Source organism: Sorex araneus, chromosome X (assembly GCF_027595985.1).
Source record: "Sorex araneus isolate mSorAra2 chromosome X, mSorAra2.pri, whole genome shotgun sequence".
NCBI classification, from domain to species: Eukaryota; Metazoa; Chordata; class Mammalia; order Eulipotyphla; family Soricidae; genus Sorex; species Sorex araneus.
This window is the reverse complement of record NC_073313.1, coordinates 322,857,729-323,146,086: the sequence shown is the minus strand read 5'-3', so window position 1 is coordinate 323,146,086 and position 288,358 is coordinate 322,857,729. Positions and strand designations below refer to the sequence as shown.

General features: G+C 38.3%; 1 protein-coding gene and 1 non-coding gene across 2 annotated transcripts; one reads left to right on the top strand and one right to left on the bottom strand.

The window, feature by feature from the left end:
• Positions 1 to 85,764: 85,764 nt before the first annotated feature.
• LOC129399615 (uncharacterized) lies at positions 85,765 to 212,752 on the bottom strand. The gene is given in 3 exon segments (XM_055119944.1): positions 85,765 to 86,262; positions 149,527 to 149,536; positions 211,377 to 212,752. Coding segments are annotated over 3 exon segments (1,884 nt in total).
• On the top strand, positions 184,398 to 184,528 carry LOC129400726 (U11 spliceosomal RNA). The gene has a single exon (XR_008627905.1). It is a non-coding gene; the product is annotated as a U11 spliceosomal RNA (small nuclear RNA).
• Positions 212,753 to 288,358: the final 75,606 nt, after the last annotated feature.

The window sequence follows — 288,358 nt, the reverse complement described above, 5'->3', positions numbered from 1 at the left end:
AGCTGCCTTATAAGCCTCACTGTATCTCTTACTGTGTCCATACAAAAATAACTAGAATTAAGATGTTAATCAAGATGTTAATTAAGTTATTAGGACTAAGGAGAAGTACCTCTAGGTGGTGTTTCTGCCCTTGAGCCTGAGGGGCAGTCAGGAAGGGTTTTCTTATATTTATTTTGCTACCAGACTGGGTGTAGAGTTAGCCAAGAGTGTGAGGAGAAGGCGTGGAGAGAGTTGGAGTTGTTGGGAGACAGAGCAGGGAGCAAGATGGAGAGCGAAGAGATGAGTGGAAGAGACAGAAGGAGACAGGAATGGGGGGCAGTGTGAGGCTAGAATGGGGAGCTCAGAGAGATTGAAACAGACGTATGGCGAGAATGGAATAAATGGCACCTGATCAACCTACTGGTTTGGCCCTCATTTCCTCCTCTTTCTGTCCCCTGGCACGGGCCACCCTGGCTGGGCAAGCAGCCTGAGGACCCCCAAACCTGGGTGGCGAGGGGCAAAGCCATTGGGGCCTTCCCTGGTCACCTCAGATTTTACACTTCTGTATTTCCCTTGTGAGTTTTTCTGGGCTTGGTGGTGGTGGTGGTGGTATATTCTTTTTGAGTGTGCACGATTGTCTCAAATTTTTGAAGGGATGATTTTGAAAATGTAAAATAAACCAAGATTGGGAATATTAATACAGAGCAGTACTGTATAGTATAAATCTTGGTTGAGATCTACTTCTCATCCTGAAACAGTTATTCAAAGTGACAGTAAGGCATATCTGAACTTCAGGCTGAAAATACAGGTATGCAACATTATTTTACTTAAATCAAATTATATCTGATTTAGCTCAGGTTGACTAGAAATTCAATCTCACTATTTTGGTAGAAAGTGAGGGATGAAGACATTTCCAGGCTTCTCTGGTATCAATATACCTTGGGTAATTTCCAGACTCTAACCTGAAGTGGCTTTTTAAAATCGAGTGAAAGTAGTGCCTTCCATGTACCTTTTTTCTTTTTTTCCCCCAAGATTGGGAGTCTTTCTGCCTAAGGTCAGCCTTTATGGCTACATGATACCTGTTCCTCACTGGAAATCCTGTCTCTTCCCCAGGGCATTACCTCAGAGGCTTGAAATCTCACTTCTCTTCAATCCCTTAACTTTGAAAATATCCCAATTTATAAACATTTACTTCTTTTCTCATATCTCAAGAAGCACATTTTCATTGGGAAACAGGTAAGGACTTTTCTGCAGGCTATTTCTACTTTCAGCCTTTTTAATCCTCTGCTAAGGAGAGCCCTAAGAGTCTACCCACTCTCTGAGAACCTAAAAAAGGGAAATGCAGTAAGAACAAAGCACACTTTGGTCAAAACAAACAAACAAACAAACAAACAAACCAAAAACAACCCCCAAACACATAATACTTCAGTAACTCAGCACATTAGACCACCATGATGGTAATAGCCATGATGATGATGATGATGATGATGATGATGATGATGATGATGATGATGATGATGATTTTATTGGCATTTTGCCTTAGAATTTCAAAACACCTCCTAATATGATACTGATAGTGGGTTAGGTAGGTAGGGTAGAAAATGAAAGGAAATAGATGCTGAGTATTTGTTAAGCCAGGGCACTCTGCAAGTTAGCAGCTATAAGTCCTCATGTATTTATTCTTTGAAAGAAGTCACAGCCATCTTCTTGGAGAATATCAGACCCAGCTTTAAAGGATTAAGTGACTGGAGGCAGTCAGGGTCCTGAGTAACAGGGCTGGTCACAGAAGCATCCTGAGCTTGTCAAGCCCTGCAAAGTCACCTAGTCTCTGAGCAGTAGGGGTATATCATCTTAGGTCATACAACATTTTAACCCATGCCACAAGCAACTATTCCTGCTGGAAAGGGAAGAAAGTTTTTTTAAATGTTATAAATAGTTTTTTTTCTTTGTATCAAATGCCCTAAATGTTTGTAGTTTCTTTCTTTGTATTAGAACAATTATTTAATTTACTTAATTATTCTGCCACTTAAAATGGTTAAGGGTTGGACAGAGGAGGCAGAAAAAGATAAATTGTGCTAGAAGAAAAGAGAAATGTTCTATTTTTTCCAGTGGGACAAAGATTTATTTCAGTTTTAGTAGTTTTTATTCAAATTCATCTGAAGTAATTAATGAAAGCTAGAAGGCCTAAACATGCTTGCACATGCAAACACACACACACACATACACACACACACACACACACACACACACACACCTTCCTAGGATTTGTTCACTCTTGAATTATGTTGAGCTGTTTGGTCTATTGGTTCAGTACCCCAAGCCTAGTGCAGTATTGTCATCCCTTGCTTTACAACACAGTCATTATATCCCTAAACCACATTGTGATACACAGTGCCTTCTGTTTACGACTCCCGAAACTCCCACTCCATATATCACCTGCCATAAAACCCATCAAACTGCTGCTACTAAAATGGTGCACAGTGGTCTAAGCAGGAGCCAGGCAAATTGTGTGATACCCTACTGTGGTTAATGAGAGTGAAAATGTGGTTAGGATTTTATTCAGGCAATGTTCATTTGCAGGGCCATTGTAGTGAGATGGCAGAGAAAGATTCTTTTGTTAACTTGAATGACAATATATTTTCTATTGTATGGAGAGACTCAGTACGGAGTTTGCCAAGTTATTTGTCAATTGTAAATAAGTCAAACTGTGACCTTGAATGACTAGATTTTTATTGCTTGGGGGTCTTGAAAACTAATTAATATAGTGAGATTGTTACATTGAGTATTGGAAACCTGTTGCTGGATTTTAGAGTACAGTAGTGCAATTTGAGTTTAATAAAGAACCAAAAAAAGTCAAAGTAAAATGTTCCTTTCTGTAGAATAGATAAAATTTATTGTGTCTTCTACCTGGGGAATTTTAAAATAAAATAGGAGAAAGGGCATTGTACCTTTTGAAAGTTTTTATCCATTCTCTTGAAACCTGCACTTATTCAGAAAATTCTTAGTATCTATAATCATCACAGAGTCACTGAAAGATAGGTGAGGACTTTCACTCAAAAATAATTAGAACAATTAAACATAGCTTTGTTCCATAAAAAATTTTAATTCAAAGGAATTCTCACTTTTCCCCACACTCTCTCCACCTTTCTGACTCAAGAACCAATACATTTTTATCTTACAAAAAGGATTTCTTAAAGTGACTTAATAAGTGCAAGCATTTTTCTAAGGGAAAAACCATATAAACTTCTCTCGTTAATCTATGATCCGTCTTACTGTCTCACGGTTCTTCCTAAACAGCTAAATGTGTGGCATTGAAACATATATTCAAATTGTATGTAAAAAAATATCTTTTGCAAGCATTGGTTCATTACAAAAACTTAAAAGAAAAACCTAGCAAAATGTATGGCTAGCATGTCTGATCTCATTAGCTTGTTAATTCATCATGAAGATATGGGCGTCCCCTGAGCCCTCTCTGGGCAATGTCATGAAGCAGAGCATGTCCTAGGCATACTCTTGCCTCTCTGTTTGATCTTCTCCACTGCTCTCTCCAGAATGGCTAAGGGCTGGAGCTGTCCTGCAACAAACAGCATTGATACTATTGTCAGAGCTGCCATACACCCCCCCCCTCAGAAATCCCCTCCCCCGTTCTTTTTTCATTTGATAAAAAAAAATCATGTATTTTCCATTTTATAGTAAAAAGAAAAATTAACAACAAAAAACCCCAAAACCCTTGAAAATGAAGTATACACCCTTGCCCCCCCAGGTCAAGTGAGTAGAAATGTTTTTATTTTCTTCTAATCCCCTTCTTCTGGGGTTCTCTCCACCCCCAGAATCCTTCTCCCTATTGCTCCCTTACCATTTCTTTAAGATCTTGTTCTCTCCAGGGGAAACGAGTGACAAGGGATAACATCTCTTTATTTTATTTTATTTTTATGGGACAGGAAGGTGGTTGGGCCACACCTGATAGTACTCAGGCTATGGAAGTAATGCCTGGTGGTCTTCAGGGGACGGTGTATGGTGCTAAGGATCTAAAATGAATTTTAAAAAAGGATTCAGATTGAGATTCTAACTGGGATTCGCTATGTGCGTGGCAAGTTCTTTACCTCCTATACTATCTTACGGACTCCAATATTTAAATTCTCTTTATTCCTATATAACTTCATACCTCAAAGTCAGTGCAGGCTTCTTATTTCCTGTGGTTCCTATAATAGTTCTCTTCCTAGGAATATTGTATGTAGTAAACTTAAGGAGAAGTATTAGAAAGGGACAGGAGAAATGCAGACCATAACATAAGTATGCAGGCTTGCCATGTATGCAGAGTAGATTTTATTAGATCCCTATCTCTGTGTTCATATATTGGCTGTCTTAATCATGGGAAGAAGTAGAGTTAATATTAATAGGAAAAAATAAACAGGGCCTGGAAAAAGTATCTCAACCACAAAGATTTTATTGGTAGTACTATTAAATTCTATGTATTCAGGGACTTTGTTCATGAGCCCCAGTACTATATCACTGTAAGGCTGAAACAAACAAGCCATTCATACGGAAACAAAATGTAACAAAGAATATGTTTCTCAGTAGAATGACCTCAAGTTATGGGGCAGAGTTTTCAGATTGGTCCTTTTGTGATCTGTTTGACTTATTTAGGGGAAATCTTATTTCAGTTGAGTCATAAAATAAAAGGGTGTGTGTGTGTATGGGTGTGTGTGTGTATGTGTGTGTGTGTGTATTTGTGTGTAATTCCAAATCCACACAGCATCACAAAGAGGAAATTAAACTATAAAAAGTGCATTAAGGTAAGGGTAGGAATCCATGTTACAGGCTCAAGAACAAGCCAAAATTAAAGTTTAAAACAGAACCTGTAAGTTACTTTAGTTAGATGTTACAGATGCCACCGACATTTATAATTGCTTGATATAAAACAGTTTACTTTGCACTAGATGCTGACATCATTCAAATAGTACTCAAGATTTCAAGATCTCTATATACTTTACAACTTTCCTTTTTACTTACATCGTTCTTATAGAAAATTAGATAAATAGAAAGTACCGTTATCTGAGTCATGTGGATAGAAGCACCCCACTTAAAAGTGCGTTCGCAACCTGGGGACTTGGTGATGATTTGGAGGCTAGCAAGTGATATTATGGACACTCAGTGAGCCTGGTAATAATCTTTTTTTGAACTCAGATCTCCCATACTTTGTAGTTCATTCCTGGCCATAGAGATCTGCATTAAGATAGGCAGCTGAATAAAAGTGTGTTTATCATCCAGTACCACTAATCACTAATATGACGTTGGGAAAGTAATTTTTATTCTGTCTTTCATATTTTACTTCAAATTTGCATATCAAGCAAAACAAAAAAGTATCAAATTTAGTAAAGTTTAGCCCATAAGGCAATTCTTTCATCATTATAGAGGAGCACAATATAGTCAAGGAAAAGATAATAATTTGAAAAATTAAATTGAAGATTGAGCACAGTAGTTTGGAGACATGTCAATGTAATATCAAATTTAATTCAACTTCAGTTTCTAATTATTTCTTACACCTGGATACGGCCCTTGGGAAAACCTTCCCAGGCCAGGCATTAAGGGTCTTGTTTATTTTCAGGTTTCCTTATTAAGTGAAAGCCAGAAGTCCTTTTATGTCTCCATGGGGACGCTTTCATAGTTTGTATCAGCAAAACTGAAACTATAACCTGAAGTGTTGGGGTTAGGGTGGAAAGTCTGAAGGGGTTCAAAGCTCAGAGAGACAGGAGAACAGTTTCTAGCTGGCTTTGTGAGCCATAGTAGGCCTAGGGGCTTCTCTTGGCCACAGAATAGTCACTGTGTTTAAAAAGAACATTGCCCTTGAAAGGTCAAGGTTCTAAGGAGAGACTGTGTGCCTTAGTGACTGTGTTCACATGTAGGCGGATGCATTGCACAAGCCTTGACCAAATCTTTTGAGTATCTCCATCAGCAGTTCAAAGCTGAAAGGAAGGAGAAGGAAGGAGAGACTATTTTTTCATTTTGTTAAATAAAAGTTGCCAACAGATATTGACGGAATATCTGAGATTGTTTTTGTACAGTATGTTATGTGTAATATTTTCTTTTAAAAAGGTTGGACACAACCACATTTCTAACTCTTGTTAATTCTTTTCATACTCACCAAATCACTTTTCTTTTTCTGATGGATAATTAACCAATTTTGAACTGGGGTTTCTGAGGTTTAGAAGAAATCTGAGTCATCATATCTGATGATGGAGAATATATTGATTAAAAGAGAGAGAGAGAGAGAGAGAGAGAGAGAGAGAGATTCCAAAGAAGAGGATTTTCAGTCAAGTGTCAAAGACAAGCTGGGCATTGAGAGCTTAGAAGAAGAGAAATTCCATTCCTGATTGTATTGGAATTGAATTGAATTGCAATAGGTATGGGAATTGTAGGTAAAAGCGTGGAACCCCCTTGGTATGCAGAAGTCTTATCGGGCAGAGAGGGGTATGTAGGATTTGGAGACTCACCTCTGTAAACACCTTGGTTCTGTGGGTCTGACACCAGCAGGGGGAGCACAAGGAAATGAACAGTATCCATTTGAAAAGTTGACTGTTTTCTTTGGCGCTCAAGGAAACAAAGCCCTCAGCAAGTGAGATAATCCATTCTTGTCCTCTCCCCTTCTGTATACCTGTTGCTTTTTAAATTAAACCATGTCTCAGTTCCTTTCTTGCTCACACAACATGTTCCACCGTAAATGCAGAAACAAGCCCACAACCCAACTAAGCAAAAGAGCTAGCAGGGAAATAACAAATAAAATCTAGACAAGGAAAAAAAATAGAATAACATTCAGTTAATTGTTCTTAAAATAGTTTTATCCTTTTGCTCCCAATTCTTTGAATAAACAAGTAATATAAGGATCTCATAGAATATAACAGCTCGGAGAGCTGTCACTTTAATATTTTATCTTCCCAGAGGAAATGTGCAACATTTTTTTTGGGTAGGGGGCTTTTTGAGTGGGGTCACACCTGGCTATGCTCAGGAATTACTCTTGGCTCTATACTCAGGAATTACTCCTGGTGGTGCTTAGGGGACCATATGGGATGCCGGGGTTGGGACCCAGGTGGGCTATACTATCACTCCAGTACTGAAATGAACTATTTGACAAAATTCATCAAATCTGTGGGTGTTATTAGAAAAGAAAATCTTTAAGAATGAATACAATTTATAGGAGACTTCAGTGAATGAAATGAAACATACATTTTTAAAAAATGGTTGCAGCCTTGTATTTAGAATTTTTTCTATGTTTCTGGATTCTTGAACAAATATGCCCATAGTGATTGGAGTGGGGTGCCTACTTGACAAAGCTGTTACCACCTGGCTCTCGGCAGTTCATCCCATGGGTCTCCTCTCTGGTCATCAGTAAACCATGTGCTTGTGTCTGCTTCAGGGCTTTTGCACATGCTATTTAAAAAAAAATATTAGTGAATCACCGTGAGGTACAGTTTACAGACTTACAAACTTTCATGCTTGCATTTCAGTTATACAGTGGTCAATCCCATTCCCCAACCAGTGCCCATTTTCCACCAACAAAGGTCCCAGCATGCCTCCCACTTCCCCTACCCCATCCTTTCCACACTCCACCCCGCCTCTGTGGCATGGCATTCTTTTTTGCTCTCTCTCTCTCTCTCTCTCTCTCTCTCTCTCTCTCTCTCTCCTTTTGGCTGTTGTGGTTTGTAGTAGAGGTATTCCACTCTACTTCTATTTCCTTTCCAAACTTTTCATTTGGTTTTGGCCTCAGAATCCAAGTCTTAGCATAGGCACCCTTGTAGCATAGGCATCATCTACAGACTAGGCCTGTTTGCTACACTTACTGGAAACTTTACTCTTTTTATTCATTGCACTTAGAAAAGCTTGAAATTACCTATGCATTTTTGTGACTATTCTGCTCACTTGTCTTTATCCCACTAAAGTGAAAATTCAGGGTGTTGTTGATTCTGTCCTTTTGATTCTCCATCGCATCCTCAACCTGAGATGTGGTGCCTGCCACACACCGTATATTCCACTAGTTATTAATTTATTGGATATATAAAATAAAATCTCATTCTGATTAACTAAGTGATGGCAGGCAATATATTTTTAAAAAGAAATATGGACTTAGAAATAATTGAGACTTAGGGAGGACAGTAAGGTCAGGAGAGTCTTGACAAAGAGGGAATTGAACTATGAGGTTGTTGGGAGCGAGGCTGGACAGAGGAGTGATAGTGCTCACTGAGGGGCATATGAAGACATAGGGGTGAATATACGGGACATATGATAGCTTGTGCCTCACATAGGTGGAAGCATCAATCTTGGTTCAGTGCTCTAAGATCTAAAGAATGAATCATGCAATCTACTCACTAACTACTTCTTATCCCCCAAGCATACTTTATGCTCTGTGTCTCAGGAGGCTACCCTTGAGTCCTGGATGGACATGACCAGTGGCAGGCACTGGCATGAATGGGGAGAGGGGAGGGAAGAGATCAAAGGTGAACATAACACTCCTTACCTTTATGGAGTGCCCCGCCTCTCCATTTGTTCTGCTTTCCTTGTTTGTTCCTGTAATTTTGCTTTCTCCATGGGCTGTAGCCCCTTTATTTAAAATTTCTTCTTTCGAGGGTTCTTGAGGCTAATCTGTTGCCCGTTGAGATCCTGTTGAGAAAGATACGATTGCTTTCTCCAAGTGATAGAACTTGCCCACATGTTGTATTGGATACAGTGCTATAGGTATGAGATCATCCACTAACAGGCACCGTTCCTTTACCTGGCCATGTCCAGACTCACATTAGAAATCACCTCTATAGCAGCACATTAGACTATTAGATTTTTGGTCCTGCCAATGGAGTGAAAGACCTCCCTTTTCAGCTTCATCTACTGGGCATGCTAGGACTGTACTGTTAACAACCTGATCCCGAACTTAAAATCTCTGTCTTGGACAAAAACCCAAGCTGATAGGGGCCTGGCGAATGAACTGTTATTAAAATCAGTACTTATTTGACATTTTATCTACAAAATTCAGGTCACCAATTTTTTTGAAGTAGTTTATTGCACTAGATGCTTCAACTCCCTAATTTATCTTGCTGGTGCAGTGCCTGGGATTAGACCCTTTTTCCCTTTGCACCCCACATCCCCAAATGGAACAGTAAAGCAGAACAGGAAGATTATGGGTATGAGATTCTCTCCTGGTTCCAGGCCTATTTTGATATTATTGGCTAGATTTTTCTCCCCAGAAATGTTGAACATGTACCCTCTGATCTATAAAATGTCCAATTAAGAAACCAAATGAAAGTGTTCAGGAACAAATTCAGTTGGAAAGCCATAAAAATAGAAAAGAATAATTTAAATACGTTTTTAAACTTATGGCATAATATTTCTTCTGACACCCCCTCACACAACTCCTTGCTAGAACAGACAAATACTAAAAGTGAAATTTCTAAATTAAGAATTGGGAAATGACCCATTTACAGAAAATCAAATGCAGTCATGCTCATATTCTGCAAGTACCTGAAGAACACAGATAGAGGGCTCATTCTAGACTCTGTATCCAGAAAGTCTAACACTTATCTGTTGGTTCCTGTCAACCAAAAAACTTTTCTCTCCTAAGTGCAGAAGAAACACAGCCTACAGCCTGTCTTCACTTGGGTTTCTTGGACTTTGCTGAGGTGGCATTAAGCACTCAATAACCTAAAGGAATGGAGATATCAGGCAAAGATTTATGATGACCTGATTGCTCATTCAAATTTTAACTTCCATAAGATTATTTTAATGAATGATTATACAGCATATAATTTTCAGTAAGGGGCCTCACTGTTTTAATGCTTTGATTCATTTTTCTTGAATTCTCGAGTAGGTAATCCCACTCTGATGCCATTGCCCATAATAGCCAGTCTTCAGAGGAGAGCGGATAAAATCTCTTTACCAGTCCTTTAAGTGTGGAGCTGCCTTTATGCTGTCTCTGTCATGGGGATTCATAGAAGCAACATAAAAATATCTGGACTATACCCAACTCAAGCTTCTGTACAAGTTCTTTAGCCATTTTCTCCACTGTTTCATTTTCAAGATATGTAGGGCTAAAGGAAAACCAGGCATTGCTAGTTGGTCTTGAGATATTTGCCATATGTAAGGCACTGTTTATAGGGACTGTTTATAGGGATGGTTTATTAGCATATTCACTGTAGTTCACAGCAGAAATTCACTTCAGCATTAACTCCAAGCTATTGCTAGTTGGTACTCTAGGGTGGTTGGTGTTAATTTCAAGGAGAGTCAAAAAATGCTGGAACTAAATTATTTTTTAATGAAGTTTCATTTTAAACCTATAAGCCAAGCAGTTGCTGTGGACTCGGCATCAGAACAGCTCTGTTTCTGAGATAAGCTTACTGTGCAATTTGTGACGACTTCTTTCACTCTTTGGAGCCTCATGTTCCTCTCTGTGAAGCGATGTGTATGGAGGCAGGACCTCTGTGTTGTTTAACTGCAAGAGGCATTTATTCACACTCGGCAATCTATGGTGCTTCTGATAGACTCTATTTTCACCACGTAGTGAGAATGTTGCCTCCTGGACTGGTGCATTGCTGGGGCAGAGTCTTGACCTCTAAATCAATAAATAGCTATTGAGAACCCATTATGTGCCCAACAATAGAGAGAAATGTCCGAGACAAAAGACACAGGGCATGTATTCAGAGGGAATGCATCTCTTGAAGGATCAAAATTATTCCAGGTATGTGTTCATGTCCTTGCTTTGCAGATATGCATTAAGAATCTATAGAGTGCCAGAAATTGTGCCAGGCTAATGCCTATTTTTCTTTTAACTTCACCTTAACCTTAACTCCATCCAGAAAGATGTGATTCTTCTAGAATCTCATAAGCATGTAGGAAACAAACAAGAAACTCGTGATATTGCTGAAGTGTCAGTATGAGATGGAGATGTCAAATTTAGACATCAATATATTTATATTATTTAGTGCTTTATATTATTCCTATTTCTTTTCTCATTTGATGCATAACTGAGATGTCAACATACTTCTGTCACACTGTAGCACTGTCTTCCTGTTGTTCATCGACTTGCTCGAGCAGGCACCAGAAACATCTCCATTGTGAGACTTATTGTTACTGTTTTTGGCATATCAAATACACCACAGGTAGCTTTCCAGGCTCTTCCATGCAGGCAGAATACTCTCAGTAGCTTGCCAGGCTCTCTGAGAGGAACGGAGGAATTAACCTAGGTCGGCTGCATGCAATGCAAACGCCCTACCCACTGTGCTATCGCTCCAGCCCACACACAATCATATTGCCCCTTTTAAAAAAGGACCATGCCCAACAGTACTCGGGGCTACTCAGTGTTAGGGACTGTTGCTGGAGGTGCTCAGGGAACCTTGCAGTGCCGGGGATCAAGCCCAGGCATCCCACATATAAAGCATGTGCTTCAGCCCTTTGAGCCACACCCTGATGTTTCCATCTGAAGAGCTGAAGAAACTGAGGCTCTGGTTAGAAATATCCAGACAACTGGGGCTGGAGAGACAGGACACTGGGGAGAGCGCTTGTCATGCACACAGATGACTCAGGTTTGATCCCTGGCACCCCAGGAAGTCCCCTGTGCACCACCAGGGGTGATCCCTGAGAACAGAGCCGGGAGTAAGCCCTGAGAATGACCAGGTATGACTCCAACACAAAACCAGAAAAAAATCTCCAGGCTGCCTCTTGTTCCCAAAGCCCACATCCTCTCACTAATATTTATTGAGGGGGTGATACACTCATACGAATGCAAAGGTAAGTGACCTATTATGTGTGACTTTGAACATTAGAAAGACCAAATTTGTAAATGAGACATATTAATTTGGTTAAGGGCTTAGCAATGTGTTATAGGATATCAAAAACATTGGGGGAGGGGAGAGAGTTCCTGGAACACCTCATGTAGAGAGCTAGAAGGGTCTCCTTGAAGGAGAAGCCAGCGTATGCTTCACCCTTATCTTCAGGGTTGGCCTGTTCTCCATTTCAATTTCTGTCAGCATTTACCTGAAGGCACATCTCCCACTTACCATTACACACTGGCTTATTATTTGAGTACTTTATGCCACCAGATTGCTAGCCCTTTGAGAGGCTGTGTCCCTTTTGCTCTTTGTGGGTTCCCCATGATCTTCAATTGTGCCAGCTTAGAATGTTGTCAAAAGTATGCATGAAATAGCTAAAGGTGTGGTGATTGAAAAAGAGATGGAACTAAAGAAGGAGTCTTTCAGGTGGAGAAAAGAGTTTGAACCATAGCCCTGAATAAGGCCCTGTATTAATCCTTGAGCATTTATAAACTTTCAAAATAGTCAATTGCATCAGATCTTCTTACTGAATGCCAAGAGGGCTTATTGCGGCAGCTACCCTGGCCCAATGACTCCTTAATTAACTCCAGAATGATTTATCAGTAATGATTTTATTTAAGCTGTTCTTGAACCTAGTAGGTGCTCATTAAATATTTGAGCATAGAAATAGAGCATGAAAAGATTAACTGATGTTTTCTGTCCTACAACCTTTTGGAATAACAAGTTATCATTGCCTACCCCCTACCTCCTCCTGCTTCTCGCTTAAGCTATGTCTTTATGCTGTGAGAAAAATGGTACAATATGGAAAGGGAAAAAAGCAGGGCATCTGGTTCACCAGATATGCATATGGCCACAACATATGGCAAACCCAGGGCATTTGACCATCATGCTCATTAGGATGTGCCGGCAAACCGGATGCCGCACGTTCACTGTGTCTGTGTCGTTTTTCTCTCAGCATGTCGACCTGGTGTTAATCATCAGGACGCACTTGCCTTTCTCAAGCAAATAACTTCCTTCACTCTTCCCCCTGTGATTTCTTCTGAAATTCTCCCTAACTTTTCAGTTTACTTTTGATTGGTAGGTGGCATCCCCCCAACTTACAAGATGGCCTATATTCTAAGAGTCTGTTCATAAGTATCCACAAACCATGGTAAGGACAGAATTCAGTATCATCAGTGTGCCAATCAGGTAGTGCAGAGAGAATGCAAAGTTTGTCTTTTGTAAGACATTAAGCAAAATATTCCCACTTTTCTCTAAGATTCTTTGATAATTAATTTGTATAGAAAAAAACAAAATCCAGTTCACCCTTGATCCCCTGATGTTCACTTAGGAACTTTACAACTTTGTAAAGAGGCAGTCCAGGAGAGGGCAACACTTCTCCTGGCAAACAAAGCACAACAACAGACTACTCAGACATTGGGAGGGAACCGATGTTTAAAAATCAGTGAACTGCTCATTCATTTTGTAAATTGAATTTCTCCCAACAGTGTCCTGGTTGCATCACTTACAGGTATATACCTTCTGCTTCTTTTCTCTTCTATTTACAGATGTCCATCTCCCACCTCTCTCAGGAAATTTCGTTTCTCAGTTTTCATCAACAAATGCAACACCATTTATTTAGCACATTTGCATATTCCATTTTTGCCCAGGTTGCTTCTCTCCTGTTGCATTTCTAACAGTGAGAAATGAGATCAAAACTCACATTAACCCAGTGTCTTCCCCTTTGCTTTTCATTCATTGCTATTCTTTGTTTATCGTCTTTCAGCAAATTTTCAGTCTGTATGACAATACTACCATCGAAATCAATTAGAAACCAGTTTCAGAAAATAGATTTCCTAATGTCTTCTGTCAATCTTTTCTTGAATTCCAGCTGTATACCTTCAATACACATTCACTTATTGCTAGATATACATTATTCCTTTCATCTGGTGGTGCCTATCAAGAAACAGTAACAAATTTGTCCAGAAGGATTTATTCTCCACTTAGATCCCTTCTTCTCTTCCAAGTATTGCTGATGATTTGATTGAACTCAAAATAGCTACAGATTTTTCTCATTTAATACCCACTGCATTATTTCAAGGCAGGAGAAGTGCAGGGTTTTGTTTTTTTTCAAATAGTTTTATAGACAAAGTGAAAGATTTTTCATTCTTGCTTCAAATTCATTGTGAAAACAGAAGGCAGTTTTCCCAGATGGAAATCTGTCATATCATTATGGAAATGTCAGATTTCCACCCGGGGCATATTGACAAAAAGCCATGGTTTTTGCCCAGGGGGTGGAATTTCACAAATTTTCCCAAGATGAGCTGCACTCTCTGGTAGAAGACAGAGGCAATTTCTCTCCCCATTTCAGATTTGGAAGCCTGAGCTCTTAGAGATTGTTTTCAGGCAAATACCCAAAGAAGGAAAAAGACTTTAGCATCCCCATTACTGGCCATGGGGCCTTGGTGCTTCCTTCTGAGTCAATCCATACTGTATTTGCTTTAGTGCTTTAGCTGTAACTCTGATGGGTGACATCATGAAAATGGGCATCTCGAACTGCCAGACAGAAGAGAGTTTTCCATCTTCAGACTATTTGATTCTATCTTCTAGTCTCTTCTCTTTCGTGAACAGATGCACTCTTCTTAAAGTCTCTCTTAATTTTGATAATAATATGCCCTTCTCCTTTCCAGAATGAAGCATTTTAAACCTCTGTTAGTGTGGCATTCATGCGTGTATTAGAAATATTAACAAATAATGCCTGTATTAATAAATGATAAGATACTTAGAGGAAAACAAAAAATTCTCAAACATTTTAATATATTTTTAGTTATCAGAGCATCACACTGTAAATAGATGAAAGAGATTTGTGTGTAGCATAAGTCATGGCAGAAATAGCCTTGGGACATGGGTTACTCTATTCTATTACGTAAAGCCTTGCTGTCTTGTAGAATAATGCTGCAGATTAGCAAGTACAATGCAAAGGAAGGATATAAGTATTTTTCTTAAATAAAGATTTGCTGTTCTCAACAGAAAAATTGCTTCCAAAGATTAGGCTGGTATAGGTACTCTGCTCCATTAATATAAATAATTCCAATGTATATTTTCCCCTAGAAGAAATACCTGCATTTTTAAAAAAATGCAGCAATAACTTCAAACTTCAAAGGTCTAAACTTCAAAAGATTTCTTGCATTTGGGTTGATGGGACAGCATCTTATGCACACATGCTTTTTTTCCCCTTGCTAAATGCCTTAATAATGAGCTTGGGTTCAGATTTTGTGAATCGGAGCCAAGTAACTCTATTTTATTATATTTGCTGGGAAATGAACTAGCTCAGGGTAATTAGGAAAGCAATTTTATTAGCTTCTATTTCATAAAGATTGTTTTTTAATCAGAGTCAGAACTTACTAGAAATGATTCTGTGCTCATTGCTTGGGTCTCAGGAAATGAAGTGGGGCACTGAAGGTCCTAACCCACACTAAAACCAATGTGATGAAGACAGAAGCTTTGCTCTTAATCTCTAACAATGCTATAAAAATAAACCCAATCTGATGGTGTTGTAAATAAAATGGTCACAGCTAACGATTACCTATGTCTACTTTGTTATAGACTATAGCCTTGATAACTGAAGGCATTACAGTTTTTCTTTTAATTGACCAAGGAGTCTTAGATTCAAGTTGTGAACCATACTAATTTGGGGATGGAAGTAAGGGGGACTGGAGTGCTTACAAAGAAAGGTAAAACCCCAGATCAGGTCTTCAAGAGACTAATGTCTTCAAGATACAAATGGGGTGGGGGCTGGAGGATAGTGGGTAGGATGCTTGCCTTGCATGTGGTTTACCCAGGTTTAATCCTCAGCACCCCGTAAGGTTCTCTGAGCATCACCAGAAGTAATTCCTAAGTGCAGAGCCAGGCGTAACCTCCAAGACTCTCTAGGTATGCCCCAAAGACCTAAAAAATAAAGAAATGGGAAAAGAAACTAGGATTGATAGTGTCTTTAGGCAATATAGTGCAGCTATGGAAAAGACAAGTGATCTGCTAAGGCACACAGCACATTGGGGGTGTTGCTTATAGGAAAATGGCGTTCCTATAATCATATATCTCTTGGCAGCCACTTATGGAGCATGGCATACTGTTTGGGGCACCTCATTATAAAGAGAACATCAATACTGTAAATTAGAGGGAACTCAGAGAAGGGTGACAAAAAAGATAAAAGGATTATAAGAGGTGACCTATAAAGAAAGGTTAAAGGAACATAACATTTAAAGCTTTCAGGAAAAGGAGCTAGAGAGTTGGAAGTCTATACTAACTGTCTACAAATATTTGAGCAATAATAATTTTGAGAATAGACAGGGATTGCTTTCTGTGGTTGAGAATGATCTAATAAGAGGTAACGGCTTGAAACTAAGAAAAGGGGAAAATGTCGGCTAGAAGACATTAGGAAAAATTTCTTCCCAGTAAGGGCAATTAGGCACTGAAGTGAAGTGTCTGGGGAGGCAGTGGAGGTCCCATGGCTGTGAGTGTGGCAGTCACTTAAAGGGAGCTGGAAACTAAGGGAGCTCCTCTGGAAGAAGAGTAGGCCTACCCCGTTTGAAGTAATTTGCATGGAGGATAAGGGGACTAGAATTACTCAGAACTTTCCCGACCCCCCAAATATGATGGAAAGCTGGCCTGTGAGTCTGTGGCAGGTAGGAGGTGGAGGTATTAACTAGTGTCCAGCAAAAAAGCTCAGCCTGTGAGCATGGGGAATATCTTTCTGAAAAGCTGCTATTTTTTCTAGTTGGTCATTAATGTTGGTGTTCTTCATTTCTTTTACAGTACTCAAGACATTTACATAAATCATGGCTCAACTCCTCCAGAAGTCAGAGCTAAAGTAGGAAGAGGAGAGATGCCTCTGACAAGGAAGCACATTTGAAAATGAATGGTGTAAGGTGGTGTGCATCCATTTCTGTTGTGCAAGCAAAGGGAAATAGAGAAAATTGCCATGTTTTATCATGTCGGACGTGCTGAAACAGGTGACACCGTGATCAGGTGTGCATGCATAATCACTCCCCCAAATAATCGCCATGTGGAATAATTTCCCCCCAAATCTTGCAGCTTCAACTTATTCTCAGAGAGTAACTCATAAATCTTGGCCTTAAATGTGAATCAAGAATCCAAGCTGCAGGCTCAGGGGTTTGTTGGATTTATTCAACTTTAGTCTTTATTTATAGACATAAAAGTGTATTATTGGTTGTAACATCCAAACAAAAGAAAACAGATTGTAAACATCCATTAATGCTTTCCCAAAAGGGAAATGGCACGTTTCCTTGGGTCTTTCATTCTCTCCCTTGTAATATTAAGATGATGTCATAAACTCATAATTACTTTGTGGTATTCTTGTATACTTTATATCTGTTGGTTTGGAGACACAAATTCCCTCTCTGATGAGAATGTAGCAAACAATAGGAGCAGGTGGAAGATGTCTTTGGTGGCTTGCAATTTAGAAACCTCTGACGTTTTGAATCCATGACGTTTAAACTCTGTTCTCTGGGAAGAGAGCGATGCATTTTAAATATCTTGAGTCTTGTATTATACACATGAGATGAGGTATTCAATTTCGAGTGCAATTACTCTACTGGCAGGAAAGAATGTATTTTGACTAGCAGGTAAATGGAGAAGCTATATGAACAAAAAAGTGAGAGAAAAAAAATGATCACAGGATGGTGACTTCTATTATATTGGCCAAATCTTGATTCTTTTACTCCAGCTCATCTTTTCACTTCTGCAAGAAAGAAGCCATAAAGTATCTATTTCCAAGTCTGTTTTAAAGCCTTACTCAGATGTCTTATTGCTCATTGCTGACCATTTTAATTTCTGACCTCTTCTGCTCCACTAGTTATAGACCCATTCACTAACCCTTTAGGATTTCCAGCTCAGTGATTTATGTTTTTGCCATATTCATTTGAAACACCAGTATCAGCTTGAGAGCAGAGAGTACAGGAGAGCTAGAGAAAGGAAGAGGGATAGATGGTGCCCTGCCATTCTCCAGCCAGTGGCCAAATATCTTTTCCTCATGTTTCTCTTCCCTTAATAATTGTCTTTGTTTGGTGGTCACACCTGACATTGCTCAAGAGCCACCCCTGATTTGGTGTTGAGAGGGACTGTGTGATGCCCAGGATTGAAACCTGAGTTCCTACCTGCAGAACATGTGCTCCAGCACTTTGATCTACCTCTTCAGTTCCTCTCTGGGATATTGATTGTTGTTTCTACTTATAGTGTGAGACAATGTGTCTTTTTTTGAAGGATAAAGTTTGGGTCAAGATGACATGAGAGGAAGTAATCTGATAGTCTCTAATCTGATCCATAAAATTATGACTTTTGTTAAAGAGGAAAGAATAGGGTCCAGGGAAGCCAACTTGCTTCTAGGCCTTAGTACCATATCTCTCCTGTGGAGAAATAGCTCATCTTCCTAAATTGGCCGGGTATTGAGGACTACAGAACCCTCTAATAGTAAGGAGTCATTTGCCATCTTCTCTGAATTACTTGCATTCAAGGGTGAGACTAAGGTAATTATTTATTTTTAGATATTAGTTTTGCCTGATATATATGTATAAAGAAAGAAAGAATCATTATCATTTTCTCACACATATGTTTAATTTCAACATATGTTTAATTTCTCCCTTTTTTGCTTTGTTGCATTTGTTATGAGTCCTAGATCTCTAGATGAGCTACTATGCCTCTTACATGAGCTGCCCGAGGATCACCAAATCTCTCTGTGAGCCAGACATGTGTGGTAACACTATTCAAAATAAAATATGAATGCAGACTAGCTAGCCTTCGTGTCAGGATGTGGATATGTCCCACACGTTGATCCTGTTTAGTTATTAGAATCTGAAAACTTAATCATATACTCTAAGAAAAGGCTTTGATAAAGGATTTTACTCCTGTATGTTCATTTAAGATTTAGACTTGACGTATTAACGCCAAATTTAAAATTGTGTCCTCTTCATTGCAACACTCTGTAGTTACAAGGTTCTAATAAATATTATGTCCTCCCATCATGCAATTAAAATTTTCCACCTCATTTCACAATGCAAAACATTCACATGTTGTCAATCATTTTGATACATGATTTTTTGACATCATATAATTTCACTTCATTTTTTCAGACAGACATCCCACCAGGAAATTATTTTAGAAAGAATCCTATTATATCTTTATATTTCCACCAAATTTCACCTTCAAATGCAGTCATTTGTGTACATTTCAGTAATTTCAACAATAAACTTGCCAGGAAAGGCAATGGCAGTTCTCAGACAGACGTTTCCTCTGGGTTTTGCACTCTTGTGAGGCTGCGACTCCATTGTGGGCATGCGGTTAGAAAACACGATTTTAGCCACAGGAAGTTTACAAGTCTTGCTGCACAAAGTGAAAAGGTTGTTGCTTGAAACAGCTACCACCTGGGAAGCAGGGAGAAAAACATGCGTGTGCTTTTGAACTTTCCTCTGTTTAATAACTAGCAGACACTAATGATTTGCCAAGCATCCTGAATTAAAATGGCGGTAGTCTAAAGCAAGACCGCCTGCTGGTTGTCAGGTAGCCCACCTGTTCTCCAAACCAAAGTTCTCCTGACCTGTGCCCAATGCAAAGCTGTTATCCTTTAAACTACTGCTAGATGTGCATGTACACCTTGTTGGATCTTGCTAGCATTCTGGTCTGCTACCGAAGAGAAACTTCAGACAAGAAGCTTCACGTTGCCTTTTTTATGAAGAAGATCCTAGGGGAACAATCTCATGCAGGATCTTTGGAGAGGGTGAAGAGGGAGGTGGGGTGGAAGAGACAAAATGAGGACCCATCTTTTTCTAAATGCAAGAGAGAATTAGCAGGAAAATGTAAGTTCGTGTTCAATTCCAACAGGATGAGTATCTTTTCTAGGGTTTGTTTGTTTTCAGTTTTGTTTTTGTTTGGTTTTGGGGGAGGCCACATCGTGTGATACTCAGGGCATACTGATGACTTTGAACTCAGGAATCACTCCTGGTGGTTCTCCTGTGACCACATGGAATTCCAGGGATCGAACTCAGGCTAGCTGCATGCAAGGCAAGAACCATACATGCTGTACTCTCTCTCTCCAGCCCCATTAATGGGGTGGGTTTTTTAGGAAGTCAATCATATTATTTGTGCCTGGTTGTAGGGTATAGCTTTTATGAGAGGAAAAGTGGAAAATGACTGGTAGTTGAGGCTGGGATAGTGTGAAATGGTGGGAAATATGGAAACGGCGGCTGTTATGTCTAATAAGTTGAGAAAAGATGATTTTTGATTTAAAGCAATGGGGTCAGTGAAAACTGGAGAACATTATTTTGGTACGACTAAAATAATGGTGCCTAGAAGAATTTATTATAAATGCCAATTTGTTGATTGTCATTTATTGATACAAGAGAGTTGATTTAATTTTCTGTTGAAATTCAGAATCATCTACAGATTTTTCAATAGGCCAAATTATTGTTTTCAACCATTCACATAATGAAAAGAACATTTAAAGCATTTTTATTCACTAGGTCTAGGCTCCTTCTCAATATTCTACTAGTTGTTTCAGACAATATATGTAGAACGTGTAATTTAATACTAACAAATATAAGTGAAGCATGTCTCAGAAAAGATTTATTTTAAGATCATTCTAATTTAGTACATTATATTAAAATGGTTGTATTATGCATTCTATTAATGTTTAATCTGTGAAAATACTCGTTATGGAATGAGATTATATGGGAAATTTTAAAATACCCACTATATACTATGATTTAAAAAGATTTTATTATTTTAATATGACACCAACCCAACAATTTATAGTTAGTAATTTTTTGATCATGTGAAATCTCAAAATGACCTAAGCCAAATGACTAATAAAGTAGCCGAGCTCAAAAATCAAATCTCCCATGCTTTAAATGTTTAATCAATGAATGTTGACAATTAAATCCATACCATATTCACTTATGGATATTCATACATGCTTATTGATAGCACAGCAGATGGGGCATTTGTCTTGCATGTGGCCGACCTGGGTTCGATACTTTGGTCCTTCTCGGAGAGCCCGGCAAACTACCAAGAGTGTTCCACCCATAACGTATTCAATATGCCAAAAACAGTAACAACAAGTCTCACAATGGAGACATTACTGGTGCCCGCTCAAGCAAATCAATGAACAACGGGATGACTGTGCTACAGTGCTACATATGTTAGATTATCCATCTGCTTTTTGATGCGATGATTAGTAAATTAGAAGGAGATCCTTAATGAAAGTTATAAACATACTTTCCTCATCTTTCTTCTGAGTAAAGGTCTTTGTAATGTATTATAAACCCGAGTCTAGGTTTACTCCAGGGACCAGGAGATGTTTAACTTTGTTCTCCAAAGACAATTGTGCTACAAATGAAGATTGCAATTAGCATTTATCATCCTTGGTGATTTTTATCTCCCTCTCTGGGTTGACATAGTGCTTATTACCGCAGTACTTAAGAGCATTGACATGCTTGCTAACGTCTCATGAAACAATACGGGAAGGAGAATATCCCCTTCCTCCTACCTATTCCTTGCTCTACAGATAAGTATTTGATTTTCTCAATATTGCAAGTCCTTAATCTTCTGAACTTCTATATTGTTTACACTTGTCCAACTTACCCAATTACTGCAACAAAATTCTTATGTAATAGTAAGCATGTTGTCTTTGAACTGAAACAGTTTGTAGAAGGCTTCACGCTCTCTGTATCTACAAAAAGATAACAACTTGAATAAACTGAAATTTTTTAAAGTAGTTGCTTTTTTTGAGAGGTTTTGTGGGCTTATTGTAAAACCCATAGGTACTAGTAAAGCTTTGACTCACACAAACAGAAGTAGAAATAGTCACCTAGATGCTATTTTCTCTCACCCCGTTATCTCTCTCTTTTCTGCTTCTTTGTTTCAGTGATTTTTTTCAACTCTTTCTAAAGGCTAACTTCTATTTCCAAATCTGCTTATACATGGTCCATCATTGTTTTATTCAAATAGTGGCTTTAGTTCAGAAATATGACCATTCAGCACATATGCTCATATTCCTCACATCAAAGTAATACCAATTCTAGTTTCTCTTTTTCACATTCCTGAGAGAAAAATCTACTGCAGCTTGGGTCACAAGTCCACTATTCTTTGCAATAATTCCAATGGGAGAGTAGTTGGAGAACAAAGGGCATGCTGGATGATTCTTTCAGGACATTAGACAGATCTAAATACTGGTTATTAGGGTGGAGAAATTTGCATCCCTTGAATTAAGAATAGAAAGGACTGTCTGGGGGCGGGGAAATGACTTGTTATATGTATATATTTTTTGTCATTATACATACTAGCGAGAAAGAAGTTTTCAAGCAAAAACCTTGTCAATCAAACACAGTCAAATATTCTCCCTTACCCCATTTCAGTTCTCAAGGAAAGTTCTACTGAGTGGCCATCCTGTCTCTGTGCCTGGGAGTTCTCTTTCTCTCAGAGTAATGATTTTTGTCATGGGCTGTGGGATATAATTACTTCACCTCAGTTCAATTGTTGTTTCCACAGACTGAAGTTGTACAGTTGTAACCAGTTCATTCTGTTGAAATGAAAGCATCTGTCTTTGAGCAGGCTGAGAAATCAGATTTCATTCTTTCATTCTAAGATTTCACGCTGGAATGTTGCATCATCACAGGCTGACCAATACGGTATGTTGGGTAAGAAAGATGATCGCCCCACCTCTTACTCTTTTTGCATAGTTTTCCTTATCTAAAAACAGTACTTTTACATAGGTCACTGTGAGAGTTTGTGAAAAACTGATTTCTTTCCAAAAGTGCTTCACTCTCCAGTTGGAGACAGAAATGCCTACAGGAGCTTGAAATACTGTGTCCTACTGAAAGGAGAGTTCTAACACAAAACACATTTATGTTTCCCCCATCTTCTGAAAAATGTTTAAGAGCATTAAATTTTGTCCATACTGCTTCAGTCCTTAGCCTCTCTAATGAACTTAACCTTGGGGCAATGCCGAAAGATTTCCATGCATACTATAAATTGCTCCACTAGGTAAAATATAAAAATGTAATGAACCCAAGATTGAATGTAGCCATACAACAGAATCACTTGAAAGAGTCGCTGAGTTCTATTTTCTAGTTCTTTGAAGGCTTATTATGCATAGACAAAAGAGACCAATGGCCCTAAGTCTGTGCCCCTTTTCAGAACCAAGTAAACAACAATTAAAACAACATTTTAAAGTAGATTGTTTACTATACACTCTTCTAAGAGCTTTACGAGAATCATCTCCATTAATTCTAAAAACCACTTTTCAAGATGATTGTTAAATAATTTATTTTATAGATGAATAAACTAAATTTCTGAGAGATTAAATAAAGTTGTCTATAGAGTAACAGGGCATGAAAGTAATAGAATATAGATTGGAATTTGAACCTGGTGTGAGTCCAGATTCTGTTCTTTCCTCTACATTTTAGTACTTTCATAATGAATGAACCCAGTTTACTGTGTGTGGGGGGGTTTGGGGGGAGGAGTAAGAAATCTGAGGATTGAAGTCAGAGTGCCATGGGTAGAAGCATGAAACTTACCTCTGTGCTGAACGTCATGTAGTTATTTTTTAACATGATAATATAAAGGGCTTGATGGAAATGCCACCCTGGTGACTTGTCATTCCTAAGTTTCCCACCTCAAACCTCAAACTGATGATGCTTCCTAAATTAGCTACTATTGAAATGTATTGTTGAAAAGAAGAAAAAGATGGACGAGTAATATCAAAGAAGAGGAAACATCTAGGAAAGTTTGGGGAGGGATGCATTAGTGATGCACATGGGACACCCCCCGCACCCCGTGCTTTTTCTGTTGTTGTGATGACTGGGAATTGCACACAAGCTTGGTTGTAGTTCTCCACATTGGTTGTAGTTCTCCACGTGAGTTGCTATGGTATTCACACTCACACAAATACTTGCTTCGGGTTGCACTTCTTATACATTTTGTGATTGCTGTGGCATTCACTGGGGGTTACGCACCTCAGTTGTGGTATTCTTACACCTGGCTGCAGTGATCCAAAGATCATGCAATATGTTGAGAATCAGGATTTCAGACAGAGGAGCAGCCTAATCATGTTCAGTGAATGTGGGCAGCATTGGAGAACAAGCCCTTTAGTTCATACTTGCAAGGCAAGTGTCTTTTCCATGAACCGTCTCTGGGCCCTTACTGAGGAATTTAGGGCCATGAAGATACTATGTCTGATACCAGGCCAAGAGAAAACCCTAATGTACATTATGAGCTCTGGATGATTATGGGTTGGTTGATTATAGAATGAATAATGTAGGTTCTCATTTGTAAAAAAATGTACCCCTGTGACAGAGGAAGTTGATAATGAAATAATCTATGCATATGTAGGAGAAGAAACATATGATACTTTGAAGGAGAGTGGAAGAGAAAGAGCACACTATTTGCTTGTTTGGATATGCTGATCTGTTCGTAATGACTTCTTCCTGTCAAAGGGGCCTCACAAAATACAGTAAGTGGGCCATCAGAGAATAGACCCTATGAGGCCCAGGGGAAAGACTTCTTGATGGGGGAAGATAAACTTTACATCAGAGTTTCCCATGATGCTCTGTTCAAGATGTTGAGAAACTGAATGTTGTCCCTCAGGGAGGAATCAAGAATCAGAACACTCTGAGTCCAGTCTTTCCCACTTCAAATGAGAATATAGGGTTTATGGCAGGAAGATGTCAGGGAAATAGTCCTTGATAGGGAAAATCTTTTTTTTTTTAAATAATCTTTTAAATTGACTCACCATGTGACAGAGAGTTACAGAGTTACAAAACTGTTCATGATTTGGTTTCAGTTATACAATGTTCCAACATCCATTCCTCCACCAGTGTACATTTCCCACCAGCAACATACCTAGTTTTCCTCCTCCCTCCAACCTGCCTCTGTGGCAGGCACTTCTCTCTCTCTCTCTCTCTCTCTCTCTCTCTCTCTCTCTCTCTCTCCTTCTTTTTCTCTCCCCTCTCTCTTTCTCTTTCTCTCCTTCTCTCCTTTTTCTCTCCCTTCTCTCCCTCCCTTTCTCTTCTTCTCTCTCTCTGTCTCTCTCTACCCTTTTGGTCATTATAGTTTGCAATACAGATACTGGGAGGTTATCATGTTTGTCCCTTTACCTAGTCTCAGCAGATAGTTCTTATCCAAAGTGATCATTTACAATTTTCCTTGCCATAATGGTTTCTTCTCTATTGATAGGGAAAATCTTAGTGGATGTATTGAGTAAAACCTAGTAGTATATAAGAAAGTGATAAAGTGAAAAATCTAAGCATAAACCTCTTTCCTATGAACTGGGTAGTACTAATCTATGAAGATAAGTGCCCAATATGAACTTCTAATCTACATCCACTTATTTCTTTTTTTTTACCTGTTTTTCTTCTTTGTCCTTGTTATTATTAAACAAATCATTATAATTTTGATTACCACTACATTTACTTATAATGTCCCACTTATTATATTATACAATTATAAATGCTGCTTAGACAATTTATTATTATTATTATTATTATTATTATTATTATTATTATTATTTTGCTTTTTGGGTCACATCCAGTGATGTTCAGTGTTATTCTTGGCTCTGCACTCAGAAATTACTCCTAGCAGTTCTTCGGGGATCATTTGGGATGCCAAGAATCAAATCCGGGTCAGCTTCATGTAAGGCAAATGCCCTCCTTACTGTACTATCGCCCTGACCCCTAGATTAGTTAATACCTGTGTTATTCTTGTAGAAAATACAATTTATATATAACAGAGGATATATTTTTTAATATTTTTATCACATATTATAGGTGCATAATAAATATCATTAAAAGAGTGAACGTTATTGAATGTCCATTAAGAAAGTATAGCCAGGAAGCCATGCTTTTCCTTTCTTGATCACAATATTTACTTGTCTCCTCCCTTTTGGTTCAATTTTTACTTATTATATGCTTGGTGGATGATAAATAAGTTTTGAAGGGGTCTGGGAGTTATGACTCCCCTCTCTCTTTTTCTTTCTGTGTACCTCATATGTGACTCTGTGTGCTTTTCACTCCATATTATTTTCTATAAATTTATTAATACCATTTAGAGAGGAACTGGAGCGATATGGGGTAGGGTGCTTGCCTTGCACAAAACCGACCTGGGTTTGATTCCTCTGTCCCTATCAGAAATCCTGGGAAGCTACCGAGAGTATCCTGCCTGCATGGCAGAACCTGGCAAGCTCAGCTTGGCATATTTGATATGCCAAAAACAGTAACATTTTATATGCATAACATCACAATGGAATTGTTACTGGTGCCCGCTCAAGCAAATTGATGAACAACAGCACAACAGTGCTCTAAAGTTCTACCATTTGGAGTAGTTCTCTCTATTATTTCCTCCACTCTCTCACTTCTTGACATCCCTCTGCCCCAAATAATGGTTTTATGTTAAGCCACAAAGTTAAGTACTATGAGAATGAACAAGATGAGGATGACAACTTAAAGTAGACTATGACTAGTGATATAGTCCAAGAGACAATTAGTTGGAGATAAGATGCTGCTGGGAAAGCAGATCCAAAGAGGTGTGGCATTCATGCTGCTCTGGGTTCATGGGGCTAACTATCAAAATTAAATTTTTCCTTTTTTTAAGAGATTCAAAATCTCTCTTAATAGCGTTTTCTGTACACCTTTATATCACTGTATCACTGTCATCCCGTTGTTCATTGATTTACTCGAGCGGGCACTAGTAACATCTCTATTACACTCAGTCCTTAGATTAGCAGCCTCTCCTAACTTGTCTTTCCTAACGATTGGAGGCTCTTACAGGGCCAGGGGAATGAGACCTATTGTTACTGTTTTTGGCATATTGAGTATGCCACAGGTAGCTTGCCAGGCTCTTCCATGCAGGTGGGATACTCTTGGTAGCTTACCAGGCTCTCCGAGAGGTATGTATATATCTGTTACTGTATTTTGGATATGAATATGCCATGGGGGGTTTGCCAGGCTCTCCCAAGAGGGCAATAGACTCTCGGTAGCTTGTCAGGTTCTCTAAGAGGGAGAACTAGGCTATTAGATGTCTCGCAGCTGCATGCTTCTGGGAGCTCTGTTTTATAATCTCTGGATGTTGGCCATTGATGTGATTATACAGCACCGGGGGCAGTCTCTGGATATGACTGCCTAGCTACTGGAAAATGGGGGATCTGGGTTGAAGAGGCCCAGTCTCGATCTGAGCAGCCTTGGAGATCTTGGCCCTGGGTCCCACACACCTGTGTTCCTCTGCTGGGTCCCCCATGCATGAGGCTTGTCTGCACTGTGGACAGTGGCCTGATCATGGCCGTGGCTGGGTTCTGGAGATTCTGTGTGTGTGTGTGTGTGTGTCTGTGTGTGTGTGTGCGCGCGCGCGTGTGTGTGTGTAGGTCTTTATGTATACACATATATGCATACATATATGTATACATAATTTTTAATTTAGAAAACACTTCTATAGTACTTACATGCCAGGCACTGTTTTTCATTGTTGAAAAATAAATTTTAACATATATAATAATAACTACTATGATATTACGTCCCCTGGCCCCATAATATAGATGAAGGAACAGAGGCCAAAGAATTAAAAGTGCTTAACTTGAAACTGAGATAAAAGTGAAAGAGTTTAAATGCTTATCTTTTTACTTAGCTCTGGCTGCAAAGTCAATATTTATCCAGTACCCAGGCTACTTATAAAAAAACTTACTTATATTTTGAAACATTGGCATAGTTTCATTCAATCATTTCATAATTCTCTGTATCTTTTTAAAAAAGTTGACCAAAGCATAGTGCATGTAAGCAACTACTTAAAGTTCAAAGAAAAGAAGTTTTCAGATTTGATCTGTTAAGTTTTGTTTTGATACATTGATCATCTAGTCTATGTATGTATTCATATATTAAATATATATAAACATACATAGATCAGAGTATGTGCATGTACATATATATTCAAATGCTACATGAATATATTTTGCCTAATCCATACAGAGCTTCACCAGTATTTCTTCTTTATTCTCTTTTATGCCAGCAGCATTCTTTATGCATTTCCATTTTCCACATTTTTCAGAGTGATTGGATTAGGTTGCATACGCTTCCTCTGAAATATTAAGTGCATACAATCCGTATCCACATGGATTGGTTCTATAGTTATGATCTATCATTTCAAAATTCACATGTTTAAAAAGAGCAGAACAAGCCTTGAATGCTATGAAGTATTAGGTCCAAAGAACCCCCTGCCATTCATCTTCTCACTAGTGCTGGCACTAACAAGACCCCAGAGTTTCTATCTCATTGGCAGATCCTTTGTCCTAAAACCATTGTAACCACACACGTACACTTGCACACACACTCACACACACATATTCGTGTGAAAATTATACTCACTTGCTCACATTGCTTTATGTATCTAAGATAATTAGTGTATTTTGTAATTAATACATTGCTACATATTCATGAATGCATGCAGTTAGTTATGTTGGGGAAGGATATGATCAAGTGTGCCTTTTTGAAATTTTTTAAGGGCATATGTTATCAGCACAAGTTGCAATCCAGATTATTGACTTTGTCCCAGAATTATTTAAGGGGAAGTATAGAAATACATGGGCAAAGAACAATTGAAAACTTTTAGTTGCCTCTGCCTGATGTTGTTTTTGCATGTATGTTGTTTCTTCCTCGTCATACTTAACATTAAATAGACCCAGCTTTACAGGTAATTTTCTGCTACATAATACTTCTTTAACTTTCCCTCTTAGAAATTGCAATAAGGCAGTTTTTCTTATTTGACATATGCAAAATTGGTCTTACTGGTCTGAATTCAAACCATGCTTGATGCAGTATAATTTTTTGTACTAACTTCCTGAACACCCCCAGGGACTATATTTGGGCCACAAATTCATTTTCCCCCTTTATCCCAGGAATTTCTGCTATGCATATGCTCACATCTGAGCACATGCTTGCTTTATGTTTTTATTTTGTTGCTTTACTTCCTATACATTTTTGAAGTTTTTTGCTCAGAACTTCTGAGTTCCTGCTTCTCACGTTTTGAGATTTCCGTATTGGTCTAAGGTTGAATCCACAAGTAGTATGGATCTCTTGACCTCTTCAATATGTTTTAAATAAAATCATGAGAAGAAATTATTAACTTCATTTATTCAAAATGGAAAAACTTTTCTTTGTGTGTGTATATATATATATATAGAGAGAGAGAGAGAGAAAATGTTGTTTACCGAACACTTAATCACTAGTCATTTATGCATATAGAGTCTACAAAATACGAACACCCAGATTGGTTACTTATCCTTGGCTATATAATTCCTCTAGTAAGAATAATATCACACACATGTGCACATGTACCAATGATTAGCTAACAGCATGGACCAAACATTCTTATGATTTTCTGAATCTTTAACAATTTAGTGGATATTTTGACTCTGTGTAGACCCAGTTACAGAGTGCTTCCTAATAGGTATTCCTCTTAATCTGCCTTATCAATCTAGAAAAAGTTTAATTTGCTAACAGATTTTAATGAAAAAAAAACACCTAATGAATGTTAGATTGAATTCTCCAATGAAGATGATATGTCATATGTTTTTATAAAAAGCTATCACCTTCTGATTGTCAAAGTTTACTTCTTTCTTTTCAGATTCTTCTTTGTATTGTTTTACAATCTAGGTATATCTGTTTAACATGAAATGCAGAAAATGACAGGGCTCAGACAGCTACTGCATCCAGTGACAAAGATTACTGTCATCCTGGCTCATCAGTTAATTCATCATTGGCAATGGTCCATTCCATTTCCTGGTAACCTAGCAACAGCCAATGAAGGGGAGGGCTGTTTGCCATGTGACAATGGTATGTGGTACTTTCCAGAATGCTTTTACATAAAAATAGGATGATAATTTATAAATTTACATTTTTATTTTAATAAATGGGAATATTTGGTTTTAGGAGTTGACATTCAAAAGGGAGACAATTTTATTTTGCAGACCATGACTTTAAAGTGCTGGACTAGTGACTTGATAACAGAAATGGAGCTATCAATTTCACACATAAACAGGGTTTAAAGTTGAGCCGGTGAATGCCTTACTTTACCTTAGAATATGAATGATATTCCCCAACAGAAAAACTATAAAAAATGTAATTAAATGATCTGTTCTTATATTAATTGTGTATGCACACAGACACATACAAACAGACAGACAGACACACACACACACAAACATGCATACAACACACATCCCCCACATAGAATTTTGAGTCTGAACTTTGGTTCCAAATTTTCTTTATCTCCAGATAGAAAAAAATCAAAGAGATTTATGAACAACAACAATTATTGGTGTTTTCAGTGTTAAAAAATACCAGTTTCTCACAATCCTAACTCTATTGATGATTCATGCTTCGGCACTCATTTGAAAATCTGCTCATTTGTTTTCACTGATTGAATTTCTTGATTGTTAGTGTGTGTAAATGTGTTAGCTACTTTTGAAGCGATCTTCTGTTAAAGAATTGATAGAAAACCCTATTTAAATGTCATAATGCTTTTCCTCTTGTTATGACAGTATCATTGAGTAAATAGTTTTATTTTAGTGCTATAGTTTAGAAAATCTATAATCACCTCCTCATAAATCTTTTTAAAAAATCTATATTTAGTCCCAACTGCGGAGACAGCAGTAGAAAATAGGAGACTACCTAAGACATGAATTCCGTTAAATATTAAAGAGATCTCATCAATGATTTTATTAGTCTCTAAGCTCAGTAAAGGCCTCGCTGACATCTAAAACCTAATGATTTTTTAAAATATATTTAAAGCCTTGCACTGCACCTTTAAATATTGAACAATATTGAAAAATATTGAAGCCCTTTTTTTGTATATTAGCTTTAGGCAGAACTGTTGTATGATTTCCACTCCTTTCATGACATTGTAATGATGTTACCACATACAACTTTATCTTGCATGAAAAGGTGAAGTCATGAGTGATTTCTCCAATTTAAAAGCACTCAACCCTCACAGTGCTAGAAATGAATATTTTGCATATATTCATGCAACAATGATTCAATTTAAGATTTCTATTTTCAAACATTGCTTGAAACCTTCACTGTGTTAGTAGTAAAATTGCCAAAATGTGTAATAAGATTTATTATAGATGAGTAGCATTTTATTTAGTATTTCATGTTAACACGCTTTTAGGGTTACCTGGTTTAGCAGGAGAATTCATCTTTCTTTTCTAATCGGAGGTAACATTTTATTGTATTAAAAAAAATACTCTTCCTGTACACACACACAGAAGGACACACACACAGATACACATAGAGACACACACATACTAGCACAAATGGAATTTTCTTTTGCTGACAACACAAACCCAAACATTACTCATGTCAAAGCTTAGTGTACCTTCACACAAAGCCACGTATTTAAAAAGTTCTGTTTCTCCTTTGTAATACCTTTCCCTATTTTTTTCCAGAATTGCTGTAAAACTCTTTTGCTTTACATCTTTAAAATGGGTTCAGAATTTTGCTAAAGACTTTATCCTTTAACAATGTCCTTTTACACTCTTATGTGTAGATGATTTCATGCAGCCAATGGCACACTTTCCTAGAAGCTGTATCAGGGCATCTGTTACAGACACAAAAAGTAGGGGTGAGTGAATACTCAATATTGAGACCTTTTGTTGCTGAAGAGTCATGCACAGGTGAGGTAAGATATGTAGCTGAAAGTGGATACCTAGGGTTTATATATGGAAAGGGGAAGTATCTGAGCATCGAATGGCCATATGGGTGTATCATATATTGTTACTATGTCTGTATATAGTGGGCAACTTTATCACCTCAAATTTCCTTTTTAGTTCAGATTTTCAGCCTTTTCATCAAGAGGGAGCCTTCCATATACTGCTATACAGGAATGCAATTGTATTAATGAAGCATGCACAATACACACAGATACACTTACATAAATGGCCAGCTTGCACACATGTGTGAGCGTGCACACATACACACACACACACACAGACAAATCTACCAAAAGCATATACTTCACATTCCAGAAATATTACCTTGATTTGCATTTAGAAGAGACTTAGAGGCCACTTACTTCTGACACTTTGATACATAGGATTTTTGTGTGTGTGTGTGTGTGTGTGTGTGTGTAACCTTAGATTTATAGTTAAGAAAAAAGTTATTGGAAACTGGAAACTCAACATGCTAGTTAGGAGCTTATTCTGGGTTTTAGGGGAGGGAACGATTGTTATTAGGTCTTATTAGGCTTCAGGGTGGGCCAAATTTTCCTAATTACATGGAAATCAGAGAGAGCCCCTAGACTAGTATCTTACCTGCATGGAATAAACACTCCCCCGCTGTCACTAATGTCCTGTAAATCATGTTAAAGAGAAGCATAATTAACATTTTGATCAAATCAAGCTTCAAAGTCATAAGATGCTTAAATGAATAAAGCCACATTTCAGTATGAGCAGTGAATGGATCCTTGGGAAAAGCAGCTCAGGATGGCTCTGTACTCCCTCATATACCAGACCCTGTATACTTTTATATACCTAAGCAATTAAGGGGAGTTTGGGTTAAGAATTCCTCAGCAGCATACCACATTTAGTTTTATTTATCAAGGTTTATCAGGAGGCGAAGGATATGGGGTATATAGAGACAAAATAGCCTTATGTTGGAGCAGAATGAATAGTTTATTTCTGTAGTGTGATAAAAGTAAGTGACCCAGTGATTCTGCTTTCTTTCAAATCGAAGATATCCCTGGATAAAGGACAGCTGTGTATATATAAACCATTTTTATTTTCACTATTTTCTGTATCTTGAGAAAATCTCCATCCAATCGACAAAGCCCAATTAGAACCCTAGTATATCTGCAGGTTGGTGAATACCTGAGTGAAATAGTTTAACTATATTTCAAAGGTCCCAGGACCATAATCCTGGAACTCTTATCAAGGAATACACTGCTTTCCTTTCAATGATAGAAATTACTTTAGCTGTAAATTCTCTCTCTACAAGGTACTGGCTAACTGCGCCAGGCTGTTTTCACTCAGGGTACCCAGAAGGGGGTGGGTGATAACCCTCCCTGCCACAAGGGACCCAGTCCCAGCAGCCAGCCTCCACTACCCAACCACTGACAGGCTCCAGGCCGCTTTCCGGACACATTATAAGACACTTTCTACCCATTTTCCATAATTACCACACCGTATTTGGTGGAGTTCAGACAGTAGGCAACAAATCATAGAGAGTAATATGTATGTATATATGTATATACACACACATATCTCTCGGAGAGCCCAGCAAGCTATTGAGAGTATCCAGCCTGCATGGCCAGAGCCTGACAAGCTACCCCATGGCATATTCAATATGCCAAAAACAGTAACAATAGGTTTCATTCCCCTGACCCTGAAAGAGCCTCCAATCGTTGGTAAAGACGAGTAAGGAGAGGCTGCTAAAATCTCAGGGCTGGGAGGAATAGAGACATACTGGTGCCCGAACAATGGGTTGACAATGACAGTGACAGTGACAAGGTACTGGCAAACTTGTATTCTCCTCATTGTGTAATTGACTAATGACAAAGCCTTCGTGAAGAGAATAGACAAAGGGTGAAGAGAAAGAGTGAACTCTGGAATGCTAAAACAAACAACTGAAAGAGGAATAATAATGAGCATAATAAAGGTCAGGTATAACATGTAATACTCTTTCTAAACATTGTGATTATAATCTACCTTTGGCTCTGTCTCTGAGATGATCTCAGGAAGCATCAAAGACAACCAAAACACAGGTAGTAATAGAGAGCCTCCTTCCATTCCACACTGCCACCTTTCCCTCCATTGTTCCTGGAGAAAGAATTCAGTCCTCATTCTCATCTGTGGCATTGGTCCTTGGAAGGAAGAATAGGTCTTGGTGGGATCGGATGCCAATGCCAAAAGTCTGGGGTTGTTTCTTCAGCCCTTTCTATATTTCTTTGGCTTCTCCAATCAACCAAGAATATTAGTTTCCTTCCTCCTGATTCCTGTCAATCAGTGCTAACTCTCTCAGGCCTGCATGGGTGGGGTAAAGCCTCTGGGAAGGAAATATCCTTACCCCTTCCTGCTCCATCTGCTGGACATGAGAGGCTTGGGGACAATTGGATTAAGGAGGAAGAATGCGTCTATCACTAGGTTGCACTTTGTTTTAATTAAATAAATGAATGCAATGTTAGGACTTTAGGGGTTGTGTGTACCATTGAAAAGAAGTACAACCTTTGACCAGTCCTCCTAACCCTTTTATCCTGGTTTTGGATATTCTGGTCAAAGGTTGGACTAAGCATAAGTTATGTGTATGGGGCTGAGGGTAGGTAAGATAGAGAAGAGACCACTATGACAATAGCTGGGAGTGATCATGGTGAACACAATCTGAGGGTTAAAAGTAGTATTAAAAGAGGGGTATTCTTTGCCCTCTGCCCAGATGAGATCCGGAGCAGCCGCACACGACACGGCCGGCCCCTCTGCTCCTTAAAGACTATGATCTAGGAAGTCTACTAACCCATTTTGGCACCCAGAGACTTATAGAAATGCATCTAGACTGTGAGCTGAGCTACGACCAGAAGCCACCCGGGGAGGGGGAAGGATTCTTTCTCCCAATGATTTCTTTCTATGGGGATGATAGTGGCAACTGGAGCAGCAGCGCCCATGTGGCGTCCGTCATCTTCTAGGACTCACAACCCAGAGGTACTTTCTTGTTGTGATGCGGTGCGCAAGAGATCATGGGATGTGTTACCGGCACACCCTCTGCCCAGATGAGATCCAGAGCAGCCGCGCATGACACGGCCGGCCCCTCTGCTCCTTAAACACTATGATCCAGGAAGTCTACTAACCCATTTTGGCACCCAGAGACTTATAGAAAGGCATCTAGACTGTGAGCTGAGCTAAAACAACAGAAATCCGTGTGAGCTCCTATAATCTTCATTTTCAGCAATGGAAAACAAACTATCAAATGAAGCCTTTTCAGCAGGTTTGATTGTTGGTGGACAATTCCAAACAATAATAATCAGTCTCTGTTGAAAATATTGAATGTATCCAAAATTTAGAGAGAATAAAGTGAAGATCATTGGCCACTCATGTGTGGGGGGGGCGGTGGGCGGGGTGTATGTTGGGGTTCTTGGTGGGAGAACAGGTGCACTGGTGAAGGGATGGGGGTTTGATCATTATATGACTGAGACTTAAACCTGAAAGCTTTGTAACTTTTGTCACGGTGATTCAATTAAAAAATAAATAAATAAAAGAGGGGTATTCTTGATAACCTTTCAGTATCAGTATTGCAAACCACAATGCCCAAAATGGGGGGAGGGAGAGAGAGATAAGAAAGAGAGTGGGAGGAAAGGAGAGGAGAGAGAGAAAAAAAGAGAAAGGGAGAGAGAGAGAGAGAGAAAGAGAGAGAGTGCCTGCCAAAGAGGCAGACAGGGGATGGGGAGTGGGGGGGTGATGGAAGGGAACCTGGGGACACTGGTACTGGGAAATGTATACTGGTGAAAGGATGGGTGTTGGAATACTGTATGACTAAAATCCAATCATGAACGGCTTTTTATTGCTCTATTTTTTAAAGTTAATTAAGAGAAAAAGGATGGAAGGAATAAAAAAAGAAAAGAAGTACATTTAGGTAATAATACTGACTTTGAGGTGTACTTCTGAGAACTGCAGGCTCTAGATTTCGGGAGTCTATTCTAGTGTTAAAGCTCAAAATATTTTGTTAAGGGATATAAGTGTGTGTTGGGTGAAATGTATATTTTTAATTGCATAACCATATTCTTTTTAAGAAAGCCACTTTTAAAATAGCAAGAACTAAGAATGGCTTACATTTTAAAATAGATTTTCCAAATTCTTTAATCTGAAAAGAGAATTCCTGATTAGATCCTAAGTTCTAAACTATGGCACAAGAAATATGACCCTTGGAAAATTACACACTCCAATCATGCTTTATGTGTCTAAAAACTTAGAAAGTACAAGAGTTGGGTTAAAAATTCTGGGCATATTGGTCAACTGATGACTTAGAAATATTGCCCCTGCTTCTCTCTCCCTGCACCCAATTCAGCCCCTACCTTGGATTTTAGCTTTTATTTTTCATTTGCTTTGTATTGCTTCATTTTGCTGACTTCAGATTATTCCAAAACAAATGAGAAAAATGTAGTTTGATAATTCTGAGAAAAAAGTGTGTTTTATCTTCCTAAAACGTTCTGTTCATTTGAACTTATGCCAGTTCATGGATGCCACAGGCTGCACAAATTATTTTTGGAACCCCTTCGAACTACTTTCCAAGGTTATACTATTAGGAGGTTGCCGAATCAGTTGATCATCTGTCCAAAAGGAGGAAGTTATGGGCTTGGTGAGGAGACATATTTAAATTGATGATTTGACTTAAGATGTTATCTAAATGGGCCCATGGTCTATGCTCAGATATTCCCCTCTTAGGGCAGTCTTTGCTGATTCTTCCACTTCAAGTTGCATAGCAATTTTGCACACACTTTCTGCTCTCTTTTCAGTACTTTTTGGACTAAAAAAATCTAGCCTGCCATATCTGACCTACTATGTATTTTAATGGTTTTTTCACTATATCCTATCCCTCTTTCTCTCTGCTACCTTCTTCACACCTAACGTAAACTGTAAGAGAACAGGAATTTTTGTCTATTTGGTTCACTGAATCCCCAGACCTAGAATAGTTTTTGATATATTGGAACTCTTTAAGAAATACACTTTGAATGGGAAAATAAAAAAATATGTTTGACTTAAAAAGTTGACAGCTTATTATTTTCTAACATATTCTCTAAATGTAATTAGCCATTTATTATTTTTTTAAATTTTCTTTTGCTTTCTGCCTCTTTCTGCCTCTGTCTCCCATTTTGGTCATGTTCTTTTCTATGTCTTATCCCTTTGACAATTTATGTGACACCAAAATGTGGAGGAAAGAAACAGAAAATTCATCATTTAAGTTATTTTACCTCATGTAGGCCAAGAAAACTGGCTATGTCAGCAAATTTTTCACCTTCCAACTGGTTGTTTTGACACTTTGAGGACACTGCTTCTGTTTTATGCACTGTCATTTAGTTTTCATGGCTTCATAGCACAAGAATTTGATCATAGGACACTTGACACATCCCCTGCTGAAAGAACTGTAGTGAGTAGCTTGAGGCAACCATACTAAAGTGAGTGTTGAAGTCTGAAGTTTGAAAGTGCTGGATTCTACACAGCATTCCACCTCTTGACCCTCAGTAGTACAAATACAGTTTATGTAGTATGTTGGCCAGCAGTGGCCATTAAAATCTGACCACTATATCTTGTTTTACCTTTCTATAGAGATAAACAAATGATGTAATATGATATAAATATAAACATATCCAGAAATTATATATGCATGTGGATTTATAGGTATATTGTATATGTGTTTAATGTCCAATATATGCTAGAATTCAAGAAGGTTTTTGAATAGATAAGTGGGATTTATATGTGATATCTATCCAGAAGAGAATATAAAAACCGAATATGTTGAATCATTCTTCAATTAGTGTCATGCATAGCTCTTTTTTTTTACTCTATGCTGCATTTATACTGCACGAGGAATCTATTCTTCACTTACTGCCTCTCTTTATTTTCTTCTGTGGAAAGACATGCCCTACACCTGCAGGTTTTTTTTTCTATGAGATTCTTTGGAATATGGAGAGTCCTTCCCCACAGGTGACTGAGTTTTAGTGGTGAGTGAATAATGCAAAACAGTGAACATGCTTCAAGCATTGAGTAATCACTGGGAATTCTTAAAAACAATCTCAGGTTAGTAAAAATTTCTACAGAAAATAATAATAACAGTAACAATAGTAACAATTGCAACAATAAACAAGATATGCCCTGTATGCTTCCACCCAATTATTAGCTAATAATGCATAATTATGATTAATTCCACTCTTTAAATGCAGATTCTAAATAGCAATAACCATTTATTTTATGTTTTCACATTATTTTCCTTCACGTCCTTTATGTCAATTATGTGTTTTCAGGCACATCTGATTGTGCTCTACTGTGGTTTTGACGGTTTGGTAATTGTACATTAAAAAAAAATAACAACACGTGTTTAGTATAAAAATTAATTACGTTAAGCATTCCTGCTAATTTTGCCAGGCAAAAAATGGCATCCCACAAATTTTCAGCATAAAGCGGGTGGCCAGCCCATTTAGGAGCTTTATGATCTGTGGCTGGGTTTTGTGAGGGAGCTCTGACAGGCAGTTTTCCCAAAGCAGAAGATGGAATGCAGTGGACAACAGCACATCCCTGCTCTGGTCCCTGTGCTCCCTTAATATTTGTCTCTGGCCTTCATCTAATCAACCACTTCCCAATTACAATTATAATAACAGCACTGAAAATATCATTTAAAAACGTCGCTGCAATCCAAATGGGCAGAGCCGCTGCCAGCAACTTGTATGGTCCGGATCATAATTTCCTTTTGCTTCAGTCTTATTTATAAGAGGTTGAACTCTAGTGATAGTGAATAAAATCGTGGATATGCTATAAAAATCTACTCAAAATTCAAAGGAACAGAGTAAGCAGGGGTATATGAGGGAGTAAAGAAAAAGATGGAGCATATCCAGAAGGAATTGAATGAGAAAAAGTCTACTCAATATTGCAATCTTTTGGGAATAGTTTCTTGTATGCATTAAAAATATCGGATTCTGCAAACAATCTTTTGCCTCTATTGCTCAAAATAGCGCTCAGTAAGGAGGAAGGGAATACAGCAATTAGTTGGCTTTATTTCTGAGATTTTATTGCTTTGATTCTTTTTTTATTTAATCATCCACAAATACAGCATCGGCAGACAGTGACTTTTCCCTGAAATGTGCTTCCTGACCAGAACAGTGGCTTGTGATTGTAGGTTCATGTTAATGAAACATGAAAAGGCAGATCCTTTCGAAGAAAATTTGTTATTAAAAAATAAAATCCTGGTAACATTTCAAATCACACCAGAAATCCCATCATTGGAAATATGGCCGGAGCAGCTTCTGGAGCCAGCTCGCCATGCTCAAGTGATAAATTTGTTTACATCCTTTAAAAGTTCTAACTCGGTACAGACGAGGTGACGTCCTACTTTTCACATTCATGTTCAATTCACAAACATAAAGAGACTCTGAGCCATTAGGGAAGCTTTCATTTTGGCTGGGGAAGGATGAAATGATAGTGATAGTGGCTTTCATAGCAGAAAATAATTGTATACTTTTCTTATTATTATTTTTGGCAAGGCGCGCACATTTCGGCTTTCCGGTGTATTACATCATTACATTGTATAATGCATCATAATGATAGAGTGAATAGAGATGAAGAAATGCCAGCGTCTGCTGCAAGTTAAAAGAGAGACACTGCATGCTTTTTCAGCTGGGGAGGCTGCTGTTCAGCGAAGTGTTCTCTGAGATGAAACAAAGCTGCCTTCTCACTTGGCATTCACATTAATTGTGGACTTGCCAACCGGCCAGTTTCATTGGTATATAAATTAGCGGAGAATAATTCCACGTGTCTCAAAAACCAGAATATCTGAGGAATGCTTACCGAGATGGTGACTTATTTGTTTTTCTTGGGTTTGTACCCAGCTCCCAGAAAATCTTCAGGATCTGCTAGTCACACAAAAAGCTCTGTGTTTTCTTACCCTGGCTTACCTGTATGAGAAGTAATGGCTACCTTTAACAGAAATAGAAGTTTTGTTATTTTCAGAAGCATACTTTTCAGATGTATTCAAATAAATCATTTCAAATCCTCATTATTGAAAAATGAAAATTTATTGACATTTCCTGAGAGGAAACTTAAACGTGCTGATTGTTATTGATAATAATACTAATGAATGTTAATTGAGAGTCAATGATAGCCTTGGAACTGCCAGTTGGGATCTGTCAGTAGGATATAAGATAACCAGTGGCAAAGAAAAATGAAAATATAGGCCGTTAATTTATTTGTTATAATTATTTGTCATGTGTTGCCACATAGGTTTTTTTCAGTGACTAAATAATTTTGAATAATCCAAATGTAGACAAACCTATTGATGCTTCCTCTTAAAGTGTCTTAGTTTCACAACAAATAATTATAGCGGCAATAAATATATATGGCCTACAGCTTTCAATGTCTCTTTGACCTTTTACAATTAAATCATAAAAATTGCTATTTCATTTCATAGTTGTGAGCCTGTTACATGCTTTGTATTGTGCTGGCACCAGAGACGAGAGGTGAGCAAAACAGACTAGAACTTTCTCTTCATAAACCTTGCAGTCCAGACTTCTTTGTACCAAAGCAATTTGGTAATTCTGGCACATCAAGGTTTGTACACCTGTATTAGAGCTAGTGTAAGTTGTGCCATTTGTTTTAAATTTATTGAGAAAAAAACACTTTAGTCTTAATATTTATTCCATTGCCTTAAGTTGTAGCAATAAATGAAATAATAATAACCCAGCTAGTTTGAAACAAAGTACCTGGGCAGTTTTACATCACCATCCATTTATTTGCTCATCAAGGAGACCCAGTTTGTTTCTTTAAGATAGTTGAATATTTTTGCTTTTTTAACCAGCCATTTTATTATGGAGAAAACTGAAATCCCTTAGTTGATTATCCAATGTTTTGATTATGTTTACTTGTACTCACTAATATTACAACTATCAAGTGCCTCATATTATTTTCAAAATGTTTTTGAATACAGTATTTTGTTTAACGGTACAAATTATGGGCATATGTGTCATCCAGATGAATAGAACAGAGTTAAAACAATGGTTCTGCCATATACTTACCACATAAGCTCAATTTCTGCAAACTTCATTTGTTTCTTGCATATCTATATGTACACAATATATAGATAGATAATAGCTATTCCACACGGTTGTTATGAGCTAACAAAATCTATTAAACCCATTTATAGGAAACACTCAATAGCTGGTAACTCATAATATTTAAAAATAATCTCGAGGGGGCTGGAGCAATAGCACAGCGGGTAGAGAGTTTGCCTTGCATGCAGCCGACGCGATTTCGATTCCCAGTGTCCCATATGGTTCCCTGAGCACTTCCAGGAGTAATTCCTGAGTGCATGAGCCAGGAGTAACGCCTGTGCAATGCCAAGTGTGACCCAAAAAGCAAAAAATAAAAATCTCGAGTTCTTATTAAAACTTTCTGAAGCAGCCTACAAATGATCACATGAAATCCTATTTATTTTCCTTTATGGGACTACACAGGCATATTTTCCTGGAATTCTGGAAAACCACCCTTTTCATATTTCTTAGTCTTTAGGGCTAGATTAATGGTCTTTATTTTCTGACCTTAGTGGTTCAATTCCACATGTTGCTTCAAAATATTTATTTATTCTCTCTGTATGCAAGTTACTGCTGCAAATACAATAATAAAAAGACGAGAGTCTGTTATCCTGCCTTCAGGAAGCTTACATGACAAGGAGCTTATCAGAGGAAGCTACATTGGAAAAGTATTCCAAAAGTAGAAGTATTCACTTTGGAGTGGAAAACATGCTTACTAGATATGACAAAATTTTAAGAATATATACCCCTGTGGACTGTATAGTGTAGAGATGGCAAACACTCTCTGAGGAGACGGTATTGCATTAAAATCTTAAGGGATTAGTTCAAGGGATGGGATGTCAGGCAAGGTATGGAAAGAATCTGCCACTATCTTACTTTTGCAAAGCCTTGAAAACCAGCCAAGCTGCCTTCTAGAAGCTTCTGCTCTAGAGAATACCTTCCCTGTCTGCTCTAGTTAAACACAAGCTGCTTTATCTTGACAGCACAGGCATGCTTACTGTTGAAACTTTTATTAGACATCTTTCCAGATATACCCTGTTCATCAATTCATTTAATGTATTCAATAAATAGTTTTAGAAATTCTAGGTAATCCCAACTATAGAATTGTCTGTTTTATATAATTTATTAACCAACCATTTCTAAGTTATAGTTTTGCAACTGTATCTGGTTTTGTTTAGTGAATTACAACCTTGAATTCCAGAAACATCTTTTATCACTTGCTGTCCTACTCAGTGACTAACATACAGTTGATACTTGATTGATATTGACCCCAGATGACTTCTATGTTGAACTCTTACATGATTATTGTCTGAAGTACTTTAGATATCCCTGGCAGCATCCTGTGATGTTGAATATTTCTAGCTCAACCAAAAACATAATTAGGAAGGTAAATCTGCTGAAGCTGAAACAAATCATTTAATTCATTCCACAAGCCAAATGGAAAATGATTTTGAGATTATCTACCGTATTGGGTTATCTGCTCTACTGCTCCGTACCATTAGCTCAGGCAGTTGGGAATTACTTTCAATTCACAAAGAAGCAGATTGTGTTTGGTTTGCGTTGGCTGTATACCCTTCTCTGAAGCGGCTGCAAGTCCTCTCCATTCAGCTAAGGCAGCCAGGCAGAGTGGCCAATAAACCAACCAAGTTTCTCTCCTGTTTGGCTTTTGTGCTTCAGAGTACGTGTATCTTTCTTTACGCTCGTTTTACTATCAGCTGAAAGCTGTGCCTGGTAGATACTTAATCATTGATATATCCAGATGAGAGTTTCCTGTTAACCTCTTAATTTTCCTTAGGATAAAAGTGACTTGACACTTGTCCAAGGTTGATTTCCTCCATAGGACATGGATGCTGCTTCTGTTTCCAAGAGATTCAGCCCATACAGATGATGTCTTGCCTCCAATACAAGTAGGGAGTTCTAACCTTTTGTTGCACTTGAACTCTTGTCTGCTTTAATATTCTCATACTATTCTGAGATCTCTTCTTATTTCCCAACTTTGGAAAACTTTTCTATCTGCATGGCAGAAATAGGAAGAACCATCATGAGCTATTGACCGCAAGCTGGAAAAGAACCTACTTGGCCAACTAGTTTTATTTAAGGAATAAATCAAGGCACCACTGAAAGAGGACCACTGACATAAGCTGTTGCTTATAAAAAAATGCAGTTTTTAGATGTGAAGTTCTAAGGTAACTGGAACTCAATTCTAGAGTTTTGAAGAGGGTTGGTTTTTATTTTTATTTTATTTTTTTCGCTTTTTGTGTCACACCTGGTGATGCACAGGGGTTACTCCTGGTTCATGCATTCAAGAATTACTCCTGGTAGTGCTCGGGGGACCATATGGGAAGCTGGGAATCGAACCCAGATCAGCTGCATGCAAGGCAAACCTGCTGTGCTATCGCTCCAGCCCCCAAGTTTTGAAGAGGGTTGAGATCTGTTTCCTAACCCACATTTTAGTAGTTGACAGCAAAGAAGATGGGTGACATAGAGAAGAAAGAGTAGAAATATAGATATATGGATAGCTATGAGATACATAAACCTCTGTTTTCTTTATGAACTCTATTCCATGGTGGTTATAGAGTTTTCAGAGTTTTCTTTAGTAGCCAAAGAAGAGCTTGAGGTACATCATATTTAGGTTCCAGAGAAGAACTCAAGGTCCATCATATGTACAAAGTTGGGCTTTAAACTCAGCCACTACCTGATCCCCAAGCACTTTTGGTTGTGACTATGATAGACTCTTGCACTGCTGGACCTTACCATGTAACCTGATTGGTCTAGTATCATCAGGAGTGCTCACCGCCTGTCCCCCACACCATTAAGTAGGGAGTTTTATTTTTTAAAATATGCAAAGAATTGTTTTTACTTATTATTTTTGCTCAATGAAACTTGGATTCCCTTCCATCCTTTGGAGCTATTAAGAGTGACAGTGGCACTGGTGCTTAGCTGGCCTGTGAACCACGATAGGGCCAAAGTAGACCATTCTGGCAAGACTCCTGTCAGGCCAAGAGCAGAAACCCAGACATTGGCAGCTGTCACGCTTTATTAAGAAGACTGCTTATGACTTTGGCTGCATGTTCTCAGAATGTAGGAAGGCAGAAGTCTTGGGGGAAATAAGTTAATAAAAAGAAAACACCTGACTCAAAGCAGGTTACTTAAATAGATTAGGCAATTTGCTAATATCACAGTAGAAATGATGCTTTTCTCACACTAACCCAGATAGAATAAAGGACAACTGACAGTAACTCTTAAAAAAATACTTCTCCATAGCAAAAATTCAAAGTCTCTGTCCCCAAAACATTATTATAACTTTTCTATCAAGCATCTTGTGATTTAAATGCAGGATGATTCACCTACATTTGGAGAATAGCAAGCTTGGACCTATAATGGTATGGAATAACTCCTTAATGAGTCGATTTTCTGGTTGGTTTTATTTTTTATTTATTTTTAATATTTAAAATTTATTTGATTTTTGGGCCACATATGTTGGTGCTCACGGTTACTTCTGGTTCTAGACTCAGAAATTACTTCTAGAGGTGCTCAAGAGACCATATGAGATGCTGGGAATCAAACCCTGGTCGGCTGTATGCAAGGCAAATGCCTTACCCACTGCTCTATCTCAGTGGCCCCTGTTTGGTTTTGGTTTTAGTATATGGGCCATACCTGGTAGTGGTATGGGCTTACTTTGGTTCTGTATTCAGGAGTCACTCCTGGCAGAAATTGGAAAAACATATGTGGTGGTGGTGGGGTTCAAACCTGGTTGATTGAGTGTAAGGGAAGGGCCTTCCAACTATGCTCTCTGGTTCTATAAAAAGACATTTGCCTACGCCCTATTACACTCTTTATTTTTCACTCTGTGTGCCCTCTTGCCTCCTACCATGCTCACTCGTCCTAAAATAAAATATCTCTACAAGCTCTTAAGAATGCTTGTTACATGAACTGGAAAGGCACTCATGATTTTCATGAAAATGAATTTCATTTAAATATAAATATATATACATCCATACATTTATACATAGATATATGTGTATATATATATCACTTGTATCACTTGTAGTCCCATTGATCTTCTATTTGCTCAAGCGGGAACCAGTAACATCTCCATTTGTCCCTGTTTCGAGCTAGTGTAGCCCAATGATACCTGCTCACTCCAAGAACAGAAAGAGACTCAAATTGTTCACTCAGATATTTGACGAAGAAATCTGACCATCTAGTTGGTGGGCGGCTACAAGGTCTTCTGACATCTCGTGGAACACAGTCAGTAACAGCTCTAGTCCAATGGTCATCTCTGAGTCACATTACATGACCAGCCCATCTGATTTGTGATGTCTTGGGAAACGAGACAGCATCCCTGATTTTTGGCCGTCGATGAAGGTCAGAACTCTGGATTCCTTCTCTCACTTGAGTGAGACATGATATTCCCAGCATAGCTCTTTCGATTCCTCTTTGGGATACCCTAGTAGCATTCTCATCCTGCTTGCATACGGCCCAGGTCTCTGAGGCATATGTTAGTGCAGGAAGAACGATGGAATTGAAAAGATGTGCCCAGAGTCAGAGGTTCTTCATTCTCTTAACCACCTCTTCAATGCTCTTGAAGGCATTCCACGCTGCTCTCTTCCTCCTGTGCAGTTCTGGCACCAAGTCATTCCTCATGTTGATTTCTCGACCCAGGTACACATAGCTGCTGCATTCGGAGATGTTCATTTCATTGAGAGCAAATAGAGCTTCAGGGACCAGTTCGTTTTTCATGAACATCCTCTTGTTGAGATTCAGCTGCAATCCAACCTTTCCACACTCATGGTAGAAGTCGGCCAGCATTTGTGCTGCTTGGCTAATGTTTGCTGTTATGAGAACAATATCATCAGCTAAGCAGAGGTGGTGTAATTGCCGACCATCTATCTTCATTCTCATTCCTTCCCATTCCAGTTGTCACATGATGTTCTCAAGGGCAGCACTGAAGAGTTTCGATGAAATGGTATCACCCTGCCGCACCCCTCTCTTTACATCAATGATCACTTCTTTGTAGAATGGTGAGATCCTCCAATGAAGAAGAAATTGAGAGGTTCTACATAGAACTGGAGAAATTCTATAAAGAAGACCAAACCTTCTACAAGATCATTGCTGGTGATTTTAATGCCAACATAGGTCTGAGAAGGTCGCCCGAAGAACTCCACATTGGGACACATGGCCTAGAATGGAACAATCAGGGTGAGAGACTATCTGAATTCATCATGTCGACCAAGACCATCCATGGTAACTCACAGTTCCAGAAGGCCAAATCTAAACGCTGGGCATGGGAGTCTCCCAGTGGACGGTTCCACAATGAAATTGACCACATCATGTTCAATCGAAGATTTTGCCTGACTGATGTCGCTTTTGTCCCAAAATTCCAAACGAGATCGGTTCACCGTCTCCATCATGCGAAATTCTACTTCACAGAGCAGGGAGAAAAGTCTGCAAAATTTAAGTCTAAGAAGACAACTCCCAGAATGACCACCAACTGGGAGCTCTTTGGCACTATTGCAGCAACGTGGGAAGATGCCATCCTTGATAACATCAACGAGGAATACCATCAAATGGTTCAGCACCTCCATGTCTGTGCGAAGAATGACGAGAGTGAGAAAGCCACAAACAAACGCCTGTCTTCGGAAGCTCTCGAGCTCATTTGTCAACGTGGTTTGGCGCGAGCCTCAGGCAACCACAAGCTAATATCCAAGCTCACAAAGCTGTGCAGAGATGCGATAAAGGAAGACCTCAAAGAGAGAAGAGCAGCAGTGTTGGCCAGTGCAACAGAAGCCGGGAAAAGTATTCACAATGCTCACCTGTCCTTCGCCAACTACAAGACCAAGATGACTGCTCTCTGATGTTCCTATGGATCTATCACATCCTCCAGAAAGGCAATGGAGAAAATTATTCACGACTTCTACTCGGATCTCTTTGACATCCATGTCCACTTGCCCACATACCAAATTCATCAAAGCCATAGTCATACAGGGCGTTCAAACTCAGTATATCAAAATCCTCCCTGAGCTGTATCGTGGATTCACCAGCAGGATCTCACCATTCTATAAGGAAGTGTATATATCTATATCTATATCTATATATGGATATATATAGATATAGATATGTGGACTGGAGCTATAACACTGTGGGTAGGGCGTTTGCCTTGCATGTGTCAAACCTGGGTTCAATTCCTCTGTCCTTCTCAGAGAGCCCAGCAAGCTACCGAGAATATCCCGCTCGCATGGCAGAGCCTGGCAATCTTCCTGTGGCGTATTCATTATGCCCAAAACAGTAACAACAAGTCTCACAATGGAGACATTACTCGTGCCCGCTTGAGCAAATTGATAAATAATGGGATGACAGTTCTACAGTGCAGTGTTACATATATATGTAATGTCTCAATTACTTGTATCTTGAGTTGGAAGTTGGCAAAAAATATAAACCAGAGTATCCTTCTTATGACAAGGGCCAGGAAGCAGCCAGGACTCTCAGTCAATATAACCACAAGGATTTGAAGTCTGCCAACAGCCACTTGAGTTTTGAAGAGGTCCCTGAGTCTCTAACTTACAGAAACAGATAATTAATGTCCGTTCTTTTAAGTCACTAAATTTGTGGTTCTTTGTTTCTCAGCAATAGAAAACTTGTATGTGTATTCCTTTTATATTAGAGAACTTTTAAACAACAAAGTTACTGGGTGTTTAGAAAGTATCAATGTATAAAATTGCAGATGTCATTCAATTTCTGGCTCTTAAGAACTGCACTTTGCAGCAAGATGTATCTGGGGCTGGAGCGATAGCACAGCGAGTAGGGCGTTTGCCTTGCACATGGCCGACCTGGGTTTGATTCCCAGCATCCCATATGGTTCCTGAGTGCAGAGCAAGGAGTAATGCCTGTGTATTGCTGGATGCGACCCAAAAAGCAATAAATAAATAAATAAATAAATAAATAAATAAATAAATAAATAAATAAATAAATAAAGCAGGTGTATCTGTCTTCCAACTTCCATTCCTAGGCTTCTGGGGGTCAAGCCTTATCATAGTACCCATGAAACATTTGCTCTGTCCCATGGTACCCCTGCTGTTGCAGACCCTCTTTTTTGTTCAGTTGTCTTAGCAAAGACACATTTGGTCAAAGTAGGGATTATTAGTCCTGTGAGACTAGGTAGGAAGGTTTTGATGGTGAGAAGTCTCCTTTTTCTGCTAACAGCCCTAACCCTCCTGGAATTTCAGCTGAAACTGTATATTGAGACTCTGCAAGGCTATCCAGGTTCCCTTTCATGCTGGTCCTTTTTCTATTTGGCCCTAGGGAGAATCTGGCCAACTATATATTCATTGCCATTTTCCCCATTATTTATTACCTAGACAGAATAGCATGATTAATTATTGATCATAGACCAGTAACTGATTAAAGTGTGGTTCTGATCAGCAGTCAAAAGTCATTTGTTTCCAGGCATTCAGCGTTGCTGCATAGAGTGGCAGAACAATACTCTCTTTTTGCAGTGCATAAAATATGACACCTGTAGGCAGACTGTAGTTATAAGTCAGCCACAGACCTTCCAACTGTACTTTGTCTTAATAAATGGGAAATAATGATTTGCCAAAAGAGAGAAACTGTTTGGAAGATTTACATGTAGAGAATTTGATGTGAAATAGAATAGGAGGATTCTAATTAGAATTGTTTTTCATGGACTAAATAAATGCTTTGCTGAAGAGACCCTTAACAGGAATAGCTCTCTACCATCTGGGATGCTTATCAAATTTTGTCTCATTCTTGCTTGATTTCTGGGTTTATTATCCCTCTCCACCTCTTCCTCAAGATTTTTCTCTTCCCTTTGCTTGTTCCCTCCCTCCTTCCCCCTTTCACTGTCTTCTCTACGGTTCTCATATCTTGTCTCCTGGGTTTATGTCAGGAGTCTGAATCTGTGATCCAAGGGTCAAATCTAGCCTGCTTCCTGTTTTTGTAAACAAGGTTTTAAGTTTTTATTTTCCATACTATCTATACATGCTTTTGCAGGATGGTGCCAGCTAACAGTTACATACTGCTGAGACCATATTGCCCAGAAAGCCTGAAATATTTGCTATCTGGCTCTTTATAGAATTAAAAATGCAGACTTCTATTCTGTGTTCAAGACACAGGGATCATGGTCACAAATGAGGCATAGTTCCTGGTTTTAGGGGCTTCAGATTTAGATGAGTGTTTACTAATTCTTTGTTTTGTAGAGGTTCTTATAGATGTTCCCAAACATGAAAATCTGCAGTTTTATTTGGCCAATAGTGCCTTAAAAAAAAAGGACTCTCCCCGCCCCCACCCTTGGAAATCTATCCTCTTGTGCAAATAAATAGAAAGTGGTACTCAATTGCACAGAAGTCTGTTACCCCCCACACACACACCACCACCACCACCACTTTCATTCCTTCCTCTCCCCAGTTGATAACCCTCACTTGAGGAAACACTGTGTTATGGCTTTAGTTGGTGGATATATGGAAAAAGTACAATAAATAGAAATAAAAACTGGGAAACAGATTTTTATATACTAAAGACATGGGATTCATATGCCAAAACCAGTAACATGATGGGTATCATTCCCCTGACCCTGAAAGAGCCTCCAATATGGCACTGTTGGGAAGAATGAGTAAAGAGAGGCTTCTAAAATCTCAGGGCTAGGACGAATGGTGATGTTACTGAGACCGCTCGAGAAAATCGACGATCAATGGGATGATGATGATGATAATGATGATGATGATGATGAAATACATGGGATTAGAGGAAAATGTCTAAGTAGCTTTTGAACTCAGACATCCCTGGCAGGATTTGAATCCTTGAGCTCAAATATCTTATTTCAATTCCCACAAAAAACCAGCCCAAAGTTATAATTCTTTTTTTTTTCATAAGACATACCATTTTTCCTTCTTGGTCAGTATCAAAGTTTTGGCTAACTTTTTGGATTAAAAACATTTCCATTCATACCAACTTTATGGAATCACTTTTGTTTGTTTGTTTTTAATTTGGAGCCACCCCCAACAATGCTTAGGGATCTGCACAAGAGTCACTCATCTGGAGGCATAGAGGACTATCTAGGGTGCTGAGGATCAAATCCAGGTTGGTTCTGTGCAAGACAAGTTCCCTACCCTCTGGCCCCATTTGCATTCATTTCTTTTTCTCTTTGATATTAAAATCCATTAAAATGGTCAAAGAATGAAATATCCTATGGTAGGAAGTATCAGGAAATCTTGATTGACCAAACACTCTCAGACTCTTCATGTGTCAGAAATCTTCAAAAATACAAATGCTGGTTTTCATTGTTGTGATCAGTGCAAAAATAGATTCAATCCACACCAGCTGAAAAGGAAGCACCCATAAACTCACAGTCAGCATAGCTGGGGTTCCCAGAAGCAAGAACCATTTACTATAAGAGGGAGATGTCTCTGAAGTTTGGGCAGTGAATCCCTCCCACTGACTTTCTTCCACCTTTGACACTGATTGAAAGTTTATTCCAGAGCAAGCAAACATTAGCGTTTTATTTTATATTTTATCAAATTGGATTATTTATTTCAAAATCTAACTTCATTTCACAAAGGCAAGTGAAGACAAAACCCAATATTGAAAACCAAGTAAAGAGTAGAAGTCAATAGTGCCAGATATAGGAACTTGCTTCCCATCACAGAAAATAGAACTGCTATCCTTTTGTTCACCAGAAAAAGAAAAATACTAGAATACTATAAATCACTTGAAAATGCATTTCAAGAAAAATTTGGCAGCAAGTCTTTGTTAATATCAAAATAAATGGGGAAAATGAAATATACCACCAGAATAGGTGAAAACATAGCACTTCTTCCAGTGATCAGAATGTTAGTCCATGAGGATTTTTTTTAATGTAGGAGAACTACTATTTATTTAGCTATTGATTAGGTTGACTGAAGCAGGCATAAACTTCGCATTACTTTTTAAAAAAATGATTTTTTATAAAGTTGTTCACAATAATTATTTACATTTAGTATTTTAACAGGAGTGATAGCACAGTGGGTAGGACATTTGCCTTGCACCCAGTCAACCCGGGTTCAATTCCTCCATTCCTCTCAGAGAGTTCAGCAAGCTACTGAGAGTATCTTGCCTGCATGGCAGAGCTTGGCAAGTTCCCCGTGGCGTATTTGATATACCAAAAACAGTAACAAGTCTTGCAATGGAGACATTACTGGTGCCTGCTCGAGCAAATCAATGAACAGTGGGATGACAGTTCTTTCAATATTTCAACACCAATCCCACCAACATTGCACCTTCCTACCATCACTACTTTGAATTTACCACCACCACCCCAGCCTGCCCCTTAGATAGATGCTATTTAGTTTTTATTGCTTTCCATAAATAGTATGAGGTGTCATACAGCCACAAAAGTGGCCGCACACTCCTGGAATTCTAAATTTTTTAATATTTGAGGTCTGGAGGCATCTCTGTAGTATGCTTCTCTCTTCTGAGATTCATTTGTGAGTCTCTGAATCCTGGCCATTAATGTACTTAAATGGTCTGCTTTTGATCTCTTTCAAGGTTTATTTATGGGTCTCTGAAGCAAGGCAGATAAATGAGCTTATATATCTGAGTTGGAGGTGGTTTGTGAGCTTGACTCCCACATATCTAACTTTTGACCATTTAATTTCTCGAGAAACCTGGTCCCAAGCTGTTGGGGTCTGGCCAGAGGTACAATGGCAATTTGGGGGTATTAGGAAGCCTAAAGTCACCATCAGACTGCTGATGCACTCACCCCTCAGGTGCAGGCTGACCTGCTGGGCATCACTGTATTCCCCATAATGAGGATTTTAATTCAAACTTTCTAAGATAAGAAGCTTTCCTTTTTATTGAACTTAGAGTCAAAGCCAGTTGCGTGAGTTGGCTCAGTTTTACTCTAAAACTTACACCTTACCTTAAAACCTGAAATCTCTTCTCTGGGCTTGTTAGATACTTGAAACCAGAATGGAAAAGTTTCTGTCATATCTAGGAAAGGTAACTATGCCAGGTTATGAATCTATAATTTGAGTCAGCCAAACTTTTGCTTGATTCCTTGATTTCCATTCCTTAGTATGTGACCTTGAGATGTATCTAACATCTCAAACCCTGTAAACTAAAGATAATTACAATGGCATGGTGTAATGATTATGAGATTTTTATCAAGTAATATATACTGCACGGTAGCACTGTCGTCCAGTTGTTCATGGATTTGCTCGATTAGGCACCAGTAACACCTCCATTGTGAGACTTGTTACTGTTTTTGGCTTATCAAATGTTTCAGAACCAGTTCAATTTTTGTTTTAAGTTCAATTTCTTGCCCATACACATTTAGAATGTATTCGTGGAGTCAGTTAAAATTAGAATGGTGTTTAGCCAGTAATTTGTGAGCACAAATTTCTGAATATATGCTTAAAGAATGGACAACAGAAAGGACAATGGGATTTTTAGGTAATAAGTCTATTTCCTCAACATCCAGTGAATAAGCATTATGTGTTAGACACTGGTCAATGGCTATGGAGACAAAGATAAATAAAATATTGTTCTTGGCTCAAGATTTTATAGTCTAGTGACTCTATGGGCATGTTAACAGAAGATTATAATTCTGTGTGAAAAGTGCCATCGTGGAGTCAATGGGATTTAGATGGCAGCAAAGGGACTAGCTGGCTTCATGGAAGAAGCTTTTGATCTGAAATTCAATGAATAGTCAGGTGTTTTTCAGGCAGACAGGCAAGAAGAGGACTTGCCAAGGGAAGAATCCGTGCAGAAAGACACAAGGTATGAAATACTGCTGGGGCTCAGTACTGCTTGGTCATGAAGCACATGTAGGACATAGTGGAGAGAAATGCAGCGAGACGTGTTGACTAAGCCCTTTATGTGCCACAAAGCATTCAATTTTAATCCTGAAGGTGAGAGACAGCCAATAAGAAATTCTGAACAAATAAGTCACATGCACTTATGCACTCTGGTTGGTAATGTGTAGGACTAATTAGAATAAAGGAGTTAGATTAGTTAAGAGGTAATTGCAAGTACCTTCATTAATGCATGTTGCATTTCAGACCTAGGACTGTGATTATGAATAGAAGAGAAAAAAGATATGTGCATAAGGCTGTAGAGGTAAGAACTGATAAGAAATTGACTGGAATGAATTATTACTTCAGTTCAGGTTAGGTGAACAGTTCACTTATAGCACTGACCGAAATTTGATGTTTGCATCTAAAATTTCCTGGAACCTGAGGTGAAATCCAGATCCTGGTTTTGTCTTGAAGTCTGGTGTTGCTCAGTTTATATTACTTCCCTAAATATGATCAGAGATTCAGCTCTTAAAGTTAGTTTTTGTTAATTAATAGGTTGTAGTATTTCTTAGCTCAGCCTAGTGAAATTTATGGTACACTAACACTGTGGATTTTAGCTAATCATTTAAAAAAATCTGTCAACAGATATGATAATTCATTCTTTACATACAAATTCTGGTTTCTTGGTAATTTTTTTGTTTTAGGGCCACATCTAGTGGTACTCCTCCTAGCTCAATGCTCTAGGATTCTGACGGGCTCAGAGTACCAGGTATTGAACCCGGAGTTGGTCCACATGCAAGAAAATGTTCTATCTGCTGTACTATCACTCTGGCCCTTGTGGTTTATTGGTAAATTTTTTTAAAGACTATAATCTCATAAAATTCCGATTTCAGTATAATCTCCCATTCCCACTCTTCTATTTCTGTGAGTTTTAACTAGTAATATCAATCAATTTGCCAACCATTACTATATTTGAAGCATCTCACATCAAGTCAGTTCCTAGCTCTTTATTCTCTCTCTCTCTCTCTCTCTCTCTCTCTCTCTCTCTCTTTCTCTTTCTACTTCTCTCTCTCACACTTCTCTTCAACTCCCACCACACAATCATCTTCCCTCCTCTTTTTCTTTACTGCCAAAAACCTGGTTCTGGACTTCATCATGTCTTGCTTGAGGAAAATTCAAGAAGTAGATGCTGAAACACCATTTGTTAAATCTAAAATCCACAAAATCTGTTTGTTTGCTTGCTCTCATAATGCAAATCTTATGTTTGTAATATCCTGTATGCAATTTTATAAATGTGACATAAGCATTTTGCACATATAATACTGTGCATGTGAATAGTGTTTCTTTAAGGAGTACTTGCTAATGAAGTCATTAACAGAGACATATTTTGGCATATATGTATATGCATGTATAAATGTACATATCTATGTGTATAGTTGTTTCTATATATATTCAAACTGATCCTTAATGCATGTTAGTCTCCATAGTACATGTAATATTGAAAGAAAATTTGGTAATACTTTAAATGTCCTATCATTGTGAATTCATTTTATATTCATTGTAATAGCATTGATCAAAATGAATTCATTTGGTATTCATGTAGATGTCACATGTACTTCCATAGGTGTTTCATTGTAAATTAGCATTTCTCAGAGGACACTTAAAATAAGTGTTACTGAAAGTCCTCATTACACATATTGCTGAGATTAGTACATTAAGGATCATGTACTTACATAGTACTAATGCATTTCTGCCACTTAAAATACTACTTTACCCATTTCTGATATCTAGCAAATATCTAAAGCAATTTTGAGAATTACTGACATCCTAAAGGAAGTGGTACTTTTATGATTAAGCAGGTTTTTTATATTTTAGCCTGTTTTTTTTAACTAAAACTCTCTTAGATATAAAAGAAGCTGATTATAAATGAAATTTATATGACAACAAGAGCTCTAAAAATGACTTCCATATAGGCTGTCACACTAAGAATATAGAACCTTGTCTAATTATGTTTTTGACCAATCACCCAATTAAAAATATCAAGCAAAATGAAGGGTTTGTTGTTCAGACTAAGGATTTATCAGAAAAAAATAAACTCCTGGATTTTTGAGTTTGACTTAACCTCAGAAGCAACAGCAAACACACAGTGAATTAAAGTAATTAGTCTTTGTAATTTATGCTGCCCTTACAATTTTCCCACTACTCTTTGAGGCAAGATTTTTGTTGTGTTCAACATGGATGTTTGGAGGAAATGGTAATGGTTCATTTGGGTGACAGTTTTCATCAGAGAAACTCATGAATAAGTAAGAAGTGTTAGCTTTTCTCAACTGCCTGAGAATTTTGACAGAGAAAGGAAAAAGGTTTGAGCAAGGGCATGATTTTGGTAACAGGTTTGCAGATCAGTTCTAGCTTTGGATATCTCTGGAGAATCTGTGTTGGTTGAGATATATGCTTTATTTTATTTATTTAAAATTTTGCTTAGTCACCAGGATAAAACTTATTCATGATTGGATTTTAAGCATACACTATTTCAACACCAGTCCATTTATCAGTGCCATGTACCTTCACCAGTGTCCACTTCTCTCCACCAATGACTTCCTCCCCCTCGCCACCTCTTCTACACACATAGCACACACACATAAACTAACACACACATAGACACACACAGACACACACACACACATGCACACATTAGCGCATGCACATACTCCCATTTACCTCCAACCCACAAAAGAGATATCTGTCTCAAAGAGATATCTGCCTTAAACCTGTACTTCCAAAAAGTATGATGTAGGTGACAGTACAGTGGTTTGGGTACATTCCTTGAGTCTGATGTGGGTTTAGTTCCCAACAATATGTGGTTCCCTGAGCATTAGTGGGTGCAGCCTGGAAGCCTTGAGAACACTGTGAGTCATCCCTGATATCCCCAGCACCACAGAGAAACATCATATTCTTAAACCATTTCTTCGAACCACAAGATCAGTTGATTGGAAATCACTTGTGGGGTCCCAATGCCAGCACTATTTTGGAGGCATCCCCGCCAATAAAAGAAGCTTTGAAGGAAAAAGATTTTTCCATTACATATATAGTCACAAAATGGTGCCTCTGCTACGGAAAATTATAGAGAATTCTTTAAAATATTGAAAACAAAACTATTGTATGTATACCATTTCTACTTCTGGGCATTTATCGAAAAAAAATGAAATCAATATCTTGAAGAAGGAATAGCATCCTTAGGTTCATTGAGGCTCTAATCACAATAGTAAAGGTGTGGAAACACCACTTTTTAAAATTGTTAAAGAAAATGTGCTCATATGCATAACTGAGTATTTTCAGCCTTGAAAAAGAGAAAGCTTTCAATATTTGACAATATTACTGAAACTTGAGAGCATACTAAGCGGAAAAAAGCCAGTCACAGATGGATAATAACTGTTAGTTACACAGATACTCAATGCCTAAAGTTCAGTTCATAAAATCAGAATGAAATCAGAAGCTGGGGCAAGAAAAGTGGAGGATTGTTAATCAAGAATCAGTTGCTACTCACATTTCAGTAGAGGTTTTTGTATACAAGTTTACCTATAGTTAACAATAGTGTTGTTAAAAATACTTTAAAACTTGTTAAGAACGTAAATTTCATGTTGAAATTCTAACCACATATATAAAAAAAAGAAATAATTGGGTTTTCCAACAAAGGAGAACTCTGTTTCTAGGACAGACCTGATCTTCAACTGTAGGTCAACTTTTAGGTTTTTTCACTCATGTGGTTTTACTTTCTTCTCTTCTCTGCATGGACCTTCTGTTTGCTGTCCACACCTGGTACCAAACTGAAGGGTTGTCCCTGGGATGGACTTTCTTTCAGCCTTACTGTCAGGAGACAGCAGCACCTTATTTGGTGCTGACTCAGTGGGAGCCAAGTTTCCAGCAGGCTACCAACTCACACCTGCAGAATTTGCAGGCACATCCGTTTTGCAAACACACAAAATGGGTAATTGGGCACACAAATGCCTATTTGCATTGCAATTTGGCATTTGTATACACAGTGATGGATTTTTTTTCATGTGCAAATGTGGGGGATGCAAGTGCAAAATGGATGTCCTCAAGAAGGAGGAGTGTCTTTAAAAACATATATCTTTTTTAGAATCCTGCTAAAATAGAGTGGTGTTTGAAGTAAAGAGGTACACAGATATCTTATCTTTGTCATTCAGAAGTTCCAGTAACATACAATTCATTTGCTACTTTTGAAAGAAGGGTTGCATTGTCCTAAGCAGGCAGAAAGAATTTAGACTGATTCCCCCATAATAAAGGACTTAGCTGAAATATCATGGAATTGACTAATAAATATTAATACTTTGTCTCTAGTGAAATGTGAGGAATTTCTACATTCTTAGTATGCTTGGTTGTACACTGGTTTTAAGGTACATTTTTAATTTAATGTTGAAGTTATGAACACACAAACATTTAAAAGCATAAATTTACTTTTGCAACTAATCGGAATGGTGTATAAAATAATATAATGACGGCACTTCTGCAGGAAATGGATGCCGAGTATTCAGATGCTCCACTTGTCTCAACTCATTTTCTGATTTCTTTGTCTGCTCTGTATGCCCTTAGCTCAATGTGGCTTACTCAAATTTCATCAGGCACAGTGAGGCTCAAGAAAGGTAGTTTTAAGCACCCACTGAGGGACCCTAGGTAATGGCTCATAACAGTGATCCTATTTGCTGGTTATTGATCTGTGTCTGCCCACTCTTCCCGGCACTGCCCTTCTGGTCTCTTTTCCTATATCAGACTGCAAGTTCTTCTGATCCTTTGCGCTACTGAAAACTTGCAGGACCTCCTCTTGGCTTTTCTTTGTATTGGTTGACTTCCATCTCAGTTGTGATTTCTTTTTTCCTTTGTTTTGGCAGCAACAATGAAGCTGTGTAGAATTTTCTTCTTGACCAAGAGATGGTTCAGACAAGGTCAACTCTCAATACATTGATCAAGACTTTTTCCCTGACTCTCTCCTCCTTTCTCTGAACACTCTTACTTGCTTGACCTCAGAGACATTCCTAACTCACAGCATCTCTTGTAATCTGGTCTATACTATCCAGTTTTCCTTGTCCCTTTTCATTGTGCGGTCATTATCTCTAATGTAACATATCTAAAACAAGATTTAATATCCTCCTCTAAGTTTTTTTCCTTCTTGCACTTGACTTGCTGACCTTATCTTTTTCTGTTCTCCCATCCTCACTAATGCCTTTTTTTGTTTCTTCCATTTTCATCACAAGGGATATGATGTCTTGTCTTTTGAAATGTCTTTCAGATTCTAAGACTGATTTTTGATTTGTATGACAGCCACCACCAACTAGAACCCTTTTGACTTGACTCATTCTCTGAGATATCTCTTTGGTTGAATATTGCTTCAGTAAATGTATCTGAAATTTGTATTTTTGCATAAGAGATCCTATACTATCAGATCAAGTTTTAGCTCCCTATCATAGTCTTGAAGGCACATATTCAAAAAAACTGTGGGAAGTTCTTAGCTAGATTATTCTGGAGTTCTCTCATTTACCACCACGGTCTCCTACTTGACTGCTACTTCATATATCTTCTCCTTCACATATTTATTGCACTGCACTGTATCACAGTTGTCCTATTGTTCATTGATTTGCTTGAGTGGGCACCAGTAATGTCTCCATTGTGAAACTTGTTGTTACTGTTTTTGGCATATTAAATACACCATGGGTAGCTTGCCAGGTTCTGCTGTGCCAGTGGGATACTCTTGGTAGCTGGGATCTCCTAGAGGGAGTCATAGAGTAAATGCATTTAATACTTCTTGGCGGTATTTGCCTTCACATCTTAGAGGGCTAGAGGTTAGAAGAGAAAAGTGAAAAGTTAGTAGTGGTGATAAGTGATGAAGCTCCATTAAATATTCTCTATTTACAATACTGCAAGAACACCAGGCTATTATTATTGTTTTATATTTGATCTCTGGTTCTTCCCCTTTCCTCCCCCTCCAGAGTAACAAGGGCCTAATAGGCTTCATGTATAAGTGCCTATTTTTATTAAAGACAAGTGTAATCTTTTGTAGACCAAATGTCCCTATCATAAATGCTAACAGAGAAAAATATTAGGACTCATTTATTTATGAACCTGTTAATAATGAGGTGCAGTTATGAAAAAAAGCCTTCTCAGCAAAAGCTCCTGAACAAACAATGCACACTGGGGAAAAAGAAGCTAGTTAGCCTTCTTGACTTAGATAAAGCTATGTAGAAATGACAAGTGCCAGTAATTAGCGAAGCCTCTTCAACAAGATAACCCTATACATCTTTGTCTATTTCAATCACCAAAGACTCCGATTCAGTGTAAAATTAAGCCTTGGATGCCATCAATTTCTGTTAACCTCTTTATATTGTTCTGTGTTCATGCCTATGTGATAGATAGATTTTGTCATTTTATTAAATGGTGACATCTCCAAAGACACGTGACCTAAAAATCTGTTTGCTCCTTTGCAAAGTATTTTTAATCATCTTGTGATATGTTTCACAACTGGGGAACTCCATTTATTCCCACATCCCAGCAAAAACTTTCAGTCTTTAAGAAGTTGCTTGAGATGTTTTGCATTTATGTTAGAGCTGCTTTCCCTAAATCTGCATTCCTCAAACATTCTCGTCAGGATGTTGGTCAAGGTCTATATTCTAGACCCGGCTGCTTATTTTACTCACATATCTATTTTTAAAAACTGTGATTTGAGACATCTTCTCCTTCCATATTTATTTCCTTCCTCCCACTCAGTAACTATATTTACTATGTTCAGCTGTGTAAACATAGTAACTATGTTGAACTATATTAAAGTCTCCTGATCACCTACAATTTCAAATTAGCTTTAATCTGGGCCATTTAATCTGGAAATTTGCTGCTTAACATTCTTTCCTGCCAACAGTCCTTTTATTAATTTATTCATTCATTATTGCAAGGAATGGAAATAGAAGTTATCATACAAATTGGGATATAATTGGAAATTATAAGAAAGCAGTTTAACTTCAGGGTCCAGGTTTATCTAGAGCAGTCTGGGTAAGACTTGTGATGAAGCCAGTAGATGAAGCTGTCCAGCCAGCTAGCAGCCCAGTCAGTGTGCATTCATGTATGAGGCGGCCCTACACCCAAGGGGATGGAGGAACATGTCTCAGAACAAAATATGCAGACTTGTCTTATACCCTCTGCTCTAAATTCCCCACTTCCTTCACTAACTTCCTTCCAAATTTTATTTTATTAAAATGTTTCCTACCATTTTTTTCTTGTGTGCATTTACTCTTATTCTCTTCCTATGAGCCTCTATTTCTACAAATGAATAACATTTATACTTTACTAATCTTCTCTCATTCCTCACCCCAGACCATCTCCCCCTTCCCCCACGACCTCCCCCACACCCTGCCTAGGGTTGCCAAAGTTTAGCTTCCATAAACTCCCTTTCAGCTGAATTACTGATTGCAGAAAGTCCCTGGGAAACACTACAAGCTATCATTTAAATAGGTATTTGCACAATATTTTAAGGCACACATTACTAGGCCAACAGAGTAAGCTCAGAACAAGTAAGTGACATAAAAAGCATTTAGATGGTGTTTAAAGTGTGGAGCTGCCTTGTAGTAAATGGGGAAGGAGGCTGTGAGACAGGAGCTGTTTATCCAGAGACCTGTTAAGCATCTTTATTTTCTTGCTATGATTGTTTCCCATAACAGGTCTCTGGTCAATGGGTTAGATAGAGAGAAAATACGTTTAAGTAAAACTTACTGTGATCTTTAAGTGTGTGTGTGTGTGTGTGTGTGTGTGTGTGTGTGTGTGTGTGTGTGTACGTGTGCGTGCGCGTGTTGGTAGTTGAAGAAAGAGATAGAGATGGAGAAAGAAGAAAGGCAGAAAGGGAAATTAAAAACAGGTAAGGGGGGTGGACTTGAATGGCTTAGAGTCAAAGAATACCCACCCCACAGCTATGTGGGACAAAAGGAGAATAGATTTCCGAAAGAAAAGCAGGAGAATGTACTCTGCTTCCAAGAAGCCCGGACTCTGATATTTGAACTATGAATCAGCCACTAAAAATGATTTCAACCAAAATAAAAATTGACTTAAATTTTATTTGAGGTCTCTATTAAACAAAGAACAGTAAAATATGTGCAATATGTATATTGTTTAGAGGAGATAATATCTAATAGCTGACCACTGTCCCCAGATAGTAAAATTTCAAACTGCAATCCTCCAAGTTATTCCATTTTATTCAGGTCTGACATCCCCACTCACAGATTTTTCCTTGAAGACTTCTTCTAAGGCTGGTGTCACTGCCCTCCCAGTCTGCCTCCATTGTCTTTTCCTCCACAAATTCTCTTTTCTCTGATTTGAACTTTCACTTCCTTCTCCTGACCCTCCCAAATTTTTGATGTGTTCCTTTCCAGGTAAAAAAAAAAGAAAGGAAGGGGTGGGGGGAAAGAATCATGTGGTTTAATTTTCATTATTTTTAGATGTTAAGTTTTAGATTAGCACACTATGTCTTAAACCACTGTATTAGAATGCTGCTTGACTCACTTCCAAATTGAAGACCTTTTAAAAAAATTGAAGCAGTCCAATAATTTTAAATCACTCTACACTGTGCATTGCAATTTAAAATTATTGGAGTGCTTCAAATTTTTATAAGCCCTTGAATTTGGAAGTGATCAAGGTTCTAGGCATACTCAGTGTAGAGCAATTTAAAATTATAAGAGCTGTCAAATTTTTATATAAGCACTTCAGTTAGAAAAGGGATTTGGGTTCTGGGCATGTGCAGAAAAGAGCCATTTAAATTATTAAAAGTACTTCAAAAATTTTTCCCCAAGCACCTGATTTTGGAACAGTTTTGGTTTGTGCAGTCTAAAGTGACAACTTCCTCAGAGAGAGTCTGTGTAAAGAGACTTTCAATCTTTCAAACAGGGTCAGTACTATGGGGATATGAAGAAGGCAGCTGCTTTTCTGGGGTGATCTGGAGGGCACCTGGAGAGTATATTTGCCCAAGCATCAGATTGCTCTCTTGTTACTCTTAAAATTTTGGGTGGGTGCTAGAGGAGCATAGAGGCATTTCTAGGAATCTCCTGTTACAATGTTGATTGCTCCTATATAATCACCAGTACATTAGTGGCATTCATGCATCAGTGAAGATTGTGGTGCTTGGGGACTAGATACTCACAGATAATTTGGTGGTGAGGGAGTGAGGTGGGGTGTCTAAAATAAACCATACCTCCTGGGGTCATAGGTATGGGCTTCTCTAGTTCCATGAAGTTCCTTGGTTTTGAAGCAGATGGCTGAGAGTATCCCAAGGGGTCTCAGAAGGAGAGGGGCAGGAACATCAAACTTAAGTTCTGTGCCCAGGTTTTATGAGCATCAATTCCCCTCCCCTTCTTAAACTACTCATTTAAAAAGAGAGGCAGATAATCTGATACTTCTTTTAATGTTCACTTGCATTCGGATTGGCCCGCAATATCAATTTTCTCTTTTCTGAGAAGTAAAATATTATTCATCTGAGCATTGTAAGGATAAAATGAAAGAAGGTAGAATCAATAGTTTCAGCTATAAGGTTGATTCCTTATTTTATCTTTTGGTCAGGAGTTTCAGTGATGTGAAAGAAACAGAAGTGGAGGTCGGGTAAAATTGAGCAAAGTAAAATTTGTGTCACCCTCTCAGAGGTCAGTTTATGTCAAGGAAAAAAGACAATACAAATGATGAAAAATTTAGTATTTTGCGATAGCAATTTGTATCAATTGCTCATCTCAGAAGACTTAAGTGACTCTGATATTTACTTTTATAAGATAAGTAATGAACATGTTGCCGTATGTGACTGTGTCAGTCAGAAAATGTTTGTGGAGCCTCAAATTTCTTAAGAGGAAAACAGTTTAAATTCTGTTTTGTTTTCTATTTTGCTTTTGAGCTACACCTGGCAGTGCTCTTGGGCTCTTCCTGGCTCTGTGCTCAATTGTCACTCTATACCAATATGTGGTGCTGGTATCAAACAGAGTTGGTTCTGGGCAAGCAAATTGCCTTAATACTGTACTCTCTCGCCCCAAAATGAGTGTAGGTCAGAAAACATGAATATTTTTTTAAAGCCCTAATTTTTCTGAACTTCATCAGATCTGTGTTGATTTTATTTGAAAATTGAAACCTTGTTGTAGAATGTGAAGCATTTAATTTCTCTAATGTCTCCACCTCCTTAGGCCCAAGGTGGAGCTTCCCAGGGCCCTATGCCTCTATTATTTTATTTCCACTGCACACATTTCATCTTGGTAATGAGTAGCAGACACCTTTCACAGAACCCAGATGCTCTGAGCCTTTCTCTACTTGCCAGCTAGCAAAAAGGGTCCTTTTCCTCCTTTACAAGGAACAGAGGGCCTTAGCAAGTTTTTGGAAAATGGAGTGCACTTCACTTGATCAATTCTTTGTACCTTCCTAAAGAGTAGGAAAAAGGTAGCTTCCTCCTGTGCCTTTGTGAGAAGGAAGCACACTCGTCTGGAGACCCGGGCAAGCTCCAGTGCAGAAGTCAGCAGGCACTCTCTGTCCCAGCTGCTGTGGCCACAGAATGGTGTCAGGGCTTGCCAGTTGTCATTCCTCTGATGTTGGCATGAGACACCCTCTCAGAGTTTGGTAGTGCAAGGACAACACCCTGTGTCTTTCAGGGCAGATGAGTTAGAAGTTAAAATGTCATTCCATCACATTAATCCAAAAGTTAACACATTAATAAATATATTAATTAATTAAGTCACCATCTGTTTGTTGACTATGAGTCATTGTGTTAGGTACTAAAAGATACAGAGATAAATGGGAAATAATCATTTTCAAGGAATAATTTGTCCAACATGTACAAATGACTAGAATATAAGATATTAGAGGGTATTAAAATAAGTTTTATAGTTATAAACATGATAAAGTATGTGATACATGTTTCACATTATTTTTACTTTTTGTATTGGACCTTACTCTTTATGATATTCTCAGTTTTCTATACTCTGGTATGTGCTATATTTGCTCAATACATAAATACAAATAAAATGTGGATAGTCTAAAGATTACAAGTAAATATTGACTCAAAATTTTTAAAATTGGAGCAGGAGAAAATAATCTGAGAAGCTCTTAAACATACCCCAGAATCTCATTCCCAGAGATTCCCTGCCCCCCTAATTAGAACAGGAAATCAGCATTAAAAAAAAAATCCTAGCTTTTTTTTTTACTTTGTCTTTATTCTTCTTATTATTTTAACGAATTACCTTGAGATGCAATTGCAAAGCTTTAGTGTTTGAGATTAGCCATATAGTGATCAAATATTCGTCCCTCCACCAGTGCACACTCCCCACTACCAGTGTCCCAAGTATATCCCCCCACCCCCATCCCAGTTCTAACCCTGCATCCATGGTAGGCAATTTACCCAATACTCTCTCTCTACTTTGGGGCATTATGTTTTGCTTGAATTTTCCCACCACCATTGAAGCCTGCCTGCTAGGGGTAGATGCTAGATCATTTATTGCCTATTGTTCATTTGAATATCATGGGTGCCATGGCTGTGCACTTCTGGAATCCCAGGTTGTAAATGGTTGGGTTCTAGAGACATTTCTATAGGGCACTAATCTATCTTGGGATTCAATTGGGCGTCTCTGGACCAGGGCTATTGGTGCAATAAGATGGCACCTGGAGGCACATTGTGGGGGAGGCAGCCAGGGCAACCAGCAGGCAGGGAACCGGAGAGGGACGGCCTGGCATCTCTGCCACCATGCGGCATGGGCATGGAGATTTAGTCATGGAACATGCATACCTGGGCCTTATTTATGGAAGCTCTTGGTCGCCTGGATTCCATCTGGAGTAAGCAGGAAGACTGCATCTGCTCCATATAGGGTCCCCCAGTGAAATTGACTTGGTATGGGGCCCAGAGAGATCTCTGGCTCTGTGGAGTCTTCCAGGACTCACTGCTATGTCTCTGGACCAGGGCTGTTGGTGTGTTAAGATGGTGCCCAGAGGCACATTGTAAAACTCCCAGCTTTGAGAAGGATATGGGACAACAGGGATGACCTGCACTTGGAGAATAAGCTGAGGCTGTTTGAAGAAGAGGGAATGTGAGAAACTAAAGGATAGGTGTCATTTACATAGGTTTGATGGAGGCTGGGAGGGAACAACATGGGCAGACAGTAGATACAGGGAAATACAGAGTTTATTCTGGGAGAGTCAAAGCTCCAGAAACTGCTTTCTGAGAGGTGACTGAGAGAGAAGGGGCTGGAATGATAAGCTGGAGTCATATGTAAAGAACTGCGCTGCTTCTCAAAGAAGCTTGAATATTTTCTATGGATGCCTCAGAACCATTGTTGCTTTGGAAGTCAGCAAATGCCATGATGAGATCTTTATTTTAGGAAAATAGCTATGCCTTGTAAAGAACAAATGAGAGGTAAGGAAGACTGGAGGAAATGAAAACAAAATTGATTTGAAAGCTCTGTTGTCCGATAGGTTAGACCAGGAGGCGGGCAGGATGAGGGGAGGGAACAATAAACCTGTGCTAGACCAATTTGGATTGGAGTTTAGAGCAGAGAGTGGGTTTAGGAGATACATATGAGATAGTCTTGAATAGATCCACTGGATAACTATATACTGAGATGAAGATCAGTTTACAGTTAGAGACCACCCAGAGGGAACCAAAGGCAAGCACAGATTCTGAAAGAGGCAATGGTACAGTAAGGCCTCATAGAGAAAGCTTTCAAGAACATGTGACAATAAACCTGGCTCAGAATACAGTAGAAGGATTCAGCCTTGTAGTACAAAGAAGTCTTGACCAAGAGTCCTCTCTCTCTCTCTCTCGTTGTTCAGTATGTTTTGATTCTCCTTTTATCCATGTCACTTGAAACAAATTCACATTTTTCTTAGTAGCATGCATCAGATGATATTTCTGATCACCATTTTACTCAGGGCTTCTAGAAGAAGGCCATTTGCAGCTCTTACACCTTCTTCAAAAATGAAACTTTTGAATAAAAGCCAGTCATAGAATTAAGTCAGGGCAAAGTGGTGTCAGAGGTGAAATTCAAAAGACAATACGTAATAATTGGTTTTAAAACAGGAGCCGGATGAATCATAAGGTCAGACATATGAAAGGAAAAAGCTTTCTCAAGAAGACTTTGGGGCTAAAGGTGCCAGGGTTGTTAGAAAACAAAGTGGCAACGATTGTGGTAGAGCCTCCAAGTAAACCTGCTTGGTGAATTCATTTACCAATGTGCTTCAAAACACTCAGAAGGCTGGCCTCTCCCAACCTTTTCAAGAATGCACAGGAAGTCATTGCCTTCTTTGTTGTCACTGTGGTTTCCTCCAATAGACCCACTTATCAGGAAGAATGTCCAGGTGTCCAGTCACAATGTCCAGGTGTCTGCTGAAATCCAGTGGTCACAGAGGGGAGTACCTGGGATAACTGAGTATGGTTCCAAGATATTGATACTTAGAATTGAGAGGAAGATGAGATACTCGCTAACACCCCAAGTTCAGTTGCAAAATGACTTGTTCAGTATCAGTTGGCCAAGCACCAGTCAGGGGGTGCAGGTGGAGATGGGGAAGGACAGCAGTAGCAGTGTGAACTCCTGACTCCTGGCCAGACTGGGGCGTGCTCACCACACCCAAAAGGCAGCTAGTGCTGCCCCAGGACCCCCTGCCAGAAGGGACATGGGGACTCTTTCGTTCAGAACTCTCTGTGATCTTTGACACTTGGGTCTACTTGCCACCTGCTACTTTTGACTACTTGTTTCATTGATCTGAAGTCCAAAGTTTTATTTGGCTTTTTGGAGTTGGGGTGCAAGAGATTGAAGAAAGTTATTTCTCTATGAGGAACATGTGTAAATGCCTTGTCACAGGTTGCTTCTAGTTCTGAATCTACCCCAACTGTCCTTATTAATTTGTGTTTGTTATCTAAGTGAGGTTCTGGAGCAATAGCACAACGGGTAGGGTGTTCGCCTTGCATGTGGCTAGCCCGGGTTCAATTCCTCCGTCCGTCTCAGAAAACCCGGCAAGCTACCAAGAGTATCCTGTCTGCATGGCAGAGCCTGGCAAGCTACCTGTGGTGTATTCGATATGCCAAAAACAGTAACAAGTTTCACAATGGAGATGTTTCTGGTGCCTGCTCAAGCAAACCGGTGAGCAACAAGAAGACAGTGATACAGTGATCTAAGTGTGGTTAGGAAGAATTGTTTTGAGAGAATTTTTCTTGAAGAGCTTTGCAAGAACACTGTGTCTTAGGGGTTTCAACTCTCACACCCTCCATCTTCTGATCACTCACTGCATCAACACATACTACTTGTCCAGCCACGCCTGACCCTGGCTGATAGCATCAGAGTGTAGCTGGACCTTAAGCTGCCCCATTTATTTTCTCAGAGATTTTCAACTGGTGATTTCCTTATCTGGATCTGAAAGGCCACCAAAAATATAGGTTTGGGTGATCTAACAGAGTTGCTGAGAACATAGCTCAAAGTGCTTGCTTCATCAATATTTAGCGGTACAACTGCAGGCATATCTCCTCTGTGCCTCAGTTTCTACAGTTGTAAAGTGGGTGTAATCATAAAGAAATAATATTTTAAAAATATAAATAATATAGTAGATATGAAAACATTAGTTTTCCAAGTAAACTAAATTAGCACATATTATGATCATAGAGTAGTGCTAATATCTATTCAAGTGCTTTGTATGGTTGATATTAATAGTGACAATACCACATTTTTTATGGTAGTTTCAAGACAGTCTATGAGGAAAACCAGTAAAGGACATGGGCTTGCCAAAAGTCATGGGGAATACTCAGACATGAACAAAAAATATAGGTAAAATGTTATGTACTACTCAAGTAAGAGAGAAATATAAAGCTGGAGAGAATAAGCATTTGGAGTTTGACAACTTTTCAGACCACAATTTTATTATCTCTTGAGAACCAAATATAATTCTCCCTCTTGAGTGCTCTGAGATCCTCCTTTAATAAGACTTCTCCGTTGAGATTCTCTGAATCAGGATTTATTCATGTGGTCAAAGGATTGTTAAATAAGAGCAAAGTTTAGTCAAGCAAGGATGAGAGACGGGTGGACACCTGTTTTCTATATCTTTGACCTTCTTGAGAAGAACTTCCAGGCACTGAGCTCTCTCATGGTCAGTTGTACTTCTGGCTAAGTGTCAGATTTAATAGTTCTCTTTGAATACGAAAGTCCAGATCCTATGATAGCAAGTGCTGCCCTGGCCATCAGGGTGAGCTGCAAGAGTATTAAGACAAAAGCTGTTATCTCCTCTCTTCTGGAAAAGGATGCTATTTCCTCCAGAGAAAACAAAAGTCTTGTTGAACTTTGTATCCTTAATACCTACCCAATTCAATGGAAGGGCCTGAGGAAAACTGACCTTGTGACATATAAAGGCCAGAGCTGACAAGGAACTCACAGGAGAAAGGGGTAGTTCTGGCTCTAGAAGAGAATGCTGGAGGGAACTCTGTTGTACAGTGCTCCTATGCTTGTGCCTCATGGAACACATTCCAAATGCTATTCTTGTCTTTTTCTCTTCTTGGAGCCTCTTATATGCAAGACCTTTTCAACTATCTCCTGGCCCTGCTCTAATTTTATATTTCTTAAACCTCCTTCACTCTTCCAGCTACTTGTTATTTAAAAAAAAAAATTCAAAATAATCACAGAGCCAGTGATTTCAGTTTCATGCTTTTCATATGCTGGGTCCCATAAACCCCAGTACTGCATTGTCCTGTATTGTCCTTGTACCCCAGTGAACCCTGTAGATTCCTGGCACTGCAGGAGGCCCCTGGCATGGCAGTTCTGTATCCCTGGGCCCTCTCCATTGAACCATCAGCCCAGTTGGCCTAATGTCACTGAGTGCTCATTGAGTCTTGTGAACGTTACTTAGGAGGCCCTCCTCAAAAATATCACAAAATAATCATGGTGGGGAAATTAGGACATGTACATAAATCAATCTATTGGGGATTTAATTTTATCAGTTATTTTCACTTTAAGTTTTAATTTACATATGTATACTTATATTGTAGTTTAGGTGATAGGGCCACACAATAGTATTCAAGTTTCAGGCACTGATGTAAAAATATATTGCTCACTGCTGTCATCATTTATTTTTATTTATTTTTAAACTAACAGATTGCATTTTGGATTTCATCACAAGTTGAGGTTTTGCTATAATCTCCATAGTGCCTGGGGACCTTCTTACATTTTAATGAATGTAGATTCACTTTATTAGACTTACCTTCTCACACTGCCCAGGAGTGTGGACAAAATCTCAGCTGACATTATACTTCATCTTCTGCACTTTTCAAAGGCGTGGTCTCTAGATACTTATCCCAGTACCAGAAAGACCCCCAACAAGTGGGGCAGAGGTCACTGCCATCCCCAGAGGCCTGGATGCTAACAGCGGACTGTCCCATGAGTCTCACTGGGTGTCGACTTCCAGACCTCCAAACTTCATTTCCATGAGGTTTGCTTTCTTTCTTTTTATTTTAATCTAGAAATTGTACCCAGGCCCTCGTACAGGCTCATGGTTTAACACTGAGCTACCCCACTCCTCCCCCAGAGTGTTCTCTCATAGAAACCCACAAGCCTCAGTGCCGAACTCCTCAGCGTAATCTGCATGACCACAGTCAGTGCCCTTCTCTGCCTGGCCAGGCAGCGACAGAGTCGCCTTTGGAAAAGCTTTTTACTGTTGCTCTGCATCTCTTCTGATCAGGAAAATGGAAGTGCTTTTTTAACACCGGCCTTTATTTTAGTACTTAGAAATTGCATGCAGCCCAAGGGAAGGAACAAATGAGCGTATTTTTTTTCTAATGTGGCTCCCGGTCCCCAGACTTTTGCGCTCATCCCTCCATCCTTTGTACAGGGCTCACATCCTGCACCAAGCATAGATGTGGAGCTCCGGCTTGAGAGGAAAGGGACCTTTCCAAAGTGGCTTTCTTGCATGAAGAATGAGTGGCCCACCGCCTGTTCCCACCCCTTGTGACAAGCTTCACACAGAGACACATGCAGTCGCCAGCCAGCTCCTTTTCTCTTTCACTGAAACTTCCCTTCTTGATGATTTTCACTTCAGACACTGCTTTCCCTAAACCTTTCCTTGACTAGAATCATGCTAATGTTGACAGTTCTTCCCCCGCCCCCACCCCCTTTGTTATATCCCTGCAACCCAGAGAGAATGTGAGGTGAGCTTGTCGGAGGAGATGAAAGATGGCAAGAAATGGGTGTTTGGGGACCAGTTCTTTGGTGACATCCACTCTGCAAACCTTTTTTTCCCTCTCAGTACCTCACTCCCTCTCTGCCTTCTCCCTCTCCCTCACTCCCCCTGCCTGCTCTCCCTCTCATTCTCTCTGAAATGGTGTGTGCCTCCAGTAATTTACATAATACTCTTCTGACACCTTTACTTTAGTCATCAATCACAGTACCTTCTCTCAGTCTATCTTTTGTCTGAGCATGTCTCTTCTTTATCAGGCCATGCACAAAAGATTAATTTCACAGTTTTTCTCCCTTCTTTCTTTCCTTGCAAGATACAAAGCTCACGAAATGACAGAAGCAAGATAATGAAAACAACAATGCAAGCAATTTTTTTTTGTTCTTGCAGGTTGGATCTCAAGATACTTTTTCTAACCTCATTGTGTGCCATCTGTCTTAGAAAAGGTCTGCTCTGTATTTTTTTTTAATACCTTTCTGATGCTGCTCAGTAGACTACCTTGCGGAGGGGGGAGTGGGGAGATTACATATTTAAATCAGGTCAGAGGCTTTGATTTTCAAAATCTTTGGAACAATTAAAGCAAGGGGCCCATCTCTAATGGAGGCATGGGCTACTGCACAATGCCCACGCCCCAATTAATATTAATGAGATCTTATGCATAGCCAATTTATGACATTTGATTGACTCACCCAACCACCCTTCAACCTGTCTTATAAAGTGAAATATATGGCAAAGAGGACCTTATTTGCATATGCATATGTTCTTAATATTAATTAGGCTAATGGATCTAAGGACTTGAAGATAATTTGGGCACTATAAAGGGGGGAAAAAATCTACCACCCACAAAACAGAGAAGTGCTCCATGTCCTGTCTATGCACTTGAACAAAAGAAGTTAAACTGGAAGATAACATTAACTCGTGCTAGTATTTCCTCCTTTTTTGGTGTTTCACAGAATTTGTGTTTTTCAAAAATATAGATATTTACCAGTCATTTGTATTATTTACATTATTTGCTTTTAAATTGGGAGATGCTAGAATGATGATAAAATGACATAAACATAACTCTCTGGCCATCTAGTTCAGCTGCATGCCAGAGGTCACAGGTCAGATCTCTCCTGGCACGGGGGAAATGCTATGGCTTCAAGGAGGACACAGTGTCACTATCTCACAGGGATGGAACACGGTGGGTATAGGACCAGGGCTTATGGCAGACAGAAGCATTTCCAAGAACATTTGCTTTAGCAGGATCACTAATGGAATTTATCCCCATAGTGGAGTGGCTGGGATGAAACCCTTTAATGTAGCCTAATTACCCCAAGAAAAGAAAGTCAAAAAACTTCATGGGTTTTTGTTGTGGGGATTGGGGTAACATATCCCCGATGTTTTCCTTTCAGTTATTCTTTAAAGTTCCAAACTTGATAGTCTTTAGTAATACAAGAAAAAAACTTTCAATATCACACCCTCTATATAACATAGGATATTCAAACTGGAAGGCCTCAAACAGCAGAGTTTGTATGTGCTTGTTTTAGGGCATTCTTATTAACACATGGTTATAAACATTAACAATGACTGTTAACTTAAGTGTTTGAGCTGTACCAACTATTTTAGAAAACACTTTCCATGTTTTATTTTGTGCCAGTTCTGTCCTGGTATCTATACTCCAGGAAATTTACCTCTTTATTGATTATGGGACCTGTCCAAGGTCACACATCTGGGAATGCTAAGACAGGGATTCACACCAAGTGACCCTGTAACTCTGAATTATAATTCTTTCCTCTGGTTTTTCACAGTCTGAAGCAATTAAGAGTATGGTAGACTGTAAGTATTTTAGTCTTAAGTCTATAAAATTAGCAATAGGCACTGGAGGAAGACGGGTGCAATGCACTCCATTTTAAGATAACCAATAGTTTGGTTAACTCCTTAATGTAAATTTACTCCTCGAAGTAAATTTGAAGGATTTACAATATAATAAAATGGCTTCAAATAAAATTACTCTGTAATTGACTTCCTCAAGTAAATACAACAATAGAAATGATTATTTGTTGCCACATAAGTTGAAAATGTGAATGGAAAAAATAAACATGATTAACAGGTAGGCCAATGAAGTGATCTGGAACTAAGTATTTCTTTTCATTTAATATCTATGAATGAAACATCTTATGAATCAAATTTTATTGGACAGAGATTTTTCCAAAGCCTTAAGAATGGTTGCACAATGGATAGAGGAGGGGCAGGTAGAGATGGGACCTGGATGTGGCTAATGCTAAGGGCAAATCTAAGGTGGCAGTGTTGGAACAAGGCATGGAGGTCTCTAGAGGCAGTATTCTTTGGATTCTTCTTTTAACTCCCATCCCTCATGGTGACTGGACACAGTTGAGTGTTCAAACTCCACTGGACAGTTTCCCTCCTGATAAAATTCCTCAGAAGTTTTCATACTCTTTACCTAACTCTCTGGTCTAAAACACTGGCATAGCATTTCACATAAATGTGCATTTTTAAGGACAGGAAGAAAGACCTGGTACTGAAGGCACCTTTATATCAGAGATCTCAAGTATGCATTTTGCATTTTCAGATCCATTGGGTATCAGTGTGGTGAGTTTTTCTCATGCATAGCCATTTATTATGCCAGTTATTAAATTTTTTTTTAAAGCTGTGCCGCTAAGGCTGCTTTGATAACATTGTAAAGATGTGACAGGTAGTGAAAGCGTGTGTAATCGAAGCAGTTGTGAAGCTGATAGGATTTATACTTTTCTTACATTAAATATATGTTCACTATAGAAGAGCTTGTTTTTAGAGAGACAATGAGAGAAGAAGGGAAGGAATGAAATGTATGCCTGATGCCTGTTATTTTCATCCACATTGAGCCTGGAAAGAATCTAGTACAATGATAGACTTTAGAATCCACTTCTGGAATTGTATCCAGTGTTCTACCCCTTCTGAGCTGGGGGACCTTGAGTATCTCACTTAATATTCCTGCTCCTCAGTTGTTCTTTTTACAACAGAGGTGCATTAAGAGTACATGCCTTATATTGAGTCAATATGACATTTAAGTAAAAGGTTCTTGGAAAACAGTAAGTGCTCAATGTATCATCACAACTAGGTTTGTTCCATCAAATTCATCTACCAAATAGCCTACCTTTTCCTCTAAGCAGTTTTGGAATCTGTTCAAGTATATTCTTTTTCAGTTAATGTGAATTACTTGTTGCCAACCACCTTACGAGTTGCAAAGGATGAGCAGGACAAAAGTTACTGCTCTCCCACAATACTTATGGTATGGCAACAGAGAGCTGTTTAATAATGGAATACAGCTGGAAAAGGCAGCTGAGGTAGAGAAGTAGAGGATGTTTGGGAGGACCCATTCAGGTTGGAAGATGTGTGCCGGAAGCAGACTATTAGACTGAACATGGTGGCCACTCAATACCTCTATTGCAAACTACAACACCCAAAAGGAGAGAGAACAGAAGGGAATACTCTGTCACAGGGGCAGGGTGGGGTGTTGGGGGATGGGGTGGGGGGGTGGGAGGGACACTGGGAATATTGGTGGTGGAGAATGGGCACTTGTGGAGGGATGGGTAAACAATCACTGTATGACTGAAATGCAAAAACAAAAGTTCATAAGTTTGTAACTGTACCTCATGGTGATTCACTAATAAAAAATTTTTTAAAAAAGAATGGAATACAATAGAATATGGGCCTTAAGAGTAGATATTTCTGACTTATGGGAGGAGGTCATGTTTATCAAAAATGAGCAACTGTGGGAGGAGCTTTCTTTCTCATGCTACTGCCGTACTTATAACAGTGCAACAATTTTGTTGCCTTTCTCTTTCCCCTCCGTTTGATAAGCCATTGTCTAGCATCATCTAGGTGTTCTGCTGCTCAACTTAATCCTGACACTGTCTATCTGGGAATAATGTCACATTCTGCAGGTTATAGGCTTGGTCATATGAGATTCTACCACTTTGCATGCCAATAGCAAGTCAGCAAGTTCAGGCTGCTCTTGGTGCTTCTGACTGTCTATCAGAACCTCCTCCTGAGGTTTAACTACTGTGCTAAAGTAGCTAACAGAATCCTGGAAAATAGTTTGTAATGTTTTCCTGGTTTGATAGAGATGAACATGCAGGTAGAAAAGACGCTCATGGGAAGGTGTGTGGGAAAGGGTACAGAGTTTTCATGCTATGTCTTTCATGCCACTCTCCAAAACTATACATTCATGGATCTGGCAACACTCTGGGACCATATTTTGGGAGGATTTATGAAGACGTCTTCATATGAGTATGATGATTCTATCTGACTTTGCGTTGCAACATAAACCTGTGTTTCTAGGCCCCCTATCTCCCCCCCTTTTCCTTCCTTCCTTCCCTCCCTCCCTCCTTCCTTCCTTCCTTCCTTCCTTCCTTCCTTCCTTCCTTCCTTCCTTCCTTCCTTCCTTCCTTCCTTCCTTCCTTCCTTCCTTCCTTCCTTCCTTCCTTTCTCCCTCCCTCCCTCCCTCCCTCCCTCCCTCCCTCCCTCCCTCCCTCCCTCCCTCCCTCCCTCCTTCCTTCCTTCCTTCCTTCCTTCCTTCTTTCCCTCCTTTCTTTTCTTTCATTTATTTATTTTTTTGAGAAAGAAGACTGGGAAAGAAAATAATGGCTTAGTCTTTGAGGTTATCAGTCCATGTGCATCAAGTCTGCTCTTTAGGACAGCAGACAGGGTTATCACCCTGAAAATTCCAAGGAATTAGGAAACTGTGTGTCAAAAATCAGCATCAAAAACTAAGCTGTAGAATAAAAGATGCTTCTAGTTTACTAACATTTGTGCCAGGAACCTGGAGCAGGAGTGTGTGTGTGTGTGTGTGTGTGTGTGTGTGTGTGTGTCTGTGTGTATGTGTGTTCTATTCTCATCAAGAAGACCAGGGAAATCCTGAGGCCAGATGACAAGGAAGATCCTTGAGCTGTGACTAATCCAAAGGAGCCACTGGGAAAAGACTAGGGAATAGGGGTCTGGGATAGGTGACAATAACAGAGTAAGTAAACTCTCAGAGGAGAGAAAGGCAAAGGAGGCTAGAGCCTTCAAAATTCAGGAAAGTAAATGTCAAGGTAAGTTGCCACGGGCGGGCAGTTAGGCACTCTAGGAATAGTGTTTTAAGCCTTGTGTAATAGCAAACTACTGGCGGATTTAAAGTAAGGCATTTCGGTGTGCTGAGACGAGCATTTTGAAAAGATTGCTTTGCTGCAAAGTGAGAGACAGAAAGAGACAGAGGGCTACTTGGTTGGTGAGAAGCCAGCCACCATTATAATGATTAAGAAGAGGGGCATGGAAATGGCAAGATCATGGCTAAATCACCTTCACATGTCTCTTGGCCAGAGTTTTGTCACTGTGACCATTTTGAGTTGGTTCATCTTTGAGATCACATCTTGTGCTTTGGTGTAGGAGTTGCCTGCTAGAGACTGGAAACAATTGATGAACTTCATCCTGGCAGTTCTACATTCCTGACCCCAGTTGCCAAAGAGGAAATATGTCTTGGGTTCTGGAAGAGAAAACAGCAGCAATTTCTCTCTCTTCAACTCTTTGTCTCTGAACTTCCAGCAGGTGAAAAGACTGAGCTGTGGAATTCTCCTCTTTGGAGGATAAGTGTGCATTAGAAATGCCAACTTCTCCCTCTGGGGCACCCCAAAGACTAGCCTTGCTTATGTACCTACCTTTACTGGTCGCTATTTTCTCTCCTCCTATAAAGGGGCTTGGATCTGGGGAGGCTGAGGCTATGTAATAGCCAAATGCATGGTACAGGTGCATTATCAGCCTTTATCCAGGCCAGAGGCTTGACTTCTGTGGAGGAAAGAACATTTCAAGAAGGCCTAGCTCACTAGGCCAAGATATGCTCTGTAGTCCGAGGACCAAAGTGTTAAATTTAATTTTAGTCCCAAACATTTCATTCAGCTCAACTTGCCTGTCAGACCCCTTAAGTTCCCAATCCACAGCTGCCATTTGGACCAACATTTGGGAGACAGGATGCTTATGGAATCCATTTTGGGTTTGGCAGCCAGAACAAAGAATCAAGCTGGAATGGAGCAAAGAGGTGTAAATGTAGCCCAGAGCAGAGGGCTATCTGGTGTCTCATAGCTGACCCTTTGTGGTGAGTGAGAGGGCGGGGCGTTTAGGGGGAGGGGAGGTGGTAAAGAGACCATGAAACTCCCACAAGCTAAAGGAGGCCAGGAGAGCCAAATTGCAAATGAGGTCTCTCAGACAGCAGCAGCCTCCACACCAAGTGAGCAAAGCCCACTTTGCCTGTTGATCTGCGGTCAAAGGATATTTGTTGCCCATTACTGCAGGGCAATACCATGCAGTTAGTCACATAGGTATCTTGCATGTGTGTAGGAACCAGAACCATTTTTATAGCCCCTACTAAGTGGATGTACCACTTCCTGCAAGGGTGAGAGCCAGCTTGGCAATTAGTGTCCCTTGAAACCCTGTGTCCAAAGAACATGGACAGTTAATTAGGAAAGCCTTAGGTCCCCATTTTTCCAGCCCCCAGTCTCCAGACCCCATGCATGTGTGCGCATGTGTGTACACACACACACACACACACACACACACACACACACACACACACACACTAGTGAGTCCTGTTCTGCTTGAAAACACTCTAAAATATTCTCCGTCCTTCATATACTGGGGGAAAACCCTTTAGGCGTTAGATACTGCAGTAATTACTATATAATGGAGTAAATACTATACTATAATAATTAACTTGTAAACCTTGAAATAACATTTACTGTAATTTAGACCAAATATGAACTGTGAGTAATGAAGCTCGATCCAACATGAAATCATTTGCAGGGCACTTTAAACATATGCCTGGGAAAGAGAAAGCAGCACTTCCCCTTGGTTACCAAAATGGGCCTGAACAAGGCTGGCCTGCTGGAAGTGCATGCAGTTGCCATTATTTTGAAATACCTCGTTAGCATTCCCCCCATCTCCCCACCCACTGTTTTTAATAAATCACTTTCTTCTTGCCTTTTCCTAAACTGTCCTTTCTAGCTGTCAGAGGAGTCCAAGATTTTGTTTTGTTTCAAATTTAGATTTTAACCAAATGACTGCAAATGCTTTAGACAAAGCTAATATTTACAGCTTGGTCAGGGTCTTGGAATTGGGCAGAGGGCAAGAAGGGTCTTAGGGTGTATACATTACTCATGAACTCTGGATGCTACTTGAAAATACCTCTGTAACACATCGCTGCAGGGGCTAGTCTCCCAAAAAGTGACATAAGCCTTATTTTACTCACCATGTCAGACCTTTGCTTCTGCACATAGTCTTGCTAAATCTCAGCAGTTCTGGGTGGGGAGTGGTGCAGAGGGCAGAATTACCTCCTTCTATTCCCCACCTTCCCCTATCCTATGGATTAAAGGTGACAAAGGAACTTGCATTACATGAACACTACGGAATTGCTGTTTACCTAAGTCAAAAGCAACATAAGTTTGGCAACATCATATGGGATCAACCAAATAACAAGTGCATAGAGCGTACCTTCTGGTATCAGATCCACATCCACTGCCTTCCTCTGATCCATCTCTTTAGGTTCTAGATTGGTCAAAAAGTTGCCTCTGTTGATCTGGGATTGCCTTCCTGTCAACTTTTTTTTCACAGTCATATTTTTGGATAATATCATCTGTCCTTCACTTAACTATTTTAGCTTTTTCTCACACTGGTCCACAAATCTTTACTTTCCTCAAATTATTTGTCATCTCTGATACATCATGCGGTCTGATCCCATCCCCTCAAATGTTCTTGCACAAATGCCGTCTCTCAACAAATATTTGGGTTGAGAATAATTATAGCTGGCATTAATTTAGCACTTACTATATAGTGGAGAACACTGACTACAAGCAGCATATGAATACTTTTATTTAATCTTCACTAAACCCAAATGAAATAGATTCAATAATCCTGTTTTAAAGAGGAGAAAATCAACAGGGTTTGGTAATGTTCAAAGTTGCATTGATAACCTACCAAAGTACCAAAGTATTCCTCTTTTGATATTCCCAAATGTAAGATCCCACGTAAAAACCTTCATATTCACCATCTTCAGATACTTGAAAGATTGAAAAGAAAGGATGAGCTATCTGTTCCAACTATAGAATGATCCAAGACCACTGAGAGGTGTGAGGTTTCCCCACCAATCAATCTAAGCTATAAAGATTTTCAAGATAGGTTACCTGACTACTGAAAATAGAGTGGGTTGCCCATGAGAATGAATCTATATTGATCATTGTGGAGATTCACATCTTTAGAGCAGAGGTTCCTAAGCTTCTTTGGCCTACTGTCCCCTTTTCAGAAAAAAAGTCTATCACCACCTCACAGAAAACCTACTTTCTTTAATCAAACAAAAAAAATATAAAGTGTGCATTCCCACCCACAACTCTCAGTGGAGACTACCCTGTCCCTACCCTGATTCAGTCAAAAACTCTCTTGAGAATGGTGTCACATACCTTGAAAAACAATTTTATAGACAAGAGTTTTCCAACAAAGGGCAATATGGCCCCCTGTGGGTATCTAGAATATTTCAAGGGGGGCACGGGTGAAAATCATGTAAGTGAGGGGCCATGACATGAGTCTGAAAGGCTAAAGTTGGAAGGGGGCCACCATTTAAAAACTATGGATAAATACTACTTTAGACTGTGACCATGATTTTCACCTTTAGATAATCTCAAAAGAATTACAACTTGAGGACCAGAGCAATAGTACAGAGAGTAGGGTGTTTGCCTTGCATGTGGCCAATTTAGGTTCAATCCTCAGCATCCCATACAGTCCCCTGAGCACTGTCAGGAATGATACCTGAGTGCAGAGCCAGGAGTAACCCCTGAGCATGGCCGGGTGTGACCCAAAAAGCAAAAAGAAAAAAAAATTACAACTTGATGAATTTGTGGAGTGGAGGGTTCTGGGGCAAATAGTTTAGAATCCCCACTCAATACCTAAAGTGTATTTGCCACAGGGTCTATGCAACACATACCCCATTTCTCACACACATCCTAACCCCCCGCCCCTCACCCCCCCACATATTCCCCACACACTTACTTTTTATTTCTTATATCCATGCATCCTATTTTAAGCTCTGCAATCTGTTATAAAGCCATAAATTATTTGGAAATGCAGACTTTGTTAACTTGCAAATTTTGATTCAGTGGGCTTGAGTGGGAACTGTACTCTGCATTTCTAATGTATTCAGGTGATAATGAGATACTTGGGGACAAGGCCACATCCAGTGGCAAGGCAATATCATTAGTCTGCCTCTGCCACCAAAAATTTTTAAATCAGGTTTTACTTAAATAATAAAAACTGCAGTGCACTGTAGCACTGTCGTCCCGTTGTTCATCGATTTGCTCAAGTGGGCACCAGTAACGTCTCCATTGAGACTCGTTGTTACCATTTTTGGCATATCAGATATGCCACGGGTAGCTTGCCAGGCTCTGCCGTGTGGGCGGGATGCTCTTGGTAGCTTGCTGGGCTCTCCAAGAGGGATGGAGGAATAAGAACAGCAAGGATAATATTAACAAATTGGATAATGCTTTCCAAGAAGTCCCAGTTTTAATGATAAGAAAAATAGAAAAATAATCCTTCAAGTACTCACTCCCCAGTAGCTCTTGCTTTCGAGACAACTAATACATTGTTACAAATCTGTGTGCTTTCTTTCTCTTACTCTTATGAAAATTGCCCTGACATCTCTCATAGCTTTTACTAGCAGATATTTTAATTGGGATATGAATAAGATTTAAGCAAATAGCAAACAGCGGGAATTTAGATGAGTTAGACAAGCAGTTTCGACGATGGTGGCTTTACCCAGATAAATTAGAGGGGACGTACATTTAAATCTATCAAATTATTCCAGTACCCTTTATCAGCTTTTGGTTTTTAATACCACCACACTGATGTGTCAGGTTTTATTTTTAAGCCTCATATCCTCAGAGCAAGTGACCACTGCCCTCTTTCCTCTCCAGAGACCTGAAAGTGTTAATGCTCCTCTTCATTCTGTCTATTGTGAGTTGTTGGCATCACAGATGGGTTTTTGCTCAATGCTGGATCTGAGAGACTTCTGTGTGTGCATCCTGATATTAACACAATGGGTTGAAATCATATTTATTGTTTGCTTTTTCAGACAAAGATCAGAGATGGGGGAGTTGAATGCTTTTAAGCAGTTTTTCAAGAAACAAAAGGCTACGTTTTTGAAATGCCAGCTATTACCACTCCATAGTTGAGACTCTAGAAAGACTCGTTAGCACTTGCAGGGCTCCCTCCCTCCCTAGAAACAGTGCAAGAATCACATTCTGAGATGTGACCGTTGAAACAGACTCAGAGTCAATGTGCATAATTACTTACCACAACAGTGGTTAATGTGCCCTGAAATATTCCCAGCTCCCCTCGGCCTGGGGCTTGATGGTTGATATTCAGATTCTTTTTTTTTTTTTGATAAATGTCTTGGAGGTTTTGCTTACACCATTTCCTCAAGTGATTCTGGATTGTAATGTGATGCGCTTGCCCTCTCCGCATAGATCTCAGAAAGGATGAAGAAGGAAAAGCCTCAGAAAGCTGTCACAATCCAGCTGTGATGAGAAATAAATAATGTTCCAGAATGTTAGAGCTAAAAAGGGCTATCATGATCATCTGCATCTAGTTCAAACCACTTATTTTATAAATGAGGAAATAGAGGCCCAGAGAGGTAGAGAAATTTGCCCGAGTTCACACAGCTAATTAACAACTGAAAATTCAGTTTCCCAAGCCAGAGTTCCAGGCTGTATCAATATCAAATCAGATTGTTTCCCATGAGTATACCCTTGCTTTAGTGAGCTGATATCTTGTTTGTAGTCTCTTAAATGTTTGTTTCTCCTAGATTACCCCTAGGTTGTGTCCAGCTGCTTCTCCAGTCCTTGTTCGAGGGAGATTTTCCACAACTAGGAACTAGAAGTTTCTTATTCTGACTGCTGTGATCGCAATGAGGAGCGAATTCAAGGAGAGTCTCTTTGCCCTCATTATTGGTAGTGCCACTTCTCTTCCAAACTACAGGAGTACAACCCTGTGCCCTCCTCCCGTGCTCTGAGACTATCCATTGGGGTTACTTACAAACACGCTTCTAGACTCTGTTCTCCAGGTGGGTTACTTCTCTCCTCCCTGTCTCCTACCCCCCCTCCCCTCTCTTGTTCTGTGTTGGACACTAGAAGCAATGGTGTTGGGGCCTATCAGAGATGGTCAAGTCTTTGCTCCAGACTGGACCCCACATTCAGTAGTGACCTAGACGAGGAAGCATGGAGCTGGCTGCTGAGGAGGGCAGGGCTGAAGATTGAAGACACAGGGTCAGAAAACATCCTGAAAGTCTCTTTGTGTGCAGATCTTCCCTGCCCTATTACAGGGCGGCAGCCTTCACCTGGGGATATTGATAGCCATACCACCCAAGTTTATTGCTGTGCCAGGTATTATGAGGCTCCCTGAGGGGAAAAAAATGTAGTGCCTATCATTAAGATCAGAGTAGAGCAGGGCAATGTGAAGGCACTTGGTCACAGTCCCTCTGGATGGTAAGACTGCAAAAGGGGAGGGGATATCTCTTACGGTAGATATTTGAGGAGCTAGATTTTTCAGAGGAGTTGGGTTAAGTCTGGAGGAAGAAGGATAATCTTGTCTTATCTTTTCAAGAAGAATCTGGGGGAGCATCTAGAGAGAAAGGAAGGGGAATCGCAAGGGGGAACAATTCAGACAGAGCCAAATGGGAAGGCATGGGATGCCTGGAAAGGGTCAGAGTTAAGCCCCACGGTTCAGAGGTAGAAGTAGCTCATATTATGTTGGCTCAATGTGTGGCAAAGCAAGTCTTAGTGTGGAGTGGGATTAAGAGCTAACCCGTACCACCTGAGTCTGGACACACAGCTCCTTGCCCCTTATCTCCCCCACTGTACTGGCTGACCCATTCCAGCCCATGCTACTCTGTTCACAGCTGTGCTTCAGTCGCCCACCATTCACCCCCCCCACCCCTTTTGGGTATCCAAACCTTGGGTCTGCCAGGTACTCCACTACAAGTCTTCATTCTTCCTTTGACACTTTAGGTATCAGATCTTATCCCTTTTTCTCTGTGCAACCTCTGTCAAATCTAAACTTTTCTAGTGGGTAGGAGACTTTCACACTACCAACTCAGGTCTGCAAAATATTGTTCATATCTTAATTTTCTTTAGATTAGAGAAGTCTGTTCCAAAGTCCCCATCTGTCCTCAAGGATGATAAACTCAACCTCTGTGACTGTTAGGGCTTATTCTTCCTTCTTGCAGATTTAGAGTCTTCTTGACTCTGGCTTCTGGTTTCTCCTTTAATATATACTTTTTCAGCCATGTCATCTTTGCTCTTGGCTTTGGCCACTCTGTCTCTCTCAGGTTTGGGAGTGTGTGTAGGATATTGACTTATTCTAAAGGTTGCACACATTAGACCACAGCGTCTTGGGGAGATCACTAGGCATTCTTCTCTGAAGTCTTGAACTTCCAGGGGTGTGGTTTGGGGTCTGCCTTCCATGCACTTACCGATATCCTTCTTTTTTTGTATTTTTGAGCCACATTCAGAAGTTCTAGGGGCTTAATCCTCGCTCTCCGGTCAGGGATCGCTCCTGTCAGGACTCAGGGGACCGTATGGGGTGCTGGGGATCAAACTGGGTTGAGTAGGCTGTATACAAGTTCACTTGCTGAATTATCTCTTTGGTCCCATGACTGTCTTTAAAGTCAGCGCTGTTCTTGGAACAATTTTTCCTCTCCTAAACTTTGTGAAAGATCCTTTCCCCTCTCTGTACCTGGGATAGCCACTAGTGAATTTAAAACTCCCCGTAAGACTCTTTTAGTCTTCTTAGCCTCGAAGCTGCTACACAACCTTTCCAGACCTCAGGGATCATGGAGGACTAGGCTTCCTTCTTAGTAGAGAGAGGACTTCAGCTAAAGCAGATAGCACAGAACAAAGCTCAAATGAGTATATTTATAAATGATCTGATTCACAATGTCATCCCCCTTTGGTTCTAGATTGAGTCGAATCACCTGCCTAGTTTTACTTTCTCTGCCCTAGTTTTGTCATCTAACTAGGCATAATATTACTAATCATTTCTTAAGGTTATTTTGAGAATTAAATGACTTAATACCTGCAAGTTACATAGAACAGTACCTATATTACAGTTAGCCTCTTAAAAACCATGAGCAGCTTCATTAGTTTCTATCCATGTGACTGTTACCATGCTAAAGAGGACTGTTAATGATTTTATTATAAATATGGTGGTAATGCACACGGGATGAAAACCCCTTGCCCGATGCTGTGTTCAATGCATTCTTGGTGTTTCTGACTTGACAGAAGGAGCAAGATTTGTCCCACAGATCCCAGAGGAGAGCCTGCGCCCTGAATAACTATTCCAACTATTGCTCACCATATGTCTGCAGCCCCAAAAAATAATTTTGGAGGGCAGGAAATGAGCACACATGTGCACGTCTGCAGAGTCGCCTGCTGAAATCGACACGTAAGACATATTTATCACTGAGGCAAATGCCTTCATGTGTTTGTAAGTGGCTATTTCCGAACACCCAAAAGGAAAGAAGAGAGAGAAGCCAAATTCAAATAGCATCATGTGTTTGTTATTTTGGAGCAAGGTTATGTGGAAGGAGAGCTTCCTTTATGCTTGCAACACTTTAAGGGGGAGAAATGGAGTATTTAAAGGTATTTTAATGATCATGAAAGGCACTGGCTTAATAGGGCAGGAAAGTATGGTTCTCCTTTTAATCCCAGAAGGAAAATAACAAGGCTGCAGTTTAACTTCCCTAAAGAGTCATAAACTGGACTGCAAAGAGGCAGCCCCTTGAGACACCCTCTCTGGGCCTCTGCAGCCCCTTAACTGTGGGTCTGTCTGTTTAGGTTTCCAATGTGCTTATTAATTAATGGTCACAGTACAGCATAGGTAGCAGCAACCTGCACAGGGTTCAGGAAGGAGCTGAGGCAGGCTCAGGAGCTTTCCTAAAAGAGCCCATTTATTTAGTTTTGTGCTATGTTTTGTGTTAGCTTTCCAGTGTTCTGAGATTGAGTTCTGTGTTTTCCTGAATAGTCCATGCTAGAACATAGAAACCCTCCTAAACTAGTCATTCTCCCAAACCAGTCCCATCTAGTACCCATAAGCATTACATGAGTCTCAGCACTCACAATTTTATGCTCTAGAAGGTCACTGCAAATACCTGATTAGGGAAGGTTGAGTCATGGTTCCTAGGGGAAGGAGAGGGTCAGGTTCCTATGAGCCCCTTATTATTTAGTCTACTGACCCATACATAACAGTTTCATGGGTGTTTTTGTTCAAAGACCCTCTGTGAAGTACTGGCTAAGTACTCTGGGGGTAATCAGTGATCAGAGCTTAGTGGAAAACATACCTCTGCGTGCAGGAGTGACCTTTGTGTAAGGTCTTTTCCCTTCCAAGTTGCAAAGTTAAATTGTGAATCCAGAGATATTCTGCCTGGAATTCTTGGCACTAAAGATTTTATTTCCACTAGCATATGTCTCATATCATATCTAGGTTGAAGAACACATTTGATTCCTTGATCCCACACCTGGTCTCCCTGTTAGCTGGCAGTATCTTCTGCCTCTCTCCCTGTGGCCTGAATTCCTGCTTCAGTGAATGCTGACCATCCTCTTGCCTGAAGCTCTTTCTGTTGATGTCTTCCCCTTTAATATGGACTTTATTTTTTTTAAGTGTTGAAAGTATATTTTTCATCTCCCAAATTTCTCTCATCTCTAGAAACACTTGACTCTCTTCAGTAAGCAGAAACATGTGCTGGAATTGTAGTGGAACTCTTTTTTTTCTGGTGGGAGACATTACAAGTGGTGCTCAGGAGTCCTGGGGGCCAAGTCCAATGATACTTTGCTAGTAGAGCTAGTGATTTAGTACTGGGCCTGAGTGTAAGGTTTTGGATAGGCTCTACAGTGCTGGGAATCACCAGAACCACTCTAACATTATTTTGGGGGCCTTTAAAGTTCACACATAACAATGTTCAAAGAGCCATTTGATACTGGGGTTTTAACTCTGGTCTGGTTTGAATCAAATCAAAGAAGACCAAACAATATGGTAGAGAATAAAGAAAGAGAGAGAGAGAGAGAGAGAGAGAGAGAGAGAGAGAGAGAGAGATACAGAGACAGAGACAGAGACAGAGACAGAGACACACACAGAGAGAGAGAGAGAGAGAGAGAGGAAGAGAATATCTAAATGAGTTCTTAATGAGTTTGGCTTAAATGTGGAATGGGAACATGGACAAACAGAAGACTGAGAACCCCAGAAAAAACAAGGTTGGAAAAGTAATTTTTAGAGTATTGAACAGATGACCTAGCATCTGTCTTCATGATCTTAAGTATGGTTACACTCAAGTCACTGATACCTTCTACAGGAGAAGTCTCTTAGGTTTTCCCAACTGAGTCCTTCCACTTTCCTTTCTTGGATGAAATCTCCTTTGCATTTTAGTTCTTTCATCTCTATCTGGACTTTTTCCTCCTCTTTATTCCTTTATCCAGACTTCTCATCATACTTTTTGGTGTCTTCCCCTCCATTCTGCTTTATGCTTCTCTTATATTTTTCCACTCACACAAGGACACAAAAATGTATTGGATATATAACCTCAAAATGATTACCTTGTAAGTATGTAAGAAATCAGTGATTTAGAATCACCTCTTATAGTTCCTTATTTTGGGCCATGAATGTGAAGACAGCATGTGACCTGAAATTAAGCTTAAGAGGAAAACAAATAAATCTGGGAAAGCTTTTTACAAGTAAGGAAAAAACACACCATGTAAAGAAGGAAACCATCCTCACCAGAAAATCTAAAGAAAATAGTCATAAAAATTCTTAGAAAAGGAATTTTGAGGGTAAAATAACTGGACAGATAAACCAACTTTGCTTTTGTTCAAACCCACATGTTTAATTCTGTTTTTCCCAGAGACCTCTGGTTGTCACTTTTTAGATGACTTATAGGCCCCATAATTCCATGACCAGAAATATCTTTCTTTCCAATTCCAGGGTTCCCAGAGAGACAGAAGTCATTTATGGCTCAGTTTTCTTTGCCATAGCATATACAGAGCTTCTGAGAATCTCTACTATTGAGAGACTAATTTAGTTGGATTAAATATTGTGCATCTTTTAAGATATCACTTGTATCACTTGTAGCCCCGTTGATCTTCGATTTGCTCGAGCAGGCGCCAGTAACGTCTCTATTTGTCCCTGTCTTGAGCTAGTGCAGCCCAATGATACCTGCTCGCTCCAGGAACAGGAAGAGCCTCAAATCGTTCATTCAGAGATTTGACAAAGAAATCTGACCATCTTGTCGGTGGGTGGCCACGAGGTCTCCTGACGTCCCGTGGAATACAGTCAGTAACAGCTCTTGTCCAGTGGTCGTCTCTGAATCGCATTACATGACCAGCCCATCTGATTTGTGATGCGTTGGCAAACGAGACAGCATCCCTGATTTTTGACCATCGACAGAGGTCAGAACTCTGGATTCCTTCTCTCACTTGAGTGAGACATGATGTTCCCAGCATAGCTCTTTCGATTCCTCTTTGGGATACCCGAATAGCGTTCTCATCGTGTTTGTGTAGGGCCCAGGTCTCTGAGGCATATGTTAGTGCAGGAAGAATGGTGGAATCGAAAAGATGTGCCTGGAGTCAAAGGTTCTTCATTCTCTTAACCTCTCTTCGACGCTCTTGAATGCAGTCCACGCTGCTCTCTTCCCCCTATGCAGTTCTGGCACCAAGTCGTTCCTCATGTTGATTTCTCAACCCAGGTACACATAGCTGCTGCATTCGGAGATGTTTGTTCCAAACTCATTGGAGTTTAGCGAGAGTTCAGGATGCCACTATGTCTAACGTTCATTGACTTAAAGAAGGCTTTCGATTCTGTTGAGACTTAGGCGGTCATAGAAGCCCTGGCAAGACAGGGCGTTCAAACTCAGTATATCGAAATCCTCCGAGAGCTGTACTGTGGATTCACCACCAGGATCTCACCATTCTACAAGGAAGTGATCATTGATGTAAAGAAAGGGGTGTGGCAGGGTGATACCAATTCACCGAAACTCTTCAGTGCCGCCCTTGAGAACATCATGCGACGACTGGAATGGGAAGGAATGAGAGTGAAGATAGATGGTCGGCAATTACACCACCTCCGCTTCACTGATGACATCATTCTCATAACACCAAACATTAGCCAAGCGGCACAAATGCTGACCGACTTCGACCATGAGTGTGGAAAGGTCGGATTGCAGCTGAATGTGAACAAGACGATGTTCATGAAAAACGAACTGGTCTCTGAAGCTCCATTTGCTCTTTTAAGATATGTTATTGTAAATACAGTTTCGTACTGCAGGAAACCTTACCTCTGATAAAGTGCTTGCCTCCCCCACTTCTTTACATTTTTCTCTAGTTGACACCAAAGGACCAGTATGTGTGTGATACATCCATCTCTCTTCTCCTCTCTGGCTCATCTTCTCAAAGGCAATGAGGATCCCCACCTTTCTGCAAGGGTGATAGAAAGGGAAGGAAGTACACAAACTAATTTATCTCAGGCTGTCAGTTATTTTGCGGACAGCAGCAATGGAGGGTGTATGGTCCTCCTCAGTCATTGCCAGGTCCTGAGAAAGAGCCCCGCCCTTCATTAAAAGCACACACAGCACCTCTTGAGGATGACCCCTGTGTTCATTGTCTGCTTTTCAGTGCAGCATGAGAGCTTGGTCTGGAGCCTCTGCTTCCAGGCAGCCTTCTATCAGAGGTGAGCAGAGGCAGCTGAAAGCAAATCCTTCTCTCGCGAAGAGTACTTGATGGCATGGGTGCTATGCTGGAGAGTTTCATTTAGGGTATAAATGAGAAGCAAGCATTGCAAGTGACAGTTATAGCAAATCAGAATACAGTGGACGGTTCCAACCTTTATTCACATTATGTGTCATAATAAATGTCTCTTTAGGAAAGACAGCATGTACAGAGTCAGAAAGAATAGCTGCAGCCGCAGCTCTGCAAAGGAATGGGAGGACTTTCCATTGTAAAGGCAGAATATGGATAGAGGATGAGATAAAGGCTCCAGATGGACCCTCAAATCCCCGCCCTCTATCGTCCAGGAAACATAGAACATATAACATGACACTGGTTCCATTATTTCTTAATGTCAGAGATAAGGAAGATAGAATTACATATTGATTGCAATTTTGGACTAGAGCTGAATGGGGAAGAAATTGTAGAGCTTTGATCTGATTTTTAGTACATGTAGGGTGAGAAACTCAAAACTGACACAGACTATGGGCATCAGTGTCCTAATTGCCAACAGGGAAGCTGATCACGTGTCATATTTTTAGCTCCAGGAAAGTTAACCTCTGGAGGTTCCACAATGCTTCTTGGGTTCTCAGCAAAATGTTCAGTAGACCCTGACTTTGAATTTTGGTCCACTTGGAAGAAAAATCTGGGCATCCCATGAATTTAAGATTAGCCCTTTGTCAATATATAATTATTTATAATCCCCAAAGGGTTATGCTTGTGATTTTAGTTATTTATAATTCAATTTGCATATATGTACAATTATTCCTATATTTAGCCCTCTAGTTTTACTAAAAGAAAGAATTTTATGAGTGGAGAGGTTTGCCAATATCACAGACAAAAATCTGACATATCTTGGTCATAAAGATAAATGTATTAAACTACTGAATTTTTTCATTAAACTCTACATTTTTTTTCAAGTTTACTTTGCGAATCTAAAGGAATAGCCTCCAGTATTCTCAGTGAAACTCAATCATATCCTGGACAGGTGGGTAAGGGAAGATTATTTGTATTAATTTAGAAAAAAAACACACCTGTAGAAGTGATACTTTTCTCAAGTTCTTGCCATTTGGCAATGAAAGTTCCTTTCCTCGAGCTGGAAGGACTGTTGGCATGGACATTGCTTTTAGCACAGGTCCCAGGCAGCCTTTGCTCGGGATGCTAGCCTCTATGTCTTGGAGCTGCCAGGCTGGGCACACACTCCTACTCCTACATGCACCACAGCCCATCCTGTCCAGGAATGTGCCATTTAAGAGGACACAGTTCCCTTTTTCTGACCTTCCTCCAGTGGCTGCATCCTTGGTGACTTGGCCCACCAGGTCTCTGGCCCAGATAATCTCAAAAGAACACACTCTGTTCTGCTTGCCAGCATCCCTGCCTGGCCTGCTGACTCCTCGTTTGGATTCCAAATTCTAAAGCTGGCACCTAGTTCATCCTTCCCACTGCCTTATCTCAGGATTAGCCAAAGGGAAAGTAGTAAAATTTCCCCTTTCTAGGACTGACCACAGCCTAAGAAGATTATTTTCCATACTGCCTTAATTTGCTGAGAATTTTACCCTCTTAAGAATCCACAAGAAGGTGCTATCAGTGGAATTTCAGGAGAAGACACTACAGCCATGGAGTTAAAGTGTAGTATGGGTGTTTCCAGGAAGATGGCACCCCTGCACCTGTTAGGTAATGGTGTGCTAGCAATTGCGTTACTTCCTGAGTTTCAATGCCCAGTCTCTAAAAGGATAAATAAGGATAACAGTACTCAAGTTGCTAGAAAAATAAAATAGAAAATTGCAGGTGACAAATAATTGCCATTACCCTGCTTAGCACAGTTTCTGAGATGTTTCCAGCACTTCGCCTATGATTGCTGTTTATTATTGATGTGCAGAGACTGAGAAGTCACAGTATGTTGGAAAGTTAAGGGTGAGGATCTGAAAGTTCCTCACAGAGGTAGATGAAAAAATTCCAAACTAGGGAAAAGCTAAAGCCAGGAGTGTCACTGGAGGTTCTAGAAGGGCTAGACTTTCCTTCCCTGACTGGGTTCATTTAGTGCTATGGCAACAGGTATGACAGCAAGAACACATTGCAGAATTTTAAATTCTATTTTAAATAGTTTTTGTATGCAGAGTCTCCTGCCCCTGTGCCTGGCTGTCTTCACCAGGGCCACTTGGATGGGGGAGGGTTGAGTTTCCCTCCCTGCCCCGAGCAGAGCTCTAGCAGTCAAAGACCTCCAGAACCCAGTCACAGCCATGCTCAAAGTCACTCTTCACAAACTCAGATGAGCCTCACGCATGAAGGAACCAGCAGAGGAACCCAAGGATGCAGGACCCAGAGCTGAGATCTCCAAGACTGCTCAGAGTTACTGGGCCTCCTCCACCCAGATACCCCTTTTTCCAGTAGCTAGGCAGTCACACCAACAACTGCCCCGGCACTGTGTAATTTCATCAATGGCCAAGATCCAGAGACTATAAAACAAAGCTCCTGGAAGCTTATTGTGTAGTTCTTCTATTTGGAGAAACAAGCAATCTACTGAGAATATCCTGCCTGCATGGCAGAGCCTGGCAAGCTCCCCATGGTGTATTCAATACGCCAAAAATAGTAAATAAAATTTTTCATTCCCCTGACCCTGAAAAGCCTCCAATGCTGTATCATTGGGAAGAATGAGTAAAAAGAGGCAGCTAAAGTCTCAGGGCTAGGACGAATAGAGACTTCACTGGCACCTGCTCCAGCAAATTGATAAACAACGGGATGACAGTGATACAGTTATACAGTGATTTTTAAATAGTTTTAAATTTAACTATTTTAAAAGTTTGGGTATTTGTTGGATAGATCATTGGAATCATTTGCACACACAAATGCTAAAATGTTATTTAAGTTGTTTGAGCATGATTATTTTGTGAGGAGTGTTCAGAAATAGAATGTGGCATAGATTGTCATGACATCACCAAAGTCAGTTCATTTTTTCTGCTGAGTAGACATTCCCACCATGTTTCCCAGTCCCTACCTTCTACAAGGAGAGATCTTGGGACTGAGTTCTGACCAATTAAATGTTGATAAAAGAGACACTTTTATCAACACAGGCCTGACCCATAAAGTATGATCCTACTAACTCCCTTCCCCATCTGCCGTGTAGAGACAGATCTAATGGAAACTGAAATTCTGGAGGAGACTAGGGCTATGTGTTTCAAGAGTCTGGGTCACTATATGACTGCATGGATCAATGTCTTCTCTCTCCTCAGTTACATGGGTATAAAATAAAGGACTATGCAAACAATCCTGGTGAGATCCTTGGTAGGCAGCTCATATGGTTTCCTAAAGACTATCAAAAGTGGCTCCTGGGAAAAAAGCCAGAAGTAGACCCTGAAGTAGGGATTAAATCCTAATAATGCCCCACCCTCATTCAAGAGAGAAAGGTGGGGAAGAGAGTGGGGAGAGAATGGGAGAGGAAGGGAGTTCAAGGGAGGGGAGGAGAGGAAGAAGAATATTGTATTAGGTTTCTGTGAGTTTTGGATTGTTTGTTACAGTAGATAGCTTACCTTGACTATTGCAGATTGGAATAAAGAGAGATAATGAAAGGGAACTCAGGAGACTGTTAGAATGATTCAGATGGGGAGCAGAAAGCTTCATCTGGAAGCATTTGAATTGGAAATAATGAAAGTTTATTCCCTTGGGAAGATTATCTTGCCTTAGTGACTAAGTAGATAAAAGATCTCTCTCTCTCTCTCTCTCTCTCTCTCTCTCTCTCTGTGTTAGTGGGAGATGATGGGAGAGAAATTGTGTTGGCAGGGGGATGTCACTATCACTGTCATTCTGTTGCTCATTGATTTGCTCGGGCGGGCACCAGTAATGTCTCCATTGTGAGACTTGCTACTGTTTTTGGCATATCAAATATGCCACGAGTAGCTTGCCAAGCTCTGCTCTGCTGGCAAGATATTCTCGGTAGCTTGCCAGGCTCTCCGAGAGGAGCGGAGTAATCAAACCTGGGTGGGCTGCATGCAAGGCAAATGCCCTACCTCCAGGGGGATGATGGGAGAGAAATTGATATAAGTTCAAAAGATAAGATGGGGCTGGGAAAAATTATAATTAAAAATATCCTATTTGTGCTTGTCTGAAGAAATTTGACCTCAAAAGGTATCTAGACAAGAGTTTCTCAATGTTGGCCCTATTTACATGTTCATGGAGTGGGAATACATTCTTATGCATTGCAGGACACTTAATGGACCATGACCTTCATCCTCTATGGGCTCTCCTGGGTCACCTGCCAGTTCCAACAACCTAAGATATCCTCCTCTCCAGGCCCTGCTAAGTTTAGGAAGTCAGAGGCAAAATATGCCCTATTTAAGGACCACTGTGCTAAAAAGAAGTTGAGAGGTACATAAGCCTGAGTGGCCTGGATTTTGTGAAGAACTATCTGTAAAACCCACTTTTTTCATCCACATTTTGAGCTCTGCTATGGTCAGACTCATTGCCCAGCATTAGCAGCTCAGTGTGGGTTCATTTGGAAAGTGTCTCCAGAATCTCTGAACATGTGTTGATGAGGCATCCTGTGCACATATGTACTCTGGAGAGGAGGATAGAAAGTGGGAAGAAACCTGAGGGACATATGGCTGGACAGGGGGACTCAGGAGAACTAACCTGGTTTCTCTTTTTTCACCCCAAGGTAGTGGCAGCGTGGCCTGTCTCAGGCTCAGAGAGGCTCAGAATCTCTGGGGCACATGTGTGTTTACTTCAGCATATTATCAACTAAATCTGTGGCAAAGTTTTCCAAATGGCAGGAGCAAATCTCCGGCCTGGCAACCCGCACTGTAGTTTGAGAGGATTCCCTTTTCATTTCCTATGTTTTATGATTTTTTTTCCTGCTGCTTTTCAAAGAGCATTTTTTTTACAAGCTACTATTCTATATTGCTCTGCCTGTATTCTGCGAAAGATAAATATTTTCAATGTGTTTTCTGGAGCATATGCTCCCATTGAGAAAATGTATCCCTTATGGACGGAGCTATTTTGACCTCATTAGCTGGCAAGATCAGAGGGAATTTGACAAGCCGCCCTTCTTTGCCCAGAAAGCCTCCTTTAGTTTCCAAGGGAGTTGGAGCGTTGATGCCATTAGGGGTTCACCTTTGGGTTTCCCAGAGGGCTACAGCAGGAAGCAGAAGGGAGTCTAGTGTACGGGCTTGTCAATGACAAAGGTCTCGGAGAGGCATCGGGTTCCTGGTTTCCAACCACAGGTTCCCACTTAGCAGGAATAGTGAAGAGATACTGGAGAGCTGCTTCAAATTCTACAGAGGCTTAGAAGCACCCCAGGGAGCCTCGCATAGGTTGCAAAACCTTTGATAGTGAAGCACACCGCTTTATCTCACAAAGACATTTGGTAGATAGAGTGTGACTGTAGTTTGACCCAGAAGGTCCCAGTTTTAGTACTGAAAATTCCATATCCCAGCGAATTCCTCTGGTGCTGCCTCCCCAGGGATGGCTGTTCACCTACCAGGGTAAGTAGGCTGGGTTCTATGCACCTTGGAAGGACAGCAAAAACTACCAGTTCCTCCCCCCTGGCAGTGTCTCAACTATTAGAGAGCTTTTAGGGTCTTTTGGCAACCTAGTGTTAGGTTATTAGATCTAGAATTTCAGATTCAGACTGGCCAGCTGAGTAACTTCAGATATATCACCAGCTCTTATGCATAGATGAGTGTTCTCATCTGTGAATTTGGGTGATTATACTTATCTCTGCCCTTGTTGTATGTGCCAAATTATTTATATATATACATATATATGTATATATAAACACACACACACATATATAACACTTAGCAAGTAAAAGGCTGCTGCACTGTAGATAGTAAGAGATAGTTATTATTAGTATGATTAATATCTGGTTCCCAGGATCTTTTATTAATAGGCAATAACTCCTGAGAACGGTGATGCTGATATAAGCCAACATCAACTAATAAGCCAGGTCAGTTAATGTTCATCTTACTTAAATTACCAACAGCTTTTTCACAGTTGATAATGCTGGCCTGAAAGTGTCAGGAAATGCTTCTACTTGACTCTTGAGACTTTATCTGTTCTCCCTCTTTTTATTTTTTTAGTCTCATTCAATGGATCATCCTCTATGCTTTTGCCCATCCTCAATCTAAGCTTTTCTCTGTGATATTTCTTGTTTCTGTCTATTCTTATCTCATCTATTTCTTGACTTTAAATTTTGACTCCTAATTTTTTTCATTTATTTATTTATTTATATTAAAAAAATTTATTAGTGAATCACCATGAGATAAAGTTACAGACTTACAAGTTTTCATGCTTATGTTTCAGTCATAGAATAATCGAGTACCCATCCCTCCACCAGTGCCCATTTCCCAATACCAATGGTCCCAGCATTCCTCCCACCACCCCCACTCTGTTCCCTTCACCCCACCCCGCCTCTGTGGCAGGGCATTCTCTTTTGCTCTATCTCTCTTTTTGGGTGTTGTGGTTTACTATAGAGATACTAAGTAGGCAACATGTTCAGTCTATAGTCTATTTTCAACCCGTATCTCCTATCCCTAGTGGGCCCGTCTAGCACCCTTGGTGATCCCTTCTCTATCAGAGCTGCTTCTTCACCTAGCATGTGAGGCCAGCTTCCAAACTGAGGAGTAATCCTCCTGGTACTTATTTCCACTATTCTTGGGTGTTAGTCTCCCATTATGTTACTTTATATCTCACAAATGAGTGCAATCTTTCTATGTCTTCCCTCTCTTCCTGATTCATTTCACTTTTTCATTTTGTGAAGCATCACAAACTTTTATCATCTCCAGCATAGGCACCTTTGCTTCATGTAGGTGGCAACATTCTGGTGTCATACTTGGGCTTTTCACCCCTGTGATGAAAGTAAATGATAATTGGTTATTTTCCTCCCGTCTGTACTTCTGGCCCTGAAAGGAATGATAACTCTCTAGTCTCTTTTTTATTAGACTGTTTTCTGAATTAATGTACCCAAGACTTTAGAATCCTTGAGTTACAACTCTGCATTTTTTTCCCCCTTGAAAATTAAAAGACTGAGGTAAGAAGAAACTGGCTTTCTCTTTCTAGAAGTCAAGACTGGAACCATTGTATTTACTCTAGTTCTGTCCATCAGGAAATCATCTAATTTATTCATTATATTTTATTAGTTTTCATATTATGTGATAATAACTTTATGTTAGTATAAATCAAATGATTTACTTAAAATTTTATTATTATCATCAGCCTTTTGAAGTTCCTTTGTAGGTGCTGGCCTGGGTATCTGATTTGTGGCACAATGGGTAATGTAAATAATGAAAACATAAATACACTTGTGACCTAGTGTTTTTAGTAAACCTAGAAATGGGAAATATTATTTTTTGAAAGTGAATGTAATATTTAAGAAAACCTAATTGAGGACACATAATTATTAGTTTAGCATGCTGTCAGATTTTGGACAAGTTACTTAAACTTCCTGAACCATATTTTGTTTATTAGTAAAATAAAGGGTCCTATTTTCTAATCATCAAATGTATTTCTAACTTTTGTAGCTATAGTTTGAAGGACTGTATTTACTTGTCATTCAGGAATTTATAATCCCAAGTTCTTATCCAGCATATTTATTTGTTTTATGTAAGTACATGTGAGTGATATGTATGGTCACATATGTGTGTGTATGGAAGCTGAGAATTACAGCTTGAACAATGATGTACTATGACTTTATATAACATCTCATACCATATCTGTCTTCAGAGTAGTGCCATAAATAACATGTTTATTTTTTAATTCACAACTCAGAATTGAATATTTTCTGCAAAAACCTAGCTTAAACTCCTGAGATTCCAGTTTTTGACATATACACTCAAATGCACAAAAACTTAATTTGTAAAGATAATCTGCATATCTATGTTAATTACAGTGTTTAATATGATGGCCAGAATATGAAAACAGCCCATATATCGAATGAAGTTAAAGAAGTTGTGGTACATGCATGCAATAGGATATTATGCAGCCATAAGAAAATATAAAATTGGGGCTGGAATAATAGCACATTGGGTAGGACATTTGCTTTGCACACGGCCAACCCGGGTTTGATTCCCAATATCCCATGAGATTCCCCCGAGCACTGCCAGGAGTAATTCATGTGTGCAGAGCCAGGATTAACTCCTGTACATTGCCGGGTCTGACCTCAAAAAGCAAATAATAGCTAAATCAAATAAAAGCTAAATATGAAATCATGCATTTTTCTGTAATGTAGATAGAACTGGAAGGTATCATGGTAAGCATTATAAGTCAGAGGGAGAGGTACAAAAACTGGAAAATATCACTCATGTGGATTATAGAGAGACAAAGTAAGAGAATAGACAGTATCAAATAATTACAAAAACTTGTCCTTGAATAATAAAAATGTTTAACAAAGGGAGAAAAGAAGAGAAATAAAGAGATGAACCAGAGGCGAATAATTACAATGCTGGTAGGTTATAGGCATTTGGTACAGTAACTTTGTACATAGAAACAATAAACTTTAAAACTATTGTACCTATGTCATCTAAATTATATTTAAAAGTTTTAAAAAAATGGTCTATCTCAAGATCAAACTAAATCTTTTTTTCAGTCATCTAGCCAATGTGACTGTTGCCTTAAAAATAGATGAACAAACGCAATGTAAAATCTAAACCCTCAAAACATAAATTTAGATCCAAAACATACCTTTTTAAGAAGAGGCAGGCATGGAAAAAATAAGATAGATATCTGCTTAACAAGAGGACAGCAAAAATTTCCTTTTCTAGATCATACACCACGACCAAATCAGATTCATCCTGGGGATGCAAGGATGGTTTAACATCCAGAAATCAATCAACATAATCCATCATATCAACAAAATAAAAGATAAAAATCATATAATCATATCAATAGATGCAGAGAAAGCATTTGACAAAATCCAGCACCTGTTTGTTTTTTTTTAATTGAATCACCATGTGGAAAGTTACAAAGCTTTCAGGCTTAAGTCTCAGTTACATAATGCTCGAACACCATTCCCTTCACCAGTGCACATATTCCACCACCAAGAACTACAGTAAACCTCCCCCCCAACCCCGAGCCTCCCAGCCCCCCACCCTGCCTGTGTAGCTGATAAATTTCACTTTACTTTCTCTTTACTTTGATTACATACAAACAAAAAACTCACTATTATTGTTTGGAATTTCCCCCCCCTCCAGAGTCAGACTTGCTGGAAAGCAAGCATTTGATAATTTGTTTTCCATTGCTGAGAACGAAGAGATATGAGGTCGTGTGGCCACACAGCGTCTGCGAGGTTCTGGATTTCTGTATTTTAGTATTTTAGTAACTAATTCCAGAGAAATTTCTGCGAGAAGTTGCATCATTGCTTGCTCGAACCTCTCTGCTACTTTATATTCCACATATGAGTGCAATCTTTCTATGTCTGTCTCTTTCTTTATGACTCATCTCACTCAACATGATACTTTCATGTTGACCCACTTATATGCAAATTTCATGACTTCATGTTTTCTAACAGCTGCATATTATTCCATTGTGTAGATGTACCCAGCACCCGTTTATGATGAAAACTCTTGCCAAAATGAGTATACAAGGGACCTTCCTCAATATAGTCAAAGCCGTTTACCACAAGCCTACGGCAAGCATCATCCTCAATGGGGAAAAACTAAGAGCCTTCCCTCTAAGAACAGGGATGACAAGGATGCCCACTCTCTCCACTTCTGTTCAATATAGTACTGGAAGTACTTGCAATAGCAATTAGGCAAGAAAAAGATATTAAGTGCATTTAGGTAGGAAGGGAAGAAATCAAGCACTCACTCTTCACAGATGATATGATACTATACATAGAGAACCCTAAAACCTCTACCAAGAAATTCCTAGAAACAATAGACACGTACAGTAAAGTTGCAGGCTATAACATCAATACCCAAAAGTTCATGGCTTTCTTATATGGAAATAGTGAGAGAGAAGAAAGCTACATGATAAAAGCAATCCTGTTCACAATTGTGCCGCAAAAAATCAAGTACCTCAGAATCAGCTTAAGTAAGGAGGTAAAGGATTTGTATAATGAAAACTACAAAATGCTACTTCAGGAAATAAAAGAGGACATGAGGAAATGGAAAGACATTCCCTGCTCATGGACTGGGAGAATTAATATTGTCAAAATGGCAATACTCCCCAAAGCATTGTACAAATTTAATGCGATCCCTATAAGGATACCCTTTACATTCTTCAAAGAAATGGAGCAAGCGCTCTTGAAATTCATATGGAACAAAAAGCCTCCACGAATAACTAAAGTAATTCTTGGGAAAAAGAAAATGGGAGGAACCAAACTCCCCAACTTCCAACTCTACTACAAAGCTGTAGTCATTAAAACAGCATGGTACTGGAACAAAGGTAGAGCGGCAGACCAATGGAACTGAACTACAACCTCGTGCAGCCCGGGGAGGGATTTTTTTCCCTCTCCACCCCATTTTCCTGAGCGAAAATGGCGGCAGCGGCAGCAGCCACGCGGTGAGAGCTACCCTCTAAGACCCCTACACCAGGAGGTAGGACTTTCTTTAGTGACGTAGCCTGTAGGTGATCCTGGGAGGGGAGGTGTTCCCGGCGCGCCTTCCGCCCAGAGATGAACCAAGAGCCGCGGCACGAGAAGCAGAGCCTCCCGCCTACTGACTGTGATCCTGAGGTCTCCTAACCCATTTTGGCACCAGAGCAGATTCTTGCAGCCATCCATTTTGACTGTGAACTGAGCTAAAATATTAGAAACCCAAAACCGCGCAGCCGCAATCGTGGCCACGCGGACTCAAAGTCTTCACTTTTACCAAGGAAGAGAAATTATTAGATGATGCTTATTCAGCAGGCCTGATTGTTGGGGAAAATTTCCAATCAACAATAGTGAGTTCTGTATGGAAATATGAAATGTACTCAATATATAGAGAGAATAATGGGAATATCATCAGCTACTTAGATGGGGGTGGGTTGGGAGGGGGGTGTATTAGGGTTCTTGGTGGTGGAACGGGTGCACTGGTGAAGGGATGGTGGTTTAATCAGTATTTGACTGTGACTTAAACCTGAAAGCTTTGTATTTTTTTTGTTTTCACGGTGGTTCAATAAAATATTTCTTTAATAAAAAAAAATAATAAAAAAAATAAAATTAAAAAAAAAAACAGCATGGTACTGGAACAAAAGCAGAGCGGCAGACCAATGGAACAGGGTTGAATACTCTGACACACCCCCCCAAATATTTGATCATCTAATCTTTGATAAGTGAGCAAGAAATGTGAAGTGGAGAAAGAAAAGCATGTTTAACAAATTGTGCTGGCAAAACTGGATAGCTACATGCAAAAACATGGGCTTAGATCTCCACCTATCACCATGTACAAAAGTCAGATTAAAATGGATTAAAGACCTCAACTTCAGACCAGAATCCCTAAGGAACGTGAAGACAAGGTCGGCAAAACCCTCTACGACATTGAAGCCAATGGTATCTTCAAAGCTGACACGCAACTGGCCAAGCAAGTGAAAACAGAGATAAATATATGGGACTATCTAAAACTAAGAAGCTTCTGCACCTCAAAAGAAACAGTGACCAAAATACAAAGACAACAAAGACAATATACAGAATGGGAAAGGATATTTACGCAGTACCCATCCGATAAAGGGTTGATATCAAGGATATACAATGCACTGGTTGAACTCCACAAGAAGAAAACTGCCAACCCAATAAAAAAATGGGGTGATGAAATAAACGGAAATTTTTCCAAAGAAGAAATCCGAATGGCTGAGAGGCATATAAGAAAATGTTCAACATCACTAATCATCAGGGAAATGCAGATCAAAACAAAAATGAGATATCATCTCACACCACAGAGACTGGCCCACATCCCAAAAAACAAAAGCAACCCATGTTGGTGTGGATGTGGGAAGAAAGGGACTCTCCTTCACTGCTGGTGGGAATGCCAACTGGTTCAGCCCTTTTGGAAAACAATATGAACGATTCTCAAAAAATTAAAAATTGAGCTTCCATTTGACCCAGCAATACCACTCCTGGGAATATGTCCCGGAGAGGCAAAATGGTTTAGTAGAAATGACATCTTCATTTCTATGTTCATTGCAGCGCTGTTTACAATAGCCACGATCTGGAAAAAAACCAGAGTGCCCCAAAACAGATGACTGGTTAAAGAAACTCTGGTACGTATACACAATGGAATACTATGCAGCTGTCAGAAAACATGAAGTCATGAAATTTGCATATAAGTGGATCAACATGGAAGGTATCATGTTGAGTGAAATGAGTCAGAAAGAAAGAGACAGACATAGAAACATTGCACTCATATGTAAAATATAAAGTAGCTGAGAGGTATAAGCTTGCAATGATGCAATTTCTGGCAGAAATTTCTCTGGACTTATTTACTAAATTACTAAAATACAGAAATCCAAAACCATGTGGTCACTAGTGTGGCCACTCGACCTTATATCTCTTCATTCTCAGCAATGGAAAACAAATGATCAAATGCTTCCTTTTCAGCAGCTCCGACTTTAGGGAAGAGAAACTCCAAATAATAATAGTGAGTTTTTTTGTTGAAATATTTAATGTAATCAAAATAAAGTGAAAGTAAAGTGAAATTCATCAGTTACACAGGCGGTGTGGGGGGCTGGGGAGGTGGGGGGTGGGGGGAAGTATACTGTGATTCTTGGTGGTGGAATATGTGCATTGGTGAAGGGATGGGTGTTCGAGCATCATATAACTGAGACTTAAACCTGAAAGCTTTGTAACTTTCCACATGGTAATTCAATAAAAGAATAAATTTTTTAAAAAAAAGAAAAAAATGCTTCCTTTTCAGCATTTCTGACTTTGGGGGAAGAAACTCCAAACAATAGTAGTGAGTTTTTTGTTGAAATATTGAATGTAATCAAAGTAAAGTGGAAGTAAAGTGAAATTTATCAGTTACACATGCGGGGTGGGGGGCTGGGGGGAGGGGGGAGGTATACTGTGATTCTTGGTGGTGGAATATGTGCATTGGTGAAGGAATGGGTGTTCGAGCATTGTATAACTGAGATTTAAGCCTGAAAGCTTTGTAACTTTCTACATGGTGATTCAATAAAAGAATAAATTTTTAAAAATTCCCTTTTTAAACAAAATAAGAGAAAATTTCTATCTATCTCTCTATCTTCTGTCTCTGTAGCATCTACCTATGCATCATCTCAGTTTAAAATATAAATAGGTCATACAGTCATGTAGCATATCTGTCCTATTGTTTTGTTGGTGGTTTCTGTCTTTGGAGGCAAAGATACATCAGAGGCAGCCACCCTTACTAAGACTAGACCTACTACCAAAAAGTCACACAGAAGTGTGAATTTGAGGGCCATTTAACACTGTAAATTTTCCCCTTGTATAACAATTATGGAAACACACATGCTAATTGACAGTGCAGTGCGGCACTGTGTGAATGTGAACAGTGTTCACTCGGCCTCATAATTTCTCTTTTTATAGCTGGTGGTGAGCCTGTCCAGAGGATGTTGTATGCAGCTGTCTTACATAGAAAGTTTTCTCCTAGCTGAATCTTTGAATCTTCCAATGCCAATATTTTTCGCCCTATATTCTGTTTAGACCAAAACCTGGCTCACTGTGCTTACAATGTGATGCATGCATCCTGATTCCTTGGTATTGGGGTTGGTCAATATTTTATTTTATTTTCCCTAATATCTCCACCGGGCATAATTAATGGATATTATCATACTCAAGAAAGGAGTCTGTGACCTTAAACTTGCACTGGCTCCCTAGTCATGATGTGAGTAGATTTTGTTGTCCTGGAGTTTCAGATACCCAATTTCAGAGAGACCAGGTCCACACACAATAATGGAAGAGTAAAGGAACTTTATTACCAGCTCGAGCCAGCACTAGCTAAAGCTAGAGTCCAAGTCTCATCCAACGCAGTGGAGTCTTGACAAGGACCCCGACTCCACATCACAAGTAGTTTATATAGAGCTTAGAGTTAAGTAATTTATATACTGGTCTGTTTTTAGCATTGGCCCTATTATGACAGTGATCAGCAATTAGACAATGGTTAATAACAGGTTTTTGTGGGGTTTTTTTTTTTTTGCTTTTTGGGTCACACCTGGTGATGCACAGGGGTTACTCCTGGCTCTGCACTCAGGATTCATGCCTGATGGTGCTCAGGGGACCATATGGGATGCTGGGAATAGAACCTGGGTTGGCCACATGTAAGGCTAACGCCCTACCCACTGTACTATTGCTCCAACCCCAGTTAATAACAGTTTTTAAGGAGAGTACAGTGACCCCTCATGACCGGCCAGACCCAACTGCCGAATTCCTTATCTAGGCAAATTACTCCACTGGGAGTCTACCAGAAACTGCAAGCTCTGCTTCAGGGAAACAAAAACTGAGGTATAGTTGAGACTTAAAGTTAGCTGCAGCTTGTCATGGCATCAGTTTCGCCCTCCCAACTTTCTCTATAGAAATCAATGATGGTTACTGAAGTGGTATTCACAAGGGTATGTTAAAACATAGCACCTAAATTAATACTGTTTCTTCTAATACCCACTTAAAGAACTGCAAGTTTTCTTCTTTGAGGAGTCTAAAGAGAGAAAAAGCTAAAAAAGCTAGTCATGTAGACTCTATCCTTACGGCCAGATGTATGACCTCCAGGAGGATACTCAATCATTTTGTATCTTGTTTCCCTAGTCTGTAAAACGGGGCCCCAATGAGAGTTCTAGTGAGCATTCTGTGAGGTACTCCAGGCAGAGCACTTTACAACTCTTCTGACATGTGTTAACCCATCCTGTGAAACATTGAGTTGTCTGGACAAGAGTCTGGAAAGCAAAAGGAAAATTGGACTCAGTCAGCTGGTGTTGAAATTCTAGTTTAAGACAAATAGCAGGAACGACATCTCATTTGACCCTTATGGCACCAGCCATATGAGACTAGAGTTCCAGTTCACAGAAGATCTGTTCACTGGTAGATTTCTCCATCAGTGGCAGGATTCCTACTGAGTCTTTTGTATCCATGCATACCTACCTTGCCCATGCCTTGCAGTTGTTCGATAGATCACTGTATCACTGTCATCCCATTGTTCATGGATTTGCTCGAGCTGGCGCCAGTAACATCTCCATTTGTCCTAGCCCTGAAATTTTAGCAGCCCCTCTTTACTTGTCCTTCCCAACAGTGCCACATTGGAGGCTCTTTCAGGGTCAGGGGAATGAGACCCATGATTGTTACTGGTTTTGGCATATTGAATACACCACAGGGAGCTTGCCAGGCTCTGCCATGTGGGCAGGATACACTTGGTAGCTTGCCGAATTCATCGAGAAGGAGAACTAAGCAATTAAGAGGTCTCCAGGAGCTTTGTTTTATAGTCTCTGGATCTTGCCTTTGATGGAATTAAACGGCACTGGGGGCAGTTTGTGCGTGTGACTGCCTAACTACTGGAAAAAGAGGATCTGGGTAGAGGAATCTCAGTCCCTCCAAGCAGGCTTGGAGATTTCAGTCCCGGGTACTGCACACCTGGGTTCCTCTGCTGGTTCCTTCATGCCTGAGACTCATCTGAGCATGTGGATAATGGCCTTGAGCATGGCTGTAGCTGGGTTCTGGAGATCTTCAGCTGCTGGGGCTCTGCTCGGGGTGGGGAGGGAAACTCAGCCCATTTCCAAGGGGCCCTAGTGAAGACAGCCAGGCATGGGGGCAGGAGACTCTGTGTCGCTCTCTTCCTGGCGCTTTGTTTTATAGTTTCTGGATCTTGGCTGTTGATGGGATTACACAGCATTGGGGGCAGTTTGTGGGTGTTTGTTCGATAGATAAAGGAGTTTAAGAGAGAAGAATGCATTTGAAAGTTTTAAGTGGTTTGACATATTCTAGTTTTAATTTAGGCATTGCCCATTGCATTTTATTCCCTAAAATGTCTTTAGGTTACAAAATGTGGGCAGAAAAATTATGTGTGCAGAGGTCCTTTGAACTTGAACCAATCATGCCTATGGTGACAGAAAAAGAAACAGCAAAGGTGCAGATTGGCCAATGGCACCAAAATTCTCCAGACAGATTTTCTACATTTATCCAGGATCCCTACCCTCCCAATAAAATGACCTTATGAAGCAAATAGCAGCTTTAAAAAGATAATTATTTAATAAAGAGAACATATAAAGGAGGGCTGGGAATATGAACAAGAAGAAAGGGGGATAGAATCATTGTAATTGCTGGTGGTGTTTCAAATTGATTTTCATTTCTATTAAATTAAAATTACAACTCAATTTGATCTGACAGTTTTTTCCCCTTAATCTGTGCTGGTGCACAAGATAAATACTGATTTTAGTAGATTTAGAAATTCTCAATGACACATCATTATAAGGCTTTTCCTTACAGCCATGTGCTCTTGGATACATAGAAGGGTGCATAAGCATTTTTACTGCATTGGGTAATTTTTAAATTTCACTGTATTTTGTCCTTTTGTTTTATTTGTGTAATTTCTTAATTCCTTCCATAGCTTGTTCATTTTAACACCAGTGTATCACTCTATTTCATCCTTAATTCTCTGTCTCTTTGTTTCATATACCACGGTTTCTCAAGGAGTATAGAGGGTGGGGAATGGCAGGATATTATTAAATTATAACATTTTTATGGACTTTCAAAGTTCTAGTGCCATTAGCCACTTAATGCAAGGTAAAAACCCTTGTGATATGATATAATGGATTGCAGGGACTTGACAAACCATTGTGAAATAAGCAGGAAATGGAACTGAAAATACCAATGAAATATATCTCTCCCCAAACCTGAGTCTGTTGCCACCCATGGACACTGCTTCTTGCTTATTAGCCCCTGAAGGGCATTTTTAGTGTAAAAAACATATAGTCTTCCCAAATCAGAAAGGTCTCCAAGTCTCCAATTTAATTGGAATGGAAAATGCTAACTAATTGGCATCAAAATTTGATTTGTGGGAGAAACCTCCTTTTTGTTGGAAACACAACAGTATGTCTAGAAACACAGGCCCAGTCCTTCAAAAATCATCCCTGAGTGCCGCCGAGGAATCAATTAAAGTTGATTTGGCATATCTGCTTTTGACAAATATAAAGAAATCTCTGATTAGGCAGAGAAGAAAAGAGGCTTTCTCTTTCTTGCTCTCTCTTTCTCTCTCTTTCCTCTGCCTCTTCCTCTCTTCTCCTCATTTCCCTTTAAAGGCTGTAGGTGTCAGAAGGGGGTGGGTAGTGATATGCAAAACACGGCCTCCATAACCAAAGTAGCCTGCAAAATTAGGTGTCAGCATGCAAAGCTTATTGATGTATGAATGCGGAAAATGAAAGGCGGCAGTAGACAGCCGGGGCTAAAGGTGAGACAGGCACAGCGAGAGCAGCTGTAGATCCACGTCAAGGTGTTGCTATATGAGCTCGGGTTTTTTCTGGAGGGCCACAGCCTAACAAGGTAAGCCTGGCCATGAAATGATGGAACAATACAATATAGGCACACACAGTGTGCATACCAAATAAATTGACATGGTGTCTCACCCCACCCCCCACCACATGCCTCCCCCGCCTCCCCCCACACTGCCACCCCTTCAAAGTATGCCTGTGTATTCATTAATAAATTCATATTCTGAGTTTTCAATAAAAGAAGAAAATGCAGTGTAAACTGGAGTTACTTAGTGACACCCAGCTCATTGCTTTTTATTGTTGCTTGCAGCTACGAAGCTTCACAGTGCACTAGTAGAATTTATTACTGTCTGTCTCTGTAGCAAGTTGGCGAAGTGCGCCTTTTGAAGAAAATTGACCCACACTTCATGAATATGATGAAAAATGCCAATAACACTACAAAGACGAAGCTCTTGACATTACTCTGCAAAGAACTAAAAGACAGTAATGAAAGTATTGCAATTACAAATCATTACCTCCTCTCCAGCCAATCGCCACCTTCCCCTCTAATTTTTTTTTTTTTGGACCACTCTAAAGCACTGCTGGCAGCCCCAGGTGCTGTGTTGCAAAGCAAAGCAAAGCATGATGGGCAATGGACGAGGGGGGGAGAAGAGAGGTGGGGGAGAGAGAGAGAGAGAGAGAGAGAGAGAGAGAGAGAGAGAGAGAGAGAGAGAGAGAGATCTAACTGACTTCTCAAAGAAGGGAATAGGAAGATTGGAGGAGAGCTGATTAACTGCCTCTATGGCACGTGGAAAAAAACAGGTATAAATGAAAAGTTCTTGAAGTTGATGTTTAGAGGTCCTGCATGTTCCCCTCCAATTGAAAAACTGAAAGATGGGAATTAGAATCCTCTTCCTACTTTTTTGCTAGAACTGTTTCCTATAATCTGGATCTATTTTAGTCTAACCTTATGGAGTGCATCTTTAATCTTTTATCTATGTTATTTGAAGATCTCCAATAGAGATCTTTGCAAACGGGTTACAAGGGACATATACAAGTATGTTTTCGATCTAAGAAACTAGGGTTGGGGAGGTAACTCAAAGGGCTGGGGTACATGCTTTGACTTAAGTTCCCAGTACTACACAACACCCCAAAACACAGAGCCTCTGAGCTCTGTCAGATGTGAACTTCCCTGCCACACTCAACAAAAAAAGAATAAAAAGAAATGAATGACATAGCTTTTTTTTTAATCCCATGATGGGTGAACCTCACACCCACATGTCAAAAAGATGGGAAACAGGGTATAGAGGGAAGAGAAAGACTATCTTTAGACTCTAACTTTAGTTCCCAGTTTAATCAAATGTAAAGGCCCTTACCCTTTTTGCTTGGATAAAGTTTGACAAGGACATTTTGTTATAATTCCTATATACCTGGTTTTTAGAGTTTTAACTTACACTTTAATATTTTTATTTGGAGTATATATGTGGAGTGTATATAAATATTATTCATGTTTTGACTCCTGTTTGTCACCTAGAAAGACAACTGGATCATATACTGCTTCACTGTCACTGTTATCCCGTTGCTCATCTATTTGTTCGAGCGGGCACCAGTAATGTCTCTCATTATGAGACTTATTGTTACTGTTTTTAGTATATCCAATACACCATGGGTAGCTTGCCAGGCTCTGCCGTGCAGGCTCGATACTCTCCGTAGCTTGCCGGGCTCTCTGAGAGGGGCGGAGGAATCGAACACGGGTCGACCGCATGAAAGGCGAATGCCCTACCGCTGTGCTATCACTCCAGCCCCTATACTGCTTATTCTAGTAAAAAGGCTATTAAAATTTGTGGAACCTTATATGAAGTACTTGAAATCAGAAATAGAAGCAGGGAAGAAGTTGTTAGAAGAGTAGCAGCTTCAGAGACAGCTGCCGTAAGGAGAGGAGAAAGGGAACAAGGATAGGTCAGTGGCAGTTACTTGACTTTGAGGTGGCCCTCTAGACACCCTCCTCCAGCTCCTTCTCAAACATTCATTTTGCTCTCTGGTGCTGGGAGAAAGTCTATTTGTTGGAGGTTCAGTTTGATTCCACAAAACTCCTTTATAAATATAAATTCCTCTGGAAAGAAGAAACTATAAATTATTTAAGTGTTAGTATAAAATAGATCAGATTTACCTTCCTTCTAAAATTCTAGCTAAATTTTGATTTGGCATAGGATACAGATTATTTTATATGATGAAATACTATATAGGGGGGCTGGAGCAATAACACAGCAGTAAGCCTTGCACTCAGGCAACCCCGTGTTTGATTCTTCTGCCCCTCTCAGAGAGCCTGGTAAGCTACCGAGAGTATCCTGCCCACACGGCAGAGCCTGGAAAGCTACCTATGGTGTATTTGATATGACAAAAACAGTAACAATAAGTCTCACAATGAGAGACATTACTGGTGCCTGCTCGAACAAATCGATGAGCAATGGGATGACAGTGACTATATAGGGAAAGGAGTAGAGAATAAGTTTAAGTAAACTTAGAGAGTAAACCATGCCAAATTTAGGATTGGAATCCTAGAAGAATCATTCTTCTAGAAGAAGAGAGTGGTATGAGAGAGGGTGTGATAAATGGTGGAAGAAATATATAGGAAAGAAGGTAGGAATAAAGCTAGAATAACAATTTCAAAATGTCTTCTGAGGATAATATTTTGACCAGTAACTGGTCTAAATTTTCCTTTTTCCTTAACTAGATATCCCCTTGCTCTTTTCTAGAAGTCAAAGTTGTTTCTATTAACCGAAATTAATAGAATAGCTATTTATCACAAGCATACAATGGCATACACTTAAGATAGTTTTTTTTATATATGTGAAAATGCATTTCCAGAATAAAAAACTCAATTTCTTAACCACTATTCACACTCCCAGCCTAGGGTGCCTACTGTGAACTATGGAGGCTGATGGCAATGCACCTCACTGTAAGATGTACATGAATCTGAGTGGCAACAATGACCATCGAGTCCATAGTTCTTCAGTTGAGAAAATGTTTACATATAAGTAACATTCAACCCCATAGGCTTTAGTTTATCTTTTTAATAATTTCTTACAATTATGAACTCACTTTCTTACCTATGATCTCATAGCTGAAAATATGTAGATCTAACAATTCCTATCTGTAGACCATCTGTCAGATAAGAACCTGTGCCAAGGCATGCACATTATTATATCTTTCTACCATATATATGACATCCATTACCAATAGACGATATAATCAGCCTCCACTAAATCTCACATGGTGTTTAGAAAAGACCTTTTTATTAATCAAATTTGGCATGACAAAACAGACCTATTTTTTATCTTTGAGTTTCAGTAGTTTACATAATCTCAGTAGCTTTAATGCATTAGTGTCTTTTGAACTAGCAACTGTCATATAATGGGGAAACTAAGGTAATGATAGGAGGTATCTATCTTTCATTCATTCCTTCTACACAAATATACAAGCACCTAATGTTTGTGGGGAATTCTTCTGGGCCACAAAACATACATTAGTGAAACCCTCAATGTTTAGACCATGAAATGGGGTGTAAGTGACTGTGCTCTCTGAATCACAGCTAGGGAGCTCTTATTAAAGAGTAGGCCCATCTAGCTGGAAGACAGAGTTACCTGGACCCACCTTTCTTTGCAGGGCAGAAGCCAAATGGGTGTAATTCATGGGAGCAAATAAAAGCTAACACTGGGATTCCTGACTAAAACCTAGATTTGTTGCATAAAAGATTTGATTAATATTTGAAGAATGATATTTGCAGTAAATTACATGCTGGGAAAATAAGAGATGACTAGGAGTGGAGAAACCACTAGCTACAAAACAGATGTATATATAACTAGAAATATGATACAAAATGTATGCCTATAAGTATCCATGTTCCTCAGTTCACCCAACCTCCAGAAGATTCTGTATATTCTTTTACATTCTGAGTGAGCCAAATATGCCAGGTTTCCTCTTTCTTGTAGGAAGAATGGGAGAAAGGTGTTGAGATTGGAAACTAAATGGGATTATTGAGGGAAAGGACTCTATCTTATGATTAAGTCTAGCATAGTGCTGGGCACAAAGTTATCATTAGATGGATCAGATTATTCAGAGAATCTAAGAAGTAACTATCAAGGAGTAACTATCAAGTCATCTAGTCCATTAGGTATTTTTTAGAAGTCTGATAAGTGGAAGTAGAGTTTATATGTTAGAAAACTTTTATGAAAACACAAAAAGTAATTGAAGTATTAGACTCAGATACCCAATTCAAATTAGTAAATACTCACAAATACATGTTGCTCTTGGTGTATGAGTTAGACTACTACCAGGTTAGGTTGCCATAAGAAATTGCTCTCTTAAATTCAGTATTTGTTTGTTTGTTTGTTTGTTTGCTTTTTGGGTCACACCCGGCGATGCATAGGGGTTATCCTTGGTTCTGCACTCAGGAATTACCCCTGGCGGTGCTCAGGGGATCATACGGGATGCTGGGAATCAAACCCAGGTCGACTGCGTGCAAGGCAAACATCCTACCCAGTGTGCTATTGCTGTAGCCCCTCAAATTCAGTGTTTGACCATGCTAGAAACATATGAGTGTGGAGTCACATATGATTATTTTTGATTCTGAGAAAGCATTGCTCCAAACAGAATTAGAATCATTCTATTTCATATTTTTTACAACCCATAAAACCTTAGTGTCCTTCTACCAGTAAGCAACAAGGGAAAAAAATGTCCCAAGGACAAAAACTTGAACTGTTCACAGTCCATTAATAAGAATCTCTTCAGACCCACTTAATACAAGTGGCCTGGGAATTATGACCCCTGAGTGGGATTCAACACCATGTGAAAAGTGCACTGTGGAAGTCATAGATTTTTGGTGAAGAGTTAGCCATCTTGAACCCACATAAGTGGGCCAGCCTCAAGCAATGGTATGAAGGCAGAACTTCAAACATAAAATGATTCAGCAAGTCACCTTTTCCCTGACAGTGCACAGAAAACATTACCACTTATCATCCTTTTAACTAATTCTTCTATAGTTACTTATTCAAAATTTTTAAAAAGTGTAAAGAAGCAGTAACACATTTAGGTAGTTTACATTAAGGAAGACAGAGAATCGTGACACTTTGGCTATGGTATGGGAGAAAAGAAATAGGCAGGAAATAATTTAGAATCTTTCTAGAATTGTCCATGTTCAGGCCACATGGTGAATAGAAGTCAAGAAGAGTAGAGTTTCATCAGGAAGCAGATGCTTAGACCTACGAGGCAGGTATTAATGATAAAACAATAGGGACTGCCGAAAGGGAAACCCATGCCAGTCCATCTGTATGTAGTACCAACTACTTGAGAACTAACACGTACTTCTGAAATATTTTGGATCTAGATGCATGTGTACTTTCTAATTTGTTTGATTTGTATAAGGATCCTCTTTCCAATTTCTAGGCATTTAATATTGTCTTAATAGAAACAAAACAATCATAGAAGTAGCATTGGTAGTCTCTGATCTGAAAAACTTCTATTTGTGGCATAAAAATAGTATTAAAGTAGAAAACTATCTAAACAAGTGTCATGAAGAGTAAAGTTTTCAATTTAGTCTAAACAATACTTTAGTCATTCCCAAATTATGCTGTTTTTACTAGTTAGGTCTGTATAAAAATTGTCATTCAAAGGCTCCGAGAGGCATCTGATTTTATCTTTGGGGATTTTTCATAGGTTGATACATCTTTTTCTTAATTTATTTTTAGTGAATCACTATGAGTTATAGTTACAGACTTACAAACTTCCGTGCTTGCATTTCAATCATACAATGATCGAGTATCCATCCCTCCACCAGTGCCCATTTTCCACCACCAATGGTCCCAGCACTCCTCCCAACCCCCATCCCGACCCTCCACCCCACTCTGTGGCGGGGCATTCCCTTTTGCTCTCTCTCTCTCTCCCTCTCTCTCTCTCTTTCTCTCTCTCTCTGTCTCTCTCTCTCTCTTTCTCTCTCTCTCCTTTTGGGTGTTGTGGACTGCAATAGAGGTATTAAGTGGCCATCATGTTTGGTCTATAGTCAACTTTCAGCGTGCATCTTCCATCCTGAGTAGAACCTCCTAGCACCCTTCACTTGGTGGTCCCTTCTCTATCTGGACTACCTTCTCCCCTAGCATGTGAGGCCAGCTTCTAAGCTGTGGAGTAATCCTCCTAGTACTTATCTCTATTATTCTTGGGTGTCAGTCTCCCATTCTGTTACTTTATATTCCACAAATGAGCGCAATCTTTCTATGTCTGTCTCTCCCTGACTCATTTCACTTAACATGATACTTTCCATGTTGATCCACCTATATGCAAATTTTATGACTTCATCTTTTATAACAGATGCATAGTATTCCATTTTGTAGATGTACCAAAGTTTCATTAGCCAGTCATCTGTTCTCAGGCCCTTGTTTTTTTTCCAGATTCTGGCTATTGTAAACAGTGCTGCAATGAACATACAGGTGAAGATGTCATTTCTACTACACTTTTTTGCATCTCCAGGATATATTCCAATAAGTGGCATTGCTGGGTCAAATGGGAGTTCAATTTCTAATTTTTTGAGAATTGTCCATATTGATTTCCAAAAGGGCTGAACTAGTCGGCATTCCGAGCAGCAGTGAAGGAGAGTCCCTTTCTCCCCACATCCCCACATCCACACCAACACAAGCTGCTTTTGTTCTTTTGGATGTGGTCCAGTTTCTGTGGTGTGAGGTGATATATCAAGGTTGTTTTGATCTGCATCTCCCTGATGATCAATGATGAAGAGCATTATCTCATGTGCCTTTTGGCCATTGGGATTTCTTCTTTGGAAAAGATTCTGTTCATTTCATCGCCCCATTTTCTGATGGAGTTTGTTGTTTTCTTTTTAGAGAGTAGGTTGATATATCTTGAGCTTGGATTTTCTGTAAATATCCTAAATGGTTTCCATAGAGGCTGATGAACTTGCATGAATGGGCAAGGTGGGCTTTTTTATTTTGAAGGGACTGATGACAGCCTTGTGACTCAGGAGGTCTTTTTTCATTGTATGACAAGCACTATGCTTCTTAGTGGAAATAAACACTCAGATTATTGAAATAATGTAAAGATTTGTAGGCAGTTCTGGGTCAAGGTAAGTCAGCAGTTATATGTATTTTTTCTATTTGGAATTACTGTGGGGAGACACTGGCCTCAGGTGCTCTGGGAACTGGCTCTACCGCCTTATCACTTGGCCACAGAAATTTGAATGGGTTTGTAAAAATGGCATCTAATATTTCAGGCTATTTACTCGCTTGGTAAGTAATGCCAGTTCCCTTATAAGTTTTGCATTTGCTCTAAACTAGATGGCCATGATGCCTTGGCTAATGCCTTTTAATATCTAAGGCTTGTACATCTAGTGCTTGGTTAATAACAGGGAAAAAGCTCCAGTGACTCACCTTGACCTCCAGAGGGAAAAAACATCCTTTTAATAATCTGGGAGTTTATTTGGATCGAAGGCATACTGCATGTTACACAATCTTCTTGTAGACCCGTACGGGTCACAAAGTGGCACCCTTGTTTTTTATGAAGTCAGCAAAGATGTATAGGGGCCAGGCTAGCTGCGTCTCTGAGAGCCTTCAAATTCATCTTTAATATGTAACCTACTCACAGAACACAAACCCTCACTAAGTTTAATGGGCTTTTCTCTGAGAACTTTCCGGAGTGTATAACCTTTGTTGCAATTAAAGGTACATTTTCCCAATGTCTTTAAAAAAGAAAGTGCACACCCATTTTTAGGAGTCAACCCACAATCTCTCATGTCTCGTTAGTTTAAACTTTGTCTCTAACATTAAGTTGTGAACTACTTGAGGGAAGGGACGAATTCTTTGGTAGTAATTGAAAGGGGGATTGACTGACTGAGCCAAGAATGTTAAATAATGGATGGATGAAGGATTACTGTCTATTGGTGGTTCTCAGTCAAACATTATTTGTCCTCAAGCAATGTGGTTATAGCTGGAGATGTCATGTGGGGTAATATGGGGTCTTGACCCAAGGCATCTGGTGGGTTGAGGTCAGGAATGACTCCAACAATCTACAGTACACAGAAAAGTCCTGCCAGCAGCTATCTGCCCCTAAATATCTGTGAACTGAGTTTGGGCAATTGTGCCATACACATTTCACAGTAGCACTTACACTCAGAATGTCTGAAAAGTTGTCATTGATCTTTGAGAGATTCCTTCAGCAAATATTTATTAAACATTTTTCACATTGAAATGCAACCAAGTCATCCCCCAGAAAGTCCTCTGAAAATTTTCTTTCCCTTTTGTCCATCTTCTTTCTTCCTGCCCCTGTTTCCTCATTGTTTAACAGTTCCCAAAGGAAGAAGTGTGCTGAGAAAGAAATGTCTGAAATAAAGGCAATGATTTTTCTAGTTATTAATTTAATTCTAGCCTGCTTCTTTTCTGGGCCATTTCTTCTGAAGATAAAGTTGCTTGCAGAGCCAGAGTCATCTTCACACAGCTTGAGAAGCCCTTTAGAGCTGGGCATTGAAGGTAAAGAAGCCCATTCACAGGATGTTTACTATAATGGTGCTCTCAGAAGCACTTGGGATGCTAAAACATATGCTTCCAGCATCTCTATTCCTTCACGTTGCTGCTAAATTGTGGGAAAGATGTAAATAGAAGTAATGGAGTTGGTTTATTTTTAATTAGAAGACTACTGCTTTTAGCTGAAATCGTGACACTACCAAGCATGTCTTCTTATTTGGAAGGAAAGAATGGAGAGTTCCCAGGGCTTTGAACTTAAACCAGGTTCTCTTTGTCTCTTCGTCTTCTGAGTTCCATTAAATACAAATCTCAACAGGTGGCATGTGGCCATAGGAAGATTCTCTTGTGTAACTCAAAATTTTTAGATATAGCAAGTATTTTATTATTTCTACAGTTAAAAGAATCACATTCTTTTTCTTCTTATTAAATTGTCAACAGATTGCCCTAGATTTAATAAAACTTCATATTAAATAGTTGGTAGGTGAAGGTTTTATTAATTTGAAAACATCTAGATGGATTAAAGTATGTTCTACAATCTTCGTAGATCCCCCCAATAGTTTGTGTTATGCACTGTCTTCTAAATAAACTTTGTTCTGAGATTAGAGCATTTGTCCATATACAATATTCTAAGGCTTCTTTGCTGCCAATTTTTTGTCTTGTATAGACAGAGTTATCATTGTGTCCTATAATTTTAGTATAACCTGTATTATTGGGAAACTTCAATACTGTCTCAGTCTTCTCACTAAAGAAAATTCACATATAAGCAAATCTAACCTGGAATTCCCTGGTAGTGGGACAAAAAGGAGCCACACAAAGATTCATCCCTAGACTAAGACCTTTCCCCAAATGATGTGATTTATGAAGCAATACTTGCTTCATAAAAACAGATGTTTCTATTTAAGTATGTGAATGTTTTCTATACTGTGTTAGATATTCTATTCTGCAAAGAAGATGCTGAACTTCAAGTATGATAGTCCATGATGAACATTTTTGTTTTACACATGGAGCAAGAGAGTCTACTTTTTAAAAAAACTTTTTTATTGAATCATTGTGGGATAGAGCAGTACAAAGCTATTCATGATTTGATTTCAGTAATACAGTATTCCAACACCAATCCCTATACCAGTGCACATTTCCCAGCACTAGTGTCCCCAGGTTCCCTCCCATATCCCCTTCACCCCTCAAACCCTAAGAAAACCACTTGGTGGGACATAAAAATCAGAAGCATATTTGGGGATATTATAAGAGATAAATGGTGTTAGAGAAAAGAAAATAGGACTTCAGAACTATACTGTCTGGTGTGCAAAGCTGTGTATATTTGTGACTAAATTCCACTGATGACTTTCTGTTTTTCAAAAGAATCTCTGAAGGATCCTTGACCAATATTTTCATTGTATAATTATAGGGGACCACTATTTCCATAGCACTCTGTATTGGCTTGTGTGCCCCCACTAAAACAGGGCAATAAGGAAGGCATGCTTTAATACAATACAATTTAATAACTCTGACCCAAAATGAAAGTCTCCTTGCAGACATATTATGCTTGTTCCTTGGTTCCTGGTGGCTTATTTTTGCCTTCAGAATAAAACTCCCATTTCTGAAGAAGACATTAGAAGTCCATTATATATGTATATTTTATGACTTTTATATCCATGTGTCTTCTGGCCACAAAAGTATACTCTATGTTCTCAAAACATGACCTCTATTTTAAAACTGTGTGTCTTTTAAGATGCTATTCCTTCCTGAAATTTCTTCCTCACCAAACCTTTACCCATTTAAATTCTACTTAATATTAATCCAAGTTATAAATGGGGTGGGGACAGCATACTTATGTATCATTGAATTAATGCATGAACCATGTAACCGCTTCTCCAAAATACTATGAAAAATATCAAAGACAAAAAATGAGAAGTGATTAAAGGAAAATCAGGCTATAACCAGTAAGCATAAATAGTTGTTCCACTGATAAAATTGAATTTAAATTTTGATGGCCTTAAAATTCTTTAAGTTTTATAACTAGTTATTCTACCTATCCCAACATTGTAAATGAATAAAAATTTAAAGTACAGCAAGTATACAATTGGTTATAGCAGGAGGAATGGACATCAGTGATCTTGTGACTTCTTAATTTAAAAAAAAAACTCAAATAGGTTTAATCCTAATTTTAAATACTAAAAGTATAAGAGCAACATTCTCAATGAAAGTCGATATGATTAAGTAAATTTTGACCTCTTGTGCCATGGATATGGGAAACAACGAACCCTCATTCACTGCTGGTGAGAATATAGATTGGTTCAGCCATTTTAGAAATCAGTATGAATACTTATCCAAAAAACTAAAAGTTACTCTTCCTTATGAACAAGTAATTCTACTTCTACACATAAGCCCCAAAGATTCAAACACCCTGTTTATAAAAGTTATTTGTACTCCTGTGTTCATTGCAGCACTATTCAAATTATAAATTAAATTAGCAAATAATTTAATCGCCAGATTCTGGAAACAACCTAAGTGTCCAAGAACAGATGACTGGAGAGCCACATTCTAACCACAGTGTTTCTAAGAATCATTCAAACAATCACTAAAACCTTAGTAGTTCTAGTTCTGAGATTTTATTGAAGATCATGCCAGAAAAGTTTTACAGTGTTTATAGTATCTATGATGTTATAATTTGTGAGTTGTGTATACTTATTTGATAATTTAGACAACATAAATACATTTCTCATACATATTTGGTCAAAGTTCACAGTTTGGGGATGACAGCTTCTAAAATCCCTGAAATTTCTGAGTAGTAAAGAAAAAAATTAGTACATTTTGTTACAATATTTAACTACTCTCCTAAATAACACTTCAAAATAATAAAGTCCCTAAAAATAATGTCAGCGAGAGCTCTTTAAAAAAAAGCTTCAAAACCATAAAGGTACATGTAGATCTCATTATTTATAACAAGCCTCTTTCTACCACAACTGGTTTATGTTAATTAGGTGACTTGAAAAGCATTTAAGGATGAAGAACGGTTGCCTAGAGAAGCCACCTTCAACAGAGGACTGAACTTTGAATTCGACCATCTAATTTTGGAGCAGAAAGAAGGGCTAAAGTGTGAATCTGTTACCAATGGTAAATAATTTAATTCCATGCTATATAATGAAGCATCTACAAGAATTCAGAAGAGGGTGGGTTCTGAGAGCTTCCAGACTAGAGGACCGGAATGTTTCCAGATGCTGTCCCCTAAACACTATGAAGAAAGACACACCTTTTTCTAATACTTAATCCTATATCTCATTTCATGCCGCTTAAGTATGGCTATAGGGTGATAATTTATTGAGTAAGAGGTTTCCTGAGGCATTAGAGACACTTTTTGAAAATAATTGAATAAAAGTGGCTGCTGTAGAGGCAAAATGTGGGCTGGAGATGAAAGAAGGGAAACTGGGAACATTGTTGTTGGGAAACGTATATTGATGAAGAGGTAGGTATTGGAACATTGCATGATTTAAACCCAATCATGAACAACTTTGTATCTGTGTATCTCAGGGTGATTTAATTTAAAAAAAACTTAAGGAAAATAATAGAACCCTAGTAGCTAATTGAAGGTGCTTGTGATCTATAGTTATCAGAAATATAGGTGTCACAACTTGATAGAGTATGTTACTGCATTAATTTTATGCATAAATTTGATAAATATTTGGCAAGTAGCACAAGAAATGAAACTTGAACTCTGCTTAGGTTTTTGGTGCCAGAGAGAATGGGGGTTTTCAAAAGAAGAAATTGCATCAGTTGGCTTTGTAATATCTCTATTAGGAATTGTATTCTGTCAAATAAACAGTGGACTAATATCTCTATAGAGTAAGACACTGAGAGTAGCAAGAGGGAAAGGACTTGAATTCATGACCAATCACCAGATAAACAGAAATTTTTATCTAGTTTCTGTGAGTTCTTTCTGCTTTTATTACTTTTTTTACTTGGGGTTTTATCATGAGAGTATGTGAAGATGGAGTTGGGGAGGAAAAGAGGAAAGAGGGAATGGGGAATATGCAGAGGATGGGAAGGACAAAAAAATGATAAACAAGTTAAACTCTTTATGCTAAGTATCTCTTTTTTTAATTTAATTTTTAATTGAGTCACCATGTGGAAAGTTACAAAGTTTTCAGGTTTAAATCTCAGTTATACAATGCTCGAATTCCCATCCCTTCACCAGTGCACATATTCCACCACGAAGAATCACAGTATAGCTCCATCCCGGCCCCCCCACATCCTTAGCCCCCCACACCCCTAGCCACCCCCATCCCTGCCTGTGTAACTGATAAAGTTCACTTTACCTTCACTTTGATTACATTCAATATTTCAACAAAACTCACTATTATTGTTTGGAGTTTCTCCCCCCTAAAGTCGGACCTGCTGAAACGGAAGCATTTGATAAATTGTTTTCCATTGCTGAGAATGAAGAGTTATGAGGTCGAGTGACCGCACTAGCAGCCTCACGGTTTGGGGTTTCTGTATTTTAGTATTTTAGTATTTTAGTAACTAAGTCCAGAGAAATATCTGCCAGAAATTGCATCACTGCTAACTTGTACTTCTCAGATATATTATATTCCACATATGAGTGCAATCTTTCTATGTCTGTCTCTTTCTTTCTAACTCATTTCACTCAACATGATATTTTCCATGTTGATCCATTTATATGCAAATTTCATGACTTCATATTTTCTGACGGCTACATAGTATTCCATTGTGTAGATGTACCAGAGTTTCTTTAACCAGTCATCTGTTTGGGGGTACTCTGGTTTTTTCCAGATTCTGGCTATTGTAAACAGTGCTGCAATGAACATAGAAATACATATGCCATCTCTACTATACCTTTTTGCCTCTCTGGGATATATTCCCAGGAGTGGTATTGCTGGGTCAAATGGAAGCTCAATTTCTAATTTTTTGAGAATCGTCTATATTGTTTTCCAAAAGGGCTGAACCAGTCGACATTCCCACCAGCAGTGAAGAAGAGTCCCTTTCTCCCCGCATCCACGCCAACACCGGTTGCTTTCTTTTTTTGGGATGTGGGCCAGTCTCTGTGGTGTGAGATGATATCTCATGGTTGTTTTGATCTGCATTTCCCTGATGATTAGTGATGTGGAACATTTTCTCATGTGCCTCTGAGCCATTCGGATTTCTTCTTTAGGAAAGTTTCTGTTCATTTCATCACCCCATTTTTTGATCGGGTTGGCAGCTTTCTTCTTGTGGAGTTCAACCAGTGCATTGTATATCCTTGATATCAACCCTTTATCGGATGGGTACTGCGTAAATATCCTTTCCCATTCTGTAGATTGTCTTTGTACTTTGGTCACTGTTTCTCTTGAGGTGCAGAAGCTTCTTAGCTTGAGATAGCACAAAAAAAGAAAACTACAGGCCAATATCCCTGATGAACACAGATGCGAAGATTCTCAACAAAATATTAGCAAACAGAATTCAACAACTCATCAAAAAGATCATACACCACGACCAAGTGGGATTCATCCCAGGGATGCAAGGGTGGTTTAACATTTGGAAATCAATCAACATAATCCATCATATCAACAAAAGAAAAGATAAAAATCATATAATCATATCAATAGATGCAGAGAAAGCATTTGACAAGATCCAGCACTCCTTTATGATGAAAACTCTCGCCAAAATGGGTATAGGAGGGACCATCCTCAATATAGTCAAAGCCATCTACCACAAGCCTACGGCAAGCATCATCCTCAATGGGGAAAAAATAAGACCCTTCCCTCTGAGAACAGGGACAAGACAAGGATGCCCACTCTCTCCTCTTCTGTTCAATATAGTACTGGAAGTACTTGCAATAGCGATTAGGCAAGAAAAAGATATTAAGGGCATTCAGGTAGGAAAGGGAGAAATCAAGCTCTCACTATTCGCTGATGATATGATATTATACTTAGAAAACCCTAAAACCTCTACCAAGAAACTCCTAGAAGCAACAGACTTGTATAGTAAAGTTGCAGGCTATAAAATCAATACCCCAAAGTCCATGGCTTTCTTATATGCAAATAGTGAGAGAGAAGAAAGCGACATGATAAAAGCTATCTCGTTCACAATTGTGCCTCAAAAAATCAAATACCTCGGAATCAGCTTAACTAAAGAGGTAAAGGACTTGTATGATGAAAACTACAAAACGCTACTTCAGGAAATAAAAGAAGACATGAGGAAATGGAAAGACATCCCCTGCTCATGGATTGGAAGAATTAATATTGTCAAAATGGCAATTCTCCCCAAAGCATTGTACACATTCAATGCGATCCTTATACGGATACCCTTGTCATTCTTCAAAGAAATGCAGCAAGCACTCCTGAAATTCATATGGAACAATAAGCCCCCACGAATAGCTAAAGCAATTCTTGGGAAAAAGAAAATGGGAGGCATCATCCTCCCCAACTTCCAACTCTACTACAAAGCGGTAGTCATTAAAACAGCTTGGTACTGGAACAAAGGCAGAGCGGCAGACCAATGGAACTGGGTTGAATACTCTGACACATACCCCCAAATATATGACCATCTAATCTTTGATAAGGGAGCAAAAATGGCGAAGTGGAGCCAGGAAAGCATGTTTAACAAATTGTGCTGGCAAAACTGGACAGCTACATGCAAAAAAAAAATGGGCTTAGACCTCCACCTATCACCATGTACAAAAGTCAGATCAAAAGGGATTAAGGACCTCAACATCAGACCAGAATCCCTAAGGTACATTGAAGACAAGGTCGGCAAAACCCTCCACTGCATTGAAGCCAAAGGTATCTTCAAAGCTGACACGCCACTGGCCAAGCAAGTGAAAACAGAGATAAATAAATGGGCTAAGTATCTCTTTAATTGCCCTCTTTCAGACATGGATACACTGAGACTCAGAATCGTTCTGCGCTTTGCCCAAATGGACACATCCAAATGGTGGCTGCAAGCATCAAACTCATCTTTATCTCTCTTTTAAGACTGCTCTTAATCACTTTGAATATAAAGAGAAGAGTATCCTGATAACCTTGTACTTTGACCTCTAATTTCCCTGTAGATTCTTGTTGACTGTGAGTGTTCTGCCCTATCTGATATTTTTAAGGTAGAAGAGAGAAGGTTGTCACTTGAAATTTTTTTCATTCGAAACTTCACTTATTCCTCTTTATCTTTCTTGAAAGTTGGTATTATGGATTAAGGATGTAGATCAGCAGTAGAACATCAGCCTTGACTGTATGAGGCCCTGGGTTTGGTACTTATCACTGCCAAAAGAAGCCTGGTTTATTATTTCATTTTGTGCAGAACAAGAAACTGAGGCTGGAGAGTTCAAATAAATGGGTTGAGGTCATCAAGCTTATGATCGGGAATTCAAAGCAGAACCTAAGACTTTAAATCTATGTTACTTCCCTTATAGCATGAGTTTCCAACAGAAGGAATGAACTTTTTCAGGTAATTTATGGCCAACTTTAGCATATCTACCATTTCCAGCTTGGGATAGAGCCCAGAAACTAAGAGTCTTATTAGCTTTACTTCTGTGTCTGCCCTAAACTTCTTCCTTGCATTTTATTTTAGAGACAGTTTTTAGGAGCAGGATCTGACCAATGATTCAAGAACAAGATTCCCAGGCTCCACATGTCCTGCTAAAAACTCAACTTCACAGAGGTGTCTCAGCCATGCAATCTGTCTGCATAATATCTTTCTTTTTTAGTCAAAGATATTAGGAAAAGATGACTTTCTAATGGCAAAGGACAAGACAGGCACCTCCGTTATCATATGATAACCATCTGCTTAAGGAGTTAGAGCTACTAATTGGTCTCTCACCTTCAATATAAAAAATACACCTCCAATTTGGGGTTACTGTACGATCACACGTCAAAATCTACATTAAATGAACCTTTAGTTTGTGGCAGAGAGACCACAACTTTTTTTTCTTTTTCTTTCTCTTTTTCTCCTGTCATGGAAATTGAAATGAATGCCAGGAAGACATAGAACAAGCTTGTGCGACAGATGGAGAGATTTCTGAGAATGTGGAAATCTGTAATTTATATTTTTTAGGACTAGTTTAAAGTACTCTCCATAGGACCCAGCTTGGAATACTTAGGGACACTAGTCTGTGAATTGCTAAAAGAGAACTGCCTTAGGGAATTCAAGATGTAATGGTGAGATAAAATTCTTGTCCTCATGAAGCTTACAATTTTCCACTTTTTTTACTTCTATGTAAAGATATATTCTGATTTGAAGGGTGAACTTAAATCTGGTAGGGTGAGATATAAACATGGGATAATTAAAGAAAAGTACAAAATCTCTCCACTGCCCAACACCTCAGCAAATGAGGAAACACAATGTTGTCAACTTTCACCAGTATCCAAAACAGCATCATTAGATATGCATTGCTATTCTGAATTTTTAATAAAAAAATTACTAGTAAAATACAAAACAATTTTATTATTTCTACTTATATTTGTATCTTTTTTAATCAAAGAATATGTATCTTAGACCAATGTTCTAATTAGTGGGAGGATGATATAGAAGGAGGAAATTTTAGATAGATAAGAAGACTAAACTAAATGGTTCATAGTTTGTTGAAGTTGGACGCTTATTCAGGATTATCTGGTTAGTAATGAATGTCACCTTTAATCCTTTCTATGAAAGTATGTGCTTTGTTTTTTATTTAATTTTTGTTTTTCATTTAATTTATTTTATTTAATTTTTTTAATGAAGGAACTGTTATTTGCAAGGTTACTCATAGTTGAGTTTCAGCCAACACAGTCATATCACCAGCATTATCTCTCTTCCACCAATGCTCCCTGTTTCTTCCCCACCCTCTACTCTGCCTCCTTGACAGTTTGGTTGTTGTAATTTAGATCCAGTGTTCTTAGTTTCATTGGTTCTATGTTCTGTGTATATAAATATACCTCACCTCTATACCACTAATATATTTGTGGACCCTGCTCCTTGCCCTTGTTACCTCTCTTCTTCTTTTTCACTTTTTTATTTGGTGTCTTTCCTTTCCTATCCTTCTTACTTCTGTATTTTTAGGGAGTAGGGTAATCTAGGTAATCTCTCTTTGATAACTTGCATTCCTTTTTCCTATTATTCCATATGCCACAACTAAGTGAGATAATTTGGTGTTTGTCTACTTCTGTCTTACTTCAATAACATGATATCCTACATTTTCAACCAAGTTTCAATAAATTATATAATCCAATAATTTTTAGACTCCAAACCAGGCTGTTTTCACTCAGGGTTCCCCAGAGGGGGGGCGGGTGAGAACCATCCCTCTCCCCTTCTCCCCTTCCTGCCCCAAGAGACCCAGCCCTGGCAGCCGACCTCCACTACCCAACTGCTGCCACACTTTCCAGACTGCACAAACAACATTATAAGACACTTCCTACCCATTTTCCATAATTACCACACCATATTTGATGAAGTTCAAACAGTAAGCAACAAATCATAAAGAGTAATACACACACACACACACACACACACACACACACACACACACACACACACCTCTGAGAGTCTGGAAAGCTACCGAGAGTATTCTGCCCACATGGGCAGAGCCTGGCAAGCTACCCGTGGTGTACTCAATATGCCAAAAACAGTAACAATAGGTCTCATTTCCCTGACCATGAAAGAGCCTCCAATCATTGGGAAAGACGAGTAAGGAGAGGCTGCTAAAATCTCAGGGCTGGGAGGAATAGAGACATTACTGGTGCCCGCCTGAGTAAATCGACTAACAACGGGATGACAGTGATACAGTGATTTTTTGAACCTACATTGTAACCATTTTGTATTTGTGTCATACCTTTATTAGCTACTCAGTTGTCATTGTACACCTAGGTTGAATCATCGTCCTTACTATTGTGCAAAGTGCTGCAACAAATAATGGTATACATATATCTTTTTGAATTAATGTATTTTGTATCCTGGGGGTGGATATCAAGAAATGAAATTGCTGATTTATATGACATATTTATTCTTAGTTTTATGAGAAATTGCCATATTGTTTTCAATATTGCTTGAACTAGACAGTATTCCCACCAGTAGCTGATGATAGTTCCTTTTCCACCACATCCCCATGAACAGAGATTTCTCTCAGTTTTCTTGGTATGTGCCACTGTCTCTAGGTGTGGGATGATATCTCATTTTCATGTAGGTTGGGATTCTCTTAGTAGTAAGTGAGATGAGCACTTTTTCATGTGACTGTTGACTTCTTTAGAGAAAGTTCTGGTCATTTCCTCTTTAGATATTTGATAGAGTTTTTTTATTCTGCTTTTGTTGATATTTGTAATTTCTTTATATATCTTTGATATTAAACCTTTATCATACCTTTATCAGATGAGTACATATATTTTCTTCCTTTAGTTAGGTTTTTAGTTTTACTTTGTAATAGCTTATTTATCTATTAATTTAGTCACTATGAAGTTACAGTTATTTGTAATTGGGTTTTAGGCTTACAATGTTTCAGTACTCACTTCACTACTTCACTACTTTCTGCTTCTCTCCACCAATGCCCACCACCCATTTGTTTCCCACTCTGCTTTTATGAGAAGTGCTCTTAAAAATATTGGGGGTGGCTGGAGCAATAGCACAGAGGGTAGGGTGTTTGCCTTGCACGTGGCCAACCTGGGTTTGATTCCCAGCATTCCATATGGCCCCCTGAGCACTGCCAGGAGTAATTCCTGAGTGCATAAGCCAGGAGTAACCCCTGTGCATCGCCAGGTGTAACACTTAAAAGCAAAATAAAGAAAAAAATTGCAATGTGATTCGCCGTATGGTTGTGATAAGGTTTTATAACAATACTTTATTACCTTTTAACTCTCCCTCCTACTTAAATACTTCCCTCTTATTTAGATGTTGCCCCTATTCTGTCCTATACCCTAACCCCTTCAAGTGGCATGTTGACTACTGCACACCAGTTTCTCATGTTCTTTTTTTCCATTGCCTTTGGGTATTCACTATTTCCAGCATTATGTTTATGTATGTTCCTCATATAAGAGAAATTATTCTGTGTCATTTTCTCCTCCTCTAAGTAACTTCACTCAGCATGATACTGTCCAGGTCCCTCCATGTAGCTTCAAGTTTCATGACATTATCTTTTCTTATGCCTGAGTAATATTGCATTATGTATGTGTACCATAGTTTCTTTATCCAGTCATCTATTCTTAGACACTTGGGTTGTTTCCAGATTTTGATTATTGTGGATTATTGTTCCTTGTAAGGAACAAGGGGTACAAATGTCTTTTCTCCATTTTATTTTGGGGCTTTTGGGGTGTATTCCACGAAGTGGGATTGCTGGGTCAAATGGAGGCTCAATTCCTGGATCTTTTAATAACATTTATGTTGTTTTCCAGAAAGCCTGGACCAGCCAACAGGCCCACCAGCAGTGAGCGTCCCTTTCTCCCAACATTCACATCAGCTCTAGTTCTTGTTCTTTTTGATGTGTGCCAGTCTCTGTGGCATTAGGTGATATCTCATTATTGTTTTGATTTGCAGCTCTCTGATGAATAATAGTGACACAGAGAATTTTTATATTTGTCTTTGGGCCATTTGTGAGTTTCTTTTAGTATTAGCCTGTGTTTCTTTGTCATGCAAAAATCCTTTCATTTGATGTAGTCACATTTGTTTATTTTTGTTTCTGTTGCCTTTGCCATATTTTAAGGTCACAGCTTCACTTAGAAGGCCCAGTGGCTAGAATTTTGCTCACTAACAAACAGGAAGAAGATTCCAGCTCGCTCCTTTGATGAGACTGTATATACCCTCTTCATTCACTCTCCGTTGCTCCTCAAAAATTTGTGTAATTAATTACGAGTCACAAGTATAATGTTCAGCTACTTACATGTTTACTAAACACAAGTAAAAGTGTATTCCTGTTTTCACAGAAATAACCGTCTACTATAAATCTATTTACTACTCAGTTCTTCAGTTTTCTTTGTTTGAACCAAATGAGGGAGATGATAGTTATAGGTAAAAGGAGAAATTTCTACTGTGCCATATTTAAGGCAATGAACAAAAATGCTTGATCAACCTCAAAGTTCTCTTCTCTTTACTCAAACAACTTAAAGTCACTGACATAATTCTTAATCCCTTGTCCTATTGTCACTCCTATTTGAAATGTCTTCCATCATCTTTTTAATCATTTGGATCACTCCAGTATCTTCAAGGTGCAGGACAGGATTCATGCTCTCCATTAAGGGATACCTTTCCATTCTTGTCTACATAATGCACTCTTTTTTTCTATTGTTCATATAATTTTCTTTAACTTATATTATTTTATTGCTCTGCAGTATAATATGTCAAGTTTACAGAAATTCTTGGCATATCTCAAACTAAACTATAAGCAAGTTAAAGAGAGACACAGTATCTTATGTACCCCAAAGCTTATTCATTCTAGATGCTACTGTATCACTTTGTGAATCAGATTTAATTACTCATTCATATCCAGTTCAACTATAATGCTAAGTTGTCAACCTTGAATTGGAAGGAAGAGTGTCAAAAGGTGTAAGAAAAATATGAAAGTTGATCAAGCCTTTAGTAGAACAGTTTCAACAGAAATCATAAATTATCTTTGAAGATCAGTAGAAGAACATAGTTTAAATACATAATCCTGGATCATTATAAGCAATAAGATAAAAAGAAAAGACAAAGGTGATCTAAATAAAAAGGTGACAAATTTTAAGAATATTAGGGAATTCGCAGACTATATTTTGAGCCAACAGAAAAGAGAACAGTCAGCCAGTGTGTCTTTCCTAGACAATCTTTTTAATATAAAAGAGTAATTTTATATCAGGGCAGAGAAAATATTGTTTAGCTGATGATGTATGAGATTCGGGAAGCAATGGGAGAGAGGAAGAGCAACAATTATAGAACTGGAGAAATACCGTTGTAGAAATAAAAGAAAAAAGTTGAACTGGAGGTGCCTGATATAGAGCCCAAATCTAGAAAATTTGGAGCTTATTTCTGGTAGAAGGTTGGGCAGAGCTTGGTAGCCTACATTTTATAGACTATATGGTGGATAGTGCATAATTACAGCAAAACTGATGGCCTCTTAAGGGTTTTGTCATCTTTTTCCATTCATATAGTCAGAAGCTTTCCTACAGTTCGGAAGTCTAAACAGTTGGTATGTGAAGGAAATGAGACTAAGGAGTTTATTTAGTCAAGAGTCAGTTATTATCTGTCCCAACCATCTGTTATGAGACCCTGTCCCCAGCTCATCAATCTTGGGAGGCAGATTACACTTTGGATAAAGGCAGGTTTGAACTTTGGAGAAAATAGGGCAAATGGAAATAAAATCTTTACCCCCTTAATTTTCTAATCACCCCATAAACACTCCAGTGTTTGATGTCATTACTGGGTATTTCACTGGAATATTTTTGGCTCTATTAATATACCATAAAGTTTGCTTATTATCAAGAATAAGATTTATTGTTGCTGCTGGAGGGAAACATGACCTGAACTTGGGAAAGATTTTTTATTGAGCCTATAGTAATGCTTCCATTCTCATTCTGGAACTGATTTCTATCCATGTCCTCAGGCAAGGCCCTCTGTTTTCCCATCTCTGAAATGGGATAATAACTTCTCTTTGACAGATATGATGGGAATAGATGCATTTTCCAGGTCTTTTCCTTTGAAGTCAAGAAGGATGTGTTATCATTACTATAACCACACGCTCTCTTTGAAGACACAGGCATACACTTGGAGGCATCTCAACTGCATTTAATTGAATCCATTTTTCTTCTAGGTGAATTATAAGTGAGATAGCCAAGATGTGTGGGTGCATGGAAGAGAAACAATCCTGATAGTTTCGAGGTTAGCAATTATGATGTCTATCAGGAGAACCCCATGATTGTTTTGTAAAAATATAACGATCACCTACAAACATCCTGAAACATCAAGGAGGATTTGGGTAGCCTCAGGGGCTATACTGAGGAGGCACAATTTATAGGTGGTGAAAGGAGGCCCACAGAACCACTATCAGGAGTCCAGTGAGGAACAAAGCAGGGGAATTTGCCGCTGCATTTGTTTTGTAGCCCCTGCATCCCACTTTGGTGGCAAAATGGTAATTCCAAAGAGAATTCCAACTTCCAGAGGCATGTCTTTATTATTCAAGATTCAACCTCAGCACAAAACCTGTGGGTGATTTTTCTCTCTTTCATTTTTCCTTTTCATTCTTTCTGGGCTGATTCTATTAATTTCCCCCAATGGCACGTGCAGCCCTGCTCTGACGCTGCCATTGATGATCTCCTTATTCATCTCGTAGCAAAGAGGCCATTTGGATGAATATATGTTCCCCATTTTCTTTGCATTATAAATTCAGTGTTGTGGGAAAAGGAGTGAAATGTAATGGCAAGGCCTCCACAGAGAAATGTCCCTGTTTGAGGAAAGGAGTTTTATAGGGGGGGAACAATTGACAGCCTCTCAGTACAGTGGGCACATTTTTCTGTACAACTGCATCACCACTAATGATAAATGAGGAATGTTTGATAGCTGGCTCCGTTGTCTGACAGCTACAGTTTTGGCCAGAGGGCCGTGGCAGGCTTTAGACTTCTGTTCAAAATGAGTTAAATATATTAGGCATTATGAAGGCACAGAAGCCTCGAGAATGAGTGCTGAAATGAGTGATCCGGGTAGGCTCCTGGGTACACAACTTGCAAAGCAGATGTCATTCTAATAATGTGTGATATAGAACATGCCTGGCCTAAACCCTGCCGGATGAAATATGAAGCCCCGTTGGTGATATTTAATACCATTTTATGAGGTGCCATCTTATAAAGACAATGCCCGCCGTATGTGGAATGCTTAAGGTATTTTGCCAAAGGCACAGGGAGGTATCTGGAGTAAGTAGAATTTTTATTATTTTATAAGCCTTTACTTTGTAATATTTCTGTTTCCACATTATTGTGGGGGCTTGCTGCCCTAACCCTTTGTCGAGCGAACTTGATGAGCGGCTTGCCAGTAGATTGACGGATAGCCTTTGCTGTTTTCTGGAAGAAAAGGCTGGCTCTGACCTAAATGCATTCTTCAGAAAGCCCTCAAAGAGGAAATACAGCTTTGCTACAAGCATTCTTCGAGCAGGGTCTTTTTAGATCGGCATACAAAAATATTGCCATTTTTCAAGTGGACCATTTCAAGGGTAATAGAGGATTTGTGTGGACTGCAGCTACCAGAACACATGTTTTCTCCTTTCGCAGTTTCTGTTGCTGGGTACATACCAATTTTGAGGTCCCTTTCATGATACTGTAAGGTTGGTGAGTCTTGTGAATCTATGCATAGCATCATTGTGAATCTTCTTACCCCAAAAGTCCTAGGAAATGTAAGCATGTGAATAGCAATAGTCCAGAGTTGGCCCTGATTCCCTTGAGGGGTATATGTGTGGTACAGACAGAGCCAGAGCATTTTTGAAAAATAATGAAGTGATACTAAGATTGCTCAATTTAAAACATATTACATTTTGCCTTTGTTTTCTAAGTGCACTACTATTTGCAATCTTACATAACCCCGAAGGCATTCCTGCAACAGAGAATTACCTATTTGGTCAAACTTCAGATGCTTAGGAAAAGTACCACACAGACCAGTTCTGAAGCATGTCTGGTCTCCTTATTTCAATGTTCTTGGCAATGGCATTCATTCAAGGATCTCCTAGATGTCCTATATTATTTACAGATACCATAGGTAAAGACGAAAAGACCTGTTTTTTTTTACTGTTTTTTAATTTATTTATTTTTTAATTAGTGAATCACCGTGAGGGTACAGATTTACACATTTTCATGCTTGTGTTTCCCTCATACAATGTTTGAGAACCCATCTCTCCACCAGTGCCCATTCTCCACCACCAAAAAACCCAGTATCTTTCCCACCCCCCAATCCTGTCTCCCCCCACCCCACCCTACCTATGTGGCAGGGTATTCCCTTTTGTTCTCTCTCTCCAATTGGGTGTTGTGGTTTGCAATAGGGGTTTTTAGTGGCCATTGTATTCAGTCTCTAGTCTACTTTCAGCATGCATCTCCCTTCCCACGCGTAGTCTCCAACCACATTTTACTTGGTGCTCCCTTCTCTATCTGAGCTGCCTTTTCCCTCAGCATGTGAGGCCAGCTTCCAAGCCATGGAGGCAACCTCCTGGAACTTATTTCTACTATTCTTGGGTATTAGTCTCCTACTCTGTTATTTTATATTCCACAGATGAGTGCAATATTTCTATGTCTGTCTCTCTCTTGTGTTTTTTATTTAAGTAAAGGCACAGCTTCACTTTTTGAGCACTTGAAGAAACAGATGTACGGACAAGATTACTCAGCACATTGGCAAAGTAACACGACCTAGGTCAGCAACTTTAGAATTCAGGACAATTTCAATTGGACAATCAGGCAGAGGCCTGATTGTGGGAATCAACAATGTTATCTCTTGACTATAGAACATTTGGACAATGCTCATTGCCTACCTGATGTGTGCTACCATAAAGGTCATTCTTTAGTGCACCATTGCTTCTCTGCTACCATAAACAAGCTTTTTGCTAAGAGTCTAGTGTGTTTGCTTCCCAGTGGCTTTTTAAAAGATTGTTCTTATTCTTTTGTGACTTAGTCAAATATTTAGTAATTGTTGAACTGTTACTATAAGAAAAAAGGGAGTTGTTCCTTTGTTGCTGAAATGCACATTTTGGGACTATGTGATGACAACGAGGAACTAAGAAACGTGTGCTGCTGAAACAGGCATGTGCAAAACATCTGTGAAAGATTGGGGGAATATCATAAAAATTAAGAGCATTTTACCTTCAGGTTACTTTGTGTTTTAGTTTTCATCCCACTATAAGTAAACTGAAATTGGAAATAGTAATTAATGGACATTTTGGATATGACTTAGCCATAATAAATCCCTAGGAATCCAAAGTCCACAGAAGAAAAACTATTAACTCCAAATTGCTGATTAAAAGATTTGGATCTAGAAGGAAAATTCAGAAATAATATAATTTTATATATTTTAAACTAAACAAAAATGTCGAAGTTTACATAGATGAAATTTTTTGCTCATGTTTTTGTTTGTGTTTGGTTTATGGATTACATCTGGCAGATATTTCTTGGCTGATTCCTGAGTCTGTGCTCAGGGAACTATAGGCAGTGCCAAAGTTGGCAGTGTGCAAAGCAAGCACCTTAACCTTTGTACTATCTCTCAGGCCCCTATGTAGTTGAGTTTTGCAGTTCTGTGATTTAACAAACTTTCCCACTGATAAATATACTTTTCCTCATTATAAAGAATCTGAATCTATTCAAGTTCGAATTATGGCAAGCAGAATGATTATTTCTGCTAACTTTTCATTCTTACCTGTCTGTTAGAAAGTAAAGTGATTTGGAAAAGTGTGGCATTTGAAATAGAAGGACAATGTTATAGAAAGGGACTAGAGCACAGTATTTGTGACTTGATGACCCAGCTCTGCTACTTAGTGCAAATAACCTTGAGGAGGTACGTCACTTAACCTTTCCAGACCTGCTTCATCATCTGTAAAATGAGGATAATGATATTCTTCTCTCTGTATCTTGCATCATTGCTCTGACTAGCAAATGATAGAATGTACAATCTTTCCCATCATCCATGAAAAAAAGAGCACTACTGCTGCTACTGTTGCTGCTATGACTTCTACACAGTCACTAAATCTATTGTTTCCACTAATACCATCCACCAACTCTTATTAGTTAGTTGCTAACAGCAGGGAGAATGATCTCCATAGTCCTTCCAGAATTACCCCTTTACTTCATTGAAAGGTACAATGACATTGTAGTTTGGAAATCCAGTTTCTAGTCTTCTTTCCACAAGTTCTGTAGCAAAGTCCGAAGATGTCATCTTGGTTCTTACATGTGTGAAATAAAGGAAGTGACACTAACAGTTTTTATTATAATTTTCTTTAAAGCCCTAGGTATATATTACTCTAAATTTTTCTATTATATCGTATTTCCCCATAAGTTTATTTAAACAATAAAAATAAAGTTCTCATGTCAATAGACTTCACCAATAAATATGTTAGAGGTTTGCTAATTTTCATTTCATCATCATCATCATCATCCCGTTGATAGTCGAATTTCTTGAGCAGTCTCAGTAACGTCTCCATTTGTCCTAGCCCTGAGATTTTAGAAGCCTCTCCTTACTCGTCCTTCCCAACAATGCCACATTGGAGGCTCTTTCAGGGTCAGGAGAATGAGACCCAGCATTGTTACTGGTTTTGGCATATGAATACGTCATGGGGAGTCTTCGAGGCTCTCCCATGTGGGCAGGAAACTCTTGGTAGCCTGCTGGTTCTCCCAGAGGGAGAAGTAGGCTATAAGATGTCGAGCGGCTGCTTGCTTCTCTGGAGCTTGCTTTTAAGTCTCTGGATGTTGGCGGTTGATGGCATTACAGGGCGAGGAGGGGAGGGGCTGCGGGCTGTCCCTGGGTGTGACTGCCTAGCTACTGGAAAATGGGAAATCTGAATGAAAGAGACCTAGTCCTGATCCGAGCAGTCTAGGAGGTCTCAGCCTCCAAGAGAGCAGGCAGATAGTCTCTGGCTCACATGCCTGGCCCTCTTCCCTGGGGCCCCTCAGAGGAGGTAGGCTCCAGCTTCCCTTCCCACCCTGAGCAGAGCTCCTTCAGCCAAAGACCTCTGGAGCCTTAGCCACAGCTATGCTCAAGGACCCGCTCCACACTTTCGGACGAGCCTCACGCATGAAGGTACCAGCAGAGGAACCCAGGTGTGTGGGACCTGAGAATTTCCCTTTAAGCTACAAAATCCTTTGACTTTGTCATTCTATGAATTATTATGACCACCTTTCCCTGACTCATACATAGACCTCTCTGGATGCTGAATTCCCAACTGAATCATCAAAGCCATAGAGAACAAACTGTCCAAGCGATTAACTGCCTCACATATGTGGAAGTGCCATCTTTCAATATGAGGCCTGGCCTTCCCTTTGTGGACAGGAGGAGGCTCAATATGCTTATGACAGTATTCCTATGCCAGACCTCATGTCTGTTCTTGAAATGGAGCCTGAGACCCCTCATACCTTTCTGGAGAGGTAAAGGAGATTGGCAGATTGGTGACTGCCCATCATTTTTCACTAAAATATTCTCAATTCTAACGTGCCCCTTCCAAAATTAAAGGCATTAAAGGTGTGACAGCTATGAATTCCTTGGTTAATAATCTGTGTATAAAAATGGTGACTGATTGCTCTTTTAGATGTAATTATCTTGATATATCATTTGGGAACAAACTCATATTCCAAAGGAGGATTAGAAAATGGATGTTCTCAGATGATCAGGTCTCTGCTCCAGAGGGTTTTGAAAGAAACCAGATTATTTTTCTCACTGTCTCACTTTGCTGGAAAGCCCTTGGATTATTTATATAGGCTGTTTACTCTAGGCTGTGCTCAGTTTTTTGTTTCTATGTCAGTTCCAAATAAGCCTCAATTGAGGCTATAGAGTTAAGATTGTGCTGTCCATTGAAGGCTCCCTCATCATAAATGGTTAATAACATATTTTCTTTCCTGAGTTTCCTGCCCACATGGGAGAGCCTCACATACATCCCGTGATGTATTCATATGCCAAAACCAGTAACAATGCTGGGTCTCATTCCCTACCCTGAAAGTGCCTCCAATGCAGCATTGTTGGGAAGGACGAGTAGAGAGAGGCTTCTAAAATGTCAGGGCTAGGATGAATGGACACGTTCCTGAGACTACTCGAGAAATTCGACGATTAACAGGATGATGATGATGATGATGATGATGATGATGATGATGATGATGATGATGATGAACAAATTTCTCAATGTAGGGAACTAGGAAAATTGAAACTCCTTTATTGAGTTTTTTCTTGAGTCTGCACATTTCCAACCCACTATGACATAAATAATTGAAGAACTATCTAGACCAGAGAGTAATATCTTTTGTATTTTTTAAAGGTTTCCAAAATAGTATTTTTAAGTAATGATTCCAAAAAGTTCAAGATCTTACGTTCTTTTAATCTTCCAAAAGAGTTACAGTGAAGGTGGAAACTCTGCTATATTTACCAGTCTATTTAATCTGTACCCATTATGAAATTCTCATTTTCTAGCATTAAGGTAAACATTTGTCAGCAAGGTCAGATAACCACATAATTTGACTGTAAAGTATTTGGGTTCTGAGAGTTTTTCCAGATAACTGACATAATGGTTACTTACTTCTAGTACTTTAAAATTCAACAGTTAATTTTTAGAATAAATTTATGAACCTAATTGTAATGTGCATGTGTTATTTCTAGTAACTGGGAGCTCATATGTGCCCAAGTATTGAGTAACAATTAAATAAGGACAGAATGAACTTCTCCTTTGTGTTGTGCTACAAAGTCAGCTTCTACTGCATCAGAACATAAACAGGTGAGATATTCTTACAATGACTGACTGACCTTCATGTTCTGAAATACTTAGCTTCAAGCTGAGTTACTACCACTATAATGGTAAATTGAACAAATAATATGTTTTCCAGAGGAGGGGAAAATCAAATCTAAAATTAGAAAAATAAAAAGAATTTCAAGAGTAAATACTAACTTACCCAAGTACCATTCTAAGAAAGTGTCTTAGTCTGGTAATACCACAATGAGGTCAAGGTCTGTATTGACAAGCAATGTCATAAAACATACCAACCATTCAGCAGATCCTACTTGATCTACTCATACAAACATCTAATGAGAGTTCAGTTTACCATGAGGCTCTTAGATTTGAGCATAAAATTAGCTGGATACATAGCCCTAAGTCTGAATGAGAAAAATATTTCTCATTCTAAGTAAATAAATGAACAGTTAAATTAAATCAGTTTCTTAAAGCTGATTTGTATAAATCTAACAGTGAGATATGGGGTATATATGTATATATATATGTATATATGCTGACAATTCAGTTATTAGGAGTTATTAGAGATGAGCTAACAAACTAGAGACCATTTTCCTGTGTCCATCAGATTGGGTACACTAACAAAATACATGTTGCCCAGCACTTCCTGCTGGAAATACCCTCTGTATGTCTTCTCTATGGCATTATTTTCTGTAATTTCAATTCTCTACCTCTGCTAGAAAAAATTTCAGTAGGAAAGTGAAATTTTTGTGCATAGATTCTCCTCTGTTTTACTATAACAGTCAAAAAACACTGTTGAATTTAGCAAATTTGTTTTTTCATCTGACTTGAAAATTGGACCAACGATTTAAATATGCTTTTATTCATATTTATTTCTTGAAGACTTTTATTAAAATTTAATTGGAATATAATAGAAGCACACTTTTAAACCATGCAATTTCACAAGGGTTTATAAATTTATAGATTCATGAAACCACTATAGTCATGATAGATAGTGAACATTATCTGTCAACTTGAAAGTTCTCCAGATCTACTCATGGAAAAGTAACAATGGGATTTCTGTTCATAATCTTATATTTTAAACTAAGCTCCTATATTATATTTTGTACAATAGCTAAATGTATCACTTTCAATATCACAGTTGCCTAATTTGACTTTCATTGGTCTATTGGAGATAAGCATTACCATTTCTTTTTTGTATGTTTGTTTGCTTTGTTTTGGAGAGGGGCACAAACAGCAGTGTTCAGAGGCTACTCCCAGCTCTGTGCTTGTGTATAACTCCTGGTAGTGCTCAGGGAGTCACGTAGTGCCAGAATTTGTATCCATACCTCCGGCATAGCAAATGTACCACAGCCCATTTTGAGCCATCTCTCTCACTTCTTGCTATAATAATTTCCTGTTCATAATGTTCTATTTATCTGGACTATATATATATGTATGTATATATGTGTGTGTGTGTATATATATATATATATATATATATATATATATATATATATATACAGTCTCTTGCCCGCTTGCCGGGCTGTCTTTTCCAGGGCCCCTGGCGGGGGGGGGTTGGCACCAGCTTCCCTCCCCAACCCGAGCAGAGCTCCCCCAGCTGAAGATCTCTGGAGCCTAGCCATTGCCATGCTCAAGGCCCCTCTCCACACGTTTTGACGAGCCTCACGCATGAAGGTACTGGCAGAGGAACCCAGATGTGTGGGACCCGGGGCTGAGACCTCCAAGCCTGCTCGGATTAGGACTGGGCCTCTTCTGCCCAGATTTCCCATTTTCCAGTAGCTAGGCGGTCACACCCAGGGACTGCCTCTGGCGCCATATAATTCCCCCAACGGCCAACATCCGGAGATTTAAAACCAAGCTCCCAGAAGCACTGAGCCGCTTCTCGGCTGAACAACATTTTACAGCCTACTTCTCCCTCTGGGAGAACCTGGCAAGCTACCAAGAATTTCCTGCCCAAATGGGAGAGCCTCGCAAACTCCCCATGGTATATTCATATGCCAAAACCAGTAAAAATGCTGGGTCTCATTCCCCTGACCCTGGAAGAGCCTCCAATGTGGCATTGTTGGGAAGGATGAGTAAAGAGAGGCTTCTAAAATCTCAGGACTAGGACGAATGGAGAAGTTACTGAGACCACTCGAGAAACTAAACAACCAAGAGTATGATGATGATGATAATGATGATGATGATGATGATGATGATGATGATGATGATGATTAATGATGATATATTGTGATTTTCTGCTAGAGTCATTTCTTTTTATGTACTCCACTGGGCTCTCTGCTTGGGCACTTTACTTCACCTTTGACTCCATCCTTTTATATCTTTACAAAGTTTATACCTCTGTTTGCTACTCAGTTGTATGTGGAAAATCCCTTTATACTATTCACTGCTCCACTGTAGGTAATGTGTTGTATTTACTTGATTGCATGTTCCCTTTGCTGCTTCTAGAAATGCCCCTGCATGATGCAGAAAATCACTGATCTAACCAATTTTTAGCTCTTAGATACTTTGGGACTAATTTATTCTCAATTGATGGAAGCCAGGAAGTTCAAGAAACCATTTAATACTAAATCTAAAACAAGATTATCTTGATTATTAATTCAGAAAGATTTTTAGATTTTTAGAATAAAGTTTATTTATATATGTCACTGGCCTACGGGTAGATTGAATTTAGTTGCTAGTTAGTAGGGATGCTGGATTATAGGACAAAGTTAGTGACAGTAGGTTCTAGCTAATGAGATAAATTAGGGTAATAACATAATTGGAAAGGCTATGGGTCTATTTTTAAGGTGTTGCTATGACTTCTATGTTTAGGTTTTGAATACTGAAATTATTTATTTAGAGGGAGAAACCCAAGGCAAGAGGTAATTAGAGATATCAGATTGAGAAATAGGAAAGGAATGTAACTCAGTTCTCTTATATTTTCTGAGTTGCCATTATGGTCAGACAATCATTTACTCTAAGTGGTGAAGCTTTACTGAGACCATTTTTATACACTCAAGTTACTTATGTCTAGGTGATAGAAGGGAAAAGTACCTCTTCTAATATCAGATTTCCCTTTGATTACTAGTCCTTGTTATAATAGTGATTTATGAAGCTCATGTATACTCTGGGACTTTTATGCCTTTGTTAATCTTTCAGATTCAACTTTACTCCTGGCTCTAGAATACCTGCATTATCATTCTAGTCCTGTAATACTTCTGGGACATTTATACTTGCCTAATGGGTGACTGCACATCTGTTCCAGGTAAACTACTTACTCAGTTCATTAGGATCTAGGATGGTAGTGGAAAATGTTCTGCTGTGAAGAAATATAAATAGTTTTGCCCAACTACATTTGTTATCCACTAGATTATCATGTTCAAATTTTGGTACTCATACCGAGTTAACTTTCCTGAACACTTCTATAGATGTCAATGGAGTTTTGATCCTTTATAATTTTTTCTAAGAAGTGGAATTTGGAGGCTAAGTCAAACCTTTAGAGATAACTCAGAAGGCCTCCTTCCCTGGAGAGAAAGAGGCAGCACATATAAACATGTTTCTATTCACTTAAATATTCTCATACCCATGGTTCATGGCTTTAGTTATTTGTTGGTAACCTCATTTGTAATTTGGAAAATATATTCAATTGGGGTGTGGAGTGAGAGTACAGCAGGTAGGGCATTTGTTACCCGGGCATGCAGCTGACCCGGGTTTGATTCCTCCACCCCTCTCAGAGAGCCCAGCAAGCTACCAAGAGTATCTTGCCCACACAACAAAGCCTAGCAAGCTACCTGTGCCATATTCAATATGCCAAAAACAGTAACAACAAGTCTCACAATGGATACATTACTGGTGCCTGCTCGAGCAAATCAATGAGCAAGGGGATGACAGTGATACAGTGATACAGTGATATATTTTAAAGGCATCTAACATATGGACATGTAAGGTATTTTTCATGAGACTTTAAAAATGATCAGGAATTTCAATTTTAGAACAAGGTGATAATATCTGTTATATATCTATATAAGCAATCTAATGTACAAAGTGATTACATACAGAAGACAACATAGGTCTGTACAGAGTATTATTTACAGAACTCTGTGTGTGTGTGTTGGATGTTTTCTGGGGAGGACAGTGGGGCACAGACAAGAAGAGTTATCAAAAATGAAAATCCTCCCCATAAAGCATGCTAGGGAGTCACTAGCATAGTCATTCTAGCAAGAATAAGGACTTGGGTTTTTAATCTTTTGTAAAATTAAGTTTATTCTTTGTTTAGTTTTCTCCCTCAGTAGAATTTAGGAAGACTGAGTGATTGCAAATCTTAGGGGATCAATTACATTAGTATTTTCTCATAATATGAAATACATATTAGTAACATAATAATATTAATGTAGGTGTATATTATTAGGCTCTTTCATTCACTCATCAAATATTTATTACTCTAGCATTAGATGCAAAGTTATAAAAATGAGCCTAGCAAAGTTTTTTTCTACAATAAAGTTGATAATACCTACTTAAATGGTCATTTCTTAATTTAGAACAAGAAACATCCAACATAAAATTTGTCTCATAAGAATTAGTATACGGGCTAGAGTGATAGTATAGTAGATATGGTGCTTGCCTTGTATGTGGCCGACCCATGTTCAATTCCCAGTGTCCCATGTTGTCCTCTGAGCACCGCCAGGAGTAATTCCTGAGAGCAGGCCCAAGAGTAACCCATGTGCATCACCGGGTGTGACCCAAAAAACAAACAAATAAACAAAAAGGAATTAGTTTAGTAAATGTTTAATGCCAAAAATCATTGTTCTCAAAATATGTTTTGTGGAACACTATTCTGGAGGTAGTCTGAGAAAATAAAATAAAAGAGGTTCATGGTTAAAATGTTTGAAAGATAATAACTGTTCTCTTTCTCTTTCATTAACTCACAAACCTTGGTTATTTACTTCAGGTTCTAAGAAATATTACTGAATTTTGTTTAATATAGCGTTTCAAAGCTCGTTTAATTGGGATAGTTTTTTTTTCTTTTTTTTTTCAGTAAGTAAACTTAATAACCCCATGGAACTTATGTTAGGCAATACTGGGTTAAGTGAAAGTGAAAATCAATTTTTGAAAGACCTCTAATGGTTTGAACAAGCCATGGAAACCTCCAGTTCTTTACCTGACTACAAGACTGAGACCTCATTCCTCTGAGGCCTCATTATTGTGTCCTTTTTACTTTGGTGCAGAAGAAAATTTTTGATTCAAGTCCATTAGCAAAGTTGTTGTGGATGTGCACATGCAATGCATAGATTATTGTATTTCTATATGTGTATTTCTGCAATATGTGTATATATGTATATGCAAAATATCACTAGATGGGAACAATACTCACCTTAAAACTTGCCAATTCTCTCCCTCTCCTCTATTATAATTCTTATTGAATGAGTATTGAAGAAATTCCATGTACATCTCTGCTCCAAGTCACCTGGGTAAGTTTTGTATTATTAACCACATGAATAGAATTTAATGGGAAGAGCTCAAATAAAACTTACCTTATACTACTTTGATTGTCAGTTTCCATTTCCTGATAGACATTGAAGGGGGTACTACTCAGACTCCTTCCTGAAATCTTTGCAGAATTCTACATTTAAGAATCATAAATCAAGGTTAATTGAACAAAAATGAGAGAAAATGTGTTTTTATGTTGCTCTGATAAATCTGTGGCTAGGCAATAATTGCAAAACAATACATAGATGAAAAATGGAAGCTGACAACTCAAAGTAGCAAATGCTGATTGCATGGAATTGCATTATTGCATAGGATGGCTCATCTCCCTGTCTGTCGCATACTTCCTTGTGAAAAAAGTTGAAAGCCAGGTGCATATTTCTATATCTATTATTTTAGTTACCCAGGTGGTTCGTTGAACAGACTTTTATTTTTGGCTCCCTAAGTTGACTTCATTTCCTTAGCAATGTGATATGAGTTTCTCTCATGTATAGCTCTTGATTCAGTCTCCATGAAATTGTTCTTTCCCCCTCCCCTTCCTTTTGGATATTGTTGCCACTGTCAAATGGGAAATACATAGAAATAGGAGATTAAAAATGTAAATTTTATAAACAGAAATCAAAGGTCCTAAATCCTTAGCAAAGAAAAGCCAACATAAGTAAGAACATTAAAAAACATACATAAATAGTGCTTCCAGGCTGAATATGTTAAATAATTCAAGAGTTAAGTCATAAGCGTTCTTAAACTTAAGTATAAAAATGCCCTTGACAATATTTCACAGCCATGCATTTCTTTAAAATATTTAGCATTCTCATTAAAGAGAATGACTTTAGTTTATATATTAGTTACACTCCTGCTTGTTAATATGAAGGAATTTAGTAGCAAAAAGCATTCTTATGTATATAAGAAAAAGGCAATTTACATACAAAGTTGGACAACTATTCACTTTTTATTTATTTCTGGATCATCAGCATCTACATATAGCTGTACAGCGTTTAAACAAATTTGTTCCTTAATGTGCAATATTAATATTCTCTGCCCCAAAGTGCCATTTGCTAATGCCATTGTGAAGACAGGTTCCTTCAAAGCTACACGGAAGTCCCTGCTTTAGAAAGACTTAATGAACCTTACATTTTTTGGAATACTGCACAGTGTAATGCCTATTACATATTCATTGCTAGAATAGAAGATTTCCTTTAACTCTGAGCTTCCTGGTCTAGTTCTCTGTAAAACATTGTCAAAAGTCACCAGAGACTTTCGTGGAAAATTGTGACTCTTGATAGCAGGATGTAATGGGGAGGTTTAGAGTAGAGAAGCCAGGAGTCTATCGCCCCACAGGGAGACGTTCTGACAGACAAATGGATGGATAATACAATTTTTGACATAATGGGATGAAAAAGTTTATGCCAGAAAGAACTGAATTAAAGTTATTACTTTAAAAGAAAGTCTGAAGTTTGAAATCATCAGAATTTCCAATGTGTGCTTCATTTTACTGCTTATATGCAGAAGAGATTTTAAAACAGAGATGCTGTCAACTGATTTATAGAGTTACTAACAAGGCTGCCATAAAAATTTAGTTACCTCTTTGGAAATATCCACAATAATAAACACAATATTCCTTTTTTCTTGCTCATATTTTTAATAAAGAAAAAATGTAACGTTGTTCTTTTTTGTTCCCATTTTGCCATTACAAAAGGGAAGAGATATAATAGAGGATATAGTTCCAGGGATGAAAGAATAGAAGATATTATGGTGCAGACTTTTACCTGTACATTCTAGGAAATGTACCTAGAATTTGCTTGAAAAGTGATTCTATAAGAACTACAATTGGGAGAAAGTATGGGCAATTTTTGAAACTGGTATGCTTTTGTCTAGCAATGTTTTGCATATATATGCATAATGCACATATACATATATTTACATATTATAAACTATTCATATATGTGCATGTGTGTATATATGTGTACGTATTATATTGCTCAAGCATTATGAACGTGCTTTATAATGTAATTACAGGGTTAGAAATAAGCAATAACAATTGAAAAGCAGGTCTTTGTTGATGTATGGAGGGCTGCTTTAGAAGTTACCAACCATCTCTTCTTTACATTTACCATGCTAAGTATGAGCATTGAATAAAACCATCATTACTTAGCATACACTGTTCAATTTTCATTCTGCTTTGGATATTTGGAAATAATACTATCTTCACTCTCCTAAGAGTCCTTATTTTATTTTATACTCTTAAAAATCATATAACCTTATAATTGATTTTCATGACACTCCATCTCCTTCACAATTGAAGCAGCCATACCTCATTTCATTAAGCTGAGTACTTTATGCTTACTCCCATTATTTCTCACAGTACTTGTTATGGCTTCTATTCATTTATAGCCTATCCTCCTTTACTGGATGAGTCCATAAGGGTCACACATCTTTCCAAATTTATAGTAGTATTCACCAAAGTGAGGCTAAAGAAGAGAAGTGTCCCCAAGATAGTTTAAATAAGTGCTTCATTAATTTTGTATCATCCATGTCTCATTCACTTCACCCTACTGGTTTGGGGGCTAGCATAGTGCCTGATACATATCAAGAACTCAGTATACCCTTGAAAATGTCAAATATGTCCTGTCAAAGCCATATATCACTGACAGTGTTGCCAGTATATATCAACTAACATTTGTTGTCAGTTCTGTAACTCAATTGGAAGAACTCATGACCCAAAAATTATTTATGAATATTTTAAAATATAATTTACAATGATAAAAGTCATTAAAATTAAATATATGAATATTTGCAATAATAAAAATCCAAAGAAACTGGGGAAGAAAAATAAAGGGGAAAAAAGAAAAGGATATAAAATAAAATTTAAAAGAATAAAAAAAACAAAGAAAAGAGATTCTGGTGTATTGAGTGAATTCTCTATCCTCATACAATTGAGTTCATGACCTGGTTCATGTGTTTGAAGGGATAATTCAGTTCCATAGTTGATTGCAAAAAATATTGATAAGTCAGTGATTAAAAAACACTGTGCTGGTGCATGGGCTGCAGTGATAGCACAGCAGTTGGGCATTCGCCTTTCATGCGGCTGACCCGAGTTCGATTCCTCCGCCCCTCTTGAAGAGCCTGGCAAGCTACCGAGAGTATCGAGCCCGCTCAGCAGAGCCTGGCAAGCTACCCGCAAGTATTGGACATGCCAAAAACAGTAACAATAAGTCTCTCAATGAGAGATGTTACTGGTGCCCACTCAAACAAATTGATGAGCAATGGGATGACAGTGCAGTGTAGGTGTGCATTTGCTGCCAGAGTCCATGTGCGGCTTGTACCCATGTGGCCAAGCACATGTGATGCCTGAGCACATATGTCGCCCACATCTCCCCTCTTGAGATGTGTACTTTGATGCTTTAATGTCTAATGCTGAGGTGTGTGTAGGGTCTCTCTCTCTGCCCTTGGAGAAGCCTGAACACATTACTCTCTCTCTCTCTCTGTCTTTCTTTCTTCCCCCACCCTCATCTCTTCCTTCCACACCTTCAAAACCTCCAAATAAAATCTGTTTTATTTAAAAAAAACAAAAAATGATGCTCTGTAGGCTCCCAATGCCTATCATTAATAGGGATAAGGAAGAAAATGTAGAATCCTAGAAAACTAGTTCCACGTAAAGAAATTATAAAAACTAGTTGCACAGTGATACTTGATTTGTATTCTAAACATTACTGCATCAAATATGGAACTAAACTAACTGTGGAACTAAACTAATTCTTTAACTTTTGGAATACTTGTCAATTTTGATTGCTTGGATTTAGAAAGAAGTCCGTTTATAACAATAATATTTAAGAAAAAATACACTATACAGGACTAGGGAGATAGCACAATGGGTATGTTTCTTGTTTTACATGCAGCCAACCTGGATTTGATATCTGGAACTACATATTTCCCTCCCTACAGCCCCACCAGAAGTGATCCATTACTATAGAGCCAGGAGTGAGTCCTGAGCACTGTCAGGTGTGCCTTCTCCACACACAAAAAAATGAAGAGAAAAAAATATGTATTCAAATCAGAAATACTTCCTTAGACATGAAATAATGATGGCCATGATGATAATGATGATGGTGGTGGTGATAGTGATGATGATATGAACACATTAATATATAATTTGTATTGAATTTGATGAAACTTTAGATTTTAGGGGAAAGAGAGATTATATAAAGGGACAGAATATGCCTTACATATGAAAGGCTTTGGTATCACATGGTCCCCTGAGAACTACTAGGGTAATACTAGTGGCCCTCAGTAATGCTGGGTCCAAGCAACACTACATCGCTAATTCATCTGAGCATTGAACCATTAGGACTGTACAGTCTATGGGTGTTGCTGCCAAACCCATCTCAGGAGAGCAACTCCCGTTTTATTTTATTTTATTAAAATTTTTTGTGTTCATGTTTTGGTTTGTCATATAATGTTCCAACAAACAACCATTCAGCAGTGTACATTTACCACCAAAGACCCCTATTTTTAAAAAACAACAACTATATTTTATAATACTTTTATAACGTATGTTTGTCACATAATGTTTGTCATATGCAGTATCTATACACACATATGCAAATATATATGCAAATATATATACAAATAGTTATGTAAAACACTAGGTTTGAAATAGTCCATACTCCAGTATTTTCTCATTTGATATCTATAGTAATTTATAATACGCAACATTGGAGCACTCAGTATATTAAAAAACTGAGGTTTTAGAAGACCGGCAACTTAGCTGAGGTCAGCTGGTGAGTGCACGTGTACAACTACTCAATTCTTGAACCAAATGAAAAGAACATGCTTTCTATGCTATCGTTTAAACGTATCAAAAGTCACATCACAGGATTGAAACATGATTGAGTTATTCTATAAAATAAGCCAAGAGCACTAGACCTGGCTTACAATATTTTAATTTCATGTGTGTGCATTAGCACATCATAGCCATTAAAAATACTTCAGGAAGTTTTCTGATGCTTGCTAGGGTGCCTTTATGCTTTTAAAAGGGCACCGTTTGTATGAATGGAAACCATATCAATATTTGAGGTAACTAAAGAACAGACACATTAATATGAGCTATTTCTGTATGGAAAAAATGCCATGCTCTTTTAATTATGACAAGTACAGTCGTCATTGCTCAGTCAATGCCCCAAAGCCTCATAAAGGAGTGGCTGGACAATCAGCAGCTACCAATGAGAAGTAATGAGGCTACTGGGTCTCTCAAATAAGTTGGCACATTGCTCATTGGTATACCAGGTATATTTGGATTGGGTTAACATGGAAACCCTACCAAGTCCTTACACAAAAGTTCTTGTGCATTGTGTCAACCATTATTCAGCATCTAACAGTTCATTAAATGGCTTTTAGCCCCCAACACCACAAATACAGCAAACAAAGTTGTAAGACATGAGAAATATAATCATTTTACTGTTAAGAATCAACAGGAAGTAACATTTTAGTCAGGAAGTTGTGAGTGTTGCTTTATAATATAATACTGGCAAACCACAAGATTTTCATTAGTGCTGTGAAGCAGTTGACATTATCAATCATCTAAACTGAATATCATTTAGAGACCAAAGAATCTTCCACAGAAGCAAGACAACAATGGTCAGAAAGAAAATCTTGGATTACAGGAGAGAAAAAAACTTAGGTGTCTTCTAATCTCCTGGTATTATATATATTTTTTTATTTCTCAAGACCCTCCCCCTCATCCACTCAGCTGCGCACATATCCTTATATCTATACTCAAGCATGTATGATTAGTAACATACCCAAAATAGCCAAAAAAGTTGTATATGTCCAGTGCCAAGCATAAGTTTGGTTATTTTTAGATTTTATACTCTATAATTAGAAAATACTAAATTAGTTCTAATTGGATATTCAAGCAATGTATTTATACTGAGATATCATAACCCACAAATGTCAAAACCAGAGTGGCCCCTTACTTGAAGACTGGGTCCAGCAATTAGACATAAGTTGTTACGTTTCAGAACTATGCAGAAATTTGTCCTGTGGTTGCTCTTTACTCACAAATGATGATAGTAATGTTCCTCAGAGAGCGCTGTGCCTCATTTTATAGTACGTAATATGGGAAGATAAGAACTTCTGGTTTTCTATGACAGTGACTATACTACTGTTCTTAACTCCTGTATTACACAATCTATTTTTGTTCACACAATTTGGCACCAAATGTTTGAGAGTTTACTTTTACATTACTGAACAATATTCAATTATCCCGCACCAACCTGATATACAACAAGTCAACTCAATCTGTACACTAATGTTAGCAAATCCCATGGACTAGTGGCTCAGTTTCTTTCTTTTTTTTTTATTGAATGGCCATGTGGAAAGTTACAAAGCTTTCAGGCTTAAGTCTCAGTTATACAATGCTTGAACACCCATCCCTTCATCAGTGCACATATTCCACCACCAAGAACCACAGTATACCTCCCCCCTGACCCCCACGACCCTGCCTGTGTAGCTGATAAATTTCATTTTACTTTCTCTTTATTTTGATTACATTCAATATTTCAACAAAAAACTCAATATTATTGTTTGGAGTTTCCCCCCACCAAAGTCAGACCTGCTGAAAAGGAAGCATTTGATAATTTGTTTTCCATTGCTGAGAGTGAAGAGATATGAGGCTGTGCAGATGCAATAGCAGCCGTGCGGTTTTGGATTTATGTATTTTAATATCTAAGTTCAGAGAAATTTCTGCCAGAAATTACATCATTGCAATCTCGTACCTCTCTGCTACTTTATATTTTACATATGAGTGCAACCTTTCTATGTCTGTCTCTTTCTGACTCATTTCACTCAACAGAATGCTTTCCATGTTGAACCACTTATATGCAAATTTCATGACTTCACCTTTTCTAACAGCTGCATAATATTCCATTGAGTAGATGTACCAAAGTTTCTTTAACCAGTCATCTGTTTTTGGGCACTCCGTTTTTTTCCAGATTTTGGCTATTGTAAACAGTGCTGCAATGAACATATAAGTGCAGGTGTCATTTCTACTATACCTTTTTGCCTCTCCAGGATATATTCCCAGGAGTGGTATTGCTGGGTCAAATGGGAGCTCAAGTACTAATCTTTTGAGAATTGCTCATATTGTTTTCCAAAAGGGTTGAACCACTCGGCACTCCCACCAGCAGTGAAGGAGAGTCCCTTTCTCCATACATCCACGCCAACACCAGTTGCTTTTTTTTTTTTTATTTGGGCCAGTCTCTGTGGTGTGAGATGATATCTCATTGTTGTTTTGACCTGTATCTCCCTGATGATTAGTGATGTAGAGAATTTTCTCATGTGCCTCTCAGCCATTCTGATTTCTTCTTTGGGAAAATTTCTGTTCATTTCATCACCCCATTTTTTGATCGGGTTGGCAGTTTTCTTCCTGTGGAGTTCAACCAGTGCATTGTATATCCTTGATATCAACCCTTTATCAGATGGGTGCTGGGTAAATATCCTTTCCCATTCTGTAGATTGTCTTTGTATTTTGGTCACTGTTTCTTTTGAGGTGCAGAACTTCTTAGCTTAAAATAGTCCCATTTATTTGTCTGTGTTTTCACTTTCTTGGCTAGTGGCGTGTCATCTTTGAAAATACTGGAAGAAATAACACTCCTAAACGTGTGTGCACCCAATGAGGGACCAGCTAAATAACTACAACAACAGCTAACAGACCTTAAGAAAGACATTTCAAGCAACACAATAGTAGTTAGAGACTTCAACACTGCTCTATTACCTCTGGATAGATCAAGAAGATTAAAACTCACCAAGGAAATACTGGCTTTGAAGGAAGAAATAGAAGAGAGAGGGCGAATAGATCTATACAGGGCCTTATATCCCCCAAAAAAGGAATACAAATTCTTTTCCAGTGCACATGGAACATTTTCCAGAATAGACCATGCGCTGTCTACACAACATACCTCAACAGAATCAGCAAGATAGACATTGTACTAGCTATCTTTTCAGACTATGATACACTGAAGATAAAAGTTAATCATGTAGAGATGCAGAAAACCAAATCAAACATCTGGAAATTAAACAACTCAATTTTGAACAATGAGTGCGTCAGGAAGGAAATCAAGGAAGAAATCTCATTGGAAACAAATGAGAATGAAGACACGAGCTAACAGAACCTGTAGAACGCAGCTAAAGCTGTGTTGAGGGGAAAATTTATAGCTCTGCAAGCATTTCTCAGGAAGGAAGAAAGGACCCACATAAATAACTTGACTTCACAGCTCAAGACCTTCGAAAAGAACCAAAAAAGGAGCCCAAACCAGGCAGAAGGAAAGAAATAATAAAAGTTAGAGCAAAAATCTATGACATGGAAACCCAAAAGACAATCCAAAAAATCAATGAAACCAAGAGTTGGTTCTTTGAGAAAATAAACAGGATTGATAAACCACTGGCAAGACTCACAAAGGCAGAGAGAGAGAGAGAACCCTTATAAGCCGAATCAGAAATGAAAAGGGGGACATCACAACAGAAACCAAAGAAATTCAAAAGATCATCAGAGACTACTTTGAGAATCTGTATGCCACAAAACAAGACAACATAGAAGAAATGGATAAATTCCTGGATTCCTATAATCTCCCAAGGCTGAACCAAGAAGACCTGGAGTACCTGAATAGTCCTATTAATATCAAGGAAATTGAAATTAATCAAAAATTTTTTAAAACATTTATTTATTTATTTATTTATTGAATCACCATGAGAACAGTTACAAAGCTTTCCGGTCTAAGTATCATACAATGATCAAACACCCATCCCCTCACAGTGCACACCCTCCACCACCAAGAATCCCAGTATACTCTCCATCCTACCCCTCTCCCCACCTATGTGGAAGATGATTTTCACCTTATTCTCTCTCCACTTTGAGCACATTAAATATTTTGACAAAAGATTCACCATTATTATTTGGAATTTTCCCCAACAGTCATTCTATCTTTATCCATTCTCCCTTCCCAGAATGTTGGGGAGGCAGGAATCGAAAGGTATAGTAATCCTTTCCAGGAGAAAATCACCAATAGTTATCTCATTAGCATCTCAAAGACTAATCACAACAGATATCCCAAGGGTTGAAGAAGACGTGGTTTTCCTTGGAGAGCAATAGAGGAAAGGATTTTAATTTTGCTTAATTTTTATTATTAGATATATATATATATGTATAAACATCCTAGAATGATGGTTGAGGGATCTCTGCATGCTGGGATCAGGGAGTGTTCTTGGTCTAGCAGAATAGAACTACAGTGTATTACAAAATTAAACAAATAAATGGGGCAGTGATGAAGGGTCTTGAACTTTTAGGTTGTTGGGAAGGTGCAGTTGCAGTAACTATATCAAAACCATAAATGTCAACACTACTGTAACCAGTTTATTTTACAATAAAAATAAAAAGAAAGTTTATTTTCAATAAAATGAATACTTAAAATGCAAATTAATAGTATCATTAAATTTAAAACCACAATAATATTTGGATGTTGATAAAATACCCAGGACAAAAACCAAATATTTAAAAATTTTTAAATACCAATCTACCTACTCATTAAAAAAATGCTTCCATAAATTTAACATTTCTCATAGGTTCTTCAAAGTCCTATATTTTGAGAATACCATGAAATTCATCTGAACATCTGGGTCCTACACTTACTAAATAGATGAAAAGAAGAATAGCTTAGTTGACAAGACACAGGCCAAAACTTTGGACTGGGAATAGGGATGCCCTCTGACTGAGGGAAATTAATCATCTAAGCTTCACTTTTAAAGAAGAAAATGAAAGAGTACTGACAAAGATGGTTATGAACTACTTGATGCTATGAAGGTCTTTATTGCATGGGGAAAGAGTACTGAACAATTATGTCATGCATTTTACTAGACTTGAATATGAAAGATGATTTGAAGAGTTGAAGTGGACATAGAGATAGCTACTATTAAACACAGTGAAGTCAGTCTAGAGCAGAGGTCATCTATAGTCTTGTGGTCTTATCACCTGCCCATGTTATTTTTAAAAAAATCTCATATTTCACTCTTCTCATGATGCCTCTTCATGGTTATTCTCTTTACTTCTATAACACAGCATTGTCATGGTTTGCTTAGCTATTTTGAACTTGGATTGTAACTACATGTCAAAAATGTTGACACAATTTCTTTGTAATTATAATATGAAAATGAATAGGCATGGCTGATATTCTAAGATATGGCTACATCATAATTTACTTCACCATTCCTGTGGGCCAATATTTAGAGTAATTCTGTTTTCAGTCTTATAATTATTCATTCTATAGATGAATAGGTCAGAGGGTATATAGATTTCTTAAAATATCCTCTGTGATACAGAGGTCCATCCTTGTTTTTATTGCAGCTAGACACATGTAAAAATCATTCTAGAACCTCTCTATCCTTTATTATTACACTTGTCATGATTCTTCCTTCAACTCTTCTGTGTCATTCCTTTAAACAAGCCTTGTCTCCTCCACCTACCCTCCCTCCCTCCCTCCCTCCCTCCCTCCCTCCCTCCCTCCCTCCCTCCCTCCCTTCCTTCCTTCCTTCCTTCCTTCCTTCCTTCCTTCCTTCCTTCCTTCCTTCCTTCCTTCCTTCCTTCCTTCCTTCCTTCCTTCTCTCCTTCCTTCCAATTAATTTCAAGAGCTCAACGAAACTTCATCTGTGGATTCTCCAATAGATACCTGTTAACTGTGGATTCTCCAATTGATAGCTGTCTCTTGACACTACCAGCCATCCATCTCTCACCCACCTACAAATCTTGAAACCCCTGTACATACTCCTTTAATGCATTGTTTCCAGAAATACAAGAATTAATACATTTCTTCTGTCCTTAGGATATAAATAGATTATGGAGATGTGAAATTTGATAAATAAACAAATGCTTGATTAAGTACAATTTATTCAAAGTGTATGTTTTTTTGGTGGGGCAATCATTTAAATATGGAGAGTAGATATATATTAATATAGTTTTCTTAAAGCTTATGACATACCCCTTGAATTCTGAAGTATGCTTAAATGTTTCACAGATTATGGAGGATAGCAGTCATTGGTTAGAAAAGAGAAATGAAAAGTAACAAAAGGAACTTATTTGGGAAAATGTAAACACATCAGTAAGCTCTAGTAAGCTATGTGCATATGTGTGAGCTTATGTATATGTGTGAAAAATCACTTGAACCTCGAAGGGGTAAAACAATGGAATTTATTGCTCATTGCACTAACATTTAAACTTCCTCTGAAGGTAATGGAAATGTATTGAAGGATCTTATACAGGAGAGTGGCATTACTAGGTTTGTTTCTCAGGAGAACTGCTCTTTCTGCAGCGTGGAGAATGAACTGCAGCTGTGTAGGATGCAAACTGGGAGAGAATTCATGTATGTGATGGAAGAGGTGATGAGGACTAAGCTAGGTGACTGTGAATATGTATAAAAGGGAGGAAATACAAAAGCAATTATGGAGGGTAACATTGACAGAAGAATTGATTGACTATTTGGCAAAAGAGTTGGTGAAGGATGAACAGGAAGCATTAATGACTCCCAGGTGTTTGTCTGGGTAGCAAAACTCATACAACTTCAGCATGGAATACTTCAGTGGATATCACCACAGCAGAGTTGATCAACCAGGAGATGAGAGGGAAATTATAAAGATCACTAATATTACATGGTGGGTTTTGTGAATTATGCTGAACATTCAATAATTCAGAACTCAAATCTTCATCTTTAATTTACATTTCTCCAATATTACACACAACTATAAAAAACTTGCATTAAATAATATGGTGAGTCTTAATACTCTTAAAATTTGTATCTATCAGTAATAATGTTTCATAGATTTTATTATTCCCTTATTAATTATAGTATAAGAGAAGAAACAACATCTCCAGGTTTAGCTAGCTATTTGTGGAGGAATCAAAATATGATCCATATTACTGGTAACAAAATCAGACTCTCTCAATTACCACTGTCTACACCTCAATCTGCTGCTCCAAAATGTACTACTATTCCCATATTTAATGCTCTCCTGGTTTATTTATATCAATTAAAACTCTAGACTTTACTCAGGAAGTCTTATCTGGCCCTCCAAGGCATTCTCCTTTAATGAAACTTAACAATTCTCTGGTTGACATATCTATATATCTATCTACACAATGGCAATTTCATATATATTATTGTTTATATTTTGTTATTTCTACTTTAGATTTTGGAGCAATTCATCCAGAATTTATTGATTTTTCAACTGTGTCAGATGTTTTATTAGCTACTCCTTAAAAATCACCTAGATATATTAGTTATTTATTCTGACTTAGATCCTGGTCATGTAAATATATGTAACTTCTTAATAAAGCAAAAATACCCACGAGTACTTTCTTTTAACTCTCTTTAAGATTTCATATTGATAGCAATGTAGTTGTACTGGAAAATATTCACTCTAAGCATGAGTAAACAGCAAGTTCACTCCAGCATCTATTGAGCATTTTCCATATGTTTATCAGTATCCTAATGCGTATAAAGTAAAAGTAACACAAGTTTAAATATATCTACATCTTTATACATCTACATTTGTCTAATCTATGTATATTTATACTACATGCTCTATCTATGATCATCATTATCCAGCCGGATATATTTATATTTTGTATATAGTGTATTTTGAATATACTACATGATTGGTATACTTCCCAGAAATTAAAATATTTTCAACATGGCTACTCATTTCTTATTTAGAGGTCAGGGAATAGGTTCAGAGAGGCTATATGACCTATCTGCAGGCACAGCTATTGGTGCTAATGTAGGTTTTTTGGTCTGTCATATTTTTAGCATCTATGTTCTAAGGGAGAAGGAAAGGGAGACTGTCAAGGAAGACAAAAAAAAAGAGGCAATCAATTTCGCAGGCTGGATGTGGGTCATGTGCAGACTGTCCAGCAAACAGGTCAAACGAGGCTCTTCAGAAACAGATTTTGTTTTCCATTGGCTCTATAAAAAGGAAATACTACTCAAGAGTGTCTCGTGTTCAAAACAAATCAAATATTTTAAAAAAAATTCTTAGGAAGAGAATTATCATGGAAGATAAAAATTCATGTAGCCAATGGTGGCAAACTATTCTGGAAGATGCTACAGTTGATGCAGTACACATTGTAAAGGATTTGGCAATAGCAAATGAGCAGGCAAATCTATTAGTAATTTGGCTCTACTGAACAAATACATCAAAGCATCAAAGTTAACAGTGTTTACATCATAAAAAAAAATAGGACAGTCTTCAGATATGGCAACTGATTTACTCCATCTTAGACTGCTAAGATTTCTAATGGTATTATAATATTAACACATTTGAGAAAACTAAACTTGGTCTACATTTCAACATTTTCCTTCCTAATTTTCATTTTCTCTCGAGACAAGTGCACCCACTCTCCTCTTGTCTGCTCATCAAGCAGAGCTTGCTTAGGGAGCCAAGTTTGGCACTGTTGAGGTGTTTTGTTTTTTGGGTTTTTAAAATTTTTTGGTAAAGGTCCAGAGAGTGACTATTTTGTATTTTAAGTTTTGGGGGTCTTACCACCTCTGTTGCAACTGTTAAAGCTGGTGTTGTCTTGTGAAGCAGCCACAGATAAAACATAATAAATGGGTGTCTGTGTTCCAATAAAACTTTATTAATGGGCACTGAAATTTGAATTTAATAAAAATTTTATGTGCCCATAAATAGAATTCTTTTGATGTTTAAGCCTGTTTGAAAATGTAGAACTGTGATTTGCTTGTGTCTGTGCAGAAGCGGTCAATGGCCCATCTTCTCTGCCTCCTGCACTAGAACACAGAAATCATGAGGCAGGGGAGGGGGGAACTATACGTGCAGACTTAGGACTGCTCTCCAGGACGAAGTGGTTCCTAACGCCATCAGTGCCTCTGAGCTTCAACTATTAATTGACACCACTTCTTAATTCCCAGCTATATTTTAAGATATGAACCTAAGGAATTTTAAAGTCATTATGTGGGTGAGGGACTGTTAAAAATAAATCCTTCAGGTTTAGAAGTGGCAGAGAGGGGATATAAGGTGATATGAAATCCAGGCGTTTTCAGACAAGTGGTTCAAAAAGGACTGCGGTGGACTGCAAGTCACTGGGAAAGGTCACTGGTGCTACTTTTGGGTCTTTTCTTTACGTATTTTATATCTCTCATAAAGTAAAGTTAAAGCAGTTTAATTTAACAATCTAATTAGTAATGGATTTTCATTTTATTTTTTTCCTAAGCAATACATAAATGAGCTCTGGGTTGACCAGGACCAGGAAAGAATATTTATATATTAGTAGTTTAAATTAGGCTTCTGACTGCAGCACACAAAAGGAGAATGATCAGTTTCTGTTTGGTTGCTAAAGCATTGGTGGGTTTGGGGAGATGAAGCCATACATTCTTTCCCAATAAGAAGTCAAGGGAAATGGGGTGTCAACGATTAAACAGAGCCTTCTTTATTTTGAATATGGTGGAGAGAAAGGGAAAAAATCACTGTTGTGTAGGTTGGATCCAAACACAGAGGGGCTGGATTTTTGTGTCTACACTAACATTTGCTCTTCTGGCAGGACTGCCTGTGGGCTCCAACTGCATACCCTTTCTTCTCTCTGTCATGCTCTTTCACATTTTAAATGTATGGGGTCTGTCTTATAGATATCAAAATTCAACACCTTGGGATTCATTTTCTTAATTGGTTTTACACTCCTGAGCCCAAGTATGAGAGTCTGGGACAAAGACAAAGTCTCCAGTAAAGACTTGATCTTGAAGTGACAAAGCATTGAGCCAGATAGTACTCCAGGGAGTTCAGTACAAGCACCCTTATTTCAGAAGGCAAAGGATGTAGGAGTAGTCCCAGACTGTGGGAGATTCATACCTTTTCTGTTTAATCCAGAGAAATGCTACTTTCAAGTTTGACTTTGTTATTTAACTTCTCTAAAAATCATTTAATCCTCTTCTCTTCTCCAAATAACCATACCCCAAACAGCAATAGATATCCCCACATATGTAATATTCACTTGAGAACACAGAGCTTTCACAGATTAAAATTAATTTTTTTCCAGTGAGAAGTCTGGTCAAAACAATGTCTCTCACCACCTCAAAAAAAAATCTTAAAATGTCCTTATTTCCATTCATGATTTAACAAATTTGATTGTTTAGGAAAGAGTTTATAATTTATTTAAAAAATAAGATGCCTATAATTTCCTGAGTTGTATTTTACAAGGTAGTTGTAAGAAAGAAACTCATCTCTTGCAACATTTTAGAAAAGAAGGAAAGAAAGAGATAAAGGAAGAAAAAGGAAAGAAAGAAAGAAAGAAAGAAAGAAAGAAAGAAAGAAAGAAAGAAAGAAAGAAAGAAAGAAAGAAAGAAAGAAAGAAAGAAAGAAAGAAAGAAAGAAAGAAGAAAGAAAGAAAGAGAAAAGAAGAGAGAGAGAAAAGAAGAGAGAGAGAAAGGAAGAAAGAGAGAAAGAGATAAAGGAAGAAAGAGATAAAGGAAGAAAGAGAGAAAGAGAGAAAGAAAGAAAGAAAGAAAGAAAGAAAGAAAGAAAGAAAGAAAGAAAGAAAGAAAGAAAGAAAGAAAGAAAGAAAGAAAGAAAGAAAGAAAGAAAGAAAGAAAGAAAGAGAGATAGATAGATAAAGGAAGAAAGATAGAAAGAGATAAAGGAAGAAAGAAAGAAAGAAAGAAAGAAAGAAAGAAAGAAAGAAAGAAAGAAAGAAAGGAAGGAAGGAAGGAAGGAAGGAAGGAAGGAAGGAAGGAAGGAAGGAAGGAAGGAAGGAAGGAAGGAAGGGTATTTTGTTTAGAATATGTGATTTTTCAATAATGTGCAATCTAGTCTGAAAATTAATACCTTTGGAAGAAGACCCTACCAAGCTGTTCTCAGGGAATCTGGAGGTCAACTTCTGAGGGTATTCAGCTTCCTGTATTGATCAGACAACAGTAGATCAATACTCAGGCTCAGAGGTGCTATAGGCCACCTCTGTGACAATTGAGGATATTCAGTGCCAGAGGACAAACTCAGGGTCTCCGAATTCCAAGCATGCACTCCAGTCCTTTGAGCTCTCTCCACAGCCCCCAAACACAGCACCTTTATCACAGAAAGACCCTCTCTATGCACAGACCTTCGGCTGCAGGTCTGGAATATGAGGGTTCCTGTGTCCAGGTGAGAGTGGTCTAGGTACAAAAGTTCTGCTCTTGCACCCAGTGAAGATAGGCTTCTTCAGCTCACAGGTGTCTGTAGCTCCAGGGTTCTGGGGTCCGTCAAGCATCTCAGGTTAATTGCAGTTTTCTTTCTCCATTCACAGTGATGAACAAAGAGAAATCACTTTGTCAATCATCTGTATCCATTTCTCTCTTACATGGCTCTTCATACCCTTATAAGTTAAACCAAAGGAGTATTTTTAGAAAGATGGGTAGAAATTCATCTCCATAAACCGGGCATGATCTTCATACAGATGTTTATATACAGGGGATTCAGGAAGGGAAGGATTGCAGTAAGTGGGAAGTGATCCTGAAACTGAGGGGAAGGTGCGGTGTAGTCCAAGGGAACTGTAATGTACCTTATAAAGGGAAACGTCTCTGCTGAAAGGGAAGCTTGAGTACCTTCACCTACTCCGGTCAATTAATTTGATTAACTTTATTTATTTATTTAAAGTCTTATGAGGGAGGGGACTGAACCCAGAGAGCTCACATCGTGAGGCAAGTGCTCTACTGCTGAATTTCATCTCTGGTTCTCCCCAAATGAAAAATTCTTAAGTAAGGAACTCACTGTAAAACTTTAGTTTTAAGGGCTGAGATATAGTACATAAGTAAGGCATTTGTCTTGTACAAAACTAACCCAGGCTTGGTCTGCAGTACTCTATATGGTACTACCTAGAGTCCCCAAGTAGCACCAGGAGTGATCCCTGAGCACAGAGCCAGAAATAAACCCTGAGAACAGGCAGGTATGACTCAAACCTGCCCTAAACTTGCCCCCCTCACCAAGGGGGGAAAATGTTTTTATTTTCAATAAATAGCACTACTTTAATAATGTTAAAAAATTATTTACATTGCCTATCCAAATGCTCTGCAATAAGGCTTCTAAATTTACTCTCTAAAAATGCAGGGGCCCAGGGGCCAGAGAAATAATACAGAGTTGGTAAGGTATGTTTGCCTTGCAAGAACAGACCCAGGTTCAATCCACGCCACCCCAAGTGGTCTCCTCCAAACCCTGCAAGGAGTAAGCCCTGAGCATTGCTGGAGAAGTTCTATAAAGTTCTATAAAGAAGTTCTATAAAGAAAATCACACCTTCTACAAGATCACTGTGAGTGATTTTTTTAAATTTATTTATTTTTAATCAGTGAATCACTGTAAGAGTACAGTTACAGATTTATACATTTTTGTGCTCATGTTTCCCTCATACAAAATTCGAGAACCCATCCCTTCACCAGTGCCCATTCTCCACCACCTGTAAACCCAGCATCCCTCCCACCCTCCCCAATCCCATCTCCCCCCACCCACCCTGCCACTGTGGCAGAGCATTTCCTTTTGTTCTCTCTCTCTCTAATTAGGTGTTGTGGTTCGCAATAGAGGTGTTGAGTGGCCACTGTGTTCAGTCTCTAGTCTACATTCAGCCTGCATCACCCTTCCCCGCATGGCCTCCGACCCCATTATACTTGGTGATTCCTTCTCTGAGTTGCCCTCTCCCCAGAATGTGAGGCCAGCCTCCAAAATATGGAGTCAACCTCCTGGTACTTATTTCTACTATTCTTCTATTCTTGGGTGTTACTCTCCTACTCTGTTGTTCTATATTCCACAGATGAGTGCAATCTTTCTATGTCTGTCTCTTTCTGACTCATTTCACTTAGCATGATACTTTCCATGCCTATCCACTTATATGCAAAATTCATGACCTCCTTTTTTCTAACAGCTGCATAGTATTCCATTGTATAGATGTACAAAAGTTTCTTCAACCAGTCATCTGTTCTAGGGCACTGGGTTTTTTTCCAGATTCTGGCTATTGTAAATAAACAGTGCTGCAATGAACATATAAGTGCAGATGTCATTTTGACTATACTTTTTTGCTTCTCTGGGATATATTCCTAGCAGTGGTATTGTTGGGTCAAATGGGAGCTCAATATCTAATTTTTTGAAAATCGTCCATATTGTTTTCCAAAAGGGCTGAACGAGTCGGCATTCCCACCAGCAGTGTAGAAGGGTCCCTTTCTCCCCACATCCTCTCCAACAGCGGTTGCTTTTGTTCTTTTGGATGTGTGCTAGTCTCTGTGGTGTGAGGTGGTATCTCATGGTTGTTTTGATCTGCATCTCCCTGATGATTAGTGATGTAGAGCACTTTTTCATGTGCCTTTTGGCCATTCGTATCTCTTCCTTGGGAAAGTTTCTGTTCATTTCTTCGCCCCATTTTCTGATGGGGTTGGATGTTTTCTTCTTGTAGAGTTCAACCAGTGCTTTATATACCATTAATATCAACCCCTTATCTGATGGGTACTGTGTAAATATCCTTTCCCATTCTGTAGATAGTCTTTGTATTCTGGTCACTGTATCTTTTGCGGTGCAGAAGCTTTTTATTTAATGTAGTCCCATTTGTTTATCTCTGTTTCCTCTTGGTTGTTCAGTTGTGTGTCATCTTTGAAGATACCTTTATCTTCAATATCGTGGAGGGTTTTGCCGACCTTGTCTTCAACGTACCTTATGGTTTGTGGTCTGATGTTGAGGTCTTTAATTCATTTTGATCTGACTTTTGTGCATGGTGTCAGGTCGAGGTCTAAGCCCATTCTTTTGCATGTGGTTGTCCAGTTGTGCCAGCACCATTTGTTAAAGAGGCTTTCATTGCTCCACTTCACATCTCTTGCTTTCCTCAAGATAGTCAAAGCCATCTACCACAAGCCTACAGCAAGCATTATCCTCAATGGGGAAAAACTAAGGGCCTTTCCTCTAAGATCAGGCACAAGACAAGGATGCCCACTCTCACCACTTCTGTTCAATATAGTACTGGAAGTACTTGCGATAGCTATTAGACAAGAAAAAGAGATTAAGGTCATCCAGATAGGAAAGGAAGAAATCAAACTCTCACTATTTGCAGACGATATGATACTATATCTAGAGAAGCCTAAAGCCTCTACTAAGAAACTCTTAGAAACAATAGATTTATACAGTAAAGTTGCAGGCTACAAAATCAATACCCAAAAATCCATGGCCTTTTTATACACAAACAATGAGGCAGAGGAAAGGGGCATGAAAAAAGAAATCCCATTCACAATCGTGCCCCAAAAAATCAAGTACCTCGGAATCAGCTAACCAAGGAAGTAAAAGACCTCTACAAAGAAAACTATAAAATGCTACTCCATGAAATAAAAGAGGACATGAGGAAATGGAAACATATACCCTGCTCGTGGATAGGGAGAATCAATGTTGTCAAAATGGCAATACTCCCCAAAGCATTATACAGATCCAACCCTATAAGGATACCCATGACATTCTTCAAAGAAATGGATCAAGCAATCCTAAAATTCATATGGAACAACAAATGCCCACGGATAGCTAAAACAATTCTTGGGAAAAAGACGATGGGAGGCATCACCTTCCCCAACCTCAAACTATATTACAAAGCATTAACGATTATAACAGCATGGTACTGGAACAAAGGCAGAGCCGCAGACCAATGGAACAGGGTGGAATATCCCTACACACAACCCCAAACACTGTCAGTGATTTTAACATCAAGATAGGACTGAGAAGGTCACCTGAAGAGCTCCACATCGGGACCCACGCCCTTAAATGGAAAGAACAGGGTGAGAGACTGTCTGAGGTCATCATTTTGACCAAGACCTTCCATGGTAACTCACAGTTCCAAAAGGCCGAATCTAAATGTTGGGCATGGGAGTCTCCCGGTGGACAGTTCCACAACGAAATTGACCACAGCATATTCAATCGATGGTTTTGCCTGACTGATGTCGCTTTTGTCCCAAAATTCCAAACGAGATAGGACCACCATCCCCTTTGTGCAAAATTCTACTTCAGAGCAGGGAGAAATGACTGCAAAATTTAAAATTAAGAAGAGAACTCCAGAATGACCACCAACTGGGAGCTCTTTGACACTATTGCAGCAACGTGGGAAGATGCCATTGTTGACAACATCGACAAGGAGTATAATCTACTGGTTCAGCACCTCCATGACTGTATGAGGAATGCTGAGAGTGGGAAAGCCACAAACAGATGCCTGCCTTCAGAAACTCTCGAGCTCATTCGCCAACGTGTTTTGGCACAAGCCTCAGGCAATAACAAGCTAATGTCCAAGCTTGCAAGCTGTGCGGAGAAGCAATAAAGGAAGACCTCAATGAGAGAAGAGCAGCAGTGTTGGCCCATGTGGCAACAAGCCAGGAAAAGTATTTGAAATGCTTGCCTACCCTTCTCCAACTACAACACCAAGATGACTGCCCTCCGATGTCCTGATGGATCTATCACATCGTCCAGAAGGGCAATGGAGAGGATTATTCAAGACTTCTACTCAGATCTCTTTGACAGCCACGTCCAACTGCCCACATACCAAATTCTGCAGGATGGATATGTCATTCCCAACATTCTCCCTTCCAAAATCCAACACACCATTTTGTTGATAGAGATGCATACCCGGTCCAGACAAGGTCAGAACCAAACAACTGAAGAATCTGTCGCCAGTACTTGTCCATACACTGGCTTGGTTCTTCACACACTACCTGATTGAATGCAAGGTTCTGATCCAATGGAAAACCAGCAGGACCATTCTGTTGTACAAGAAGAGAGACATCCACGACATTGGCAACTATCGCCCAATATGCTTGTTGTCTGTCGTCTACATGTTGTTCACTCGAGTCATCCTGAATAGAATAGGCAGAACTCTAGACAAAGGACAACCATGCGAGCAAGCTGGTGTTCACAAGAGGATTCAGCATGATCAACCATATCCACGTGGTGAACCAAGCTCATTGAAGTTTCATTAGAGTTCAAGATCCACTCTGTCTAATGTTCATTGATTTAAAGAAGGCCTTTGATTCTGTTGAGACTGAAGTGGTCATCATAGCCCTAGCCAAACAGGGCATTCAAACTCAGTATATCAGGATCCTCTGTGGTCTGCATTAAGGATTCACCACCAGGATCTCACCATTCTACAAGGAAGTAATTGTTGACGCAAAAAGAGGGGTTCAGCAGGGTGATACCATTTCACCAAAACTCTTCAGTGCCACCCTCGAGAACATCATGCGATGACTGGAATGGGAAGGAATAGGAGTGAAGATAGACAGTCAGCAACTACATCACCTCCACTTCGCTGATGACATTGTTTTCATAACACCAAACGTTAGCCAAGTGGCACAAATGTTGGCCAATTTTTACCATGAATGTGGAAAGGTCAGACTGCAGCTGAATCTCACCAAGACAATGTTCATGAAAAACGAACTAGTCCCTGACATTCCATTTGTTTTCAATGGAACAAATATCTCTGAATGCAGCAGCTATGTGTATCTGTATGTGTACCTCATGAAAACTCAACACAAGGAACGACTTGGCGCCAGAACTTCCAGAAGGAAGAGAGCAACATGGAATGCCTTCAAGAGCATCAAAGAAGTTGTTAAGAGGACGAAGAATCTCTGGCTCGTTTCAACTTCACAGTTCTTCCTGTATTAACATATACCTCAGAGACCTGGGCCCTATGAAAATTGGACAAGAACGCTATTCACATATTCCAAAGAGGAATTGAAAGAGCTATGCTTGGAATATCACATTTCACTCAACTCAGAGAAAAATCTGGAGTTCTGACCTCCATCAACGATCAAGAATTAGGGACACTGTCTCATTTGCCAAGGCGTCAAAAATCAGATGAGCCAGACATGTAATATGGTTTAGAGATGACCGCTGGACTAGAGCAGTTACTTACTGGATTCCACGGGACTTCAAAAGACTGCGTGGCTGCCACCTACAAGATTGTCAGACTTCTTCGTCAAAACCCTGTATGTGGATTTGAGGCTCTTTGTGTTCCTGAAGTGAGCAGATACCATTGGACTACTCTAGCACGAGGCATGAATGAATGTTGATGTTACTTGTGCCCGCTAGAGCAAATTGAAGATTAACGGGACGACAAGTGATACAAGTGATATGTGGCTGATCCAGGCTCGAGATCCCCTGGTACCACTTACGGTTTAAGCCTCTCGAGGCATAATCCCTAAGCACCAGGAGGTATCACTAATCATACAGAAGCAATGGCAGCATGGCCAAAATACCAATATTTAGAAGTCCTGAGAGATAGTAGAGTCAGTAAGGCACGTGACTTGCACACAACCAACCCAGGTTTGATCCCTGGCATCTCATATGTTAGCCTGAGCATCACCAGGACTGATTCCCAATTACAAAACCAGAAGTAAACCCTTAATCATCACCAGATATGGCCCCAAAACCAGGAAGGAAAAAAAGAGGAAAAAAATTAAATGACAATAACAAAATAAGAGTATGTTTTATGCTAAAGTACAGTATCGAGCACAAAGGCAGTTTGATGTTTCTGAGGGATGAGCTCTCTGGGTTCAGTCCCCTCCCTCATCACACTTTTAACTGCTTTTTGTTTCTTTTTCGGTTACAAATGCTTAGGGGTTACTCCTGGCTCTGCACTCAGGAATCACTCCTGGAGATGCTCAGGGACCATATGGGCTGCCAGGGATAGAACCTGTGTCAGCTGTGTTTAAGGCAAACATACCAACCACTATACTATCTCTCCGGCCCCCTAACTTTTAAATTTTTTTGATTTTTAAAATCAAACCAATTTTTAAATTAAATCACTGAGATAGACCCTTACAAAACTGTTCAAGATTAGGTTTCAGTCATACAGTGTTCCAACACCCATCTTTACACCAGTGTACATTTCTCAGCACCACCAGTGTCCCCAGGTTACCTTTCATCACCCCCACTCCCAGCCTACCTCTGGCAGGCGCCTCTCTCTCTCTCTCTCTCTCTCTCTCTCTCTCTCTCTCTCTCTCTCCCTCTCTCTCTCTCTCTCTCTCTCTTTCTCCCCCTCCTCTTCTTCCTCCTCCTCCTTCTCCTCCTTGTCCTCCTCCTCTCCCACTCCATCCTGCCTCTAACTTTTTTTTGAAGTTGCCGTGAGTGCTGAATAAACTAAAGCAGCATTGTATATAGGAACAACTAATGTTCAGTGGTTTAAAGTACAAAATACCATTTTAGATTTTTTTTTTGAGAGACCATACCTGGCTGTGCTCAGGGATTTACTCCTGGCTCTGTGCTCAAGGATCACTCCTGGCAGGGCTTGGAGACTACATGGGGTGCGAGAACAAACTTGTGTCTGATGCAAGGCAAACACCTTACCCACTGTACCATTTCTCTGGCCCTTCTGTTTTATTTTTATTTTTTAATTTTTTTTCTCTGAGAACTCACGGCTGCTTCTCCCTCTCCCAGAAGGGAGCATAAAATTAGACCCTCATACCATGCCACCAGACTCCTCACAGGCTGTATTCATTTGGAGCGCCCCAGAGAGGGGTGAATGAGAGCCCTCCCTGCCCTAAGGGACCCAGCCCCAGCAACCGACCTCCACTACCCAACCACTGCCACATTCCTGGCCACTTTCCACATGCTTGAGCCACGCTTCACGCATGAGCGAACATATTCCTGGACTATTATTACAGAGGGAAATAAATATATGTGCCTCTCAGAGAGCCCAGCAAGCTACAGAGAGTATCCCGGCCACACAGGCAAAGCCTGGCAAGCTCCCTGTGGTGTATTCAATATGCCAAAAACAGTAACAATAACAGGTCTCATTCCCCTGATCCTGAGAGAAGCCTCCAATCGTTGGGAAAGATGAGTAAGGAGAGACTGCTAAAATCTCAGGGCTGAGTGCCGCCCAGGGAGGGATTTTCCCTCTCTGCCCTGTTTTTCTGCATAGAAAATGGCAGCAGCAGCAACATCCACGTGACGAGAGCCACCTCCTAAGTCCCTCAACCCAGAGGTAGGACTTTTCAGTGATGTGGTTTGTAGGAGGTCCTGGGAGTGGGGCATTACTGGAACGCCCTCCATCCAGATAAGATCTGGAGCTGCGGTGCAAAAAACGGACCCTCTGCTCCTAAAGACTATGATCCGAGAGGTCTTCTAACCCATTTTGGCACCCAGAGCGGCTTCTTACAGAAATGCATCTAGACTGTGAGCTGAGCTAAAATATCAGAAATCCAAAACCGAGCTCATAGAGTCTTCATTCTCAGCAATGAAAAAAAATTATTAAATGATGCCTTTTCAGCAGGCCTGATTGGGGGAAAATTCCAAACAATAATAGTGAGTTCTCTATTGAAATATTGAATGTATTCAAAGTATAGAGAGAATAAAGTGAAGATCATTAGCTACTTAGGTGGGGGGTGGGTGGGAGGGGGGTATATTTGGGTTCTTGGTGGTGGAACATGTGCACTGGTGAAGGGATGGAGATTTAATAATTATATGACTGAGGCTTAAACCTGAAAGCTTTGTATTTTTTTTTTCACAGTGATTCAATAAAATAAAAACTTAAAAAAAAAAATTCAGGGCTGGGGTGAATGGAGACGTTACTGGTGCCCAAGTAAATTGATGAACAACGGGATGACAGTAATACAGTGAAATTTATTTAGGTTTTGGGTCCATAGCCGGTAGTGCTCTGGTCTTATTCATGGCTTCACTCTGAAATCCCTCCTGACATTGCTCAAGGAACTATCACTTGTATCACTTGTAGCCCCGTTGATCTTTGATTTGCTCGAGCGGGCGCCAGTAACGTCTCCATTTGTCCCTGTCGCGAGCTAGTGCAGCCCAATGATATCTGCTCACTCCAGGAACAGAAAGAGCCTCAAATCGTTCATTCAGAGATTTGACGACGAAGAAATCTGACCATCTAGTTGGTGGGTGGCCACGAGGTCTTCTGACGTCCCATGGAATCCAGTCGGTAACAGCTCTTGTCCAGCGGTCTTCTCTAAATCGCATTACATGACTGGCCCATCTGATTTTTGATGCCTTGGCAAACAAGACAGCATCCCTGATTTTTGACCGTCGACAAAGGTCAGAACTCTGGATTCCTTCTCTCACTTGAGTGAGACATGATATTCCCAGCATAGGTCTTTCGATTCCTCTTTGGGATACCCTAATAGCATTCTCATCCTGTTTGTGCAAAGCCAAGGAGCTATGTGGGATCTAAATATAGAATCTGTGTTGACCACATGCAAAGTGTGTTGACCACATGCAAGGTAAATGCTCTGCCCACTGTACTATCTCTCATTCCCCCATTATTTAATTAACTTTAGATGACGGTTTGGCTCTCTCACTTCACTTCTCTCTCTTTCTCTCATTTATATTCATAGTAGCAGACATCCTACTAACTTATTTTACAGAAACCTTTCCTTTGCTGCTAGACTTACTTAGTGCAGAACTGAAGACCTGAACACTAATATCCACAGGAGGGAGTTTTCAGATAGAGATAAACAGAGGCAGAGGGATGTGGGGAAGTTGAAGTGTTTGCACCCCTTTGACTAAGGCGGGGGTATAGGCTGCGTTGTAAGAGAAACAAAGAGCTGCACAGAGAAAGTGGTTCACCAAGAGACTAATCCTTGCTCACTCTGAAAGGTAAAAAAACAAACACAAGAAGGAGTGCAAAGGACCACTGACACCTGTTATTGGTCATTAACAAACGACCATGTACTGCTAATCCGTGATCATAAAAAGGCCATCTGCTAATGCTCAAAGGTCATTAAGATGCCAGTCGTGTTTACTCTGTTCTCATTGGTTGGGCCAATTATTTCTGGGGGAAAAAAGGAGCTTAAATGGTTTTTGTGGTGATGTCTGCTAATACTACTCTAGTTACGGGCCAGTCAGTGATTCCATTATAAATTCTGACTCTCAGTGATTTAAAATACAGCCACAAAAATTCCATGTTATCTGCATATATCTCCATGGAGGTTCATACCTTTTTATTTTCACAAAGGAGAAATTTTGAAGTGCAGTAGCTTAATTCTATCAATGCCTAAAGGTATTTGTTAGAAAAATAGTAGTTTCTTCATTTGGAGACTTTTAAAAATTTATCCTGATTATTGCCTGCTTATAGTCACTGAAAATTGTTTCCCTTGCCAATAGGTACATCTTTCCAAAGGAGAAACATTATCCAGATTTGATGGAAAGCTTGGTTTTTGTATGCTCTGGTTGGATTGTGTGGCTTGATCAAAGATTGGCTTACAGTGCTGGGAATTAGCTTTGTGAGGAAACCCCTTTAATTAAAACTTCCTTCCCCTTTTGCATATCTCTCTTCTCCCAAAGTTATTAGATCAGTTACATAATTTACCTTGTTTTTATAACCTTTTCAAATGTATTTGTATGTGTAGTTTTTTTCTAAATAAGAGAGTGGTCTTCCTTCCTTATGCATTTTATTTTTTAATCCTTTCTAAATTTACCTTTAAGATACCAGTGAATTCACAGGAACTTGTGAGGGTGATAGGAACATGTTGAACATTCAAAGATAATGATGGAACTTATCATTATCTTAATCATTAGCTTAATTTAAATGATCATATAACAATAATTATTTGTACACATATGCAATTATAAAATGAATCTCTATAGAACTCTTTTTAATTTGTTTTTGGGCCATACCCGGCATTGTTCAGGGGTTATTCCTGGCTCTGTGCTCAGGAATCATTCCTGGTGATGCTTAAAAAACTATATGAAATGCTGGGGATTGAACCCATGTCTGCTGCATGCAAGGCAAATGCCCTACCTGCGGTACTATCACACCTGCCCCTCTATAGAATTTTATAGGTAAGAAATTGTCCTTCTTTCATCTTATTCTTCCCATACATTTCCTTATTTGCTTGTCTCTATCCTGTGTTCCTTCTGGTGAAGGAAAGATAAAGAAATTAATAACCAAAGAACTAAAAAATAAGTTATGGGCCCAGAAACGTGGCTCAATTTCTGGGAATGTATGAGACCCTTGGTGATCTTCAAGCATGGAAGATGCCCCCTCCTCCCAAGCACCAGAACAATAATAAAGTAAATAAATGAGAAATAAGTTTTTATCCTGAAATTCCATCCCTGACTTGTTCATTGCATTTGATAAAGAGATGCTTTTATCGATGGGTCTGACAGGCAATACATTCTACATGGTCACAGCAGGTAGGAAAGATAAAGAATACTTCTAAAACTTGAATTTTAGCAAGAAGTGCTTATGCATGTACAGCTATTCAGGGATAAAGCAAGCAAGGATGGTCAGAGCTTCAAGAGTATATAAACAGAGACCTATCTGCTTCAGTAGGATTTTCATAAATATCAGCAGTCTTTTCTGGTGTGAGATTCCTTTTTTCTGTTTCTTTTTGTTTTGGAGCCACACTTGCTGTGATCAGGACTTACTCCTTACTCTGTGCTCTGGGGTCACTCCTAATGGTGCCTGCAACACTATATATGGTGCTGGAGATTGAACCTGGGTCAGCCATGTACAAAGCAAGCGCCTTACCCATTGTGCTATCTCTCCAGTCCCTGCCATCTGAGATTCATTAGTGATGAAGGTTAAGTTTGCTGGCTGCATTCTTATTCTTCATGTCTACTAACATCCCTGTTAACATTATCATGGTCTCACCTCTCATCTCTGTTGGTTAACTAAGTAGCCAGAGCCTTGTTTCAAAAAGTTCTGAATAGTTGGTAAGCTGCTTTTCGTCCCCCTCCCCCGCCTCGACTTTTTCTAAGCCAAGTCAACATGTTCTCTGGAGGCCTCTGAAAGGGGGGTCTGTCCAATGCCCCACCCCTGTCTGCCTGTTAGTGAAGCTTGGGCTTAATTTTTTGCTTTCAATGAGTTGCAAGGGGGATGGGAGTTATAGTGTAGGGGGTGGGGTTGTGACCGCAGGTGGCTGAAGAAAGGGGTCTTGTTCTTCTCATGCTAAATGGCTGGTGAGCACTGCTTTTTACTGTGAAATTCAGCTTCTGTCACTCCGTGGTTAATTGCTTTATTATTCTCAGATACAGATTGGACCTGATTTAGTTCTGTCAGGAGCCATGGCTCTCCCTGGCATTTGTCCAGGATCCTTTAGATTCTTTGATCTGGGTTATTATAATCCCAAAGTGCACGTGGCAGGAGGCAGGGCCTTCTGCAGTTGCTTTCTCCCGAGACATGCACAGTTCTGTGCATTATGTGGATGGAGTGTACTTTGACTCCCTGGGGTGTTGAAGCGTGGGGTCTTTCCAAGAACTCAACTTCTCCTTCAGTTTTGGCTTAGTTTCCTTTCCCTCCCACCATAGAATCAAAAATGGCAGTGATCGCCACCCTATGGACTCGCTTTCTGCTTGGGGAAGATTTATTTTCAGTTATCTCAAAGTTTTGCCCTAGTGGTAAGGTTTTGCTTCCCTCTGTTGCCAGATCTTTTCTGCTTCAGCTGGCTGTCTTTAATGTGAAAAGTCTACAGGTAGTGAACTTGACCTTCCCTAATTGTAAGCAGAGGCTGGAGAGCCCCTTTTCCATTGTGCTGGGATACAGACCCTGGGGCTGAAAACATCTAGAGGCCCACAGGTTGCATTGTTAGTGGGCCTGGGGAGGCTGTGGAGAGGGAGAAAACTATGGCCTGGGCCTTTTAATAGCGAGGGCAGTAAAATGTTGTCCAGGTCTAAGCTACAGATATGCCACAGAGCTCTTTCAAGCCTCGATTCCAATGCTCCACTGGTAACTATTTTTAACCTTATTAAAAAGGAATGAAATGCTTTAGCTTCCCAAGTACATACTAGAGTCTTGCAGTAAATTTCTTGGGTTTATAACTCCAACTTTGATTCAGAAGGCCAGTGGACATGAGAACTTGGATAAACATAAATCTACTCCAGATTTGCTCCCGGAGCCACATGCAGTTAGAGATGTGCCAGAGACCAGCCCCGGGTCTCTAGCTCAAGCAGAGGGGAAGCGAGGCTCCCCTCTTTGAATTTTCAGGCAGTTCAATCTTCAATTCAATCTTGCAAAGAGAGAAAGTGTGGCATTTGTGTAATAGAAACACAGACAAAAGTCAGAAGCATGCACCCAGGCAGGTGATGTCTGATAACTTGAGCTCCACGTGACCGGTTTGCCAGCACAAGGTCAGCGGGCCCTGGCAACCAGCTGCTGGAGTGGGAGGCAGGAGTGAGGCTGGCATTACAGGTCCTAGGGATTTTTGTCTCTTTTTCTTTTCTCTTTTCACTTTTCACGTGGCAGCTCTTATTCTATCAGTGGCAGCGACTGACCAAATCTCATTTAGAATTTTCCCTAAGCTTTCTATTTTGGATAGTTTTTGCTAACTCTTGACAGAAGAACTTTTGGGAAACTTTCATGAGTGTGGTCGGAAGCAGGCACCCTCATAGAGCTCATCTTTGTCATGACTCAGACCACAAATAGACTCACCTGCCCTATGGCTCTGAGGTTGGATGCTCACATAAGAAGGAGCCTGAATCAAGTAAAAATTTTTTGTCAGATTAAGGCCTGAGGCAAACCCACATAAGGATAGAACTTTCTGGCTTATAATATTAGGAGTCTTATGCGTCATTTGTGGAATGTTTGTTATGTGTGCTGTGCCAAGACCTATGGAGCATTGTATGGACAGGGAAGCAAGATAAATTTTTTGTCCTTCAGTAGCTTGTCACCTTATTAGAGTTGTCACATACAACTCTGGAGCTGAGTGAGGATAGTAGATGACTAGAGTTAACACCTTCACACCATTAGAAGCCAGGGAAGAAAGTATTTGTGCTCCCAGGATAAGTCAAGAAATGCCAATGGGACCAGAGGGATAGTATAACAGATAAGGCACTTGCCTTGCACGTGGCTGACCTTGATTTAATCCCTGGCACCCTATGTGGTCTGCTGAACACCACACAAGTGATCCTTTAGCACAGAGACAGGAGTAAGCTGTAAATACCATTGGGTGTGGCCCTGCCACAATATAAAAATAATTTTAAAAGTAATGCTGAAGGAAACAAAAGCGCTAGATTCTTGATTACTTTTAAAAGTGACTACAGTGGACTTCTACTATTTTTGATTGTTGTTAATTACTTTTCCCCCTTTCACTCTAGTAACATGGCTTACCCAGTCTCATGGAGGGCAAGGGATGTAAACATATGGCTGTGGCATAGCCGTTAGAGTGTATTACAACTTTGGAGATTTGCATTGATTTAAAGAATTACAGCTGATTCAACTTGGCCTGCCATAATCCTTCTGAAAATTTCGGGAGAGCTATAGGAAAGGCTCCTTCTTTACTTTAGGTTTTCTGGGCAGGAAGTGTGAGTGAGGAACTGCTAGGAGCTCTTCTGACACTGTAGAGAGAGCTAGTTTGAGCTAAACAGAGATAAGCAGAACTAAAAGATGGGAAGAGAAACAGACATCGTTTGGTGACATCATTTGAACTTCTGTATCTAGCTGTGTCTAAAGCCAGTTATGTGAGCCAATAATTTCTTTTATCTCTGCTAGCTTGAGTCAGGTTCTATAACTTAGTGCTAAAAGTGTCTGACTGATATGGGTTGGGGGAGAGGATAGAAATGTTTTAAGGAAATAGAAGTACTGATGTCTATGATACTCCTGATGTTAATAGGCAGGTAAGTCCAAAATAAGACAAAGTGGCAACAGTAAATATATCTCTCTGGCCAATTCTTTTTCAATAGAAGACAAGCTAAATTAGTGCTATGCAGAATCAAAGCAAGATGGGATATTCATTTGCATAGGAACCAATGAAACCATTTTAAGAAATATTTAAGTTATGCTCTAATTTTTTATTTCTTTCTTTCTTGGACTGGAGCGATAGCACAGCAGATAGGACGTTTACCTTGCACACAGCTGATCTGGGTCCTATTTCTCTGGCCCTCTCAGAGAGCCCAGCAAGCTACCAAGAGTATCTTGCTCGCATGGCAGAGCCTGGCAAGCTACCCGTGGCGTATTCAATATGCCAAAAACAGTAACAACAAGTCTCACAATGGAGACGTTATTGGTGCCCACTCGAGCAAATCAATGAGCAATGGGATGACAGTGACAGTGATGCTATACTTAGACTTTCCTCATTTTCTCTTAATCCCTAACTATTACTGTGGATTCCGCCAAAAATACACTTTAAATGTTACTGCAACCAGAACTTAGAATTCAGTATCTGTTATTAAGCTTTATAAAAAAAGGTGTCAAATTAGAAGAATAAACTGGTGAACATAGACATGATATCTATTCTCAAAAAAGTCATGAACTCGGTAAAATAGTGAAAAATGCAATTATTTATTACATAGAAGAGAGCTTTTCTATGTGCTTGCATTGATCAAATCTTCAATGTTCAACATATTTCTGAAAAATTTCATTATCCAATAAACTTTAGAACATTCCTATTTTTAATATTATAGACACATAACTCAGCATTTATCTGCTAGTTTAGACTATCAGTAGATTATAATATATTGGTCTTGATTAATTTTTAAGTGCTAAGTGCTTTTAATGTTGGGACCATTTAATTTGTTTTGCATATGTTCAAATGATAAAAAAGAAAGGGATTGGAGTTAATATTTATGCCTTGCATGAAACAGCCCCTGGTTCAATCCCTGGTACCATATGGTCCCCTGAGTGTTGCTGGGTATATTCTGGAAGCCCCCAAGCGTCATTAGAGTGGCTCAGGTAATAACTAACACCACAAGGTTGGAGAAACAGCACGTGCTTGGGTCTTTATGTTGAACTGTACACCTAGTTGGCCGAGCATTACCAGGAGGGATTCCCCAGGCTTCTGTGCACTGCTTGGGAGGCCCTCCAAAATAAAGAGAGTAAAAAAAAGGAAATATTTAACATTGTGCCAATTATTTCTGAATTGAGAATAGTGGTCTTGTGTTTCCTCTATAAGATTCCTTCTACTTTCTGTCTTATCCTGGAATATCAAAATTTTCCCCACTGATGTATCTACTTTCAAACTTCTGTGTAGCAATATTTTGGTGGTAGCATAATGGAAGAGCCAAGAGGCCACGGGTAATGGAGACTTGAGATAAGAGTTTGTCTCTTCTCTCCTCTGCAAGGATAGTAAAGCCAGACAGAGGTGCTTATGCTAGATATATCATTAGTGACTATGTTCTGGATTTTTTTGCTTAATCCTTCTGAACACAAATTCATCAGTGATAAAATGAGCTATTAATAATACTTGTATATATTATAGCACTGTTGCTCTGTCGTCCTGTTGCTCGTCGATTTGCTCGAATGGGAACCAGTAATGTCTCCATTGTGAGACTTGGTTGAAAGCTACCGAGAGTATCCTGCCCACATAGCAGAGTCTGGCAAGCTACCCATGGGATATTCAATATGCCAAAAACAGTATATATTATATATTAAGATTAAATAAAACAGTACATTAAAAGTGCTTAGCAAAAATCTGATATATAGAACATCTGTAAAGGAGGCTAAACATGTGTATGATGGACAATAGTTTATTTACCATCTTAATGTAACTCCTTCCCCAAGATACATATAATCTACAAAGGTAAAACAATATTTTTTCACTGAATAAAACTGACAAATATTATTTTAATAATGATGACAGCCAATATTGCTAATGCTGTTTATTACCTAATAATAATGTGGCAAATCTAAACCTCCTAATATGATGCACCAAGAAAGACATAACACTAGGTTTGTGATATTCTTGCCCAAGATTCATAATATTAATTTTCATGAGGAAGCATAAGAGAAACCAAAGGGAAACATTAAAAGAAGCTCATTTGTATTATTTTAAAACATCAAGGTTAGGAAAGGTAAAGATCATATGTAAAAACTGTCTAAATGCAGTATGTAGTCCAGAATTATATTCTGAATCGGAAAACTAAAGGCACTTTAGGGCTTTGTTATGGTCCTGTGGTACAGTCCATGCTGAAGACATTGGGTTTGACTCATAACAAAATTTGATTTAATCTTTAGATTTTTAGCACTGTTTCAGTGCTAATGTCCTGATTTTGATAATTGTGTAATGGTTATGTAAGATGCTATTAGTCAAGGAATCTGCAGACAGGTTATGTAGGAATTATTTGTTCCAGGTTAAAAAAAAGTTAAGTCTGGGGGCCAGAGCGATAGCACAGTGGGTAGGGAGTTTGCCTTGCACGAGGCCGACCCAGGTTCGATCCCCGGCATCCCATATGATCCCCCAAGCACCGCCAGGAGTAACTCCTGAATGCAAAGCCAGGAGTAACCCCTGAGCATTGCTGGGTGTGACCCAAAAAGCAAAAAAAAAAAAAAAAAAAAAAAAAGTTAAGTCTGAAGCTATTTAAAAATGGAAATAACAATACATAGAGTAGGCATTCCACAAACCATGTTGTGATGGAGGTATTTTTCTCATTCTGTGTGAGCTCTTTAGATGAGATTTGCAGCTTTGAATGCTAGGTATGTGCATTTTTTTTCCACTGGGATATCAGGCAGCTCTTAAGAGTAAGATACATTTGCTAGGACATTCTTGACTGATCTTTATCTGATTATTTGCTTGTGGTATATCCTCCCCTTTGAGGAAGAAGTTTGAGGCAAGTGGGAGGTCTTTCTGACAGTTTTTAGAAATTAAATTCTTTCTTTTAGGTCATTGAGATTGTCCATTTGACAAAGACTTAGCCAGGGCTCTCTCTGTGATTTAGTCATTAATTTTGTTCTGGAATCTGTCATCATTCTCTCACTTGCTGGATATCACCTCTCAATCACTGAAAGCAACAGAAATAATGATATACTTACCCAAAATGTGACTAAATCTGACATCTGCATGATCAATATAGTTTTTGCAGTAGAAAAAAAAACTTAGAAAAGACTTAGGCCAACCAAGAGACTTAATTGGAAGATAAGGAGAATTTTAGAGAGAGAATATATTCCAGAAAATAAAAACAAGCCAGAGCAATGATATGATCTATAAAATATATAAGATAGTAGAAAGTAAATGGGTTCTCCACCCAGGACAGAAAGGTTGACTGCTTGTCAATATGAAAAAGAATCAGTTATCAGAATATAAGAGAAAAAAATATGATTTCACCCTGTAAACAAAAACACATTAGTCTTGTTATTCAATAATATTTTAGCAAATGATGAACTTCATAAAGGTTTGAATTAATTCACAGGTGATAGAAAAACAAGTGTAGACTGTGGTGAGTGGAGAGCAGAGCAACGAACACAGACACATTTTCTTCTGAGCATCGTATGATATTCTTGTTGGAATTGCATCCCCAACTGTAATTTTCCTGTTCTTAATTTTGCTCATTCACTCATAGCACTCTGAGCACAGGCTGCCCTATAAAAGAGAATCGATGCTGATGATTTCACAAGGAATGTTGTGAGGTTAACAAATACAATTTGTAATGTGCACTGCAAATATAAAGTGCCATAAAAATGCTAATGAATGGTAATGTGTGTCCACTCGTTAGCAAGCCTGCGCAACAGGCCAAGGATAACAGAAAAAGAGACTGCCTTTTGAACACACAAAGTGCTCCCCTATTCATCTGGCCTCATGCATGCCACCCTTGGAGACTCTGACTCAGCGCTCATTATTCACCCAAACAACTTCCTTTCCCTTTCTGTCTGGGTCTGCAAGCTGCTTTCTGAGCAAAGAAAGGTTCCCTGAAACCTTTTGGCGCCATCAAAAACAACAGGAGCAACAAAAGTTTGGCTTGAAAAATTCATTCTAGGAATAAAAAAATTACAATGGATATGTATTGTTATGGATGCTTTGAGAGAGAGAGAGTGAGAGAGAGAGAGAGAGAGAGAGAGAGAGAGACCTGAGCCTTGTTTTGCATTTTGGTAAGAAATGATCTATTGCTAGATAGTAAAAACAGTTTTATTAAAAAGATGTTCTCAACCTGAATTCAAAATACGAATTGTACCCTCTTATCATCCAGTCACTTTAGAATGAAAGTTAAAAAATGCTGAGACTGTGGAACTAGCCCTTGATATTATATCTCATAGCTGGTATATTTGTCTAATACTTTGGTTTTTGAAGGCCCATTATTCAGGACTAGTGTGCAGAGCTGTTCATTTTAATCCTTTCTGGTTACTGAAAATAGAAATGTTAAGAAGAGCTTGTAGATAAGATTATGTTCCCTGCTTCTTGTGTGGAGGTAGGTAGTAAGGTATTATCCACAGAGAAAAACAAATGGGCTTTTTGCACCCTAAGAAAAGGATTTTAATCTAAGGTTGGGGACTTTTATTAAGGAAAACCCAGCTAAAAAGTAGGGTTCTATGTTGGTGAGAACATTTCTTTCCTTTGGTGGATTTGGAATTTTTTACAACCAGTGAAAATCTCTCTCTCTTACTTTTCTCTCTCTCTTTCTCTACACACACATGTGGAGAGAGACAGACAGAGAGAGAGAGAGAGAGAGAGAGAGAGAGAGACAGAGACAGAGACAGAGACAGAGACAGATGGAGAGGGAGAGGGAGAGGGAGAAATAGAGAGTGAGTTAGGGACTTCATGATACCTTAGTTTATTCAGTAGAACAGAGGTAGAATTCATAAGTTTATTCTGTTATTGTTAAAAAAATAAGACCCTAATAAAGAACCTCTTTTCCTATTGAAGCAATGTCTTAAGTACCAGTAAGGAGACTTGGACTTCATGAACTGTGAAAAGAAGAGAAAATGTGAGTGTTTACTCCTTGGTTCCTTCTAGGCTAGTGGACGGTTCAAAGGAAGATAGCTAAGTGACCCAGATTTAGCTACTTAGCTAAGTTCATTTGGTTTACACAAAGCTGTCCGGCAATTATATTGATGCTTGACAGTGTTATCATTATAATATACTTTACTATAAGCTAGATTTATAGCACTTTAATTCTGTGAAAGAAAAATTAATAGCATTACTAATTATATTACCACTTTACAGATCTAAATAGTGATAAAACTGCCAAGTAAAGTGAACTAGTAAAACCTTTTTAAGAGAACTTTAAAACTAGTTTTTGATTGACGATGTCTTTGGTGAGTCTTGAGGCTTGAATGGAGAAGAAAGTTTACTTTGTAGACTTAAGCTTCAGTTTTCTAGTTTTAAGTTTCAATTTTCATAGGGCTTAGAAAGTACTTCTGCCTTAACCTAGCTATTATCAATTGACCAATGCATTTAATATGGAGTCAGCACTATATAACTATTTTTGAGATCAGAGATAAATTAAAATCTAAGTGTAGAAAGGAGAGAGGGACCTCGAGAGTCAGAGGAAAGAAACCAACCAAATGATCATAAATGAAGGAATGAAAAAAAAGCAGAGTAACTCATTATGCATCTCCCCATTTCATTCTTATTGATCATTTTGTGTGTTCTCCAGTAGACACCTTGTTCTAAAAGAGAATATCAAGTGAGGGAAAAAAGTTAATAAATCCACTGCCTTTGCTATAACTGCTAATGGAAGTTTAAGTGCTAGACACAGGAAAAGATTTAACTGGAAATGAAGACACATTGGCAAGAATGGGTAAGGCAGCAGGATGGTCTGTGAGCTTATGCAATGAGCTAGATTCTTTGTTGACCTGCAGCACCTAGAATTTTTTAATGGGAAACTTTCATAAATAAAATTTTATTGGAAAATAGTCACACCCATTTATTTAAGTAGTATTTGGACTGGAGCGATAGCACAACGGTTAGGGCATTTGCCTTGCACATGGCCGACCCGGGTTCGATTCCTCCACCCCTCTCGGGGAGCCTGGCAAGCTACCAAGAGTATCCTGCCCACATGGCAGAGCTGGTGAGCTACCTGTGGTATATTCCATATGCCAAAAACAGTAACAACACGTCTCACAATGGAGACGTTACTGGTGCCCACTCGAGCAAATCAATGAACAACGGGATGACAGTGCTACAGTATTTGTGTGTTTGTGATTGCTTTTGTGTCTTGATTCAGAGTTTGGTAGTTGTATAAAGGTTCTTATTCAGAGACCCAAAATACTTAACATACAACCATTTATTATTATTTTTTACATTAGGGCCTGAGAGGTAATACTGGAGGTAAGGTACTTGTTTTGCACCTGGTCAACTCTGTTTTGATCTTTGGCACTGCACTGCATATGGTCCCTCAGGTTCTTCCAGGAATGATCCCTCAGCATGACCAGGAGCAAGCCCTGAGCACATCTGAGTATGGCCCCCAAACAAACAAACAAGCAAAAACTCTAAAGTACCAGTCTTTCTAATTATTTTTTACTAGAATTCAGTATCTTCTTGCTTTAAAAATGCTAACTTCCCACTATGATCTGAACAGAAGAGGGCTGAGATGGAACAGGGGGTGGGGGTGGGTGGGTAAGGGAGTAAAAGAGGAACCTGGTATTTGTGCAAAACAAGAAGTGTGACCCTTTGATAAAAGGTTTCTGGCTGTATTAGATAATTCGGATTTTAAATATCTAATCTGAAAGCTATAACTCAGGGATAAAAGAGTGTGAATATTTTTATTGTGGTTTATGGTTGGTCTTATTGCATTTCTCTGTCTTCTTAGAACTAGCCGAGAGGTTCATGGTAGGGAATAACTCACCTAAGCCAACTTCAATGAATTCTTCATCACCACCTCCCAGAGGGAAATTCTTAACATGGAAAATTCATTTCAGCAGGAGAAGTCTATATTTTTGAGATGTTTTGACCTGATTTAGGGGCTAAATATAAATAAAAAGGAGGGGCTATTTACTCCTGTTTACTAAACTTATGATAAACTACTTGAGACTCATGTGTACTGGAGGCTCTCTAACAATATTTTTGAAGTAGCCATTGCATTCTTGTTACTCTTATTTCCCTCTTGACAGTTCTTGGATTCTTTTCATCATACCTGACCACATCATTGTAAAGCATAACTAAAATCCTACTGCTTTCATGACTGCTCCTCAAGCAACAGCCTAGGCTACTGGAAAGCTCACAGCTTTGAAATCAGATAGACCTGGTTCATCCATGGCTGAGGGGTCATGAACAAGTAACTTCTATTCTGTAAGGTCCATTTCCTTAGAGAAGACAACAAATTCAAATGTTACAGTTACATGGGGATGAAATAAGATGAGGCACATATAGAGCTTGGCAGCTAATAGGTTTTAAATGAATGATAGATAATAAGTATTATTTTCTTAGGCAGAAGACATATTTAGAGTAGAAAAAAATTTATGCCAGTTAAGTAACACTTTCTATATTTTTATATTTTCATATACATATTTCCTCTACCTGAGTTCTAAACTCAATACAGTATTCCCACATTGATTTAAAATGCTGCATACCTCAAACTTACATTATGATATATTAAATGTTACTTCAATATAAAAAAAGTAGTAACAACATTTAAGAACACTGCAAATAACAAGTATTTTGCAAGTATCTATTCTGATTCAGAGTCTATTATATGTTGCATGAATGTAAAGGTAAATCAGAGCCCAGACAGTATTTTTCAAGTTCATTAGATCGACCCAGAGACCATGCTGTTAAGGGAGTGCTGTTGAGAACCCTGCCTTGACCAGGTGTAAAGAATATCCATGTCTACGCTTGCAAGATGGGAGGTATGTCTAAATAAAGTGTCAAATTATATACTGCTACACAGTAGAGCCTGGATATCTGATTCTTTCTTTCTGGATACAGCCCTGTGAAGACACTGCTTTCCTTATAATACTCAAATGAAGCTATTAGTGGAAATAGTTTACTTAACAAATTATTAACAAGTTAATTATTCCTTCGGTGGGAAAGACAGAAAGTGATGTTTGAAACTCTGTTGTCTAGGGGTCAGGCAGATCTCTCAAAAGAACACATATATATGTTGCATGTGTAAAGCCATGACTTCTGTCCTCAGCACCATATTCCCATAGCCATCTCTGAGTGTGGCTCCTGAGTTCCACTGTCACACCTGGGCATCACTGCATAGCCAGCTCAGAACATCTATCCAATAGGCCCAGAATGCTGTGCCACGCTTTTAGTACCACTGGGTCAAATATATCTGGAAGAGACCCCTTGTCCTTGTACACTGGAAGGCTTGCCCCACTTCACCCACCACCCTACCACCCAATAAAAATGTCTGTTATTTTTAGAGTCCCTCTTTTCCATGAGTATGTATGGATAATGTGATATTGCAGTAAACATTTTTGAAACGTAGTTAGTAAAAGCAGACCTTTTAAGATATACAGTCTCATGCATTTTGATGAATACATAGAATGCGTGACTTTTCCACAATCAAGATAGAGAATACTTTCATGATTCTAAAACGTGTTCTCATGCACCATTATTGCCAGTATCTCTCCTTCCATTCCCTAATCTTCAATTTGATTACTGAGTTATAATTTTCTATTTGAAATGGAACCACACAGTACAAGCCTTTAGAGTATGGCTCTGTTCATTGTTTTTCATTGCTTTTCATTGCTGAGAAGTATTCTACCATTTGAATGGCTCATGATTTCTTGTTGATTATTCACTTGGGTTGTGTCCAGCTTTTTATTGTGAAAAAGTGCTCTAAATATTTGCACATAGACTTATGTGTTCTTATATGAAACAGGGGTGTGATATTATGATTATATATATGGATGTGTGTAGCTTTATAAGCAAATTATATTCAAATTATATTCCAAAATGGTGTTTAATATTTCATTCTGTATTGTCAGTATTGGTTTTTCCTAACTTGAGAATTCTAATTTTATATGGGATATATCTTGCAAGCTTTAATTTGAATTTCCCTCAGGGCTAATGATGTTTAATAACTTCTCACCCACCCCCCACAAATATCTTTTTAAAGTGTCTATTAAATATTTTGCCTATTTCCTCTTCATATTTTAGAGTATACACATAGACTCTATTTGCAATGAGCATTTTAAATCATACTCTATTTTTGCTAGTCAGTACTCACCTTTAAATTAGACTACAGTGAGTTAGCTCCTCATCACCTTGGAATATTCCTCTTAGTACCTCATATGTGTAATCTTAATATGAAGCAAATTGCCCAGGAGTATAGATTGAGTTATTTACTAAGAAAATATTCTTTAAGTTTTATATTTAGATATTTCACATGATCTAACCTATAACTCATTCTCTCATCTTATCTTTAATTCCAACTTCAAACTTACTTCTCCTTTGTCTTTTTTTTCTTGCTAACAGGGGTATATATCAGACATTTTCTTGCTTTGAGACCTTTGACAACAGAATTAATTTAACTAGAAAAGTCTTTCCCTCCAATGCTGCATGCTTTTTAAACAAATTTTCTCCTAGATTTCTTTCAGATCTCAAGCAATTTCCTTTTTGGTTAGGAATTCCTTGATGAGACTATGTAAACCACATCTAACTTCTTCCACACATCTTCCCACTGTATACTTCTATGTAGCATTTACCACTGTCTGGTATGTTATGGTGTGTGATATTTTAGTCACATACTTGCTTACTATCTCTTTCCACTGAAACCAAAGTTTCATCAAAGCAGGAATGTGATCTATTTTTGTTTATCTGCTAGAATTACAATCTTGAAAAGTGCAAAGGATATAGCCAGAAAGTAGACTAGAGACTGAACATGATGGCCACTCAATACCCCTATTGCAAACCACAACACCCAAAAGGAGAGAGAGAGAGAGAGAGAGAGAGAGAGAGAGAGAGAGAGAGAGAGAGAGAGAGAGAGAACAAATTGGAATGCTCTACCACAGAGGCGGAGTGGGGGGGTAGGGGGTAGGGGGATGGGAGGGATACTGGGTTCATAAGTGGTGGAGAATGGACACTGGTGGAGGGATGGGCTCTCGAATATTGCATGAGGGTAAAACAAGCACAAAAAATGTATGAATAAGCAATTCTACCCTCACTGTGACTCACTAATTAAAAAATAAATTAAAAATAAATAAATAAATAAATAGTGGTCAGAATTAATACTTTTCCTAAGGATAAAGCTGAGAGTAATATGAATTAGTTGAATTTTTATAGTTCTGTGCAATGTATCAGCTCTCTAAGCCCTTAAAAGTTATTAAGTATTACACATTTGGTCCAGGTAAATTCCTAAATTGATTTTCTTTATCCAAACCTTTGCAATATTTCTAAATAGATATGATGATCTTTTTAAAAGCGCCCCTCAAGTGGCAGCAAACAGGGATGGAAAGGATTGCCTTTGTTTGAGTCCCACTGTCTGATTTCTCTGTCTCTGATTAGCTCTTTGATGCAGCAGAGCAAAAATAGTTTTTTGAGGCTGAGGATTCTCTCTCAGTCACTGTCTCTGAAAGGCCTAGTCTCTTCTGTCTTCGACTGCTTCAGGCTAGTTTTTATCATGTCCTTACTTTCTCATGTGGCCCATAAAAACAGTTTATTTGCTTGTTCTCTCTAGGGATCCTCTGAATGGACTCAAGAAATCATAGGAAAGGTGGTCCCCATCATGCAACACATGATGTGTTTAAGCACTGTCACCAGAGTGAGGACCTCTAAAAACTGGGGTTTAAGATCAGAATGTAGTCAAGTGTGGGTTTTCCACACCTTCCCATGCTTGAGTGTTCTTCTTCTTGGTAACTCACACCTGGCTCAAATATGGGCACTTCTCTGAATGTTGATGTAGTAAACCTCATTCCTGATTGGAACTAATTGGAAAGAGAAAAATCTCTAGAAAAAAGCAAAAGTAACCAATCAAGTGAATGGCAGCAACAGAAAAATCCTCTATGCAACAGAAAAATCCATTACTTTTAAAATTACTATTTCAAGAATATGTTATGGTTACCTCTCCCTGCCACCTCAATACACACAAACATGAACACAAAAAGAAAAGGGTGTTTTTTAAAAATAGTTTTCCTCTACTTAATTTCAATTAAATATTAAGAGTTTTAACATACTTTAAGCTCAGAAATTGTGGAAAGAAAATTGAAACTTAACCTGCCACTAATAAATACAAAACAGTAGATCTTTCGGGCTTTTGGTTTTTGTGGTGGTGGTGTTCAGGGGTATTTGGACCTTTTATTGTCAAGATTTCACAAAGAGCAGAGGGTGTTTTAAAGAGCAAAAGGTAATTTTTCATAGTGTTTTCTGTGCACTGAGTTCCTTTATAAAGTCTAACCTACCAGATTTTGGTTTTCAGAAATCTAAGCTGACCATGTTTCAGAATTGATCTTTGCCTTCTCAGTGATCTTAAGCAAAATTATGACAATATTTCCAAATCTTGATTTTATAATGCCAAGGAACACTGACAGTGATGCTTCAGGAGGTTAATGATGGTCTAATTATCGTGCACCAATAAGAAAAAAGAGTCAGCCTTTTGGCAAGATTATGTCAGAACTAGTCAGATAATATAGATATTTCTACCTCCATGCATTTTCTAAAGGGGGATGTTGCTGCTTTAATTAAATGTTATATGAATACATTTCAAGTAGATCCAAACACAGGGCAAAGTCTGTTTCAGAACTGCTGTTCTTACATTTAAAATGTATTTGAAATGTAATTAAAAAAAAAGATAATGGGAAAGAAAAACTAAAATAACTCGAAACAAGCAGAATATAGTAGCTCATCATTACACTAATATATCAAACAATGTGATCTTAGCTTAATTATCCCCTTTGAGAGTTGAGAAAACTAAGCACAACCTTCAATTTACAGCTGTTTGGTGCCGGGAACCTGAATTATTATTGAAGATGAAGGGGGGGGGAAAAGTTTATTTATTGTGACCTCCACTCAGTTTTTATTCATCGTGGAAAATCTGTATATTCACAAATGAGGGCTATTCATCCTTAGGGCCGCAGCATTCTTCAGCTGTCCCAGCCTACATCAACTGCACTTCTCCAGCTTTTGTGTTCATCTCGAAGGCTCTTCATCCAGATTGTTCATCATCTTGATGGTCGAGCTTTATCTTGCTTTTGTGCAGCTGCATTCCGCTTATCCAAAGTGCTGAGGGAGACAAGGGAGAGGGAGCGAGCTGGAGAGAGTGAGCAGGAGAGAGTGGGAGAAAAGAAAAGAAAGCAATGGTCTGGCCGGTGCACATATGAGGATAATTTGTAGTTTCTCAATAATAATATAAAAAAAAAGGAGGACAGGCTAATTACTGGCTTAACTAGGGCAGCCTGTGGATCTTCATGTCAAAAGGACTGCCGTAATTATTTGCCATCAAAGCACATTCATATTGTGGCACAAAAGAAGGGCCTTTTGCAAATGGATCTTGCTAATAAACAGGGCTGAGAGGAGCATTATGTGTCTCCCTGGTTGCAGGCACATTAACACAGTGACATGGAGCATAACTCGGGGGCCCAAGGAAAAAAACACCAGAATGATAATTATCCCCTTCCCCTCCCAAGCCCCTTTGTGTTGGACTAGGAAGCTGAACACGACCTATTGAAGGGCCCAAGGCAGGCTATTAGTGACCCCTGAGCCCTGACAAGGTGCCTCTGTTCTTTTAAAAGCCTGCCTCTTGATGTCAGGAGGGTCACGTGGACCTGTGGCTGGGCTCGAAATGGTCCAGCAAACACTTCAACCTTAAAGACACCTGGAAGGTCATGACCAGTTTAATGCAGATTGAGACAAGGTTTTGTTGAATCCCAGTACTGAAGTTTTGCACTCTCTCTTTTCTTCTTTGTCCATGCTGGCTCACAAGCTTGCTTTCAAGTCTTTACAAGTATATCTAGGAGGGGGAAAGTTCTTTTCTGCTAGCAAATGAATAGAATCCCAGGAAACAGAAAGATGGATGTAAATGCAGTCTCTTGGATTAGGAGGCAGAAGTAAACACATAGGTTCCCCACTGGTAAGGGTCGCTGGAAAGGCATAGGTTGCCCTTCTTGCTGGGCAGGTGCCACCAAAAAGGCTTCTGTGCAATGAAAGTCATAGTGGACTCAGTCTGCCTGACATTGCAGACTGCTGGAGCCCCAGCTCCTCTCTGGAGACCCAGCCTGTTCAGATTTCACACAGAGCATCGATATTCAAGCAGAGAGACCTTCATCAGCCGGGTGGATGAACCTGGCTTCATTTAGATTGGAATTTTTAAAAGTCCGCTTCCCTCTCTTTGATTTTGCTATGAGGTGTCTTCTGACACAAAGGGGGCCTGCTAATCCAAAACATGGCGAAGGTATTCTAGGTATCAGCGTCAAATCCAATCCCTGTAATTTTTATTTTACGAGCAGACAAGTTAAAGATGACTATTCTGTTGCAAAAATTCTTATTGCTTCACAAAGGTAGGTTTCTCTATGCATTTAAATATTTAATTGAGAGGTTGGGAGTTTATAAACTTCAAATTAAAATGTTAAAAGTTTCTAAGGGAAATTTTACTAGGAATGATTTAGAAACTTTGAAAGCTTTGCATCTGTGGGAAAATAGAATTAAAGGTTTTTCAGGATTTGAATTAAAAATGTTTGGAAGTCAGCTATCTCTGAAGTAGATAGAATCTAAGAAAATTATGTACAATTCACACTGAAGTTCTATATTTCCTAGTGATTATTTATTTTCTCTTATTGACTGCTTTTCTTCTTTCCCTTTCTGTGATTCTGTCTCTTCCCAAAGTATTTTAAACATGAAGGAGTTAAAATATGAACATATTCATTAGAGATAGTCAATTTCCCAAATTGACTAGCTTCACTTGCATCACTTGTAGTCCCGTTGATCTTCGATTTGCTTGATCGGGCGCCAGTAACGTCTCCATTTGTCCCTGTCTCGAGCTAGCGTAGCCCAGTGATACCTACTCCCCCAGGAACAGGAAGAGCCTCATATCGTTCATTCACAGAGTTGACAAAGAAATCTGACCATCTAATTGGTGGGTGGCCACGAGGTCTTCTGAAGTCCCATGGAATCCAGTCGGTAGCAGCTCTAGTCCAATGGTCATCTCTGAATCGCATTACATGACTAGCTTAGTAAAACAAAAATAATCAAAATAGTTGGTTTTTCAATTTGAAAAATATAAGTGATTTAATTAACACGCTATTTCTTATTTTCAGCAGAGCCTGGCAAGCTCTTTGTGGCATATTCGATATGCCAAATACAGTAAGAATGATGGGTCTCATTCCCCTTACCCTGAAAGAGCCTCCAATGTGGCACTGCTGGGAAGAACGAGTAGAGAGGCTGCTAAAATCTCAGGGCTAGGACGAATGGAGACGTTACTGGTGCCCGCTTGAGCAAATTGATTATCAATGGGATGACAGTGATAAAGTGATACAGTGATTCCTTATTTTACCTTCTGGCCTTGACCTTTTTTCCTGGAATCTTATATTCTTGTGTCTGGCTGCCCACAAGAACTCACATTTTCAATAAAAATATGCAATTCAATGAAAATATGTAATTCAAAGCTAACATATCTGAAGTGGAATTCCTAATTTGCCTCCATATAATTCCCAATTACTCTATTCAGTTTTCTCAGTCTCAGTGGATGATAATCTCAACTTTCCAGTTTATAGATTAGAGCTGTAAATTATTTTTGTCTCATATATTGTTCTTACCATATACAAAGTCCATACAAAAAGGGGTTTCTGACCTGAGGGCACACATAGGGCAACTAACTTGCTCTTTGTATAGAATCAACATCAAGAGTTTCGGAGCATAATTTATTGACAGTAGGGCAGCTGTTGGTCCTGGAGGTCCTCACACAAAAGAAAAATGTCCATCTGAAAATACTGTCCTACCTCCAAATATATTTAGAATTTCACAGTAACAACAAGTCTCATGGTGGAAACGTTACTGGTCCCTGCTCGAGCAAATCGATGAGCAATGGGATGACAGTGACAGTGATAGTGACTTTACAACTGACATATGGTTTCATAACTTCCATTGATATTTTGGTCTAAGCCACCTTACCTCTTGACTCTATTAGTCTAGTATCAACCTAACAGATCTCTACTGGTGGTAGCACTGTAGCACTGTCATCCCATTGTTCATCAATTTTCTCAAGCAGGCACCAGTAACGTCTCCACTGTGAGACTTGTTACTGTTTTTTGCATATCGAATATGCCATGGGTAGCTTGCCAGGCTCTGCCATGTGGGCAGGATACTCTCAGTAGCTTGCTGGGCTCTCCAAGAAGGATGGAGGAATCGAACCCGCATGCAATGCAAACACCCTACCCGATGTACTATCACTCCAGTCCAGATATCCTACCTAATTTTATTTTCTCTAACTTAGTAATTGGACTAGTTCTTTTATATTAGTCTCTCACTTTGCACATATATTACAAATACCCACAAAGCTCTGACATTATAGTTGACTTTTCCTGCCCTGGATCATTCTGCTCCAACCACAGTGCCATTTAATTTTTTTCATAAACACAAAGTAAAACTGCTCCCATCTCAGGAACACCAAAATACTACACCTCCAACTTATTATTCAAGATGTAATTTTTATTCATTTGTCTTTGGACTACACCCAGAGGTATTCAGGGTTACTCCTGGCTCTATATTCAGGAATTACTCCTGGCAGTGCTTAGGAGACCATATGGGATGCCTGAGATTGAACCTGGGTCAGCCTTATGCAAGACAAGCACCCTACCCACTGTACTATTGCTCTGGTCCCAGAATGGAATTTTTAAAAGAAATTGGTCCTAAACACCATCTGTAACTCTGCAACTGCCAACACCCCCTGGCTTTTTGGATTCCCTTAGATCTTCGTTGTTGTTTATTTGGTTGGGTTTTTTGGTTTGGGGGCCACACACAGTGGTACGCAGGCCTAATTCCTAGCTTTGTGCTTGGAACCAATACTGGTGAACCTCAGGAATAAAATAGGTGCTAGGGATTAAACTTGGGCTAGTCATGTGCAAGGCAAACTCCTTGTCTTCTGTAATACTGCTCCTGTCTCAGCTCTGTTTTATTTTTTAACAAAATTTGTTGAACATACTGTGAAATACATGTTTTATTTATGAAATTAATCTCTTTTGCTGTTAGCATTTTGCCCTGTAAGCTTCAAGAGGGTAGAAGTCTTTGTTCTTATTTTTTTCTCTTAAATTGATATTTAGAATAGTTGTATGGAATAGTAAATGCATAGTACTGGTGGTTTGTTGTGATGCCTGTCTAAATGCTGAGTCCCCTTTTCTTAAAGTTTGAATTTGTGTTTAATTCCCTGTCCAGATTTTCAACTCTTGCATATTTTACTCTTCAAAGTCATTTACTTTGATTTAAAACTACATGTGTGATGTAAACTATTGACTGAGCAAACAGTGTATGATCAAAGTGCATATTGATACTAGCACATGCAAAAGAATTTTTATTGAAGAAACGGTACTTTTTTCTTTAATTATCTGAAAACAAAACTAATCAGGGTTCCCATTGTGGGTCTGAGCATCATGAGCTGGATTAAATAATAATCTTGCCTGGTTATGTTTTCAGGCACTCCTCTACAAACAGAGGAATTTCCTTTTCTCTTCTATAGAATTGGTCACATAATTGTTTCCATAAGAAGAAGCCTCGTTCTGTGTCTTAAGTCTGTATGTGCTCATGTCCTTGAGCACCATTACATAGATAAGCATATCTGAAGACAGAGAATAGGTCCTATGATCCAAACAAGGCCCTCTAGACAGAGAGAGGGAAAAATTGAGTGCCCATGACTAATATATTGATAAAAAACAGGCATATTGAACAATTACATTTCGAATATCTATCTAGTTCTGGCTACTTGTTAACACCATCAGGCAATATGAAACTGTTTAGTCTTTAACAAAAACTGTCTCATTTCGAATTTGCCGAAGAAAGCCTTGTATTTAGCTACACATTTTTTAGGATAAAACTTTGTTGTATTTGTTAGAGCAATGCCTAAAATTGTTTACCATTTCTTCTTTTCCTAGGAAATAGCATAAATACATTGGCATCTTCTATATCCATATTTAAAACCAAACTGAACATACAAATATATACATGTGCAGGCATGAATAGAAATGGAATTAATATGTATACATATATGTTTGTATCCCCTTCGATGGTTTACTGTCTCACCATGGCAAGGGGGTGGCAATGATGCCAAATGGTGAAGAGTGAACCACCAGGTGCTGCCCAGAGATGCAGGCAGGTGCAGGGATAGACTCCTTGCATTGATTGTTTGGATCTTGCCAGTATTTTCTGTATGTGAGAAGCCCGTCCATGTATAAGGTATGTGGCATGTTTGTCAGTGTGCAGATTGTTACAACATGCCACACACATGGCAAAGCCAGGCAAGCTACCCATGTCATATTCAATATGCCAAAACCAGTAAGAAAAATAAGCCTCATTCCCCTGACCCTGGAAGAGCCTCCAATACTGGAGAAGGATTGAGAAGGATGAGCAAGGAGGGGCTGCTAAAATCTCAGGGCCAAACTAGGCTGTCAAATGGAGAAGCATTAAAATGACGGTCCGCACTTTTAACGCATGTATGCTGGCATCTGAAGTATATATTGAGGACCTGATGGTGCAAGCGCAGAAGATCAAGTATGACGTCATTGGACTGACCAAGTCGAGAAGGTATCTATCAGATTACGCCCCATTTTTGACACTGGAGAAGAACTGTTCCTCAGAACAGAACATGCAACGGTAGAGGCATCAGTGGTTTCGGTGTCCTCGTCAACATGAACTTGGCCATGAGCATTGATTCATTAGAATGCCAAACAACAAGAATCAGATGCTTATGTTTGAATAGATGTGGCTCATTGCTGGCAGTTTCTATCTTCATTGTCTACACACCAGCATCCAACTATGACGAAGAAGAAATTGAGAAGTTCTTCATGGAGCTGGAGAAGTTCTATAAAAAAGATCACACCTTTTACAAGATCACTGTCAATGATTTTAATGCCAAGATAGGACTGAGAAGGTTGCCCGAAGAACTCCATATTGGGACCCACGGCCAAGAATGGAATGAACAGGGTGAGAGACTGTCTGAGGTCATCATGTTGACCAAGACCATCCATGGTAACTTGCAGTTCCGGAACGCCAAATCTAAACATTGCACATGGGAGTCTCCCGGTGGACAGTTCCACAACAAAATTGACCAAATCATATTCAATTGATGGTTTTGCCTGACAGATGTCACAGTTGTCCCAAAATTCCAAATGGGATTAGACCACCGTGTCCTTCAGGCAAAATTCTACTTCACAGAGCGGGGAGAAAGGGCTGCAAAGTTTAAGAAGAGAATTCCCAGAACAACCACCAACTGGGAGTCCTTTGGCACTATTGAAGCAATATGAGAAGATACTGTTATTGACATAGATAAGGAATATGATCAAATGGTTCAGAACATCCATGATTGTGCGAGGAACACCCAGAGAAAGAAAGCCACAAAAATACAACTGTCTTTTGAAACTCTCGAGCTCATTTGCCAACATGGTTTGGTGCGAGCCTCAGGTAATCACAAGCTAGCATCCGAGCTCATAAAGCTGTGCAGAGAAGCGATAAAGGAAGACCCCAAAGACAGAAGAGGAGCAGTGTTGGCTGATGTGTCAGAAGCTGCCAAAAGTATTCGCCACATCCGCCTGCCCTTCGCCAACTATAAGACCAAGATGACTGCCCTTCAATATCCTCATGGATCTATCACATCTTTCAGAAGGCAATGGAAAAGGTTATCCACAACTTCTACTCAGATCTCTTTGATAGCCATGTCCACCTGCTCACATACCAAATTCCATAGGATGGGCATGTCATTTCCAGGGTTCTCCCTTCTAAAATCCTACACGCCATTTCATCAGTAAAAAAGCATACAGCACCCAGTCCAGACAAGGTCAGACCCAAATGCCCGAATGCATGAATGCTGGCCGACTGACTGTGAGTATGGAAAGGTCAGACTGCAGCTGAATCTCACAAAGACAATGTTCATGAGAAACAGACTAGTTCCTGATGTTTAATTTACTCTCAATGGAATGAATATCTCCAAATGCTGCAGTTATGTGTACCTAGGTCAAGAACTCAACATGATGAATGACCTGGCACCTGAGCTGCACAGGAGGAAGAGAGTGGCGTGGAACGTCTTCAAGAGCAATGAAAAAGTTGTTAAGAGGATGAAGAACCTCCGGCTCCAGGTACATCTTTTTGACTCCACCGTTCTTCCTGCACTAACATACACTTCAGAGACCCGGGCGCTACAAAAACAGGATAAGAACGCTATTCATATCTCCCAAAGAGGAGTTCTGCTTGGAGTGTCATGTTTCACTCAAGGGAGAGAAGGAATCCAGAGTTCTGACCTCAGTTGAAGATCAAGGATCAGGGACGCTGTCTTGTTTGCCAAGAGGTCGAAAATTAGATGGCCCAGACATGTAATGTGATTTGGAGATGACTGCTGGACTAGAGCTGTTACTGACAGGATTCCACAGGATGTCAAAATAATGCCTGACAGCCCACCTATGAGACAGTCAGACTTCTTCATCAAGACCCAGAATAAACGGTTTGAGGTGCTTCGTGTTCCTGGAGCGAGAAAACGCCATTGGGCTACACTAGCACTCGACAGGGATGAATGGAGATTTTACTGACACTCGCTTGAGCAAATCGATGAGCAATGGGATGACAAGTGATACAAGTGATATGTGTGTATATCCACACCAATATATGTGTTCTTGTCTGCATATGTAGTTTAAAAATATGTTATATATGATATAGACACAAAATATATGTACTATATATTATATTGGAAACATAAAATCTTTCAGATCTTCAAATAAAAGGCCCACAGGATACATATAGTTTGTAGCATTTTTATACCTGTTTATTATATTTTCCTTAAGACATGAACTTTTTAAGATACTAAATTGTTATGATTACCGTAGACCATTTGGAAGCTGTGGTATATCAAGGAAAAAACAAAAATTATAGACAAATCACATAATCCATAATGTAAATAAAACCTACTGTACTGTTGTATTTATATAGGTTACTTTTAAATTTTTACTGTTCTCAATCCATTGTCCTCTGACCAAAAGATGGCATATATTCATGAGTAACAAATTATAGCAGATTGGTTCATTCATTTTTGTATTTCAAGATAATATATATTGGTTTTTTTGACTAGATACCCTATTGTGGAGTATAGGTTTCTATGTATACCATTCCTTCACTGTCCACTGTTCATTTACCCATATTCAGTCATTCATCTTCTGCTCATCTTCCTCATGGCTACTTACAGAACTTCAAATAATTCCTCCAATTTCCTTTAAGATTTTCTTTTTTACAACATATTCCTGTCTGAATAACATAACCTCCTGAATCATCCTAGGTCTGTATAAACTATATTTTGATAATGTGATATCATGATACTGCTATTTTTCCTTTCATTTCATTTTCCCCCATTATCTCTCATCTCCAGTTCATTAGGATGGCTAAGAAAATAATGCTATGATGATTCAACACCTTCAGACTGTAACTCTCACTTATGTTTTCCAGTTACAGCCCATAACACATTCCTCAAGTGTTTTCATGTTAGCTCACATCTATTAAAATCTTTTTATCTTTGTATTCAGCCTTTTGTGAGGTAATAAGGTCATTCAAGTAATGTTCATGAAGCTGGGGCCACCTCCCAGTGATTCTCTGCCAACCATATTGAAGGTTTGATGTTAGGGCCCAAGGATCAGGTGCTACCCAGGCCCTGTGTAATCCTGGGCCACACTGGAAGTTTCTCAAGAGCCTCCAGTACCATAACTGGAATGGTTCGGGTGCCATGTGGTATCAAAGACCAAAGTGAGGTTAGCTACTTGTAAAACATATGCTTTAACTTCTATACTATCTCTTTACCACACACATACACCGATAACCACCATTCTATAATGACTTGCGATCTGACCTGGGCACAATACTTAATTACTTCAACTATATTCTGCCTTCTTATTCTGCAGCTTCTTATCATCTTTGTCCTCTCAAGTTCAGGTCAACCCAGATAATTTTCTCTCCTTTCTTACCAACGTTGAGAAAAATATTGTCATTTTATTGAATCATTAAAAAGTTGATTTTTAAGTGTCTACTGAACACGTAAATATGGTTGAAAATTCTTTTTAAGCAGTAATTTACCCCATATTTCTTTCTTTCTTATATTTTTAATCTACTAAAACTATCAATTTTGTCCTTAACCAGTTTTTACTGAGTGTATAACCTATCCGTTGTTTTCTTAAAGCTGGGTCATAGTTGATGGTCTAATAGAGTGAAAGATTATAAAATCTAGACTTCTGTTTAGTTAGAATTCTAGCTCCATCAATTGCTATTAGTGTGACCTTGACCACTTGAACTTAGGCCTTCTAAGCTTTTATTGTTTTCCTTTGAAACTCTTACTTATTTAATAGAATTTGTTAGAAAAATTTAACAAGTGACATGGTGTTTTCAAAGGTCCCCAAATAGTAGATTTTCAACTGTAGTGTCATTTTACTTTTGTTTACAATTTTTACAGTTAACAAACCTCTTTGAGTGAGTTCTATTAAAAATGCCTATAATTTCACTGCAGTACTCTAAACTTCCTCTTCCTTTAGTTCTAAGCTTATTTGTATCTTTGTTTTATTGGCTTGGAAAATGTATAACAACTCTTTCCAATTAATGGAAAATTCAGTCTGTAGATTGGACAATTACATGTTGTCAGTCTCTCTCTTATCTTCAATATAGACAAATATATATCTCCCTCATATTAAAACTCATGCTAAAATGATTTTATCTCAAAATATCCTGTTGAAGATATGTCTATTCATAAACTACAAATGTGCTCTTTCTCTTCTTCATTCTTCTGCATTAAGGAACCTCCTTAATCCATTTTCTGAAACTGCTCTGTTTACTGTTTTAAACTTTTACTGGACTCACTTCTTAGCTTGCTCTAACGTTCCTTCCATTGGAAACAAGGTAAACAAGAAAGTCACTCTCTGTACTGTGCTGCCATCAAATTTTGTCTTTTGCACTTGGTATGCCACTTAATGCATTGTTAGTTTATTGAGGTATGTTTGCCTTATCTGTTAGATAATGAGTGAACGGGTGTCATTTTTGCTTGTTTTTGAGTCATTCCAAGCAGTGCTCAGGGATTACTTCTGGCTCTGTGATCAGGGGACCATATATGGTAACAAGGATCAAACCCAGGTCAGTCACAAGGAAAGTGAACACTTTACTCACTGTACTACCTCTTTGGCCTGATAATGAAGGTGTTGAGGGGAGAAAAATGGATTTTATTTTAAAGCAAAAATTAAAGACTAAAGTCATGTATATGCTGGTGCACATCCCCTCTTTCTCTCTGTCACACATACAACACACACATATACACATAAACACAAACATACCACCTTTGTTAACTCCAATAACTGTCTCAAAGAGGAAACCTGACATAAAATTATTGCGTGTATATACACCCTGATGTTTCTAAAAGTAAAGAACAGTCATCATTTCATGTTCAGTGAATGTTACCCGGACATTTCTGACACTGCCATCTGCCAGTCTGCAAACATTTATTTATTGACAATGCTAGATACTGTCATTAAGAATGGGAATTCAGTTGTGAATAAGAACTAAGAGAGACATGGTCTTCCCCTTCTGGGTTTGGTGAACTATTCAAAGAATTTCTACATGATACTCCCATATTAAACACTCAAATTTTACAGTTTAACAAACCTATTTGGGTAAGTTCTACTAAAAATGTCTATAATTTCACTAAGATATAAAGTATAATTCTCTCCAAATTCATCATGAAATAAAATTGATTCAGTAAATTTAATTAAGAACTTTGACATTTACATAAAATGATTGCATAATATATGAATATATGTGTATGTGTTATTTAAGTACCAAACACTGTGAACTTTGTCAAACCACTGCATGAAGGTTTGTGCAGATGGCTTAGGTGTAAAAAAAAACATAAGAACAGGAAAAGCATATTCATATAGGAAAGATTTACTTTTTTAAGGTCTTCTGCTTATGAGGAATTATGGGAAAAATCTCCACTCTAAAAGTATGTTTTAAAAATAGTCTTTAAAAGATATATATGTATAAACAGAAGTAGTCTATCATTACTTCAAATCTCAATATGTGAGCTTTCCATTCTGAGATTCCATATATATGGCATATATATGGATTTCATAACTCAGTAGCATGCTATTTATTGAACAAGATATACACTTGAAATACCCTTATCAAATCATTATGTAACTACTGAAACAATAAGTACCCTACTTGAAAAATATTTAAGACAATTGAATATGTTATCGCACAAGATAATGCTTAATAGTTTGTCTTGAAATTAGAATTTTTACAGCTGTGCAAAACATTAATTGTTATTATTAAGGTTTTAAATATACAATAATAAAATGGATATGACCAATGTGCTAGAAGAACTGAAGCTGTTTATTAGCATCTTTCAGTTGATAACTTGAAACTAATGTCAGCATTATGAGGTCTTTGTTACTTACTTGAACTAAACTGTCACCTTCTTACAATCTTATCAGTGTTGAGCACACTAATTTTCTCTTGTTCTCTGTTTAGCTTTTTGATTCCACTTCTTTAACAGTAGGAGAAAATTTTTTTATGATATGTTGCCATTGAAAAATTTGAATAAGGACAAATGGGACTGTCTTTTCTCACTTCTTATATATAGCAGCTTGATCACATCTGACACCCTGTTAAGTGTCCAGTAGATATTTGTGTAGGACTGAATAAAGGCACAAGGTTGCTTTTTAAATCTATCTAACCATCTAGTCTGATATAATGATGTTTTCCCATTCAAAGAGCCTCTTTTTCACTTTTATTTTTTTTATTAGTAAGAGATGACTATTGCATGATTCCACCAAGATTGAGATACTGAGAGGTAACCTTCAGAAAAATGCTGGCTTTTATTCTCAGTCATCTAAAAACATATCCTTATATCCTTGGATCCATTTCCTCCTCGTGCTTTCTGTTGCTTCATTTACTCTAACATTTAGTTGAATATTTTATATTTTACAGAAAATTTATAATACTAATCAAACTTTAAGCTAATAGAATATTCCTCTATCTCATCATGTCAGATATTTGTCATCAGAGGCTGAAAGATTTGGTACTGATAGAAATTTCCTAGGAAATCCTGAAATCAGTTAAGTTATTGCAGTACATTCTCTGACAACAGATTAGATGAGTCCTAAAACTAGTAGTTATTAGATACTGGACAAAGATCTGGGATTTCTCTTATTTATTCAATTTTTTTCTTGATGTTCTGGGCCACACCAAGCTCTGCACTCAGGTATTACTCCTGAAAGTGCTCAGGAGACCACATGGAATGCTGGCTATCAAACCTGGGTAGACTGTGTGCAAGGTAACCACCCTACTTGCATTACTTTCATTTCAACCACTATGTATCTGACTTTTGAAAAATAATTAGATGAGAATTTTTTAATTAGTTAGACAAAAGTTTATTTTAAGTCAAATCTTCTGTCTCTACCACCATGTCAGTGAACACATAGTATAACATGCTTACACATATTTATCACCTACATACATCAAATCACTTCATTTGATCTTCTTGTTGAGCTTATTTAAGATAATCAGGTATGGATCCAAGCTGGAAATATGTACACTACCCAGGCTCCCACAGTTTATTGAATTCATCAACATTTTTCAGGTTTCTAAGTTCTGTAAATAAGATAGACCTGCAGAAATAGGAAAATATCCTCTTCACATAACTCTCTTATAGGAAGTAATTTTCCCCAGACATTTTCATTTTTGAAAGACAGATTTATAGATCTGATTGCTTAATCAGAATGAACTTTTGTTAATGTTTCATGGCTAAGATATATAAGGTTGAGTCATGGACCCAGTGGTAATATTAGTAATAAAGACAATATTATTAATATCAACATAACAAGAGTTATAGAGTTAACATTTGTAAGACAAAATGAAAAAAAAAAGGAAAAAAATCCCATGTTACCACTTGCCTTTTCTGCCATTAATTCACTTGTTGGCAGTATTTTATGCACTCATGTAATTTATGTATCAAGACTTGTATATGTCACAAAACAAAGCCACTGTCTCCTCTTCCTCCTCTTCTTCCTCCTCCTATTCCTCCTGTTCCTTCTCTTCCTCCACCTTCTCCTCCCCCCTCCTCCTCCTCCTCTTACTTTTCTCTTCTTTAGCTTATTCACTTCTGCCTCCTCATTATGATGAATTTTATTATGCCTTTGAAATTTTGAATCAACTTCCAGTAGGGTATTTTGTCCTTTTTGAACCAAAGTGAAGTATTTGAACTTTGCTATCACATAACACTTTTCCAGAATGCTTGTCTGAAATGACTTAATTTGCACTGCAGGACCAGCACTGAACCCACAAATACTCCAAAAAGCCACAGTGAGCCAGGGCAGCAGACCTATAACTAATTTTTTATTAAAATCCCTGAGGCACCCAACACAAAGCCCCAAAGCAGCTTTAATAATAGACAACATACAGCACATTTTTCTTGTATTGCCATGTAATCAAATCTGAGGCTGCTGTTCACTTTCTTTGTTTTACCTAGAGGACCAGCTTCCAATTTAGTTGTGGCCTACTCTAAACTGATTTTTCATTGTAATTAATGCCTACTTTGGCCTCAGCCACTTATACAACTTTCCATTAGAGGTTTGCAGCCATCCGCTGAGTATTTTACTAAGGTACCCTTACAGACCTGCTATAGTTGCAATTCTGTTAGTCTTTTTTTTTCAAAGAATTTTTAAATGCTTAACTAAATAGTTATTGTTTTTAATTTTTCCTTCTCTATGCTGAACCTATTAAAATATTTGGGCACAGACTCAAAGTGGAGTAAACACACATGCACAGAGACACCGACACATGCATATGGACACACACACACACACACACACACACACATACATGCACACAGGCACACATACCAACTACCCCTTACTGCATACCCCCACCTCCAGTCATTATGTTATTTCATGAATGCTAGTAGAATTTACTTAGATCCATAGTATTTTGTGGCTAATTTTCTGTCTGTGTTTTGTGCTGTCTATTTCCTCCTAAATAGTACCTAAGGTTTAAGGTTGTTTAGTAGTGGATGTTAGGAGACCTCTGCAAACATTCGGGCAGCAGCCTTCTCACCACTAACCTTAAAAAAGATTATGCCAGTGGGCCCAGGGTCAAATTGAATAGATGAAAAAGTATATGCCATGCCTTTGCTGCTCCTTGAACCTTTCTCTGTTGACTGGACTGACATTTTCAGTGACTTTTCTCAGAGCCATGTTTAAGACTGTCTTCCTGAAAATTCTGGGTCTGTTTACTTCCCATCTTGTCTCACCCACTTTGGCATTACTAAATAACAAAGAGCAATTATCAGAAATTAGAGCCCTCTGGATCTTTGGGTGGTCCCTTTTTCATTCTGAAGATATAGCTTCTAAGAGAATCCAGTAGATTAGCAAGACCTGATAAGATGATATTGATGGCATAGTGCTTCAACAAAAGTCACAGAAGACAACAGAAGTCACCAGGCTTTAAAAAAAAAAAAAACTTGACTAAAAAAACTTGACTAAAACAGTTTGGAAAGAAGTATGATTTTCATGCATTTTTTTTTAACTTTTACAATGTTTACCCTTTAAAATTGAAGTTGTAGGGGAGAAACTGAATTTGAAGGGGTGACTGCTGGAAGATAATTCAAGTGGTAGAGTAAATGCCTACTATGTGCAAAGCTCTGAGTTCAATCTCCTTGTACCACATGGCTAGGTACCACACCCGCACCTTTAAAAGAAATACATCATTTTAAAACCAATTCAGGGATATCTACTTACCGAACGATGGATTTCCTTCTCTTGATTTATGCAAGTCTTACTATTTCTACTAGTTATTGGTTTTAATAATTCTCTTTCTAATCTTTAGTAGTTCTTCTTGGGTGATGTTTTATACTACTGTAGAATGCTGGAAACCTTGTAAATAGCATCTTATAGGCTTGATCACATCTTTAATGTGAGTGCTGAAATTGAAAAGTTCGAGTCTTTTGTGTGTTTGTATCTATATTGTGACTTATTGTCAACAACTGTGTAATGTATTATGAAGAAAAATACATTTATAGGTTGGCAAGGTGTTTTTCAACCCCATTGACGCATATTGAACAAATAAGAACTACTAGTGCTCTTCACTGTGCTTGCTTTATCAAATTTATGGAAAGTTTCCTCTTTTTTCCTCTATTTCTGATACTAGGGATTAAAAAATAAACAGAAGCATCCATACAAGACATTTGTTAAATTTCAAATATAAATTTATGGCTCCCCTGGTGAGCTTTTCTGTAGAAAGTGGGACAAAGTATGAACACTTAGTTGGGTTTGTGACTTAATAAATTAGGTACATGTCCAAGTGATTGTACAGTAGGTAGGGCATATGCTTGTACATGGCCAATGTGGGTTCAATCTCCGTCTTGTCCTTGAAACCCACCAGAAATGATTCCTGAGATAGAACCAGGAGTAAGCCCTGAGCACCACAGATGCGGCCCACCAATACAATAATAGAATGTGAGTTTATACTCACATTCAAGGATCTTATATTTGTATATAAATCTACACTTATCATGTATAGCTTGAAACTGACTTAGGGGTGGTTTTGTATATGTACATCAGGCTATATGTTGTTTTGAATGTGGAGTCATCTTATATGTAGTATGAATAGAATGTGTTCTAAGTATTGGAGACCAACCAGGATTCTCAACCAAGACTAACAACAAAATTTATAAAAGTTTAGTTACCTCTAGTATGAATTTTTCTTCTCTGTTTTTTATTCTTTTTCTTTATTGTTTGCAATCAAATTTATTAATCCTACCTTAAAATATAATAATAAATCCCAGTCTACCTTTTCTCATCATCATACCTTCTACGTATCTTTTTCACCTTGGCCCTCACATTACTGAAAATGTGCTCCTATTCCTTGTATATTTGGGATCCATTTCTAAAAATTCTCTAATTTTGAGAATTTCCTTATAGTCAGTAGCAGTAATTTCCTAGTCCCAGTTTTGATAAAGTCAGATAAATTTCCAAAGTTCCTTTAGGAACACAGGCATGATTTTATTCTACCCTTATTTTCAAGCTAAAAAGTTTTAACTTCAACTTTAAAAGTTTTGACTAAGTTAGAGTAACTAACTTTAGAGTCATTTCCTCTGTCAAACAGTTGGAGATTCTTCTATTTTCTCCCTAATTTTTATTTAGGCATTGTGATTTACAATATTGTTACAATAACAGAATTTCAAGGATACAGTGTTCCAACTCCATGTGTTGACATATCAGTGTCAAGACTCCCCAGGGAAAATTAAAAAAATATTTTTTGCAGTGTATATTCAATATATGATACTGTTAACCAATATTATTTTGAAACTTACCTCACTTCACCACAACCAAAGTGTGTAACACCTTTGACCAACATGTGTGAATATATGTACATGTGGATATATGTGTGCATATATAAAATAAAGGGCAGAGGAACATTTGATTTGGTTATTGACAGATGTTAGATCCTTTGTATTATAAATAAAAGTACTACCAGAAAAAAACCCCTCCAAATAAAACAACTCAAAACAAAAGGACAAATTCTGCTTCATACCAGGTGTCTAACGAAACCGTCCATGCCCGATAAGTGGAATCAGCTGAATTAAGCACAAATGCATTACTTTTCAATGTGAATGGGGTCTTTTCTTGTCTTTCTGACACTTCATGTTGCTAAACATTATACTGAAGTTGGGTGATTGTGGTTGGCCTAAGACACATGACATAAATGTGTTGCTGCTCAGAGCCATTCTACAATACTAGATTCAAGGGCCAGGGCTCTTTCCTCACGTTTGACATTATTTGCACAACAAAATATTTGAGCTCAAAGTGACTGCAGATATAATCTAACTCAATACCCTCATTTTGCGTATAGAAAGAATGAGGTGTAGAGAAATCAGTAAAGTTTTCCTTATCCATAAATAGAGTGAACTGAGAATGAAACCCAGATTATCATAGAATGTTCTTTCCCTCAGTCTGCACATATAATTCAGAAACTTCCATCAAGGCCCAGACCTGCAGAGGAAATAAAAATAAGGGATTTGGGGAAAGCAATTTCAAGTACCACTTGAACTTTATTTACATTAAACATTCAGCAATGTTTAGGCAAAACACCTTTACGAAGTGGACTGGCCATCTTAAGGTTGCTTCTTGGTGCAAAGGAGAACATACAACCAGGAGTCAAGCATGAATATACATTCTGTCTAAAGAATTATAATCTGAAATTGAGCTATTTTTGTTCCTGTTTTTTTTTTACAGCTATATCCTACAATGTTCAGAGGCTATTTCTAGAAGAGAAACCTGCCAGTGCTCAGGGAACCATGTGTGGTGCTGGGGATTCAAACCAGGGTCTGCACAATGAAAGGCAAATGCCATAACTCCGGTATAATCTCTTCGGCCCATAAAAGTGCTTTGAAATTACCAATGAAAGTATGAGAAATACAAATATTCAGGCCACTTATATAAGAATTCCATCACGTAAGACGTGCTCCAAGTAGCTGCATTTTATTGAACACGTTCTGAGTGTTGTTCTGTGTTGCAATGCTTTATGTTCTCTACACAGGAACAAGTATAGATTTCATAAAGTTTTGCATCAAACAAATATGTGTGAGTGGGGCGAAGGAAGTAACTAATACGTACACCCTAGGTGTTTAAATACTGAGAATATTAAAAATAAGAGAAAAAAGAGGAAAAAAAAAACCTTGGTTACAATACAATGGCTACTTTAGACAGAGTTGGATTTTCAAAATTCCAAATAAAATAGCAGAAACATTCATTGCAAGATTTGTTGAAAGAAATTTCCAAGATTTTCACAAGGGAAACGGCTTGAGTAAGGTGTTTGACATAGGAAAAACCTTCACATGAATGAAGACTCATAAAGAAGAGGAAGAAAATGTGAGAGCACCTGGAAGAGCAACCCATGACATCTGTAGGTACAAGGATATGTCATGAAATGTGTAGTAAGGTGAGGACTAAGTGTAGATTTATTGCTGATTGAGCAGCTATCGAGTGGTTAATATAAGATCGATGATATGGTACAATCTAGGTTTTAATTGAGGAGATTTAGGACTGGATAGATGTGAACAACCCAGGTTCAATAACCATTACCACATAAAGCTCCTGACCACTGCCAGGATTGTCCCCTGAGCACAGAGCAGAGATAAGTCCCTCAGAAACAGTAGGTGTGTTCCATTCTTGCCCAAAGAGAAAGGAGTATATTTGGGCAAGTGTGCTAGTCAATTCTGACTCAGGGGCTCCTAAACACTCACTCAAAATTTTTCAACTAGCCTATGACACTTAGAGTGATTTTTATTTTTGGGTTTTGGTTTTTGTATGTATTTAACTCCTATCAACATAACATTCATTTGTTCTCTTGAGAATACTAGGGGAAGGAAATTTTAGTGTGGTTATTCATTAATTTTGAATAAATATTCAAAGCAGGAGACAATTGATTAGGAGGTAATTCAGATTTTGGCCACTGGGTTGGAAAAGTCATAAGCTACAGAATACCCACTTGTAACCAACTTATTTTTCGTCTTTCCAGTATTCATTGTAAGTGGATTTCCCTTTTGTGTATGTGTGTGTTTGAGACAGATGGCAACTTTACAGCATGATGTTAGAAGAAAAAGTGTTTGGAAAGGAAAGAAGGAAGACAAACAAAAAAAGCAAGCCTTGAATAAGCAATTTTTCTTAAAAGGAATACATTCTGGGACAGTTTATTTTTGTGATCTGCCTGGAATTTGGGGACAATGTGCTAGAATTCTTTCTGCCTTCAGTTGGCAAGCTGCCTAAAAAAGGTGGGGACTTCGAAGAGAGACATAGTGTTTCTATTAAAATAAGGCTTTATTGAAAACAGGACCAGTGTCTAAAGTTAGTCCCTTTTTCTTTTCTTTTCTTTCCTTTTCTTTTTTTAAGGACATTATGGCTGGGCCTACATGAACACTGAAGTAGAGAATGGAAACTATTATCCAGCTGGCACACTTAGACTCAAATATCCCAGTATATTCAATTCATTGCAGGCCAAGCATTGGATTGTTATTAGAAAATATAAATTACTTGTATTATTTTCTTTATTTCCCACTTTTTATCAGGTAAATATGGCCTACAGTTGAGCTGAACATGAGCTTAATGTATTCTTTTCTTCCTTCATACTTATCTGTTTTGTTCCTTCTGCTTGATTGATTTGGGTTGTTACTGCTAATGCTTATAGGAAAAACTTCCTATGGCCTAGGGTGGTTCTGCATTCCAGTCACATAAAATTCTTTCTCAATATTGCAGCCATCCCCTAAGTGTGGAGGGCTTGCTTTTCTCTCAAGTTCTGGTTCTGCCAAGATGTGAAGATAAATACTTCTCAGTTTCAACCAGTAGTTGTTATTTTAAATTCTCTATTTGAATCCTTATTAGAAACTTTGATGACATGAACATGTCCTCATTTTTTTTCTATGCTTCTATCACTTGATGCAATTTTGTTAATTCTTCTTTTATTTATTTTATTTTATTTTATTTTTGCCACACCTAGTGGTGTTCAGTGCTTTCTTCTGGCTCCAGCTCAGGGATCACTCAGGGCAGGGCTTGGATCATATATGGTACTGGGGATTGAACTGGCAGCATACACGTGCAAGGCAACCACCTTATCCCCTGTACGATCTCTTTTGCCTCTACTGATTCTTCTTTAACATGCTTTCCAGACAAATATAATATTCACCAAGATGTCTTGGAGTTTATTGGCTCTAAGTTGCTTTACGTTGAAGTTAATAACAACTTATTCTAACATGATAATTGTATTAGGCTGATTATTATTTAATTACTGATGAAATTAAGAGTATAAGATTTTAAAATACTGGGACTGGAGCAATAGCACAGCGGGTTGGGCATTTGCCTTGCACGCAGCCGACCCGGGTTTGATTCCCAGAATCCCATGTGACCCCCTGAGCACCACCAGGGTTAATTCCTGAGTGCAGAGCCAGGAGTAAAGTAATCCCTGTTCATCGCTGGGTGTGACCCAAAAAGAAAAAAAACGATGTTAAAATACTTTAATTCTCAGTCTCAGAACTTGCAAAAGACAGAATAAGGATTTAAACCTATGCATTAGTTACATCAATTGACAAATAGTGACCTTGTGAGTTCTAGGGCAAGACATCTAATAGACAATAGAATAAGAGGCTAAACTGAACATACAAAGAAATTAATATAAAGATATAACTTATTAATAAATGGAAGACTGATCATTGTGAGAATAGCAACCTTCCAGCTTATTTTTATTAATATAGTATAGTTTCAAGATGCATTATTTTACTCTAAAGTATTATAAAATTTATTTGGAGAAAAATTATAATTAAAAATATGCAATAAATTGTATAAGGGAAGCAAAATGTTATCAGAATTTTATATTTGACAGGGGCACCTAAAATTAAATAAAAACAAAGAAAATAATGTGGCATATGGATGAAAGGAGTGAGTGGTCAGTATGAGCCAGACTTAAATATGTGAGAATGTAGGATATATTTAGTATTGCATATATCCAGAAAACAAAATAATTATTCAATAAATGATATTAATAAGGTCATGTTACAAATTGGGAATATAAATTTATTACATAGCCATTTACCTTATCCTAAAATAAATTAGTAATAAAGAGATAAAGATACTAAATCGCTAAAAATATTTAAGTAGACATATGCTGTATCTTCAGTGGTAAAGAACCCTAAGTATGAAGCAGTCATGGAGTCAAAGGAGATACTGAAAATACTATTGAAGCACTGTAGCACTGTCATCCCATTGTTCATCAATTTGCTCAAGAGGGCACCAGTAATGTCTCTATTGTGAGACTTCTTGTTACTGTTTTTGGCATATTGAATACTCCACAGGTAGCCTGCCCAGGTTCTGCATCCAGGCGGGATACTCTTGGTAGTTTGCTGTGCTCTCCGAGAGGGATGAAGGAATCAAACCTGGGTCAGCGGCGTGCAAGGCAAACACCCTACCCGCTGTGCTATTGTTCCAGTGGACTGGACTAAAAATATTATTATAAAACTCAAATATTTAGGGACTGGAGTGATAGCACAGTGGGTAGGATGTTTGCCTTGCATGTGGCCAATCCAAGTTCAATTCCCAGCATCCCATATGAGCACTGCCAGTGGTAATTCCTGAGTGCAGAGCCAGGAATGACCCCTGTGCACCACAGCATTTGACCCAAAAAGAAAAACAAAAAAACACAAGACTCAATATTTAAATACTAAAAGCATAAATGCAATAGAAAGGCAAGTGTTATATTAAGGTAGTATTTTGCATTATTTTGTAATCATAGCCTCATTTTAAACAAGAAATAATATGAATAACATGTATAACTGCTGGTCCCTCACAGGGAGCCTGGCAGGCTACTGAGAGTATCTCACCCACAAGGCAGAGCCTGGCAAGATTTCTGTGGCATATTTGATATGCCAAAAACAGTAACAAGTCTCACAATGGAGACGTTACTGGTGTCTGCTCGAGCAAATCAATGAACAATAGGATGACAGTGATATAGTGATGTGAAACAAAAGGAATTTTACTGTATAATAAGCTTATTCTAGAGGTTCAGTAAAACCCCCTTTCAAAGTATGAAAAAATAGGTGTATATAGGTGTGTATTTGCTTACATATAAGCATATACATGAGATTCACTGTCACTGTCATCCTGTTGCTCATTGACTTATTCGAGTGGGTACCAGTAATGTCTCTCATTGTGAGACTTATTGTTATTGTTTTTGGCATATCCAATACGCCACGGGAGCTTGCCAGGCTCTGCCATGCAGGTACTATCCTCTCAGTAGCTTGCTGGGCTTTTTGAGAGGGGCAGAGGAATCGAACACGGGTCAGCTTTGTGAAAGGCGAACACCCTACCGTTGTGCTATTGCTCCAGCCCATACATGAAATTAAGAAAAAAATATGCTTAATATATTTAAATTTATCCATCAAAATATGCAAATGAAAATAAAGCCCCATATATTCTTCATTTGGGTCACAAAATGGGATAAAGAGTTTGTTCATTTAGCATTATGAGAACCCATAATCTTTCCACATAGAAGATTTTTTAAAAAAAAAATTTATTAGTGAATCACCATGAGGTACAGTTACAAACTTATAAACTTTCGTGTTTGCATTTCAATCATACAGTGATCATTGACCCATTCCTCCTCCAGTGCCCATTCTTCTCCAATGTTCCCAGTATTCCTCCCCCACCCCACCTTATCTCCAACCACCCCATCCTGCCTCTGCAGAAGGTCATTCCCTTTTGTTCTCTCTCCTTTTGGGTATTGTAGTTTGCAATTGAAGTATTGAGTGGCCATGATGTTCAGTCTAAAGTCTACTTTCGGCATCTTCCAACCCGAATGGATCCTCCCAAAATCCTCTACTTGGTGTTCCCTTCTCTATCTGAGCTGCCTTTCCCCCCAGCATGTGAGGCCAGTTTGCAAGCTGAGGGACAGACCTCCTGGTCCTTATCTCTATGACTCTTGGGTGTTAGTCTCCCACTCTGTTACTTTATATTCCACAGATGAATGCGATCTTTCTATGTCTGTCTCTCATTTCACTTAACATGATGCTTTCCATGTCGATCCACTTATATGCAAATTTCATGACTTCATCTTTTCTAACAGCTGCATAGTATTCCAATGTGTAGATGTACCAAAGTTTCTTTAACCAGTCATCTGTTTTGGGGCACTCCATTTTTTTCCAGATTTTGGCTATTGTAAACAGTGCTGCAATGAACATACAAGTGTAGATGTCATTTCTACTATACATTTTTGCCTCTCTAGGATATATTCCCAGGAGCGTTATTACTAGGTCAAATAGGCTCAACTTCTAATTTTTTGAGAATCGTCTATATTGTTTTCCAAAAGGGCTATACCAGTCGGCATTCCCACCAGCAATGAAGGAGAGTCCCTTCCTCCCCACATTCACACCAATACTGGTTGCTTTTGTTTTTTATATAAAGGATTTTTAACATAAAGAAGTTCAAAATGTTGGGGGCTGGAGTGATAGCACAATGGGTAGGGCATTTACCTTACACGCGGCCAACATAGGTTCGATTCCCAGCATCCCATATGGTCCCCAGAGCACCACCAGGATGTATCCTGAGTGCAGAGCCAGGAGTAACCCTTGAACATCGCTGGGTGTGACCCAAAAAGCCCAAAAAATATTCAAAATTTTCATATATATTACTTAATAGTAAGATTTTATACTAAGGCGATAAGGAGGTGTATTATAAAAATCACTTATAGAAATTCTGCATTATAAGTTTTTAGCATAAGTATACAACATAAATAAATATTTAATTTATGACATATTTAGCACTATTGTGAAATATATAGCTATTAGAGTAGTATTTAGGGGCTGGGGAGATAATACTGTATTTGCCTTGCACATATCCAGTTTGATTCCAACACTTCATGTGATTCCTTGAGCCCTGCCAGAGGTGACCCCCAAGTCCAGAGCCAGAAATAAGCCTTAAGCATTGCCAAGTATGGTGAAAAAAGGCTAATAATTTAGAAGAATATTTTGTTAGGGAAAATTACTCATAATAGGTACAATAAACCTGATACAACTGTATGAATTTGATTCTTAAAATTTCAGGGTGGCGAATAAAGAGGTGCCATTTGGTCTGGGGACCAAAATTAATTTCTGAGAACCTGGGATTCTCTGCAAACCTGGACTTGGAACTGCAATGGACATGGTCCACCAGTGCCACAGTTGGTGGTACTTGGCAGACCCTGCTGTGCTGGGGATCTTCAACTGGGGTTGGGCACATGTACTAACCCATGTACTATCCCCCAGCCCCAAGTTCTGCTTTCTTCTCTCCCTTCCTCACTCCTTCCCTCTGTCCTTCCATTCCCTCCACTCCCTTCTCTTCCTCCACTTGCTCCATTCCTCTGTTCCCTCTTCCTTTTAAATAACTGTTTTTCTTTGTTTTATTCGGCCGCCATACCCAGCAATGCTCAAGGGTTACTCCTGACTCTGCACTCAGGAATTACTTCAGGACACTATGGGAAGCCAGCGGTAGAACCCCCATATCAACAACATGAAAAGCAAATACCCTACTGGCTGTACATTGGATTCAGCCCATCCTTCTTTTCTTCCCTGTGTGTGTATTTGTTTGTGTATGTCTCTGTGAATATTTCTTTTTTACTGAGTAATGATTAAGTACTAAAAGTATCACTTGTATCACTTGTCATCCCATCGATCTTCGATTTGCTTGAGCGGGCGCCAGTGACGTCTCCATTCATCCCTGTTGCGTGCTAGTGTAGCCCAGTGTTATCTGGTCACAAAGAGCCCCAAACCATTCATTCAGGGTTTTGACAAAGAAGTCTGACCATCCCATAGATGGATGGCCATGTGGTCTTTTGACGTCCTGTGGAATCCAGTCGGTAACAGCTCTAGTCCAGCGGTCATCTCTAACTCGCATTACATGTCCAGTCCGTCTGCTTTTCCATGCCTTGGCAGACAAGACAGCATCCCTGATTCTTGATTGTCAAGGGAGGGCGGAACTCCAGGTTCCTTCTCTCACTTATGTGAAATGTGATATTCCAAGCATAGCTCTTTTGAATCCTCATTGGGATTCCCGAATAGTGTTCTCATCCTGTTTTCGTAGGGCCCGGGTCTCTGAGGCATATGTTGGTGCAGGAAGAACAGTGGAGTCGAAAAGATAGATGTGCCCGGAGCTGGAGGTTCTTTGTCCTCTTAACAACTTCTTCAATGCTCTTGAAAGTGTTCCACGCTGCTCTCTTCCTCCTGCAAAGTTCTGACGCCAAGTCATTCCTCATGTTGATTTCTCGACCCAGGTACACATAGTTGCTGCATTCAGAGATGTTCGTTCCATTGAGAGCAAATGGAATGTCAGGGACTAGTTTGTTTTTCATGAACATTGTCTTGGTCAAATTCAGCTGCAGTCTGACCTTTCCACACTTGTGGTTGAAGTCGGCCAGCATTTGTGCCGCTTGGCTAATGTTTGGCATTATGAGAACGATGTCATCAGCGAAGCGGAGGTGGTATAGTCGCTGACATTAAAAGTTGGAAAGCAAATATTATATATAAGTGGGTAAATTGACATTTTACATAAAATAGGTCTATGCCTTTCAAATTCTTTGAAAGAAAATATTCATCTTATTGGTGCTTGTTTGGGCCAACAGTACTCAGGACTTACTCCTACTCTGTACTCAGGGGTCACTCCTGGCTCTGCACTTAGGAATCACTCCTGGCTGTACTCAAGAGATCATATGGGGTGCCCAGGATGGAATCCAGTCAACTCCTTGGCCACTGTGCTCAGGCACTAGAAAATGTTAGTTTTATAACTTGAAAATGATTCTTGGTGGAAGGAGGGTTGAGCCCCAATCTGTGGATCACTAACACATATGAAATGCCGGGATCAAACCATCACTGTGTGCAAGGCAAGCACCTTAACTCCTTTACTAATTTTCCATCCAGGATATGTTTCTTTTTGTTTTGTTTTATCTTTATTTGGAGGCCACACCCAGGGATCAACAGAGGTCACTACTGGCTTTGTGCTCAGGGATCATTCCTGGTGGTCCTAGGGAACATATGGGGTACCAGGGATTTGCCCCTGATTTGCGCATGCAAGACATGTGTAATATATCTCTGGCCAGACATGATTCTTTTGTTGTTGTTGTTGTTGTTGTTTGTTTGTTTGAGGACCACACCCTGCTGGTTGGCCTTAATATTGCATCAAGTTAATTTTGCATCAAGCCTTAGGGAGAAACTTAACTGGACAATATTTAGTCTGAACATCATATCTCTTCTAGGAGGTTGCATTTCCTGTTTCCATCAGAAAGAAAGCCCTTGTCCCTTTTTTTAAAATCAGGAAAATTTGAATTCTTAGATACTTTAAAGTATATTTGGTTCATATTGTCATTTATTTTATTGATTTTTGTTTTATCTTTAGTAAAACGTTTTGAAATGATCATATGAAAGACCCGCTCAAACCAAGCCATTGGCTGATCAATTTGCTTAGCGGTTACAAATTATAAATGGAAGATAAAACGGGTCTTTTCATGTTAGGCAGCCCTAGTAATAAATGGCAAGTACATATTTTTGCAAGGCTTTTATTCTTAGAAAGAAAGCAAAAGGATATAATAGGTTTTTTAAATACACGCCACATAATTTATTCTGACAAACAGATGTATTTTGTTGTTGCTATTATCATTTGATGAAATACTTTAAAACTAGTCCAAGGTGGTCCATTTTCAAATATAATACATACAGTACATCTAGCAGTTAACAAAATTTGGATGTGTAGTATAGAATGGTCATTATTTTTACTGAAAAAAATAAAGGCACTAATTACTTACAGACAAGATACTTAGCACAAACAGATAAGCTTCAAAATGAAAAATTCTCGGTTTATGATAATTATGTTCTCTGCTTTGTTTTCAGAGACTGATAATTTGAGGCTTTAAAATCACCAGGAAGCCATTAATTGGAATTCTTCAATAAAAAATAAATTACATAGAAGTTCATGATGAGTTGTAAAAGCAGAGAGACTGTATTATACAGTGAGCGACATTGCTTCACTATTTATAGCCTTGTGCAGATATGTCTAACAGAAAACTGTAAAGAATTTGAGATGTGCAGATAGCAATTATTCACAGATCCAAACTATCTACATATATTTCAAATAACAGCTTTTAGCATATCTCTTCACCAATAAAGGCAGGACTTTAATTTGAAACAGGGTCTTGTTATCATATTGCTTCCTGTTTTTGACATTTTCCATGGCTTCCTATGACATCTCAGATCATAGATTTTGGAGAGAGAGATAATCACATTAGATGGTCCAACTGACCTATGTAAGAGTAACACAGTCCTATGTCAAAGTAGATATATTTTAGAAAAGGGGCTGTGGTATAGATGAAGGTCTGTGTTGCACTATCTGTACAGATTTGCTATAGCAGTTCAGTTTCAATATTTCCTCCTTAATTCCTCTAAAAAAATCATGATAAGAATTATTCTACCATGTTCGGGGCCAGAGGTAAGGCTTGGAAAAGAGATAGGGGTGATATAGTAAACTTCTCCATAAGACCAAGAGTAAGGCAAGCTTATATTGGGTAAAGAAAGCAAGCAGGTGATAATAGTAGGTGTTGTAGGGGAGTGAATGTGAGGGGACAGAATCTTCAATTGGATAGTAAATGTGATTCCAATACTGAAGTCTGAATACTATAATATGATGGGAACTTGGGATCATAGGCATTGCTAAGGCCTATTGTACTGGGAAAAATATTTCAATAATAACAGGAAGCAAAGATCATTATCTAATAAAAAGAAAATGATGACATAAAGGAAGAAAGTTTTGGTTAATTTAAGTTTTTCATAGGATACAGCCTCAAACATTTAGTTAATCTGCTCAAAGCTGTGGGAAGTTCACGTTCTTGAAAATGGTAATTCTATAATAAGAGACTAAAAATTAGTCAAAGTATATATATGAGAAGACTTTCTTATTCTGTAAAATTAGCATAATTATAATCAATATTTTCCAGCATAAGCTAGGTTATACTTCAGTAAAAAAAATAATCCCCTAAATTCAGGCTTTATCCAAAAACCAACTTATTTTTCCCATTATATGTTTACTAGATGGTTTCCAGGTGCCTCTACTCATCCTAACCATTTGGGAACCACAGCTGATGAGAATGTCCTCTTGACATATTTCTGTTATCACTACATCACCATCAAAGGAAGAAGGAGAGTGACAAATTCTGCATTGACTCCTAACTCAGAACTAATACTTGTCTTTTCTGCTCATATTTTTATTAGTCAGGCAAGTCACCTGTTCATGCCTAACTTCAATGCAAGATAAAAATGTACAATTGATCATGCCCTGAATTTGAGAAGATAATTGGGATATTTGTTGGTAGTCCTAGTGAGTGTCAACATTAGTTTTCTAGGGCTACTGTAGCAAACTGCTTCAAACTTGATTTCTTAAAATAATAACAATCCATTCTCATTACTTAAAAATAAAATTCTACCGCCAATTTCCTTAGCCAAAAATCAAGGAGAAGAGATGACTAGGTGGCAGGGTAGACTCTGTTTTCCACTGCCTGAGTATACATTTCTTGAATTCTTTATCCTGAGTTCTCTCCTTCCAAGTCAGTAGTATTAGCCTTATAATTTATTTCCCTCATTGTTGCCTTCTTATAGTTAGTCCTGTTCTGCATATATATATGTATATGTACATATATATATATGTATATAGGATTCCCGTGGTTATGTTTGGGATCCACCTGGTAACCCAGGATACTTTCTCCTTTTCAAGATCCTTAATTGTATCTGAAAAAAGTTTATTTGATCAAATAAGAAAATATTCAAAAGTTCCAGGTAGTTGTATCTTATATTTTGAGGATCTGGAATATGATACCCTTATCTATGATTTACCAGTTTTATAACCCTAAATTATATTCTTTAAATTAATTATATTATATTACATTATATATAATGTGTATTATATATTATGTTACATTATATTCTTTAATGAAACTTTACATTCTCTAAGCCTCAATTTTTGGATTGATAAGACAAAAATAAAAAAAAACTGTAAGGAATAAATAATCTATGCATGAGTTCTCTTACAGTGCTTTTAAAATACAAATATTTTGTTTTATTAATTAAAAATTATACACTTATATGTATATATAGGTGTATATATATTAATCTTACTTAGATTCTATTGGTGACTACATAGTTCTATATCTAGATTCAGAATATAGATCTACATTTATTTAAGGTCATAAGGTACTCATGATTGTCCATGTTTAACTGTCCATATTGTACTTACCAGGGCAATTAGCTTACAGATACAAACTCCAGTGACTTATGGACTTTGTGGAAATATTTATGGAGATCTTTATAGAGAGAGTTTGGAGTAGAGCAGAATCTGCATTGTTACCAACACTAACGGTGATTTTCATGTAGATTCTTTATAGCCATCCTTTGGAAATGCACTCTGCAGGTTAGAAAATCTAGAGTTGAGCTTCCTCCATGGTTATGGTTATTGACCAAGAGTCCACATGCTGTTCTACTATATAGGTGACAGAGTTACTAAGTTTAAAATTCTATATAAAGTAAAACAACATATACTTATATGAATCAATGTAGTCTCATAATTGCTTAAATTACTAAATAAGCATCTATGAAAACAGAACTGTTAATGTCATTGGGATTATCAATAGTATAAAAATAAAGGGCTAAATATACTTTTTAATGCCTTCAGAATTACTTAAAGATGTTATATCTCAAAATATAATTTTAAAGTTATTATAACTTATTGCTCACATGGTTGTCCTTCGTCAAGTGTTCTGCCTATTCTATTCAGGATGACATGAGTGAACAACTTGTAGAAGACAGACAACAGGCAGATTGGGCGATAGTTGCTGATGTCGTGGATGTCTCCCTTCTTGTACAACAGAACAGTCCTACTGGTTTTCCACTGGGACGGAACCTTGCATTCAGACATGTAGCGTGTGAAGAGTCGGGCCAGTGTGTTGATAAGTACTGGCGGCAGATTCTTAAGGTGTTCGGGTTCGGGTCTGACCTTGTCCGGACCAGGTGCTGTTAGCGTCTTTACCAGCAAAATGGCGTGTCGGATTTCAGAGGGGAGAACGTTGGGAACGACATATTCATCCTGCAGAATTTGGTATGTGGGCAGGTGGACATGGCTGTCAAAGAGATCCGAGTAGAAGTCATGAATAATTTTCTCCATTGCCTTTCTGGAGGATGTGATAGATCCATGGAGACGTTGGAGGGCAGTCATCTTGGTCTTATAGTTGGTGAAAGACAGGCGAGCATTGTGAATACTTTTCCCAGCTTCTGCTGCACTTGCCAACACTGCTGCTCTTCTCTCTTTGAGGTCTTCCTTTATCGCATCTCTGCACAGCTTTGTGAGCTTGGATGTTAGCTTGTGGTTGCCTGAGGCTCTCGCCAAACAACGTTGACAAATGAGCTCGAGAGTTTCCGAAGACAGGCGTTTGTTTGTGGCTTTCTCACTCTCGTCATTCTTCGCACAGACATGGAGGTGCTGAACCATTCGATGGTATTCCTCATCGATGTTATCAAGGATGGCATCTTCCCACATTGCTGCAATAGTGCTAAAGAGCTCCCAGTTGGTGGTCATTCTGGGAGTTGTCTTCTTAGACTTAAATTTTGCAGACTTTTCTCCCTGCTCTGTGAAGTAGAATTTCGCATTAAGGAGACAGTGGTCTGATCCCATTTGGAATTTTGGGACAACAGCGACATCGGTCAGGCAAAACCTTCAATTGAATATGATGTGGTCAATTTCATTGTGGAACTGTCCACCGGGAGACTCCCACGTCCAGCATTTAGATTTGGCCTTCTGGAACTGTGAGTTACCATGGATGGTCTTGGTCGACATGATCAATTCAGACAGTCTCTCACCCTGATCGTTCCATTCTAGGCCATGTGTCCCAATGTGGAGTTTTTCGGGTGACCTTCTTGGACCTATCTTGGCATTAAAATCACCAACAATGATCTTGTAGAAGGTGTGGTCTTCTTTATAGAACTTCTCCAGTTCCATGTAGAACCTCTCAATTTCTTCTTCATCGTAGTTGGAAGTTGGTTCATAGATGACGAAGATAGAAACTGCGGGCAGTGAGCCACATCTATTCAAGCATAATTGTCCAAATCGGGCTGCTAGGCATTCGAATGAATCGATGCTCATGGCCAAGTTCGTGTTGACAAGGACACCAATGCCACCAATGCCTCTGTTTTTGAATGTTCTGAGGAACAATTCTTCTCCAGTGTCAAAAATGGCATGATGTGATTGATGTCTCCTCATTTCGGTCAGACCAATGATATCATACTTGATCTGCACTTGCACCATCAGGTCCTCGATGGATGCTTCTGATGCCAGTTTCTGTGCATTGAAAGTACAGACAATCATCTTAGTCTTTCTTCATTTTGGCAGTCTAGTTTATCCCCGAGATTTTTTCAGCCTCTCCTTGTTCATCTTTCTTAACGCTGCCATTTTTGGGGCTCTTTTGGTGACAGGTGAATGAGGCCAATTGTTGTTACTGTTGTTGCATATTGAATACGCCACGGGTAGCTTGCTAGGCTCTGCCGTGCGGGCGGGATACTCTGGGTAGCTTGCCAGGCTCTCGGAGAGGGACGGAGGCTTTTAGGGCAACCTCCAATCACCCTTAGAGGTGTTACCATGGTTCACACCAAATTTGAACCCTATCAACTATGGTGCGGGAATAGTGGGTATTAAGTGTTTTATGGTGTGTTTGCGGCCGCACGGTCCGGAGAGCAGCCTGGAGCATGGCAGTGGCTGGGTAGTGGATGTAGTGGGGGTCTGCCAGTGAGGTATTTATCTGCCTCGGGTAGGGTGGGGCATCTGGGTTTGACCCCTCCCTCAGATGCCAGAGATAGGAGGAGGCAGACAGAGGATCTTGTTTCCAGGTCTCGTTGAACCTAGAGTTCAAGGTTGCAAAGTTCTGCTCACCTGGTTTTGCGGGGCTTCACTCATACGTGAGGTTCGGCCCAAGTGTCTGGAGCACGGCCTGGAGCGTGGTGGTGGCTGGGTAGTGGATCGACTTAAAGAAGGCCTTCGATTCTGTTGAGACTGAGGTGGTCATCGAAGCCCTGGCCAAACAGGATGTTCAAACTCAGTATATCAAAATCCTCCGCAAGCTGTATTGTGGATTCACCACCAGGATCTCACCATTCTACAAGGAAGTGATCACTGATGTAAAGAGAGGGGTGTGGCATGGTGATACCATTTCACCGAAACTCTTCAGTGTCACCCTCAAGAACATCATGCAACGACTGGAATGGGAAGGAATGAGAGTGAAGATAGACAGTTGGCAATTACACCACCTCCGCTTCACTGATGACATCGTTCTCCTAACACCAAACATTAACCAAGGGGCACAAATGCTGGCCGACTTGGACCACGAGTGTGGAAAGGTCGGGTTGTAGCTGAATCTCAACAAGATGATGTTCATGAAAAACAAACTGGTCCCTGAAGCTCCATTTGCTCTCAATGGAACGAACATCTCCGAATGCAGCAGCTATGTGTACCTGGGTTGAGAAATCAACATGAGGAATGACTTGGTGCCAGAACTGAGCAGGAGGAAGAGAGCAGCGTGGAATTCATTTAAGAGCGCCAAAGAAGTGTTTAAGAGAATGAGGAACCTCCGACTCCGAGCACAACTTTTCAATTCCACCGTTCTTCCTGCACTAACATATGCCTCAGAGACCTGGGCCCTACATAAACAGGATGAGAACGCTATTAGGGTATCCCAAAGAGGAATCGAGAGACCTATGCTTGGAATATCATGTCTCACTCAAGTGAGAGAAGGAATCCGGAGTTCTGACCTCCATCGACCATCAAAAATCAGGGATGCTATCTCGTTTGCCAAGGCATCAAAAATCAGATGGGCCGGTCGACTGTTTGACTAGAGCAGTTACCGACTGGATTCCACAGGACTACAGAAGACCTCGTGGCTGCCCACCAACTAGATGGTCAGATTTCTTCATCAAATCCCTGAATGAACAATTTGAGGCTCTTACTGTTCCTGGAGCAAGCAGATATCATTGGGCTGCACTATCTCGCAACAGGGACAAATGGAGATGTTACTGGTGTCCACTCGAGCAAATTGAAGATCAAGGGGACTACAAGTGATACAAGTGATACAAGTGATATAAAGTGAATGCTAAAATCATGCAGCGTCATCCAGGGGGAGATACTAGAAGACATGAAAAGATGACCAGTGTATCTAGTTTTCTTGTTAAATAAAGCAAAAGCAGAATAGTGCATATAGGAAGTTAAAAATACTTCCAAGTATGAGAATACATAGGGAAAGCCTTGAAGAATGCATATAAAATTGATGGATGTGATGGTCTTTGATGAAATAATGTGAATATAATATGAAGGCAGAGATTCTACTCTGTATATTAGGTTTTGCTAAGTAATAATGACATTAAATATATGTACTTTTAATTTATTTGTTATAGGGGGCCCACCGGCAATGTTCAGGGGTTAATCCTGGCTCTGCACTAAGGAATTACACTGAACGATGCTTGGAGGACCATAGGGAATACTGGGTTTTGAACCCAGGTCACCCTCTTGCAAGGCAAACACTACCCACTGTACTATAATTTCGACTGCTATATGTGTCTTTTAAAATCATCCAAGTGCATTCAAATTTTACTTGCATAAAAACTATTTCAAGAAGACAGCAAAGGAAGAGAGGGCTTCACTAGTAAATAATATTGTTCTTATTACATCAAGTAGAAATATAAACCTCCTGTGTGGAAGGATATCACTCATCAATTCTCCAGAGTAAGGGAAATACATCTGCTCAAAATATTTAGGTGTCATTACTGTGACTTTGTGTCCATTAGCATTCTTGCAAAGTATCTTTAAGTTTCTTGGGTGACTCTTTCCAACAGAAGGGAAGTGTTTTGCTCAGTTGCGTTGTTCTTACAGGAGGCTTCTAATGATTCATGAAATATGAAACTGCAGTCTTTGGAATTGTCAGCATTTGACTTTTATTTTAATTTCTATATCTTCAACTACCTAGATTAGGAGAAACACACAGATTCTTTTCATAATCTTTTATATACATAATACTAATTTCACAATTACTTATATGTGATGAATTCACACATTTTTGTGACCTAATGATATAGCCAGTTTGTGTTTTTGGAGACAGGATAATAGGGCAACGATAAATGAAACAATATTGGACAGTGTTGGTCTGTGAACATTTTTTAATGTCAAGATGAAGTAGGACAAAGTCAGGAACAATGGCACACAATAAAACTATTAGATTTTGCATTCCCATAAACAATAAATAATTCTTATTGAATAAACCACACAGTATATCATGTATAATCAATTGATAAGATATTCCAGATAGATTAAAAATTATCTCCTCCCTTTCATTAATAATGAGGCTACAGTACATGATTGATTATTGATGTGTCACGTTTCAATACATGCTTTCTTACCCACTGAGAAGAAATTTTTTATAATATAACATTGTCTTCTATTGCTTCTATCAGTTTCATATTTCTGAGTTTTTATCCATGAGGCCTCTTCCGATTTACAGATGCACTCTGCAGTTAGCATGATCCTGCTGGGCTTACTCCCACTTGGATGGAGAAACAGGCTCTTTATAACCTTGTTGGATGTGTGCTGCTTCAGGAACAGGGCCTGACCTTGATGAGGTGACTTTATTTCAGTCAAGGACTGTCAGGAGGAATTCCTGACTCATTTATCTTATATCTGGCATCTGGGGAATTGATGACCTCATCGTAGAGGGCAGGACCTGGCCACCACAGAGTCTACTTACTATGTAAGATTAGTTAATATTCCTGCTAATTGGGTTCTTACCTGAATATTTATTGGGATATAACCATATTATCAGTTACCTCAGTAAAGTCACTCAACCTTTCTCTGAATGAAAAGCTTGAATTCATGATGAGGTCATTTCATCTATGAATTCTGTGTACTAAGGATTATCTTGCTGCAATGTTTCAAGCATTGATATTTAAAATAGGAGTGCAACAATTGATGTCATTTCTCTTGTCTTTGGTTGACAAACCTACCCCGTTCCTTTTACTTCCTTTTACATCTTTTGTTTAAGCCTCTCATGGGTGACTTGGGTGAAAAGAGGTCACAGGCATCTTTGACAGTCTGAAATTTTCAGGAACAGTTCCAAAATTTAATTAAGTACTGATTGTCTTCTATGCACATGAGAGAGAGGGAAAAATCTTCAGAAATAACAGAATTAAGCATGCTCTATTTTGTAGCCTTGTAATGACCTCCAGCAAACGCTTGACCTAGTTCTGAGAGCCTGGAGTCCACTTGCATGAACACAAGGCCTTAAAAAGCTGATTCGCAAATCAAAGTCAAAAACTGACACCATCCATGGTAATAGAGCAGGGAGGGATTTCCTGTACTATTGGTAGAAAAAAGACAAAATTTAAAATAGAATGAAAATTGCCTCCAGTCACTTAATTTGGAGGCAGCACAGGAATTGTGCAGCATTTCATTCTGAAGTTACCTTAAATTAAAAGAAGTAATCTGTAACGGATTTTCTTATTATACTGATGGTGTTGGGAACAGATATCTCCCCTGCTATGTTAATGCCCAGGGGCAGCAACTTCTGCCTGCCCCCAAGAGGGTAACTGCTAAGCAGTGCTCTGTGAAGGACTCAAAAAGTTGTGTCTGTCTGACTTGCTTCCCTTCTGCTGCAAGTGAAGATTCATTGGTCAGCAGAAACTTTCTATTTTCTCTTTTTGTTTGTTTATACAGTTTTATATCAGAAGGCAAAACTCTTATCAAGAGGCAAAGAAAGAGATTATGTCAGAGAAATCTTGGACTTATAATCGATCTGAGATTGTTTCTTTATATCATAGAAAACTAAGACAGAATGATTTCTTCTGCCTGTACAATTCCAGTATGTCACAAAATACATAATAATTGTGAACTACTTAATAGGAAAACTTTATCTCTGCAATTATACAAATTTAAAAAATACTGTCTCCTCCAAGACTGACTTGCAAAGTCATAATAAATATTAGTGAATTAAACAACCATTTGTTTCCATCCTTGAATTAAAAAATATGAATTAATCCAGTTTTTTTCTAGTTTTGCTTGATTTTTAGTCTCCCTGCAACCACACTTTCTCTGACAACATCTTCAAAAATTTCTACAAAATATATTGCAGACTGTTATTTTGGAAATGCTACTTCCGTGGGATTCACTACACATTGGCAGACCATAGGTGATTTTAGAGTTTTTCTTGACAGTCTAAACTATCTGTTCTCCTAGGAATCCTCTAACCGCTTAGTACATCTCTTCCCTCTTTCCTTTCCTTCCACTACCTTTTCCTTCAAGGTAAAATAGCATTTTCAAAGCATAGGACCATCAGGAACTTGGTATAATCTCTCAATTCATCACAGGCATCTTTTGGTATCCACCTTGGTTTATTCATATAGACCCTCCACTAATATTGATAGATAAGTATAAACAAATGGTGAACTAAATGGTGAACTAGAGACTTAAGGAGATGTGTTCGACAGAATATATATAGTTAAGAACACAGCCAACTAGAGGCAGAGGAATCCCCGGGATAGGCAGAGGGGTCTTGTGAAATGGTTTTCATGTCTCCTTGGAAAGTAGTACATGGAGTGTGACCTTTGAGCAACTTGCCTGGGATCCAGAATGACATCATAGTTCAAAAATTAGGTGTGGATGATGTATTCCCCTAGAAGAGATCACAGTCCATTTGACTACCTGTATTATTTAGTCAAAAAGGTGCAAGAAAATCTCATTACTTTCATCCCACATCTAGTTTTTATCCCCCAAGGATGCTATTCAATTCTGAAAGCCCTTGAGAAGTTCCCCAAGGTACACTGTTTCTTGCTTTCACCACTTCCCCCACTTACAACATTTTCTTATTTTGGTTTTCTGAAAAGCTCTATAATAGCCTTTTACTGTAAATAGTGGCTACTACTCTCAAATTTACTTCTCCCTAAAGAAAGACACAAAAGCAACTCCAAGTGTGAAGTATAAGGAGGAGGTGGTAGCTATTGCACCACTAGGATTCATATGGCGTTATAAATTTCTATGAAAATAGGAATTACAGGGAATCTGCTTTTCTTTCAGCAAGCTTGTTATATTACAGAGTATTCTATTTCTTTTCTTTACTGTAGAACAAAAGTGAAATAAAAAGAGTCACCAATCTAGTAGATTTCTCTTGGTAAGTGCTGATAAAGAGTTATAAACATAGATAGAAAAATATATATATGTTTGTATATGTATTTGTATATATATATAGTTTTATATACTCTATAATCATTATTATCAACTTTTTTGTTACGTGTAAATGTTGTTTTTGTATAACTCACATTTTTTGGAAAAAGTAACTGTTGAACTTGTAAAAGCACCTACAAATAGACAAAATTAATAAATAAAATATTCTAATCATCTCAGTATAGTACTTTTTTCTCCAGTTATGATTGTGAGAAATTTCATTTTGAAATATTCACTATGTTAGGAAAATTTTAATAAAGATGTAAAATTGTGAAATCCAATTCTGGACTTTAAGTGACAAAAAGGTCAAGTATTAAGCAGAGAACTTCTTTATTTATATCATTGTAATCAATCAAATGATGTATTTTACATACATCCAGGATTGTCTGTGTGTATAATAGAAGAATTGTAGGTTTATGTGGATAATAAGACAATTGGCTTATTATCCACATAGAAGTTTTTATGTCACCATGAAAGTTTTTCTGGTATAAATTGCATTTTAATATTTTATGGTGGTTGACATTAGAATGGTCTCTGGGTGGGAAAGGAGTTAAGGAGTTTCTAAGTTTCAGAACTAATAATATCAGTGGTACAAAAATACCTAACCAATCCTACAAACATAGTCCTTGTGCAATCAACCAATGGAAAGCAATTAAAGAGAATACTAGAGATGTTCACTCTGGAAAGGCAGCATTTCCAGGAGATGGTTTAAATTTCCTCCCGTGGCCCAGCAGTATGGCAGCATGCTGACATGTCATAACCCACTGTAAAATGTGAATAGTTTACTTCTGTGAAAAGAAAGTGCTAGAGATTTTGACTGGACTGGAGTGATAGCACCATGGGTAGGGTGTTTACCTTACACGCAGCCGACCCAGGTTCAATTCCTTCGTCCCTCTTGAGAGCCCAGCTAGTCCGCACGGCAGAGCCTATCAAGCTACCCATGGCATATTTGATACGCTAAAATAGTAACAAATCTCACAATGGAGACGTTACTGGTGCCTGCTCAAGCAAGTTGATGAACTATGGGATGACAGTGCTAGTGCTACAGTGCAGAGATTTTGACTTGCATTGTTTTATGCAAATTGAAGTTGATGCCATTATAATAATGTTTGATAGGTTTCTTATTGCACCATGATGACTTTCATTGCTCATTGCTGACAATTATACATAGCTGGATTCACTTATCCAGTGTGGAAAAAAGTGAGTAATATGCAGTTTTATATCAATATCAGGCACCTGCATGAAGTTCAAAGACCTCAGTTTTAAAGACAGTAAGTTGGTCATCCATAGATTGATCTACTGACAAAATATCACCAGAAAGGACCCTACTTGTTGTTACTGAAATATGCTCTTGAACCAATTCCCCTGATGCATATCATAAGCTGATATGACATAGAATTTGTATATATCTGTCTTACATTAGGGTACATTAGGTATCTAAGAATATTGTTTTGGGACATCTGGAAATTAATGCCACATAGAGGAGGAAGAATGCTTTGGCACATATCTCCTCGTTAGTATTAGGCAGTAAGAAAAAAAGCGCTTAATAGAGTATGTAGAAATATTGAATCATGAGAACTAGATTAGATGTTGTGAGATATATGAAGTCGTATAGTACTTGAGATATGATGTATCAGATGGAGAGTAAGTGTCTTTGCCTGTCTTTGAGTCTCTGTCTCTCTAAATCTTTCTCTATGTGCCATCTCTGTCTCTATCTCTTTGTGTGTCCTACTTTTTAAAATTATTATGATATCATCGAATGTTAAGAAAGTTGGTGGCCACAGAGTAATAAAACTTATTGTGTGCTTATAAGAAATTTGGTGACACATGAATGAATATCACTCATCAGATGTACTCATACGTGACTATGAACACCTCAGACTCAACTGTGTCTTCCATTGCCATTATAATTTCAAATGGGCAAAGAGAAGCCTATTCTATGAGAAATCTAGTGGACAAATGCATAAGGTATTTATTTCTAGACCAGGAATCCAACTTAAAATGGTGTGGTGTAATAGAGTTATTATTGCAATTGAAATCAGGATATATTTTATTGTTTTATTCTTCCAATTATATTCCAAGTACTAGTGGATAAAATTCTTTCTTTCTGAACCTGCTTCCTTCCATACTAAATGGTCCATGAGATGAGCATCCTGGTTTACAACTCCATTTCTTCTTTATCACCAATATTATTCTGATTATTCATCCACTCAGAAATTCATTCTTCTCCAGAGCATGTAACGTATACTTACCTAGATTTGTTCTATTCTTAGCTGTGTCTTTAAAAATAAGAAAATATTTAAAGAATATCCTAAAATTCTCTCAAGTATTGTCATAGAGACATACAAATAGAAAATAATTAAGAAAATTTATAGAACAATATTTTATAAAAAGTTTCTCAGTAATTATTCTCTATTATCATTAAATTTAAGTTTCATGGCTCACTTGCTGGTTCTCTGGGAACTTATCAGTCATTTTTTTTCCTGGAAATACAGGATCCTACCCAACCCTGTTCCCTTTAACATTGATTCATTTTTCTGTTCACACTCCTTATTTTTGCAGCTGAAATTGGCATAGAAGGATATTGTGTGCTCAGAGTCATTATGAACCATAGAATCTAAAGAAGAAAAGTGCTGCTTCTACAGTCAATCCAAGTTAAGCAGTTCCCCAGTTACTTTTTATTCTAGCAATATGAAACATCAGGTCTCACATAGGGTAGTTTTTGAAATGGTTTGGGAGTGGTTTCACAAACAGTTTGAATCAACTATCACTTCCATGATTCTTGGAATATCCTTAACTGAAATCATCTGCATGTGAACTAGGAAAAGAGACTAGGATAAAGTGGAAAAAAGTGAATGTATGGTTGTGTTTGTGTAACTTTATACTATCTATATAGCTAATGGAGCTATTAAGAAAGTGTGTTTGCAGGAGAGGAGAATAAAGAAATCACTGTAAACCTGGCTTTACACTTTTACATAATTAAGGATAATCATCTGGGGATTCTGTACATTAGCAGTACTAAGAATGTTATTTCATTTACTGGTTATATTAATATGAATGATTGAACAAAATTTTTATTACAGTTACGGATACATATAAAATATAGAACACAATTCTCATAATAAAATATTGAAAAGTTGTTTTCAATATTGTTAGTTTTGAAAGTTGTTTTCAGATTGTTATTTTTTTTCTCTAATTTTCTCCTCTCACTTTTTTTCATGATTGGGACTAATTTTTTTAACTGTAAGGTCATATATCTCTTTTACCATGTACTTAATGAATTTCATTTATGTGATGCGTGTGACATGCTTCTGTATGTTGGTTTAGTTGCTCAGAACTTCATACCTATGCAAATTTTCTATAGGAAGTTATTTTTCTCTCCTTGTTTGACTTGATGATGGCTGATACTTGGTTAAGGAATGTAAAAGCTCATTAGACTTTATTGTATGGTGTAGCAGGGGAAGTGAAATTATAGAAGCAGGGGGCGTGGGGGCAAGGCAATTGCTAGACCAGCACTGACACCAATAACATTTTATGAGGGTGAGTCAAAGCATCAGGGAGGCTGGAACCAAGTTTCTGCCCTTTTGAACCTATTATTGTAGATCATGACAGAGATGGAGGGAGGGCAAGCTTCACTCTCAGGCTGGGAGGGAGAAAGAATCAAGCTAGGGAGAAACAAACTCAAGGTACTTGAATCATCTGACAGTAAAGGTAAGTAGGAATGTTAGGACAAACCACTATGGGTGGAAAAGTTTAGTAAGACTCAACACCTGATTAGCTAGAACAGTGGAGGCCACAGGACATGGTTTTAGTGGCAAAAACATTGCCAGAAGATATTTCTATAGAAAATTGACATTTTAACTTTTTCTTCCGCTTTTGTCTTCCTGTGTCAACTAAAAGTGTACTGTTCTTCCTGTAAGAGAAATATTATAATACCTGTTGATATATAACATTTGATAAAATGCATTACAGTTGATAGAGACCTAATGATAACCATCTTATCAACTCTGATCTTGACAATGAAAAGTGAGAATGGCATACTATTTATGAACCATAGTACTGTTGAACATGGTATTTCATACTGACCACTTTCTTCAAATTCCCATGTGACTAATTTTTTTTTCCATGTGACTAATTTCTTTAGCAACTGCTTTTTTCTAAGTTAGGAAAAACATGTATGCCCAAACTTAACATTTTCTATGCCAGAGGCATCTCTGAGGTCTTTGTATTACCCAGAGATATGATAGTTCTAGAACACGTCTACCCCTCAGGTGCCCTCAGCTATGCCAAAATTTAAAAGGTGAAACAATAGCTCTTTTAGCCAGTCAGAAATAAAACTAAATCAGTAAAATCTTTGCCTGAGGCAACAATTTCTAATGTATGTCTATATAGTTTCATCTCCTCTGGTGTCAGTACTCTATGCACTTTTCCGGCTAGTTTATTTTTTTAAGCTTTTTTTCATTCTCTACTATACATATTTGCCTCTGTATCTTCTCAACAGCTTATCCTGGACCCTTCAATCCATCTGCATTGCCAGTTATAAAAAAAATATCCAAATTGCAGCTTACAGCAAACTGTGGAGAGTATATGTCGTGCCACAGAAGGTGTCAAATTGTTAGCACTTACCCTCCGCTTTCATCTCTGCACGCCTTGTGAGTAAATGGACTAGCTGTGAGCAGCTTTGGGTTATGGCAGGTGGACTCTGGCAGGGGTGTGGAGGATGAGAAGAGAAGAGATCTCTCTGACATGTCTTAGAGCAGCTTCCTATCCTATGTCAAAGGATGCTACCTTGGGTAGGAGAGATGAGAGTGAGCATATAGAAACAGTTGCCATTGAATGACAGTCCTCTAACTTCTCTGTGTGGTCATTTGTGCCAGCCCTATGCATGGTCACTGTAAGGCTGTTAGATCAGAATTCTCAGAGAGCAGAAACATGGGGTGAGTTGAAGTAGTCTTGTGCAAACATTAAATTCAGCCTCAGGGAAGATTTTATAACTGTGTAGAAGAGGTTGTATGTAAAGAAAGTGATGAGATCAAGCTGATTCCAAGGCCTTAAGGTCTAGATTGTTTGTTTCTGAGTGTTTACACTGAGTGACTGTATCTTTTTATCTGTCTTCTGGAAACAGAGGCGGGCTGGCCTCCTTTGCTGATGCTAGGAGGTGTTCACACTCCAACAGTATTTCCTCCTGGGCAGGAGGCAGCAGGTTCAATGCACATACACAGGATAACATCATCCCCTTGGGCATCAGACTCCTACTCGGTCCTCCCAGTGGCTTGGACCCTTTGTTGCTGAGCATGCGCTTGAAGGAAGGTTGCCACATAGAAATTCCAGAAAACAAAATCCAGCAGTTGAAGAGCATCCCTTCAGAAAACTGACGGCTACCCAATGTCCTCGGGCTGTCTTCTCTTCTGGCTACTTTCCATGCAGGGGAACATGTGACAACAAGATCTATCTTTTTTTGCAAGGCTCTCTCTGACCTTTATTTTAAGTATCTTGTGACATGTGTACATGTGTTTTTATTGCAAACTGCCTCAAATCCATTTGGATATGGATGCTATACAAATTATAAATAAATAAATACATGATAAAGAGAGACTCTCTTCTCTGCCAGCTCTTTGCTTAAAAAGCAGCAAGTTTGCACTTGTGTGACTCTGCTTTTGCTGGGCCCCATGCCGGCAGCCAACAGGAGCGAAAACAAAATCTGTCCCTTTCAGCACCACACATTCCTCTCCTGTGCCTAGGGGAAGAGGTGGCAATATCATTTGCCAATCAGGAATCAAATAGCCTTCCCTTTACTGAATTCAACATTCTTAGTGACATTCCATCTCCCAGTTTTATAGAGTCCGGCTGGTAAATGAAATAGCCACAGCATTTCCTACCAGCAGTAGAATATTTCCCATCTCATTCCACCCCTATCCAGTCACACAGTCTACTCTCTAGTTCTGTCCCTCTTCATATCCTAGAGGAAAGTTGCTTGTCTCATAGCAAATGCTGTGGCGTCCTCTGTAGTATATTACTCATTCACATTTATTCTACATGTGAATGTCTCCCGATTTACTTTAATAAAACCTGGACGTTTCTTGAACTATTTCTAAAAAAGGCTTCTGCATATTGTTTTGATAATTCCTTTATTCATTTCTTGATTACCCCTTTACCTATCTTAATTTCTCTTGCAAATGATTTTTCTGCTTTGAACTCTGAACCCTAGTCCTCTTCATTTGGGGCAAACTACATTGCCTGTAGTTAGTATGCTGTTAAAATCATTCTGGGCGATTCTTCTGCTACTTTTATTTTGATTTGCATTTCTCATCTTTCTGTTTCAGAAGTTGGCTTCTTCCTCTTTTCTGTATCATGATCTTTAGCTGTGTTGTGGAATTCATTCATTCTCTTTTACTCCAGTTCTATCCACTGTCTTTTTAGGCTTTTCATTTTCCATGACTTCATTTACTCCTCCTCCACAAATTTTGCCCTTTTATATTTACAATGCCTTAATGAAATGGATACCCTCATCTTACTGTGTTACTTTTTCTTGTTTTCATTTTAGTACTATTCCTTTGGGAGGAGTCATCTTTGTGATAACATCTCATGTTAATTCAATATCCTTACACCATTACTTTGTCAGTCTAGAACCATCACCACAAAGAAGCTTCTTCCTTAAATGTTGCATGACAAATTCAAGTGATTTATTTAACAATCTTACTGACATTCTAGAAAATGATTTCTTGCCTTTTTCTTTATTTGCCTCCCATGCTATCCTTTAGATCATACTAACTCTAAAATTCTTTTCTTTTTCTATGTCATTTGCTGCTTCTTTGAGATTTTTGCTTTTTTCCTAAGAATAAATTGAATTTCAGTGATCTACTTGTCAATTCAACTCCTCCTAACCTATTATTATTTTATATTGTCTTTTCTCCTTCTTGATATCATACTAGAATGAACTAGTTTATTTAAGCACTAACTTATCTGCCTGCTTCTGAAATATCAACAGCTCTTTTGGATTTCCCTGCCATATTTCTCATATCTTATCATTTGATACAGTTTTGTGAGTTTGAATTCACCTTTGTCTCTTACATTTTTTGTCCTTTCTATGCACTGTCTACCCCTTGAAGATGTCATACCTTCCACAAAGCATTCTACTAAAGGTTAGAAATATTTAGGAGACAAAAATGATTGACACTGAGCCAAGAACATCCGGATGTTCCTGTTCTCTACTATTTTTACCTCACTAGGCATATATAAACTATAACAAAGGCAAGTTTGTATTTCTAATGATAGCTTTTTTGTATGTCAAATATAATATATTTAGCTTGTGTTTGATTTTATGACAAAATAATACTGTGCTGTCTTAATTTAGTTGGAGAGAGAGTGCAAATTTTATCAAAAGTAGATTGGGGTATGTAAATATTAGAGATTGAACCAATGTGACAGAAAACAGAAATAGGAGCAATTTTTTGAGGCTTATAATAAGAAGAAAAAGAACCATAATGGAGTTTATTAAAACTTTGCTTCGAAGCTTCAAATTTCATCTTGCTTTCATGTTTGGGATTGCATTTTAATATTTTACTATAAAAAAGGGGGGAAGGAAGGTGAGAGAATTAGAACAGACATTAAGAATTTGCCTTGAATGTTCCTGATCCCAGTTTTATTCCTGGCACTGCGTATTATTCTCTAACATTGCCAGGAATAATCATCATGTAAAAAGCCAGGAGGAAGCCCTAAGCATATTTCTGGGTGTGGCCTCAAATATTGCCACCCATCTTTTATCAAAAGACTTAACAAAGAGGGGCTGGAGTGATAGCACAGTGGGTAGGGCATTTGCCTTGCACGTGGCTGACCCAGGTTCGATTCCCAGCATCCCATATGGTCCCCTGAGCACCACCAGGGGTAATTCCTGAGTGCAGAGCCAGGACTGACCCCTGTGCATCACTAGGTGTGACCCAGAAACCAAAAAAACCAAATTAACAAAAAGAGGAGGGAGAAAATTCATAAAAATTTCAAAATTTCAAAATATTATTTGGTGCAGAACAAAAAAAGTTTCCCCTTTATGAAATATGCTTATGCATAATGCTTACTTTATATGTTAATTTTATTCATTCCTATGTAACATTACAGAGAATTATACTGCTGAATGCAAGAAAGTAAGTTGCTATGGATCTTAATGCATATTATATATTGCATTGCATATATATTATGATATAACACATATGCATATTATAAATTGCATTACATGTATATCATGATACATAGTATGCTATACATTTGTGTGTGTATTTGATAAGTGTATTTACATATATATCCAATTTATTTATTCTTTTTTTCTTTTTTAAAATCTTATTATCTTTTTTTTTTGGAGTCACCATGAGATGCACAATTACAAAGCTGTTCATGATCGGGTTTCAGTCATACAATGTTCTAATACCCATTCCTCAACTGTATCCATTTCCAACGAACAATCACCCCAGTTTTCCTCCTGCCACCTCTCCTCCTCCCCCAGCCTGTCTCTATGGAAGTATGGAAGGCATTTTCCTCTCTCTCTCTCTCTCTCTCTCTCTCTCTCTCTCTCTCTCTGTCTCTCTCCTCCCTTCTCTCACCTTGGCATTATGGTTTGCAATACAGATATTGGAAAGTTATCATGTTTGTTCTTTTACCTACTTTCAGCACGCAGTTCTTGTCCAGAGTGATTACGTCCAACTATATCTGTTGTAGTGGTCCCTTCTTTACATCAACTATCTTTTCCCCCAGACACTTGAAGCAGGTTTCTGACTGTAGACCAATTCTTCTGGTCCTTGTTAATACTGTTGTTGGATATTAGTCTCATATTATGTTTATGTACATCCCACAAAAGAGTGAAAGCATTCTATGTCTGTGTGTCTCCTTCTAACTCATTTTACTCAGCATGATACTCTCCATGTCTATCCATTTATACGCAAATTTTATTACTTCATTATTCATAACTGTTGCATAGTATTCCATTGTGTAGATGAAGCATAGCTTCTTTAACTGGTCATCTGTTCTCAGGTACATGGGTTGTTATTTCAAATTCTGGCTATTGTTAATAGTTCTAAAATACACATAGAAGTTCAGATGGCATTTTTGTAGTGTTTTTGGGCCCACGGAGTATATTCCCAGAAGTGGTATTGCTGGGTCATATGAAAGCTCAATTTCTAGCTATTTGAGGAATGCCCATATTGTTCTCCAGAAGTGCTAGATCAGTCGGCATTCCCACCAACAATGAAGGAGAGTTTCTTTTTTCCCCACATCCATGCCAAGACTGGATGCTCCTGTTCTTTTTGATGTGTGCCAATCTCTGTGGTATATATGATGTCTAATTATTTTGATTTTAATATCCCTGGAGATTAGCAATGTAGATTATTTTTTTCATGTATCTTTTGGTTATTTGTTCTCTTTTTTGAAGAAGCTTCTGTTCATTTCTTATCCCCATTTTTGATGGGGTTGAATGTTTTTTGTTGTAAAATTCTGCCAGTGCTTTATACATGTTGGATATTAACTGCTTATGAGATCTCTATTGTGTAAATATTTTTTCCTAGTTTGGGGGCGGTGTTTGTATCTTGATCATTGTTTGTTTTGAGGTACAGAAGTAGTCCTATTTTAGTTTAATGTAATCCTGTTTGTTTAATTTGCTTCCACTTGCTTGATCAGTTTTTTTCCGTCTTTAAAAGATGCCTTAGGTTTCAATGTCATGGAAGGTTATGCCTATATTTTCCTCCAAGAACCTTATTAATTTGTGTCTGATATTGAGGCCTTTAATCCATTTTGATATGACTTTTGTGCATGGTTTTGGAAAGAGGTCTAAGTTCTTCTTTCTTCTTCTTTCTTCTTCTTTCTTCTTCTTCTTGTTCTTGTTCTTCTTCTTCTTCTTCTTCTTCATCATCTTCTTGTTCTTCTTCTTGTTCTTGTTCTTCTTCTTGTTCTTCTTCTTGTTCTTCTTCTTGTTCTTCTTCTTGTTCTTCTTCCTCCTCTTCTTCTTCTTGTTCTTCTTCCTCCTCTTCTTCTTCTTCTTCTTGTTCTTCTCCTCCTCCTCCTCCTCCTCCTCCTCCTCCTTCTTCTTCTTCTTCTTCTTCTTCTTCTTCTTCTTCTTCTTCTTCTTCTTCTTCTTCTTCTTCTTCTTCTTCTTCTTCTCTTTCTCCTCCTCCTCCTCCTCATCCTCCTCCTCCTTCTTCTTTTTCTTCTTCATCTTCTTCTTGTTCTTCTTCTCCTTCTTCTCCTTATTCTTGTTCTTGTTCTTGTTCTTCTTGTTCTTGTTCTTCTTCTTGTTCTTCTTGTTCTTGTTCTTGTTCTTCTACTTCTTGTTGTTGTTGTTGTTGTTCTTCTCCTCCTCCTCCTCCTCCTCCTCCTCCTCCTCCTCCCTTCCTCCTCCTCTTCCTCTTCTTATTCCTCTTCTCCTTCTCCTTCTCCTTCTCCTCCTCCTCCTCCTCCTTCTTGTTCTTGTTCTTGTTCTTGTTCTTCTTCTTCTTCTTCTTCTTCTTCTTCTTCTTCTTCTTCTTCTTCTTCTTGTTCTTGTTCTTCTTCTTCTTCTTCTTCTTCTTCTTCTTCTTCTTCTTCTTCTTCTTCTTCTTCTTCTTCTCCTCCTCCTCCTCCTCCTACTTCTTCTTCTTCTTCTCCTTCTTGATATTTGACTCTGTTCCATTGATCTATGGATCTGTCTTTATTTCAATACCATGCTGCTTTAATTATTACTGCTTTGAAGTAGAGTTTTAAGTTGGGGAAGGTTCTTTCCACCTTTTCCGCATGGACTGCTTTAGCTATTCATTGGGATTTGTTTTTCCATATGAATTTCAGGAGTGTTAGACTTTGTTATTTCTTTGAAAAATATCATAGGTATCATTGTAGGGACTGCATTGAAACTATACAATGCTTTGGAGAGTAGCGTTTTGTAATTTTCATTATACAAGTCCTTTACATCCTTAGTTAAGCTGATTCAAATGTACTTGATTTTTTGATGCACAATTGTGAACGGGATTGCTTTTTATTATGTCGCTTTCTTCTCTCTCATTATTTGCGTATAGGAAAGCCATGGACTTTTGGATATTGATTTTATAGCTTGCAACTTTACTATATGTGTCTATTGTTTGTAGGAGTTTTTTGGTAGAGGTTTTAGGGTTCTCTAAGTATAGTATCATATCATCTGCAAATAGTGAGAGCTTGATTTCTTCCTTTCCTACCAGAATGCCCTTAATAACTTTTTCTTGCCTAATCGCTATTGCAAGTACTTCCAGTACTATATTGAACAAAAGTGGTGAGAGTGGGCATCCTTGTCTTGTCCCTGATCTTAGAGAAAAAGCCCTTAGTTTTTCTCCATTGAGGATAATGCTTGCCATGGGTTTGTGATAGATGGCTTTGACTATTTTGAGGAAAGTTCCGCCAAAACCCATTTTGGTGAGAGTTTTCATCATAAATGGATGTTGGATCTTGCCAAATGCTTTCTCTGCCTCTATTGACATGATCATATGGTTTTTATTTTTACTTTTGTTGATGTGAAGGATTATGTTGATTGATTTCCAAATGTTAAATCATCCTTGCTTTCCAGGGATGAATACGACTTGGTCATGATGTATAATCTTTTTGATGAGTTGTTGGATTCTATTTGCTAGTATTTTGTTGAGAATCTTCACATCTGTGTTCATCAGGGATCTTGCCCTGAAGTTTTCCTTGTTAGCAGTGTCTTTATTTGCTTTTGGTATTAGGGAGATATGTCCTTCATAGAAACTGTTTGGGAGAGTTCCTGTTTTTTTTTCTTGTAAAATATTTATTTATTCTTTTGATATTGACACTGTAGTTTACAGCACTGTTAATGATAGGGCTTCCTGCAATCAGTCCAGTCTCTCAGCCTCTACCAGAGTGGCCAGTGTCTCATCCACAGTGTAATCCTCCCCCTGCCTCACCTGGTGGAAGCTTTATCCACTTTTGTTTCTATTTCCTTGGGGTATTTATTGTTTCCCTACTATATTTCTTTTTTTAAATTAATTAATTATTTTTTTATTTATTTTTAATTAATAGTTTGTTTTTATTTAGTGAGTCAACGTGAGGGTACAGTTACAGATTTATACATTTTTGTGCTCATGTTTCTCCCTTACAAAGTTTGATATCCCATCCCTTCACCAGTGCCCATTCTCCACCACCAGTAAAGCCAACATCCCTCCCCCCCCCACTAGTCCCGTCTCCCCCCACCCCACACTGCCACTATGGCAGGGAATTCCCTTTTGTTCTCTCTCTCTGATTAGGTTTTGTGGTTTGCAATAAAGGTGTGAGTGGCCATTGTGTTCAGTCTCTAGTCTATATTCGGCCCGCATCATCTTTCCCCCACATGACCTCCAACCACATTTTACTTGGTGTTCCCTTCTCTGAGTTGCCCAGAATGAGAGACCAGCCTCCAAGCCATAGTGACAACCTCCTGGTACTTATTTCTACTATTCTTGGGTGTTAGTCTTATAGTCTATTATTCTATATTCCACAGATGAGTGCAATCTTTCTATGTCTGTCTCTCTCTTTCTGACTCATTTCACTTAGCATAATACTTTCCATGCTGATCCACTTATATGCAAATGTCATGACCTCATTCTTTCTAACAGCTGCATAGTATTCCATTGTATAGATGTACCAGAGTTTCTTCAACCAGTCATCTGTTCTAGGGCACTCGGGTTTTCTCCAGATTCTGGCTATTGTAAACAGTGCTGCGATGAACATATAAGTGCAGACGTCATTTCGACTATACTTTTTGGCTTTTCTGGGATATATTCCCAGCAGTGGTATTGCTGGGTCAAATGGGAGCTCAACCTCTAGTTTTTTGAGAATCATCCATATTGTTTTCCAAAAGGGCTGAACTAGCTGACATTCCCACCAGCAGTGAAGAAGGGTCCCTTTCTCCCCACATCCTCTCCAACAGCGGTTGCTTTTGTTCTTTTGGATGTGTGCTAAACATATCCCCTGCTCATGGTTAGGGAGAATAAACATTGTCAAAATGGAAATACTCCCCAAAGCATTATACAGATTTAACGCGATCCCTATAGGTATACCCATGGCATTCTTCAAAGAAACAGAGCAAGCAATCCTGAAATTTATATGGAACAATAAATGCCCACAGATAGCTAAAACAATTCTTGGGAAAAAGATGATGGGAGGCATCACCCTCCCCAACCTTAAACTCTACTACTAAGCGGTAACAATTAAAACAGCATGGTACTGGAACAAAAGCAGAACTGCAGACCAATGGAACAGGGTGGAATATCCCCACACACAACCTCAAATGTATGATCATCTAATCTTTGATAAAGGTGCAAGAGATGTGAAGTGGAACAAGGAAAGTCTCTTTAACAAATGGTGCTGGCACAACTGTTTTTTTTTTTTTCAATTTCCTGGAAAAGCTTGAGGAGAACTGGCAACAGGTCCTCTTAAATGTTTGGAAGAATTCGCTGGTGAAACCATCTGGGCCTGGGCTTTTGTTTTGGGGGAGACTTTTGATTGCAGTTTCAATCTCCTTGATATTAATGGGTCTGTTCATGTATTGCAAGTCTTCTTGGTTCAGTCTTGGTCGATTGTAGGAATCCAGGTATTTATGCATTTCTTTTAGGTTCTCATGTTTTTTGGCATACAGACTTTCAAAGTAGTCTCTGATGATCTTTTGAATTTCATTGGTTTCTGTTGTGATGTCCCCCTTTTCATTTCTGATTCAGTTTATTAGGGTTATCTCTCTCTTTCCTTGTGAGTCTTGCTAGTGGTTTATCAATGTTATTTATTTTCTCAAAGAACCAGCTCTTTGTTTTATTGATCTTTCGGATTGTTTTTTGGGTTTCTGTGTCATTAATTTCTGCTCTAAATTTTATTATTTCTTTCATTCGCTCTGGTTTGGGTTCCTTCTTCTGGTCCTTTTCTAAGGCCTTGAGCTGCGAAGTCAAGTTATTTATGTGGGCCCTTTCTTCCTTCCTGAGATATACTTGCAGAGCTATAAATTTTCCCCTTAATACGGGTTTTGCTGCATCCCACAGGTTCTGGAAGCTCATGTCTTCATTCTCATTTGTTTCCAGGTACCTTTTGATTTCTTCCTTGATTTCCTTCCTGACCCACTCATTGTTCAACATCAAGCCATTTAATTTCCAGGTACTTGATTTGGTTTTCTGCATCTGTCCATGATTAACTTCTATCTTCAGTGCATTATGGTCTGTAAAGATAGCTGGTACGATGTCTATCTTGTTGATTCTGTTGAGGTATGTTGTGTGGCCCAGCACATGGTTTATTCTGGAAAATGTTCCATGTGCACTGGAAAAGAAAGTGTATTCCTTTTTTGGGGATATAAAGCCCTGTATAGATCTATTAGCCCTCTCTCTTCTATTTTTTCCTTCAAAGCCAGTATTTCCTTTGTGAGTTTTAATCTTCTTGATCTGTCCAGAGGTGATAGGGCAGTGTTGAAATCTCCAACTACTATTGTGTTACTCACAATGTCCTTCTTAAGGTCTCTTAGCAGCTGTTGTAGGTATTTAGCTGGTCCCACATTGGGTATGTACACATTTAGGAGTGTGATTTCTTCCTGCTGTACATATCCCTTGATTAATAAAAAATGGCTTTCACTATCCCTTCTAATCTTTTTCAACCTGAAGTCTATGTTTTTCGGTACTAGTAAGCCACCCCAGCTTTTTTGAGGAGGTTGTTTGCTTGCAAGACTGTTTTCCGTCCTTTGACTTTGAGCCTGTGTTTGTTCTGGCTATTCAAATGTGTTTCTTGCAGGCAGCAGAATGTTGGGTTGAGTCTCTGAATCCATTTTGCCAGTCTGTGTCTCTTAATTGGTGAATTAAGACCACTGATATTGAGAGAGATTATTGTCATGGGGTTTTGTGCCATCTTTCTGTAAGAGTTTTTTGTGCTTGTAGGGGTTTTTCTTGTCTTACAGTAGCTCCTTTAGTCCTTCTTTTAAGTTATGTTTTGAGTCTATGAAGTTCCTGAGTTGTTGTTTATCCGCAAAATAGTGTACAGTTCCTTCAAGTCTGAATGAGAGTTTGGCCGGATAAAGTATTCTTGGTGAAGCATTCATTTCATTGAGTTTTTTCACTATATCCCACCACTGCCATTGGGCTTGAAGGGTTTCCTCCAATAGGTCTGGTGTGAATCTACGGAGTGCTCCTTTGAATGTCAGTTGCCTTTTTGTAAATTGAGATCATCATTTCTCTTTCTGTGTCTCTTTCTTTAGCACCATTCTATTAATGAAGTGATTTTCATTGATTTTTTAATATTTAACCATCTCACATTTTCTGGGATAAATCCCACATGGTCAAGGAATATAATTATTTTATTCTATTGAATTTGGTTTGCTAATATTGTTGAGAATTTCCACATCTATATTCATAAGGGATATTGATTTATTGTTTCCTTCACTTGTGATGTCTTTATCTACCTTTGGTGGCCAGGTCATGCTCCTCTCAAAATAAGTTAGGAAGTCATTCTTCCACATTTATACATCTCAAATATTTGGGAATAATTGTGTTGATTCTTTAAATATTTGGTAGAACTCAACAGAGAAACCAGCTTATTCTGGGAATATATTTTGTTGAAAAGTGTTTTTAATCTTTCAATTTTTGGACAAGGCGGCATAAGAGACTAGCAAATTATCAGGAGGTCTTGATTCTCCACATGCAATTCTTTATTTTATTTTAATTTAAAATTATTTTATTTTTAATTAGTGAATCACGGTGAGGGTACAGTTACAGATTTATACAATTTTGTGCTCACGTTTCCCTCATACAAGGTTCGAGAACCCATCCCTTCACCAGTGCCCATTTTCTACCATCAGTAAACCCATCATCCCTCCCACCCTCCCCAAACCCATCTCTCCCCACTCCACCCTGCCACTGTGACAGGGCATTCCCTTCTGTTCTTTCTCTCTAATTAGCTGTTGTGGTTTGCAATAAAGGCGTTGAGTGGCCACTGTGCTCAGTCTCTAGCCCTCATTCAGCCCGCAACTCCCTTCCCCTGCATGGCCTTTGACTACATTATAGTTGGTGATCCCTTCTCTGAGTTGCCCTTTCCCCAGAATGTGAGGCCAGCCTCCAAACCATGGAGTCAACCTCCTGGTACTTATTTCTACAATTCTTGGGTGTTAGTCTCCCACTCTGTTATTCTATATACCATAGATGAGTGTAATCTTTCTATGTCTGTCTCTCTCTGACTCATTTCACTCAGCATGAAACTTTCCATGCCGATCCACTTATATACAAAATTCATGATCTCCTTTTTTCTAATAGCTGCATAGTATTCCATTGTACAGATGTACCAACGTTTCCTCAACCAGTCATCCGTTCTAGGGCATTCGGGTTTTTTCCAGATTCTGGCTATTGTAAACAGTGCTGCGATGAACATATAAGTGCAGATGTCGTTTCGACTATACTTTTTTGCCTCTCTGGGATATATTCCCAGCAGTGGCATTGCTAGGTCAAATGGGAGCTCAATATCTAATTTTTTGAGAATAGTCCATATTGTTTTCCAAAAGGGCTGAACGAGTCGACATTGCCACCAGCAGTGTAGAAGGGTCCTTTTCTCCCCACATCCTCTCCAACAGTAGTTGCTTTTGTTCTTTTGGATGTGTGCTAGTCTCTGTGGTGTGAGGTGGTATCTCATGGTTGTTTTGATCTGCATCTCTCTGATGATTGGTGATGTAGAGCACTTTTTCATGTGCCTTTTGGCCATTCGTATTTCTTCCTTGGGAAAGTTTCTGTTCATTTCTTCACCCCATTTTTTGATGGGGTTGGATGTTTTCTTCTTGTAGAGATCAACCAGTGCTTTATATACCATTGATATCAACCCCTTATCTGATGGGTATTGTGTAAATATCCTTTCCCATTCTGTGGATAGTTTTTGTATTCTGGTCACTGTTTTTTTTGCGGTGCAGAAGCTTTTTAGTTTAAGTCAGATAAAAATGGATTAAAGACCTCAACATCAGACCACAAACCATAAAGTTTATTGAAGACAAGGTCGGCAAAACCCTCCACGATATTGAAAATAAAGGTATCTTCAAAGATGACATGGAACTAAGCAATCTAGTAAAAACAGAGATCAACAAATGGGACTACATTAAACTAAAAAGCTTCTGCTCCCCACATGCAATTCTTAACTAACAAGGTTGTCAATTCAGTGCAATGGTTGAGGATATGATGATACTCAGGCCCTGCAATGACAGTAACACCCAGCTCACTGGAATAGTGCTTGGGCCTCCAGAGATAACAGGTGATGCTCAGGGACCATGTGACAAAATTGAACTCCGGTTAGGATCATGCTAGCTATTAGCCTAATGTCTATACTATTTTCTAGGCCTCCTTAACATTTTTTTTATTATTTTACTGAGGTTTTCTACCTTTGAAACTTTTAGATAATGAATTTCTATGGATATATTTAAGTATAATATATTAGGATACAATTGTTCATACTGTTCTCCTACAGTTCTTTCCTGTTTTTTTTCTGTTAAAATCATTTTTAATATCTCCTCTAATTTCTCATTTTGTCTTTTCCTCCATCCCATTGTTAATCTAGTCTGAAAAGTGTGTCAGTTTTGTTAAAACATCAAGAAAATGTCTTTGAATTATATGATTTATATTGTTTTATTATTTTTTACTTTTTACCACTCTATAACTTTATTTTCATATGCATAATTTTTGGCTTATTTTGTTCATCTTACTTTCTCTAGTTTCTTATGCTATAAATTTTGGCATTGATTTGAGATTTTATTTTTAAATTTTATTTGTAATTTTTATTGCTATTATTTTTACCCCTCTCGGAGAGCCCGGCAAGCTACCAAGAGTATCTTGCCCACACGGCAGAGCCTGGCAAGCTACCCGTGGAGTATCCGATACGCCAAACACAGTAACAACAAATCTCAAAATGGAGACATTACTGGTGCCTGCTCGAGCAAATCGATGAGCAAGAGGATGACAGTGACAGATTATTTTTACCAATATAAATAATACATCAATTGATTCTTTAAAAAACTGTATACAATTTCTCAGAAACTACAAGTAAACATTCTTTTTTATTGTCCTCTATAGAGAAGCTCTTTTAACACTTCTTGCAAAATTGTTTTCAGGGCGGTGAATTCTCTATGCTGTTTCCTGTCTTTGAAGCACTCTATCATTTCTTCCAATATGGATGACACACCTGCTAGATGAGTATTCTTCATGGTGTGTTAATTTCATTGTGTTTTTGTACTATATCTTTCAATTTTCTTCTGACTTGTAGAATCTCATATTATAGATTCACTGTGCATCTTATGGACTTTTTCTCTTTGTTTCTGGTGCATTCAGTACTCTGTTTCTACCTTTACATTTTATCACATTAAGTACAATGTGTCTTAATGATGTTTTCCTAGTTGAGTCTTTTTTTGGGAGGACACATCAATCCTTTTTTGTTCTCAATGCCTATAATCCTCAACTCTGGAAAATTCTTATCAATGGTTTCTTTAACTCTTGTTTCTTTATCAGATTTGCTTTTCTGTTCTTTAGAAAGCTTATTCTTATATTGTTCCTCTTGAACTCATCCTATTATTCTCCAGTATGTTACTTCTTTCTTTTCAGACTATTTTCCACCTTCTACTGCCTCCTAACAGTTTTCTTCTCATTTTGGAGCATCTTGATCTTTCGCTCAGTGTTTATTACTCTAGTATTCAGAGCTTCTTTTGACTTTTTAAAAACATCACCTGCTATGCTCCGATTTTTAACTATAATATTTTCGTTTCAACTCTTAGACTTTCTTGTACTTTACTGACTATCTGTGCCATTGTTTCTATGAGTTAGTTGAATGTATAGTGTCACTAAATGTATAGTGTCACTAAAGACACTGTCTGAGGATTTATTGGTGTTATTTATGTCTATAGTGATATAGTTTTCACTCATTGACCTTGGTGGATTTCTATCTATTTTCTTCCTTGGTTTTCTAGTGTTCTTCTTGTGTTGGGAGTGAGTCTTTGTAGTTAGAACCTGTGGAAGATGCTGGAGGATTAAATTGAGGTTGCTTTCTGTCTTCTCTTCCTGTATCCACCAAATTACAGAAAGAATAACTGTGAAAAGTAAAAAAAATTGTTGAGTAGATCTTCTTCAGGAACTGTGCTGTGGGCATGTTTATATGGGACAAGTCAGATGTGGAGGTTGTTGGGAGCTGGAATGAAGGGAGGGGCCCTGCTTCCCTCTCCAGGTTAGTTCAAGTTATGTCAGCCAGGGGAGTGGCAGAGCAACAAGTAGAAGGTCAGGATCTTTTAATTTTTAATATTAGTGTCAGCCCCAACAGCCGACCTCCACTACCCAACTGTCGCTATGCTCCAGGCCACCTTCCACACGCTCAGGCTGAGCCTCACGTGTGAGTAAACGTATTCCTGGACCCATCACCATAAAGGGATATATAACATATATATAACATATATATATATATATATCACTGTCACTGTCATCCCATTGATCATCAATTTGTTCAATCGGGCACCAGTAAAGTCTCATTATGAGACTTATTTGTTACTATGTCTGGCACATCCAATACGCCATGGGTAGCTTGCCAAGCTCTGCCGTGCAGGCGCGGTACTCTCGGTAGCTTACTGGGCTCTCTGAGAGGGGCGGAGGACTTGAACACAGGTCCTCCTGTGTTCAAAAGGTGAATGCCCTACCACTGTGCTACCGCTCCAGCCACACACATATATATGTATAAATACATGTGTGTATATATGTATATTTATACTATGTATGTGTGTGTGTTTGTTTGTGTGTGTGTGTGCCTCTTGAAAAGCCTGGCAAGCTACCGAGAGTATCCCGCCCAAATGGAAGAGCCTGGCAAGCTCCTCGTGGCATATTCGATACGACAAAAATAGTAACAATAACATTCTCATTCCCCTGACCCTGAAAAGAGCATCAAATCATTGGGAAAGATGAGTAAGGAGAGGCTGCTAAAATCTCAAGGCTGGGACAAATGGCTGGAATGCTACTGGCACCCACTCAAGTAAATTGATTAACAACGAGATGACAGTGATGCAGTTTATAGCTATAGATTTCCAAAGTATGTTATTAACTATATCTCATAAATTTTGGTGTGTTGAATTTTAATTTTCACTCATCTAATTAACCTTTAATTTTGTGATTTCTTCTTTGACAACCATTGATTATTTGAGTGTAATATATTCTTTAATTTGCATATATTGGTGAATTTTCACTATATCCCACCATTGTCTTCAGGTGTGGAGGGTTTCCTCTGATAGGTCTGCTGTAAATCTAAGGGGTGCTTCTTTGTATGTGATTTCCTTCTTTGACCTTTCTGCTTGCAGTATTGTGTCTCTATCCATGGCATCTATCATTCTGACTATGATATGCCTTAGAGTTTTTTTGGTGTCCCTTTTAACTGGCACTCTTCGGGCTCCTTGGATCTGAATGCCTGCATTCTCCAGCTTTGGGAATTTTTTAGCAATGATGTCTTTAACTGTTTTTTTTTCCCCCCCCACTGGGATAAGTTCCCTGTGCTTCTGATATTCCAATGATTTTTATGTTGTTCCTCTTGAGGTCATCCCCTAGAACTCTGATTTGCCCTAGAGCCATTTTGAGGTCTTTTGCCATTATTTGTTGTTGCCTGTAAGCTTTCTATAGCTCATCTTCAAGCTCACTGATTCTGTCTTCTGCTGGAACCATTCTAGTGTTGAGGGCACCTACAGAGTTTTTTATTTCATCTACCGATTCCTTTATTTGTTTCACTTCTGTTTGTAGCTTTGAAATTTCTGCTCTCATTTCTTTCTGTATTTTCTTGGTAGTCCATTCCAATGTTGTGTTCATATCCTCCCTTAATTTATTGGATGTCTGTCCCATCGTTATTTTGAGTTCATTGACCATCTTCAAGATTTCTTCTCTGAATTCCTTATCTGAGAGGTCGTATTTGTGGGTAGCTTCTGTTGAGGCTTCTGAAATCTTTCCTTCATCCTCTCCTCGTGATGGGTATTTTTTGCTGTTTATTCATGTTGTTATGGAACTATAGAGGTGGAACCTTCCAGTTCTCTATCCCTTTTCCCTCTTGTTCTCTAATTATCTAGTTCCAGTTCTCTATCCCTATTCCTTGCAAGAGGGAATTCTGGATGAGCTAAGTTTTTGATGGTATCCTTTTTCCCCTTCTAGAATAGTTCCTTACTCTCAGGCACTCTTTCTAGTTTATGTAGGTCCTCTCGTGAAGACTTTGAGGCCATGATCTCCTTATAAAGGCTTTGTGCCGCTTCTTATGTTCACTGACAGTTTTTGTGAAATTAGGATAGGCTAATAGACTATTGGCATAGAGTGATTGAGATGGCCAGAGTTTTCTTCAAAGAAATATATTATACAGTTTGTGACCTAAGTGCGCAGTGCAGGGAAGGGGAAAAATAACTGCCCCAAGGAGGTCACGCCCTTTTGAGGCCAGCCCCCTGACATCGAGGACACCACTCCACCAACCTATTTGGGGAAGCGGGGCCAGAAATCGGGTCAGTGCAGGACAGCAGGTGGGTTGGGCCTGCGGGAGAGCTGGATTCTATTTTCTATCATTTCACTCTCAACATATTTGTGCTATTGCAACAAAAGTGAATTCCTATAGTGAACGAATGGTTGGATCATTTGTTCACTACAATCAGAATATTCTGGAGAATAATCAGATGAGTTAAAGATCAATAATATAGGAAATAACTTTCATTGAATCCCTCCTATTGACTGGGGATTTTAATTTACTTACAGTTAACTACTAATTATTTACTGTCACTGTCACCGTCATCACTGTCATCCCATTGCTCATGGATTTGCTCGAGTGGGCACCAGTAACATCTTCATTGTGAGACTTGTTACTGTTTTTGGCATATCGAATATGTCAGGCTCTGCCATGCAAGTGGGATACTCTCGGTAGCTTGCCAGGCTCTCCAAGAGGGACAAAGGAATTGAACCCAGGTTGGCCATGTGCAAGGCAAATGCCCTACCTGCTGTGCTACAGCTCCAGCCCTACTAATTATTACTTAGATGATTTTGTTTTTTGCTTTCTATATGTCTTGAACATTTTCTGGGCCTGATTTTCCCCATTATATCTTCTTTCTGTTATATTCTTGGGATAAATAAACTATTTTTTTACTTTCTAGTTCCTTAAATGTTGTGTTAAGTATATTTTAAAGAACTTTCTTACTCTCGGGTTGAATATGTTGTATTGTAACCTGAATCCATGTAATGGCAAAATCCAAAACTATGAGAAAAGTTTACACATAATGGATAAAAATTGTGAAAAATAAATTCTGTTGAAGAAAATAGATAAAATCAGCAAATACTACTTCATAGAACAGTTTGTTTAGATTTATCATAAAGTTTAGATCAGTGTATTGTCATTTTCAAACTAATATTTTGTGAGTGAAGTTTATTCCTAAATAATGCTATTCTTTCATTTTCAATTCATTACCCTAAGACTGCTTACTTTGTATCACTTAAAAATTTAATACATAAGCATAAAGCAACCTTGGTTATGACCCATAGACTCAATCAGGTTATAAACTAGTATTTTACAAGTGAACAATTAATCCTGAGGCAGTGTTCAAATAGTAATGTGTACAAATAATTCTTCTGTGGATCATTGTTTTGCTGTACACACGTTAAACCATCAAAAAGAGGAGAATTTTAACTTTGAAATTTGAATCTGATTCAACTTTCATGGCATGTGATTTAGGTGTGTAATCAAGAGGCCTATCTTTAAGAAAAACATGCATTTACATTTAAATAAGGATTTCAGATATTTTTAAAACAAAGTTTCAACATAAATGAACAAAGAAGCACAAATAATTTAGTAATAAAGCAGTAAGGGAAATACGAGAGAGAAGACATTCTGGTTTATTTTTTTTTATTTTTTATTAGTGAATCACCGTGGGGGTACAGTTACAGATTTATACATTTTTGTGCTCATGTTTCCCCCATACAAAGTTCGAGAACCCATCCGTTCACCAGTGCCCATTCTCCACCACCAGTAAACCCAGCATCCCTCCCACCCTCCCCAATCCCATCTCCCCCCACCCCACACTGCCACTATGGCAGGGCATTCCCTTTTGTTCTCTCTCTCTGATTAGGTGTTGTGGTTTGCAATAAAGGTGTTGAGTGGCCATTGTGTTCAGTCTCTAGTCTACATTCAGCACTCGTCACCCCTCCCCCGCATGACCTCCGACCACATTTTACTTGGTGTTCCCTTCTCTGAGTTACCCAGAATGAGAGACCAGCATCCAAGCCATGGAGACAGCCTCCTGGTACTTATTTCTACTATTCTTGGGCGTTAGACTCCTATTCTATTATTCTATATTCCACAGATGAGCGCAATCTTTCTACGTCTGTCTCTCTCTTTCTGACTCATTTCACTTAGCATGATACTTTCCATGCTGATCCACTTATATGCAAACGTCATGACCTCATTTTTCCTAACAGCTGCATAGTATTCCATTGTATAGATGTACCAAAGTTTCTTCAGCCAGGCATCTGTTCTAGGGCACTCAGGTTTTTTCCAAATTCTGGCTATTGTAAACAGTGCTGCGATGAACATATAAGTGCAGATGTCATTTCGACTATACTTTTTTGCTTCTTTGGGAAGAGATATGAATGGCCAAAAGGCACATGAAAAAGTGATCTACATCACTAATCATCAGAGAGATGCATATCAAAACAACCATGAGATACCACCTCACACCACAAAGAATGGCACACATTCAAAAGAACAAAAGCAAAAAACTAGAGGTTGAGCTTCCATTTGATCCAGCAATAACACTCAAATGTAAGCTCAACCTCTAGTTTTCTGAGAATCGTCCATATTGTTTTCCAAAAGGGCTGAACTAGTCGGCATTCCCACCAGCAGTGTAGAAGGGTCCCTTTCTCCCCACATCCTCTCCAACAGTGGTTGCTTTTGTTCTTTTGGATGTGTGCCATTCTTTGTGGTGTGAGGTGGTATCTCATGGTTGTTTTGATGTGCATCTCCCTGATGATTAGTGATGTAGATCACTTTTTCATGTGCCTTTTGGCCATTCGTATCTCTTCCTTGGGAAAGTTTCTGTTCATTTCTCCGCCCCATTTTCTGATGGGGTTGGATGTTTTCTTCTTGTAGAGTTCAACCATTGCTTTATACACCACTGATATCAACCCCTTATCTGATGGGTATTGTGTAAATAACCTTTCCCATTCTGTAGATAGTCTTTGTATTTTGGTCACTGTATCTTTTGCAGTGCAGAAGCTTTTTAGTTTAATGTAGTCCATTTCAACTTTAGAATGACTATTCACTAGAACTTAATTATGTATCTTATATACTCTCAGGGCAAGCTACCAGGGAGTTTCCTACCCACACAGGAGAGCCTGTCAAGCTCCCCGTTGTGTATTCATATGCCAAATACAGTAACAATGATGGGTCTCATTCTCCTGACCCTAAAAGTGCCTCTAATACAGCACCGTTGTGAAAGACTAGTAAAGAGAGGCTGCTAAAATCTCAGGATTAGGACAAATGAAGATGTTACTGGGCCTGCTTGAGCAAATCAATAATCAATGGGATGATAGTGATAGTGATAGTTATAAATCTAGTTTATTTTTAATAGCAAAAACTATTATTTAGTTATCTAGTTTTGACCTATAATTTCCCTTAATGTTTTTGTGGTTATGTATTGCATCTTTATACATTGTGGGCCCAGTAATATAGATTTATAATTACATTTTGTAATGGAGTAAGTAGAAAATAATACTGTTTTATTTTTGCCCAAGCAGTTACTTATACAATAGATATTTACTTTTTCTTATTTCTTTTTTTCAATTTTAAAATTTTATTTTTATAAGGTGATTCAGTAACAACAAGTCTCACAATGGAGACATTACTGGTGCCTGCTCGAGCAAATCAGTGCAGTGTAGTTCTAATGTTGTTCACATTAATTGATTACATTCAATATTTCAACACCAATCGCACCACCATTACATCTTCCCAGCACCATTATTTTGAATTTTCTCATCACCATTCAAGCCTGACTGCCAGAGGAAGATGCTAGATAATTCATTCCTATTGCTTATTATGAATATTGTGAGAGATTGCGTGGCCGCCAAAGCACCCGCATGCTCCTGGAATCCTGAAATTATAAATGACTGGGGTGTGGAGACATCTCTGTAGGAAGCTAATCCATTCTGAGATTCATTTGTGAGTCTCCAAGTCAAGGCCATTGATGTGCTTAAATGAAGCCCAGAGGCAGTTTGTGGGCATGATAGCCAGGACCCCGAAGTGGCAGGGAGGCGGGAAGGGCCAACTGGTGTCCGCAGCTGCAATGTGGCCTGGAGTCTTCAGTCCCTGGTCCCATTTACCTGACTTTTTGTTCTGGAAGTTTCGGCCACAGGGAATTCATTTTGAGTGGGCAGAAAGACACCTGCTCCAACTGAGGTCCCCCAGTGATATCAGCTCGGCATGGGGTCTGGAGAAGTCTCTGGAGAGCTGCTGTCTTCCAGGATTCAATACTGAGTCTTCTTATTTCTTTTGAGTTACTCCCACTTCAGAATGAAAACCTATCTTTATCATTTTTTTTTTTTTGCTTTTTGGGTCACACCCGGCGATGCACAGGAGTTACTCCTGGCTCTGCACTCAGAAATTACTCCTGGCGGTGCTCAGGGAACCATATAGGATGCTGGGAATCGAACCCGGGTCGGCCACATGCAAGGCAAATGCCCTACCCGATGTGCAATCATTCCAGCCCCCAATCTTTATCATTTTTAAAAAATACAGTTGGTCTAGTGATATTGAACTCCTTAACTTTCATTTAGTTAGCAATGTCTTCATTTATATCTCATTTTTGAAAGATAGTTTGTCAGATTATTTTTTTTTTCTTTTAGTTCTTGAAATGTCATCCTACTATTTTCTGGCTTTCTTAATTTCTTTCTTCTCTTGTTAACTGAATCATGGTGAATTACAAAGTTACAAGGATTATTTATGATTGAGGTCCAAGTATACAATGTTCCAACACCATCCCTTCATCAATGTTCCCAGTTTCCCTAGCTCCCAACCATCTCCTGCCTCTATGGCAGTTGCTTTTTAATTTTTCTTTCTTTGTTTTATGCACTGTAGTTTATACTACTGTTAGTGACAGAGTATCACACATATCACTTAACATCATTTCCGAACCCAGTGTGACCACTTCCCATTATCTATGTCATAGTGAACCCTACTAAGACATATCACCCCTCCCCTACCAGTGGCAAGATTTCCCTTAAGGACCAGTTCTCCTGCTCTTTTTTTACTATTACCGTTGGGAATTTGTTATTCTCCTACTATGATTTTTTTTAATCTGGCATATACGTGAGATCATTCTGTGTCTCATCACACTCAGCATGATATTCTCTAGATCCATCCATGTATAAACAGACTACATGACTTCATCTTTTCTTATGGCTGAATAGTATTCCATTGCATATATGTACCACAGCTTCTTTATGCTGGGTTCTGAAGTACTTGAATTGTTTCTATATATTTTCTATTGTGAGTAGTACAGCAATAAACACAAGGGTACAGGTATATTTTCTTAATTGTGGTTTTAGGCCCTTAGGGTTTCCTAGTTTCCTATAGGGAATCAACTGATATTTTTTTTTGTGGGGGGTCACACCTAGCAATGCACAGGGGTTGCTCTTGCTCCTGACTCTGCACTCAGGAATTACCACTGGCAGTGCTCAGGGGACCATATGAGATGCTGGGAATCGAACTTGGGTTGGCCGTGTGCAAGGCAAATGCCTTACCTGCTGTGCTATTGCTCCAGCCCCTCAATTGATAATCTTATTGAAAGTCTCCTTCAAGTTTCTAGTCTCTTGATGCTTTAAAAATGTTCATTTCTTTGTCTGTTTAAGTTTATCCTACATGCATTTGCTGAGCTTCATTGATTCATGTCTTTGGACAAATTTAATGTGTTTTTTGGTTTCATTTTGTTTTTTGAGTCATACCCAGGAGTACTCAGGTCTCACTCTTGGCTTTCCACTCAGGGATAACTCTTGATGAGGTTTCAGGGCCAATGTGGAGAGCTGGGAATTTAAACCAGGTAAGGCACAAGCAGGATAAGTTCCCTGTCTGCTGTGCTATCTATCTGGCTGGCCTAGATATCCTAGTTTTTGAGTCAGTATTTCTTCAGCTATCCTTTTTGCCTCTTTCTTTCATTCCTTCTAGAGAGATGTCATTAGCTTTTATATTCACTTGTAATATCACACGCTTCTTAGGCTTTTATTATTTACTTTTCATATATTTTAATTTCCATTAGTCTATATTCAAATTCACTGGTTATATTCTGAACTAAATAAGTTGTAGATGTCTATCAGTGACTTGAAAATACATTTAAAATTCTCAGGGTATGAATTTATTTTATATCGCTTCCTTTTAATAATTTTATGCCTTTGTCAATAATTTTATATCATTACATATTGTTTCATGACTTATTTTATTTCCTGACAAATTTTCCTTATTATTTGTATATATAATTCATATGATAATACCTATGATATATGTATTATGTATACATGTAGTCTGTTGATGAAATGATCCTTAAAATTTATCTAATGATTCTAATGTTTGAATTTTCTACAGATCGTTTATGTTGATTAGTTTTTCTTCTTTGAATGATCCATAGTTTCCTGGGTTTTTTTTTGATGTGTTGTGTTCATTTACTCTAATTGAACACATATTACAATGCCCTAGAAATCAGATTCATCCTCTCTCCCTAGGATTGCTAGTGGTACATTTGTTGAATGCCTTAATGGTTTATTTAATGACCTCAATGATTTTTTGCAAAGACTTTATTCTTTATTTTACGTGGCAGTAATATATATATATATACACACACACACATATATATATATGCATATATATATATATCCCTTAGCTGTGTTCAATTAGTACTTTGCAGAGATTTCTTTGAATGCCAGAAGCTTAACAAACACCTCTCACAGTCTATACTTATTGGCTCTGTTCCAGAGCACTCCTTCAAGACTTAGTCAGGATTGCACTGAGCCTAAGGATTAGCCTGAATTGAAAGCGTAGAGTAATCTCAAGTTTTTTTTTATAAGCATTCATCATGTCCTGAGCATGCACATGGTTTTCTAAATATCCTTGTATGCATGACTACTATTACATGTTCCAATGTTCTGAACAGCTTTTGTTTCCATACCTTAAGATCTGGTTTATGTTTTAATATTCTGCTCCAAGCATTTGAGGGTTATTATTTTTGCTTACCATGGTTTTGAACAATGTCAACTGGCTGTATTCCTTAGTAGGTAAAATAGATATGAGCACCTTATAAGACCTTGAAGTTGTTCCTAGTTAGAATACACAATCACATGTAATTAAGCTCTACCGTTTTTCCCTTCTGAACCAGGGGCCTATATTCTAAAATGGCAATTCATACTAGTGATACTTGTATATTTCCACTGTTCTAGGGAAGGAACCAGGGCAAGGGTAAGTAAAAACCTCACAAAAACTAACTTATTCTCTTTAAGTCTCCCTTTTCCTGATTCAGCATTCACTTGATTATTATAACCTTTTGGTTATTATCCAGACTAGTCCAGATAAAGTTGATTGTGTCAGTTCCTGCTTATTTTTCAGTACTTCTTTGGGGGAAACAAGAGTTTAGAACTCTATCCTATTTTACTGATGAAACTGTTGACCTAAAATTAACAACCTAATGCTTTTGTAAATATTTAAGAGAATCTCATAGTTTCAGAACTTAAAGGGACTTTTGAGATAATCTTTCCGGGTGGTTTGCAGCCTACTTCTACAGAATATCAGTGATTCCATTGAATTTTCCCAGGGCTTCCTTACAAAATTTGAGGCATTTAACTATCCCTCTTCCCATCTGTACATAAAATAGGTTTATCAGACTCTTCCATTAATTTTAATGTTAATCTTTTGTTTGGACCATACTTGGTTACTTAAAATATTTTAGAGCCATTCTTTCATATCAACTGGCTAAATGAGTGTTAAACAAAGATTTTAGGGAACTCATATAAAATTATATAACTCCTCTCGGGTGGACTGAGACACGTACACCTGATTGACCAGGTCAAAGCTTGACAACTTTTTATGACTTTTAGAGTAAAGTCACTGTGCTATTCAGAAGAAAAGAATAGAAAATGTTGTGCCAATTCTTCATCTCAATGACCTCATTCTTGAAGGGTTCACTTCTCCTTTCACCCTCATCTTGGGGTTAGTAAAATATTGTTTCTTATCACACAAAATTCTCATTTCTAGGAAAATCTAGAAAATGAGTTTCTTTTTCTTATTACATGTCCAGTTTTTATTTATAGCTGATTAACCCTGAAATCATGCAATAATGATAGTGTCTTTTCTGTTTTTCACTGTTTGAGCAACAAAAGAAAGTAGAAGTGTAAATTTTGAATAAAATATTGGTACCCAGAAAGACTTGTGGTATCTTATCTTTTAAACATGCTATCTCTCAATTTCTTGTATTTCACGCTAAGAGAAAATAGATATCGTCTTTTGGATTTCATGACAGTTCTTTATTTGTTGGATTGCTTGTTTGCTTATGCCACATCTGGTGTTGCTCAGGTGCTACTGCTACTTCTGATTCAATGTTTGAGAACTAGGAGTTGCTCATCATGGTTCATGTGAGGAGGTGGGTCAAACCCAGACCTTTCATATGTGAGGCATGTGCTCAACTTATTGAGCTATTTCTCTGGCATATCTACTATATTTCTTAAGGAACACAAGCTGTCTCATCTAATAAACTTCTCAGATTATTAGGACCCTGATATTCTATGTTTTATTATAATTAAACTATTATTTATATATATAATTGGAGATATAATTTTAATTTTCTTCAGTATTACTATGCATATATATTAGTTGACTCTATAAAATGAATATGATAATATCACTCAGAAATTTGTAAAAGCAGCAATTTTCAATCCATGTAATATTATATCTAAATAGAAAACAATCATCTTGGCGGTTTTCTTGCTGACTGGTATATTAATGTTATTGTGATACCTCCAGCTGGCTTTTTCACACTGAATGACAATTACACACTTGCCCCATGATACTTGATGTTCACAGAGCATAAAGAGAAAGGAAAACAGTGATCTTAGGTCCATGAGGGAAGGCTGTAATGCGGACAAAGTAAGCAAACAGAAACTCAGCTAATTGAAAGGGAGGATAGTTAAAATTTAGCAATGTTGAACTGGGAATAGCATCAATGTCGAAGGGAACTTAAATTTTGCTGGGTGATTGAGAAATAACATGGAAAATATTTCTTCATCCAAATGTATGGCACAACTATAAGTCAAGGATTTTTTTTTCTCCTGTGTTTTAAAAAAGATCCAATCATCATACTAATTTAGAGCAATAAATTTTAGACAAAAGGTGTTTGTCTTTAAGATAAGAAATGCATTTTAATATTTTACATGTTTTAAGTGTGATTTTTCAGGTGTGTGGCTTTTTATTAACATGAAAATTCGTGTTTGAAAGTTCTAAGGATCTGGATCCTAAGAATCTTACCACTATGAAAATCCTTTCCTACCTTCAGTAATAAAACTTTTATTTGTAAGGTAAGAATTAAGGTACTGGGGCTGGAGCAATAACAGTGTAGGGGGTTTGCCTTGCACATGGCCAACCAGGGTTAGATTTCCAGCATGCCATATGATCCCCTGAGCATCACCAGGGGTAATTCCTGAGTGCAGAACCAGGAGTAAACCCTGTGCATCCCCAGGTGTGACCCAAAAAGAAAAAAAAAAGAATTCAGGTACTATGAAATAACAATTAAAAATGAATGGTGACATATTAAGGTGAACTATATATTTGTAATTTAAGAAAAACATCTTTTTATTAGTCATTGTGAAATTATTGTTATTTATGATTGGGATTCAGGCATACAATGTCTCAACACCAATCCTTTCTCCAGTGTCTACATCCCTCCACCAATCCACCAATGCCCCTTTCCATTTGCCTCCCACCCCCTAAGTCTGCTGCTCCTAGAGGCACTGTGAAAAACCTAAGGGTTTTTCTCTGTGATTTATAGTGCTGCTGATAGACTTTCATACATAAATATCAACTTTAAACTTCATCTCACCCTCCCAGTAGAATGCTGTCCTCCACCATAGTTGCTGCCCTGTCTCTTAGGCCCCTTAAGTGGCAATTTCCTATTGAAGACCAGTTCTCTTTTTTTAACTTTTTATTTTTTAATTGAATCAGTGTGAGAGAAACACTTACAAAGCTGTTCACAAATAGGTGTCAGTCACACAATGTTTCAACACCCATTCCTCCACCAGTGTACTTTTCCTAGCACCAATGTCCCCAGATTCCCTCTCATCATCCTCCACCTGCATCCCCTAGCTTGCCTCTATTGCAGGTTCTTTTCTCTCTCTCTCTCTCTCTCTCTCTCTCTCTCTCTCTCTCTCTGTTTCTGCCTCACTCTGGTCTCTCTCTTTCTAACACCATGCACAAAAGTCATATCAAAATGGATTAATGACCTCAAAATCAGAGCAGAATCCATAAGGTACGCTGAAGAAAAGGTAAGCAAAACACTCCCCTATGCTGAAGCTAAAGGTATCTTCAAAGATGAAATGCCATTGACCAAGCAAATGGAAGCAAAGATAAACAAATGAGACTGCATTAAACTAAGAAGCTTCTGTACCTCAAAAGAAACAGTGACCAAGATACAAAACTAGCCTTCGCAAAGGTTATTCACCTAATACCCTTTTGGTGAGGGGTTATATCAAAGGTATAGAAGGCTCTGGTTGAACTTGACAAGAAAAAAAAAGTCAACCCCGTTAGAAAATGGGGCAATGTAATGAACAGAAATGTTATCAAAGAAGAAATTTAAATGGCCAAAAGGCACATAAAAAATGCTTTTCATCAGTAATCATCAGGGAGATGAAGATCAAAACAACAATGAAATATCATCTCACAGCACAGAGACTGGCACACATCCCAAAAAATAAGAGAAACCAGTGCTGGAGTGGATGTGGGGAGAAAGGGATTCCTTCACTGTTGATGGGAATGCTGACTGGTTCAGCATTTTTGGAAAACAATATGGGCATTCCTCAAAAAATTAGAAATTGAGCTTTCATTTGACACAGCAATACCACTTCTGGGAATATACCCTGGGGACCCAAAAACACACAGCAGAAACACCATCTGCACTTCTATGTTCATTGTAGTACTATTCACAGTAGCCAGAATCTGGAAACAACCTGAGTGAGCCAGAACAGACTAATAGATAAAGAATCTGTGGCACATCTCTACAACGGAAAAATAAAGTGCTGAAATCTACCTACAAGGGAATGGTCATGAAGAGTTTCATGCGGAGTGAAATGAGTCAGAATGAGAGGGACAGATGTAGAATGACTGCACTCATTTGTGGTATACAGTAAGATATATAGTAGAAAACTAATATCCATGGCCAGGGAAAACAGGGGCTAGGAGGAATAGTCAATGGTTGGAATCAAACACAAGTATGTGTGGGGCTGAGGGTAGCTAAGATAGAGAAGGGACCCGTATGACAATCATAGCTGGGAATGATCATGCTGGACAAGAACTGAGTGTCAAAAGTAGGTAAAGGAATAGTCTTGACCTTTCAGTATCAACTGTAATTTTATATTCTTCTTTCTTGTTTTTCAGAGGTACTTGGGTACATAGAGGTAGGATCTTGCACTAATTAAGAAAGCTCTGGTTTGAACCTATACTCTCCATAGACTCTTATTGAGCCTCATATCTTTTCTCAGCCTCTCCCTCCACCACTTCTGCCAAATGTCCTCTATGGATGGAGACAGGAACTTCACTTTCTAATTCCCGTGAGTTATTTGTAAACAAGTATTTACAAAAAGAAGTTATTTACAAATTACATGGATGTTGATGTTCCCAATTAGAAATTAATTTTCTTATTTTTCTTTGGTGTAACTATATATGTTAGTTAATTTTGTAAAACAAAAGAATAATATGTGTCAGAAATTTGTAGAAGCAGCAGTTTTCAAGCCTTATACTAGTATATATAAATATAAATATTTATATGATTTGTATATTTTTAAGTTGAAATATGACCAATAATTACCAATTCTTCTGTGAAATAATGAGCAGTTAGTTGAAATTTTCTTCTGAATTGACAATGAGAATAACAGAAGAATGAAATAAAATCAGAATCAAGTAACTGTTATCATTTAACAGAACTGGGTATTGCTTCATGTTGCTTTACACCCCTAGTCTTTGCTTTTGCTTAAAGTTTTATTTATTTATTTATTTATTTTTAACCTAGCTATGAAATAAGAACCTTGGCCAGGGATGCAATTTAGTGTAAAGCACCTGAATTGCATGTTTGAAGAGCTAGGCTTAATTTATAACCTTTCTCCCCCAGCCCCTATTCTTTCCCCCACATGCTCCAAGAAATAAACTTAAAGATTGACATCATGTGTTATTCACTTGGGAAACTGACATTTAGTAGATTCTTAATAAATGTTTCTTCACTGAGTAAATAAATGAGTGAATGGATAATGTATGGAATTATGGGGTGTTCTTGATATAAGAAATTCACCACAATCATAGTTTTCAGATATAACTACAGAAGTATGAAACATTTATTTAGTGAAACAATACTGTATTTGTAAACAAAAAAAAAATCAGCTTTTAGGACCAGAATGATAGTACAGTGGGTAGGGTACTTGCTTTGCACAAGGCCTATATGGGTTCAATCCTGACCACAACATGTGATCCCCTGAGTCTTTCAGGAGTGATCCCTGAAGACAAAGTATCCCCTGAACTTTGCTGTGTGTGGCCCAAATACAACTAAACAAAAAAATTCCAGTTTTAGATCTTTTCTAATTCAGTTGTATGACTTAGAAAAACCACTTAAGCTCTCTGCTCTCACCCAAATAGGTAATCTACATTTTCTGTTGTTAGCTCAGTAGAGATGTCACAAAGACTACAAAAGAGCAGTTATTTAATAGCTGCTTAATTAAAGAAAATACCTAAAGTTCATATTGTGGCATGGAAATGGCTCAGTGGCAAATGCTTGCCTTGCCAGCATGAGGAACTAAGTATGATTCTGGTTACTTCCCAAATGTTCTGAGCATCGCTCTGTAACTTTTTTGTTTAATGCCTGAGATACTGTAACAGGGAATGTGATCTCTGCTGTACTGCCAGGTATATGATAGCATCATGATTAAAGTGTGTGAACTATGGCAAATATTGCAAGTAAAATAATGTGAACACCCTTTGGTCAAGTATGGGATCAATGGCAAATGTTTTGAGTACCGTAACTAACGAGTGTAACCCTGAATGAGCACTGCAACCAGATGTGCATGAGCACCACTGTGAAAGAGAGTGAACCCCACAAACATGCATGCAATACTCACAACTAAAATTGTGATTCCAGGCAAACACAACAACTGAAAATTATAAGCATTACATCCAAACCTATGTACACCACTCAGTCATCACAACAACTAAGAGAAAGGAAGGGCAGAAGTAAAATAAACGTGGCTATACATCCTTCAGAGATACATTAATACCTGCTCCTAATTAAATACGTATATCACTTTCTAAAAAATATTCATGAAAATTTTTTTCTCAATAATTTTAAATTGGGTCAGGGATTAAGGCATTTATTCTGCAGACAACCACTCCAAGTTCTCTTCCTGGCACTCTGTATGGTACCCTCAGTTCTGCCAGCAGTCATCCCTAAGCATATAACCAGGAATAAGACCTGAGCACCACTATATATGACCCCCAAGACCAAATCACTGTCATCCCATTGCTCATTGATTTGCTCAAGCGGCACCAGTAACGTCTCCATTGTGAGACTTGTTGTTACTGTTTCTGGCATATCGAATGTGCTATGGTAGCTTGACCAAATAAAAAAATTGAAAATTAATTATTAACATTTAAATAAACTAAGTTATATGATTAAAATATTTTGGAGATATATATTTAAATACTTCTACAAGTTTTGTAGAGAATAGAATCTTTCTATAGAGGAAGAATTATTTCTAATTTGTTGAATAATTCAGAATTTTCTTATATACCAGTCTCTTAAAGTAGTGTCTTCCTATACACCTCAATGTCTTCTCCTATATTTAATAGTCAATTCTTCTTTTTTTTTTTTTTTTGCTTTTTGGGTCACACCTGGCACAGGGGTTACTCCTGGCTTTGCACTCAGGAATTACTCCTGGCAGTGCTCAGGGGACTATATGGAATGCTGGGAATCAAACCCAGGTTGGCTACGTGCAAGGCAAACACCCTATCTGCTGTGCTACTGCTCCAGACTCTAATAGTCAATTCTTAACTGGTAGTGAAGATATATTTCTCATTGAAAGATACCTTTGCTTTTGGGAATCTAGACATATTATTTAAGAAACATAGCTCTTGTTCTACAAATGATACTTTACACTATTGTGCACAGAACTAGGTGTCTTTAGAAAATAAGTGAAAGACGTGTTAAAAGATTGCTTTCAGAAACTTAAGAAAATTTTGTTCTTGAAGTAAGATAAAAATTAGACCTGTTAATCATTCTCTGTAGCAGTGTTTTTCCACATTAATTTTTCTTATGATGGCCACCTATTTGCAGGATTTCATCTCCTGAGTTTGGGATTATCCTGGGGGAGAATAGGGCAGTCCTACATCCCTTGATTGAGAAGCTCTACCCTAGGGAACTAGAGGAGTTTCTTTTCTTTGCTTTCTAAAGTAAACTGTTATTTTTTTATTTTTCTGTTTGTTTTGTTTTTAGGACACACCCAGCAAAGCTCAGGGATTACTCCTGCCTCTACTCTCAGGAATTACTCCTGGCCATGATCAGGGGACCATATGGGATTAAACTCGGGTCAGCTGTGTGCAAGGCAAGTACCCTACCTGCTGCACTGCTGCTCTGGCCCTCAACTGTGATTTTTGGAAATTAAGCCTACATGGAGCGACAAAACCAGAGATTAATTTAGCTTAAATACAGCAAGAAAACTAGAGATGACTTCCTACAAAATTATGATGTTACCTTGACTTTATCAGGAATCCTTTGTGTCCTAACCTAGAAAGAATGGAAATTGACTTTCAGAGCCAGGAGTAAGCCCTGAGCACCATTGGGTGTGGCTCCAAAGCAAAATAAATATTCAAACTACATATTTCAATTTAGATTATACATTTAGGAGTTCCTCATTACAAAATTGATCTCAAATTTGGCTCTTTATTTTATGTCCCATACTATGAAATTTTGTCACATGAGTGGACTGCTTCATCTTGGTTTAATTTTTTCTTTTTTGATTCAACTTGGTCTTAATACACACATAATTGAATGTCCTGTATAAAATCTATGTGCTAACCATAATCAAGATGCAAAACATCTCCAGAGGACTCCTCTTGCCTCTTTGCAGTCACCTTTTATTCTTACCTTTCTATAGGAAGTCATCGATATGAATTTTTTCTGTAATAGATAATTTTATTTCACTGTATTTTTCTGAAGGCAGAGGTGAGGTGACAGCTATTCATCCAAGGATTTCTTGCATGTCAAGCATATATACTACCACTGAGCTACATTCTGGACCCCAATCACTGGTTTTCCTTGAGTTCAGCTTCTAGGGGTTGAATTTTTTATGAGAAAACATTATTCCTTTGGTATAAAGGTAAAGGAAGATTAAGTATATTAATTCAAATGTATTTCTTTAGATTTCATAACCATTCAACTTTTATGGAAGCAAAGTCTAGCTAAAATCATAGACTGTTAGTTAACCTTTAGGAAATGGTTAATCAAAAAATCACAAAGTTGCAATGAGATTTACATCTGGGACATGTAATCCAGAAACAACCTGGAGTGGAAGGGACTTTGGAATTTGCAAACTATTAAGGGCATGTTTTACACATAAGTTTGATCCTTTGTTTTAGTCTTCAGTAAGCTACATAGGACTCTAATATATAATATTTGCTTATCCATTATTCAGAATCAAGTTGATGCTTCTTTGACTATATAAACTTATGAGAGATTAACTTATTTTTAGATATGCAGTGCCTTGTTCTACTTTAAATTTTTAAAGTGATCAAGAGACAGGGCCCAAACTGTTCATACTCATTTGGCTTTAAGCAGAGCATTTCTGACCACTAGATATTTAACTTTATATGGCCAATTCAAGTGTTCTCAGTGAGATGTTTGCAAGGGGATTGGCATGAAAGTGCCTGACTAGTGTTTTACACCCGTGCCTCAGTCCAGAAATAAACATTACATTTCTTTCTCTAAATATAATAGCATCCTGGGCAGCAAACTGACAACTATTGTCTTTTTTTGTTTCTTTTTTTTTTTTCAGTTAAACAGCAATTGTTATAGATGAAGAAATGGCTCTGTTTAAAACTCCTTCACTCTGAAGAGTCTCCTGGGTAGGAAGGAAAATAGATTTCCAGTCTTCAGTATCAAATGGCCCTAGTTAATGCCAGTTTCATGACTCCTCCCTTCCCCCTCGTGTTAAAATTTTGTAAGGGATTTAACCTGTTTCAAAGTATAGTTGAAAAGTTCCTCTATTAGGAGTATCCTAGACACGTTGTCTTTTTAGTGTCTAGAACTGCCTATTCCTTTGTGATATTTAATGGGAAAAGTGACTTTTATACTTTTAATGCCTAGTTTTAATTTGTTTTTTAAGAGGGGCTTCAATGAACACACTTTATAGTTTACCTTATGATTTAGAATCTTCTGAGAATATAATTTACTTGAAGCAGTCAGATTCCTCCTCATTTTTTTCTTCCAAAGAGGACTATAGTATATGCAGATTATTGAGAGAGGAAAAATAATATCTGAAAAGGTGGCTTTCTTAAAAGGCACCAGTAGCATTAGTGTCATGTCTGAAGCACCCATTTGTGTCAACTGTACAGACCTTTCAATGGAAAATTGTGCTGTGCTACCTTTTAAAGTATGAAATGCTAATTTGGGATTTACAGTTTTTGAACTGGAGGGCTGCATTTTGCATGGGATTTTGTTTAATTTCCCAGTGAAAAAAGGCATTTGAAACACAACTGCCTACAGCCAACTGTCAACAAAAATCAACTGTAATAGCACAGAGCCTGTCACTGATGTATGTGGTGATGTGGTAATCTTCTCAATTTAGCTGGATATTTCTTCGTAGTATGAAATAGCTATAAGTCTTGCTAGGCATTTATGAATATCGGGAGGTATTATTAGGCAGATAATGGGGCCAGATTAAGGAAGTGTACATTGGTTCAAAGTGTCAGTTAAAGAGGCACAAAATGGGATGATGCATGGCCCTCTGAATCAGGGACTTCATATTTCAGGTTTGCTAAAGATTTGGGTGATAGCATGCTGAGTTCCATCTGCTGTAAAAGTGGCTTTCTGGGGAAAAAATAAAGCTGTTATGCTATTTTTCCCCAGAAATTTTGTTTATCAAAAGGGTGATATAAAATTTTTTCTGAAAATGGAAGTGAGTAGGGAAGGCTAGGGAAATCTCTTGGAGGTGAGATTGGTCAGCGAATGTTCTTTTTAAGTTGAAAGTCAGTGGTTGAGAGCTGGCATCTTTTCTCTTAGTTTCCAGTTATCTAAACATTGACTTTCATCAAGTTCTCTGGATCCTCTGTATTTTGGTAGTGTTATCTTCTTTGTGCTCTAACTAACAACTGGGAAGTGGAAGGAGAAAAATAATGCTGCATAGAACCTATTATTTGAAAAACCACAATGTTGATACTTATTATTAGCAGACATCAAAACATAGTATTAGTGAAGCTTCTCATATCAAAAGAGGATTTAGAATCAATTGGCAACTTTCTGTGATCAAATAGTAACTTTTGTTTGGTATTTACAGTGATCCATATTCAAGTCTGTACTCACCATTTATTAACTCTGTGAATAGCTAAGCATTTGTGATTAAATGTCTTCATCTCAAAATTGGGTCGATAGTCACATATACCTCATAGGAATTTTGATGAATTATATTAGTTAATATATCTAAAAACTTTGGGAATTGCTTGGTGTGTCATATATATCATATGATTTTTATCATATAACTATAAGTATAATCAACTTATTTTATCAAGTATTCATACCAGAAATATGAACACAAGAATATATAGCAGCATGCTACATGACATGTTGTAAAAGTTTATTTATTTTATAATCATTATGCTTCATAAAGAGGGAGATAAATTAACTGTCCTACTTGACAGTTTACTGGAGCGATACCACAGCAGGTAAGACGTGTGCCTTGCACAGGGCCAACCTGGGTTTGATTCCTCCGTCCCTCTCAGAGAGCCCAGCAAGCTACTGAGAGCATCCCGCCCAAGCGACAGAACCTGGCAAGCTACCCGTGGTGTATTTGATATGGCAAAAACAGTAACAACAAGTCTCACAGTGGAGATGTTACTGGTGCCTTCTAGAGCAAATCGATGAACAACAGGACGGCAGTGCTACAGTGCTATTTTACATTTACATGATCTGAGGTGTGTGTGTGTGTGTGTGTGTGTGTGTGTGTGTGTGTGTGTGTGTGTCTGTGTCTGTGTCTGTGTTCATGCTGAGTCCCTGTGGCGGCCCCCATGCCAGAACCACTTTGGGGGCTGCGGTTACTGTGGGCAGCCTTGAAGCTCAGGGGTGCTTAATCAAAGGAGCTCCTGGCCTAGGAGGCAGCCCCTGGCTGGGTCAAAAAACCTTCCTTTGGGCCCAGGAAGGAGTCCCAGATCTTAGGGTTGCAATACCCTTCCATGTACACTGAGCTCATCACTCCTGTCCTGACAGACAGCTAGAATTCCAGACTGCTCTGCATCCCCAAGAGAGGATGGAGCATCTGACAGTATCTCCCCCAAGTGGGGCTGCAATCTGATGTGGGAAGGTGCCTACCAGCAGGACACTTCCGGATCCAAGTCAGGGACTTCCCAGGTCAGGGCTGGAGGTTTTTCCTCTCTCTGCTCACAGCTCCTCCAGGTCTTTGTTTGGAATCTAATGCTGATTCTTGGGAATAACAGGTTTGATAAGATGATGCTGAGGCATGGTAGGCATGGTTCTAGAGGTTGTTTGCATGGAATCTTTGTGAATTTTGTTCTTTGCCTGTAAACATAAATATTTCTGCTGTATATGCCATCTGTTCAGTCCCTCACTCTCTATTTATCCGGACCTTGTGACCCCCAGATGTCCTGGTCGCCTGATTGGAGGCAAAAAACAGAAAAAAAAATAATTTGCATTCCTTCCCAGAAAATTAGCTTAGTTCTCCCTCCTGGAAAAACTGGCAAACTACTGAAAGTTTCCTGCCCACATGGGAGAGCCTGGCAAGCTCTCCATAGTGTATTCATATGCCAAATACAGTAACAATGATGGATTTCATTCCCCTGATCCTGAAGAGCCTCTAATATGGCACTGTTGGGAAGGACGAGTAAAGAGAGGCTGCTAAAATCTCAGGGCTAGGACAAATGGGGACATTACTGGGCCCGCTCGTGTAAATTGACGAACAACAGGATGACAGTGATACAGTGATATATATATATATATGTATATATATCCATATATGTATATATGTATATATATGTATATATATCCATATATGTATATATATATATCCAAGTGATGCTCAGGGGTTAAACTAGCTGCATGCAAGGCAAATGCCCTACCCACTGTACTATTGCTCAGCTGTGAAAGAATATTTTCATTCCTGGCAACCAACTAGGACACAGAGTTCTTAATTTCCATATATAAGTAAAGAAGCAAAGTATACTGTTGATTAGGTTTTATTTTTTGGGGGGAGGTCACACCCATTGATGCACAGAGGTTACTCCTGACTCATACATTCAGGAATTACTCCTGGCAGTGCTTGGGGGACCATACAGGTTGCTGGGAATCAAACCCAGGTCAGCTGCGTACAAGGCAAATGCCCTACCCACTGTGCTATCGCTCCAGCCAAATTAGGGTTTTTTTTAATAACACCAAAACCTATATGTAATTTACTTAAAACCAAAATAGCATTTTATCAGCATAACTTTTATTATCTATATTCAATGTATTGGGAGGTATTATAGATGGATAGTGAATGGCGACTTATCTTTATGTTCTTGTGAATGGATAAGGTCTCTGTATACATGATGATTACTTTCTAATGGAGTAGACAGATATTATGTGGGTATATAGAACTAAACATAGTAATCTATTAACTGTATTGAGAGGACTTGCGTAAAGAAAATGAACAAGGAAGAAAATTAAGAGCCCTGTTGGTAGTTTAGTGAAGTTTTTGTTAGTACCAAATGATTTTGCTGAGTAACTACCAGTGATTACTGAGTAAAATATTTCCATATAAGTCCATTTATTTCTGCTTTGATCAAGGATTATGATAAAGATAGATCTCTGTGAGGTAATAAAGGGCCAATATTGGCATAAGTGTATATATCTACCCATAGATATATACAGCAGATATACATATGTACATATAGATGTGGATGCCTCATAGAAAAAGAAGTTTTCCCTATCTTTTATCTTCTATCGTGACATCTAGCAATATATTATTGAGGGTTTTTGACTTCTCCAGTTGGGTTAGATTTGAATAGAGAATAAAGCAATAGCAATTTAAGCAGCCTACCTTCTAGTAGGCAAAGTAAGATTCCACTATTCTATGATTGAGTGGACAAAGTCCTTACTCTCATCTTACAGTCATTGGCACTTATATAAGCAAGTAATTGCCTAAGAGGTTTCTGACAGCATCTGTAAAAGAAAATTTCTCTCAGGACTAAAGGATGCTTCAGCCTGAATTTTGTTTCTTCTGGCCTCAGTTTGTAGTCTGAATTAGATTTTCAATGGTAAATATGAATTAGACTTTTAACGATAGATGATAAATGTTAGATACAAGTACACAGACTAGTAAACTTTGAGTGGAGGAGTGAAACAAGGAAAAACGATTACATTCTCCAGAAACTGAGTATTGATGGTTATTGTGTTTCTCCAGAGTTGCTGGCCTTGATATTCCAATAGGTCACTTCATGATCATAGTTTTAGTTCTTCATTGTACACTTTTCATTCAAAAGCACTTACATGTGACAATAAAGAATTCAATCACTGCAATTCTCATTGTTCATTACAAATGGCATCTAAGTGAAACTGTTATTTCGGGTAAAGTGGGGATATTCTCCACATTTCTATTTTATTCCAGTGAGGATATCTGTATCTATTCCTTTCATAGAACTAGGACAAAGTATGAGGCTATTATACAGTTTTCTTCTAATCAGCTCAATGTTTATAATACTATTTTTTCAATTGATACTGATACAGAGACTACCTGTAACAGTGTTAAAAAAATCACTGGCTGTAAACAGGAAAGACAAGGTTTTTGCTCATATGAGATTGCATTCTAGAGAGAATTTCATCTAATGAGAATACCATCAAACAAGTAAAAATGAACATAGTCATTTTAAATTGTGATATGTATCAACAAAGAAACAAAGAAGGAGAAGAATTTGAGCTCCTTTAAAGTTTACTTATTTGGTGCTATGGGTGATTCCCTTCTCATATCAAATCTCCCATGTGCCTTATTTGACTTTATAGTGCACAACTGACTTTTTTGTTGTCTGGTTAACATACACAACTATGAACTGAATCTTAAAACTTTTCTATCCTTTCTAAGCAAACCCTAATCCCTATGTGTCTCCTGTGTGGACAGTTTAGAACTGTCAATGAGCTCAAAGTTAAGTAATCCCTTTGACAGAAAGGATGCAAAATACAAATTATACCTTATAAATGACAGCCCATAAAGGACTTGTAGCTGTGTTGTACTTGTTTGCATACATGTGTGTCTTCCCTTAAAGACAGTGGACTCTTTGGATGTTATTATTATCATGTGTTTTATTTTCCAGTTTCATGTTATTCTTAAAATATGAAATATTTCATGCACATGGTAGGAACTCGAACTCATTGGGCTAAATTTAAATAAAAATGGAAAGAAGAATTTTACTGAAGGTATTAGTAAATGCATGTTTGAAGAAAATTAACTAACAATTAAGATAAAAATGTCAGTATTCACATGGGTTTTGGCTGAGCAGATTCATTTTCTTACTGCTGAACATAAGGCTTTTCAGACCAATGAATCTGGTATTCTACAATCATGCCAACAAGGCATGGCATGGATAGAAAGAAAGGAGTATGAGTTCAATACAGACTTTGGCAAATATTTGGCATTTGCTTCTCTCCTGGCAGACTCATAGCTCATGGTCTGGATTATGAAATAAATGAGAGAGATAAACAGAGGTTCTAGAATAAGACCTCCCCGTGGAAATACAGAGACTTCTCTGTTTTGACTCAACATTTGTGAGGCAACTCAGCCAATCCCTACTGAATGATTTTGAATTCTCCAAGAACTTTCCTCAGGGACCTGGTTTTAACAGTTTCTCTGATTATGACCTTTTGCAGGCTTTGTAAGAGCTAAAGATAACTTGGACAATCAAGATCCTTAACCTTAAGAATCCAATATTCCCATCTAGGAAGCAGGACTTAGCATGTATCACTAAAGGAAAACTGACATTATCTTTTTCCTTACCTGATGGTTTAACTTTGTGTGTCCATATGTGCATGTATATGTTACATATACACTGACGTGAACACCAGTTAGACCTAAAAAGGCATCTTAGTACTCTCATCTGGTATAAATAAGTATACTTTATTTACACTCCATATTTTAAAAATGGTTCCAGGTATGATAAGAAGGAGTTTTCAGGGCAAGGGACTAAAACAGATAATGAATATGGAAGAGAAATGTGGTTGTTGTAATTGACTAGGGTTTTATGTACTAAATCCTTCTATAAGATACAACCTGTGAAATGAAAATCAGGAATAAGCAATTCAATCATTTATTTGTTTATCCATTCAACAAATGAATTTTGAGTATTTAATATATGCTAGAGAAGAGGTATAATCCAGAAAGAGTTAAAAGGAAGATATTAAGTGTAGGGAAAACTAATAAGATCGTTTCACAGCTAGAATATGTGCTAAGAGTTCAGCTGCTTGGCCTGCAATTATAGCCACCAGGAAAAGTGTTTCTTACCTTACGCGGTTTTACTCACATTTAACATTCTTGAAATAAGGGGGTGAGGAGAGTGTGTTTGCCTCTGCTTTATTCAGGATACATGAAACATTCATCATGTTTCTCAAGATGAATCAACATATCAATACATGAAAATATGAAGATAATTTACATAGACTAGTTCTAGGGTCTGTAATGATAGTCCAGCTAGTAGAGCATTTGCCTTACACAAGCCCAATCCAGGTCCAATCCCCAGCACCCCATATGGCCCCCTGAGCCCAGCAGAAATGATCAGAGTGTGGAGTCAGGCATACAAAAAATAAAATAGATTGGATTTATTTTTTTTTCATTCTATTTATTTGCAATTAAAAATGGAGGTGGTAGGCAAATATAACTATATTTGATACAATCTAGTTTACTTATGGACTATGTGGAAATTATGTTGAAAATAAAATTTCTCCAGTAAATCAGCAAACATAGGAAAATATGTCCAATGAGCCAATTAAGTGATGTATCCCAAACCTTTGCTTTTATATAAAATGTTTCATTATTAGTTGTGCTATGTTAAAATAGAATACACGGAGATTCAACATGGTTGGGAAGAGTATGAATTTGGAATCTAAGAGGTTGTAACACCTGTCATGAAAAGCCTTGGGTAATGTTTATATCTCCTCAGTGAACCTCAATGACTCTCTTTGCTGAATGGGGCTTACAATGGCTATCCTCAGAAAATTAGATTTTTTTATGGTGAAAATTAAAACTCAGTATTTAAAGCTCTAGAATAATGCTTTATATTAGTAAAGACTCAGCAAAAACTTGTTTTTTTTTTCTATAAACAAATACTTGGGCCCATTTTTCATAAATTTGCAGGGAGACATGCTACTGATTTAAACAGTTTTATTTGAAAGAAAGAGGAATTAAGAGGAAAATTTGAAAGGGATTCCCATCTCAATATACAGAATGTGAGATGTCCATACAGCAGCTATAACACGATTTCATGAAGAGAGAATAAAAGATGGATGTATATTAAAATAATTCAAAACACGAGCAGCCTCTGCAAGTGTTATGCACAGATGAGTTAATTGTTTTGCTTTAAATATATTTCCTGAAGAACAGAAGCCTGATCACAGCACACATCGTTATGTATTTCAGACAAACAGCACTTTGAATCAAATTATAGTACATGCATAAAATATTAAAATAAGACATTTATAACAAATCTTTCTAACTTAGTGCTCAGCTCTAAAATAGATTTATATGTGGATAAGCAATAGGTGCGATAAATGTGGTACAGATACCACAATTTAAATTGCAAATCAAGAGGGCCATCATGGGAAAGGGAACGCAAACTTGAAGTACTGAGGGAAAAGATCCAGCTACATAATATTTTTAGGTCTTCTCTCTGACTTCCTTTTGTAATGTCTGTATGTGGACTTTGTGTTTAATACATTTTGATATCTGCTACTTAATATGGATTCTTTACCTTCCTCATTTTAATGATATAATTGAAAACTCCAATTATTTTTTCCTTTTGTTTATTGTTGAATTCATGCCAATTTATAGTTCCTCAGAGCTTTTACTTTATTTTAGGTAGTTCAGAGACATTAGAAGACCATGACTTTAACAAAATAGATGTGCACAAAATATATAATGAAATAGTTATCAATATTGTCCATGCTGCAGTACTAAAATTGTCTCAAGTTTATTTTGTAGTCTTTTCTTTCTTTATGATTTGTTGGATATAGTGTGGTGAATGTTTGAGCAACATTCAAATTCCAACTGCAGGAATGAGCCATATCCCCAAATATTACTTATTTACTTTATTTTGAAGGACTTTGAAGAATTATCAAATTGAATTTTGTCAGAAAGCTGAATATTTTTAGGGTGATATTCTAAAATTTATATGGATCCTCCACATATCAAAAACACTTGAAAGAAAAAAAATCACACAGGGATAAAGTTGTGCTTTGGGACTTCTGTGGTCTCAAATTCACTTTGTAGAAATAGACCTTTAAGTCCTAGTAAAACTCAGTGAAAAACTAAGACATGAAGATGCTCTAGGCCTATTCACTCTTTTTTAGTCTGGAAGCCTGTGAAGGGAGAGAATGAGGGACAGTTACAGAGTTAGAAAGTGTCTTTATGTAAAGATATCTCATCAACAGATTATGTGCAGTACAAAATTGGAATAATAGTTTTCAGCAAGGGTAGTTATGTTTTAGTTGGAAATCTTTATTCTTTTTTGTTATTGGTGTGAGGGACATTTCTCTTTTCATTGAATATCTGCAATATTACATTTTTCACAGAGAAATGCCATATAGACATATTTGTAATGTTTGGGGGATATATTGTAGGGAGTTTTTATGCTTAGTTTTCTCATCCTGCCCAAGTTTGCTTGCAATGATTGTTTTCAAAATGTTTTTGAAAGTTTATGCATTAAAATGCTAATTAAATGCATAAAATTATTCTTTTTCATCCAGTATTTTATATATTAAGATTTAACTATTTCATGTCAGTCAACCATATCAGGAAAGAAAGGGCTCACTATATTCCTGCTATAAAATTGTAACACAGGGCGCTGGAGCAATAGCACAGCGGGTAGGGTGTTTGCTTTCCACTCGGCCGACCCGGGTTCGATTCCCAGCATCCCATATGGTCCCCTGAGCGCAGCCATGGGTGATTCCTGAGTGCATGAGCCAGGAGTAAACCCTGTGCATGGCCGGTGTGACCCAAAAACCAAAAAAAAAAAAATTGTAGACACAAAAATGTATGTTAGTGCTTACCTTGATGTAGGTCCATAAAATTAGAATAGTACTTAAGAGGAAGTAACTAACTAATGAAATTTATGTACATACATTGCTGTAGGGAGTAACATAGGTTCCCAGTACTCTATTTTCTTAAAAGTCAAGTACCATCTTAAACCAGAGATGTAAAAATTTGTATTTCTTCATCCATTGCACTAACCAGTGGCTACCTGTGGTTACTGGAGTATTAAGATGTAGCTAATATTAGTTAAGAACTCTGAATATAACATACACATCAGATGTATGTTTAATCTTAATACAAAGACCCAAAATATAATGTAATTTCAATATTGTACTATTTTACAGGCTAAATTAAATAAAGTATATAATTAAAGTTGATTCCATGTTTTTGTTTGCTCAAAATCAAAGATGTATAAGACACTGATAGAACTTTACAAGAAAAAAATCCAACCCTCAAAAAATGGGGAGAAGGAATGAACAGAAAATACTGGTGCAAATGAGGGACAAAAGGGACTCTCATGCATTGCTGGTGAGAATACTGACTAATCTAGCCCTTTTGAAAAACAATATGGGTATTTCTAAAAAAAAAACACTATCTAGAAATTGATCTTCCATATGACCCTGCAATATGGCTTCTAGGAATATAACCCAGGGCCCCCAAAACATACTGCAGAAAAGGCATCTGCACTTCTGTCTTCAATGCAGCACTATTCACAATAGCTGGAATCTGGAAACACCTGAGGGTCTAGAACAGATGACTAGTTAAAGAAACTATGGTACATCTACAAAATGGAATATTATATAACCACCAGGAATTATGAAGTCATAAATTTGCATATGAATGGATGGACATGGAGAGTATCATGCTGAGTGAAATGAATCTGAAGGAAAATGACAGACATACAATGATTGCACTCACTTGTGGGATATAAAAAAAGCATAGTAGGAGACTAATATCCAAGGACAGTATAAACAAGGGCTAGGAGAACTGGCCCACAGTTCAAAGCTTATTACAAGGTTTAGGGCAGGGGGAAGGCAGTTAGAATATAAAAGTCCATTATGACAGTGATACCCGGGAATGATCACTCTAGATAAGAACTGATTGTAGATTGTATGTTAAGAAATAAATATAATAACCTTTGAGTATCTGCATTGCAAACCATAATGCCTAAAAGGAAAACTAGGAAAAGAAAGCGAGAGTGAGAGAGGGAAAGAAGAAAAGTGACTGCCACAGAGGCAGGCTGAGGGTGGGTATGGTGGGAGGGAAACTGGGACTTTAGTAGTGGGAAATGTACACTGGTGAAGGGGTGTTGGAATATTGTATCACTGAAAGCCAGTCATGAACAACTTCTTTGTAACTATGCATCTTATGGTGATTCAATTAGAAAAATAAATAAATAATAAAATAATTAAAATTTAATAAATGCAACGAAACTGTTACTAGAAAAATTTTAAGTCATTCCAAGGCTCTACTATATTTTTATTGGATATTCCTATATAAGGTTGATATAAGATGATATTGTAAGTAATCAGCTTACTTAGAAGATTTGGGCATTATACAACTAGCTTTGTTATTTATAACATAGTCCAAATTCATTGTAAATGGAGTTTTACTTTAAGTGTACCAGGAGAAATTGCTGGTCAAAATAATTCCTTGATGGTAAACTGACATCTTATAAATAATCACTTCTTAATATATCTGTTGAAAATTTGGGATTTTAATAGAATTTTCCTAAGGGTTTTCCTAAAGCAAATGACCTGTTTTTGATAATGATTTTCAATGTCACCATTATTTATTTCTGCACAATGATACTAGTTTTCCTAAGACATCTGTCATTGTTTGTTCTTTGTATAATCTTCACACTTAGAAGATTAACTTCACACTTAGAAGTTTAGGACTGGGGACATAGTTGAATAGGCCTGGGGCATGCTTTCCTTGTAGAAGGCTTGAATTTGGTAGTTAGAACCATACTCTTTCTCTAGTTTCTCTGGGAGAAATCTTTGAGTCCTTATCTGGGAGTAGCTCCAGAGTACCAGTAATTGTGGCCCTTTTACCAAAAATAAGTATGGTTTAGTTAATTATCCCTCTGCTCTGCAGTTAGACCAAGTTAAGTATCAGTAATTTCTAGTGACATATGACACATCTAGTTCTTTTGCTTGGAATTTAATTATATGAAAAAATGGCACAATACTTCATAGCTCATATGCAAGTGATAAACATTCTATGAAATGGTTATTACATTGGGCATATGGATGTGACTCAATGAATGAAGTCCATATTAACTTTTTTTCCTGCCTAATGAATAGTTAGGGAATCTAAATTTCTATACCAGTAAATCTGTGTCATTGGCCTCTGAGTATTTACTAGAGAAGACAATTATAAGGATTGTGTATCTGTTGAAAATGCAGATTGCATATCCTCAGATGCTTGTTAAAAGAATCATGCATAAGCTTTCGGTCTCTGCTATGAATTTGCTCTTTCTTGTGCCACATACTTCTTTCACCATTGTCTTGTCCATCTTTCAATATCCAGATGAAGCGTTACCTCTTTTATCAAGTCTTCTGTGACGATTTCATATATCACTAATTTATCAACTTTATTCATGAATTATCAGTTGAAGCCAGTTTAAATCAAGTAGCAGTCATTTATCCTGGTCTTTCAAACTTCAAGGATTGCTTTAAAGTGATTTCAATGTATTCATTTGGTTTTATTCACTGAACTGTAAGTGTTTTGAAGGCAGTAACCGTGCTCTATACCCAATTTAAAATTCCTATACATCTTGCTCAAAAAAGTACTTATTGGTGATTTATTGTCAAGGATTTGACTAATAGAAAGTCCTTTAATGAAAAAGTAATTATTCATGATGGGGAATGACACAGCAAGAGTTGTCATGCCAGTGTTACAGATCTCCATAGTAAATAACTAGTACTCATGTCAAAATTTAAGAATACCATCTTGTAAGATCCTTATTATTTAACTGTATAGTTTATGAGATATCACTCTGTTTAGTAAAAAGATGATTTAAGTAAATTTCTTTTTCTACAACCTTTGTGATAAATATATACATATATATATTTAATACATGTGTATGCTGATGGATGTAACCAGATCACTAAAATGCTCAGTTTCTATTTGTAGTCTTTTTACAATAAGGCAGTGGGGCATTGGTGCTTTCAAGTAAGCTTAGAGATGTTGAATATGACATTCATGTCATTAAAAATAGTTAGCTGTTCTTGGCTACATTCACAAAGAAGTCCCCCAATGTTTCCTTTAATTGGCAGGATCCACACGTGGTATCTATTTTGCAAATGTATGCTGCACTGTGCAGCTGAAGCTGTGTATGTGTCTGTGTATGTTCTCTGTAGGTGACACTACACCCTAATCAGACAATTGGTGCATTGTACTAAGACATGCTGTATGCAGACAATGCCTCGCCTACCACTCCCCCATCTTTTTTTTAAGCCCTGAAATATGGTTGATATGGTCCATTGCAAAGTGAACCTATATTGGAAATGGCAAAATTGTAATGTAAAATATACCGGGGTCAGTGGGGTGTGCTGTTTTTTGCATATATTTTTTCTCCCCTGACCCATGCCATTCTCTGCATACAGGGGGGAAAAAAGCTTCATCTCACACAGAAATGTGATGTCCTTTACTGCCAGAGGCTGTTGCTGTTTTAAATGAGGAAAAAGCACAATGCATGAAGAAGGAAAATTAAAGCATATTCATTTTGGAAATTAGATATGGTGTCAGGAGACTCTCAGAAAATAGGCCTGTTTGAATGGAGCCCACACTACAAGACAGTTCACTGAACTTTTGACCACTATTTATGCTATGGAAGCTTTTGAAATAGAAAAGGAGAAAAACATTTTATAGCTGCTTAATAGCTGAGTTCATTTTTCTTTCTTTCTTTTTTTTCCCACTAGGCATGGATCTATCCCTTCAGTGTGTATAAGATATGCAAACACCATGTAGTTTATTGGCAGGTCTTTGTGTCAATGTTTCCAGGTTGGTTCCAAAACACACAGCTACTGGATGAAGGACTCTCTGCCAACCCGGTGACCTTCCTTACCCTCCACAGTGCAGCTTGCTGTCTGGCGGTGGCCCTTCTGGAATGGCCAACCCAGGCAGAGTCACAAAAAGCTTGAAAGTGACAGTAACCTCTCTCATGGTCATCCTACAAATATCAAAAGAATGTATGTTTTATAATTTCTAGGAATCCCTTATGCAAAATTGGACAAGGTTAGGAAGATGATGGAAAAAAAAACACCTTGTATAATTTTGTTTTTCTGGAATTTGGGAAGACAGTTCTCAATTTGTGATCATTCCTGCTCTGTTGCAGTTATCCTTTTGCAGGACACCTCACCCAGGCCCATTAAGTGGGATTCTAGGACCCTGTAGGTAAGACTGACTTGTATTTCAATTCAACACTCAATAAAGAAGTTTCTGCACAGTGAGGTGGTGGTAGAGAGAGCTAATCATGAAGGTGGAGTCAACAAAAGGTGGAAAAGACATTTTTATTTAAATTTATTTTATTTTAATGCACTGTCACCGTCACTGTCATCCTGTTGTTCATTGATTTGCTCCAGCGGGCACCAGTAACATCTCCATTGTGAGACTTATTGTTACTGTTTTTGGCGTATCAAATATGCCATGGGTAGCTTGTCAGGCTCTGCCATGTGGGTGGGTTGCTGGGCTCTCCAAGAGGGATGGACAAATCGAACCCAGGTTGACCATATGCAAGGCAAACGCCCTACCTGCTGTGCTATCGCTCCAGTTCATCAAGATATAATCTAGTGAAAATTCTGGTATGCAGATTTTGTAACTGAAATCTCCAGATTTCTTCGGAGTCGGGATGAGCTACCTCCCCCCAACTTCCTGCACTTCCGGAAGCCTCAGCTTTCACATCCACACCCCAAAGCTTCCATCCAGTTGGAAATCTACTCCATTCTTACCATCCTGGTAAAAATATCAAATGTCCTGAATAAACACCATGACCTCTTAGCACCTATATTGCAAATCATAATGAATAAAAGGAAAAAAAAGAGAGAGAGAGCAAGAAGAAGAATGTTTCTCATAGAGGGAGCCTGAGGGTAGGGGGTGAGTGGGTGGGGGACGATGGTAGGGATATGGGGGACACTGGTGGCGGGAAATGTACACTGGTGGAGGGATGGGTGTTGGATCATTGTATACTGAAACCCATTATAAACAGCTTTGTAATGGTCTATCTCACGGATATTTAATTAAAAAATGGATATCTGTGAGATAGACTTATTTTAATTAAAATATTAAAATGTTATTGGTTGCAGCGCAGTCGGACATAGAGCCATGGCAGAAGTGCATACAATAGCTCATTCACTGTGGGGTGCTGTCAGCCAACCACCGGGTGACCTGGGACTCAGTACAGGTGTTCAACCTGGCACAGACCCTCCACAATAGGGTCCTGCTCCGCCAGCTGCTCAACAACCCCTGGGCGTACTTCATCAACCTCAAGGAGATCAACCTGAGGCCACAGATGTCCCAGGTGCTGCCCAGAGATGCAAGCAAGTGCGTGTTTGTCAGTGTGCAGATCGTTACCACATGCCAGTTGACCAAAAGCTTACATTTGGTAGACTGGGAACACATGTAAAGGCGATTAGAGCTTCTGTCCCTCTCGGAGAGCCTGGCAAGTTACCAAGAGTATCCTTCTCACACAGGATACTCGATATGCCAAAAACAGTAACAACGATGGTCTTCATTCCCTTGACCCTAAAAGAGTCCCCAACACACCATCAGGCTACACTAGCACGTGACAGGGGCAAATGGAGACATTACTGGTGCCTGCTCAAGCAAATCAATGAACAATGAGATGACAATAATACAGTGATCAATAACAAATAAACTTTAACTTTTATATAAATATGAAAAGTCTGGATCTAAGTATTATAAATTATAGTCTGTGAGTCTATGTCAGTTTTATTATTGTTCTTAATATTAAAACAGTGATATCAAACCTGAGGGGATACTATATTTGTCAAATTTGTTTCTGGGAAAGTTTATTATTTTATTTCCAGGTGAGGACCTTTTATTTGTCCTATTGGTGACTTGCCCTGGCATTAAATTGGGCCACACCTCTTCCAGGATCTGTGAGAAACTTTGCATTCAAGCATTTTGACTATTTACTAGGCATGATTCTCAGAGGCTTCCCCTCTCTCTAATATTCAGACCGCAGGACTCATTTCAATTAGGTGATGATACAGTTTTGTGGTTTTATGGTGACTTAAGGTAAGATAAGGACAGGGCCTCTGAGAAATGAACTTGACAGGAGATTCACTTTGTGCCACCAAATTCTGAAATGTCTCTGAATATTGACCCATGAGTGTCCTTGGAATGAGTAAAGGAAAAAATTAGTTCCTATGCTGGACTATGAGAATTTTCATATTACGCACTCAAATTATGGAATGTCATTATATTCACATTTCTTTTGCCTTTTACTCTGTGACTGAAACTTGAGGGAGAGGGAGAGCAAGACAGAGAAAGAGAGAGAGTGAGAGAGCAAGAGTGAGGGGGGAGAGGGAAAAAGGGGAGTGTGAGTTGCCCACCCCAGCATTATTCATTAGGAAATGATTTTTTTTTCTTCCTTTGGATAGGAAACTTCTCTCCTCTCACTAGCCAGTAACAGCCCTTCTGTTCATCCTTATGTCAAACCATCACAACTGCACTAATATGATCTCTGGTAATTGGAAAGGAGCTGGGGATACTGGAAGGGCCACACTGTAGTCAGGAGCTGACTTAGAGTCATCTCAGAGCAAGAACTATTGATATAGCCTTCCTGCCAGAAATGGGAGATTGAGTTCTGCATGCTGATCTCTGGTCGAGACTGAGAAAAATCTTAAAAGTACCTTAATCAAAATCTGGTACACCTACCAAAATCTGTGCCTTTGTTTCCTGTTTTCCCTTAGGTATCTTGGCACTATCAAGAGGCATCTTCCTTTCACTCAGCTTTTTATGATAGTTCCATCCCTGAGGATTACTTTGTGGTCCCATACTACCCACCCACCCACAGTCTATAGCAGATGAATAGAAATGTGGTAAAATGAAGAGGGTACAAAGTCTGTGGGACCAAATCAACTCTGTTCATTGTTAGGAAAAATAGGCACAAAAGTAGAATTGCTGACAGCAGGCAAAACCTTCATACTTTACAGTTTAAGATAGGGTGGTATAAAAAAACCAGACTGGAAAATGTATCAAGCCTACCCAGTCTGCTTCCCTCCCACTATCCTGTACAGAGGACTTAATGAACTGGACCTGTGGACTTGAATGCCCTCCTTTTGTCTGTTACCCCTGCCTTGGCAATAGATTATACCTGCAGTTGTCACACCATTTGTGATGGCCCATATTTCCCCTGACACTGTGGTGGCTGATAGAGAATGGAATTTTAAATGATGAAGAACTGAGGAGACAGTGATTCATATCCAGCAATATTAATAATAATTTCTTTTCTTTTTAAGATCTGTGGAAAAGAATGAGAAGGGTCTGTTTAGAATTTCTACTTTGCCTAATGACATATGTACATATTATAACAAATATTAATGATTTCATCAGTTTAGAAATTCAAAATCTGACTAAAGTCTGAATATCATGTTATCATGATTCAACTTTAAAAGTAATTCTATCTCTGAAGAGAAAGAAACATCAAGTGTAAAATAACCTTATTGCATATTGGACGTATGGTGTTAAGGTGTTTTCTGGACCACAAGGGGCTTTGTTCATAATTTCAGGACATTTTCTGTCATTCGTATTGCAGTATGTGAAATATAGCTTTTTAATATTTAGTCATTATTTTCTTTATAAATTTAGATTCAAAATAAAGATTTGTTTCATGACTCTGGTGAGGTCTCTTGATAGAATAAAGGGAGGGGCAGATTCAGGCTCACACTGTCCTTTGAGTTATTTCTTAAATAAAATGGAATAATAATCCACCACATAGCATTGTTATGAGAATTGAGAGTAGTGCTTGCATAATATTTACTCAATAAAGGCTAGATTTATTATTATCATTACTGTAGAAAGTCTAGGAGCTCGAAGAGTCTTTTAAGATCTATTTGTTCAATCTTCCCTCAACTTACAGATAAGACACTAAATTTAAGGGAAGCTAAGTAACTTATTAAGCTATATGCAAAACAGTCTTGGAGTTTGATCTACACTCACTTGCTGTCCAAAGGAAACTATTCTATTCTCTTTGGATTGTTATAAAAAATACATCATAGACTGGTTGATTAAGCAACATGCACTTATGTTCTGTGGTATGATGTTTGAGCCCTCTTGGTTCATAAACAGCAGACTTCTTGAGTCTGCACAATGCATAAAAGGGAAAATCCCCTGGCATGTCATTTTAGAGGTATTGATCCAATCTTGATCTAATAATTTCAGGGTCCCCATCTCTAAATGCTAACACATTGGGGATTAGGATTTAACATAAGCCTTGTAAGAGACTCAAGAATCACTCTGCAGTATGGATTCTCTTCCTCCTTATCATTTTTCAGGCCAACTATTTCATGTTGTCCAAGATAAGTACTAATATGAGAGTTTTTCTGAAATGTTTCAATCTGTTCCACACATTGACTGCTTGTTTGTTTGTTTGGGGGCCACACCTGGCAGTGCTTAGTTATTACTCCTGACTTTCTGCTCCAGGATCAGTCCTGGTGGTGCTTGGGGGACCACATGTGTTGCTGGGGATTAAACCTGGGACACAGTGTACAAGACAAGAACCCTTTCCTGCTGTGCTATTTCTCTATCTTATGTACTTTCTTTAAGTTAATTTTTTTAGAGTTTAGCCTTGCATATCACTCATTCCTCTTATGTCACCATCCTTTTGCTCTATTTCCTGAAACCATTAAGTTGGAATATTTTATTACTTTGTTGTTTTGATTCTGTTTTAGGATTGTATTCCCTAAAGAACGTGGAATATCAAAGCAAATGGACTGTGCAATGAATTTAATCTAGTTTAATAGTTCCCAGATTTGTGTGCATGTGTGTGCTAATATTCATTTATTTATTTTTGGATCAAGATCGATTGCCTTCTATCGTCACCCCATCAAATATGGTGTGCTACTCTTGGTACATCATAGCAGTATAAAATTTTATGTGTCCACATTTATGGTCACATGCTTCAGAGATTCTAAAATTTTAAACAGGGTGATACAACTGGAGATGAGTTTGGGATCCAGAAGCATCTCTGCAGCTTGTTGTTCTCTTCTGAGATTTATTTGTGAGTCTCTGGATCATGGCCATTAATGAGCTTATATGGTGCCAGAGGCATTTTATGGAATGGCCAACCGGCCCCAGGAAAGACAGGGAAATGGGGAAAGGTGCCTTGTTCCAAACTTCTCTAGAGCCTGGAAATTTCAGTCACAAAACGCACATACCTAAGTTTTTTCAGCAGATTCATTCTCATACCTGAGGGACTCATCTGGAGCCTGTGGAAATTGGCTGTGAGTAAAGCAGCAATTAAGTTCTGGAAGTTTTTTGGCTGCTGGGGCACTACTGGGGCTGGCACTAGGCTCACCAGACTCGCTCTGGGTGCCCCAGAAATGAGGGTCAGTCTGGCATAGCGTCTGGAAATATCTCTGCAACTTATGGCTGTCTTCCGAGATTTATTTGTGGGTCAAGTTTTGAGATTTTATCTGATTGGTAAAACTTTTCTCTTTGGTTCCCTACCTTCTTTTCTCTCTTCTATGTCCTTTAAATAAGGTACTGATATACTTGTCAAAATTTTATTTTTCCTACAGCTATATTAAAGCTCCTTTTATCTACTATTTTCACATGTATAAAAGGATGGTTAAGTATAATTAAAATATTGAAATTACATAATATATTTAGAAGAAGTTATCCTCAGGAGTGAAGTAATAACAGATGGGCATTGTTCTTGTGGATCATTTAAAAATTTGCTAAAGAAGAATAGATTCCCATAAACAAATATGCAGTTGTCCTTAGTTAAAGTGACAAAAATTGGGTTGCCATGTAAATTGTACAAACTCAGTCCATAAAAAGCTTAGAATGCAGATAGTGATGTTGAACTAAATTCACAGGATAAACATGAGATTCAAAGATAATGACATGGAAATTTTTCTATTGTTTTGGATATTAGGTTATGACATGTTAAGATTTAAGAAGTTACAAATATTTGAATATAACTTATTCTGCATATGATCTATGTATCATACACATTTGGCACATAACATATAATATATCTATCCTACAACTCTGTAGGACAAACCGTCTTAGTAACTGGGAACAGAGAGATAATAACCCTACCTTTTATTGTTAGTTTAGTAAATATAAAAGACTTTGGGAGAATAAAGGAAGACATAATCATGGTCTCTTTCCTGAAAGATCTCGAATAAATACCACTATCATCTGCACTGACTCTACCTTCAACATGTTTAGACCAAATTTTGAACACAGACTTTGCTCAGGGATGGTGTAATGTAAGTGTTGTAGTGACCCGGAATGGTGTATTGCTGCTCAGACAGTTATGTTAGAAACTGATTAATAATTAAGTTATGTAGAATGATTAAAAAGAAGAAAATCTACCTCTAATTCATTGTGTAATCATATGCCTAACTTCTAGTAAATATTGAGTTGTGTACTTTGAGAACACAGATGACTGGGTGTGGAATAATCACCAAATCACACATTCTTCAGACCACAACAGATGGGAAAACCTCATGTTGAGCCATTATTACAGATAAGAAAACTAAGGTTTATAGAAACTTGGCAAAAATGCATGACAAATAAGTGGTAAGGTCCATGGTTTAAGATAAATATACCTGATCCAAACTTGTGGTCTTTCCAATAAACACATCACAATTTATGTGTGAGGATTACGTATTTTAATAGATTGAGTAAGGATACTATAACAATGATTTCTACTTTTCCTTTCCTCCCCCAGTGACTTTCCTTTGACTGTCACAGTTGAATTGCTTTTTCCAAGGTCTAGAGACAGATACTAATTTGAGGGCAATTAGTTCAAATGTCATGTTCAAAGGCCTGACTAACCTATGCTTTCTCAGATAAAAGACAAGTCTGGTTACCTAATTATTTCTGAGAATAATTACTCTGTTTTCGCTCTACTCCATTTCTACTCTTTGGACCATTGTTTACCTCAGAGAGAAGTATAGAATGAATTCAAGTTATAGTCTGACATTACAATAAGATTGCCAGTAGAAATCAATGACTTGTCCCATGACAAGCCAGAGTTTATGAGGCAACCTAACAGTGTCCTTATATCTTTGCCTACCTCATTGTACTGCCATTCAAGCGGATTATACAATTTTCCTGTTACAAAGGGGGTGTAGTCAGGGAAAAAGGGAGTCTAATTGAGTTTAATGCAGCTAGAAGAGGTAGTACAGGAGCTTTAAAGATAAAATAATATTAAAAATATGAAATTCCAATTTGAGTAGGTTGGGTTGTCTGTTAAGGTTAATATTTATGCCCACATTTATTGGCCTTTGAAACAGAGTGTAGACAGAGAAGATAGAGGTGAAAGAGCTCATCGTTTTGGCAGTTGAAGTCTAGATTCTTATGCAATTGAAAAAGAGTCAGACTCAAAGTGACAAATATTATTTCTGTAATTATGCAGACTCCTGCTTGCTTAAGTTAAGCAGAACATGGTTGCCACTAGTTATGTGGCTTCAAGCTTCTGAAATGTATAGTTTGCAGAGAGAGTTTCTTTAATTATAAAATATACAATGACTTTCAATAACAGTATAAGAAATCAATGAAAAATATTACATTTTTTTGGTGCTTGCACATTGAAATGAAAATATTTTGGATACATTTAGTTAAATAAAACACTAAACAAGATCACCATTTTATACCTTAAAAGCATGTGGCATAAAATAACTTATGTGTCTCACATTATATTTTTAATGGAAGGCAGTCATCTAATGTAATGCCTAATTGGTATCATCCGAGAGTCAAATTTTAATAATTTAGCCTTATTTAAATGAAAATGCCAATGTGCTTTCTGCGCATGTGGGATGTAGATTTGCATCCAGGAGTGTGATGTGCATCTACACACATTCATATTCATGCATATGTAAGGAATCCCATCACCTCTGAAATGAAAGAAATTTTCTCAATAAATCCAAAGTTGTTTTCACACATAGAAATGATGTTTTCCTGCATCTCTTTATTTTAATACCGTCCCCCCACCTCCAACTCCAGATAGCATGACTTGGAATAAGCCACTGAAACAATTTATTCTTTCCTCTCCATGGATTAGAGGTGGTACTTGGAGCAGCTTGTTAAAGAGAAGAGCTTGGCCCTTGCCCTTGCTCTGTGTTTAATGATCCTCTCTTCACGTGCCACCTCTCTAATCTGCAGAGAGATAGGTACAAATTGTATCTATAATGTTATATTACTTAACAGTATAATGTATGATAAATCATAGAATTGCATCCCTACCTTGTAATTGGTGAGATGTGTTGCATGAGAGATCCCCTAATTCAATAGAGAGTGGTTGCTCTTATGCATAACTGCCTCTCTGGCTCAAACCAATTCAGCCCACAAGTGATGAGGGGAGAGTTAAAGCTTTTTTAATTAAAAACATGCAAAAATATGACTTAGAATGGTTTTATAGGCCCCTGGATTCAAACAGCTGCTAAATAATTCTCCACTTGAAAGATGCCCCTTTTCTCCTCTTTTACTGTAGGTTGAAGAGATGTTTTATATGTAGGAAATGGGTCCTGACATGGCACATATTAAATGAGTTCACATTTCTGGAAATAGTAAGCACTACTTTTGATATCTTATCTTTATCCAGGTTTGTTTTTATGTTTGAAAAGTATAGAGTTGGACAGATAATATAGTGGATAGGGCATTTTCCTTGCACGTGGCAGACCCAGGTTCAATCACCATCTGGTCCCCCAAGTGCTGTCAGGAGTGATCCCTGACCAAAGAGTTAGGAGTAATCCTTGAACACATTGAGCATCTTGACCACCGAGAGAGAAAGGCAAAGAGAGAGAGAGAGAGAGAGAGAGAGAGAGAGAGAGAGAGAGACCCTCCACAAAATGTCTGTTTATTTATTCTCCACACATGATGTTTTATCTTTGACACTTTATTTTTGTCTATTCCTTTTATCTATTCTCTATTCTTTGATCATTTTTTCCTAGTACATTTATTCTCCTCTTATTTAATTAACTCTTTAAAAATTACTTTAGGTACTACGATTACAATAATATTGACACTTACGATAATTGCATACAAACTTACTTTGTTTTACCAACACGAGAGTCTAATACCCTTAAGAAATGTCCTAAGCTATTATAGTAAACCTATTTTTCTAAACTTCTTGATTTATTTTGTCCTGCCATGACATCTATTTTGGAGTCTCTTTCCCTAACTCCTAAACTTCTTCACCTCTATGTATTACTGGAAAACCATAAGTATTACTGAAGAAGTATTATTTCTGAACATTTACAGGAAAGATAAAAAGCAGCAGGGCATGTTATTGGTGTTGAAAGCAAGCAAGCCTGTGACTGCATCTCCTTTCCTCAGAACAGAGGCATTTATTAGAAGTAACCAAGCCGAGATAGAAATGAGTAGTCAAAATAACATCTAGATCATAATTATAAATAGTTACACCTGTATTTTTGGCCACCCAAAAGCCTCTGATCAATACTGCAGATCATTTGATTATTGACTGTTCAGAAATTCATTATGAAGACAACTAAAATAAAATTTGACAGGCAAGCTTAATTAAGTCTGTTACAATTGTTATGACTTATACAAATTAGATGGTTCCAGCTGGATAGGGCTGCTGACATTGCTAATATTTTAAGAACATCCAAGATACTTGGGTTTTACTAGGCTTCTGATGTCTTTAAAGAGAGCTGGACCCAGAACTTGGTCTTCTTGGTCCTGCCTTTAAACCTCTTGTCATTACTGACTGAGTCCTTTCATATAACTTCTATTTAGGAGGTTATTTGTGTAATGTGGCTTTTTAATATACAATAAAATTCATCATTTACTCACTTTTTACAAGTTTTTAGTTATTGCTAATCAAAAACCTGAAATCCAATGGCATGGTTTTCTTTAAAAATACTGCATAAGTATTTCTTTTTAAGAAAGACAAAACAGATTGTGTGGTTTTAATTTAATCACTTCTCAAGTATGACCTTCTGAAAAGAATAGAAGGGCAGCTTTTTGACATGAGTTATTGATTCTATCTAAACAGAGGAAGATCACCAAAATGAAGTCTAACATAGCCTATCTGAAAAGTGAGGAATTTGGAAATGAAGTTGACTCATGATTTTGAATTATATCTGTCTTGCTTTTCTGCATTCTACTGTTTGATATCTTAATAAAGAAAAAAAAAACATTTCATTTGGTATATAATCTATAAAATGCTTTTCAGGGATTACCTTGCCATTTCTCAGCTGCCTGATAAAATTTTTACTCTGCAATGTAACCTGGAAAACAAGGTTGGAAAAGGATGTCAGCTTCTGCTTTTAGTTATGAGATATCAATAACCCTTACTTTTGTTGATGTTGCCACTGATTTCTACAAGTTAAAAAAAAGTGTCATAAGAACAAATTAATTTTAAGTATCCTTTCCTTGTTCACACAGTGCTGTTACCAGACACGAGAATACATTTGCTATAATTTAAAAAAATCAAATCAGTTCTTAGAAACAGCTACTTAAACTTTATCCTCGCCCCCACCATTTTTTTATGCTTTGTGTTTTCATGGTGACATTTTTACAATGAAGCTGCATTTTCATCTTTGACAATGCCATCTTGTTTTTAAAGCAAAAGAACATGAGACAATTTGTTTTGAAAATATGTGGGTTGATGACAAAGTCATAAGAATTTCAGAGAAATGTCAGTGCTAGTGTCAGGAGAGCCAGTTCTCCTATTTCTTATATGAAAATAAATCTGGTGCCTGAGGTACTGGCAACCACGACACTAGGCCACTAGTAAGTTTCTTTGTTTTTGCTAGACTTTGTCTTTCTCTTTCAATGCAAACCCAACTGATTTTTTTGAAAGATCAATTCTACTTTGCAATGAATGTGTCTCTTAACCTTTCCTCTAGAAATAGAAACAGTATACAAGTGAGTCTCACTAAAGCAGGAACTCTTAAAATGAACAACCAGGAAGCAAAGGCCTCTGTTTTAATTCATCCAGAAAAGAGCATTTTCACATAATGAGTACCCATATCACACATTTACAAAAATGACTGGTGGTGAAACAAAATGATTTGTTTTCAATAAACTGTACCCCCTTTAGTTAAGAGAACCCCTACCCTTTACTGGGCTGTAGCAATATTTTGAGTGCATGGAAGGGAGATTCATTTGGCAGATTGCTTTTTTATGCATATCAACACAAAGGTAGGATTTAATGATTTAGGGATTTGTGGCCCTGTCCAAAACTTTGTAATGCTCTATGAAATACTTGCAGTGTGAATAATACTCCTAACCTACTGAGGCTTCTCGGAGGTATATTCTATTTCAACCTGGTACACATAGCACAACAGTGATCAATCTCTAAGCAGATTAAGAAATTTTCCCATAGTGGTGTATCTGTTGAAGTGTCAAATACTCAGCATAAAAATTCAAAGTCTTGATACATTTGGTTCTTCCAGACTATATTCCCTCTGTGTTAAAAAAAAAAAAAATCTGGCAGGGAAACATCATGTACCTTAGCCATCATATCAGCCGAGTGACTGATAATTATTTTTCAAACCCAAATCTTGACAAATAAAATGGAAGGTGAAAATATAGAAGAAAAGATGTCTATTTACATATTATAAAAATATGCCAAGATTATATGAACAGGAAATTTGAGAAATGATAACATGCTTAGATCACAGAACGCCATCGGGAATTTGACTCAGTTTTTAATTTTGCTTGGAGGTATTCTTGTTAGGGCCTAAGCAATTTTGTTTAGGAAAATCTTGGAGGCTCACCTGAAACATGATTCAGTAGTATCAGTGCCCTGGGGTAACCAAAAAGCATGTGCAGCCTCAGAGATCGAGCTGGTAATGCCAATGTCTCTCCATGACAGTTATCTTTAATTCAATACTTCCATGTTGAAAGGGAGGAACTTCCTCCAGGGGAAAAAGTTTTCATAGTGTCTTCTCAGTGCCAACACCTTTGTGAGGTAAAGGTCATATCTACATAATGAAACAAAAGCATAACCAGGTCAGGGAGAAGAGGAATTGTGTAATCTAGGAAACCAACAAACTGGAAATTTGAACAAAAATCCAAATGGTTCTTTGGGAATAAGCATCTAGTTAGTATGTAAAATCTCAGTGTGCCCTTTAATTTTTTTGATCCTTCCTACAAATAAGTCCTCTCACTAAAGAACAGAAAGAATGAGTTCAAGAACATTAAATAGCCTACTCAATTCTTATTTCTCCGAGGAAGAGATACAAGGGTACTGTTATCATTACAGGGAGAGTACTTGGCAATACCAGGTTGACCACACATTAAAAATAAATAAAAAGAAAGTATAGCTTTGTAAACCACTTCTTGAGAAGTTCCAAAATACTCTGTTTCCCAGATCAAACCTTCCAGTCTTTGATTTTCCCTCAGAGTTCAATTCTTTGGAAGAAAGCAAGAGCTAAAATATGCTTAATTGTTTTTAGACAATTGTGTGTTCATATTTAGGTGTGCATGTTTGTAAATTTGTATATATATGTATATATGTGTGCATGCATATGTATATGCAAATACACTTGTATGGGGCACATGTGTGTCCATAAAGAAGTATCTATGTGCAATGTGTGTGAGTAGTGTATACATGTGTATTTGTTTTAAAAAATTATGTCACTACCCATGTTTTAACAAATTAACAAGCATCTTTAACCTTTCGCTGCCTCTTCCCAAGTGTTGAGATTACTACTCTTAGGTACTGAAGTTCCTGACAATGAAAATCAAGGGAAAATATTAAAAGAACATGCTTCCTTTATGAGAGACTCAGCAGTGAATCCCGGAAGATAGCAGCTCCCTGGATATCTCTCCAGATCCCGTGCCAAGCCCATTTCACTAGAGCACCGCAGATGGAGTGGGTGTCCCAGCTGTGCTCAATCCAGATGAAACCCACAAACTTTTAGAAGTTGGCCACAAACTTTCAGAAGAAAAAACCCATGTATGAGGGAACTGGGTCTGAAGACTCCAAGCCACAAAGTGGTGGAGATGGCAATCCATTCTCATCTCCACACCCCCTCAGGCTCCTGGTTATCAGCCCATGAACTGCCTCTGGGCCATATTTAATCATCACCAGCCTTGATCCAAAGAATCACAAATGAATCTCGAACAGAGATGTTCCCTACAGAGATGTCTCTGGACCCAAATTATTTACATATTTAAAATTCTAGGAGCATGAAGCTGCTTTCACAGCCACACGACCTCTCATGCTCTCATGGTATTCATAATAGCACTGTAGAACTGTTGCACTCTCATCTGTTGTTCATCGATTTTTTCGAGCGGGAACCAGTAACATGTCCATTGTGAGACTTGTTGTTACTGTTTTTGGCATATCAAACATGCCACGGGTAGCTCTCCAGGCTCTGCCATGCGGGCAAGATACTCTCAGTAGCTTGCCGGCTCTCTGACAGGGATGGAGGAATCAAACCCGGGTTGGCCATGTGCAGGCAAATGGCCTACCCGCTGTGCTATCGCTCCAGCCCAAGCAATAGAAAATAAATTATCTAGAATCTGCCTGCAGCAGGCAGGCTTGATCATTGGTGGGAAAATTCAAAATAATGGTGGTTGGAAGGTGTAATAATGGTGGGAAGGTATAATTGTGGTGGGATTGGTGTTGAAATATTGAATGTAATCAATTAATGTGAATAACCTCACAAAAATAAAATTAAAAATTAAAAAAAATAAAATGATACAGCATCAAAAAATAAAGATTAGATGATGACATTACAATTATTATCTTGATTTTTGACGGTGTTACCATGTGTTCTTTTTAGCATCAGAACCTTCAGTACATTATCTTGGGAAGACAGGAGCATTTTACAGTGGAAGGGCTAACTTTAGGTTTAAGCCAATGTGCTTGCCGCCCTTCATTTTCTATGACTTTATCATTTGTATGCCAGTCCCACGAATTTCACCTTCTCAGTCATCCTTTCTCGTTGAGGTGCTTTCCCCCAGTACCACTTTTTCCTCAGAGCATTTGAACACAGTCCACAGTTCTTTTTCCCTTATGTGCATCTTTAATATTCCAAATGAAGTAGAAAGTATTCAAAATCCAGAACCTCATATCTCACAACTTGGGAATCATAGAAATTGAAAACCAGGCAGGAATGTTTGCCCAGCAACTTCTAATTCAAATGGCTTACTAACAAAATAGCATCAATAGAGTAAAATTCCAGAGATCAGGCTATCTGTGCCTTGAGTAACCAGCAATGTCATAGGCTGCCATGGATACTTTACTAGAAGTAATAGCCAACTTCATCACCATAGGGACTGGCAACAAAAGCATTTCCTTTAACAGATTAAATGTTATAACTCACATATCAAAAGTATTGCAATGAGCTGTAAACAGTAAATGCCAAAATCATTTCTTTTTTCTTTTATAACTAATAATTCTGTGTAAAAAAATTATGCCAGAATATTTGACCCTATAAAACAGTATCACTGCCATCCCATTGCTCATTGATTTGCTCGAGCAGGCTCCAGTAACTTCTCCATTTTGAGACTTGTTACTATTTTTGGCATATTAACTACACCATGGGTAGCTTGCCAGGCTCTGCGGTGCGGATGAGATACTCTCGGTAGCTTGCCAGGCTCTCCGAGAGGGATGGAGGAATCGAAGCCGGGTCGGCCACATATAAGGCAAACACCCTACCGCTATGCTATCACTCCAGTCCTATAAAACAGTAAAGATTTGTTTGTTTGCTTAGGGGCCACACCTGGCAGTGCTCCGGACTTACTCCTAGCTCTGTACTCAAGGATACTGGGGACCAAACCCAGGTTGGCTGTGTCTAAAGTAAGCATCCTACTTGCTGTACTATTGTTCTGTCCCCTTATTCTTGTTTAAGATTTTTCAAAATTTTTACACTTGACCCAAATCACTATTTGGTCTATCTAAATAAAATTTATTATATTATTTCATACAAATATTATTCCTACCTACTGCCTGTTACAATGAATGGAGCCACCAAGAATTCAGTTGCCACAGTGAGAAATGTGGGAGGAATTGGTCCATCTTTTTTTATTTCCTTCTAATCCATGAACAGTTTCTGTCAGATTTATTCCTAAATTTCTCTCCAACTATTTCCACTGTTATCCCTATCTTCATGTCTAACCTGTTTTAGTTCTAACTGGTCTCTCTTTTTCCAGCCTTGCCCTTTCTCCTTCAAGTGCTGGTCAAATTGATTTTACAACATAAATTTGACTATCTCACTCCCCCATTTAATACAATTAATGACTCAGAATGTCCCAAGAGGGAAGTTCAAAGTTGTTAACCTTGATCCCCAGGCTATTCATGACTTGGCCTCTGCCTGCTTCTTCAGTCTCCTCTCACTCCTCAGCCACACTGAAGTCTTTGTGACCTGATCTTGTTTTCTTCAGAGCATCATCTAATTTGTTACCCTCAAGCCTTCACACATGCCATGCTCCTATTCCAATACCTAATATCAAGTTCTTGTTTCTAACTCTGTGACCTTCATTGCAAAAGTCCATTTTTTCTTTCAAGTCTTAGCTTAAACTTTCTAAAGTCTCGACGTATTCTTGATTGCTTCCCTTTCAGACTGCTAATATTTCTGTACTCCTATTAGAGCACTTATCACAAATCATTAAACAGTCTGTGCTTCCCACTATACTATAAATTCTATGAGATTAGGGAACAAGTAGATGCAATGTTTCTTTCTCTAGGTTTACTCCAGTGCCTCATATATAGAATGTGCTCAAATAAATGTATGTTGAATAAATGAATGCATAAATGTCAGTGACTTATTATGTGACCTTGAACAAGTCATTTATCTTATGTGAACTATTTTCTTCAATAGTAGCATGAGATTAGACTAAAAAGCCATGAATATGCCTTCTAATTTTAAAGTTTTATGAATTTATAATTGAATACATGTCATCCAAGAAGTATAAAATTTCAAAATAGCAATAAGTGAGTGGCATTTTTCTATCTTGGATTTAAAATTGTGCTTTAATATTATAGTAATTCTTGATTATTTGTATTTAGTGAATAGTAACCATTTCCTGATGTAAACAATAGCGTTTGGATGTAAAGTTTTTATATCATTTATGTTGCAAACATAAACTTTTCTTTATATTAAAGAAAGTGCAGAAGATGTGGGTTTATTTATTTTCTTGTGGAGAACTGGGTTCAATCAAAAATAAGGACGCGTGCTGAAAAAGAAAATGAACTTTAATTCTTCTGGTTAATGAAATAGTTTTGTAACTATAATAGACTAAAGATGGGAACTAGTAAGTGTCTCACAGCTAAGTTAAATCTTTGGGATTCAAATCACCAAATTTAGCTGGTGGCTATTAAATTTTTCATTTCAATTCCATATTAGAAAATACAATGCAATTTGGTAATAATTTGCAAATAATCTGTTTGAGGAGGTAGGTTTGCTGTAACAGTGCTAATGGCAAAGAGAAGTCATAGATATTTTATAGTAAAATGTTCCAAGGAGAACATTTTGAGCTTTTTGTTCTTCAGTCATCTTTTTCATGACCCCTAAAGTAAGAACTAAACATAATCTACTGTTAGAGGGAACCATTTTGGGGAAGTCACAACGCAAATCAACAGTTACAGACAACACATTTACTCCCAAGAGGAGCTGAGAAAAGGTCAGAGCTTTATCCTAGGAGAATGACCCAATTAAATACCACTATGAAGCCAGCTCACTGTGTTCCCCCCAAGCAACCCTACCTATGCATTGTTATTAGTATTTCTTTGACAATCTCAAGGTTGACCCTGTAGGCATTGTCTTTTCTTCTGATTCAGAATTAGAATCAACTTTGAGTTTCCTTTTGTCCTTGATTTTTCTTCCTTTTTTTCTTTGCTTTTTCTTTTCTTTTTTTAATCTTTTTTCTTGTTTTGCTGTGTTTCAGTTTTAACATATCTAATCTGTGGTACTGTCGTATTGAAATTAAAAACTCTAAATCTAGGACTAGTTCTCTAATTTACTTGTCCCTTCTGGGACAGAAATTTATTCCGTAGGGCTGCCAATCTGTACTTGCTAGTAAATGTATAACCGGTCTAAGATCTGTATACTTTTAGATGGTGAAAAAAAGGGAAGAAAATGATTTTGATCTGAAAGTGGAATTCAGACAAAGGATGGGTGGTATTGTTTGAGTAGACAGCGCATCAACATGGCTCTATATTAGCCAGAAATGCCAGCTTACAGCAAGCAGGAGAGGGCTCAAGAACAAAATAAAACTAGGCCTACCTCTGCTTATTCAAATACCACCCACAACTTTCTGAGAGAAGAACATATGCAGAGCATATTTGAAAACATTATAAGGCATGCATAAAGTACAATATTAGTCAATTTTATATGCTCAGTTGCATGAAATCTGTGTGTTTAAAAAATATAATAATTTGCATTTCATGGCTTTTGATAACCTCAGGAGTGCACTTGAAATTCAGCACATGCCCACAGCACCTCCCAGCTCACCCCATTTTTAACTGAAGACCAATGGTTTCTATTAAGGGATCAGGCAGGGCCTCTGACAAGCCAGTCAATAACTATGTGAGGTTACTTCATTAATGCTATAATGGCTGATAGAGTGAGAGGCAAAAAACAGGTTCCTGACAGCAGCAAATGAAAATGATAGAGATTCCTGAAGCAATGCGCCTTTCCTTTGTCATTGTCTTTTGCTTCGCTTATTCAAAATGTGGCATTTATGTATTCACTCTTGATGAATGTTGCAGGCTTTAAGTACTTTTTCCATCTCTAATGCAGTGTGGATTGCACATTGTTCTCCCTTTCTCTCTCCCTCTCTCTCTCTTTCTTTCTCTCTCCCTCCCTCTTCCTCTCTCTCCCTCCCTCCCTCTCTCCCTCTCTTCCTCTCTCTCTCTCTTTCTTTCTCTCTCTCTCTCTCTCTCTCTCTCTCTCTCTCTCTGTCTCTCTTCATATAACCTCTGCTGTCAAGGCACTGCAGGCTGAAGGGTTGCAGGCACCAGCTAAATAGCTTTTGTGCTGTAAACAGTGAAGGTGATAGGACAATGCATCATAAGTGCTTGCTGGGTCATAGAGCAGTGAGGGTGGTGGGAGCTGGACCCTGCAGCTACAATGGTGCAGGTGCTCCTGGTCCTGACACTGTCCAGCCTTTATTTGAAAGCCACAGAGAAATCTCTTAGGAAAGGAAAGTTCTCCCTGTGGATTTTAGACAGGGATGTGAGTGGGAGAGGAAAGTCACTTCAGATGAGTAAGAACAAACCAAGACCAGGGCTCTTTATTTAACTGTGTTCACAACTCTAAGTAGATCTGGAGAGGGTAGTAGACAGGCACAATCATCTAGCCCCCAGAGACTGAAGGGTTTTGTTTGTTTGTTTGTTTGCTTTATTTTCAGTTCCAATTTGCCTTAACAAGCACAGACTATTTTCTAACTATTGAGGGTTCAAGTTCTCTGAATGGTTAAGAAATACAGACTGACATCACTGGCACCAGCCGAAGAGAGATTTGGTTCACCCAGCATAAGAGGTAAAGGTGGTTTTCTGAATGTACAGAAGGTACAGTATGGACAGTTGAGTTTCTTTAGAGGAGGATCATGGGTAGACAAGATAGAAAAGCAAGGAAACCAGAGTTGAGTACATTTTTATGCCTGTTCCAACATGGTGTTGTGTAGCATCATTGGTTGAATTTACAGTAGCCTTTGCTCCTTCGGTGACATGAGACTTCTGAGCCATTTTGGATACATCAACTGATAAATAATTAATTTGAATTTCAGTAACTAAGGAATGTATCTTCTTTGTAGGGTAGCTGTGACTCACAGGACATCGAAGCAACATCAACGAGGTCAGAGAAAG